The following is a 288,358-nucleotide window of genomic DNA, read 5'->3' on the forward strand; positions in this document are numbered from 1 at the left end:
TGCCCAGAAAATGTCTCCTTCCCATCACAGTTCCCATCCCTCAAATTCCAGACCATGTTTCATTTCTTCCCTGATTTGCATCCTTCTCACTCCTAGTAACCCAACATCCCCTACCCAGATCAAGTCCCTGTTAGTTTTCCTCTTCCTAGAATCTCAGAATAGTTTAAAATTCAGCATTTAGGTACATGTGTACTATTTGTTATTTCATACATACTATTCATATTATTCATATCCCTCAAATTTATCTATAAATTCCTAAAAATCAAAACACCATGTCTTAAACTTTTTCTCTTCCAAAACATACAACACAGGATGGCTTTTGGCCTGGAATGTGTAGAAGGGGGATCCCAAGCATCTCTCAAGCCTATTAGCACTATATAGAGAGTTGGTGGTAAAGAATGCATCTATTGATCGATTTGTTATAAGTACATTTTAAATTATTACATTTTTAATGTTTACTTATTTTGAGAGAGTGCATGTGTAAGTGGGGGAGGGGCAGAGAGAGAGAGAAAATCCTCAACAGGCCCTACACTCAGCACAGAGCCTGATATGGGGCTCGATCCCATGAAATGTGAGATCATGACATGAGTGGAAATCAAGAGTCAGATGCTTAACCCACTGAGCCACCCAGGCACCCCTTAAATTATTATGTTTTAGGGGCACCTGGGTGGCTCAGTCGGCTGAGCGTCCTACTTCGGCTCAGGTCATGATCTCGCAGTCTGTGAGTTTGAGCCCCGCGTCGGGCTCTGTGCTGACAGCTCGGAGCCTGGAGCCTGCTTCGGATTCTGTGTCTCCCTCTCTCTCTGCCCCTCCTGTGCTCATGCTTTGTCTCTGTCTCTGTCAAAAGTAAATAAACATTAAAAAAAATTATTATGTTTTAAGTGATGAAAAGAAATGACAACAATGGTGTGGAGAGAGGGGACACAGTACTTTGGACACGGACATGGCAAAAATACAGAAGCCCAAAGTAGCAATATTGGGGGCTTAATAATTTTTGAAAGTATTTGCAAGTATATAATGCGCTATATTATCTGTTTAGAAACATTTAGTGATTGGTATAAATCACCTCCACAAGCCATTTATAAGCCTGCAAGCCAATGGTACGTGGTTTGTCTGGCCATGAGATGAAACGTTGGATATTAGTCCTCACCAGAAGGACTAGCATCTCCTGAACACAGCCCAGCCAGAGCTTGTCACACAGTTATTGTCTAATAAGTACTTAGTGAATTAATCAACTAATGAATTTCTAAATATTTAAACTAGGAGCATTGATACTGAATTGGTGCTAGCTATTTAGGCTTAATTTTATTTATTTTTTGTTTTATTTATTTATTTTTTAATGTTCATTTTATTTTTGAGACAGAGAGACAGAGCAAGAGTGGGGGAGGGGCAGAGAGAGCAAACAAACAAACAAAGTTTCCGTTAGAAGAAATAGTAACTCATTATCATTTAACACTGGACGACAACTTGAGCCTATGGTACTGTTACTCCAGAATGGACATGTCAATCCATAAGCCTGGGAGGCAGAACCAAAATTAAGAGATGTGTTCAAGGACAGAACGTTAAAAATGTAAGTGATATGAGCCAAGTGGTACGAGTAAAGGTAATAGCAGCTGATAAAGATAAGCTTGCAGTATATAATTGCTCCTCCAGCTACCACCATCATCAATATCATTACCACGTGGTTATCAACCATAGTGTCTATCTAAGTGGTGGACAACTGACCACTGACAGAAAACCAAGGCACTGGGAAGGTTGGGGGTCCAATTCTTCAAGTACAAACCAGGAAATCCCTTCACCAGGACTCATGGTACCAAGGACAGAGCAAGAGCCACAGCAAGATAGAGTTACTGACCCAGGGGTCCTCAATGCCCAGCACGAGGGTCCCTCCTGTAACACATGGCATGATTAATTCTGTGGGAAGAAGGGAATGCAGACATGGGGTTGGAGGTTAAATAGGCTCAGTGGCCAAAAGTTTTAGAACTGTGAAGAATGGCAAGTTGGGCAGGCCATTGCAATAAACAAAGTTATATGGCTGAGTTTAACATTTTTAAATTATAAACCTCTTGATTCAGAATGTATAGTCTATAAATTCCATGAGGGCAGATACCACATCCATTTTGTTCACTGTGCATCCCACGCCCAGAACAATGCTAGGTACAGAGAAGACATTAAATAAATATTTGTTAAAGGAATAAATAACCAACTGTTAATAATCACTGATTAATTCAACTCTAGTTTTCTTTGTACTCATATTGCATTGGGTATCAAAAAGCTTTAAGTTTAGTATATGGTGACTGGTTACACACACCGTATAGTTGTTTTTCTGAAGCCAATGCTAACATTTCAAGTAGATCCAATTTCCGATCATCCTATAGATGTACGTTCCTGGCATCTTTTCCTCTTAGAAGAGAAAAAAAAATTGTTTTGGTTTTTTTTTGCCTATTCTTTTGGCTTCTTTTTATTCTCATTTTTACAATAAAAAAATCTAATCTACTCTACATAAAGCAGTCAGTACAAATCTACCAAAAGAGCAAATCTAACCTCACCATTTTCCTGTTTAAACCCTTCTGTAAAAGGTTACCATTGGCATTTGAATGCATCCCATATGCAGAAACCAGAAACCCCCACCTCCCACCCCGGAAATGGAGAATGAGTGCCCAGCCTTACCTACCACTCTTGGTTCCTCTTACCATTGTGTTCTTTCTTTCCTCTGACCTTTGAACATATTCTGTCTAGACAACATTTCCTCTTTCTTTTCCATCTACCAAACTCCTATATGCTCTTCAATCTCAGATGAAGGGAAGGCCTTTCTAGACTCTCCCCTACACTAGGTTATGTCTCTATCTTAGTCTGTTTTCACTGTTATAACAAAAATACCATAGACTGGGTGGCTTGTGAACAACAGAAGTTTATTTCATACAGTTCTGGAGGTTGAAAGTCCCAAGATCGAGGAGCTGGCAGATTTGGAGTCTGGTGAGAGCCCACTCCCTGGTTTACAGACACCTCTTCTCACATGGCAGAAGGGCCTAGGGAGCTCCCTGGGGCCTCTTTTATAAGGGCACTAATTTCATTCACAAGGACTCTGCCCTCCCGACCAAACAAACCACCTCACAAACACTCCATCTCCAAATATCATCACACTGGGGTTTAGATTCCAATATATGAATTTTAGAAGACACAAAAATTCAGTCTATAGCAGCTTCCTTGATATTTCTACTCATGGTCAGGTATGGTGGGGATAATGATCTATAAAATACATCACACTTGATTATTCTTGTTTAATTCTCTGTTTCCCCCACCGACTTGGTACTGTAGGTGCCATAAGAGGAAGGCCTCTATCTGCCTTCTTCATAGATGACTCCCCTGTGCCTAATAGAATCGGGCAACTTGTATAAAATAAACTCCTGAATAAATGAATGATTGATGTGTGACATCACTGGGGCTGCATTCTCCCAACCTCTATTCTGCCTACTTTTTCCCCAGCCCTCTGTATTTTGAAGCCAAATATTTTGTAAAGGTCAATTTGTATCAAGTTAATAATCTTCCCTGTAACCATCTAACCGGACACTCTAGTGCTTATTATTATATTTAAAGCTTTTTATGGTCTTTATCTTTTAAACTAATTTTAATATTAGAAGAACATTTCAAAACAGAAATATGTGGTCACTTCTAACAACTAGAAACATATGCTTTAAAAATAAATGTATACTCAAAATTCAGGAAGAAAAAAAATAACACAATTTGGTAGATTATTAGATTACTAGACTCCATCTGTTTAAATAATGCTTGTGGATAATATTTGGTCTATCTACTTATTTATTACTTTCCAATTCTGACTTTTGTGATTAATGATGTGATCTTAATGAACACTTAAAAATAATAAATGAAAGTATTTAATAATCTATTTTTGTTATTACATTATAATCATAAGAGAAAATCAGGCTAATTAAGAGTATTCTAGGATGTTAACATAATTTTATTTTTCTTTCAACTTTAATGATAACTAAGGTCTGAATTATTCAAAGATGTATTATCTCATAATAATATGCACAGATCTCATTCATGCTTGCATTATTCAATCTGCCTGAATTAATTTGTCACTTTTAATAATATGCTCAATATTTCAGCATCTTCAATTATTTCCACCTAGTAGTCTTTTGCCCTGTAAGTTGTTAAATCAATAGTGTCTTGCAGCAAAAGATTATACTAAACACATTTTGAATGAATTTTAAGAAAAACTGGGAAAGCACTTAAAAATATGAGATAGACTTAGTATAAAACGAAAATTCCAGAAAAAATGAAAAATAGACATTATTTCTCCTAAATTGACACATAGTTCTTATGTGTACATATGTGAAAAAGAGTTATCAGTATGGAAACCAATTACATGATGCTAAATCACATTTTAAAATATAATTTTATCTGACATGGCTATTTCTCTTAAAATTTTGTTAAAAAGCTATCATAGGGGCGCCTGGGTGGCGCAGTCGGTTAAGCGTCCGACTTCAGCCAGGTCACGATCTCGCGGTCCGTGAGTTTGAGCCCCGCCTCGGGCTCTGGGCTGATGGCTCAGAGCCTGGAGCCTGTTTCTGATTCTGTGTCTCCCTCTCTCTCTGCCCCTCCCCCGTTCATGCTCTGTCTCTCTCTGTCCCAAAAAAAATAAATAAACGTTAAAAAAAAAAAAAAAATTAAAAAAAAAAAAAGCTATCATAAAAAATTTCTGAAGTACATTATGAAGTATTTGAAAAAGCAATAAAAAATAACTCTGTCTGCACCCTGTATTTTGATGAAAAGTAGATTATCCTAAATATAATTGTCATCTGGGAATAGATACATTATCATTTTCTTCCTATGACTCACTTCTGCGTCATATGTGGCCTGAGTTCTTTTATTTTCTTTTTTCAACTGAGATGGCACTCATGGCCCCAGGAGTGGAAAGCAAAGAAACCAATAGTCTTTATTAAAGGTCAGTCTTAGTCATAGGCAAAGGAGATGGACATCCGTGGGGTATGATTTCAGAGGCATCAAGCAAGGTTCCTGTTCCTAAAATATCTTCTCATCAATTCCAAAAATGTATTCCACAAGATCTATTATTTCAGTTAGGGTTAAGACCAAATGTATGAGTTCTCCAAAGACAAGACACTTTGACTTAAATTGATGTTTACTGTCAAAGTGAACCCTTCTGGATAGATGTAGATAGTTTGTATTAGGAAAGGCAGAGAAGAGAGGGAGCAGGATATAAAGATTGTGGGTACCCGACATGGATAGAGCTGGTCGGAGGGTATCACACCTAACAGTACTGTCTGGGAATCAGACACACCTGGGTTTAAGTGACCTAGCCTCTGTGAGTCCCAAGAAAAACATTTTTAAAATGAGAGTCAAGGGGCACCTGGGTGGCTATTTGGTTGAGCGTCCAACTTCGGCTCAGGTCATGATCTCCCAGTTTGTGAGTTCAGCTCCACATCAGGCTTGCTGCTGTCAGCCTGACAGCACAGAGCCAACTTCCCATCTTCTGTCCCCCTCTTTCTGCCCCTCCCCTGCCTGTGCTTTCCCAAAAATAAATAAATATTTTTTTAAAAAATGAGTGTCAAAAAAGTACCAGTTTTTGAGGGGCTTTTGGAGGGGAAAAGGGGGTAAAATGGTTCAAATGAGTCTATACCATGTAAAATGCTTAGTTTACTGCCTAACATACAGAAGGCACTCAGTTATGTCAGTTGCCATAATTATTCTCATTTCTTAAAGTAAAATAGAAAAATTCTCATGGCAGATACATCAGGTATAAATGGCTATATACCTAGAAGAATCATGAAGGAAGGTTAATCAGACTCGAGAGCATTAAAGATTGCATCCTGTAAGAAACTCTGGTTCTATGATGATTGTTCAACTAGCTCTTCACCTGCTGATACCTCTGTTCACATATCTACTCCACATCTATTCTGTGGAGAAAGCGACTTTTTATGTAACCTGCAGAAAGTTTTATTCTTACAGCAATTCAATTCAATGAAAGTTATGTTTGACACCAGGTATAGATTATCAGGCAGAATATGCTAGATCCCAATAAGTAGTGCTTTCATTGATAAGTCCATAGGAATAAAGCTTTTAATTAAATAAATCATACCTTAGGCTAGGATTGGGGAAATAAATCCTGAGATAACATATGTAAAGAGAACACTGAAAGACAGAAAAAATAATTCACTCTTAGAGACTCCAGTACACGTATAACTAATGTGACAGAAGCCCTCTCAGAGAGCCATAGGAAGGGAACTATACCATGAGGTAAACTGTGATACATAATGCCAATTAGTTCAGGAAATAGGCTGCATGAAATATAGGAAAATATCCAAACAATAAGAATTAGACCATTAGGTATTTTCCATGTCCATGGAAAAAGCACCCAACTTCCCAACAGTGTAAAAGCATGAATCATGCCCTCACAGCTTAATACCAAACTTAAAATAATCACAAGCACCACCACACCCCCTCTTTTTTTAACCAAGTTCTATGCCCAGTGTGGGGCTTGAACTCACAACCTTGAGATCAAGAATCACATGCTTTACCAACTGAGCAAGCAGGTGCCCCCACAAGCACTCTTTTAATAATAATTTGGTTTCTCTAGAAGGTTTTCCTACCTTGGAGGAATGTAATAACTAAGGAAAAAAGTATTTAATTCAGTTAACAGTTTATTTTTTAAGTGAAGTGAAAATATTCACACCCAACTCACCTCAAGGAAACACATTATAAATGAAAAGAAAACAAACCACAATTTGTCTTTAGTTGAGTCTTGATTCCCCAAACCTAGACATCTATGAAGTTAACTAGACTACAAGGAAAGTACATGATTGCTACATCAGGAAACCTACATACTTAAAACCAAAATAGAGAAGACTGATACATCTCCCACTCCCTTCTCCAGCCCAAATTCCAAACCCAAGTCTTGAAATTACCACTTTCCTACAGTAAATAAACAGGAGGAAAAGAATACGAGAAAGTAATTGCTGAGAAATAATTGTAGTCTATATAGAATCTTTTGGTTAATTCTAAGGTAAATAAGATTGTGGTGTTCACATGATAATCAATTTTTTTTTGTTCCATTCCTCTCAGGTACAATTTAATTGAATCAGATGGTACAGTGGGTTATGGTAACATCTGAGGATTATGGTAATATCTGAGATAATGTTTTCATTGTTTTTTTCTTCTTGGATATCAGGCTCCCCAGGCAGGCATTTCACACTGTTTTCATTGTCCTTAGACCTTCTTGAGTTGCTACAAGGTTGGCTCCCTCTACCTTGCGCCCTCCTGTACTTAACTCTAATAAAGAGAGACAGACACCTTTAAGGACAACATCATGGGGACTTACTTAGAGGAGGAGTCTTTCTACAGAATCGTCATTAGAACTGTGTATTTTAACTATATTGGAACATATATTAGAACTAATATTAGTAATATATATGTATATATGCACAAGGATTTCATACTTATTGGTAGGATTTTCCACCTTCTCTTGAGGTGACATATATTTTTAAAACTATTCTACAAGCCTTATTTATACATCTAGAGACGCTCAACTATTGAAGTTTTCTTTTTTACCCCAAGTAATATAGCAAACAAAGAACTGGTCCATTTGTGAGGATTAAAAATAGGCACTTTTAAATAAATCTCAATATCTCGATTCTATCCCTGCACATACAGAATTTTCCAGTGTTTGTATATAACTAAATAACGAAATAATGCAACTTTAATATTTAGGTGCAAACACATTTTATCCTTTGAGATTTTAAAAGGTCTTCAAGCCATCATGAGTACCTGGACATTCATGATTTGATTCTAGTATTATTTACTGGTTCCAGAAGAGGTTACTGAGAGGTTGAAAAACTGACTAGAGATTTTGGCAAACTTAAAGAGATAGGGTCAGTAGTTGGTGCTCAAGTTCTGCGAAAGAAGCTTGGGACTTGTAGAGTCAGGGGACCTATATCCTATGTGTAAAGATAAACCAGAAATAGACTGGAATTAAGAAAAATTAACACTCAGCTTCTAATCCCATCAGTCACTAGGTGATAAAAATAAAAACAATCGGCAATAAAAGGAGACTCACAAGAAACATTGATGAGTTATAAAATTGGATTACATATTAGTCCTCAAAGCAAATCTCAAAAAAATCAGTCTCATCTCACATATGTACCTTTTCACTATATTTTCTATTGTAAAATAAAGTTAAACATGAGCAAAAAGTTAGACTCAAAATTCTATTCATTTAGAAATGTTAATGTATTTATTTGTAAATAATTTGTGGGTCTAAAAATAAGTAGTAATGGGAATAATAAAACATTTAGAATGAAACAAGAGTGACAATAATATATATGAAAACTTTTGGCCTATAGCTGATGTGATAGTGAGAAGAAAATACATTGCCCTCATTGCATATGTTAAAAAAAAAAAGCAAAAAAACAAGATTGAAATTTATTTATTCATTTAACTCAAGAATATAGAACCAGAATAGTGGCAGAGATGCAAAGACATATAAGAATGGAAATTGTAAGGACAGGAGCAGAAATTAAGATAGAAATAAAAGGAAAAGCTCCCAAAGTTAAAAGCTGATTATTTGCAAAGGGTGATTAAGTGATTAAAAATTTGTTTTCAACAGGATTCTTAAAGACAAAAGGGAGTTCTCAAATAAATTACGTCAGGACTGGAAAAGAAAAAGAACTGTAGATAAAGCTTAAAAAAATTAAAAGAGCACATCATGACTCCCTTTATGACAATGAATTTTATTTTAAAGTTTATTTTTTTATTCTGAGAGAGAGAGAATGCAAGCAGGGCAGGGACAGAGAGAGAGCAAGAGAGAATCTCAAGCAGGCTCCACATTCTCAGCATAGAACCTGACGCAAGGCTCGAACTCACGAATTGTGAGATCATGACCTGAGCCGAAATCAAGAGTCAGACACTTAACCTACTGAGCCACCCAGGCACCCCATATGACAATGGATTTTAAAACAAATAAAATACATACTATAAAATTGGTTCAAAACAATAAACTTAGAACAAATAAATATCTAAGTCCTACTGAAACCAAATCTGAGCTCAAATATCTATCCAGCAGGACTTTGATGGCAGATAATGGCACATTAGTAATTTAGATATTCTTGCCCACTGAAAACAAGTAAAAAAAGGTGCAGAAGATATTTTTGTAACCAGTTTAAAGAAATAAGACAGAATTGTCCCATTAGACTTCAGTTACAACAAGTAAATTCAAAGGCAAAATTACTAAGGATTTCAAGGGGTTGAGAACAGAGCATTAAGACATTCTAGATCTCCTGAGTGCTGAGCCCTACATGAATGCACAGATCAACAACACCCATGAACCATGTAGCCACAACTACAGAGTCCCTCTCAAGGCAATCAGTAAATTGAAACCTCCTTGAGGATGAGATCACTTTTTTTCGAAGATTTTTGTTCCTTGGGAGAATATAGCACATAATCTGATTTGCTTTTTGTAAATTTCACTTTTTACACTTGGTGGAAATTTGATGCAAGTGGTAACAGAGAGTCTAGTTAAGAAGCTCTCTTTAAAAAAATTTTTTTTAAATGTTTATTTATTTTTGAGAGAGAGGGAGAGAGAGAGAGAGAGAGACAGAGTGAGAGAGGCGGAGAGGCAGAGAGAGAGGGAGACACAGAATCTGAAACAGGCTCCAGGCTCTGAGCTGTCAGCACAGAGCCACATGTGAGGCTCAAACCCACAATCCGTGAAACCATGACCTGAGCCGAAGTTGGACGCTTAACCTACTGAGCCACGCTGGCGCCCCAAGAAGTTCTTAAAATGGTCTTACCGTTAGTGAAAATGTTCATTCTGCTCTGCTATTGATTTGAATATCATGAAAAATTTGTTACTAGAAATCACTTAAAAATGCTTTGCTTACCAATCCTGAGAGATCAAATTCCCACGGAATATTTTTCACTGACAAAAATAACATGTAAGTGTGCCTTTTCTTGTGTTTGGTGTTCCCTTTTCTTACAGATATTGAATAATAAGATGAGCTCCTTGAATATGAATTCCATGCTTCACTGAAACCATTTTCAACTAAAATAAAACAGGAATATATTAAACATATGTATAACAGAAATATTGCTTCCTAAATATTTTCCATGGCTATTGAGGAAATGCTCCAATTTGACTACATTTCCAAATGGCTTCAATAAGCACCAAACACTGCCAAAGATCCCTTTTAGTTTCTACAGACCCGGCATCTATAATAGTATACACGAGGGAGAGAGGAAGAGCAAATGGGCACAGCTGTCTTCATAAACAAGCACAAAACTATTTTCTGCAGAATAAAGCCCCCGCTTTATGGAAGTAAATATAAAATAGAAGGTCAAAGCCAGTATTTTTCAGGTGAACACATTGCAGCAGCTGCTGCTCTGTGTCCTTCCCTTTTCTTTTAGTAGAAGCGAAAGAGTCCTCAAGCAAACAATGAGCTAACCAATGCTGGTGTTTTATTCAATTAGATTTTGAAGGACAGAACGCTAGAGATATAAAATCTATGCTTCTGTGCAAATTCATAGAGACTTAAAGGGAAAGAAATGCTATCATTTGGGTTTTGAACTCGAGGTAATTTCAGAGATATCTAATCAAAGCATTCTATATAACAAACGAGTTCATTTCACATCACAGAGGAGCTAGTGACTTATGGAAGGATAGTGATCAAGTTCATTTTTTAAAAAAGAAAGTGCTCAATTTTGCAGATGAAAAATATATGTATGGATAATTTAATGAAAGAAGTTATTAATCATGCTTTATTACTATTACTATTCCTAGTTCATTAACAATTTTTAACAGTACTGGACTATACAGATGGTTAAATACTAAACAGGAAAAAAAATCTACCAAAATATTTCAGAGCTGTTACTGTGTTACAACTTTTTAAAGTATTTATAAAGACAAATATCTATTTTTACTATGACAAATTATTGTGCCTACAAACTTATGAAAAGATTTAAGATGATACTACAAACTTTCTAAAAACTGTCCACATTTAGTGGTGCTACATATAAAATATACTGTGTATATTAAATACCACTAAAGTGATATTTATAGATGTATACATGTATAATATATATAATATGTGCATTTGTGTATTATATAGCATACTAGGCAGAGATGTTTTTATAATATATTTACATATAGCTGAAATCTATATATAATCACTGCAGATTTCTTTGCCTTTTCAGAAAGGCAGAAAAGTTGTATAACCTAACATGAGATATCTGTTACAAAGAATGACAGTTCCATGAATTTAAGCTTGGCTATCCATCTCTACCTTGGATTTAAGAACACATTTTGATGATTCATACGTAGAGTGTAAGCATAATATGGATGATAACGTGACTTCAGGCTATAGAAGCCCATAAATAAAAGGAAATGAAAACTTTCATAGAAGTAATCCACATAAGAAATCATTTAGTAAAATTGCAGAAACTTACCCTAAATTTGTATGATGGGTACAATTCCCATAAAAGGAAAAATAAATGTTTGTAGTTTCCATTTTTTAACACATTTACACAGAGTTCTCCCTCCTCGCCTCAAAAAATATTTTGAAGTTTTATAGTGCCTGGCATAAGTTTTCTTCCAGTTCCTTGCATTTTGAAACATACTCAATAAGATGTGATTAATTAATTAGTTAATGGGAATCAATCATTTGTTTTCCACAATTAATCATATTGGCTAGAGCAACACTTCTCAAAACTTAATGTGTATATAAATCACCTGGGAATCTAATTAAAATATTGATTCTGATTCAGTAGGTCTGAACAAAGACTCTACATTTCTCTTTTTTTTTTTTTTCAAATCACAAGATAACTTTTAATAGCGCTAAAGATAGGAACTGTAAGGAGACAAGGAGAAACATAAAGGCTTACATAAAATCTAATATAGGACTAGGGATAGCTGAAATATATTCTTCTAAACACTTCAGGAAAATAAGACTTATTCCTATCTCTACAATATTCTTGTTTCACTTCCCCACCCTTCCATTTTTTAGTTTAGGTACTTCCCGACTTACAGAGGACTATGTTATAGGAGTTTCTGAGCTGGCTATTCAAAACCTTGGAATATACTTTCCAAGAGACAAAGCATCTAAATGGCACTCATGTTCCATGGCTAACCATAAACACTTGTGTGGTTTGTTTTTTAAGTGCGGCTTAAAAATAGGGCTTCATGTGCCAGCTTGAGGTCTGAGTTCTGGAGTCCATTCAATGTAGAATGAAAATGTTGAAGGACAAAGGAAATCACTTCCCATATTTCTTAATGTCAAGCTTGTCCTTGACAGACATCTCAAGAAGGAAGTGTTTGTTTGCCTTTCTGATAGGCAAAGCAAGGTTCTGCCTCTCCTTTCCCTGGGACTCAGTTTGGTGGGGTTAGTGAAGGATGTGGCTCAGACATTCACAGGCACATATAAAGACTCTACATTTCTACAAGTTTCTGGGTGCTGCTGGCCAGCAGACCACACGTGGTATACCAAGGGACTAGAATACTGAGTCATAGTTATTTGTTTCTGTTCCCTCCCACACACAGGCACTCGACAAACACAAAGTGAGCATGAACTGTGAACCAGCCACTGTGCCCTCCAAAAGGTAAATTTAAGTATAAATTCAGCATTTACAAATTTCTTGCAGCATTATTTATGATAGACAAGGCACGGAAGCAACCAAAGTGTTTATCAATGAGTATATTTCTTCATAAAGAAATATAAAGAATATATATAAAAAATAAAGAAATTATAGGTACAATGAAATGTATGTATAAAATGCAATATTATTCAGCCATGAAAGGAAGGAAATCTTCCCATTAGCCTCAACATGGATTAAACCTGAGGGCATTATGTTATGTGAAATAAGCCAGGGGGAGAAAGATACATATTATATAATCTCACTTCTATGTGGAATCTTAAAAAACAACAACAACAACAAAACCAAAAAAACCCAAAACAAAACAAAGAAAAAACACACAAAAACCAAAACCAAAACCAGAAACAAGCTTTAGATACAGAGAAGAGATTGGTGGTTGCCAGAGGTAGACAGGAAGGGTGTGGAAAAAATGGGTGAAGGGGATTAAAAGGCACAAATTTCTTGGGGCACCTAGATGGCTCAGTCAGTTGAGCATCCGACTTCAGCTCAGGTCAGATCTCACAGTTTGGGGGTTCGAGCCCTGACAGCTCAGAGCCTGGAGCCTGATTTGGATTCTGTGTCTCCCTCTCTCTCTGCCCCTCCTCTGCTCATGTTCTCTCTCTCTCTCAAAAAAGAAATAAACATTAAAAAAATTTTTTTAAATGCCCAAACCTCCAGTTATAAAATAAATAAGTCATGGGGATGTACATGGTGACATGATGTACATGTGCATGGTGACCATAATTAATAATACTGTATTGTATATTTAAAAGTTGTTAAGAGGGTAAATCTTAAAAGTTCTCCTCACAAGAAAAAAAAACTGCAACTGTGGTGATGGAAGTTAACTAGACCTACTGTGGGTGATCACTGTGCAATATATACAGACATCGAATCATGTTGTACACATGAAACTAATATAATGACATGTCAATTATATCTCAATAAAAGAAATAACGATTTTTATAGTAAAATTTAAGTGTAATCAGGCTTTTGAAGTTCTTTTTCCTTTGTATTTTGTTTATTCTATGTCAGTTATGGAAAATAGGTTGAAAATGCCTTAGGGAAAACATGAGTTAGGAATATTTGCTAGACGTGCTTGGGAATAAGTAATGGTCGGTAAGTTGACTTTTTGCTAAGCACCATTTAAATTCTGGAGGAAACAATCCTCATAAAGTGTTACTAAAAGGAATGTCTTCCATTTTCCCTGCTAAAACGGTATAAAAGCACAGCCTGGCAGTTCGGTTATGATATTCCACCAAAGTTCATTTTCCTCAAGACTTGAATCCTCTCATCTTTTCTTAAAGAAAACCCCATGGAAAGAGGATAGGCTTTGGATAGAATTGGGGTTTATATACATATCCCACTTACTTGTGTGATGGTAGAGGATGTACATCAACTCCTGAGGCTGGTTTCTTACCTATGATCATGGGGTAACAAAAATATCTTGCACTCATTTAAAACCTATGTATCGAACACCTCCAATGTGCAGGCACTGTTGTAGCCCTGGGAGCGGATCACTGAACAAATGGACATAGACTTCTCCTTCATTTGTCTGTTGGGTGGAAATAATGCATATAAGTAGCGTCTGGCACACACGACCTGACACTCTAAAATGGGAATAGTTAGCTTTATTTAGTTACTGTCTAGAGCTCTCTAGGAGCTCTAGATCAGGAGAGCTTCCATTTGCATACATTTTCCTAACATCTGTCACTTCCATAACACTTAACCAAAGCCAGGCAGGGTGCTGAGTGCTTTATGCAGGTGTCTATACTCACGTAATCCTCACCACAAGCCTGTGAGGCAGGCTGCTCTCACTTGACAAGGATGAGAACCCTGACGTTCAGAGAGGAAATGAAGGCATTTCCCAGGCCCCAGAGCTGGTAAGTAGCAGGACTGGGATCTGAACTCAGAGAGTTTGGTTGCAGAGACCCTACTCTTCACCACAATGCCTTAGAGTAATGAAATTAGAGCCATTTAAAACTAATTCAAAAGTTTCACTTCATGCATTAAACACGCCTATGTCTGGCTGTGTATTAGATAGGTTTATTATGCCCTCTGGCGGAAGACCAAAGAAAGGAAAGAAAAGGAGCATTAAGTGCTGCAGGAGGAGAAAGTAGCAAGTTTACTGACATTCTTGGCTCTTGAAAAGTTTACAGGCTTATGAAAATGGCAAGAAAACCTTCTAGGAACAAGACAAGAATGCTGAGTAAGACTCGGAGTAGTGAACACGATGCAGATCCCTCCCATCCTGGCTACACACAAATAAGTCTCCAGAGTGACAAGTGTCCAAAAAAATTGGGAGATAAAATTTCAAGAGATAAACAGCAGAATTATCAATTTTACTAGAAATAATTTCAGTTAAAAAAAGTATTTGTAGACAGGTCAAAAAACATGAACCTGAGGCTATTGCACACTATCTTGTCAGGAATGAATTGTTAATGGGAAATGTGGCATTTCCTTTACTGGACCACTAGAATTTTCAGTATTTGTGAATTCCTGGGTCATGGTCTCCTCAGGTGCCTCAAGGCTGCCTTTGCATCCCATACCCTTCATTCCCCAAGCAAATGCAGGTGCAGAATACATGTTATTTCTTTGCTTATCAGACTATACACTCAAGTAGTCAAAGCCAATAGGCCTTAAACGTAAGCTGACTGGTGCAAATTGCCAACCACATGGCATTTTATATGCAGTCAGAGATGTTGACACCTTTGCTGTGCTCAGGCAGCAGAAGAGGGTGGGGAGTGTCGCCCTCTTATTCTCTCTTCCTTCAGTCCCAGCAGCGATAAGCACCTTGTTGCTGGAGGCCAGGAGATGCTCAGAAAGACTCTTAATTCCTGGTATTCTCTGGAGTGGTGAGAAACCACCGCCCTCAACCATGCTCTCTGCTCCTTACAGTTTCTCTCAGGAAGAAGGTGATGGTATTAAATGAGTAATTGTGCGTCCACATTCTGAGAATCTGGGACTTTGCGTGGATATTAATTTATCTAGAGAGAGAGAATATGATCTAATATGCTCTAAGACTAAAAAACTGATCCTTTAGTAGGCTGACCCACTGTTACCGTTATCTACCCTTTTTATTTTCCTATGATCCATTTACCTCTCACTTAGAGAGCTTTTAACTCCTCCTCTGGGAAGAAAAAAAAATCGTTCTTAAATATCCCGAAGTATTTTTACTCAAAATTAAAAAAAAAAAAAGTTTACTTAAAAAAATAATAACTTAGTACTATTCCTTAAAAAAAATGTGTCGTGAACTTAGGACAACAAAGCACGTGCTTCTTTGAGTTGTCAGAATCTCTAATATCACTTCGTACTCTCCTCTTCTGCCGCCCTATTCTGACGTCTTTAAAAAACAGCTTCTAGAGCACCTGGGTGGCTCAGTCAGTTGAGCCAACATCTGACTTTGGCTCAGCTCAGGTCAGGATCTCACGGTTCTGGAGTTTCAGTCCCTCTTCGGGTGAGCATGACTCCTGTTTCACGTGAGCTTGAGCCCCACATCCGGTGAACAGGAGCCCGGCTTGAGCCCCGCTCTCTCTCTCTCTCTCTCTCTCTCTCTCTCTCTCTCTCTGTCTCTGTCTCTGTCTCTGTCTCTCTCTGCCACTGGCTCAACTTGGGCCCTCTACCTCCCTCTCAAAAACAAAACAAAGAAAAAAAACAAAAACAAAATAACAGCTTCCACCGGATTTTTCTCAGCTCTATCACTTTTTCCTATTGTGTGAAGAAAACGGGGGATAAGGGTGACTTTATAGTAAAGGGACTTCTAAGGCTGTCCCACATTCCCGCTTGGAATCCATACAGTGATTTGTTATTGTACCTCTCCTACAGAGCTTACCTCTGCTCCTGAAACCACATAAGCCCCGTGACCAGTTCTTTTCTGAATTCATCACAGGGCATGGCAAATATTTTCACCTTTTCACCTTTGGAAAAAGAAAAGGGGAGAAGGGGAGGAACAAGAAAAAAAGGTAATTCTTATTATCATCCAAGATTTTTTCAGTATTTCCTTTGTTCTGATGCTTTTGTTAGAAGTAATTTTCCTTCCATTCTCTTGCTATATTTTGCTTACTTTGTATTTTTTTGTCTCAACTATAGTTAATTTAGTATTTCTTTTTCTTCTTACCCCTTTGACTTTCTCAACTGGACTTTGTGTTGGAGTCACAGAACATGAATTATTTGAGTGATTATTTTCTTAATTTCTACAAGGAAGATTCATACATAACTGGTGCCATTCTAAATGCCTAGGAGGAATGTTAATTTATTATATACAATAGATGCCTTAGGTTATTAAAACTCAATTCTCCCCTGGAACCCTAGTTGAGAAAGACTGAATTTGACCTCACCCAGCATACTGCCTTGCACATAGAAGGTACTCAATAAATGTTTTTTAATAAACAAGTAAATGAATAACTGTAAACTTCTGTGAGCTTTGAAGTCATATGAAATTTTATTCAATCCATGCTTTAACAAAATTATTTTCTACCAATAAGGTGACTTTGTCTGCTTATCTACTGAAGACAAAAGAAACCTAAATTCTCAAGAGTAAAAACTATAGGTGATGGAAAATTTAACATGAGATTATTCTCACCTTATCAAAATTATAGAATGATTTAGGAAGGACCTTCTTTATTTAGACTATCATAAACATCCAGTATTAATATTTTGGCCCAAATAAAAAAAACTACATTTGGCCCAAATTACAACTACATTTATTTATTATGTACCAGATATTGTATTAGAACTTTACCTACATTCTCTAATGTAATCATTATGTTAACAATATCAGGTAAGCATTATTACCTCTCTATAAATATGAAAACTAAAGCTCATAGATGTTAAAAACTTGCCCAATGTTAAAAGTAAGTGGAGAGTCAGGATTCTAAACCAAAAATGTCTGTTATTGTGCTTTCCACATTTTGGGACACAGCTATCCCATGGGTGCTTTGGACAAATAAAAGTTCAGGTTTATCTACTATATGACAATGTGGCCTCCTCTGCTTATAGGTGGAGCTTTCTTCTGCATATTGGCAGCATAGAAAGAACTATAGTAACAAAATACAGTGGGTGTTCAGCCATCAGCACTTACAAGAAAGGGGATGGTTCCTTCCTTTCCACTTTTACCTGAATGACAGTAACTTCTTTTCACTGTCTATTCTATAATCCTTTTGAAATCCAATGACAAGGTACAGCTGGACTCTTGTGCTCTTTTTTTCATTCTCATCTGTGTCCAATATGTAAAGGGATTTGGGGCCAAAAAATAAACCCCAATAACCAAAACAAAAAAGGCATTAGCAGAATAGTGTTTTACATACCTCAGAGGATAGGTCCTGTCAAAGTTCAGGGAGAAAGGAAAAGCTTTGTCCTGAGGAAAGTGAGCAGGGACGCTTCTGAAAAGGGTCACCGCAGGTGCTACTGTTGATGTGGAGGCAAAGTACAAGTTCCACAGCATTCCCTTGACTAAGTCAGCCTGAATCCATCCAGTGGTTCCTGCAATTCATCCATTCCACAAATATGAATTTAGCGTTTTCTGGGTGATGGGAATACAAAGATCTGACCTGTGTTGGCACCTGACAGGTAACCAGGTACTTGGGAGTAAGGATGGGGACAGAGGTTGAGATGAGGAGCAACTTACCACAAACCCATGAGTGGAAGGCATTCTAAAAAAAATGATCCATGTCGATTTAGACCTCTAGTCTTTCTTTTTCTAGTAAATGCCCTCTCATCTCCATATCTAGAACTTAACTTACTAGAATGTATGGTGGATCTGGGTATTAGGGTACTATACCGTGACCTGTTTAGGTCATGGGCCAGAAAAGACTCCTCTGATACTTATTTGTTATGTGATCTTAGAGCAACACTGTTCAATAGAAATGTATTGAGAGCCACATATGTCATTTAAAATGTTCTAGATGCCACACTAAACATTTCTTTTCACAGAATTTTATTTAACCCAGTGTGTCCAATATATCATTATTTCAGTAAGTAGTCAAAGTAAAAATTATTAAGGAGATTTTGCTTTTCCTCATACCAAGTCGTCAATATCTGGTGAATATTCTACATTTACAGTAAATCTCAATTTGGATTTGGATGGGCCACATTTCAGTGTTCAATAGCCACACATTGCTACTGCACTGAACAGTACTGATCTAGGCTTTCGATATCAATAATGGATAAAGATGCTGAAGATAAGCAAGACCTGTTCTTACGACTCGAGACCAAAAAGTAAAGAGTTTATATCTACCTATCCTTGCTTAACACTATGTTGTGGACTTTATTTTTTAATTTGACAATACAAATTGCATAGAAGGACAGTCATATTATTTCATGCATTTTTATATTAAACTTCACGTGAATGAACAAACTCAAAAGTGTGGTGTTGAAAGAGCACCATCTTGTGGCGGTGTGTTGTTTACGTTGTTGAAACAATCTGGGGAAAAGGGAACAGTACCAAACAATCTGGGTAAGATTATGAGTTTCAGAAACTACTCGGTGATAGTCAAGGAACTATCATTATTTCCTCTCGTATGCAGTCCTTTTGGCAGGTCCTCAAGATGTGTGAACTGGGCATAACAGACTTCCCAGTCAGAGGACTTAGAAGTGCTAAACGCTGGGTGCCACATCAGTGCAACATGAACCTTGGCTAAAGGCAAGCTAGGATTCAGTGCTGATGTGCTATATATATCACAATATCACAATGTGTATATCACAATATATCACAATGTGTATATATATATATATCACAATAACCATGAAAATACTACATATTAAAGTGTGTTCATTCTCCCTTTTGTAGCAGACTTACAATAGTCCATTTTTGTGATCATACCAGTCCCAAACCTATTTTGGCCTGAGAGCATGGCTTCCTTCCTTAGGGAATATTCTATACAGCTGCAAGGTGGCCTATCATCCTATGTTTGAACCAGTATTGATTTTAGACCACGTAATTACATGTCTAAAAAAGGGTGTGAGAAAAGACTTTTTTTCATCTTTCTCTTGCCCAGTGCTCCTAAAAGGGTTTGCCCACTCCCTATAGTTATCTATGACTACATAACAAATAATCCCCAATTTTACAGGCATAAAACAACAAACATTTCTTACCCCACAGTTTGGGGGTGAGTCAAGAACTTGGGAGAAGTTTAGTACATGATTCAAGTTGCACTCAGCATGTTGGCAGGGACTAAAGTTGTCTGAAGGCTTGATTGGAACCGGAGGACTTGCTTTCAAGAAGACTCAACCTTAACAATTGGCAGGAAGCCTCAGTTCTTCACTTGGGACTTTCCAAAGACCTAAGTGTCTCAGAGTGTGGGCCTTTATGGAAGCTGCTCGCACTTGACCTTCCCCTAGTGAGTGACCTGAGAGAGAGAGAGAGAGAGAGAGAGAGAGGTAAAAAAATCACAATGTCTTTTATAACCTAGTCTCAGAAGTGACATGCCATCTCTTCTGCTGTTTTCTATTAGTCACAGTGACAAAACCTGATCCAGGACAGTAAAGCAAAGGTGCAAATATCAAGAAGCTGGAATCACTGGGGAACATTTTAGGGCTGACTAAAACAGTCCCATCCATTTTACATGAAAATTAACACTTAGTCCTCTCCACAAACTCTCAAAAATCTATTATGGCTTCAGCTGAAAATCCAGAATTTTATTACCTAACTCTGGTCTTGGTGTAGATGAGGCCCCTTAGGCATATTCCTGAAATACAGTATAGTTTTTCTTTTTCAATCTAAGCATCTGTGAACTAAAGGGATAACTTATCTGTCTCCTAAACCCCCAGTACAGAATGGTGACACAGGGAGAGGAATGTCTTCAGTTCATGAAGAAGTCAAAGAGGTCCATTTTTGTTATTTCTATTTAACACTGCACTGGAGATTCTAGCCACGGCAATTAGACAAGAAAAATGAATAGAAATCACCCAGACTATAGAAAAAAAAGAATTAGATCCTTCATCTATTGCTGGTGGGAATTTACAATCATGTAGCCAGCTGTTACGAAAAATAGTTTGGCAGTTCTTTAAAAAAATTAGACACAGGGGGTACCTGAGTGGCTCAGTCGGTTTAGGTGCCTGACTCTTGATTCCAGCTCACATCAAGATCTCACAGTTTCTGAGATGGAGCCCCCACATTGGGTTCCACACTGACAGCATGGAACCCACTTGGGATGCTCACTCTCCCCCTCTCTCTCTGCTTCTCCCCTAATTGTGCTGTTTCTCAAAAATAAATAAATAAACTTAAAAAAAAGTCTTAAAAAATTAGATACAGAGTTACCATGTGATTCAGCAATTCCAACCCTAAGTAAACCCAAGGTAATCAAAAACATATGTTCAGATAAAAACTTATATATAAATGTTCATAGAAGCACTATTCATAATAGCCAAAAAGTGAAAACAACCCAAATGTCTATCAATTGGTGAATGGATAAACAAAATGTGGTATATCCTTATAGTGGAATATTAAACAAAATATAATTATAGCTAATTAAGTAACAAGTTGGGTTAAAATAAAATCATAAACATACTCAACCCAAAAGAAAGCAGAAAAATATAAACAAAGAACAGATGAGAAAAATAGAAAACAAATATCAAACTGGTAAAATCTAACCATATCATAATCACATTAAATGAAAATGGTCTAATTATTCCAATTAAAAGGCAGAGATTATTGATTTCTTAAAAAACTAATACTTGATTATATGATGCCCAGAAGAAACATACTTCAAATACAAAGACAAAAATAAGTTAAAGTAAATGGATAGAAAAGATATACTAGACCAACATTAGTTAAAACAAAAACAGCAACAAAAATCTGGAGTGCCTATTTAATACTAGACAATGTAGACTCCACAGTAAAGATATTACCAAGGATTTAAAAAGTCATTTTAAAATGAAAAGGGGAGTATACATTTTTTCTTATTTATTTATTTATTTACTTACTTACTTACTTATTTTTGAGAGAGAGAGTGCATAAGCAGGGGAGGGGCAGAGAGAGAGAGAGAGAGGGAAGCACAGAATCTGAGGCAGGCTCCAGGCTCTGAGTTAGCACAGAGCCTGACGTGGGGCTCAAACCCGTGAACCAGGAGATCATGACCTGAGCCGAAGTCGAATGCTCAACCGACTGAGCCACACAGGTGCCCCAGGGAATATTTTTTAAATTTAATTTATAGATATATATTTTTAATTTAATATATACTTATATTTTCAATATATTCCCAGGTGCCCCAGGGAATATATTTTTTTATGTTTATTTATTTTGAGAGAGAGAAAGAGAGAGTGAATGCTAGCAGGGGAGGGTCAGAGACAGAGGGAGACAATTCCAAGCAATCTCTGTACTATCAGTGCAGAGCCTGGAATGGGGCTTGAACCCATAAGCCTTGAGATCATGACCTGAGCTGAAATCAGGTGCCTTAACCTTAATCAACTGAGCCACTCAGGTGCTCCAGCAAAGGGAGTATTTTACCAAGAAGGCATACCAATTCTAAGTGTCTATGTAGCTAAGCAGAAAGCTGCAAAATACATAACGAAAAAAAAAAGATAGATTTGCAAAAAGAAATAGACAAATCCACAATTACAATTGGAGATTTCAATACCCATCTCTCAATAATAGTACAAGTAAATAGAAATCAGAAAGGATATATAAAATAGAAAAACACTGATTGACATTTATAAGACATTACACCAGAGGCGCTTGGGTAGCTCTTGGTTTTGGCTCAGGTCATGATCTCATGGTTTGTGGGTGCAAGCCCTGTGTCAGGCTCCCTGCTGACAGTGCAGAGCCCGCTTGGGATCCTCAATCTCTGCTCCAGAGCCTACTTAGGATCCTCTCTCTCTGCTCCTCCCCTGCTCATGTGCGCACATGCTCTCTCTCAAAATAAATACACTTAAAAAAGAAATTAAGGCATTATACCAAAGAACAGCAAATTTTATCATCTTTTCAAATAGACATGAAACATTTACCTAGACAGAGCATATTCTAGGCCATGTTTGCCAATAAATTAAGGATTCAAGTCAAATAAAGTAACTTTGACCACAATGAAATCAGAAATCAATAAAAGAAAGATATCTAGAAAATTCTAAAATATTAAGTAAACAGCATACTTTTAAATAACCTGTGGATCAAAAAAATAAATAAAAAAGAAAATTATAATGCATTTATAAATGAACAAAAATAACATGTCCAAATTTGTGATATGTTGCTCAAACAAAACTTAGAGGGAAATTCATAGCACTAAACACCTGTATAAGAAAAGATCGTATCAATGGCCTTAGCTGCCATCTTAAGAATCTAGCAAATTAAGAGTAAATTAATTACTACTTACAGAACAAAGTAAACAAAAACAAATGAACAAGAAACAATGATATGGAAAGGAGAGAGAGACATCTATGAAATAAAAAACTGATTATCTGAGGGGCACTTGTGTGGCTCAGTCAGGTAAGCATCTGACTTTGGCTTAGTCATGATCTCACAATTCGTGAGTGAGAGCCCTGCTTCAAGTGAGTTCGAGTCCCACTTCAGGTGAGCTAGAGCCCTGCCTCAGGCTCCACACACTCTATCTCTGTACCTCATGGTATTCCCTCTCTCTCTCTGCCCCTCACTCACTCCTGTTCTCTTTTTTTCTCAAAATAAATTAAAAAAAAATTTTTTTAAACCTGATTATTTGAAAAGATCAATCTAAGTGATAAACCTCTCATTAAACTGATGAGTAAAAGGAATAAGACACAACCAATATCAGCAATGAAAGAAATGGACATCACTACATATTTTACAAATAGTAAAGGATAATACGGTAATATTGTGACCAATTTATTCCAATAAATTCAGTAAATTAGATTAATAGGAAAATTCCTTGAAAGACATAAATTTCTAAAGATCATCCAGGAAGAAATGGATAAACTGAATAGTCCTATATCTACTGAAAAAATTATATTTTAAACACCTTCCCATAAAAAAAACAAAAAACACCTACAGACTCAGATTGCTTCCTTGGAGAATTCTAGCAAACAGTAAAAGAAGAAATAGCATGAAATTTACACAAACATCCAGAAAATTGAAAAGCAGAGAATATATCCCAAAGACATTGTAAGGAAACTACAGCTCAACATCCCTCATGAATATAATGCAAAAAGTATTAATATGTAGCAAACTGATTCCAACAATATCTAAAAAGGATAACACATCATGAACAAGTGAAGTTAATTGCAGGAATGCATGGTTGCTTTAACAATTGAAAATCAATCAGTAAAATTCATGTTAAGAAACTCAAAAAGAATAACGATATGAGCATATCAATAGGTGGAGGAAAAACATTTGGCAAAATCCAACATCCAATCTTCCTAAAAACTTTCAACAAATTAGGAATAGAAAGGAACTTCTTCAACTTACTAAGGAAGATCTATAAAAACCCTACAACTAACATCAGTCTGAATGAATGCTTTTCCCCTAACATCTGGAACAAGGTTAAGGATGTCTCCTTTTTTATTTCTATTGAATATTTTACTGGAGGTTTTAGCCAATATAATATAATATGGCAAGAAAAAGAAATAAAAAACCTATAGATTATAATGGAAGTCTATAGTACAGACTATATTCAGAAGCCAAAATCATCTACATTGCAAATCTAATGGACTCTCAGTTATAACTGAGTTTATCAAGGTTGTAGGCTACAAAATCAACCAACTGCATCTCAATATATTAACAATGAACAACTGAAAACTGAAATTAAAAATACCACTTACAGGGCTCCTGGGTGGCTCAGTCGGTTAAGTGTCTGATTTTTTATTTTGGCTCAGGTCATGATCTCAGTTCATGAAGACTGAGACCTGCTGTCAGTACAGAGCCTGCTTGGGATTCTCTCTCCTGCTCCTCCCCTGCTCTCTCTCAAAATAAGTAAATAAACTTTAAAAAACAAATACTCATAATAGTATTAAAATATAAAATACTCAGGAATAAATATGACACAAGATGTGAAAGACATATATAATTAAAAGATAAAACACTGCTAAGAGAGGTTTTTAAAGATACAAATAGTACTATGTTCAAGGGCTGAAAAACTCAATGTTAAGATGTCAATTCTCTCCTTATCTAACCCAATAGAATAATATTCATTACAATCCCAGTAAAAATTCCATTAGGTATTTTTGTAGAAACTGGCAAGCTAATTATAAAATATATGTAGGAATGCAAAGGACCCTAGAATAGACAACTTAAAAATTAATTTTTTTTGAAAAAGAAAAAAAATGTCACTACCTGATTTCAAACTTATTTTAAAGCTAGTTATCAAGGCAGTGTGGATTGGAACTCAAAAGACAAAGCTCAGTTAAACAGAAGAGAGTCCTGAAATAGTTCATATTTATGTAAAATGGATTGTTACCAAGATGTAAGGCATTTCAGTAGAGAAAGGATAGTCTTGTCAACAAATGGATACTTACTTTGGTCCATACCTCTTAATACCATATTCAAAATTTAACTTCAAGTGGATCATAGACCTAAATGTGAAATTAAAAACTATAAACTTTTAGAAGAAAGTATAGGAGATCTGTATGCTCTTAGGTTAGGCAGGTTTTAGATATAACACTGAAAATATGATCCATAAAAGACAAATAATTGGTAACTTGGACTTCATCAAAATAAAAACTCTAAGACACAGCTAAGAAAATGAAAGATAAGCTATACCCTGATATAGCACTCCTATCCAGAATATATACCCTCAAATACCAATATTAAAACAAACTCAAGTCATTTGTTTACCAAAGAAAATTTATGGTTAGCAAATAACATGAAAAGATGTTAAACATAGTTATGAGGGAAATGTAAATTAAAACCATGATATACTACTACACCTGTATTACAATGGCTGAATGGCTAAAGCTACAAAGACTGATTATACCAAGTATTACTGAGAACATGAAGTAAATGGAACTCCCATACACTGCTGGTGAAGGTAAAATGCTATAGCTACTTTGGAAAGCATTCTGATATTTTCTTAAAAAGTTGAACATACACTTACTTATATAATCCAAGCATTTCACTATTTAATAAAAGCATACTACCTATCTTACAAAGACTTGTATACGGTTTACAAGATCTTTAATGTTTATTTTTGAGAGAGACAGAGAGTATGAGCAGGGGAGGGGCAGAGAGAGGGAGACACAGAAACCAAAGCAGGCTCCAGGCTCTGGGCTGTTGTCACACAGCCCGACGCGGGGCTGGAATTCATGAACTGTGAGATCATGACCTGAGCAGAAGTCGGATGCTTAACCGACTGAGCCACCCAGGGGCCCCAAGATCTTCATTTCTAATAGCAAAAAAACAAGGGGGTGGGGGGTGGTTGGAAGCTAATGTCCATTAAAAGGTGAATATATGAACAACCTGGTGTATCCAACAGGATACTGCTTAGTAAGAAAAATGAATTAACTACTGGTACACACGAAATGGATGAATCTCTAATGTCTGGTGAAATTAGAGTACACACTTTGACTCCATTTATAAAATGCTAGGAAAGGCAAACTAATCAACATTGACAGATCGGTGATTACCTGGGGACTGACAGGAGGGATTACAAATGTGCAGAAAGAGGGGGTGCCTAGTGGCTCAGTTGGTTAAGCATCTGACCTCAGCTCAGGTCATGATCTCAGGGCTCATTTCCGACGAGATCGGGCACGTTCAGGATGGTATGACCGTAGACTCTCAGGGTTCATTTTGACCCTTGCCTTGGGCTCTGTGCTGACAGATCAGAGCCTAGAGCCTGCTTCAGATTCTGTCTCCTGTCTCTGCCCCTCCCCTGCTTGTGCTCTTAAAACATGAACATTAAAAAAAAATGGGCAGAAATTTGGTTATACTTACATTAATTGTGGTGATGGCTTCATGTGTGTATAGACATATGTCAAATATATGTATATACACACACACACACATTTATATACATATCGAAATGTCAAATTATACTTTCAATGTTGTCTATTGTCAATTTTCCTCAATAAAGCTGCTTAAGTCACTGCTAATTTCATTGGAGGCTTTATTTTATTAGAGAAGACACACCCATAAACCCATTTAAGATAAATCCTCTACCTTAGGCTTCTGCAGAGATGGAACGCAAAGGCCTTGAGGGTCTTTGAAGCTCTATTGAGAATCTGAGGCCCACCCTTAAATCTTTAGGACTTTTTGTCTGAGTTCAAACTCCTAGATTTCATCATATCCATAACTGAAACCAAAATATATTCAACTTTAGAATTAAGGAATAAAAAAATATGTATCTTTATCCTGGGCTCTTATTAGAACAAGTGTTCTGAATGCAGTCAAAGATAACATTTTTACTTTACAATGCAGTCTCCTATAGCTTCCTAATTTAGCTGTTTCTAAGATTAAAATGTTTATCAAAATAAAAGGTTCACATTATTTATTAAGCTTATAACAATTTTATTCATAACAGGTACAAAATTTACATTTAGATGTATATGTATACAAGAGATCTTTATTTTTTTACTTTGACATAAAAAATACAGAAATATTTACATTATGTACAAAAATATTAAAACATACAGACTTCACAAATAGGAAAAAGCAAGATTTCACAAAAGGTACTTTTTTGGGAAATGTACACACTGAAAAAGAGGTTAAAGAAAGATGACAAAACACTTAAATTAACAGACTCCAGAAGTTACTGCAATAGGAATTAATTTGGTAGGGCAAATAAAATGTCTCAAATGCTAATAGATGGTAAACAAGATATCTATTTAAGATTATCTAGGTAAAATTACATGGTCTTCCTTTACCATAAAATTGAATCAATTTTATTTTATCCCTGAATTACAAACATCAGATAGCCACTTTTCCTTTTTTCTAAAAATATTTAAATTTTCTGATTTATACTGATAATTTTAAACTTTTTCAAATTAAATTGTAAAATATTTTAAGTTGTATATTGTCTTTACTCAAGGGGAGAAAATCCCACGTACTACATTGATTTCAACACAAAATTGGAAATTACAATACATTTTACTTTTCTTAAATTAAAACCTAACATTTTCTAACTAACCTTCATAATCAGGTACAACTGATTGTTAACAAGAGATCACAATCGTCGTAAATTCTTCTTGCTTGTTTTGGTACCGGGCAGAGGACCTGTTTTATAATTGGCTTTTAGGGGTTTGCCATTTGAACATTCGTTGGTGGTATGATAGTTACACAGACACCTTGTACAATAATCAAACCCACAGCCTTCTCGTTTGCAGATTGCCCGTTGTAAATAGCAATCATATTTCGCAGGTGAATTACAGCGAATACAGGCTTTGAGGCTTTCATTCTCTTTCAAAGTTTTGGCAACCTAGAAAGAAGAAAATCCATAAACAAATTTTAGTTAAGAATTGAATGTAATTTAGTTGGTAAAAACAAGAAGGGCATTTCTGAGGCTTCCCCAAAACATGAATAAAGGACCAATGTCACACATAAGTCAATTCCTGCCTTTAAGGAGCTCACTGTTCAATGAGTGAGATAATATCACTTGTCAACTGGTCCAGTGGCTATTTCCTAATCCTACCTTTAAACATGTTCTTTTATTTCATGAATGCTACTTACATGTCAATGCCTGACTTAAATGTCACCTTTACTGTGAAGTCTTTCTAGTGTTACTAGGAGGTGGTTGCTCTTTCACTTCTAGCTTTTTTAAGGCACCTATCACGTTATATGGCATTTATTTTTATGTAGCCATTTTCCATTCTAGATTACAAGGCTATGAAGGGTACCATGTTTTCTTATCCATGGATTACCTGATAGCAGATGCTCAATAACTGCTGTTTGAATCGTTACAGGTTGTATTAGTCATTATGTAACGAACACTTAGAAAATAAAACTTAACTATAATTTATACTTATTGACCAGCATGAAGGCAGTCAACATTTCAAAGATGCACTTAGGTGACGTTATGTTTTTTTAAATTAAGCTTGCCAAATTTTCCATGTGTTCAGTAGAACTTACAATACACATTACCCAATGATTTGAAGGTACAATAGGAGGGCTTCAATTTCTGAAAGCTGGCCTTTTCCAGTTTAGTTCTGGTCCGTAGATATAAAAGGTAGCAATTGCAAAACGTAGTATTGAACAAGTTTGGTAAGAAATTTAAAAATCAAGGTTTCCTTAGCATTTCCAAGTTAGATCTCAACATCACTGAGTGGTCATAAACAATGTCAAATGGTAGCTATTATTTTTTGCATAGAAAGACATCTCTGTGTACTTTCCTAACTTGATTACTTGAGTTATAAATTGTTTCAGTTTCTAACATTTTTGAGACCAGAATGAAGGGGGACAGAAGATAACATCTCCATTAATAATTCCCTAGTAGTTCTACTTATGCTATAATTAAATTTAAAGTTCTCCATTTCTTACTCTAAATCCTTTTAACAATAAAGGCCCCGTAAGTTTCTAGTTTATTGACAAACAAAAAATTACCTCAGAGAATTCATTGTGTCGACTGTAAGTAGAACCTTTCTGATCACCTGGATGGGATAACTTGGTTTGAGCATCTTTTTTGGGGTGAGCCTGGGCTGCTGATTTTTGAACAGAAGCTAAAGCGGTTCTGAACATAACATATTCTCTGGTTGAAGCATGTGGTGAAAACTTAATGTTCTTTTCCTAATTAAAAAAAATATTTTAACAGGACTTAAAAATATCCTCCTATATTCTTAACAATCAGGCATTTTTATTGTTTGTACACGTAAAAAAAGGGCAAATGAGAATGTAAAAGATTTATCCCTATACCCAATTTACCTGCATATGCTTAAATATAGCCACATACAACTATTCACACAGATAATACTGACAGAAACTGCAAACCAGAAATTGTAAGAAAGCACTAAATACTTAGAGTCTATATAGCATTTAATACATGATGTATTTAATTTTTTTTAATGTTTATTTTTGAGCGAGAGAGCATGCGAGCTAGTGAGCAGGGGAGGGGAAGAGAGAAGGGGAGATACAGAATCTGGAGCAGGCTCTAGGCTCTGAGTTGTCAGCACACAGCCTGATGACTTGGGGCTGGAACTCATGAACCGCGAGATCATGGCCTGAGCCAAGGTCAGACACTTGAACGACTGCGCCACCCAGGTACCCCAGATACATGATTTATAAAGTACTGATGCCAAAACAAAAAGTCATTGCTTTTATCTTATCATCAATAAATGACAATAGTCATGTTTAAGTATCACTTCAATGTCATGCATGGATTCAAAACAACCTTTTAGATTAGAAAACTTCTCATTAATACTAACCTTATCAATAAAGAAACTGAACTTGGAGAATTTAAGCAATACTTGTCTAAAGTTATACAGCTAGTAAGTAGCAGCACCAAAATTTAGACCCAAGTCTGCCAACTGCTAGGCCTGAAATTTCAATCATGTACAGATATTCTCAGAAACATCTTGAAATTTACCAAGTATTTTGGAAGGCAGATAAATTCTCTTCTGCATTAAGAATGTTTAATATGTTGATAACTGAAAAAATACAAATGGCAATGAAAATTAGCTATATGGTCAACTCTCATTAGAGAACTGACCAATTTTCCCTTTTGTACTTTTGGACATTCCATTTCTAGAAAGAATCCAAGAAATAATGGCTTACGTGGAATTCCTTTCCCCTTGTCTTTGAATTTTGCTTAATGAGTTCTAGTGAAAAGCTGAAATGCCTTGTGAATGTAAAGGATTTCCAGATTACCTGTTATCTGTCCTATTTCCCCCATTTGTAAAGGTAAAGAGCACGAGCTTTTATATTTTAATGTAATGTTCTAAGATATTTTTAAAATGAAAACATCAACTGCAAAGACTTACATTAACTCTCTCTATGGCTTTATTGTACAACTGCAATGCTCTCTTATCATCATCTAGGATCTTCTTCCAAGTTGTGCTCACTTTAGACACACTGGAAAAGTAAAAGGTTATAAAGGAAACAAGGCATCACAAAGAGGTAAGAGGAATGAACATACTACAGAAATACTAACAGTGCAAAAAAGAAATTTCTATTAGCAGTGCTTCTCAAACTTGGTTATACATTAGAATTGCCTACAGCACTTAAGATTTAAGGATGTCCCATGCCTAGGCATTTGGGTTTAACTGGCTTAAAATGGGGGCCAGAGTCCTGTTTTTAAAAGCTCCCTATCAAGTCATTCTAAGTACATCTGGGCTTAAGAACCATTGCAATCATTCCTTGAGACTTCATTTTTTCACAATATCTGCAAACATCAAATAAGTAGCCCCTAGTATATATATGACACTATGTTAGCTATTCGATATCAATAAAAGTTGTAGACAATTTCAAAGTATTCTAGGACATACTGCTATTAGTAGACATCAATTTCAAAAATCCATTTTTGTTAACAAAGAAGCTGTGATGCCAATTATCCCTCAAGAAGGTAGCCAACTATAAAAATTAATACTTCTATTTTGCTTTAGCTATTTTTCATAAAGACCAGTGATAAGTACCTCTAACAACTTTTCCAAAAATGCCAAAAACACACCTGTTTGAGTGGGATCTAATCCAATAGTCTATATTATAATTATCTTAATTCTGTCACCTCATCCTAACTCATATTTGGTAGAATGAGGAAGAAAGGGAAATACGAGGTTTCTAAGGAAACAGTCACAATCAGATGTGGGTTTCCCTATTTTTATCACTGTCAAACCTAGGGGAGCCCTACATTAAAAATGGCCTAAAAACATCAGGAAATATTTCATACTTTCAAGTGTGACAGAACTCATAAAGCCTACTGGACCTATACACCAGAACTAGGCTGTTGTTTTATAGTTAAGTAGGTATGATGTAGCTTAAGTATTAGTAATTTTCAGAAACAAAAATCCCAATTTAACAAAAATAGCTTGCTAATAGTATAAATATGAAATTTGAAATAACTGGATTAAATGCTTACTTTAAAAATCTTCTTTCATCTTAGTGGCATACAAGTGGTCAAATACCAGCTATCAGGCAGTCATTACCTTAAACAACGTAAAAGACTTCCCTCTGTCTTTGTATGAGCTGGTAGTGCTGAGCCATCTTAACAAAAATGTTCAGTGGATTATACTAACACTCAAAGCAACCATACTTACTTGATTAAGTCCATATCATTGAGCTGTGTTAAAATGTTTGCTAGGAGATGTCTGAGTCCCCTTCGAAAGAGTTCACTGAGAATATCTACATATTCTAGGCCCATTTTCCTTCCAATTATATTCTGCAGTCCAAAATTTCCACTGAATATAAATTCTTTCAGTTTCTCCCGATCTATTTTAGGATTTCGTTTGGCATTCTTTTTTAACGTTGAACAAACCATTTTGGCAAAGTGAAGAGCCGGCAGCAAGTTTTTGCTGGGAAATTGCTCTGGGCTTTGCATCTGAAGCAGGCAGGACTGTGGACTGTCACTGAAATTTTCCAAGGGAAGGCTGTTCTCTTCATGTTCATTGAAGCCACTTTGCTGGGAAAATGAAGTATAGCCACTGTCTTCATAAGGTCCACTGGTCTCTAGTTCTTCGATCTCATTTGAACTATCAAGGATTTGTTGCACATGCTGATTTTCCTTGTTATGAAAGAGCTTGTTTTCGTTTTCAGATTCAAGTTCTACAATCCTGGGGCTCACGATTGGTGACCCAATATCTGATAACCTCACATAGTCTTTAATGCAATCTTTATAAGAACCTTCCAAATATACAGGAGTACAGGAACCTTGTCTTCCACTATCATCAGGCTTCACTAACTTAAGTCCAGAATGAATATGGTTATAGCTAAAATCACATTTCATTTTGACAGAAAGAGTGGAACTTTCTTCTTTACAACCTATAAGAAACAAAACAAAGCACTTACTAAATGACAAAAATTTCATACATTTCTACTTCTTATATTGGGATATACAGAGGTTTAATTACTTTGCATTCTCTCAGCACTATATACCTGTGAAAGAATCCAAGTTTAATTACTGAGATGTGACAATGAATACTACTTAAATCTTTTAGTAAGTACATGTATTTTATTCTTAAAAGGGTACCTCGGAAGACTGCTAAAAGCAGTATAATTGTACAATTGTATAATTGTAATATTTGGCTTTTCGAGTCTGTTATCTGAGTAAAAAATACTGGAAAAGGGGACTATTTAATAGGTATCTGTGCTTATGGAACAAATAAGGAAATGTGATGCATCGAGTGGGGTCTGAAGTCAAAGAAATCCTTATAGTAATCACAAACACTTCTACAATCCCTGAACTTGAAATGGCATTAAAATCAGCTCTGACTTAAGCATAACCCAAACCAATGACAGTAAATATGTTTAAGACCAATGGAGAGGGGAAGTGTGTAAGAATCAAAATAACTTTATATAAGAGTGAAACACTAGCAATTATTATAAGCCTTACAATAATTACTCAAGAAAGAACTAAAGTCAATAAATTTAAATACCCTTAAGTTAAAATCTCCTTGAAGTCCCAGAGCTCTCATCTCTTAAGTTTTATTTGGATCAGTGGTAAGGGTGACAGTCTGATATATTTAAGATGTTTGTCTGCCCTACTGGATAGTGAACTCACGCACAGGGACATCTCCCTTTATCTTGCCTAGTATGTGCTAGAGACTGCAATCTTCAATTATTGAATGAAGATTTCTCATAACTAATTAACCAAAGAGTCAGAAGAATTAATAGTTCAGCTACCAATCAGAAGATCTGGTAAGTAAGAGTGACACTATAATTGGTGTAAGACAAGATATAAGAATGTGAGGGTGGTAGGGAACCAGGTGTGCATTACTGTTCAGCTGTCTTAAATAACTGGAGAAGATAATGTGCTTGTTATTTATAAGTAGCATAAGAGGGAAAAACAACAAATTATGATACTATTAACAGACTATGCAATTAGTTCAACTAATTGTTCAACTAAGAAATCAGCTAAGCTACAAATGAACAGGCAGCACTTAATATCTTTACATCAGCATTTCTCAATCTCTGCATTACTAACATTTTGGATTGGATAGTTCTGTTGTTGGGGGCTGCCCTCTACATTTTAGGATGTTTAGCAGGCTTTACCCATTTGATGTCATTAGCAGCCTCTACTCCCTGTGGCACAATAAAAAATGTCTCCAATCACCAGTTGCTGACAAATATTGGGTGGGGAGAGGCAGTGGTGTCAAAATGTCTGATTTCTCAGTTGAGAACTACTGCTTTAAAGGATAGCTAGGATTCTGTCAGGCAGTAGAGGCTGGAGAAAGCATTCACTGAAGGTAACCTGAACAAAAGCACAATTCTGGGAAGGAATACAGTAGATTGATTCAGGAACATTACTTAACATTATTGAAGGCTGAGTATATGAATAGTATTATGCTTCAAATGTATTCTACACCTACTATTACCCCTGCAAACCAATCATAGGTAGGTAACAATCTATCTTTTAAGTGTATGTACCAGTCAGATTGTTTAGTCTGTACTAAGTATTGGTAATCTGTCCATGTTAAATTTTACAGTTTTTATTTAGAGCAAAACCTTTAAGTACTAAAAGAACACCTGTAGGGAGGTAGTCTCTTGAAATTCCCAATGTTTAACACAGTGAAGGACACACAGTATATACTTCAGAACACCACTAAAACTTGGACTTGCCCTAAAAACTCATTTCAAACTAAGTTCAAGTATACAAAAAGCAAATAAGAACAAACAACATTTGCTAACACCAACATTAATCATAATGCTAGAATAAATTATTGAGGGGTTCTCTTTCACCTGGAAGATTAAAATATTCCAAGACAGACTTTTAATTTTTGCCTCAAGAATGAAGTATGATTTACATATGACCACATTTTATCTGAGGGCAAAGACACCTACAAAGACAAACCTTTTATTTTGTTTAGCTGCCTAAAAGGAAGAGGCATGAAAAACGTACTTCAGAAACTCTTAATTCTTTTCAAAAGCATTCTTCCTCTGTTCATTTTAGTTAGCACAGTTGTTATTGAACTATCCCATAGAACCCTTCATTCAACACCACTGTTTGAACATGAAGTTCTTTAAAATTTAGAGCTAATGATGATTCACTCATCTTCTAATTGTTTTAAATTTTTTTTTAAGTTTATTTACTTGAGAGAGAAGAGAGAATCCCAAGCAGGCTGCAAGCTATCAGCGCAAAGCCCGATGTGGGGCTACATGGGGCTAAAACACACAAACTGTGAGATCATGACCTAAGCCAAAACAAAGAGCCAGATGCTCAAGCGACTGAGCCACCCAGGCACTCCAATTGTTTTTAAATGCTTATTTACTTTTGAGAGAGCCCAAGTGGGGGAAGGGAAGAGAGAGACAGAATCCAAAGCAGGCTCTGCGCTGTCAGCCCAAAGCTGGACATGGGACTTGAACTCAGGAACCATGAGATCATGATCTAAGCCAAAGTCTCAGGCTCAACTGACTGAGCCACCCAGGTACCAAGCATCTTATAGTTGTTTAGAAGTTTACAATTCCAATTTGTTTTCAAACATTCGATCCTCACAACCTTCTGATGTAGGGTGAAGAGGTTATTATCTTAGTTTTACAAATAAGGACAACTGAAGCTCAGCTAAGTAGCTTGCCCATAATTTCACAGGTAGTTAAGAGAGACAGATTACCATTCCTGACTATAAATTTAGTGTCCATTCCATTACCTTATCCTGGAAAGTGAGATAAAAGTGTGTGTGTATATAAATAAAGTATACATATACGCTCATAGTCTTTGGGTTATAATCCAATACTACATTAGGTTATTGCTCAAATTGTTTCAGCTTTCACCACTGTGTAAGTTCATACCCACTTCAAATACTTCCATTATTTTGTTTTTGGAGCATTTCTTACTTTCTGGCACAAGATGCTCCAGGCTCATCTTCTATTTTCCCTGTTCCAGCCATAGAATCACTTGTTTCTCCACGGAACTCTAGTTCCTTTTATTGGTTCCAAAATCTGGATGCTGGTTGTAGGTTTAGTTTTAAAATGTGAAATTATATAATATACTGTAAGGTTGGGAGAGTAGAATGGCCTGTACAATTTTAGGGCAGACCGGATCTTATTCATTGTGTAATAAAGAGCACTGAGGGGTTCTGAGTTCAGATATCTGGTTTACATTGTCAAAAGACTTGCAGCTGTAGAGAATGGACTGTAGGAAGGTACAAGCGGAAAGAGGAAAGCTAGTTAGAAGTGTAGATCACAGGAGTCCAGGCAGTTTGGGTAACTGATACTGGGATGACTGCAGTGGAAATGAAGATAATTGGGTGGATGTGAGATGTATTTAGGAGAATACAGTCAACAGAAATTGTGGATGCTTTGGATGTGAATGAAGGAAAGTGGAGTAAAAAAGTACCCTGGGGTTTAAGTCTTGAGCATCTCAGCTATAAAGTATCATTTGCTGAATTGGTGAAAAGGGAGGCAGTTAACTTCTAAAGCCTCTGTATTCTCATCTATAAAATGGGGTTAAGAATGTAAAACTGGACTACATGTATGGCAGAGTCCCATCACATATGGTATTCTTATCACATTTTTAAGCCAAATCCCTTTGTAATCCTTTTATTGAAAATCATGAATGTTTTAAAAATAGCAAAATACGTTCCACACTATGTATTACAGATTACATACTTTTCCTAGGAATCAGATCCATCTTCAAGTAAAAATACCTCCTCAGCCTTGACTAGATTTGTGACATTTCATTTTTTTCTAAAATGGAGGTACTAATATCTGCCTCATGTCGTTGAAGACTCGATATACTGCATTTTTTAAACATCATTTACTCACTCACTGTCCAATCGTGCAAAGGTGGTATTGTAGTTAACTGCACAAAGTTTGACCTTCCGTTTTAACTTTCTAAAGCAGAAGTGAAACTCCATACGAAAATACCATAAATAGGCTGCAATGCTTAAAAAGTTTTACAACTATCCCAACGTTAAATGATTAAGTTCTACAATCCCAATACCTAGAAAATAATCACACGTGCGCGATGTTAAGCTTGGCTATTCCTTAAGAATCTGAGACCCCCAAGGCTTGCAGCCACAAACGGGGAATCAGCCGTAATCTCTAAAAGAAAATTTTAGGAAAGCCTGCCTTCAAAAATACTTGGCTGCGTTAAATTTTTAATCTCATTTTCTCAAATCTGTAAACAGGAGATCAAACTCTTGGAGACGGCAAATATTCTGAGGAGCCAAGTGATAATACCAGGCAAACTGGAAGTAACAAAAAAACACTTCTTAAAGCCATCAAGCTTCAGAAGTTCACAGGGAAACGGAGGAGGGAGGATCTTCTAGAAATAGACCTAACCCTGTTAAAAGCCAGGTATTATTTTTTCTTCCAGTCTTCTAAGTTCCTTTTCTAATGAAAGCGGCATCTTGCAGGGATTGCCCAATCTCACAAAGTCGAACCAATTAAAAAAAAAAAATTGGGGGTAATTTCTGAGGCAAAAATAAATGCCTTTGGATCTCTTTTCAGATAGCCACAAAGAGGGTAAAAATAACCGTTCGAGGGCCTTCCACTCTATCCGAATTTTGGAATCAAGGGCTGTCCAGGGCTTCAGGAGCGCAGGAAAAAAAAGAAAAAATAACCAATTCTTCATTTCTCAGGTAATCAGGTACCGGAGGGCAAATTCACGGTTTTGCAGTAAAAAGTGCTTCCCGCCCGGACCCCAGCCAGGCCTGGGGAACGGGTTACCGGGCAGAGGGGAAAACCGAGACAAAAAGAAAAAGGTTTTGTTCGGACGTCCCGGTACAGCCCGGCCCGGCGAGGGGGTCCCTCCATTTGGCGGGAGCGGGCAGGGGGGAAGCCCAGGCGAAGCCTTGGGGGGTCGGGGAGGTGGCCCCTCAGGGCGCGGGCCGTGCGGAGGCGGGAGATAAGCCAGCAGGATCTCCCGCGCCCGCCAGCAAGGGTGAGGCGGCGAAAATCCGGGGCACTGGACTGCGGCCCCGAGGCTGCGGGCTGAATACGGAAAAGGGGCGCAGGAAGTGGGGCTGAGGCGCCCGGCCAGACCCCGGGGGCCGCCGGCTCGCGAGCCCTGTCAGAGCCCCCGGGCCCCGGGGTGGGGGAGGGGAGGGGCATTTGGCGCCTCTTCAAGCCGGGTGGGGACGAGGATAGGTAGATCCTGCAAGAGGAGAAAGGCGCCCTCAAAGGCCGAGACCTTCACCTCCCTGGGCGCTGGCGTCCAGGAAGGCGGGACCCGGGCCCGCCACCCGCCTCGGCACATCTGGCCTCCCCTCCCCGAGCCCCAGGCTTCTTTCCACGGGGCTGCAGGAACCGCCGAGGCCGCCCGCCCCGGCCCGGCCCGGCGTGAGGCGCACGCTCGGACTCGGGAGGGTGTCGGGTTCGGAAGCAGCCGCCCCCTAACCCCGCATACCCTTCCTGGAAGGCGGGCTCCCGCACCCTCTCCTCACACTCACTGTCTGAGGGCCGAGGGCGCCCGGCGGCTGTCAGGTCGCTGTAGCTGCAGCGGCAGGAGCTGGAGGGGGGCCGTGGAGAGCAGCGGCAGGGGCGCTGGCTCATGCCAGTGGAAGTCGGGGGCCTGCCTCAGGTAAGGGAACAGCTGCCGCAGGAGAGGACCAGGCCGTCCGCTTCACAGAGCTGTATCTCCTAAAAGGCGCCAGCTGGTACTTTTAAAATCTTTGAATTTGGTGCCCAAATCCGTACGGCCCAATGGGGTGCGTTGCTCGCACGCGCGCTCCAATAGGAAGGCGGTGGGAGGGGGCGCCCTCACCCACGCCCAATTAGAGGCGGCAGAGGCGGGGCCGAGCTCCGAGGCCCAACCTTCCTCCTTCCAGCCGGCTCCGCGCGTCCGGAAAGATGCTCCCGCAGGGGACGGGCTTGGGGGCGGGGCCTCTGAGCGCTGGGAGGCCCCGGCCCGGCCGCACGTGGAGGTAGCCTACCACGCATGCGTGCACCCGCCACGCTTCCTTCCGCCTTGCGAGCGGGTCTTCTCCGAGTCCTAATTTCATCTTGAAGGCAGCTCCGGCTTCTGTCCGAAGATTTCCCATGGTTATATAGCGTGGCCGACTTTCTTCGAGCAGCACACAAGTGGGTGTTTGGTGAGCGGCGACTCCGGTCGTCCGGGAATCCAGACTTTCCGGAAGACAAGCCCTGCCCCCAGCTCTCCGTAGCCGCTTAGCCCGCCTCTCTAGGATTTAGGCGCGCTCCTCTGTCCCTCTCACTTTCGCCCCTCCCTCTGCCCTCAGCGTTTGCGCAGGCGCCTTTGGCGGGCGGTAGCTGCAGAGTTGGCGGGTTGGCGCCTGCGCGATTCTCTCAGGCGCAGGGGCGGGCCGCGGTGGCGCGCGCACCGTGGGTCTCGCACCTGCCCTGGCTGAAGACCTGGGGCTGCGTGTCCTCGTGGCCTTGCTGCGGTGGGACAGTCGCTTCTTTCTTGTAAGCGTCTTTATTTGTCTTTTCAACCAGAGTTCTCCAGCCACCGCTACTTTGTACGGACGTTAAGTTTATTAGACTTGTATCTACGCTTTCCTGGGTTTTTGTTTATTTACCTCAGGGGCCAAGCGCGAGAGACAGCAGTCCTGCTCCAAAAATAAATGTTTATAAAACGTCTTGCCGTGAGAGCTTCAGTCCCCACACTCTAGGGCTGGAAGCCTCGGGCCAAGGGAATGATTTTCTAGTGATGTCAGGAATGGGTCGAAGTATTTATTAAGCTTTCGTTGACAACTGGCACCACAGTATTAGCCCTGCTGAACTTTTCAGCCCGAGTGTGCATTTAACTGGTGACAGTGCGTGCCTTGCCGTCAGCCTTTTGGCCACAGCGCGGTGAAGCTACAGGGTGTAAGCTCCAAAAAGTCCAATTCCTTGTCTTCTGGTTCTTCTGGGTTCTCCCTCTTGCTTTTCTGCAGCTTTAGAGAGAGTTAATACTCGATTTACGGTAATCGCTCAGTTATATCGGTGGCAAGCCCTAGTGAGGCAGGGCGGGGACTGGGGTGAATTTTGCACATGCTGGTTGGATCCCGTCGTTATGCATAATTATGATAGTTCGTCATGGTGTTTTACATTACTTTTCATCTTTAAGAATGTTGCTCTAAATTCATATTTTTCTGGGTTACTGGCATTTGGGCATCCTCTTAAATTTTGCATCTGAGTGATGTGTCCCACTCGCCTGCCTTAGCCCCGTCTTGGAGCTAGGTCCTGGAGATACATGGTTGGAAAAACAAAAGCCCTGATTTTCAAAGAGTTTTCATGCTAATGGGAAAGAAACAGTTAACAATTGTAGTTCAGGAAAGAGCAATATAAAACTAGATTATGGGGCAGGGAGTGGGCAGTAGGGGCATAGATTAATGACTCTGGGTGGTTAGGAGGGTTTGGGAGGCTTTGGACCAAGATCTGTTGGGTAGGCACTGCAAAGATCGGCTTAATAAGCAGAGGGTAGAGATGGAAAGTGCGTGGCTTGTTCCAAGGAGATAAGGATGTCTAGAGCACATTTAGCAAGTGCTAGAGGAGATTAGGTCAGAGAGGTGGCAGCCAGATCCTGTAGGATTTTGTAGGTTTACATGTGGACTTTAGAGTTTCTTCCGATTGTAGTGGTAGTTGTTGGAGGGATTTCAGCAGGGGAGTGAGTTATTTGTTGAATGGATGTTAAAACTATAGTAGCTTTTTGTCTTCTAGGCATTTTGTAAATGTTAGTCTTTAATTCTCACAATAACCTTGGCACTATTTAATTTTTCGGAAGTGGAAGTTAATTCTCAGAGAACTACACAGCTCATAAGCAAAAATTCCAATCCTGTTCTTTTTCTGTCTTCTTTCAATGTTTATTTTTCAGAAGGCACAAGTGGAGCAGGGGTAGAGAGAAGGGGATAGAGAATCAGAAGTGGACTCTTGGCTGACAACAGCTAGCCCGATGAGTTTGAACTCATGAACCGTGAGGTCATGACCTGAGCCGAATTCAGACCCTCAACCAGCTGAACCACTGAGGTGCCTCTGCAATCCTGTTCTGCTGGATAAGTCCATGTACTTCACTCCTTTGCTGGGTAGGCCTGATTTTATAGTACATTTTCACATTACTTCCCCATTTGACCTTTGAGATCTTTACTCCTCTTTTATTTTCAGATGTGGACAAATGTATGAAATTTGAGGGGAGAAAGGGTTTTTATTAAACTAATTGAGCACCTGTACTATATTGGACCTTAACTACTGTTTAAAAGGTATTCTCCAGCAGTTACTGATCTTTTCAGGAAGAGGCTAAGATCTGTTATTAGGAAAATTAAAATTACTGTAGCAATAAAAAGCAATATACATAGCTAAGCATATTTTATTGTGTACTGGAATAGTTTATCACATTCTTTCTCAGCCTATTATTTAATGTTGATTTTAACTATTAGACTACTACTGAAATATTGATTATTTTGAAATATTTTTAACTGACAAATAATTTGTTCAGTAGGTTCATGAGCATCTGTTAATTTCATTTTTAGTGAGAAACTTAGGAAGGGCCATTTTGAATTTTACTAGATATCAACAGATGTATGTACCTCTTTCTTCCTGCACTTCAATTTCAGAATTATTGAGGTTTTAGGTACAAAATGAAGCATAGAGAGAGTTGCCCTCTTTCAGCAAATTTTTTTTTTTTTTTAAGTTTATTTGAGAGAGAGCATGTGCATGCACATGGGGGAGGGACAGAGAGAGGGAGAGAGAGAGAGAGAGAGACACAATATGAATCCCAAGCAGGCTCCACACTGTCAGCACAGAGCCCAGTGTGGGGCTTGAACTCAAGAACCATTAGATCATGACCTGAGCTGAAGCTTAACCAACTGAGCCACTGAGGTGCCCCTCAGCAAATTCTTATTTGCAGACCTACAACATGCAAGATATTATGGAGTATCTGGAAATAATTGGGACATGGTACCTGCCCTTGTTCTTATTATCTGGGCCTGCCACCTAATAGACATAACAGATGCTCAGTAAATGATTAAAAGCATCATGAGCATGGAGGGAAGGAGATAAGGTGTATAAGATATAGCTATAATGCAACACTGGATAAGTCAGAGACATCTGGTTACACTGAGAATTTTTAGAGGACAGAGAATTTACTTTTATATACTAGGATAAGGGAATAATCTGTTAGACAGTTTTCTCAACCTCAGCGCTGTTTACTTTTTGGCCCAGGTACTTATTTCTTGGGGGCTGTCCTGTGCACTGTAGCATCTTTAGCCTCCAAATATTGCCAAATGTCTGCTATGGGCAAGCTTTCCTCTAGATGAAAACCACTGCTGCTGGGGATGTCTTTTGAAGGACTGGGGAGGAGGGTGGCCTGGCATAAAGAACATGATGGGGGAAAAATTAAATGCAAGTGCAGTTATCAGAAAAAATGAATTTGATGTGACCTAATGGGGGTAGTGAGTAAAACAGGCCAATATGAAATAACGCTGGATGTGGATATGGATGTATTGTATGCACACTTAAGACATGGAGTTTTATTTGGAAGGCAGTAGGAACTTACTAAGTTCCTGCTTAATAAGCAGAAGCAGTGCATTTGAGCCAAAGAGTGACAAAATCAGAGCCTTGTTTTTTAGGAAGATGAATCTGGCTGTTGTGTTACCTGAACTAGAGAGCAGCTTAGGATGGAGGGAGAAGTCAGGGGACCATAAAAGTAGTCCAGGAGAAAAGTAATTGTGGGCAAGAGCAGTGGTAATAAAATCTGTGAGGATTAGAGTGTTGAGGAGAGTAGGATTTAGCAATGAAGTGTATGTGAGGAAGAGGAATCAAAGATGACTACATTTTAAATTTGAGAGAGAGGGAGAATGGTAGTGCCATTAAAAAAAACAGAAATGGGTTATGGAGGAATATGACGTTGAATTTTAAACCTAGTGATTGGTTATGCATCTTCAAAATTGCTATTACAGCTGAGTAAGTTTTGATTAACTGCTGTTCTAGGCCATTCTGAAATTGTTTTTTTCTGAATAACACATCAGATTTCTGGACAGATATTTTCGCTATAACTGCCTTTTACACACCTGTTTCGTGCCTGTTGTAGCATAATGTTTGGTCCTGAGGAGACAAGAATGGAGAAAACATATTTTTGTCCATTCATGAGACAATGTGAGAGGTCTAGCGACACATGCTTATTCTAGTCCCTGACCCACTCTTTCCCATTTCCTTATTAAACACAGTCCTGAGACTGGTGTTACCTTGCCATAAATGTTGTCATCCTGGTATGGTAAAGTACTGTGGAATTGCCAATGAAGGGCAGTTAATTCTGCCTAGAGGCTAAGGTGCCCTTTAGGTTGGACTTCGAAATCTTTCTGCTGAGGTAAGCCAAGAGTCTGTTCCAGGTGGAGAGCACAGCACATGCAAAGGGAGTGGGAGCAACAAAATGCATGGTTTATAGGGAAGATAGCTGTATAGATGCATTGTTTATACGAACAGCTACAGATTTGGAAGCCCTTAAATATTAGACTTAGGGTTCCAGTTGGCCTCATGCCACGACTGTTGCTCTACCCTGATCCTTCCCTGGGTTCCAAAAATTACATTTGTTATTCTGGTAGTAGCTATATTAGTGAGTGAAGTGGAAGCCAGTGTCCATTCATACCAGAATTTGTCAATTAATCTGCATGTGTTTATAATACACCTACTGATGCATGTGTTAAGCTTAACATTGTTAGAATTACCTAGGTATTATGATTTCTTCTCTAACCAACCAACCGTGATGTTCTAATGGACAGGAAGTTTAAAACTTGATCAAAAGTTCTTTTCCACCTTCATTAATACAGCTATCAGACCTTTTCCCATGGGGCAGGGAGTGAGGAAGTGGAGTGGGTTGGGGGGGGTGCGGATAACTAACCTTTAAAAGCTTCTGTTGTTTACAGAATGAAATTCAATAGTCAAGACTCTTCACAATCTCAGTCCAACTTTTCTAATTATCGGCTATTAGAAGAGGTAAAGAGAAATTAAGTAATAATATGTTGTAATATTCAGTTAACATAAATATATCCCTTTCATTCAAAAAGGAAACCCGAAAGACCTAAAAGACACAAACTGGGAAACACATCTTACATGGACCTTATGCAGGATTGCCTATGGTCTAATTAACAAGTCTTGGTGTATTCTTGAGTTGCATAGGTCATGGAAAGCTATTTTCATCAAATGTGCTTGTGAAGGTAGAGTGTCCTTCATGAACAGAATGTTACAAGGGAAATTCAAATTCTCTGATGTATTTGATAACCTTTGGCCAGTTTTAAAATTAATACCTGTCTTTACTGAGTTTTCTCAGTAAATAGTAAACCTGCTATTTCTTAAAGAATAAGGTGAAACAAATTACTCTGAAGGTTAGTACAAGCTAGGGCTCTAGAGGAAATTTGGCTAATACAGGTTGACTTAAGAAAGAGGAAACACATTACCTCACAATGATATACTTTTAAATTTGTGTAGAACATATGCTTATAAGAATTTAGATTACTGTAGGTTCAACAAATAGAGAAAAGCATGCAGTTTGGGAATTAATGGAATGTCTTCTAATTATTTAACCCTTTCATCATATAACCTTAATAATTAAGTCATTTTATTTCTCTGGAAATTCTACTTTGTTGTAACTACTATAAAACTAACATTATCTACTAGATAGAGGTATTCTCATAATTGTAGTCCTTAGTTAATTTCATGTTTTCAAAAACTAGAATCAGCATTTGCAGCCTTTCTCTCTTTATGGGTAACTGACCTTTCCTGTAGTTCTTTCCCCTCCCCTACTCTCCCTTCCACTCCTTGTAGTTAAACACATTGAATTTACTACTCTTCCTTGCAGTAAGCAGCACATACACCATGGAAGAACCATGGGGATGTCTCCTGTTTTTTGGGTTTTTTTTAATGTTTATTTTTCAGGGAGAGAGTGAGCATGTGCACACAAGAGAGAGGGAGGGAGACAAAGAATCTGAAGCAGGCTCCAGGCTCCACACTGTCAGCACAGAGCCCGACACACAGAGCTTGAACCCACGAACTGTGGGATCATGACCTGAGCTGAAGTCAGATGCTTAACCTACTGAGTCACTCAGGCACCCCTCCTGTTTGTTTGTTTCTTTTTTTTAACATTTATTTATATTTGAGACAGAGAAAGAGCATGAGCTGGGGAGGGGTAGAGAGAGGGGGAGATACAGAATCTGAACTGTCAGCACAGAGCTCAATGTGGGGCTTGAACCTACGAACTGTGAGATAATGACCTGAGCCGAAGTGAGACGCTTAACCGACCGAGCCACCCAGGCACCCCTCGTATTTCTTTATCAAGCACAGTAAGCACTTTTTAATCTCTGTTGCCCTCAACATCAAGAGGTCTTTCACAGCTGTGTAGCCTCAAGCAGACATTCCCAGGCTTTCTTCCCTTTTAGACCCCAATTCTCTGGAGTCTGTCTTCTCAGAAAAGAGCTGATCATAACCAGGACTCCTATGGAAAATAAGAGCCACTAAACTTCTTTTAAATCTTATGATGAAAAAATACTGATAAAGAACCTACTGATTTAGGGACACCTGGGTGGCTCAGTCGGTTGAGCATTGGACTGTTTGGCTCACATCATGATCTCCTGGTTCTTGAGATCGAGCCTCAAGAGTCAGGCTGACAGCATGGAGCCTGCTTGGGATTCTCTCTCTCCTTCTTTCTCTGCCCCTCCCCTGCTTGCACATGTGCTCACTCACAGTAAATAAACTTTAATTATAAGAAAAAAATATTATACTGATTTAGCTTTAAGCTCACTTTCAACAATAAATTCTTCTCCTTTCACAAGGGTGAAGTCATTTTTCTCATCTGTGCATGTGTTTTAGAGATTCAAATACATCTCAGCACATCAGAGCATTCAAACTTGGCTTATTTGGTATATATTTTAATGACAAAAATGCTAAATCAGAGGAAAGGGAGAGAGTATGCAAAACTAGCTGAGTGTTAAGCTCCAACTTCCAGTTTGTAGGAAATACTGTGACTTGAGGAATTAAATGACACTGTAGTAGCCTGATCTTCTCAAATGCAAATTCATTGCAATGTCATGGAAAAAAGAGGGGGCAGCAGTTGGCAGGGCTATTCTGAACTTACACAATGTAACCAGCAGATTCCATGTGGGATCCTTAGTTGGATCCTGGTCTGAAGAAGCCAGTTAAGGCATTTGGGGAGAATTGGGAGGATGTGAATTGGGTATTTGAAGATTTTAGGGAACTACTGAGAATTTTGTTACATGTGATAATAAATGATTAAGTAGAATATATTATAGAATACATATTAATAATAGAATATAATATCCTTATTTTTAACAATGCAAGTGGAAATATTTAACAATGTAACAATACTTGTAACTTCTAACACCAAGAATACATGAAAACGTATCACTTATTGAAACTAGGTAATGCATATGGGTATTTAGGTCAGTTACCAAATTGTTGCCTCTCAGCAACAAATTTACCCTTCATCACCCCACTTCCGAATACTGCAGCTGGACCTGTTTGGTACCAAGTTTTGTCAGTAGGGGGTGGTGGGACAGGCTTCTCTCGTTTCTCATCTAGGGCACAGCTGCCGGGGGGGGGGGGGGGGGGGGGGGGGGGGCGGGGGGGGTGCTCTTGGCCCGTGTGTCAACAGGGTGCCAGGATACTTAGTCCACATTACCCTGGGTTTCTGTAAGGTGTTTTTACATGAAATTAACATTTAAATCAATGAACTTTGAGCAAAGCAGAATGTCCTCCATAAGGTGGATGGCTTCATCCAATCAGTTGAAGGCCTGAAAAGAAAAAAAAGACTGGCCTCCCTTGGGCAAGAGAGACTTCTCCAGCAGACTGCTTTTGGACTGGAACACAGCATCAGTTCCTGTGGCTGTCTCCAGCCTGCTAGGTCACATTGCAGGTTTTGGACTTGCCACCTGCCGTAATCACATGAGCCAGTTCCTCCTAATAAATCTCCCACATCCTACTGGTTCGGTTTCTCTGGAGAACCCTGACTAATGCAGACACAAACTGGTACTTAACCGTCCAACAAGTTTCTCTGACACCTTGGTGGGAGACTGCTTGTTTATCATTCCAGAGGGTTTGAGGTCCTGTTTGCAAGGCCTGATCCACCACCACCTGCAGACCAGCTCTGGCTCAGGGCAGCCCAGGGAACCTTTCTGTCATCAAGTAGGCCAAAGCCATGCTCTCTCCAGTAGTCCTGACTCTACCCTGGGGGAAGGGAAGCTCCTTTGAAGGGTGTTCTTTCCTTGGGGACTCTCTCTCATTCACAGTGCATGAGTTCTCGCTTATCCCCTTATAGCTTATCCTATTACCAGTTAAAAATTCTTTGTACCCAAATTATCCCTGTTCAAATTAATGGTCTGGTTTCTGTCTCTTGACTGGACTTTGACTAATACAATATTTATTGTATTTCTTTTATGTTTCATCATTTGCTAAACATTTTACAGTAAAGAAAACAAAATACTGTTTTTGCTTTGTTTGTATACTTCACATAAGAGTCCAAAATATATAAGCAGAGTCATGATTGTATTGTACATTTTTTTACTAATATATTGAGAGATTTATATAAATTATGTCTTTAAAATACACACATTACTTCCAAATGTATTAACTCATGTTTTTTAAGAGAATACTAGTATTTACACACAATGTAATCTGCTGTGGTAGAATATTTATAAGCTATAAGTCTTTAATAATAAATTAATTTATGTTTTGGAAATAATTTCTACTAAAGATTCATAATCAGCATAGTCCTTCAATGACCGTACAAGTTCATCCAGTAGATATTCCCCTTGCATGAAAGTTTCAAGATCATGAAGTGACTTATTTATTCTGTGATCTGTGACCCGGTTCTGTGGAAAATTATATGTTCTTATTTTCTCTGACCTTCCTTTGGTTCCAACCTATACAGATATATATGAAGACATAAGATACAGTTAGATTCAAAGCAACTAAACCTACAAATTTAAGTTACCTGGAGATTAAGCTCTTTGTTTATAATCTGAAACACAATATAAGAACCAAGTTTCAAACATTTTGAATCCTCAAATAACATGGGACGTAATAGAAAAAGAAGAGTACTGGCTTTATTTTTTTTTTTTTTTAATTTTTTTTTCAACGTTTTTATTTATTTTTGGGACAGAGAGAGACAGAGCATGAACGGGGGAGGGGCAGAGAGAGAGGGAGACACAGAATCGGAAACAGGCTCCAGGCTCTGAGCCATCAGCCCAGAGCCTGACGCGGGACTCGAACTCACGGACCGCGAGATGGTGACCTGGCTGAAGTCGGACGCTTAACCGACTGCGCCACCCAGGCGCCCCGAGTACTGGCTTTAAAGTGAGACAGATTTATAGCATTTGATCTTCTCTCTGCCATTTCAATGCTCTACAACTTCAGACATTTATTTAAACTTTAAACTTTAGTTTCCCCATCCATAAAATACAAATAATACCTACAACACAGTGATGACATAAACATACAGCCTAGCACAGAGTTAGCATTCAAATGGTAGCCATATATATCTGTGAATTAATCTGGTCATTTTCAATGAGGACAGTGATGAATTCCCAGAAAAAGGAATTAATAAAGGGCAAGGTGGTTGTAAAATTAAATGCCAAACAGGAAGAAAATAAATTCAGTTTGCTTTCCAACTCCCATAATTTTCAAAGGATTCAAAATGGGGATTCCATATATCCTCTTTTAGTAACTTTGGTTAAAAATCTGAGAAAAACAGGGGCGCCTGGGTAGGTGGCTCAGTCATTTAAGTGTCTGACTTCGGCTCAGGTCATGATCTTGCAGTTCGTGAGTTCGAGTCCCAGGTCACGCTCTGTGCTGACAGCTCAGGGCCTAGAGCCTGCTTCAGATTCTGTGTTTTCCTCTCTCTTCGCCCCTCCCCCACTCTCATTCTGTCTCTCTCAAAAATAAATAATAAAACATTAAAAAAAAAATCTGAGGAAACAAAGCCCTTGAATATAGAAACGAGGGCAGAGGTTTAAGATTATTATGAAACACCTATAACCCTCTGTTGAGCTACTTGAATTCTTTCCTTATTTTAACAAATACACTGAAATAATTTCAGCATATATAAAAACTGGGTTATCTTATTTTTATATTTTTATCCTTCAGAGCATTTTTAAAATTATTTTAGAGAGGGAGAGCACATGAGAGTGTGCAAGCGGGGAAGGGGCAAGAGGCAGAGGGAGAGAGAATCCGAAGCAGGCTCCAAGCTCAGTGCAGAGCTCGACACAGGGCTCAATCCCAAAACCCTGGGTTCATGACCTGAGCCTAAATCAAGAGACGCTCAATAGACTGAGCCACCTAGGCACCCCCTTCAGAGCATGTTTTAAATTAAGTTTTACCTGAATCTTTCTAGCACTGTATCTTTTATTTGTTTCTTCTTCTAGATGCATGCTGTACAGTTTTGCACGTAGCTTTTTCATAGCCATCTCTCTATTTTTCAGTTGAGATCTCTCTTGTTGGCATTCAGAAACAACACCTGAATAGTGTCATGAGAATTGAACAGTTTTAATAGGAAAATCTTCTTCATTTATTATCAAGAAATACTTTTTCCTTCTTTTTCTTCTTCCTTTATGAGGAAAAAAAACAACTCTAATAAAGGAAGACTATAAACTAAACAAATAACTTTTACAGAGTTCTCAGAAAACTAAAAATTGAAGCTTGAGCTATAGTGCAAATACATTCATATTGAAGGCACACATACTAAACAAAAATCATTACTCATTTAATAAGGATTGTTTTTCCATACCGTTAACTAGCAACCATCTATTTTTTTAAGTAGCTATTTGTCATCACCAAAACAAAAAAAAGTTAGTCCTAATAGAGATAGGCACAATTAATATTTTTGTGAGGAGTTTCATCTAGTTTTCCTATTCCTGTTTATATAGTATATATTATATAAGACATCATCTTAAAGTTTAACTTGAGGCCTTCCTCAAATTTTAAAAAGGAAAAACCTACCAATCACTCCTGTTCAACACTACTGATCCATGGGAATTCTGCCTATTTGAGATCAGTCACAGTGTATTCTTTCTAGGTATCTGAAGTTTGCTATCCATCTGCTCTTTATCACATGTAAATCATTGCAGTAATAATTGTAAATCACATTTAGTTCCACTTAAGAGTATATTGAAGACTTAAGAAATATTTAGACATAGTTCCCCTGTGTATCTCCAGTAGAACTGCTGGAGGTTTGTGGATGGACTTCATGGAGCAGCAGCCTTGGAAGTTATGGGCAGAACTCTGCATGTGAGCATGTTTCTGAGAAAGCAAGTCCAAGCTTTCATTTTCGCAAGGAAGTCCATGTCCTCCTCTCTTCAAAGAAAGCTAGGAACTAGTGATTTTGAGCATTTTCTGATAAAGAAGAACCCATGATAGTGACTTCATTCTGAGGATTTTTTTTTTTTATTTAAATTTAAAAAATTTTAAATAGGCTCCACACCCAATATGGGGCTTGAACACATGACCCTGCTATCAAGAGTCGCATGCTCTACAGATGGAGCCAGCCAAGCACCCTGGATTTTCTTTTAATAGTGACATTTACCAAGTATGAAGTTGAGGAAGCTACCTGCAAGACTGTCCACACCTTTTCCTCATCGTCACCTGTACGGAAATTCTCTGGGCTTAGGTCCCTCCGTCTTCCTGGCTTTTGCAATTATCCTGCAGAGTTTCATCTAAGGATTCTAATCTAAATAAAGTATTTAATAATAATCTTGAGTAGTATATATTCTGGTAACTGAGGATCTATTACAATGGAAAATCAGTCAAGTTAATCAGAATTTGTTTTCTTTCTTCAAAGTTTTATGTTGAAGAAATAAGGACATACCTGTTGGAAGATGAACTATCCGGACAGCACTGTCCGTGGTATTTACATGCTGTCCTCCAGCTCCACTGGCTCGTTTAGTATCAATTCTCAAATCTTTGGGATTAATTACCAGATTGATCTATACATAAGAGGCAAAGTTGGGATTTAAAAATATCACATGTATGTGAACTGTTCAAGGGCAAGAACTATCCACTTATGTGTATAATTACATGTCATAGAATTATAAGATTGAGAAGTTTTAATTTTAAGGATAGAAAAGTTGGAAGGATACCATTTTTTAAAACATCTCTTTTTTGGAAAAGTAGATCAAAATATAATACAAAACAAAAACAAACTCTCCCTAATCCTCAAAAACTGGACTTCTCTGTTAATTACCCTCTTCCTTAATACATGAACAGAAGAACTTAGCTAATACTAGAAATGTGAATATAGGAATTAAAGTGAGCTTTTGTGGGTTATTTCTGAGTTAAAAAAGACTTTAACACAGGAAAAAAAAAACCACTGCTAGCTTAAGAATTATGGGAAGGCTTATTTTGTTTAATTTTAAATAAAGGGGGACTTAGGACAGGCAGATGGAAACAGCAAAAGGCAAAAAAGCCAAGTCATACATAGCTGGGATCTGACATCAGCATAATGCTCTGTCCTGGAAGTTGCCATTAGAAGCACCAGATTTTAAAAAGCTCTATTTCATGAACTACTACGGACCATTCTGCAACAGGTCCGCACCCTGACAACAGGACTCCTACCATTCACAGGCCCTCTGTGTCTCCCTATGTGCTCCTTGTATGGTTGCTAGAAGCATTAAATATGGACTTCAGTCCATCTTTTCCTGAACTACTTCTGTCTTCAAAATACTTAAACCAAAGCAACTAATATCAGGCTCTTCCTTAACTGTTCTGTGCCTCATCTAGGCTTCATGTATAAATTAGATTAAAGAAAGGAACTTAAAGAGTCAACTAGCACCTTCCTCCAAGTTAAAAGAAACCTCAATTAAACTTTCTTCTCCTCAAATCATTCATACTTCATCCTGAAAAACAAGTCACATATTTCCTATCACTTTCAGCAAAAGGGATGTAATTTATTTATTTTCAAATACCATATAGACTGAGAATTTGCTTGTGAGAATAAAGTATACTCATTATGAGCAATGTTACTCATAGCAATATTAAAGTAACAATATACTTCCATCTTTTTGAAGTTTATTTATTTTGAGAGAGAGCAGGGAGGAGGGGCAGAGAAAAAGGGGAGAGAATCCTGAGCAGCTCTGTGCTGTTAGTGCAGAGCCCGACACTGGGCTCAAACCCATGAACCATGAGATCATGAGCTGAGCTGAAATCCAGAGCTGGATGCTTAATGCTTGACCGACTGAGCCACCGAGGCGCCCAATGTATTTGCATTTTAATGCAACTGGGTTATGAAGTAGCAGTTCTGTTAACCCTTGTTAAAATAGAATTCTTCTATTTACACTCTGGGAAAGTCAGACAAAACAAAAATCATTATGAAGGGTAATCAGTATTAAATCCTATTTAAAGTAGGGTAATACTGTTTCTCCTACTGAGATTGTCTTAAAATAACTAAACTTAGTGGCGGACAAAAATTAATAAATAGTGCAACATTAGATCATTTATATATCTTTAACTGTTACTATCGTAAGATATTTTTTTGGACTGAGATAAGAGATTATTAAACCCTCAAAATACATGATAAAGGCCAAAGATGAGCAAAGGAGTTATTCAGTTCAGTGAAGTGAGTTGTTACTCTGGGGGCAAGGCACTGTGCTGAGCGCAGGATTCCAAGGAGAGGAGACTGATGCCTTACCTCGGTCGGTTGGGGTAAGATTGCCACAGTCATGGTGCTGGTATGGATGCGACCTTGCTTCTCTGTTTTTGGCACTCTTTGTACTCTATGTACACCACCTTCAAATTTCAGATGCTTATAGGCCTCTACACCCCCAATGCTGGCAGATGCATGTCTAAGGCCACCTTGAAAATATTGAGTGAACAATTATTATTGCCATTTATAAACAACTGATCATCACTTCCACCATCTTGAAATATACTTAAAAGAGCTACAAACCAATATAAGCATACAGAATATAAAAGCATTGAAATACTTTAGCAAGTCTAGATATCCAGTGTTTTAACACTTAATACCTTTATTGCTAATAATCACTAAACATAAAGTATTTATGGTATTAATGAATTGATTCAATAACGTGTAAAAGAGCACTTTTAAAAGATCATTAATCATTCAGTGGTGAGTAGTGAATGACTAGTATTTTATAGGGCCACTCAAAACAGGTATATTTACATTCAAAATTATTAAGTGAATGGTAAACATAAAATCAGGTAAGCTTCCTTAACCAATAAATTCTAAAGCTTAGTTATGGTCTCTCCAAACATCATCATATGACACATGTAGATAGATTAAATCTGTTCTTTCCCCCAAATGAATTAAACAGTGTACTTACCTATTTCACTTGGAAAATATTCCAGGGTTTCAAAATGCCATCTTTTAAATGCAGCATATTGCTGATACATATCGAACATCTCTGATGTAAACAACATTGCCTCCTGACCCCCAACTCCTGCAGTTACCTCCAGGATCAAATCATTTTTATCTGTTTCTTCTGAGGGAACCAAAAGTAAGATAATCTGTAAATACAAAAATATCACCCCTCCTATAATTAGGAATTATTTAAAACTTAAAAAAAAAAAAAACAACACTAAATGATTAGATGCAGGATTTAAAAAAATTTTTTTTAATGTTTATTTTTGAGAGAGAGAGAGCATGAGCAGGGGAGGGGCAGACAGAGAGGGAGACGCAGAATCCAAAGCAGGCTCCAGGCTCTGAGCTTTCAGCAGAGCCCGACGCAGGGCTCGAACTCCCGAACCGTGAAGTCATGACCTGAGCCAAAGTCAGATGCTCAACCGACTGAGGCACCCAGGCGCCCCAAGATGCAACAGGATTTAAATAGTGAATTACTTAAAGTTTCTCTAAACAAATATTGCTGATTACTCTTCAACCATCTTGCCAATTAGAACCATATAGTAATGCATAACTTCTAAAAAATATAATGTTACAACTATATTATAAGTGCTATAAGGTCCAGATAAAACTTATGGGTCTAATTTGTTTATTTTTGGTGTTTATGTAAAACTTTATGTCAGTTCTGTTTGGTTAATAATTCAGAGCTTGTTGTAAGTAGAACACTATACTGTGTGCAGGATGCAAAAGAAGATCCTAACTCTTATTGTTTTGAAATCTATAGCCTAGTATGGCAGAAAAGAAAAAAAAAAAAGACTAAAATTGTATGTTTCTATTTTTTTAAGTTTCTTTAATTTGGAAGAGAAATTTGTAATTTTGGAACTGAAAAGGCCCTTAGAGATGATGTGTGATCTGGTCCTTTTGCATGTAAAGGAAAATGAGGCTGTAGAGACTAAATGACTTGCAAAAGAAAAAGGTTAGCTTCTGGCAGAGCAGGCAGAAGAACTCAAATCAAGGTGCCTAGATCAGTCCTCCTTCCCTGACAATATACCTTTCACACTTCAGTATGTACTAATTAAGAGGACGCAGAATAAAAGCTTCTTTCGTTAGGTGAGTTAAATAAGAAAAGCTACCAGCATTTACTGGTCTCTTAGTATGTGACAAGCACTCTGTTAAGCACTTTATATACTTTAATTCTGAAATCAGGCTTGGGAAGATAGTATCTTGCTCTAGTTAAGATGTAAAAACTAAGTTTAAGCTTAATTTAGTTGAATAATCTCATTGCCAAGAACATACAACTAGAAAGTGGAAGAACTAGAATTTGAACCCAGATCTGCCTGAATTGTGAAGTATCATACTTTATGTTGGTTGGGAGCTATAGTTGTTACTACTTTTCCATCTCTCTAGCCTATGCCAGTACATCATGGTCATTCAAATCTTGAGTAACTAGTTGAATTTATGTGTTTGTTAACTACTAGTCAATGAACAGAAACCTTTAATACATATGTCCTTGTATTTCACAAAAATATTAGAAAATGGGAAGAAGGCAAATTATATGAGACTTCACTTCATGGTGGAACTTTCCCTCTGGAATGGGTGGTAAGGACATTAACTTTTGACTAGAGAAGAAATGTAATCTTTAAATGAAGCACCCCCTTTTCCTGGGCTCCTTCCTCACCATAGCATATTCTTTTACTTACATCCTCAGAGATAACTACTATAAATCTTTAAGCTCTGCTTTACAGAATCTGCATAAAAGACTAGGTCTAATTTAAAATAATGATTACATTGGGGCGCCTGGGTGGCTCAGTTGGTTAAGCGTCCGACTTTGCTCAGGTCATGATCTCACTGTTCCCCAGTTTGAGACGGGCTCTGTGCTGACAGCTCGGAGCCTGGAGCCTGCTTCAGATTCTGTGTCTCCCTCTCTCTCTGCCCCTCACCTGCTCACACTCTGTCTCTCAAAATAAATAAACATTAAAATAATGATTACTCTTCATCTAATGCCTATATATTCTCCCATATGTAAAACCAAAGCAGTATAATTCAGTTCTAAAAGCTGAGGGTCGATCCTAGGTCTGGCACTTTCATAGCGCCAAAGATAGGAACAATATTTCTGCTGCCAAGGAGCTCACAATCTACCACCGCTCTGTAACTGTTTCTACTCACCATCTACCCCTCACCTCTTTTAAAAAACCAAAAGAGGGGAAGTAGAATACTGATATTTATCCCACTGCTTTTTGGAAAACTCGTATCAATATGGCAGTCACCTTTCTTTCCATAGCTGTCCGATCCTTTTATTATGATAAAAATTGCACCACCCGGAGTATACTTTTTCCTGCTTTAGAAAAGTTTATAATTCTGAGTACTAACAAGCTAGTTACTTCTTGAGTTGTTTTTATCAACTTACAATAAAATTCATTAGAAGTAATAGCACAAAATCTTTATTCTTTGCAGATACCATACCTGATGCTTCAGCTGAGTTATTTGTTTTTGGCATAAAGTTATTTCATTCTCTGCAAGTTTCCTTAAGTCTTCATTTTCATCTATGGAAATAAGGCAGTAGGTTAAGTTTTTCTTAATTAAGGAATTAAACAGAATTCAAGGTCTTCATTTTATTATTGTAGCCAAAGGGAAAAATATCTTTCTTGTCCTTTTCATAACTGCCATTAATTAAAAGTAGCACTGTATGCATTAGTTTTCATTAGCATGTACCTTAAAAGAAAAAACAACAAACTTTTTTGCTGATGACAGAAGCATCAGAATCTACAGATGGGGCGCCTGGGTGGCTCAGTCGGTTAAGCATCCGACTTCGGCTCAGGTCATGATCTTGCGGTCCGTGAGTTCAAGCCCCGCATCAGGCTCTGTGCTGACAGCTCAGAGCCTGGAGCCTGTTTCAAATTCTGTGTCTCCCTCTCTCTCTGACCCTCCCCTGTTCATGCTCTAACGTTAAATAAACGTTAAAAAAAAAAAAAAAAGAATCTACAGAAAAATATAAAGAACCTATTGAACTATCCTATAATTCTACCCCCATGAAATATTCATGTTAACAAATATGGTTTTAGTTTTCCAACTTAGACTACACAACAACAAATTCACTGAGCTGTCAGACCAGAAGGGGAATTAAAGTTTCCATCAGTTAAACCAAACTGAATTAAAAAATAGAGGAGTGCCTGGGTGGCTCAGTCACTTAAGCATCCGACTTTGGCTCAGGTCATGAGCTCATGGTTCATGAGTTTGAGCCCCATGTCGGGCTCTGTGCTGACAGCTCAGAGCCTGGATGGAGCCTGCTTTGGATTCTGTGTCTCCTTCTCTCTCTTCCCTTCCCCTGCTCATGCTCTATCTCTCTCTTGAAAATAAACATTAAAAAATTGTATAAAAAAATAGAAATTTATTATCTCTTTACCTAATATTTCATTAATATAAAATATCCACCAAACATTTAGATCTTCCCTAATGTTTACAGAAGGTTTATATGAAGTACTCCCCCACCCAACTTGCTTTTACTTTCTTATAGTGTCTGAGTTTTCATTTTTACCTTACAAAATATATTTTCTCATTTCTCTATCCTATGGACAATATGCAACCTATAGAAAGGAGAGAAGGGAAATTTCTTTAGTTATTACAAATAGCTTTCTTTGTTGAAAGATCAGGCTCTTCCAAAGTATCAGTTTGGAGGAAGTGGAGATAATAATATGTAAGACCTGCCCTCAAGGCAGGATTTTAGATAATTTTAGTTTCTTTATATTTTTCTAGGGGAGAAAACTCACACAGAATTACAATCTAAAACACTTTGTGATTAAGTATTAAAATGGTAGCACACTAAAGGACTGTTTTTGCATTTACTTTTGGGATGGGCAGAAAAAGGAAAGAAGCATTAACTCAAGGAGAGAAAATGGCAACAGTAATAATGAGATAAGCAAGTATTCGGAGTGTTGGTGGAAAGGCAGGAAATTATTTGGGCAGGAATTCTGCACAGAAAAATGTGGTGGAATGGCAAATGTGTTGAATTAGACAAAGGAAAAATGAATTCTAGTCCTAGTTCAACTGCTAGGATTCTCTCAGGGCAACATGTCCAACTTCTCTGAATCTCTGTTATCTCAGCAACAGTGAAGGAGCTAGGCTGGATGACCTCTAAGGTGACTTTCAGTTCTGCATCTTCTGTAAGGCTAAGGGGATTAGAAATAAGGTCTTGAAGTAATTTAATTTTAATACTACATTTTATTTAACCCAGTATGTGTAAAACATTATCATTTCAACATGTACCTTAAAATATCAAAAATTATTTTTTATATTAGGTGTTTGAAATCTGTTATCCTTAACAGCATATCTCAATTCACACTAGCTACATTACTGGTGCTTAGTAGCCTTGTGTGGCCACTGGCTACTATTACCAGACAGCATAGCTCTGGAGGGTTTAGACTGGGGTTATTCGTAGGCAGTGGAAATATACTAGTTCTTTCTGATTCACTGTTATTAATCTACATGTTCACTCGGCACCTATCACATGCCTGCCTTCTCCTCTGTCTACCAATATGTTTATGTTTTCCCTGCTGTAAAGGTTCTTGTTCTCTTCAAACCTTCAAGTGAACGCTTGTCACCCCCCCCCCCCCCCCCCCGCTTTTCCGTCCCAAACTCCTGGAGATTCAATGCCAGGTTTACGATTTCTCGTGTTAATTCTCATTTAGTTCTCTAGTTGTCACATTGGATTTCATAATCATATTAATAACATCTTGTTTTTTCGGGGCGCCTGGGTGGCGCAGTCGGTTAAGCGTCCGACTTCAGCCAGGTCACGATCTCACGGTCCGTGAGTTCGAGCCCCGCGTCGGGCTCTGGGCTGATGGCTCAGAGCCTGGAGCCTGTTTCCGATTCTGTGTCTCCCTCTCTCTCTGCCCTTCCCCCGTTCATGCTCTGTCTCTCTCTGTCCCAAAAAATAAATAAACATTGAAAAAAAAAAAAATTTAAAAAATAACATCTTGTTTTTAAGTTTTATTTATTTATTTTGAGAGAGACAAAGACAGCATGAGTTGGGGAGGGGGAGAGAGAGAGAGAAACACAGAATCCGAAGCAGGTTCCAGGCTGTCAGTACAGAGCCTGATGCAGGGCTTGAACTCACAAACCATGAGATCATGACTTGAGCCCAAACCAAGAGTCGGACACTTAACTGACTGAGCCACCCAGGTGCCCCGACATCGTTTTTATTAAAATCACCCATGATAAAATTGCCAAACATAAAAGCTTATTTCAGTGTGAGCTGAAAAGGTGAGCCCTTTCTAAGTCCAGTATCAACAATCCCTTGACATTTTAATTGGTGTTTACAGCTTCATTTATCTTGTTCAGGGTCCCAAAGCTCTGCCTTTTCTTTCTCGATCTTTTATAGCTTTGTCCTGCCTGCTCCTCCAATACTGTGTATTTCTACCTTTGTTAGTGTCTTGTTTCTTTCTCAACCACTTCTTCCTGAGTATTCTCATCTGCTTCTAAGCTTTACTTTGTCAAATATATGCTGAGTTCTCATACGATTATTCAGGCTCAGTTTTTCTCCTCTGCCAGTAGTGTTTTCTCTAGACCATTATCTTTATCTGAATTTCTTCATCTGAATGTCCTTACAGGTACTCCTGGCTTAATATGGCTGCCTGTTTGGCACAAAACATCTTTTTTTCCTAAAATTTATCCAACTTTTATATTTTCATCTTAGTTAACAGTACCATTCATGTTCTGAACCCAGAAGCCTAAGACTTTTCTTAGAATTCTCTCCTTCACTCTTCTCAGGACGTAAGCCACCAAATCCTGACTATTGTTAGAATGTCTTGTGAGTGTGGCCCATGCCTATCACCACCTCTTTCTTGCACGGTTTCAACTACCTTCTCACTGGCCTTTCAGCCACCAGGGTCCCTGGAGAATACTCCAGTTCATTCTCAAACACTGACACCAACATTAATCTTTCAAAAGATGTCATTTCTCGCAGTGCCTGGGTGGCTCTGTCGGTTTAGCATCCCACTTCAGCTTAGGTCATGATCTTATAGTTCGTGAGTTCGAGCCCTACATGGGGCTCTGTGCTGAAAGCTTGGAGCCTGCTCAGATCCTGTGTCCCCCTTTCTCTCTGCCCCTCCCAACTCGTGCTGTCTCTCTCTCTCAAAAATGATTAAAAAAAAAAGTCACTTCTCTGCTTAAAAACGTGCTAACTTCTCACAGTCTGTAGGAACAAATCCAGTTTCTTTGTCATGCAGCGTTCTGAACCGTGTTTCTGGTTTCAAGTTTCTGTGACATTATCAACTCCCATACCTACTCTATGCTCCTGCTACATCATGTCTTCCAATTTGGTACTTTCTTCTTCTTGCTGGCCACCTCTGCCTTCAATCCCCTTCTCGTACTGTTTGGCAACCTCCTGCATTCTCTTTGAAATCCACTTAAGTGCCTTCTTTTGCTTTTTATAACTGCTCTTTATTGCAGAAATTAAAACGAGCACTTGTTCACATATATTTTTACTTCTTCCCTAGACTGCAAGCTCCTAAAAACTAGTTCTGTATTTTCTGGGTAATTAGTAGTGTCTGACATAAAGTAAGAATTCAGGAGTTGCTAAATGATATTTTCTATCATTAAGCTGAGTTGTGTTCTGCCAGTAACAATTTTCTAACATTCTGTTTACTTCTTTACAGCTAGGTTTTTAAAATATTTAACCCGTATATCCATTTGGTTTTTAAGCTTGGCTTAAGCTATGAAATCAATTTTATTTTTCTTGCAAAGTATTTTTCCTAGTATGGTTAAGTAATCCTTTTTTTAACCCCACTCTGGGAAGCCACATTTTCTCTTAAATCACCTGATTTAGACTCTCCTTAAGTCTCAACTAGACTTCAGTCTTCTGTTTTCCAAGCATCTGCAATCCCGTTCCAGGCTGACTTCCAGATTACCAGACAGAAAGCTTTCTAAGCAAGTAAGCCATTTCTGGCATTCACTCCCCAATCTAAAAGCTTCAGCTGGCTCCCTTCTGCCAACAGGATAAAAATCAACCTTTTTAGGTTAGTATTTCATACCTTTACAAAATGTTTCAACCTGCCACTCCCCATAACTTCTCTTCTTTCTTGGTTAACAAAGAGTACCGGGATTAAAAACATGAGATCTGGAGTCAGTCCAATCCAAACTCCATTCCTTAAAAGCTGTTTAGCCTGAGCAGTTATTTTACCTCCATGCCTCATGTTCCTCTTATGTCACATGAGGCTAACAGTACCTACTTCACAGTTTGATATGTGAACTGGGTGATTTAATACATAAAAATAGTTAAGCAAAGCCTGAAGTACGGTAAAATAATAAAGGTTAAACCATTATTAATATCCTCTAAGGGTGGAACTTTATCACTGCACAAGACCTTCCCAACAAGTTCTCCTTGCTTTCCCTAGGTGTTTATTCAGTTATCTGTTCTCACTTTTCAGCTGTAGTATTAATTTTCTCTCCTTGAATACATCTTCTCTAGAGTCAAGCTAGCCAAAGTGTGGTTCATGGGGGGGCTTGCAGAAATGCAGAAACTTAGGACCCATCCAGATTCGAATGCACACTAATCACTTGGGAAACTTGTTAAAAACGCATATTTCTAGGTCTCAGATTCTGAGTCCAAAGTCTAGTTTTAGCATGCACCTCTCTTGACACTATCCCAGTTGGTCCCTTTGAGAAACCCTGCTGTCAAGCACGTAACAGGGATGGTCCCTTATTTGTCCCTGGTAAGCTAAAGATCTTGGGCCGGTAGACAATCGATAAATTTAAATTTTGTAAAAGGGGGCGGAGCATCCTGTCCAGGGAGCACAGGGGCTCAAAAGGGAGAGGATGGAGTCTGAGCGCACACAGTGATGCCTTGACCTCCGACCCAAGCCAAAAAGGGCTGCAACGGAGCAAAGAACTTCTAACTTGGGGAGCTATGGACACCTGACCAGCGGCTTAGTTGACGAGGCAAACTAAGAGTCAAGAGAAGGCTTTGAATCCCGTTCCCCTAGGCCCGGCCCTCACCGTGTAGCAAATGCTCGGTCTCCTGCAGCTCCTGCTCCTTCTCGCTCAGCAGTTTGGCCACCGCCAGCAGCTCAGACCCCCCGAACTGCAACTGGGCTTCACACCTTGTCCGGCGCTCCAGGAAGGTCCGCAAAGGTCCGCCGGGGGCGAACAGCTCCTCCAGCGGCAGGCTGCCGCACTTTAGGTGCCGACGGGCTGGGCTAATAGCCCGGAGCGCCCGAAGACACCGGGCAGCACTAAACAGAAACCGAGACCGCATAGCCAAGTTGCAATCACCGAGGCGGACTAGAACCGGAAGTTTCGGATAGCGAATCTCGCGACACTGCGCGGAGTTTGGAAACCCGGCGAGAACTGATCGTACCTACCCCAGCGCACGCGCCAGTTTTAAAGGGCCTCCCGAAAGCCTGGGTGGGAACTTCCAGGCAAGCGTTTAAATGTCGCCACGCGCGCGCCGGCCGGAAGGGGGCAGAGCGGGGTGCGATGGGAGTGAGTCTGGGAGACCCCTCCAAGAAGCGCGGTCGGAAATGTCTCGGATGTACCAGGGCGTTGTGTTGGACAGGAAGGGGGATGTTGCAGGTTGCCACCCGGTTTTCTGACGTCGAAGATTTATTTTCCAAGCACTGAAATGAGGATTTCGAGTACCGCAGCGGAGGGCAGTGTAGTCCGCTACCGGGGCTGAGAACACAGGCCTTTCGTCTCCAAGAGTGAATTGTAGGATGGGCATCGGTGTGTGTGTGTGTGCTTACTCCTCTTCCTTCGTTTCTGCTTAAGTTTCTCTTTCCGGCGGTGGGTAAAGGCTCGTATTAATGAGGACAGGACTAATGTACTCAAAGGCAACCTGTGAAAGTGATTTCTCAAAATCTGCTTTCCTGTCCTCTATCTGCCATGTAACTTGCTTTCAAACAACTTCCTTCCTCACCCGAGTCTCCTGCCAGTCCGGTCTCACTCCTAGTTATCGCTAGCTACTTTTAAAAGAGATTGAGCGATTCTATGTTCCTATAAACCACAGCGCAGCAAAGCCTTAATAGTCCCACCTTCGGTAGCCCAGCCTCCATCTCCCTCTCTCCAAAAACCTTAAGATAGCGGATTGGTGCCAGGGATACTGAGGTTTATTGGCGTAATGCTCTGCATTTCTCTAAAGATCTTTCTACAACCCACCAGTGGGATGGATATGAGGGAATAAGTATAATCAAGACAGTCCTAGGGATACAAGGGCTGACTCACTGGGAACTCCCACTAACTGGCTTGCTCAGGGTCTACTGTGTTCCCTGTTGAGAGAGCTGAAATACTGAAAATTGCAATTGATTTATAAAAAAAAAAAAAAAGGTAAATACAGGAGCCCTTGACAAGTTTAAGTCATTCTTAAGTCGTCTACTCAACACTACTGAGATGAAGTATAAAATTTTTGTAGAATGCGTTTGCATTGCCTGTATTCATTCCGGAGCTCCACATACAAATATAAAGTGAAATGGAGGGATGAGATGTCTCTCCAAATAATACAGACCAGAAATAGGTTTTGCTACTTAAAAACTCCAACTAATCATCTCAGTTATTCGTTTCACTTGGTGTATTCAAGCCACATTACTTTATAGAAGTGTTCTTTAAGATAGTGGGTTGAAACCCATTTTATTTTAATTCTGATCCGAGTATAGAACAGGACCGATGAGGTCATTTTTTAATCTTTATTAGAAATAATTATTTCCCAAATCTAAACTCAACTTTGAATTTAAAAAAAAAAAAACACAAATGGTGGAAGCCATTTGAACTCAATGTGATAAATCTCTCAGCTGAATTCTCGAAACAAGTCATTTCAAGAATATACTTTATTATTTATAAAAGGTGAAAAAAATGTAATAAGCAATAACCTTATGGAACACTGTAAAGAATCCAGCCCGAAATTATATTCCCTCATAAGCATAAGCAATTTAGGTAATATAAATAAGTGTACCTTTTACTCCTATAGTGTTACACCAATGAGGAAACAGTAACTTGTCTAAGGATACATTGGTGAATTCTTTATTAATTCAAAACATTTTTAAAAAGTGTGATGCATGTGTATTTTACAATAATATCCATAGGTTTCCACAATAATCAAATGAAAACAGCTGTAGTTTGATTTACTTAGAAAACTCAAAAAGAAAAGGTTGAAACTTTTGAATTTTCTTACATTATTGTCATGCTCAAATTCTATTATTACATGTTGAAGATTCTAGCATTTTCAGGAAGTCTATTATTTGTACATAGGTAAAATGATAAAATAAATTCAAAGACGGGGGGAATAAAAACCCAAAACAACTTAAATTGGAGGAAAATAATCTGGATTATCTATTCAATTTATAAGTACCTACAATTATTCTGACATTGCAAAATAACCAAGTATGGTGTCTCAAGCTGCATTCATGCATTCAAAACTTCTTCATGGTCCACTAATATTAGTGAAGTACAAAATGTGGATATAAATTATTAAGTACAATGAACATGGTAGTAAACAATTGCACACATTCGATATGATAAATTTTACAGAACCAAGCACACTGAAATTTTTTTTTATATTTAGCAAACATCCTAAAACCATATACAAGAAACTGTATGACAAATCGGTTAAAGCAAAGGGGAAAAAATCAAGTCTTTTACAATGTTTCAATAATCAGTGTTCATTATTCAACTGAGGGCAATATAGAAAAACACTCAGCAAAATGATTATTAATTTAAATTACCTCTTCTGAAGATTAAACTAAAATCTTTACTACCCAAAGATGTAGAGGATAAGGTGAAGGTAGTTCAAGGGAAAAAAAAATCACTTTCACCTCCATTAAGTGAATGTTCAAGCTAACAGTTTCAGAGTTTCATTTTTCCATTTCACTTTCCAGTTTATTATAATTTCTTCATAGTATTTAATGGAACCTAATAGCAGTGCTGAAAAATCTGCTCAGAATTTTTTTTAAGCTCAGCGTTAACGTCCAGTGAAATTACCTCTAACATAACTTATTAAATAATGTATTGCTCTGTGGCAGTGAAATCTAACAAACACTACCTCAACTGAATGATCAAGGTCAATATGAACAGTGATGAGTCTTGATGATAGTAATATGGCATTTTACTTCTGTGGTCTTGCAAAAACTGGTAACACCTGTCTAATCATGGGAAAAACATCAACAAATTCCAGTTAAGGGACATTTTACAAAGTACTAGACCAGTACTCTTCACTAATGTCAAGGTCAACAACAAAAAATGTTTGAGCTTAGGGGCGCCTGGGTGGCGCAGTCGGTTAAGCGTCCGACTTCAGCCAGGTCACGATCTCGCGGTCCGGGAGTTCGAGCCCCGCGTCAGGCTCTGGGCTGATGGCTCAGAGCCTGGAGCCTGTTTCCGATTCTGTGTCTCCCTCTCTCTCTGCCCCTCCCCCGTTCATGCTCTGTCTCTCTCTGTCCCAAAAATAAATAAACGTTGAAAAAAAAAATTAAAAAAAAAATGTTTGAGCTTAGAGGAATTTAAGGAGACATGATAAGTAAATGGGTATATTGAATGAGATCTTGGAACAGAAAGAAGATATTAGGTAAAAGCTAAGGAAATCTGAATAAGCGTGACTTAATGCATCAATATTTCATGAGGTGTGACAAATGTCTCAATAGATGTGCAGTATATAGAACTTCTCTGTGCTATCTTTGCAACTTTTCAGTGACTCTAAAACTATTCTAAAATAAAAGGTTTAATGAAAAATTTTATGAACACACAACCATTTTTTTAATTTTCATATTTTCATGGTAAAATTAGTTACAAAATCATACTAGAATGCTTTCTATTCCAGTGACAGTATCCATGTTTTCTAATGGCCCATCTCTCATAACTTAGTTTTTAGCTTTACTTCCACATATTTATTTGGCGAATTATTTGATGTTTATATTCTTCCTGTCCTTGGGAATACTGTTTTTTCCCTTTGGAAATAAAATTTTCAAATGATTTATCTTATTTAAGCATTTATTTTAAGCATACAATTTATACACATACACACATCTATATACATATATCTGTGTATGTGTATCATTGAAAGAAACCTACTTCTTGATTGTAGATTCAGTGTGATGTTCATGAACTGAAAACTGAGCGTGAATCATACTATTGAACAAAGCAGGAACAAATTCATATAATCTTCCATCTTAAAATCAGCTTGGTTGCAGTTTTTTCTTTCTTTGTGATTTTTTTTTTTTTAATGTCTACTTATTTTTGAGAGAGAGAGATAGTGCGAGCAAGGGAGGGGCAGAGAGAGGAGACACAGAATCTGAAGCAGGCTCCAGGCTCTGAGCTGTCAGCACACAGCCCGAAGCGGGGCTTAAATTCATGAACCACAAGATCATGACTTGAGCCAAAGTCGGACGCTTAACTGACTGAGCCACCCAGGTGCCCAGGTTGGTTTTTTGTGGTTTTTTTTGGATGAATAATTAAATCAGATTTTAAAGTACGGTTTCAAAAGAATATGGGAAAAGTGCATTATAGTGGCATCTAATTCATAACATTCATGAAGTAGGAATAATTATTGAGCTGGAGAACACTGATAAAATAATAATGTTATATGTAACACTTCATTCTTTCCATGTTTACATTATTTAATTCTCATGCCTACCCTGTAAATAAAGTATTCTGTTTCTCATTTGAAGATGAGGGAACAGGCTCAGAGAGGTTCAATAGAATATTTGCCCAAAGTCATATGACACAGACATGTCACTTAAAATCAAATTTAAAATTAAAGTCTGGCATTTGGGAACAAAAAGATCAATCTGTGCACAATCGTGTGTTGCAAGGATACTATTAAGAATGTTACAGGGAGATGAGAAGTCAAGTTTTTGGTTATCAGTTTTATTGATAAATATTTGCAGTTGTAGCAAGTGAGGAATAACTAAAATTTCTACAGATTAAATACTGTTTTTTCAGAAGAATAAGCATTTTATATTGGTCAGAAATTTAAAAAGAATTGAAAAGAGCATGCAAATATAAATGCTTAATATTATTTTGAAAATTACGGTCATAAGCTGTCAGTATAAATACACAGACAAGAAAATATCTTTACTACCTTTCAAAATAATTTGCCAATGTATCCAGTGCAAAGTTTTTAAAATTAATGTTTGATAGGGTTCTATATAGGCATTTTAAGATCTAAGAAACTGTAGGTGGCTTTTGAAAGAGTTCTTATTTTCCTATTTCTGATTGTATTTAAAATTTATTTCTTGTATATTTATTCCTCAAAGCATCTGATATGTTGTATTTTTTGCAAATATAATTTGTCACAGTTATGATATGACATTTTTTCAATATGTTAAAAGTGTATAGAAACAAATGGGTAAGTTCAAAATTAAGAATTGGGTTTTATTTTAAATCAGCTTAATGGGGTGAAAATGTATTTTTGCCCCTAATATATAAATATTATTTACCTATTTCTATAGTCCTTTTGCAAAACTGAACTATCAGGTGAATATATGATATACATTTCATTCTGTAAGTAAGAACCTAGGCAGCATTAAAGGATACTAATAAACACCCATGCACCATGACCAAATATCAGAACTGGTCATCCTATGTACATATTTTAAGATTAAAAAAAAAAAAAAGAAGACCATATTATGGTCTTGATTTTTGCGCTCCATAACATTGATATCAAAATTGTGTTTTGCTATTGTTCATATGCCAGCGCACCCATTGTGCTTAGAGCTGCCCTCTAACTCTGTCGGGGCATCTTTATTACCTTTGGGTAACATAATAACAATTATCCAGAGTAAAGAAGAAGCATCATCTGGCCATTATTAGTGTGATCTATGTTACAAGATCCATCTCTGAAGAAGTCTGGCTCTCCAATTTAGTTACATGTATTTATATATGATCTATATCCTCTACTTTTCTTTCCATTATAGACACATCTGAATTTAGACACTATAGAAAGAGCATTAAGCTCTTTCTGTGTGCATTAGCAGATTTTAACAGTATACAAAGATGTCCTGACGATCTGAAACACAAAGTGTACTTTCTAAAGTGCTAATTTTTCCCCTGGGAGGAATATATTCACTAGGAAAAATCAAATTCTACCATAACAAATATTGTGCTCTTGGAATGGTAGCATAGACACCAGTTGGGGGATTTTTGTTTATTATAGCTCTGTATTTAAAACAGAAGGAGTTATACCATATTTTAAAAATTGGTAGAGTTGCAAATATACATACTCTTAGATAGAAACTTTGAACGATTTGAAATTAAATGAGAAACCCTCCCCCCTCCATAGGAATTTAGCGCAGAAATGCTCACATAACATGGTTACCAATATCCAATGTGTAAATCTCGTCTAGAATCATTCTCAATGCAACTTCCTAATCAGGTTTCAAAAGGATACACTAACTTCAAAGTCTGTATTCTACAAATGCCCAGGTTAGAGATTAGGACTCTTTAGAAGGGTCCTTATCTTTTACATTTGGTAAAATATTAAAGGTATTGTCAAACAGACAATTCATCTAATAGTCCAAAGTATCTTATAAAGATAACTTATGACTAGCAGGTCACCATCATATATAGTAACAACAAGAATATAAAGTCTACATTTAAAAAGATTGACGCATGCTGTGTATCATAGTATATTACATATTTTCTAGTCATGTGCACCAATTTATTGTGCCTCAAACATAGCAACAAGTATGATATTACAACATATATGTGTATACATCATAGAAGCATAATAAACTCAATTCTAATCAAGAAAAAATTAAATAATTTAGGAACAATAGAGCTTCACAATAGAAGTGATGATTCTTTTAGGTTTTTCTTCACTCTTTTGGAAAAAATAGGACTTTTTGTAAACATCTTCATAGCTATCTTTCTTTAACATATTACTGAAAACTATTCAAATAGTAAATATCTACTGACATTGATAAAGTATGTCTTAACACACTAACACTTTCAGACAAAAACAGGCATTTGTTAAAAGAAATGATTATTATAAATATTTCCTATCTTGTATTTTAACTACATTTTCATAAATAATGTATTTAAAAGTGCTGAATATGATAGGATAGTCAGCAACGCCAGTGTAAACAGAACATTTTGTTTTCTACTCTGCAAACTTTTTTTTTAATCCCATTTTGTCAAACACTGCAACAGTTAAAATATTTGCATAGGGAATAGATAATAGCCCTTTTAACCATATCTCCTGAATTCTATATAAATTAGAAAATCAAATTCACTTAAAAAAACAATTCTTGAAATGTTTTAAGTTTATGGAAAAAGAAACTTACGATGCCAGCTTTTCAAGTAAAATAAAATTTAAAAAGAAAACCCCAAACTTGTTTATTTTAAAAATGTTTAATAAATTAAAAAATGAGAGGTAGTTAAAAAATGGCAAAGAAAACCTATAATTTTAATATCATCCTTAATATAAGGCCCAGTATTCTCAGTGGATATAAATATTTTTAAAACTTTCATGTTAGGTTACTCAATATTATATTTATTAAGTTTAAGATTAAAAAAATAGCCTCCAGGGGATATTAATATTCAAATGTAACACCTTGATATAAATATGACACTGACTTTTTGTGTGTGTGCATGATAGGATACTGTTTTCTTGAATGTCAAAAGTATATGCCAATGTCAGGCAAGTATTTTGTCTTAAAGATTTAGTGGTACTTATAAAAAATAATATGGCAGCTAGAAGATTTGAGCACTGTCCTGCCTTTCAATTATGGATGAGTATTAATAGTTTGGTTTTAACATTTTTAAAATAAGTCATTCTGAAGATACTATGAAAACAGTTAAGGTCTGAAGTAGAGAATTATCTTCTGCGTAACCCTTACAAAACTTTTCTCAGTTAAAAACTTAGCTTTTCATTAGACTTTGCTTTCAAGGAAAATATGCCACAGGACAGATGCTACTCATCAAAATATTTTATGATGCTACATGTAGGCATTCCTTTATTAAATTTTTTTTTATATTCCAAAACTAAGTTATTGAGCTTAGTATTTTTTTTTCTTGCTGAAGTACATACTTTACACAACCATTTTAGAACTGGAGAGCCAGTCTTTAATAAATTAATTACAGTATTGGACATCTGATATATACATAGATTAATTGTGTTCTATTACAATTAAAAACAAGTATCACTCTGATTTGTCATTGAGATAGAATATCTTCAAATTGTTTTGTGCTTTTTTCTCTTTTCTTCTTATTATTTGTTGTTTGTTGGGTTTTTTTAAATTTTGTTTTGTTTTGTTTTGTTTTTTTACATAGCAAACTATTCTGTAAAGAAAATGCCACAGTTTTGGCAGTGAACAACCAGAGGAATCCCCCATCAGGATTTCCCAACAAACATAGATAAATAGCTCTTTTTCCAAGTACAGAAATATCGGCTTCAAAATGAGTGTACTGAACACAGTATAGAGCATGTTTAATACCATTGTTACAACTAAAAAATTGGCTTTTTCTGTCTTAGATTATATTTAAAAATGCAAACCACAGCCAATTTTTTGGCAATTATTTCTATAAGACCATATTGCACAAAAGTCCTTAAACACGGATATAAGTTATGCCATTGGATTAAATATTACAACAGCTACGTGGCAAATGAAGCAGCTCTACTTTGTACATGCAGCCTCGGGGGATACACTAGGAGACTGTTCACAGGACTACAAATACAGTTTGCTTGCAAGTAGAATGAGTGTTGAAGAAAACAAACAATTTGGCAATTCATTGTCTTATGTGGTATTTTCTCCAAACTTAACCATGGATAACCTTGATAAAAATGGAGACAAAGACCATATGGTTGTATTTTCACAGTAGCCTGAGGAATGCTAAACTGTAGTTCTCCAGGAACTCAGCTTCTGGTGTTAGTGAACTACTTTTATTTCCCATCCCAGCCCTCCAAAATGATTTTTTTTTTTTTTTAATGAAAATTAAGATTCAGAAGTAGAACTGGCAGTACTTTCAACAAATGACTTATAAATTTGAGAGTTCAAAAACCTTGGAAAAGAATCTCTGTGCATTAAGGTATATATCTGAAGTTGGGCATCTTCATACATGTGAGGATTAGGATCCAACAGATTTCTATTGATCACCTCTCTAACTCGAGAATCGAGACTGACCTAAAAAGAAATAAGAGCAGATACATTAAATAAAATTTTTTTTCAAAAGATCTCAATTAAGTAAATACAGGTGTGTGACATTTCAGAGAAACTTCAAAGAGTTAAATCTAACTACCTAAAATCTTGAGGTTGCCTTCTCAAAGGCTACATCGCCTCGCATACTTTTCTTCAAAAGTTGAACTAAAACAAACAAACAAAAAACAACTTGTCTTTAAACCAGAAATTTAGTTCACAGATATCTTGGCTTACTTGGATTTATCTTTTCTATGCATTTCACTCGGGGTTTTTTTGACCATTTCTATTCATTGTTGAGGCCCTGGAGAATTCCCTAGCCAGAACAAGGATTTATCTCCTACTATGTGACTGCCGGGGGTAACTCTCTTGATGGGACAAGGTAAAAATCTGGCAGAGAGTAGTTCTCTGGCAAATATTAGCATGTATATCGAGTGCTGATTCCTGATCGTATTACATCCCAACAAGTCCTACTGTGGAAAAGTAAGAAACCCGGAATGTGGAAGGCTGTAGTGGAGCAAAACTACACCAAGTATTCTTCATGTCTTAGTGTACCTGGCAAGGCACAGGGAACTATATAGTCCTTATGTAGAAATACATCTGAAGATCTCTTTACTAAAGATTAAGTAGAACAATTGCTTGAAATAGAGTCTTTAAAAGGAGAAATACAAGTAGGAATTCGGAATACCCATACAAGTAATCAGTACAGCATTGTTTTTGAAGTGTAAATAAATTAAATTCTGCAAATGATAGTTGTTGTGGTTGTTGTTATTTTTCCTCACTATATGCTGATCCTGTCTGTTGAAGCTGGTAGGATGTGCTGGAAAGGGAACTGAGGACAAATAAATGGCAATAAGGGCATGTTTGGGGAATAGAAGTAAACTCTGCTCTGAAATGACATTAGCAAAATCTGAGAGGCAAACCATCACAGACTTGTCCTGATTGGTTTCCTCAGTCCTCATAGTTGTACACGGACTAGAACACTGTGATCCATATTACTTGTCTCGTGACAAGTCTACACAAACCTTTTATAATGATATTTAAATGTTTTGTCCCAAGCATTTTGCAAAAGACTTTTTGGTCAGGCTTCTTTTCCCACCCACTCTTGGGATTAAGCCTGCGGTCTGAGATAGTCCTGGTGACTGAAGTAACTTATATTTCCATCTGGTGTCCTCAGATTCTTGAGCTCTATGGCCCATGTGAAATTGGGTTGATTGATACACCCCAAAAATGGTTGCTATGGGAGGATTTGTCAGGAAATGGTGATCCGGTATAATTTCGGTGGCATTACAGAAAAAAATTAGACATCTCTTGGCTGAACTATATTTATTGTCTTAAAGGAATTCTTAAAAAAAAATGTTCTGGAAATGGATCATTTAGGTTTTATTCTCTGTGTTATTGCCTTCTAAGGTTATCATCAAGTACAGAGTAATAAAAAATAGATTTTTTTTCTAAGCTTTTGTTTAAAAATATTGTTGGTCTTTCTACTCAATAGTAATATGTTGACACTATTTAAACTGATCTTATACTGAAAAGTGGTGTTATGGTAAGGTGAAATCTTAACCAAATACACTCAACTGGTTTTGTAAATGTTTTTGCTCTTCCTTTCAAACTTAAGAACTTTTTGTTTCAATGGAGAGGGAAATATTAGTGATAAAGAAGATTTATTTCTTAAATAACAGCATAATTAAATATAGTTTGATTGCAGCTGGAAACATTAATCTTAAGACAGAGAAATAAAATACCTTGAATTATTAAAGGTCTTAAGTTTTCGTTGCATAGTTTTATTTTTTTGCAAACTGAAAACAGTAGTGAAAGATCATAGAGAAAGTAGTACCATACATTCAACATTTAGTAATCGGTAACAAAAACTCATTTGCTATTTCTATTTAAAAAATAAAATATTTACCTTGATATGTGCTTGTTTGGAAAGGTTGTCAGTCAAAAGAGGTGTAGAGAGGTCAAATAACAAGGATAAACCCCACAGGTATAACAATCTATAGTTTCATCTGGTGGCATCTTTGTGCTTCAGATTGTGGAACATCTATAATACAAGTTAGTGGAGGTGGATCCCAGCATGGGCCCGAGCCATAGTCACCCTAGGATTCAGGCACAACTGGATGGCTCGTGATCCCATCTACTCTGGGGTCCAAAGTCTAAGGGATTGAGGAGTTTCCTGTAAAGAACTCAACCTAAGGGAAGAGAAAGTTGAGTAGCACAAGACGAGAGCTACCCGAAGGCAATGGGAAGCCTTTTGTTACTCAGTCCTCACAGACTCACGTGTAGGTAGGGGAAGGAAGGGTGCAGTGCAGCAGTAATGGAGTTAAAAAGAACTACTCCTGTGGCTGGGGCACAAGACGGCGCCTATGGACTTGGCGACATTCAACCAGCAGTTTTAGCTGAAACACTGGCAGTGTTGAGAGGTGGCAACTGCAGTTACAGAGGTTAGGTAACTTGATGATAGGCCTGGGGGAACTTGGAGGCATTCGCTCGCACTGGGAGCAGGAGACAGGAAGAGGAAAAGCAAGTGGCTGGCAAACAGAAAAATGTCTGCTGGCAACTCCACAAATCAGTTGGGAGGAAAATGCCATGAGAGCTACAGGTTCAACAAGAGTGTGGAGGTAAAGCGGAGAGAGTTAAGACAGAAATCTTGCTACTGTGGTCTGGGAAAACCTGGACCCAACTCAGTGATATATATATACCTGCTTAATCTTGCCAGATTTCCTACCCAGTGGAGGAGAGCATCGAGGCAGGTGAATATTGCCAGAAGATTGCATACTAACTTTTGACCCTGCCTTTCCATTCCAGACATCAAGATGCAATGGAAATTTTGACTCTGTGGAAGTTTTGGGCAGAATCATACTGAAAATGGTGAATTTTCACTGAAGTCTTTTTCCCTTGCAGAGAGCCCGCTTATTTCAATCAGGTTAATTCCTTGAACAGTTTTTTGGATATCATGATTAAGTTTTTTCCTCCATTTTTTGCCCCCATTTTATTTTTAATTTTACCAAAGCTGCTTTATTTAGGATACTTTTCTAAGTAAAATTCTGATTTTTTTCTTTTTACCTTATAAATTCCTATTAAATTTTACCAGTGATAGCTTCTGCTACTGGAAATGTTCTTTTTAATTTTAACTAAATTTGGTTTTCTCATATCAAATTTTATAAAGAATATCTGTTTTCCCATCAGTTTTAATAAATTAATACCATGTGTACTTTTAGTCATATTATTTTGTGTTGACTGTTTCTACTGAAAATGGTTATAAGTTGCAAATAAGACTACTGGAATTTTGTTCTTGGAACAAAGATCATTGGTAGGATACAGTGTAAAAACCATATTCCTGGTAGGGCCCAAATGATAGGGAAGTTATCTTGCTTTTCTGGGGGAAAATTCAGGCATATGGTAATGGTTACTGTTTCTCATTCTGTCTCAAATTCTCTAGCTGGTTTATAGAAATCTACAGTAGTGTCATGAAGAAAATACTAAGCAATGGTACTACTAGTCAGCATATTACAGTTCAAAGGGCAACACCTTTGGGATCAGAAGACCTTTGGGATCAGATAGATATAGTTCTGATGCCCTACAACAGTTGTTCCTCTCTTTGAGAGTCCATTTCTTTTGCTGTAAGATGGCGCCCTCTGTCCTAGGGGCTAAAGGATTCTTGTGAGACTCATTCAATTATGTATGTGAGACCATTTTGTCAATAACAAAATGTAAGCCCAATGTAAAGTGGTATTAGTAATAATAATGATGGACCATATCATGACACTTTTTTGATCAGTGTCTTCAGACTTTGTATCAACTTGAATTTTACCTACTCAGAGTGACCTTACCTTACAACCCCTATTCTAAACTATACTATTGACCTCCACACCCATCATAATGTTTATTACAGTTTTTAGTTACTTGCTTTTGACATGATTTGTCTGTCTTCCTAAAATGTAAGCTCCATAAATAGGACAGGCCAATGTTTTCCTCATTCACTAACATATTCCCAACATCTAGCCCAGTACCTGGCTCATAGGGAAAAGTTAAATATGTTCTGAATGATAATATTCATGCCCAAAGAAATGAATCTAGGAAAATACAAAATGAGTCCTGTTTAGAAAAACTAATTCACTGAAGTTCTAAATTCACATAATTTTGCTTGAAGAGGCATATACCTGCACACAGAGAAGCCACATATCTATCACATGTGCATCATTTTTAGATAATTTAGGAATTTAAATAGGTTTACTGCTTTTTTTCTCTCAGAGAGCAACTGGAAATTCAGGATGAAATCAGAAGCAGCAAATAACCCCTACCACTAGTCAGATGCCCGTGGGAGAGAGCCAGAAAGTCAGAGATTTAGCCAGTTTCTGAACTTTTTCTATGCTATTTTTCTACAAAATGAGGAAGATGAGGTCAGAGAGCACTGAAGTGAGTTGCTTAGTGTCACAAGGATGGTAAGTAGTAGCAGACCTGGATTACGGCCTAGGTTAAGGATAATGCCATCACTAAAGAGATTTGTAAAAAACTGATGGCACATAGTTTTCTTCAATTCAGATGTCTTACATGTGTTGATGATTTATAGTTATGTATTCACTCAATAGCTCAATGCTGTTTATGGTAGGTAATAGCTTTCAAATAGACTTTTAAAAAAAGATTTTATTTTTTGCGTAACCTCTACACCCAATATGGGGCTCAAACTCATAACCTCGAGATCAAGAGTTGCAGGTGTATCTACCAACTGAGCAAGCCAGGCACCCCAAATAGACTTTTTATTAAAGTTGTTTATTTTGCTGGGTTTGTCTTTTTGATGTTTAATAAATATAAGCTGCTATAAGTATCTGCAATCTGCAGCAAGGTTAATATTAAATTATTCCTTACTGCTCCCATTTATTTTTTCTTTGAGAACATCACATTAAAAATTTACTGTTGAAAAATGCTATTTACTCATTTTTTTAAATTTAAAATTTAGCCCTTTCCCCTCTTGAGATGTATGCTATACCAAGAAATGGGAGTTAAATTGTCTCCTGATTGCAAACATCTACTTAAAACATAATGCTCAAATCATTAAAATGCATAAAAATGTAATTTTTATTAAAATAAAAAATGTAATTTCAAGCACACTGGCTTAAGAAAAAAAATATATATATATATCCCCCCCACCGAAGAATGTAGATTTCTCTACATTTAACAAAGAGGAGCATGATAACTCAATCAAATTAAGGTTAAATGAGAGTCTAGTGAAGAAAAATGAGTTTCTAGTTAAGAATCGAATCCTAACAATTTTTAGTTATTTAGTCATTATTTTATAAATGATTCAAATATTCATGTTATTTAAGAATATTTTGAGGGGCGCTTGGGTGTAGCTCAGTTGGTTAAGCATCCTATTCAATTTCTGCTCAGGACATGATCTCGCGTGCCGTTCGTGAGATCGAGCCCGGCATTGAGCTCTGCGCTGATAGCATGGAGCCTGCTTGGGATTCTGTCTCCTCTGCTCCCTTCCCCCCTCACATATGATGTCTCTCTCGCTCTCAAAATAAATAAAAAACATAGTTTGAATAAGTACAAACAGTTACAGAATTCCAGAGGTGGAACAGCCTGGTTATCTAGCCCCCAAATGGGAAATAGATCCCAACTCCCAATTGGTCAGTTATGGCTGCTTTGAATATTGTGTTGAGGGGATTCTCAGGTTGAATCTGGCTTTAACAGTAAGAACCAGGATCGATTAGCCGTGTCATTTGGTGGAGAGAATGAAGTAGTGGTGTAAGAGCTTCCCAGCTGTCATTCTGGATTTGGTTTACTATTCTCTGTGTCCCTTTTTATCTTTATTTTTGTAAACAAATCAACTGATTAATGAATCATTGAAGTGAACTAATTTATCCCAGGCCGCACAATTAGGATGAAGCAGAGTCAGAACCAGAATCCCACGCACTTGAATGAGGAGTTCAGTGTCCTTACTGCTATATAGTCAGGGCTCCCTTGATGTGGCATGTGTTCTCTCCAGGGTTGGAAAACAAAACTCAAAGGGTGATAGCTCAGTATCATCAGTTATTAATGTATTGTGGCTGATTAGAGATTGAGAAGTTTTTGCACAGAAAGGTCAGTGAGACATAATAGTTTAGAAATGGCTCTGCAGTAGCTAGAAAGTGCACGTCATGCTCTAAGTGTATCAGTGACTCAGGTCATGGTTCAAGAATAAATATATCTATACCTTGGCTTGAAATATAACCTTTAAACAATTATCTTTTATAACTGCAAATACCTACTTTTGGTTTGTTTTTGCTGCTAAACAATGATCAAGTGTAATTATTATGTCGAGAGAAGAACAGTCTGTTGGCTAAACGAGGTACTGAACACTCTCCAATAATTTAGATCCTGTGTCAAGAGTCATTTAGAAGTCAACACATAAGTACCAAAATGATAAAAATTTGAATTTCGCTTCTGCCTTTCTGTGTAGTGTTTAGGGGATATTCAAGAGTGGGTAATGGCCCAAATATAGATAGACAAAGGAGAAAAAAATACATGGCTGTTATACTAAATATTAGTCCATGTAATTTAGGAAAATTATCTTGATCAGGAAATAATATTTTAATGACTTTCGTGAAACTCATCTTTAAAATGAAGATATTAGGGTAAAACAAAATTCCATTATTTTTGAAAAAAGAATGAAAACTGAATAGTTTATATGTGAGTAATCAACAACTAAGATAGCTTTAAACTATAGCCCAAAGAAGAATTAATTTTGTGAAAATTGTGTATTTTACAAAACTCCATTAATCAGTGACATCTGAAAATCAGGACTGTGAAGACAATGGGCAAGTGTTTCCTATAAAAATTAAAAGCTAGCCAATAGAGACTGTAAAGGAATTACATGTACTTAATAACTGAGAATATTTTTTTCTACCAACATTATTTTAAATTTTTTTTTTTCAACGCTTATTTATTTTTGGGACAGAGAGAGACAGAGCATGAACGGGCGAGGGGCAGAGAGAGAGGGAGACACAGAATCGGAAACAGGCTCCAGGCTCTGAGCCATCAGCCCAGAGCCCAACGCGGGGCTCGAACTCACGGACCGTGAGATCGTGACCTGGTTGAAGTCGGACGCTTAACCGACTGCGCCACCCAGGCGCCCCCTACCAACATTATTTTAAAATAGAACACCATCGGGGGCGCCTGGGTGGGTGGCTCAGTCGGTTGAGCGTCTGACTTCGGCTCAGGTCATGATCTCACGGCTTGTGAGTTCGAGCCCCATGTCGGGTTCTGTGCTGACAGCTCGGAGCCTGGAGCCTGCTTTGGATTCTGTGTCTCCCTCTCTCTCTGCCCCTCCCCTGCTCGTGCTCTGTCTCTCTCTCTCTCAAAAATGAATAAATATTCAAAAAAATTTTAAACAAAAAATAGAACACCATCATAAATAGTGCAAAGAATGAACCAGATAATCAAGACATTTAGCATTTTCAGATGATACATATTATATATTTTGGGGAAAGAAATGGGCTAGATAATCTTCCCAAACACTAATTACAGGCAAGAGAAGCACATTTTCAGGCACAATTGGATCCTTTGATATATCTGCCATGTAATGCAATATTAAAATAAAAATGAGAATGAAATTAATATGCTAATAAAATCCACATAGAACTGGTTAGATGCTGAGGTTCTAGATAGACCAGAAACCTGAAGAATGTACTTCTGGGATATAGAAGTATAATGGTGTTAGAACCACAATGTGGCATCAGTAATAAATGTATTGAGGCTACAGAAAAAATTCTCGCCACCTTGTTTCTCTGAATACTTTTTCTATGTTGATGCAGGAAATAAAGAAAAAAAGTAGGAAAATCTTTGTGTATCCAATTCCAGGTTCCTCATTTTGTAGAGACAATACTATTGGAGTAGTCTGGAATACCAACGGCAATTATAACCTAACTAACAAATTTTTAAAAACTGACTTAGGTATATACCTCATTAGAAGTGAAATGGTTTATATAGCACTCCAAACATAGAGATTATAAAGTAGACACTGATTCATTTTATAGATTTCAAGGTGAGGAGTGGAAGGCAGGTGGGGGCCACATCCCAGGTTGGGTGAGGCATCGATAAGCACAATTTCTAGGGGACTCTATAAATGTCTGTGTGCACAGGAGAGGAGTGTGGAGCAGAAGGTACCCGGTCAGGATGTTTAAATGCACAGAGACAGAAAAGACAGAAGGTGGTGTGGAGAAAAGAAGGCCTTCTGGGAACCTCTCAATTCAAATGCGTACCTCGGAAGTCTGTCACCCCATACTCCTGAGGCCTGGCTACACTACTAACCCGTCCCTCATCAATCCCTCCCTGCTTTAAACTCTGGAAGCTGGAACATTTCTCAGGAGCAAATTGATTTTTTACAGAGTTAACGGAAAAGTGTTCATTTGGTTGCCTGAAATGTCCCCTCTATTAGGTACATTTTGGCAATGGCAAAACTAGGATAACTAGAATAAGTAAAAGAATTGCTATTACCATCTCTCCCCAAAGAATATTAAAGGGTCAAGGCCCATTCTTCAATTCTGCAACAATTCTATCATAAACATCAACAAACATGGCAGCTTTTGTTTTGTTTTGTTTTTACAGCTCCTATTACAGAAGTCTTCAAACTAGTATGCGTGTGGAAAGCTTGTTAAAAGTCCAGATTCCTGGGCTCTATATCCAAAAATTCAGATTCAGTGGTCCTGGGTAGGCCTCGAGTATTTGCTTTTCAAACAAATGCTCCAGGTGATTCTCATACAGGAGATCTGGGGACCACACTTTGAGAAAGACTTCCCCACAGTAAACTCTTCTTTTCCACTTTAGCATAAGTCACTGTATAAAGCAAATTGTGTCTAACAGGCTTCCTAATGTTAGTTCTGAAAAGCAAGTAGCCTACCACACGATTCAGCCAGAGATAAATGATCAAAGCATAGAGGGGAAACCTAGTCTTCAAACCTATTCAGGTAGATTCTCAGAGTGGAATCTAAATTATGTGTCCAGGGAAGCCTTGGAGCCTGTCCACACCCCATGCATCACCCAACTTGGACAGAGGTCCCCTCGGGTTCATCCTTGGTTTTAGGAAGCCCACATCAATTATTTTCCGGATGTTTACCTCTTTTGGTGATAGTATAGAAATGTAATCTTCATATATCATTCTGGCCTTTTCTTCAATTACTTTTTTGTTCTGCTCTTTCTTTAAGTCTTCACACGCAAGCCAGAAAAGTAGGTTCTCTTCGCTGTATTCTGTTCGGAGAAACTCTCTGAAAAGGTTTCTTCCTGCTGGGGCCTTCATCATCTTGTCAAAATTTTGAGACCAGGACAACACTTCATCTGAAGTGGGGTTTTGGCTGCAAAGACAGAATTGGGCCATTACCAAAGGCAGCTTTGACCGAAGAATGCTTAGCCTAGGAAGATAGAAATTACTATTCACTTGCTGCCATCTAGTGCTCATTTCCCATCAGTTCGGCCTGGTCTGGGAATCACCCGCCAGGACTAGGCTAGTTATTTCTGGGTATTAAGAAAAATTCATTTAGGCACAAGTGTGTGTTAGGGAGCTAAGCATTCAAATAGCAAGGGGCAACACACACTATGCACATTATCATCATAAATTCCTAAGGAAGCCTGGAAATGTTCAAATCTTAATGCATTACAAATTGATAAAGACAGCCTATGTGTTACTTTGAAGGGCAAGTTGAACTTTTTGTTTGCATCTGATACAGATTTTAATTTTAAAAAGCCATAAGGCATAGTTTCTCTTTTCCTTTCTGGTAGCTACTTTTTCATTTGTCACTAAATCTAAAGTAAGAATGTATCGTGTGCACTAGTCACACATTTTCCTAAGCTTTAATAGTTACTCTATGAAATGTTATGAATGAATTATTACCATGAATGGAGTTATTAGAGTTAAAAAGGACAGGGCCTTTATAATGACACTGAGGGCTTTCTAGATATTTATATTCAAGTTTTCAGTGGCCGTGTTCATTCAGAAACCACCATTTATCACTCCTTTGGTATACATCAAAGAAATGGAAAGAAGCAGCTTGGGAGATTCTTATGGTTAACTTGATCCTGATCTTGCTTTCTTATCCATTGGTTTATTTAAGAATTTTCTAACCTCATAAAGTTAGAAATAGAACTACCCTAAGATCCAGCAATTGCACTACTAGGTATTTACCCAAAGAATACAAAAATACTAATTCAAAGGGATACATGCACCCTGATATTTATAGCAGGATTATCTACAATGGCCAAGTTATGGAAACAACCCAACTGTCCATCGCCTGAAGAATGGGTAAGGAAGATATGATATATATATATATATATATATATATATATATATATAATGGAATATGACTCAGCCATAAAAAGGATGAAATCTTGCCATTCTGCAATGACATGGACAGAGCTAGAGAGTATTATGCTAAGTGAAATAAGTCAGAGAAATATAAAAACGATATAATTCAACTCATAATATGGAATTTAAGAAACAAAACAAATGAGAAAGGGGGGGGGGAAGAGACAGGCAAACTAAGACACAGACTCTTAACTATGGAGAATGAATTGATGGTTACCAGAAGGAAGGTGGGTGGTGGGGGGATGGTTTAAGTAGGTGGTGGGATTAAGGAATGCACTAATCATGATGGGTATTATATTGTATACCTGAAACTAATATTACACTATATGTTAACCAACTGGAATTTAAATAAAAACTTTAAGAAAAAAAAGAAAAAAAAAAAGAATTCTCCAACCTGAAATAATTTGGTCAGAGAAGTACCTGTATTTTCTTTTTTCTTATTTTTTTCTGATCAAGTATTTTAAGTAGATTTGCTACTATTCCAAAATGTCTGAACTTCCTCTTTTATTTAAAAGAAATTTAAAGGTGGGGGCGCGCCTGGGTGGCTCAGTTGGTTGGGCATCCGACTTCGACTCAGGCCATGATCTCACAGTTCCTGGGTTTGAGCCCCGCGTCAGGCTCTGTGCTGACAGCTCAGAGCCTGGAGTCTGCTTTGGATTCTGTGTCTCCTTCTCTCTCTCTCTGACCCTCCTCCACTCATGCTCTGTGTCTCTCTCTCTCTCTCTCAAGAATAAATAAACATTAAAAAAAATTTTTTTTTAATTTAAAGGTGTTAAAATTACCATGGAGCATCAACATTAAAATTTTCTAAGAAGAAAAAGAAAGCACCTATAATTATATGACTAATCTGCTTAGATTTTAATTTTATTCTGTAGATACTGCAATGAGAAGTTGATTCTCATTTTGGAGAAAATACTTGGTTAGAGTCTGTTCTGATGGAAATGGGACCAGGGACTAACTGGGTGCCCTTTCTGACCAACTTAGGTAGTTACATATGTTTTTGTGTCTGTTTTAGACTTTCCCCTGATAGAGAGAAAAACTTAGAAAAAATATTCATAGAAAAGGCAGGTAAAGAATTAGGGCCAACGGGGGCTATTGCACATTAATAATCATTACTTTTTGAAAGAGAAAGATAAACTGAGGCAGTGTGTTCACTGATAGCTTAACACTGATAATAGAAAAACCTGATTAAAAGCAATTACCATCACAAAATAAGATCTCCCAGGCTGAGATGGTGTGCATTCCACAAAACCATCTGGAGGAGTACCAGGACTCAAGAGCTCACACCTCAGCACTGAGTAGATGTGAACAGTGTACCAAAACAAGACACAATTACCAGGTGAACCCCACTCACCTTTCCTCTAGGACCTGGATGCTCTCCATTTTGGTGGTATGTGTGGGTCTTCCTGCATTTTCTCCTCTTTCTTCATTCCTAACAGTGAGGCTGCAAGGTAGTATAACACTTTAGTGTGTCTAGGGAAAACCAGTTAGTTAAAGAAAAGAAAAAAAAATTCCAGGAAAGGATTTTGCAGAAGAATTTTATCTTCAACAATGTGAGAATATATAAAGCACAAGAAGAGTGATACCATTTTGAAATGATGGGTGAGCCTATGTTGACGAAAGGAATCAAAATGATTTAATAAAATTTATTAATGATTTAATAAATTTATAATAATTTATAAATAAATTTTATAATAAATTTATAAATGATTTAATAAAATAATGAAGTAAATAATAATCTCAAAAATGGATTCTGTTCTACATTCTGACTTCATCCTTACATAATTTGAATTACTTAACATCTCTAAGGTACTCACGTGATTATATGCTTTAATATTCGATAGATATCATGATGTTACTCTTTGGAGTAACATCATTTTGACTTTTGCTTGGTTCTATTCCTAGTTTGTTTTCCATTTATTTTCCCCCACTGATAGCTAAAAATATAAAATGTTTCAGATTCTAAAACAAAATTTGCTAAAATCACATTGTCATTTTCTGCACCCCGGGTTTTCTGTCCCTGACACTGTCAATCCTCCATCCACTCAAGTTTGAACCACTGGGTTTGTATTTGACTTTGTCTTTGCCCTTTCCTCCCATTTAGTCAATCTTCAATGTCTTGGGAGGGACAGGGCAGTCACTCTGAGGGTTTGGGTCAGAGAGCACTGGGCCTCTGGGTCTCTGGGATGTCAATTTGAAAATATTGCAGGATTGCAGGAGCTAGGATAATCCCATGGGCTTTAGTAACCCAGAACAAGAGGATTCAGATAAACTGCAGCTAAGCAGCACTATAGGGTAGAACACTCAAGGTTCTCGGTGTAGACCAGACATAACAAGGGAGGTTATGGGTGATACTAAGAGGCAGGATGGTTGGGATGACTCAGTGTCCTCGGAAAGTCAACCCACTGAATTAAACTGATCCCTCTGTCTGAAACCCAGGAAGCCTCATGGGAGCCCGTCAGAGAGTAAAAGTTCAGACAACAGGTCTTTCATTTGTTCATACATTTATTCCACGAGGAGTAATGGGAACTATTATTTCCTAGTGCCTGTTATGTGCCAGGCACTGTCTTTGTCTCTTTGGTTTTATCGTCCCCATTTTGTAGATGAGCAAAGTGAGCCACAGAACTGTCTCCTAGGTTGGCTCAACGTCGGACACTAAATATGTTGTATGGTTGGAATTTGAACCCAATTCCCACACACCTCTGTAATCCTTATTGAGTACCTATTAAAAACCATGCTCGGGATGCCTGCGTGGCTCAGTCGGTTAAGCGTTGGACTCTGACTCAGGTCATGATTAAGCATCCGACTTTGGCTCAGGTCATGGTCTCGCGGTTTGTGAGTTCAAGCCCCACATGGGGCTCTAAGCTGACAGCTCAGAGCCTGGAGCCTGCTTCAGATTCTGTGTCTCCCTCTCTCTCTGCCCCTCCCCCACTTGTGCTCGCTCTCGCTCTCTCTCAAAAATAAACATTTAAAAATTTTTTTAAAAAACATGCTTTCTGATAGGCACTGAGGCAATATACTACTTGTGTGAATGCAGAAAAGGGACACTAAATATGGTTGTGGTGGAAATAAGGAGGTTCGTGGGAGAAGGATTACAACAAACCGTTAGTCTTAATCTGGAAAGTCTGGTAACAGAAGTGGAGACATTGTCTCATTAATTCATTCATTCTGACGGGGCAAGGGTAAGGAAAGAGAGAATGTTGCAAAGGGCAGAATCTATGGCAGAGGGGCCAATGTGGAACTGAAAGAGACTAGATGGGAAGGGGAAAGCGGACTACCTGGAGAAAAGAGAATGCAGTGGGAACTTCTGGGGAGCAGAAACTAGAGCTGATTGTTACTTAAACACACAGCAAACTGACTAGTGCTCCGCAGGGAGAAAGCGGTTCCAGGGTGAGAACCCTCAAAGCCTTCAGTGTGGAGCAGCCATGGGGAAAACAGTGAGTTGGGAATCAGAGAGAGCGGCACAGTCATTTAGGTCTCTGCCTGTGGGATCTGTGAATGTGTCTGCAGCTTGAGGTAGCCTAGAACCCTCAGCCCTCCATGTAGCAACATGTGTAGGTCAGGGATGCATTTGAGAGGAGATCCATTAGCTTCTCAAAGCATCTTTGAGGAGGAGTGCTTCTCTGGAATTTGACATATTTCTAGTAATTATGGGAAATTGGGTGGGAGGAGGTAGGAATACACTTGACAATATCCTGTGAAATTTCCTGGGAGAAATTCATGATGCCAAATATATAAAATATACAAGATTTTTGTAAATTCTAAAAAGACCATACTTAAATAGATTAATACTCATTCTGCCAAGCTTTACTGAGCTTATATGTGTATGCGTACACACACCATAAACAGACCAGAAAATGAGCATGCTTTCACTGATTCAATAATAACCCACCTGAGAATGTATTTCTGTTACATTTCCACAGTGTCCCACAGAGTGTGCCACACAAATGCAGCTATACTTTACACAACATCTCAGGGGAAAAAAAAAATGTTCTCCATGGTCTCTTTGCTGTAAGAGTAACAAATCTGGAATCTGCATGCATGACTCACAAGTTTCTGAACATGAATTCTGGCTCTTCTATCTGTTTCTGTGATATTTACAAACATCCCAAATGCCACCATATTAGAGTGATCATCCTGAAATATTGGGTTGTTTACATTTTTCATTTCTGCAGATGGTAAAATATGGACACACATTTGTACTAAAACTGCTTATAACAGATATTCAATAAGTGCTTAACTGTTCACCGTTTGCTCTGTTTCTTGATCTGATATTGGATACAACACTGCCCTGGAGAAAGAAACTGACATTTAGCAATTGTCAAGTGTCCTTTTAATTGACTTTGCTTTACAACCATTCTTAAAAAGTTGGCTTCAGGGGCGCCTGGGTGGCGCAGTCGGTTAAGCGTCCGACTTCAGCCAGGTCACGATCTCGCGGTCCGTGGGTTCGAGCCCCGCGTCAGGCTCTGGGCTGACAGCTCAGAGCCTGGAGCCTGTTTCCGATTCTGTGTCTTCCTCTCTCTCTGCCCCTCCCCCGTTCATGCTCTGTCTCTCTCTGTCCCAAAAATAAATAAACATTGAAAAAAAAAAAATTAAAAAAAAAAAAAGTTGGCTTCAAAGTCCCAATTATCAAGAACCACTGATAATGCCACTTTATGATGAAGAGAAATGGATAAAATGATAAAGGAGCAGGTACTAGACTGTTTACCATCTATGCCTTAGGAATGACTAATGTCTGTCCTGACTTATTTGATCTTGCTCTAAGTAGCATAGTAGAGGGTTTTTTTTTAAGGTGATAAAGGACAGGAAATATTTGCTCTACATCAACATATATACATAGTACATGTGCTTGAGAAAAGCTCTAAAAGTAAATCAAGCTTAACAGTTGTGAGGGGTCATGTGGAGACATGTTTTTTTCACTTTGACAATGTTTGTAACACTCTTAACTAACATTTCAGCTTTTTAAACAACTAAAGCCATAAAGATAACAGAATGCATGTACAATGCTCACCGGGGGGGTCTTGGTCAAAGTTGAAATATTTTATAGAAGATAGTGCCAGTAATCTAGGCTAAGTATACTAAAATTAGCATTGAATTAAAAAAAAATTTTTAATGTTTATTTTTGAGAGAGACAGAGTGCAAGCAGAGGAGGGGAAGAGAGAGAGGGAGACACAGAATCCAAAGCAGGCTCCAGGCTCTGAGCTCTCCGCACAGGGACCGATGCAGGGCTGGAACTCATGATCCACAAGATCATGATCTGAGCGGAAGTCGGACACTTAACTGACTGAGCCACCCAGACACCCCACTAAAATAAGCATTTAAAATCCCATTAGAAATTTTCTAGAATGGTCATTTTTGAGAAGCGAGAAATACATGTGGTATATTTCAGAAAATAAGGATGTATACCTTCTTTGTGTGTGGGGTTTTTGTTTACAGGGGAGTTGGGCTAGTGGGGTGCAGAAAACATTACCAGCTGCCCATTATAGAGCCTACCTACTGATTCATCATCATGGATATGTGCAGGGCCTATTTTGGAAGACAGTCTACTTTTGTAAGAAAAACAATTGGTTCTTAGGGAGAGCCCTTGAAATGACTGCAAATAAGATGAAAACTTTGCAGTAGCCATGGTAACTCTAGGATAGAGGCTGATCACAAAACCACATATATTTACACAAAAACTCAACTGAGAAATCAATTTGATGCTTGAATTTAATTCACTATGACATCAAGGCTCAAGAAAGATCCAGTGTAATTGGTAACTGCAGATACTACTCAATATTTTAATATTCTTACATTAAATCCATTTTTCTTTTTTATTTAACAGCTTCTGCCTCACATTTGCCAGTGCAAAATGGAACCAATATCCTTTGGACTCTGAAAAAGAATTGGTAGGTTATTCTTTAAATGCTTCATTTTTTTTTTCTCTCTCCATAAAAATACCATGGTAAAATAATAGTACAGCTCTATTTGGGAATCAACAACAATTTATAAATATGTATGAGACAGCTGGTCCATGCAATGTTGCCTGGGTTGGAAATTCAAGATGAATAAGACAGAGTCTCTGAAACTGAAAGGTTCTGACAGGTAAATAAGCATCACACAGCGCTGCAGTGAGAGCTAAAATAGTGGTATGCATCCACCGGTCCTTAGGTAGTTACAGTATCTGCACACTCCTGCAGGGGAGAATGGAGAGAGGCTTTGCAGAGGAGGTAATGATTAGACTGAGCTGACCAAAGAGCAGGTGTTTCAGAGGGAGACCTGGGCAAAGGGAATTAATTCCAAGCAGAGGGGGACTGTCACACCTGCGAGGCTGAGAGCTGTAAAAAGTCATGATATGGATGAAGGGCCCAAATGGGCAGATTAGATGTTTCAGGGTGGGAGTGATAAATCAGAACAGGCAGTGAGGTGTGCTTATGGAATGGGGCAAGAAGGCAATGACGTGCTCTCTGAATGTAGACTATACCTCCTTTACAATGATTTTGGTTTTCCATGCTTTATTTTCCTTCACTCGTAATGGGGATAGGGTTAAGAGCCACTATACAAGGTTGTAGAGCAAAGACTAAAAACTTGAGACAAAAAGGCAAATTATCACACGTGCTTAATTATTAAATGGAAGGGCAAATTAGCTGCATATTAAAATGACAAACCCTGGGGCGCCTGGGTGGCTCAGTCGGTTGAGCGTCTGACTTCGGCTCAGGTCACGATCTCACGGTCCGTGAGTTCGAGCCCCGCATCAGACTCTGTGCCGACAGCTCAGAGCCTGGAGCCTGCTTCAGATTCTGTGTCTCCCTCTCTCTCTGGCCCTCCCCCCATTCATGCTCTGTCTCTCTCTGTCTCAAAAATAAATAAATGTTAAAAATAAATAAATAAATAAAATGACAAACCCAAGTTTACCAAAGAGCTTTTAATTTCAACTTGAGGAAATAAAGCCTTATACTTTGCCATTATTGTAAAACACTTCCTCATACATGACCTGACTACTTCTTCCTCACAATAGTCCTGTAAGGTAAGCAGGGGATTTGTTATTAATCATTCCCATCTTATTTAAGAGCAAACAGTCCCCAGGGTTGATTTACACCATTCCCACGAGTAAGCCACATCAGGGCTGGCGTTGAACTCATGTCTTTTGACTTCTGGTCTCAGGTTCATCTTCACTATTCAATGCCACTTCTCTTTATATAAAAGAATTAATTGTGGTATTTTTGCCTTTTTAGTTATTTACAAAGACTGTTTGCTCTTACGTGTTTGGAAAAGGTAAAACTCTTATCACAAACCAGTTGACTGAGTTCACACGCCTCCTCCATAAGCACCGTCCACCACTATCGGGCTGTCGGGGTTATTGCCCAGAGGGCTAAATATATGGTAGATACTGGCAGGAAGCAACTTCTCAATTCCCTGGAATTTGAGATTACCAGGAAGGAGTTGTTACAGAGCATTTTCACAGCAAAGCCTCCACGAGGAGAATCTCCATGAGGAGATTCCACTCATGACCGCGAACTAGGTTTGCTATTGCAAAGAGCCCCCTGGGGGTACACCTTGCTCACATCGGCAGAGAAACTTTGAGAAGGGAGTGCAGAGAGGAGAAGAGCAGTGATGCGTTGCTTAGAAAAGACAAGACACGGAAGAAAAAAAGGCCCCAGAAGGTGGGGAAAGCAACCATATGCCATGCATAATTTCTCACATAGAAAAATCCAGTTAGAGTCAAACCCTTGACTTCAACCTTATCACTTTTATGTATACATTTTGATAAAACAAGTTGGTTTTTTGAATGGGTATGTGGGGATGGCAATGGTGGTTAAAAATTTGTGTCTGGAAATGTTATACAACAGTTGTCTAAAGAAACACCATTGCCTCTATAAATATCTCCCCTGCTTCTTATAATCATGTCTATAAATCCTATGACACATGAGAAATATAATCATGTGTAATAAAACAAGTATTTTATTTGGCTTAAGTTTTTCTTTCACAAACTTAAACCTCTCAAAGGTAAAATAATCAGCTGTTAAAAATCTGTCCACTAGATGGCTGTGTTGCCTTTATAAATGTAATTTTTAATCAAATCTGAATAAAAGAAAATGAAAAAAGTTTCTGGGAGTAATTACCCCTTATTTGGGGAAAAAAAAGGAGTTGATGGAGTTTTGATAATTATGTATTTCTAAGGAATTGGAGAAGAGTCATTCAAGTTTTCTGGGAGTGAAATAATCAAACTTGAAGGGGATAAATTTAATCTCGGGAGGTGTGCATAATGGCACCACGTTTTCTCTTTTGGCATTTAGAAAACGTTCTGGATATTCCCCAGCCTTAAGTCATTTGACTTAGGAACACTTTAGTCTTAAAAAAAAAAAAAAAAAAAAAGGCAGGCATAATCCTATTAACATTATAGATATCCATCCCAATAAATTGTTTGAAACTCTAATGTCTCTTGCTGCAGTAATATGGAACTGAGGTCATACATTCTTGGAACAAATTAATGTGACAAGGTTTCTAACTAGCAACAGGCAGGAAATTTCTTTCTTTCTTTTTTTTTTTTTTTTAATTTAATATTCTTTAAAGGAGCCATTGTGAGAGAAGACTCTCCGAACTATTTTATTTCAAGTTTGGGTTATGTGTAAACAATCATTTCTTCTTTTGATGCATGGAAACTGAAGAGAAATCTCTTTATCTACTCATCCCCTCTCTCTTTGCTACCAATTTCTCACTATACATGCTTCTGTTTGAAAAATGGGTTTGAAAGATCCCCTTTTTCCTTTGGTATTAAATTTTTTATTTCAAACTCCAAGCCAATTATTTTTAGGTTCATTGACACATCAGTTTGATTTAGAAGGCCAACTGCTGACAAGCTATTACATAGTTAAAATCTGGATCTATTACATAAAGTTTATGTTTAGCTTAAATAACCAAAGTTTCTTATTTGGTATAAACAGGTCTCTCCCCCTTCCCCCCCACCTTAAAATTAAGAGAAGTACAGGACTGGGGCACCTGGGTAGCTCAGTAGGTTAAGCATCCAACTCTTGGTTTTGGCTCAGGTTGTGATCTCGCAGTTCATGATCAAGCCCCACATCAGGCTCTGTACTGGCAGCATGGACCCTGCTTGGAATTTTCTGTTTTCCTCTCTCTGTCCCTCCCCCACTCACACGGTCTCTGTCTCTCTTAAAATAAATAAATAAACTTCAAAAAAAAGGCACTTTCCTTTATAAAAAAATGAGAAGTACAGCACTGAATATTTAGATGTTCTTTATATAATATCTCTTCCATTTCAGTTCTCACGTTGATTGAAATCCTATTTTAAGCTCTTCCTTCCACCCACTGTAATTTTTCCTGTAAGCCATAATTAAGTTAGTTGATGCTTCTGTGGGGAAGCAAATAGTCTTGGGTGTGAAAAGGCCAAATGGACCCCTATTTAGTTAGTAGACACTGTTATTAAAATGGCACGCAGTCATCTAAGTCCTTGAAAGCATCAGTTGAGTTGGAGCTCAAGCTTCTGGTTTCAGTTAACTTGTGTGCCTGTCATCCAAAGAAGAGTGAAAGAGTTAGAACTCTAGTAGTTGCTACTCAGAAAGACATCTGATGGCTGAGAGGGTCACTTACAATCCTCCATTCATCCCTCCCTTGGTATGTTCTAGTTACTGTGTGCATGAATATGTATGGGATGAGGTGGGAAGCATGCTTGAGAACAATTATGACTGAAGGCAATAATCCTGATCTGTGGGGAAATTTAGCTCCAGAATAGAATATCCCACTGTCTGGGAATCCTATGGCTGTGTAGTGCATGCTCCAGGAATGCTGAGTTGTACCTGTGCTGGTGAATGTGAGTGACATTTGGGGAAAAAGGACCAGGGATACAGAATGCAGGAACAGGCTCTCTTATATTTGCTGACAGTATGTGAATAGAAGTCGCAAGGCATACAGCGTTCAAATCCTACAAAGTCTGTTAATTTCCTTTCAGCCTGAGACTTGCAAGGGGGACAGAAGTAAAACATATCAATGAAGGATTATTCAGGAGGCCCCTAGAACGTACCGAAACCTAAACTCACTGATTTATGTGTGTTATTCATTACATCTTACAGATGAAGAAACTGAGGCTCAGACAAGTCACTTGCCAAAGGTTTCACAGTTGTATGTCATGGAACCAGGACCCATCTCGGTCTAATTCCAGCATTGCTCGTTTCTTCCCTACCCCATGTGGTCCCTTGTTAGTAGGCTTTATATGAGGAAGACACGTTAGAATTTGTATGTAATCTTTAAATATGGCAAGACGACATCTGTTTAGAAAAAAACACATGGAATTATCTTTCCACTCTTACAGAATTAGTCGATTAAAATAGCCCTGTACTTTTAAATAATCTATGTTGCTTTATAGAAAAAGTAGCAATGGCAGAAATTTGCTTTCTAGTTAGGAATCCATGCTTCCAGGCATGAAGTGAACATTGATAGTGTACTGACATCTGATACAGAGATATGGATTTCATAGCATTGGAACTTATAATATTTATATAACCCAATTAAGCAGACTATGATACAATAAATTTCATATTCACAAGAAGTGGATTTTATTGTTGTATCTGACAAGGAACAAGTAATTCCTGAATGACATCCTAAAATAGCAGGCATATTTTAATAGGTCTACCATGCCCACACCATGAAAAAGTGAACCAGATCTACAAGAAATAATAAAGGGTTTTAATGAGAGGAACAAAAATAAAGAGTGAATACTTGTTTCAATCAGATGTAACAGCTACCGCATTTTGTGGATAGGGTAGGGGTAGCAAACTTGTAACTGTGTGTTTTGTATTATTGCTCTGGGGAGGCTGGAGGAGAAGTTCTTTAAAAAAATTTTTTTTAACGTTTATTTATTATTATTGAGAGACACAGAGCGTGAGCAGGGGAGGGGTAGAGAGAGGGAGAGAACAGAATCTGAAATAGGCTCCAGGCTCTGAGCTGTCAGCACAGAGCCCGAGGCGGGGCTCGAACTCACAGACCGTGAGATCATGACCTGAGCCAAAGTCAGACGCCCAACCGACTGAGCCACTCAGGCGCCCCTGGAGGGGAAGTTCTTAAATATTGTCCAGAGAGTTAATAAATTTTGTCTGGATTTGAAAGTGCTGAATTCCCTAATGTTTTAGAAACTGAATAATTGTGCTTTGAGTCAAGAAGGGAATCCCAGCTTCCTTCAAATTGAACCTTCACCTTGAAAGATGAGGGTGCCTCCGGGCCTTTGAAGAGGAGTGTACTCCTTTTCTCCGTCTGCAGCTCTTCTCTCTAAATCCTTCTTCCTCGTGCACCTTCAAGAGAAGCAGGATCCTCACAGAGCTCACGGACCCACTCCCAGCTGGCCAGGTGACAAGATACTCCACGATTCTTATCCCACTGGACCTCCCCAGTGTGCTGTGCATCAGCAACATCGGTCAGTGTCTTGTCTGTGCGACTCGTCTCATGGCTTCTGTGCCAGCTTAGGGCTGTGTGTTTTGTGACACCCTCAGACAGTCTCTTCTCTGCGCTCTGTGCATGCAGAGTGCCACTGCTTTCTCTTTCAGTGTTGGAACTCCCCGAGGTGTTCCTCCTTAGCTCACAGCTTCATTCCACAGCCAACTCCTGGGGTGCCTTACACAGAGCTGGGCTCGCTCATCACATGCCCTGCCCTGACCACCCTCCTATTCTTGTGTCCTCTCATCTGATGGGGCCCCCATCAATCCAGCCCCTGGAGCAAGTGGAGTTATCTGTCCCTCCTGTTTCTCATCTATTGCAAATTCTTTTTTTTTTTTTTTATGTTTATTTATTTTTGAGAGAGAGCATGAGCAGCGGAAAGGCAGAGAGAGAGAGGGAGACACAGAATCTGAAGCAGGCTCCAGGCTCTGAGCTGTCAGCACAGAGCTCAACACGGGCCTCGAACTTGTGAATCTTGAGATCATAACCTAGGCTGTAGCTGGACACTTAACGGACTGAGTCAACCAGGTGCCCCTCGTCTAGTGTAAATTCTTGGCAGTACATCCAGTGTCTCTTGAATTGGTAAGCTCTCCAGTCCTTTTACATTATTATTATTATTATTATTATTATCATTATTATTATTTCTGAGAGAGACAGAGAGTGCACATGCAAGTGGGGAAGGGGTAGAGGGGAGAGAGAGAATCCCAAGCAGGCTCCACATTCAACAGGGAGCCTGATGTGGGACTCCATGTCACGACCCTGAAATCATGACCTGAGCTGAAATCAAGAATCGGAGGCTGTAAGAGAAAAAGAGAGATGGTGATTCTCTTGAATACAGAGAACAAACTGAGGTTGGCTCCAAGGGTGTCGGGTGGGGGGAAGGGCTAAACTGGTGATGGACATTAAGGAGGGCACTTGTTGGGATGAGCACGGGGCTTATATATAAGGGATGAATCACTAAATTCCACCCCTGAAATCATTATTACACTATATGTTAACTAACTTGGATTTAAATAAAATTAAAAAACAAAAAAGAGTCTGAGGCTTAACCAACAGACCCACCCAGGTGTCCCTTTTTAAAATCATCTCTTTATTTTGGGCTCCCAACATCTCTCACTGAGGCTATTACAAAATCTCCTAATATTCTCCTTGGTTTTTTTGTCTTGTTCTTCCATATATTTCCACTGCCTCCGGAAGGGTATACTTAACACGTGCAATAGACTGCGTCTCCTCCTTACTTAATAAACTTCAATCACGTCTTATATCCAAAAAAGTATCAAGTCCTAACTCCTTAATATGACACTAAAGGCATTTTATTGCTTGTCACTGCCTTTCGCTTCAGCCTTCTGTTTTGTCCTCTTCACTTTAGACCCTAGGAATACTAGAGTATTTGTGCTCTGTTCCAGAACCCTTACCCCTCTCTACGACCAATTACTACTAGTATGCTACCACTATTACTCCTAACACACACATGCACGTGTGCAAGAGAGAATGAAGGAAAATGGTGCGTAAGAAGAAACGTGATAGAAATCTAATAAGCATTACCTGCCCCACGATTACACAAAGGCCTGAGAGATTATGCCTATAGTTTTTAAAAATAATTTTTGTGATACATTTTCATAAGTCCAAATTCAATCCTGCATTTCACATCCTAGTATTAATTAAACACCTACTATGTGTCAAATAACATGCTACAAGCCAATTTATTTTTGGCTGTTTTCAAGTATGAAACAGTATATGTTTACAAAAATGTTCAGTGCCAACTGACTAATGTGAGCTTTTATGAATTCAACTATATACATCCACATAATAAATTTTAAAGTTATTAACCTAAAACAACAACAACAACAACAACAAAACACATGTTAAACAGGAGAATCACTAGTAGGAAAACCAGCAGAATGAGCTGGGGAGTCTACCTGGCCCTCCGTGTGTTCAGCTTTGTTCAGGGCGGTGGGAGGCATGGCCATAGGTATTAACAGCACTGACCCAATGCCAAGGTCATCCCAGAAGTCTGCCACATCCTGGCCCATCCAGACCCAGATGGCTCTCACCACATCACCACATACAGTGAGTCAGCTGAGATTCAAGAGATTCTCCCCGAGTCTGAACCTAAAACGACTTGAAGTCAACTGGGGTATCTGGGCCAGCATACCCCACTCATGTCCTTGCAGGGCCCTGTCCCAGAACGCACTCCCAACCTCTGTACCTAGAGTATCTTTTCTCCTGTCAGCCCCTGGGTTTCTTCACCAGAGTGAGGCTTCTCTCTCTCTCATTCTGAGGATACTTGTTTTCTTTGGAACTTCCTTTCCATGTCCCACACACTCTCCTGTGTTCTTCTGTAGCCCATTTCCCACAGGGCAAGACGGGGTGTAGGGGGGTGCTGGCATTCCTCTTCTGCATTCTCTGAGGTTTATGCCACCTGACTTTCCCCTTCCTCACCTGTCTGTATCCTCTTAAAAGCTCTGTGATTCCTTACCAGGCTCCTCACACCATAGACTCTCCTTCTTACTTACCCACCCCTTCAGGGAAATCATGCCACAGGTGTCCTCACAGGTGTCCCCAGCACTCAGGAGGACACTTCCTTCGTTCCTCACTGAATCGGCTATCCTTTTAAGCTGGCTCTTGCCTCCTTCTGACTTAATTTAACCTCCTTTCTCCAGCCCTTTTCTGGCTCATTCTTTCTATTCTTCTAAATGAGACTGGGCATAACATTTTCATCTATTATTTTGTCTTATACACATCCATCTTTCCACTGATGATCTAAACACTGCTACGTGATACTCAAAAAATATGCCTTTATAGTAAACACAGAGTCAAAAAGAGTACCAATGGTATGCCTTCAATGGAAAAGGATCGAGGTATTCTAATGCTGACGGTTTTCCAATACGCAGCCTTCTGGTCATATGTCACACAGACCTGGCGGAGGCAGTTTGAATACCAAGCTTTCTAGAGGGTGACCTTCCAGGTTCAACTGCTTCTTGAGAATTTATTCTCTGTTGATGAAGAGGCAGGGAGAATGTGGCGAAAGCTAAAGAAGTACAACTGTACGGGGCAATAATAGGCATTCGATAAATTGTAAATGAGAGAATTCACAAATGTGTGACATATAGATGGTCCATGGTCCTAATGTCCACTTTTTGGGTTTTTTGTGGCTATGGCCTGGGAAACCTGGGTTCATTTTAGTAGATGTCTTTTGATGGTGCAAGTTTAAGGTTTATGTAAGTCTAGAAACTGTTGAGGAAATTCACTACGCCATGGGGAGATGGAGTTTCAAAACTGTAGAAGTGTTTGTAAGCGATACTTTGGGGACTGGTTACAAGTACTTTGGAAATCCTAGGCACATAACTCAAGCTCCCACGTACCATGAATCAGGTCTGCGAGGGTGACAGGTAAAAGTGTTTATTCACTGGTGCCTCAGATGAAATGATTCACCTCACATGTGTTAGCAGATTTATTTCCAGGGGGTGGTTTCTTTACCATGGAGCAGACATGGATTTTGTTTTTCCTTTTGAAAAATAACCTCTGGCTTTTAAAGCATGCACCGTAGTATTTTCATTGGCAGAGAGCTAACGTGTGACAGCATCAGGGTATAAAACAGGACATTATTTTTGGACCGTTCTGAATTACAGAGACTGTGGTACTAGCTAAAAATGGAGGGAGGGGCAACTGAAAACATGTTTATGAAGTGCTTAACATTTGCTTAGATGTAGCCCATGGTCTGGGAACTCTGGGAAATCATGTGTCCAAAAGGAAGATGATTTTAGCTTTCACAGGGCTCGCTAATTTCAGTCTGAGGGACAGTTTCTCCTGAGAAGAATGAAGAGTATCTGATGCAGTGGCCCAAATCTTGTAGGCAATACATAGTAGCGCATGAGATTGTGAATTTGATTTTGACAGTAGTGCATGAGATTCTGAATTCGACTTGGAAACTAAAAAGCTTTGGAAATGGTTCATATCAAACCTGGAAATGAAAAGTTTGGAAGTGTCACCTTCAAGTGGACGAAACAACAGACTGGATGTTAAATGACTTGAATTTTAGCCTTTCGTTAACTAATGAGCTTTGTGAGAGTAGGCAAGCCTTCAGTTTCCTTAGGTGGAACCTTAGAGACAGCATTTTCCAGACAGTTTTTTTTTTTTTTTTTTTTAACAGCCGTTTTTTTCTTTCAAACAAAAGCTTATACCTAAGTCTAATACGTAAAAGAGCTAAAGACAGAACCATCCCCTTGGAAACTGCCAAGAGGGGAGCCCAGGGCTGTGGCCAGAAATACTGTGGCCGCCAACTCCCCTGGAGCTATCCCCTTACTTCTACCAAACAGCCTGAGAAGTCATTAGGAAACTTTGGAGAGATAAGAGCTGAAGTCTCTTGAGTTCTGATTTTTTATGATTGAACATGGAAATCTGTCCCGCTTGATAGGACACCACCAGGAGCAACAAGGAATTAAAACAGGGATGGATTCACACCTAAAGACTTCTTTGCGGGGCACCTGGGTGGCTCAGTCGGTTAAGTGTCTGACTTCAGCTCAGGTCATGATCTTGCGGTCCGTGAGTTCGAGCCCCGCATTGGGCTCTGTGCTGACAGCTCAGACCCTGGAGCCTGCCTCGGATTCTGTGTCTCCCTCTCTCTCTATCTCTCCCCCACTCACACACTCTGTTTCTCTCTGTCTCTCAAAAATGAATAAATGTTAAAAAAAAAATTAAAGACTTCTTTGGAAAAAACAGTCGAGGTTATTTTACCATAACCTCTGATGTTAGGAGAGGGTTTGTGGGACAATTTGGACATTAGCTTTAAGCTCAAAATACATTTTGAAAGCTCTACCTTTCCATCTCCTTCTTGAGGCACCTTGCTTTCGTGAGCCCACAGCAGGTTGTACTTTGCAATGCACCTTCACAGGTGTTGTCTCCAGTGCACATGTGTGTGAAAGCCCTCACTGCCCCCTACTGTCCTGGAGACAGCAGTTCTGTGGGGGAGGAGCCCATATCTTTCAACGGTTTCTTTCCCATCAAGAAAAGGGAAGAGAGTAAACGACCTCTGTCTGAATCTTGATATAAATTAAGTTTTCACAGTGGTAGCCTTGAACCTTTAGACAGGAAGTCTTGACAAAACTCTCTCTCCTCCTGGTCAGGAACAACTTAGTCCCATGCATGGAAAGACTTGCAAATTTATATGCTGTTCATTTTATGGCCAAGACTAGACGTCCATGATTCTTTATGTAACACAGCTTACATGCTCTAAACCACATGCCCTTGTTTTCTCCTCTTGCAACGTAAGGCCGTGGGGAGAGAAGGGAAACAGACTGATTTGGGGACAGAAGTGGTTTCTTAAAAGCGACAGAGAACAGATCAGCTTAACAAGTCATTATGAATTAAGTCCCAACTTTTTAGGTTTTGGAAGGAAACTGGAAATATTCATCAATGTTGTACTTGATCTCTGTATCATCCCCCAACATAAAGCACAGTGGTAATTTTATTAAGACAGGAATAAGTTTAAAAATGGGAGAGGAGCTGACACTGATATATGAAAGAGAAATACAAATTTGAGGGAAATACTGTGTTGCTTAAAAAACTCATAATATGTAAGGCTAGGGTGAGGTATTTGTATTTATTACTAGATGCAGAAATTTATTTTCCTAGCATTCTATTTCCTTAAAAGGAGGTAAAACCAGCTACATGACAACTGCTCCTATTTACAAATGACAGTTCCTTCATATTTTGATTTCTAACTTTATTTTGGTCCCTAAATTAACATTTTTTAGTGTTTCTTTCTGTTCTGCTCCTCTGACCTAGCCTGGAAATTTTGAAGAACATTTCTTTCTTTTGTTTTCCACTCTAAGAAGGCTTTAACATTTTCTTTCCTTAAATTCAAAATATAAAAATAATGATATTTTTTAAATGCACATATTAAGGAAATTCTCATTTGCAATGAGATAACATTGTCACAATTAAAACTCATAATTCAAAGCAATTTAACTTTCATTTTTTTCAAGTTGTTTATGTTAGAAATTACCTATCATTTATCACATGTGGAAGACTTATAAATTTGTAGACTGTGTGTTTTATGGCTTAGACTGAGGCATCCGCGACTTATTACTCACAAACACAATTCTTGACAATTACACATTAGTCCAGAACTCATAGAGCCTCACAGAGCGCTCATCCAATGCGCCAAGTGCATGACTTGAAATACACATCACCTTAGAGGTGTGGAGAGTTAAGGCAGCTTCCAAAAGCTGTTTTGTTCTCCATCCATAGTCTGTGGTCTGTGACAATTTGATGTTCATAAGCTCATATTGAATGTTTTGTTATTCAATGTGCCCTTTAAGAATGAAGAAAAGCAAGTCTCACTAAATATATGTAAGCCAGATAAAAGCAAATATAACCAAATATGTTTGACAGCAAACAAATATAGCACAACAAAACTTCAGTACTCTTATCTGTTTTGGTGTTTTAATCCTGAAACAATTCAGAAATAAGTTTTATCAGGCAAATAAAATCATATATGATTTCTAGAACACAGCATAGTATAAATAAGAAATATAAGTATAATCGTCAACACTACGTAACAATGTATTTGTGATGTCTTATGCAGAATCTACAATAAAATTCCTTTCCTTTTCCAAGATTATTTTTTATATTATATCCATAAGCTGATCTTTTAAAGACATGTATACATTATTTCAAATATTAGTCTTCCAATATGAAGTGTGCTATAACCCAGCAAGCTAATTCTTAAGCACATACTTATGTGTTAGGCACTGTTCTTGGCTTGTATGTGTTTTATTTCATTCAATGTTTACAACAACCTTATGAAGTAGGGATTCTTATTACTGTAATTTGATGTATGAAGAATTTAGGACATTAATAATGTAACTTGTTGAAGGTCAACACATAGTGATGATGAGGATAAGATTTGAACCCAGGCAGTCTGACTTCTGAAACACCATATTAAATCACTACCCTTTACTTCATGGATTCAGGCCAGAGCTAGATGATCTCTTTAGGAGTAATAAAGGGAAAAAAAATATTTTTTAGGAGTAATAAAGGAAAAAAATATATACAATTTTATTGAAATAGCTCCCTCCTCTAGAACTCTATTTCCTCCATCTGAAATATGAAATAGTTAAGGCTTAAAAATGAAAGGGAAGGAGTCAGATAGGACTTTCCCTAACAAAGAATCATCATCTGCGAAGCAATTTTGATATTTATAAAAACTACTTTAAAACCTTCCAAATTACTGAAATGTCTGATGGTTTTCTGGAAATGAAGTTTAGTAGAGGGGACAGAGCTTTCTCAACACCATGGCTACCAGTGAAGTTTAATACATTTCATCTTCTATTTTGGCCATAATGACTGAATATTATGCCACCATATCATAACAATAACCTCAATGGATGTCAGGAAACTGTAGTAATCATACACAAGAAGATGGTACAAGCATTTGGGCATTTCTTCAGAGTTTTGAAATAAGCAGGGAGATCCAGAAGATCCACTCATAAATTGGATCTTAAGGGACCCCAAAATTTACAGTTCTATGGAAAGTTCCATTAAGTCTAGCATCCCCTGGGGAGTCTCATGTGCTTAAATCTTAGGACTCTGGGTCTTGCTGAGTTTCTTGTTTGAAGGCACTCTGAGAATTTGGAACTGGAGCAGGTGTTTTGAGATGTCTGAATCATGGAAATTTAGCACTAGACAGGACTCTGGGAATCAGTTTGGCTAACTCTCCATCATTTTGCCAATGAAGAAGCCAAAAAGCAGAAATGAAACATTTGTATGAGGTCACAGAACCTGTCAGTGATAAAATCACAAAGGAAAGCAGGTTCTCTGGCTTTTAGTTGACTGACTTAGACTTCATACTCTGTCCTGTATCAGGAGTCTGTAGTTGCGAGTGCCACACTGACTCATGGTTTTGTGGCTCTGTGAATGAATGATCAACACTCTGTGACATACCATATAACTAAAGCACAACATCGAATATGATGTACCAGTACTGCTAGATACTGTCTTAACAGTCTCGCACCTTCTGGAACACTGGAGAACATTCTTTACGGTTAAACAAATACATACCCATAATCTTATTTTTACCCACATCTTTAAGAAGCATGGATGGAAAAAAACAGGATATAAAGTAAGTTTTCATTCTTTACCTTACTATCAACTTAAGTGCAGGTTCTGGGGAAATATTCTATTTCCAGTGATGGTCTCCAGTAATCCCTACTTGTAAAGGAGGAAAAGGAGACAGACTGAGAAGTTTCTATGACACCAAGAATGAACATGTGTATCCATTCCAGTTAGGACCCAGCTCAGGGGAGTGTCATACAGAGAAAGCCACATACCAGGAGCAGCTGCAGCAACAGCACCAGCAAAAGCAACATGTGTTGTTGGGCCTCTGGTTTCCAGGCGCTTGGGACACAGCAGGTGTTCCTTCATTTTGTGACTGCTGTCTTTTTCGCATTTCAGCTGCTTCAGTACCCAACTGGCTGAAAGAAGAGAGAAGACATTAAGGTATGAAATACGTAAGAGAAAGAGAAGTTGCCTATGCTGAAGGGAACATAATTTAATTAGGGGGAGCAGATAAATTAAGGAAAGATAAAAACAGGGCGTCTGGGTGGCTCAGTTGATTAAGCATCTGACTCTTGGTTTCGGCTCAGGTCACATCTCATGGTTTGTGAGTTCAAGCCCCGCATCAGGCTTTGCGCTGGAGCCTGGCATGGAGACAGCTTGAGATTCTCTCTCTCCCTCTCTGTCTCTGCCCGTCCCCTGCTCGTGCTTGCTCTCTCTCTCTCTCTCTCAAAATAAATGAATAAACTCAAAAAAAAAAAAAGAAAAGGTAAAAATGAATAAGCTTTAGCAGTCAAAAATTCCCAAGAAAACATTTTTAAGAGAATATCTTAAACACTTTTTGGGACAAACTTCTACCCACTGTTGTCTGCTACACAAAATTATTGTCACAATGTTGCCACATAATCAAAATCAACTGGTAAGGTAAATATGATAAAGTTTGAAAATTTAACTTCTTTTTTTACTAAAGAATGATTTCATCTGCTTCCCTTTCTGAACACCTTTAAATGATTGTGGCAGGTGTACATAACTTGTTTCTCCACTGATGTTTACAGTAAGGTTAACTGAGCTTTCCAAATCAGGTTGTGGGGTTTCTAACTATCTAACATTGTGAGGAAGATCAAGTTTGTTTTTGGTCTTCTCTCAGCTTCTTCTAAAACACTGAATCTGGGGGCAGGCGCCTGGGTGGCTCAGTTGGTCAGGCAGTTAAGCATCCGACTTCAGCTCAGGTCATGATCTCACAGTCAGTGAGTTGGAGCCCTGCATCGGGCTCTCTGCTGTCAATACAGAGCCTGCTTTAGATGCTCTGTCTTCCTCTCTCTCTGACCCTCCCGTGCTTGCGCTCTCTCAAAATAAATAAACTTAAAAAAAAAACAAAAAAAACAGAACACTGCATCTCCTTTCCTTTTTGATACATCTGACTCACCCTGTGGGGGCCTAATCTTGATAATATTGGCAAAGTGCCTTTTTCTCTGTTAGGAGTCCATGTTGCAAAGGCAACACCACCCTTTCCTCCACCACCTAGATTTGTGTTCAGTCAGTAGAGAACTGTGGAAAGATGAAAAGTCCTCAAATCCAGGGAAATTACTTTGGTGGAATGTATATATCATGTCAAATGAGAAAAACATCAGGATACAGGATGCACACTACCTGTGACCTTACAGAGCAGGCCAAATTGCTTGTCACCTATTAATAAGACCAATCCTGACCTAGCACTTTGTTGAGTATAAAAAAATAAAAAAAATAAAGCTTTGTTTTAGTAGAATAATATCAAATATAGCATGAACTCATAGAAAAAGAAAAGATGCATGATGTTATTCATAATATGCAGTGTATGTAAATCATATACATACAATGTCATGTGTGACTGACAGCAATACTTATTAAAACCATAATGTACTTTATTTTGGCATTGTGAGCTTATGCATTCAAAATTATGTTTTCATGCATTGATTTTTTTTAAATTGGAGAATAAAATACATATTAAAAATGTTTTTCTATGTTCATGTAAGGGGTGGAGCTAAAAAATTTTCATGGGTCAATGCTTATGTATTCTTATAGCATTTCCAGTTAAACGGTTAACAGGTATATAATCTACTTCGGTCAGAAGAGAACAAAGTCAGAGGGAAGGAATGAAATATAAGAAGCAATTAAGTACTGAAATTGATAAACTCTGATGTTGAACTTATTGACTATCTCAAGTAAAAAAAACCCCATGTTTCTCTGTTTAGAATAGTCAAGAACTAAATTTAAGACTATATAAACTAGGGAAATGGAAGGGTTGCTCTTCCCTCCACTAACACTGTTTTTATATGTGTAATAATGTCCCCAAATTGTTCAATCTAAGAGTCCTTTTATAATACTCTCTGGGCCTATCAGCACCTGTGACACAGCGACGACTCCATCCTCTTTGGAATGCTTTCTTCTCTTGCCTTCTTGGGTACCACACTCACCTGTTGGCTTTCTTTTTTTTTCTTTTTTTCTTTTTAATTTTTTTTTAACGTTTACTTATTATTGAGAGACAGAGACACAGAGTGTAAGCAGGGGAGGGGCAGAAAGAGGGGGAGACACAGAATCTGAAATAGGCTCCAGGCTCTGAGCCGTCAGCACAGAGCCCAACGCGGGGCTCGAACTCACAAACTGTGAGATCATGACCTGAGCCGAAGTTGGTCACCCAACCAACTGAGCGCCCCTCACCTGTTTGCTTTCTATCTTACTAGTCACTTCTCAGTCTATTTTGTTATTTCCTTTTCATCTCCCTCACCTCCAAATTTTGGTTGGCCACAGTATTCGGTCCCTAGAACTCTTCTCTGTCATTTTTTGGGATGAACTTTTACAGGATCTACCTGTTTCCAGTTCAGAATTCTCAAATTTACAAGTCCAGTAAAGATGACTTTCCTGAATTCAGGACTCATATATCCAACTACCTACCTGATGTCTCCACTTGGTTTTCTCAGCTTGCCATCTCAGTCACAACATGTTCCAATCTGACGCCTTCCTCCCCCACCAACCTGTTCCTCCCACAATTCTCCCACTTTCAGTAAATGAAAAGATTTATCTTTCTAATTATTCAGACCAAGAGTGGGGGGGAACTTGTGGAATCATCCTGGACTCCTCTCTTTCATTCAGACCCCCACATCAGCAGATCAGCAAATGTAAGCCCTCTTCACTGTTCCCTTCCACCCGCCCCTCTTCTGTTTTTACTACTCCTCATCTTTTCTCTTCCTATTCCAATCCATTCTAGTCTCAACACAGCAGCCAAAGTGAGTCTTTTAAAACGTAAGTAGATGATTTCAGCAAGGGTTCTTCCACCTGAATCCACTCTAAATCTTTCAGTGCTTCCCATTTTACTCAGAGTAAAAGCCAGCATTTTTGCAATCTGGTCCTTCATCACTTCTCTGAGTGAATGTCCTTTTCTCTCCTCCTCACTCACTCTGTTTAACCACAATGGCCTCCTTGCTGCCCCTCAACCATGCCTGGTACAATCCTGTGTCAGGGCGTTTGCATTGGCTCTTCTGCACTCAGTGCTTAACTTCATCCTTACTCATACATTACGTTTTCAGGGGAACTTTCCTTGCTCTTTATTTAAAATTACACCTCCCTTACTCCACCCCCAGCATGACCTATCCACCCTTGTTTGTCTAACTAACTAGAAAATAACTTCCAGAAAGGTAGAGATTTTTGTCTGTTTTGTTCGTTGTTGTAACAATGCCTGGCACACAGTAGATAACAGAGAAATGTTTGTTGAGTGGTGAATTTTACAAGCAATTTCATTAGTGACAAGAAAAAGACAACAACTCTATCACATCCAACACTGAAAATTATTCACTTCCTAGCCAATGCAATACAATAAGAAAAAGCAAATAAGGATTGGAAAGGAAACCACAAGTATTAATATTTACAAGTGACATGGTTGTCTACAAAGAAATTCCAAGAGATTCAACAAAGTTATTAGAGATAGTTCAAGAAGAATACCAGGTTAAGCTTCAAAAATCAATATACTTCGATTACACCACCAATAACTAAATATAATATATCAAAGAAAGAAAGGCAACCTGCAAATGAGTTAAAAAATGAAAAAGCAACTGGTAGTATTTTTAACAAAAGTTGTGCAAGAACTTTATGAAAATATTATAAAGCCTTATCAAAAAACATAAAATAAACCTGGATACAGAGATAGGTTATTTTCTCAAGCAGGAAAATGGAATATCTTCAAAATGTTAATTGTCCCAAATTATTCTATAAATTCAATGAATGTAATACAAATTCTAATTTAATCATTCATAGAACTCAACATAGGGACTCTGAAATTTATGTGGAAGAATAAAGAGCTGAAAACGACCAAGCTATTTCTGAAAACAAGAACAAGTGGGGGTATCATATTAGTAATATAAATCAATAATAATTATGACAATATGTCATTAGCATGGGAATACATAAGTAGACCAGGAGAATGGAATGTGTACACAGCTGAGACACAGACTCAGGCATATTTGCAATCGTGGCTTCCATGATTAAAGGATGCTTCCATCACCATTCAGCAAAAAATTCAGTATGTGGTGTTGATACACTTAGATTTACATATGAAAAACAATTACATTTCTAAGCTAGAGCACACACACACAAATAAACTTCAGATGAATAGGTGTCACACACAAAGATAAAACTATGACAAGAAAATATCAAAAATAGCTTTTATAGTTTTCAGGCCAGAAAAGGATTTCTTAGAAGACCAAGCAAAAAGGAAAACATTATTTTTGATATAGTCTAATTTATCAAAAACCTTTGAAGAAATAAGGATAACATAAGTAGAGTTAAAAATGAGAACCAGACTAGAGGATACAAAGGATTACTGTCTGTAATATGTAAGTAACATGTCACAATTGAAAAATACTAATAACCTAAGAGAAAAATGGGCAAAGGAGATGTGCCGGCAGTTTACAGAAGAGGAAAATATAAAGATCCTGAATTAGATTAACAAATGCTCAAAAGCAGTAATCAGAGAAATTCGAATAAAATTTCAATGATTCCCTAATCAATTTTCCCACAGTTAAAAAGTCACAGGGCACCAATTTTGAGAGAAGATGTGGTAAACAGACGCTCTCATACAATCATGTTGAAGAATAATATCGGCTACAGAGCTAACAAATTCTAGTCTCACGTGAATACACTGGAGAAACTTTCACACACACATATGAAGGCATTAATTACAGTATTTTTGGTACCTTAAATGGGAAACATTCATTTTCATCTTTTCAGGAGTGAATAAAAATGGCAATCTCCTTATATGATGATCTGTAAAACCACACTTAAAATGAACAACTTAGATCTATATGATTCAACAGGGAGATCGTAAAATAACACTGAATGGAAAAAATAGCTGCAAAATATTAACATATTATTATTATGTATTATTATTAATATAACTATTATTGACACAATAGTAACATATTATTAGCATATTTATTAATATTAACATAATTTCCATAAGTATAGAAAGCAATACCTTTTATTTTTTTCTGGGTAACATATATAGTAAAGTAATAAAAGTATGAACTAGATCCATGACTTTGCATGGGAATGTGATTGGAAAAGAAGAGGTTTTTAATTTTATCTGATTATTTATTTTACAAAGATGTGAAGCAATAACAAAATAATAATATTTGTCTAACTGGAGTATTGTGCAAAAGAGTATTTATTTTATTATCTCTTGCACTTATCTATACTTAACTGTTTTCTTCAGAAACACCCCCCACACATACACACATAAACACAATACATCTTTATACCAGAGGTCCTTACCTACATCTTATCCCAAATTTACATTTAATTTAATTTAATTCTTAATTTTCTCACTGTTAAACATTTAATTTTGGAAAATTCATAGAGAAATGCCATGTTGGGTGCAATGTTGTGGTTTAAAACCACTGAAAAGAGGTTCAAATATTATGTTAGATTTGCACAGCCTTTCACTGTCTTCTAAGTCCTTTGGTTCATTAGGAAAAAAAAATCACAGGTGAATGCCTTCTTTGTGCTTTTCTGAGGTAATTGTGTGTGTTGTGTCATAAACATTTTCCTTCCGGCAAAAATAAATTTCCTACTCACTGATTTCTCTTGTGTAAGCACCCCTACTATTTGGAGCAGGTGGCTTCTATTTTTTCTGACCGGTCTGTATGTGTCCCTGAATACCAGCAGTTCGGTATTTATATTCAGTATTATATCAACTGTGTTCAGAGTCTGAACTTCTCCTGGGCTGCCTGGCATACAGCTATATATAAGAAAAACAGTCTGTTGTCATATTTTGCTACATAGCTGCATTGTTCAAAGAATTACACCACAGAGAAGGGGAAGAAAAACGATCTAGAGACCTACTTAGTGACAGGGCTCTCTCTGGGTGAACAGGCAAATAGTGACCACTCACGTCCTGGAACCCTCTCATCTACTTCCTGTGGGCCCTTCTAAACTGCGGTGCTTAAGAGAATTCCCTGGGGTTTATCTGTACATACAGAAGGGATAATCTGCATAACTGTTACATTTTTCTTTTCTAGAGTTCACTGATTCTAGTTTTTGGGTTTTTTTTTTAATGCTTATATATTTTTGAGAGACAGAGCATGAGCATGAGCAGGGGAGGGGCAGAGAGAGAGGCAGACACAGCATCTGAACCAGTCTCCAGGCTCTGAGCTGTCAGCACAGAGCCCAGACGTGGGGCTTGAACTCAGGAATGGCGAGATCATGACCTGAGCCGAAGTCAGAGGCTGAGCCACCCAGGCCCCCCGGCTGATTCTAGTTTTAAGCAAAACAAATTTTCTTAATAGCATTAAGGAAAAAAGGGAAGAAAAAGTTTTGGACAGGGAGCATAACCAAGGATGAAAACTCTCAAATACTTTTGAATATCTGGAGGCCATTTTTTTTTTTCCTCCACTCGACCTCCCAGGGACTGTCAAGAAACCATTTAATTTCACAGGGTAGAGGAGAATGAGGTGGGGGAAATTGGTTTCTCCTTTGCAGGGAAGCACATACCTGTGCTTGAAATTGGGACTTGAGACTGAGCTGTGAGGCCCTGGAGGGCTGGGAGCATGTACAGTGGCAGCCCAGACTGCTCCTCTCACAGTGGCCACCTCGGAAAACACTTCATTTAGTTCTTAGAGGTTCTGGGAAAGCTGTTATGAATAAAGATTAACTTTGAACATCACGCTCATGCTCCCTCAAAGCTTAGGCAAATTTGCTAGCAAGGAAAACCCATAAATCTGAGGTAGTGATGAAGGAAGGCTTTTTGAAGTTGTTGTTGGGCATTACTTGTATCTTCTAAAAACAAGGAAGAGGGGCGCCCAGGTGGTTCAGTTAGTTAAATGTCCGACTTCGGCTCAGGTCAAGATCTCTCAGTTCAAGGGTTTGAGACCCGTGTCAGGCTCTGTGCCAACAGCTCAGAGGCTGCTTTAGATTCTGTGTCTCCCTCTCTCTCTGCCACTCCCCTGCTCAAGCTCTGTCTCTCTCTCTCTCGAAAATAAATACACATTAAAAAATTTTATAAAACAATAACAAAATAAATAAAAAATAAATAAAAACAAGGAGGAAATTCTGATCTCATTTCCTCCTGATCACAGTTCTACTTCATGTTGCTTTTTCCCTTTTCCAGGATCACATGCAGTGATCAAAACCATTTTTACAAAACCAAGTAAAACTCAATGAGTGGACTACATCTGACTATAAAAGCTTCTGCACAGCAATAGAAATAATCACCAAAATGAAAAGGCAACCTACAAAATGGGAGAAAATATTTGCAAACCATGTATCTGATAAGGAGTTAATTTCCAAAATATATAAAGATCTCATATAACTGAATAACAAAAAATAACAACCCAATAAAAAAATGGGCAGAAGAACTGAATAGGCATTTTTCCTAAGAAGAGATTCATTTGAATGCCAGCAGGTACATGAAAAGATACTCAACATCACTAATTATCAGGGAAATGTAATCTTAACCACAATGAGGTATCACCTCACAACTGTTAGACTGTCTATTAACAAAAGGACAAGAAAATAACAACTATTGTTGAGGATGTGGAGAAAAGGGAACACTCATGTACTGTAGGTGGGAACGTAACTGGTTTAGCCACTATAGAAAACAGTGTGGAGGTTCCTCAAGAAATTAAAAATAGAATTACCATATGATCCAGCAATCTCCCTTCTGAGTATATGTCCAAAGCAAATAAAAAAAGGATATAGGAAAGATATATGAACTCCCATGGTCACTGTAGTTGCATTATTCACACTAGCCAAGATATGGAAACAATCTATGTGTCAACAAATGAATGGATAAAGGAGCTGTGGTTTATATATAAAATGGAATGTTATTCAGCCATGAGAAAGAAGGAAATCCTGCCATTTGCAACAGCATGGATGGACCTCAAGGGCAACATAAGTGAGACAAGGCAGACAGAGAAAGACAAATATTGTATTCTATCACTTATATGTGGAATCTAAAAAGCTGAACTTGTAGAAACACCGTAGAGTGGTGGTTCAGGGGCTGAGGCTGGAGGGACAGGGGAGATGCTAGTCAAAGATAAAACCTGCAGTTAGAAGATGAATAAAATCTGGAGGCTACCGTGTTGTGCTAACAGTTAACAACACTGTATTATATACTTTAAAGTAGCTAAGACACTAGACCTTAAATATTCTCACCATATAAAAGAAATGATAATTATGTGACATGATGGAGGTGATAGCTAATGCCATGGTGCTAATCATAGTACAGTATGTAAATATATCAAACCAACACTTGTACACTTTAAAATTACACAATGTATATACACCAATTATAGCTCAATGGAAAAAAAAATCTTTACAATTTGAGCAATGAACAAAATAAAACAAGATGGAATTTAAAAGGTAAATATAAGGATACGAACTTGGATATAGAAAAACTTCGTAAGACTAGGAGGGAAGAAACATGGCTTAAAAGGAGCTTATGAAAAATTCCAGGTGATTTCAACTGGACAATAAATTCGGTATTAATCAACAGTACTATGTAAACAAAATAGTTAATGAAAACTTAGAATGTATTAACAGAAACATGCTTTCTAAAACAAGCTGGTGACAGGTCTTCTCTGGGCTGGTTAAATGGTTATGTTTAATTCTGATCAACACAAGTTAAGAAAGAAATTGAAATATGCTCAGAAGACTAGAAAGAGGACAGAAATAAAAACCCTCATAAATGTCTCAAAGAATACTACTTTTAGAGCAAAGGTGTTTGCTCTAATGAAGAAAAGACCATCAGAATCACACTTTTCGAATATCCGAAGTGACGTCATGTGGGAAAGAATATAGATCTGCTTTGTAAGATCCCAAATGTTAGAAGATGGACTGACGAATACGAGCAATTAAGAGACTCTTGCTTCCATATATGGAAAGTCTGTCTGATGGTCAGATGAGACCTTCATTTACTTGTGAGGTTAGTATCAAGCCAAGTATTCTTCAGCATTCAAATGGAGGCTGGAGAACCCTTTGAAAGAGGTTGCTTTACAGAGGCTTCAATTTTACCTGGATGGTTAGACAGAAGATATCTTAATTATGAGATTATTGTTCCTGAAATGGGCTGCCCATGCTAACTACTCTCTTCAAAATACATTTGGGAAAGAGGGGAGCCCTTGTTGTTATCAATTTCTACACTCTTATAGATCCTACTGTCCGTGAGCATTGATTAATATTATATTATATTAATATTATTCTTCATCTTTTTAATTTATATATTGTTTCCCTTTAGAATTGTAAAACTCTTAAGAGGAAAGAGAAAAAAAAATATCTCATGTATATTGGTCTCCCGGGAATCTAGCGGTAATTTCTATCCATAGTACATGCAAAATATTGCATATTTTGATGGTGAATATGGGAGACTCCTCAGATTAAAAAAATATTTTTCCCAAAGCAGAGATTTCACATTTTTACATACAATTCGTATAGCTCTAAGACATACTGTCATGCTTGAACAGTGCTCTTTATCCTTTCACATAGTATCCCTTCGGGATCGACAATAATAGAATAGTATATCATTATTACTGTAGAGGTCAAACAGATTGACTATGTAAAATAACTTGGAACAAATTTTTATACATATAGCCAGCACTCAATAAGTGACAGATACTCTCAAGATAATACTGGAGAGGGCTGTTCCAGTGTTGCCAGAGAGCTGGTGTGGTATGATGTTTTCAGGCTACAGATGTTGACGATTTCCATCACTATCTTCTTGCTGAGAGATCATTTCTTACAGGGTGGGTGGTAAAGTTTTTGTATCCATTGGGTAGAATCTTCCTATCTCAGGGATCTGCATAAAGGCTTACTCAGTGAAGAAAGAAGACGAATAGTCTAGTTTTCCATTTCACCATTAACACTGTAATTTTTATCACATGTAAATGAACGGAGTCTCAAGTGACTCAGAGTCCCCACAATCAACTCCTTATCCAACAATCAAACTTCATTATAATTGCAGCCATCTTCTCATGTTTAGTGAAAGCATTCAGATTTGCCATATAGTTGTTGATTCAGTGTTTAGCCCCAAAAAGGTATTTGCTAAATAAGCCAAAGTTATGAGGCCTTCTTTAGCACTGGGGTGGACAAGGAAGCAATTCAACATGGACAGACATTTATTCCTGGTTGTGATGTATTTTCCCCATGAAGGAAAACAACTCACTCTTCAATTTAAAATTTCTGATAACCACTCTGCTTCAGCTAAGCCTACATTTATTTGTGTAATGGAGCAAGCTTTCAAAGTCATTTCTCGTCTCATGACATGTTTATCTAAAAGGAGTTGCATCCAAACTAGTTTTTGCCTTTTGGGGGGGGGGGAGGGAGGCTATTTTTTAGCATGCTGTTTTCAAAAACACCGTTTTTATGATTACATTAAAACTACGAAGAACTCAAGAAATAATGTCTGTGCACTCAGAATGAATAATGCTAAGAATGTGATTCTGGTGCATACTTGGAATGGTTAGGTCTGAGTCCATCAGTGAATATGTCCATGTGTTTCTTTTCCTAGGTGATATATAAAGCTTGCTAAAATGTCACTATGTTGAGGCTGCAGTTCTCTCTTCACGTTGGTAATATTTGCATGCATATTTATAAGTATATAAATATGTAAGACTAAAATATAATTACTGCTGTGTCTTCCTCTACCTTTAAAGTATAGAAGCAGATCAGAGTCAGGGCCTCTTTTTGCTCTGGCTCATGTGCACCCACTGGACGCATGTGAAAGCATTATTTAACAGGGCTGTTTGATAAGGGCACCGTGGACAGTTTGCTGCTAGTTTCTGTCCTCAGAGCATTCTGCCGTTTTATTCCACAGAACATCACAATTTCTCTTATGATTCTGCTCTTCTACCAACTTTCCACTTTTCAGTTCTCACGTTAAGAGTTAAAACTCAGGGGGCTCCTGGGTGGCTCAGTTGGTTAAGCATACGACTTCAGCTCAGGTCACGGTTTCGCGGTCCGCGAGTTCGAGCCCCACGTCGGGCTCCGTGCTGACAGCTCGGAGCCTGTAGCCTGCTTCGGATTCTGTGTCTCCCTTGCTCTCTGCCCCTCTCCACTCACACTCTGTCTCTCTCTTTCTCTCAAAAATAAATAAACATTAAAAAAAATTTAAAAGAGTTAAAACTCAGGCCTTTGCCATTCACAGTGTGGTGCATGGACCAGCAGAACCACATCCCCTGGGAGGTCTTTAGAAATGAGGATCTCAGGCTCCACCTCAGACTCACTGGATCTGATTTTGCATTTTAACAAGATTCCTTGGTTATCTGCATAACTAGCAAAGTCTGAGAAACACTGGCTCAGGCCACACTAAGTTGTGAACGTGGGGCATTGTGACTGGCATGTAAAGGAGCTATGTCCACGAGTCAGAAAGACGTGGTACGTTCTAGTTAACTACCAAGTGGGAGGAAAGAATCACAAAGAGCTTGCTGAAGTTCTACCCCTTTGGTGCTCACCTCGCTTATGCCCTCTGCCTTCTACCTCCTTGGGGCAGAAATAAGCACTCCCCTCTCAGTGCTGACACAGTACTGTGAACCTACCCCTCTGACTTGTAATTTGTGCCCAAGTCTGGTACATTACTGGACTCTGACACCCTCAAGAGTCTCATTCCCTTCAGGTGTCACTAGCCCCTCGCAGAGGAGCTTCCTAAACTTGGCCGTCTTTGCCCGACCAGCCTACGGGAAAGTACCTAGTGTAGCTCAGATTTCATACTGTTTTATAGTTTTGCCTTTTGTGAGTTTTTCCTACGGGAGTATGAGCTCTTTGAGGGCAGAGGCCGGGCCATTCATCTTAGTAATTTCGAAATACACGAAACAGTAATTATGTGTCTCAATTAAGCTCCCACCAAGAACTGAAATTTTGTGAGCGGGAGAAAGTTATTCCAACCACAGAGAACCATCTCTTTCTTTTGGTCAGAGGAGAAAAGTTAATGTAAGGAGGAGAAATGTCTCATAAAGTTTATCCCCTTTTTTTTCCTTCTTAAAATGTTGGTGTCTACTAATGTTTGTGTGTTATGGAATCTAATATAAGCCAGTATTTAACTTTACACACAAATTTAAAAATTAATTATTTCAATGTTAACATCATCAGAATGATATGTGGTGAAAAGCACCATGTCTTCCAGGAACTGCATCACATATGAATAAGCTTGAGAACCAGGGAGCTCAGTCAGCGTGTGTCAAGTAAGGGACACAAGACAAGGAGAAGGTGTCCTTCTAGCATAGGTGAGCAGACAGGTTCCCCAACAGAAACCAGATTTGCTCTGTTAAGGTGAAGAGGAAGGTCATTCAATTACCTGGCAATATCAGAAAGCTAAAATACCAATACAGTAAAGTAGAGCCTTAAAAAAAACTCCACTCTTTACCTGACGTATTCAGGCTTGGCTTTAGTTTAGAACAACAGCATCAGCTTAGGGTGAATGTTTTAGAAATGGAACTAAATCTTTGCCCTAAACACCACATGGTGACAAGGAGAATCCTTCGCATGGTTCTATTACTTTCATCGTGCCATTCTAGAAAATTCCACCGATTAATATGGAATCATCATGTGTTGACTTAGGGAAGTAAAGACAGCACTTTAATGTATGTGACATATTCATTTTGAGAATCACTGAACTGCTTTCCAGAGAGCAGATATACTTATTATTTCAATTCAGATAAAAAAGCAAGTTAACATAAGAAAAAAAAAAGACAAACTGTAAATAGGGAAAAAAGGTCAGTAGAGAAAACAAAACCACAACATTTGAAAAAGGGTATGCCAGAGACCGTTTCTCCTAACTGTAATTATTCAAATGATTATTTGAGATAGTTCCACAAACAGGGATAATTGCTATGGAAATTCAATACAGATCAATGTCTATATAAACACATTAAATGGGAACAAAGGGATTAATATTATGTGCCAGCATCTCCAGAAGACAGCTACAACGCAAAATATACCCCATCCACATTTGTGTTTAATGTAATATCCCTATAGGCTACTCAAATCTTTTTTCTACAACCAAGCCAGTGTAGGTTGCCTCTGATTCTCTCTTGCATTTCCCAATACTTTCTATATTGTATAACAGCTTAACTCTGCCACCTCCTCAGATATATTCAGAATATGAGGTAATATCCTATCCATTCTTTCCAAAGTTACATTCGGTATATTGTCTCACACTAATAGACATCTAAACAAAGAACATTTAAAGACACAATATAGGGGCACCCGAGTGGCTCAGCTGGTTAAGCATCGACTCCTGGTTTCCACTCAGGTCATGATCTCATGGTTCATGAGTTTGAGTCTCACCTTGAGTTGCCGCTGACATTATAGAGCCTACATGGGATTCTCTCTCTCTCTCTCTCTCTCTCTCTCTCTCTGCCTCTCCCCGACTCATGCTCTCTCTCAAAATAAATAAATAAAACTTAAAAAAAAAAAAAGACACAATCTAGTAACCAGGAAATGTTCAAAAGCCCGTGTGTTTTCTACTCTGCCTTTAATGTAACCATTTTCAGCAAACTGGTCCCATTATAAAGTTCATACCACCTCAATCTTCTTGTTTTGTTTTTTTATAAAGTCTTTTTAACATTTATTTATTCTTGAGAGGGACAGAGAGTCAGAGCGTGAGCATAATCCGAAGCAGGTTCCAGGCTCTGAGAACCTGTCAGCACAGGGAGAGAGAGCACAGGGAGAGCTGTCAGCACAGAGCCCGATGTGGGGCTCGAACTCGGGAACGGTGAGATCATGACCTGAGCCGAAGTCAGACACTCGACCAACTGAGCCACGCAGGTGCCCTGGTTTTGTTTTTTTAACAAATACACCAAACTCCAGGAAGTACACGAGTGATGGAATCAATTCAGTCAGCACCGTTCACTCACACAGCAGAACATTCTTACTCATTCCAGGAAGAGTGAGTAGCAGCTACTAGAAAAGCTAAGCATGGTGAAGGAATACATACTCTTCTGAAGCCCTTGACACAGCTCCTTCCAATCTCCCACTAAGTACCCCCTGAAATATAGAAAAGAGATAAGAACGAAAGTGATTGGTTTTACTTTTAGGGGGACAGGAGAGGTGGGGAAGCATAATTATTCTCCATCCTCATATATTCACAGAAGAGCACTGGTAATGAAAGGAACTCCATTCATTTGGTTTTAGCTAAGAATAACTCGGGGGAGAAGCAGATGTTAGCAGTAATATCCAGAACATAATCAAGTAAAATGGCCATGGTAGATATCTACTTCCATGTTTTAGGGTTGTTGTGCAGGTATTAAATGAGAACTCTCTCTGTACAAAGAAATATATGCATGTACCTATATATGGTACTGTGTGTGCATACTTATACATGTATGCATATATATGTTTACACACAGGTATGTATATATCACGTGTATGGCATACATGTGGTTTATATGGTTTGTGTGCGTATGTAGCATGGAGAGAGAGAGAAACGAACCACAATCTTTGGCACCTAATAAGTACTCAATTATCATTAGCTGTTCTCACTGTCATCATAATTTCTACTTCATGTCTGATCCTTTCCCATGCCACTAATCCTCTGGATTAGAAGAGTGACTCACACTATTGGTAGCGAAGGACTAGGGTACCGTTGTTTTATTTTTTGGTTTGTAACGTTCCAATCAGCCATGGAGCAGTACTTTGGTCAAATACAATAAAAATAAATAATAAGATGGAGAAAAGATGCAATACAAAACACCAATTAGTTTTTACTATTAGATTTAATAGACATAAAAATCACTCTGTCAAATTTGCTGTAAACATTTGTAAAAGCTTACTCTCGATTTCATTATTTAGCTTGTTATGGACCGATAAGAAAGGTTTTCACACACAATCACACATCGAGTAGCAATGTTCGAACACTTAACTGTCTGTACCCGATGTCAGAATTAGCATTGTCAGGGAGTATATACTCTACGGCAGTAGCTGAAAATTCAGATTACTGCTCTCTTACTGTATGAGCAAGTTACCTAACTGTTTTGAGCTCTAGGTCACACAACTATGAAATCAATAACATTACCTAATAATTTACCAAAAGGTGTGAGATTAAATGAAAAGATCTTTGTAATAAGCAAAGTGCTGGGCACACGGTGAGCATTCAATTTACAGTACTTGAACTGATTTGTATGCTTTTGTATCCTTTCTATACGAATGTTTTGAAGATAAGGGAACTGCCAAATTATTATATGTATCTTCAGCATCTAAGGCAGTGCTCGACTGTCACTAGCTGCTCAGGTAATACTGATGATAATGATTCGTCGTGTAGGAACAGAAAATATTAGTATACTTAGGAGTGTGAAAAGTAGAAGCAATTCACATACTGTTGGGAAAAAAATGCTCCTACACTGCTCTATTCCATACAATTCATAAGGCATTAAAATACTAAAAAAACAAAACAAAACAAAACACACATTTCAGGTCTCAGCAAAAGTCAGCCTCATGAAACAGGGCTTCTGACATTGTGTTACTGACTTAGGGAGAAATGGATCATATAATTAGATAGAAGTGGGATGAGACAATTTTTTTTTTTTTAATTTGCTAGACGACTATTTTTTTGAGAGGAGTTTTAGGTTTACAACAGAACTGAGAGGGAGGTACAGAGACTTCCCAAATACCACCACTCCCAATACACATGCACATCTTTCCCACCATCATCATCCACCAGAATGATGAACTTACACTGACGACACATCATGGTTACTCAAAGTCCACTGTTTACCTTCAGGGTTTACTCTCTGTGTTGCACATTCTATGGATTTGGACAAATGTGTAATGACATATATCCATCATTGTAATATCGTAAGAGAATTTTCATTACCCTAAAAATCCTCTGTGCTTTGCCTATTCATCTCTCCCCTCACCCCCCGCCTCTGGCAACCTCTACTCTTCTTATTGTCTCCATAGTTTTGCCTCTTGCAGTACGTTTTATAGTGCAAATCATATAGTGTGTAGCCTTTTCAGATCATTATTTTTGAGCTTTTACGTACATTCTCATGCAACCCTCACAATAAACCTATGATGTAGATACTGCCATTTTATATATAGGGAAACTGAAACCAGAAAGATTAGCCCCTGGTATCCACCTAATACTCAGTAAAGGTCTAAACTTAAGACTGCCTATCTCCAGAGTCTTTCCTTCTTTCTCTGTTAATAATTCCTGGCAATGTGCTCTAGCACAGACTTCTAGGGCAAAGCTCTGATAGGACCCAAGAAGTGATCATAACCTGCAGTAGTAGCCCTCATGCCAATCTCTCTGCCAGGCTATGGCATGGGCATATCCCAGATGTTCCAGAAAGGCTGGATAGCTCAGTCCATCCATGATGCATGATTTTGTCAATCTCTTGTCATCATCTCGACTTCTGTTTTTTCCCCATTAACTTGAAATAATCAGTTTTATTCAGTGAGAAAGCCTATAAAAGCCAGCATTTATTTTAAATATCAGTTGGGAATACTGTTCATTATATAAATACATTTATAATACTTGGTTTCCATTTCATGTGAGCTGTGAAATATTTGATTCAAAATTTAAAATATAAAGATTATTGGGGCACCTGGGTGGCTCAGTCGATTAAGCAACCAACTCTTGATTTCAGCTCTGGTCATGATCTTACGGTTTGTGAGATCGAGCCCCTCGTTGGGCTCAGTGCTGACAGCATGGAGCCTGCTTGGGTCTCTTTCTCTCTCTCTTTCTCTCTCTCTGCCTCTCCCCTACTTGCACACATATTCTCTCTCTCTCTCTCTCTCTCTCTCTTTCAAATAAATAAACATTTAACATATATAAAATTGTGATTTGCAACTGAAGGTTTACAAATCCAGAAAAATCAATGAACATGCATACATTACATTCCTATTATGTACAGCTCCTGTTATGTATCAGTCTAAAGATAAGTGTCTTGTTTTTCATCTTAATGGCCCATCAGTTTTCATTATATTGGTTTGCAGTAAAAGTTTGTAGGTTGGTTTGCAATAAAAGGGCATCCCCTTCACTGCAAATACATCGCCCAAGGGGCTTCTAAAATACTTCACTAAAATGTTACTAGAATTACCATAAGTAAAGGTATCGCTAGTCTCCTATGCAACCATCTCCTTCTCCTCCAGACCTCTTTTCCAGTTCCTCCTCAAGCCCTGCCCAGAAAAGGCAGTGACGTGCTTTTTATCCAAACAGGCTCACTCCCCTTAAGAAAGTCTTATTAGCATCTGCTACTTTTCCAGACTTAGCTTGAGGTGCCCCAGGCATGTCTGTGACAGTTTGAGGATATTCCATAAAATTTTCAAAGAGGCTTTAGAAGTCAGGGTCCCGGGAGGTAACTGATGGCACAGTTAGGTTTAAAGAGTGTTTCACAATGGGCTGTTTAAAAAGGGTGTGGGGGAAAGTGGGGAAGCCCCAAGGCATGAGGCAGCACCCTCAGGAACAGGTGATAGGTGTAGGTATTACAGGTGATGCTACCTCTCCTAGTCATGCAGGGACAAGGAGAGAAAATGGTCATCAGGATGTAGGGACACAGGGGGTTATGTGGGGAGAGGTCTTCTGAGCAAAGCTGTGATCTGAGGCAGACCCAGAGAGGCAGGCAGCTCAGGTAACTGTGCAGGAAGCAAATATCCCAATCACCCCCTCTGCCCTCCTGCCATGCTCCATGTTGGCCAAACTCATCAATGTAGGCCAAACAGATCAGTCTCTTGGGACAAAGAGGCTAAAGAAGAGAGGAGAATATTCTAGAGGGACAAATGGTGGTCATCCTGCATCGAGGGCTGTTCTCTTGCTCCGTGTTCATGTGTGTTCTGTGTACTCACTGATTGACGACAACAGGTACTGAAAGGCGTTCCGTTCAATGACCCTTACTGAACATTGCTAAGGACGACATTCAGACCTAAAGTAAGACAGAGATGAAACTCAGACCCACCTCAAGAGGTGAGTCAGAATTGAGATATATTAAAATATAGCTTAAAAGATTATTCAGATGAGTGTTTCTTGTCACTCCTGAAATATAAACAGAAGGACTTTTTTTTTCAACATTTAAAAGAATTCTTAAGGAGGAAATGAATGTTATTATCCTTAAGAAAAGAGCTGTCCCGGGGCGCCTGGGTGGCGCAGTCGGTTGGGCGTCCGACTTCAGCCAGGTCACGATCTCGCGGTCCGTGAGTTCGAGCCCCGCGTCGGGCTCTGGGCTGATGGCTCAGAGCCTGGAGCCTGTTTCCGATTCTGTGTCTCCCTCTCTCTCTGCCCCTCCCCCGTTCATGCTCTGTCTCTCTCTGTCCCAAAAATAAATAAACGTTGAAAAGAAAAAAATTAAAAAAAAAAAAAAAAAAGAAAATAGCTGTCCCTGTTTGTGATGCAAATTTACACAATCTCTTCCATTTCCCAAGCGATCATGTTTTCTGGGGCTTGTTGGATAATAACTAACTTTTGGCGGTTCATTCACACACAAGTCAGCACAACCAGAAGTCAGCAGTGTTCCGCTGGTCTCAAGTCAGTGTTTCTGAGTTTTAACAGGCAGACAAAATTGATTCCACATGAGCATTTCTCCTGGTAACCCATCCCCTTCATTGCGTTTGGCTCTACACCCCTTGTTTTAACTGTTCACATAAAATAGGTTATTCAGAACACTATTCATTTTCAACAGCTTCCTCATTACAGAAGTCCCTGTCAAAGCAGAATGGATTACAGAAATATTTGGAACTCTCCAGTTACCATTTTGAAATGACTGTAGAGTAGAATGGAACAAAAAAAAATGTTTCCTTGGTTCTGTAATTGGCAGGAAAAAGGCTGCCTTCCCAGTCTAGGTGTATAGATGTTACAAACAGGATACAATTTATTAGAAATTCCTCCTTAGCCTTAGTTAATTGGATGTTGTCAGCAATTTATAGTCTTATCACTAATTGGGTTGGTGATACTTTAAAAAGGATTTTTGTATATACAGCAATCCATGGCTGGTATCAAAGATAGATTGTTTACTAGTTGATTGATTGTTTGCCTTTCATAAGGAAACCTCAGTTTGGGAAAAGAACTAAAATCCATTCTTTGAGCTTTCCTTTTGAAGTACAGTTAAGAGAGAAGAAGCCTGGCGAGGTAGGGGCCATCATCTGATCCCACATTAGTGGGAAACCACGTCCTGTCCTGACCTGGGTGCTGAACAGAATAGAGAGCAAAACTGGGCTGATGATTTCAACAACATGAACTTACAAAATGATGAATAAGTAACAATATAAATAAATGAGTTCATACATTTTATTCTGTGCTGTATTTAAATTTTTTTTTTTAATGTTTATTTTTGAGAGAGAAAGAGCACAAGCAGGGGAGGGGCAGAGAGAGAGGGAGACACAGAATCTGAAGCAGGCTCCAGGCTCTGGGCTGTCAGCACAGAGCCCGACGCGGGGCTCGAACTCACAAACTGTGAGATCATGACCTGAGCCGAAAGTCAGCCTCTTAACTGACTCAGCCACTCAGGCACCCCTGTGCTGTATTAAAAATTATTTACGTAGTTCCAAAAAAACAAAAAAATTATTTACACAGTTCAAAAAAAAATCCAAAAGTTATTTACATAGTTCAAATTAGGTAACCTAGCTTTAAATAAACTGAAAATAATTTGACTCCTTATTTTGCAAATTCCATTCTTCTTTTATGAACCTATTCAATATTGATACTATTTACAGAGGAGAAGAATGGAAATTTAGTACAGAATAAACATGAAAAGGTAGTGTTATAAGAAATGAATAGTTATTTAGAAAGGGATAATATTCCTCGAATCTTCCAATTATACATCAGAATATACTCTAAACACATTCCAGACATAGAAGCAAATGTTGAAAATATACAAGTATTACAGGACAATGTGGGTGGATTTCTTTATCACCTGGGAGAAGGGTAAATCTTGCCAGCCACGATCAACTTTTAGAAAAAAATAAATGACTTTGCATGGCGAGAAACAGAACAAAACAAAAATAACAATCATAATCAATAAGCATAAGCAGAGTCAATAGACAAATGTTTAGACAAATGTTTAAGCAAATGCTAAACTTTAGAGGGTTAATTTCCACAGGAAGGTACAACTGTACCAAGAGGACATGTAAGGTACAAATACTGAGTTGTGAGGATGATCAGAGTATTCAGTCTGGGCAAGGCTACAGTTTGCTGATCTAAAGAGCTCTTTTAAACAGAAGAAAAAACCAAAAACCTAATAAAAAATGGACAAAAAATGTATACAGATTCACTAAAAGGAAACACATAATTGCACTTTAAGAAGACGTTTAAGGGGCGCCTGGGTGGCGCAGTCGGTTAAGCGTCCGACTTCAGCCAGGTCATGATCTCGCGGTCCGTGAGTTCGAGCCCCGCGTCGGGCTCTGGGCTGATGGCTCAGAGCCTGGAGCCTGTTTCCGATTCTGTGTCTCCCTCTCTCTCTGCCCCTCCCCCGTTCATGCTCTATCTCTCTCTGTCCCAAAAATAAATAAACGTTGAAAAAAAAAATTTAAAAAAAGAAGACGTTTAACCTTATGCATAAATAAGTCCAAATTACATTACATTGATATACCATCATTCAAGTATCAGATTTATGAATCAAAAGCTTGACAACATATCCTGTCAGAAAAGCTGTGGAGAAAGAGCTACTTTCCATATACTACTGGAAGGGAAACAAAATTGTTCAACCATGATGCAGGGGAATTTGGCAATATCTAATAGAAGTATATAGGTATTTTGGGATCTAGCCAATCTCACTTCCAAGTATCTACCATGAAGATTCAGCTCTGCAAATATGCAATGGTATGTGCACATGGTTATACAGTAACACATAATTTATAGTAAGAAAAAATTGGGCATGACCCAAACATCCATGAATGTGGGGGATGGTTAACTGAAGTAATTCAAGCCAAGGAAGAAAGAGAAGACAAATAGCCAATATGAAGAATGAAAAAAAGGGGTACCCTGACAGGTCCTATAGACATTAAAAGAATAAGGGAATGTTAGCAACAACTTTATGCCAATGATGGACAGCTCAGGTCAAATGGACTAATTCCTCAAAAGAACAAGAAACAGGAAATCTAAATGTTCCCATAATTATGAAAGCATGGAATTCATAACTTTATTTTTTACTTTTTTTTTTTTAAAGATTCTTTATTTATTTTGAGAGAGAGAGGGAGGGAGGGAGGGAGGAGGGAGGGGCAGAGAGAAGGAAAGAGAGAATCCCAAGCAGGCTCCAAGCTGTCAGCACAGAGCCTGGTGCGGCTTGATTTCACCAACCCTGGGAACATGACCTGAGCCAAAATCAAGAGTAGGACACCTAACTGACTGAGCTACCTAAGTGCCCCTGAATTTATAACTTTAAAACTGCTCCCAAATAAGGCCCAAATAGCAGCTTAATCCACTCACATATTTAAAAAAGAAATTTTGTTTTCTTCTCTTAATGGTAGTTGGACTTTGTTCTGGCAGGCCACTGAGCCACCTGCAGACTGGCATGATCCGTTTAAGGCCCTTTTTCAAGCTTTGCTAGTGTGGGTCTAGAGTAGCCATCACTCCAAATGCGGTCCAGCTCTCCTACTAGGGCCTGACCCCACCAGGATCCCCACTAGATGCACCAGGTGATTACCATGGACTATCCATCTACTCTGGCTAGTTGGAGCTTGAACGGTTCCTGCCTAACTATGAGCCCTGGGAACTGTTTCACATACTGCTCTTGCCTTCTTCTTTGCTTGACTTTGTGGAATTTTACATTATGCATTCATGGCCTAGCATCTAGCAAAAATTCAAGTAGATCCTGTGCAGATTTCCGCAGCTCTTTATCTGAAAACTTACCTCCTCTCTAGACTCTCCCCCACAAATTCCGTCTCCATCTCCTCCAAGATAAGGACTGTATCTCTAATTAAATGTTTATCTGAATTCTGGTGGTGAGGAAATATCTTGTCTCATTTATAGTGAGTATCTCATGAAACTAAGAAAGCTAGTTTTCTTCATCAGTTTTTAGAGCATAGATTAAAAAGTAGTCATTATAGCTTTCATTACAGATTTTTACAAAATTTATCTTTTAGGAAAATACTGAAACACATTAAGGCCTAGGTCATAGATTTATGGAAGACAAACATTTTCTAGTTTATTTTAAATTGTTAACTAATGGATCATTTCCTACAAGCAAGCTTGCAGAAGAAAAAGCTGGCAGAGTGGTGAGTCTGTTTTTATGGAAATAAGATCATTAGTACTAATCTTTGATGGACATGATTCATTAATTCTTGGACAATACTGATCGGGGAGCAGAGAAGGGGAAACAAACAAGAAACAGAACCAGTAAATATTACTCTAGGGCTAGATCTTGGAATTGAAATGTAAGAACTGCTACAACATAAATTGAATTTAAGCCCAAAGGGCTGCATTTCAACAAAAACCTAAAGACTTCTAAGCTAACACTGTAAGATCCTAAGTTATAATTGCTTGAATTTGTTAATGCTACAAACTATAAAATGGCACGCTTTTCTTTTTTTTAAATTTTTTCAAACTTATTTTTAAATGTTTATTTATTTTTGAGACAGAGAGAGAGCTTGAGTGGGGAAGGGCAGAGAGACAGGGAGACACAGAATCCAAAGCAGGCTCCAGGCTCTGAGCTGTCAGCACAGAGCCTGACGTGGGGCTCGAACACATCAACTGTGAGATCATGACCTGAGCCAAAGTCGGACGCTTAACCGAATGAGCCATCCAGGCGCCCCTGGCATGCTTTTCTTGAGGAGACAATGTTAGCTTTCCCATAACTAAAAACTAGAAGATAGCTTTCCAGATTAAGGGGTTACTTTTAAAGACACACACACATGCAAATATTGAAAATATCATTGTAAACCTCATTATCATGAAATAGGAATGTTGATAATATTGATGTATGACATTCAGGTATGATATATGATCTTAGGTTGTGGGAATGTAGTGATGAATAACTCATTGGAATTTAGATGAATGACAGATTTATTTACGTATAAGAGGGGAAAGAGGGCCACATTGCAGAGAGTAAGTTTTCTGCATGTCAGGTGGGAGAAGCGTTTGGCTATTCATGGAGGGGAGCAGCAGAGGTTCTGTCATCCAGCCCAGAGTCTTATCAAGGCTGACCAGAAGCAGCAATGATATTTTCTCTCCAGCTGCCCCAGGTGAGCCTTGCTCCTCGACATTTAGCCACCGAGCCTGTCTCACGGGCACTCTTAGAGTTCTGTGAGCTATGTAAGACCCCTTAGCCAATTTGTTTTGTTTTATTGTAGAGTGGATTCTGTATCTGATTGACACAGAAATCAAGAAAATTTACTGGATTTAAATACATGGGGGTCAAGGACCATCAGAAGATGGTCATATATATAGTCTAAGACATCAGACTGATCGGAAGGGGTGAGGTACAAAGGAGAGACAAGAAGGCCAACTAGCTCCAACAACTCTTTCAAAAGTTTGGTTGTGAAAGGGAGAGGAATGGTAAAGAAGTCCTGGAAAAGGGTGTAGAGTCAAGGGAGGAAACTTTCATTTTTAAAGACAGAAGTGATTTAAGGTTCCTGAGAAGACTGGAAGGTAATACAAAGGACAGGTGGAGAATGCTTTAGCTAGAAGCCATGCCGCTTTTAATGTAATAGAAGGTTACGTAGGTACTGTCCAATGAACAGCTTCTTTGACTCTAGACTGGCTGGAAGTATGCAAATATTTGCACTGGAAGAGCCTTGCCTGGTGTAGGAAGAAGGAACTGAGAAATGCCATAGGATGGATATCCCAAATGGTGGAAACAGAGCAGTTACATTCATTAAGGAATATAGAAAAAGACCCAAAATTGGAGGTGTACTCTGTTGAACTGAATACATTTGTATGCTATTTCTTCACTTCTGTTTGTGAAGGATATAACCATGTTATCAAAATTTAGGTAACAGAGAAAGAAATACCTAGGCTTCAGAGTTTCCCAATGCTTTAATTTTTTTTTAAATTTTTTTTTTCAACGTTTTTAATTTTATTTTTGGGACAGAGAGAGACAGAGCATGAACGGGGGAGGGGCAGAGAGAGAGGGAGACACAGAATCGGAAACAGGCTCCAGGCTCCGAGCCATCAGCCCAGAGCCTGACACGGGGCTCGAACTCACGGACCGCGAGATCGTGACCTGGCTGAAGTCGGACGCTTAACCGACTGCGCCACCCAGGCGCCCCTTAATTTTTTTTTAAATAATGCTCATCCTTTTTTGTGTATGTTTTTACATAGTTGAAATACAGTATATATGCAAATACTATAGGGCGGACTGTTTCACTTTTCATAATCATGTTATCTTACACAGCATTCACAGACACCATTTTAATAGTATAATTTTTAATTGCCATTATTTACCTAGCCTTTTCTCTATACTCAAACTCAATCACTGCATAAATTTGAATTACATCTCTGACAAGGAGCTCAGGGATTATCGGTGCCACATCCTTCACAAAGAGGGCAAAACCCAGAGGCAAAACAGCTAAGTGAATCCCATCAGAATCACATAGTAGATGAGCAGCAGAGTCCAGACCACGCACCTAGGCCATGACACGGGCAGCAGGCTAGCAGAACTGACTGGAACTACTACTCTAGCTGACTGCTTCTCAAAATTCTAGTCTCAAATGTTTATTACCGGTCCACACTGAGACAAGGTTTTGCAAAAGAATAAGGAAAACAGTGCGCTGATTTATATTCTCTGACTGATCAGTAGTTTCAGCTCACCTATTGGCATCAGTCCACAGGTTATGCTTTGAGTAGTACCGCTCTAACTGAAAGAAAAAAAAAATCACTCACAAAATGTCTGGTTCTCTCTCTACCTATCAATGGCATTAGTATATTTACTATGTCATTAGTATGTTGGATTTTCATAGCCATATTTACTTCACTACTCTTACATTTCCTTCTCTAACAAAATCACATAAGTGCCCAGGAGATCGACCTTCTGAAAAAAGGCACTCATACTGAATCTGCAAGCATGAGAATTATATGCTTACTGTGCAGGTTTACATGACTTTATTTAGAGGGATTCACACATGAAAATGGAGAGTAAAGGAGGTGGGCTGTCCTTTTCATCTGGTCAATTTTATTGTTTGATAATCCGGTAGAGCTCTTGGGATCCATGTTCTCCTGCATTGGTCTAAGAGATTCAACCCCTGAAGGATAATTATATGCCTGCTAACTCACAGCCTTTAGTTGTTCCTGACCACTACACGGAAATAATTGTTTCAAGAATTCTTTGATGGATTTAATCACTAAATGCACCATGGCAATAGGATCGTGCTACTCCCCACCCCCACTTCCAAAAAGGAGGAAATGACTATGTATATATAATATGACAGCACGATGTCATGATTCATCATATTCAGTATGGACTGATTTTCAGAACAAATGACAAATTTGTACATAGTGCTTTAAAAAATACACTATAATTTACAAGCTATCTGAAAGTTAATCCTAAGTATGAGAAAAATGGCCACTGAATCAACAGGGTAAAACAGAACACTAGCGGTCACTGATTTTATTTCTCACTTTGCAAAAATCAGCCTGCACATCAATTATGCTGAAATTATGAATCCTGTTTTGAAGGAGCTCTAGAAGAAGCGGCGATGCCACATTCACTGTGATGGATACCATATTTCTAGCTGCCCTGAAGGAGGGTGAACTCCTAGAATGCCCCTTCCAGAATAATTTAGAATGCTTCAGCATTCTTATTACCACAGTTAATGCCTGCAGGCAATATGCTAAACACACTAAATACGTGAAATCATTTCATTGGGAGGCAGGCACTATTTATTATTTAGGTGGTAGGTAGGTTTCTAGAAGAAGAAAAGTCTACCAGTGTTGAAGTGACTACATCTTAAAAAACTAATTTGGAAAGTGCACCCAAAATATTTTTAGTCAGTACCTGAAGTAATAAAGAAGTAACTCAGAACTCTGAGAGTAAAATCAACAAGAGTTCAAACATAAAGGTGCTCATCATTTGCAAGAATGACCCCCCAGTTTTTTTTTTTTTTATAAATACAGAGATAAAGTGGTTTGGGAGACTTAATACAAATGCAACTGTGTTTTAAAAGACTGAAATCTAAGCTGCTGAATTGTACTCCGTGTGGAAAACTGGGATAACAGAAGAGGGATGATCTTTTCACACCACAGAAGCAGGTTTGAAAGGCAAACCCGGCTCAGCTCAAGTCCATGTATCACTTGACAGACGGACTCAGTGTCACCGTTTGTACCACAGTGGAAACACCGATCAACATACAGCGTGTGGATATAGTTACTCATTTTATCTTTTGCTCCGATTGAGTGTTCACCAAGCAACCCTCTCATTCTGACTTAGTTTTTGCTAGCTACTATTTCTTAACATGAATTAATAAACTGGCAATGTGATTTATACATTTTGCGTCTTGTGTTCTGGTAGTAAAAGTGAATTCATTAGATTACCTTTGGGTATTGAATTAAGTGATTTTCTTCCATGCTTAAAAACGTTTTATGTGTGTGTGTCTGTTACAAAAATTGAAGATGTTTACTGTAGAAAATTTAGGAAACACAGATATTCACAGTAACGAAAAATATTCCATAACCTAGAAACAACTCTTAACTATTTTTGTGTGTGTCCACACATACGCGTATCCGCTAGTCTTTCATAATGTAAACATTCACACATGCTACTCAGCAGCAAACACATGCTGCCTTTCAAAGAAAAGGAAAGATGACCCAGATGCGGAGCTGAGAGGCACGGGGAATTAGTCCTAGCCCTTGAGACTTAAGCAAAAACTACCAACATTTTCCCAGCTTCCAATATTTTCCAGAATTTCTGTGTAGCAGTGACTTTTTGAGTTTCCCATTCCCCACCACCTTTTGAGGAGAGATGTCTACAGTGGTTCTCCTTTGCCTGTCCCACCACTGGATGTTGGATGTACGGGAGATAGGTAACCTGTCTCTTCAGCTTACAGATGGAGTACTCCGTGAGCTCTAATTAAGGAACTATGCCTAAGCAGCACCACACCTGGATCTGGTTTAGAGGAGATTCTGAGCTTTGAGCCTATGATGTGAGGGGAGGACACTTTTGAGAATCCTAAGATGGCCCCCAATGAGCCCTGCCTCCCTATAGTCACACAAACGTGCAATTCTCTCTTCTGGAATATGGGTTGGACTCACTGACTCACCGTTAAGGAAGAGAATAAGGCAACAGTGATGAGGTGTCACTTCTGAGATTAGGTTATGAAAAGACTGTGGCTTGTCTTGGCCCTCTCTCTCATCCCTCACTCTACCATTTGTGGCACACCCATGTGGTAAGGAACTGATGTGTCCAGCCAACAGCCAGAAAAGACTAGAAGGCTTCTGCCAACACAGACATGACTGACTTTGGAAGTAGATTTTTCCCAAGCTGAGCCTTGAGATGACTGAAGCCCCAGGTGGCCCCCTCTTTGCAGCCTTGTGAGAGCATTTACGCCAGAAACATTCAGATAAACTGTGCCCAGATTCCTGACCTCCAGAAACTATGAGATAATACGTGCTGGTTGCACTCCTTACTAAGTTTTGGGGAGAGAAGTTTTACGTAACAATAAATAACTAGTACAGATGCCTAGTACAATATAAAACTAAATTCATGCTTTATTGTTTTCAGTAAACATTTCATATGTATTAAACCTGACCTATCATTCTTATTAGTTTATAAGTAAAGGTATTTTTTATTTCCAATGTCTAATTGTTTCCTTTTCATCCATTTATTTTTATTTTATGAATATTTCATGTCGTATATGAACTCCTGAGGACATCATTATTTTTATTTTAAAGTTTTTACTTTGTTTTGTCAGTTGTTAGGCCTTCAATTTTGGCATTATTGAATTTCTTTCATGATATCTGTCTTTCTTGGTCTTCCTTGGCTGTCTACTCATCTTGGTAGGTGAGACTCCCATCTGCTTGCCCATCTGCAGGTGCGTCTGCTGACTGTGGGGTGCAGAGGGTGCCATGCTGGGGTAAGGTGCCTGCAGGTAGCTTCTCTTTGGAGTATGTGGCTTACCCATTTATATTTCAGATTATAAGCCATCTGGGATAGTACCATGTCTTTGTAAGCCATATTTGATACTTTAGCCTGGGGTAAAAACTGCAGCTGCCCACAGATTACTGTGAGGGGAAAAAGAACGAGGAATAATTCAACCGTTCCACACATGGTTCCCACTGCTCATCCAGTGATTTCCCAGAAACATGTACTACCTTATGTATTTTGACTATGTATTTACAGAATCTCTAGAACTACTTCCACCTATAAGAGAGTTTTCTTTAATTTTTTTTTTAATGTGTATTGATTTTTGAGGGAGAGAAAGAGACAGGGCATGAGCCAGGGAGGGGCAGAGAGAGACACACACACACAGAATCCAAAGCAGGCTCCAGGCTCTGAGCCGTCAGCACAGAGCCCGACGCGGGGCTCGCACCCACGAGCCATGAGATCAGGACCTGAACCGAAGTCGGACGCTTCACAGACTGAACCACCCAGGCGCCCCTAGAAAGAGTTTTCTCAAACATTTTTTGGATTGTGATTTCCTCTTGTCTTGTTTCCTTCAGGAATGCCTCAAAATCAGAGATCTGGCCAATTGTCTCCTTTTTTTCCCCCTCCCTCATTATTGTTAAGGATGTATCATAAAACACATATTTATATATTTAAATATGCATACATCTATTTCTTTCTTAAGGGATCTGGGTAGGCAGAAATAGATTTATGTGCTCATCTTGCCAACTGAATCCAATTAGTAAAAACATTTATATTCTCGAAATTAGAATTCTAAATAAGGTTTCATCTAGAAACAGAAAGTCCATTTTTAATAAAACTGGAAATAATGGGTCTAAACTAACTATAATGTTGTGATTAAGTGGTTGAAAGGAACAGTTTGGAAATGGTCCAGCCATTTGGTGAATGTTGATTCTGCCATCAACACATTAAAGAGGTATGGTACCTTTGTGTAAAAAAGTGATATTAAGAAAATCTGGGTAGATGCATACAAAAAGGTGTGATTTTGAAACTGATACAGATGATTACACCATCTTTTTTTCAAGGCAATTACCCACATTAATGATCTGTTTAAACTTTGTTTTTCTTTTGCTGTCCATTCTACAGTCTGCTAAAGAAAAAAGTCTCAGTATTTTATATATATATGTATAATTTTATATATGTATAATTATATATATATAATGTATATGTATATGTATATGTATATATGTATGTATGTATATATGTATATATGTATATATGTATATATGTATATATAATTCAAGCATTCATTTTATAATTTTTATATCATTCTGGTTAATATATCTAGGCTGAGTCTATTAAATGTGTGATGAAACCCTTTTTTCAGGTAAAAGATAAAGTGTTAATAAATCTTTTCCAGATATCAATATATAGTCCACACAATCTTTTTTTTTTTAATGTTTATTTTGAGAGTCAGAGAGAGAGGAAGGGAGGGAGGGAGGGGGGCAGAAAGAGTGTGCATGAGGGGCAGAGAGAGAGAGAGAGGAGACAGAGAATCCCAAGGAGACTCTGCACTATCAGCACAGAGCCCAATGCAGGGCTTGATCTCACAAACCTCAAGATGATGGCCTGAGCCGAAATCAAGAGTCCGATGCCTTATTAGGCACCCAGGTTGCCTCCATAGAATCTTTAATAGAAGATTGTCTTGGCAGGTACAATCCTACCACTGACCTACTTTTCTTTAAGAATGGAAAAGTATATGAAGCTTTCAGAATAATCATGTTATTTCTAGTTTAAATTTTCCTTTTCACAAATATTATTTGTTCTATAGTGCAAGAGAAATCAATTTAGGTAAAAGAAAAATTATTATCAATTTATAAAAAGGGAAAAACCGGGATGCTGAAAACTTCATTATTAAGGGTATTTACAATAGACAGAGGTAAAAATAAACATTTCACCCCCAAGTTGCTATTGCCTACAGTAACACCATTTAACAAGTAATACAATAATAAATACAAGATTTAGGCAAGGATAAAAGAATTTATGAAGATTAAATAATGTAAACATTTTTAAAATATTTTAAAGATACTTCAGTATTTATAATTACCTAATTCTATAGATCAGAAAGATATAAGGAAAAAGGAGCTTGGTTTAGAAACAGCATGAAAATAATCTAATTAGTTATTCACATGTTGAGGCTGCCTAGTAATACAACTGTCTAAAAGCACAACTGATTGTAAATGTCTCCTACTGGTGTATTGAGATACTGAATTTACCTCTTCAACATGAAAAATGTGGCTATTCTGGAGAACTGTCTCATATAACTTTGTCAAGTGTAAACCCTTGAATATTTTACAGGAAATATATTAATGGTTGTTGAGCTAATGTTTCCATAGGTATGTATTCTGCAAAGATACAACACTTAAAATCCATAATTTAAGTATAACGTTTGTAGTACAAACATTTGAGTCCAAAATACTGTTTCCACTGAATAATATTCTGTAAATTTGGGGAAATTAAAAACCTGAATCACTTTTCAATAGGTATTTGGCAAAACACATATTTAGATCAAACCATGAGCTTCTTACATGAAAAACAGTACATGAGGGAAATTGATGGAAATATAATGTCCAGATTCAGCTGGGAATATCATGAGACCGATATTTGCCACTCCGTGAAAATCTTAATTTAAACATTTTTCAAAAGATTACTGAATTTACCTTTTTGTACTCTTTTCTTTCAAAAAATGTAGACATACTTCATCTTTTAACCCATCTATATAAGCTCTATGTTAGAATTTTACAAGGTTTATGACTGTCCACTTTGGAGAAGTCTTCTCTGCCTGAAGAAAGTGCTGTTTTGTTGATATACCTAAATACTGAGGTGCAATTTTAACCTCATAATGTTCATGGCAAGCAGTTGAAGACGTAGGTAGCATTTCTTTAGGACAGCCAAAATGTTCTTGAGGTTTGGTTTTTGACGCTAAAGCTTTTATCAGTATCTGTTTTATTAAGATCTCTCTAGGAAACCAGAATATTTTGGTATCTGTATTCTAAAAATTAATATCCATTAATTTGGTTCTGTTTTGTCATACAGCGTTTCTTGTCTTCACCCACCTCCAACTCTCCATCTTTAGTTGCTCTGCCTTTGGAATAAAGAATGTACAATTATACATGGCTTGGAGCAGAATGGACTTGGGAATCACAAAATTAAAGTGACACAGTCTGCTTAAAAAAAAAAAATACCCCTAAGCTACAAAGTCAAGTGGGACTTGGAAATGCTAGAGGTCAGAACATTGCTCACAAATTATCCCAGTACAATTTAGCTTATGAATGTTTTGGAATTATACAAACAGCATTTGATGACTCATAGAACTTGTACCTTAACTGTGTTTTGCTGTTGTGCACTCCTTTTAGTCCAAGTACCCCCTGAGGAACTAAGTGTTGCAGAAGCAGTTATAGTTTCAATTTCCTTCTATGATTTGCTTTCATTTGAAAAGCAGTAAAAGGGGGGACATGGACTGACTAATTCCTGACATTATCAGGGCTTCAAAATACTAAATTTTCATTCTCCTATGAAGATGTTACTCAGGAAATGTTGTCATCAGCAGCAGTTAATTAGTCCCACAACCAGGTACTGTGTACTTGAAACTTTTTTTTTTTTTAATTTAAAAAAATTGCACATGTGGTGTCTTGATTCCAGATTTTATTTTATTTTATTTTGAATTTAACATTTACTTATTTATAAGAGACAGAGACAGAGTGTGACCGGGGTAGGAAGAGAGAGGGAGACACAGAATCCGAAGCAGGCTCTAGGCTCTGAGCTGTCAGCACAGAGACTGATGTGGGTCATGAACTCACAAACTGTGAGATCATGACCTGAGCCAAAGCTGGACGCTTAACTGACTGAGCTACCCAGGCGCCTCTTGATTCCAGATTTTAGCCTGGTGTTGTTCAACACGGGTATTTTTAATGGTACATTCATGCTGTCTACAGGCAGATGAACTGCATTTTGGATCACAGGGTAATTCGACCTGATTCTTTCTGTGCCTCTGAAACTCCCTGTTTTCCAGGGATCTCTTTTCACTGGTACCTAATACTGTGATCATTTCTGTAAGTCAGTGAAGCACTTGTGACTTTAGTATTGGTTTGGTTCATCTTTCTTTTTTCCACAAGGAGAAAGCTCACTTTATCTTCCACAAACCCCTTAACTACCAGCAAGGGACCTAACTCTTGATTAATCATGACCATTCCTTGCCTCCTTCAACGATGAGGAGTAAACAAGGGGACAGGTGATGGGGATACTGCAACACATCTGGGTAAGATAATTAAATGATAGGATAAATGCTACATATTCTTTAGAGTCCACAGAGATAGGGAGAACAGAGAGAGGCCCAAAAGTGCACCTACTCGGGATGCCTGGGTGGCTCAGTTGGTTGAGCATCCGACTGTGGCTCAGGTCATGATCTCACGGTTTGTGACTTTGAGCCCTGCTTCGGGCTCTGTGTCGGCAGCTCAGAGCCTGGAGCCTGCTTCAGATATCTGTGTCTCCCTCTCTCTATGCCTTCCCCTGCTCTGTCTCTCTGTCTCTCTCAAAAACAAATAAACATTAAAAGGGCACCTACTCAACACAATCTTGTTCTAATAGATAAGAGGATAAATATACAACATGTTTCCATTTAGCTTTCTGGAGACAAACTCAAAGTGTTCTAGCAAAAAGATCAGTAGTACTCTTGGGGCACCTGGGTGGCTCAATTGGTTAAGAGTCCAACTCTTGATTTCAGCTCAGTTTATGTTCTCACAATCTGTGAGTTCGATCCCTCCAATGGACTCTGTGCTGACAGCAGGGAACCTGCTTCAGATTCTCTCTCTCTCTCTCTCTCTCTCTCTCTCTCTCTCTCTCTCTCACACACACACACACACACACACACACAATAAATAAATAAACTTACAAAAAATATTGGTCAGTATCAATATTAAAAACAATAAAATACAGAAAATTCAGAGCACTGAACAATTTTAGGAAGTTTGGTTCTGTATCATGAGGAAATAGATGAGCTTCAACTTAATAATTTTAATTCTCAGGTTGGTTTTGTTATTCTTGTAGTTTTTTGAGATGTTTTCAATATATCGATAAACTGAAAACTGCACAAGCAAACAAATGGGAGAAGGACAAAAGTCTCAAAATAATTTTCCACCCCCTTTTCTTTTCCCCTCCTCATCCATCCCCAGGCATATATTTTCAGTGGAGAAGTTTTATACCTTCTTCCAAATGGAATATCCTGTTTTGCTATCAGTTTAATCTCCATAAAACATTTATGAATTAGAATGTTCAATTTAAAAAAAATAATCTTTTTTTATAATTACCATATTCAAAAGGTAATTTTTATAGTTACTACATTCATGTATAATCTTGTAGCTAACATAATCTTCATAAACTAAATAAGATAAACACTTATATCCAAAAAACAATTTTAATAATAATGCAAAACCTCAGATGCATCCGTTAAGAGTTTAATATTTGTTAGGTCTGGTTTGTGAAAATTTCTGAGTCATTATATTTTTCTAGAATATGCCTATCATTTTTATTCATCATGGATATGCTATTTTTTTGTGTGTATGGATTTCTACATTCATATTAATATGTCTGTCATGGAGTGTGAAAATAATTATTTTTGATTACACTATGATCGAAGATCTAAGTTGAAAGCTGGATCAATTACTCAATAAATACATTGAGTTAATGATGCCAGTACTGAAATTAGAGCACCATGCTCTTGAATTGTTTTTGATGGAGTTCTGACAAAATTTTGGTAAAATTTCATTGAACTCTTATTTCATTCACATTAACATTGTTTTCCAGGATAAAAAGACTTTGAGGTGACTGTCATAACTTTTTTTTTCTAAAACTTTATTGTGATAAAATATACAAACATAAAAATTTACCATTCTAAGCCTTTTTTTCTTAAATGTTTCTTTTTGAGAGAGGGTGAGTAGCGGTAGGGCAGAGAGAGGGAAACAGAGAATCCCAAGCAGGCTTTGTGTTGTCAGCGCAGCAGAGCCCAAAGTGGGGTTTGAACTCACAAACTGTGAAATCAAGACCTGAGCTGAAATCAAAGGCTGGTTGCTTGGGGCGCCTGGGTGGCTGAGTTAAGCGCCCAACTCTTGGTTGTGGCTCAGTCTGTGCAATCACAGTTCATGAGTTTGAGCCCTGCATTGGGCTCCACACTGATAGTATGGAGCCTGCTTGGGATTCTCTCTCTCCCTCTTTCTCTGCCCCTCCCCACTCACTCTCTCTCGAAATCAATACACAAACTTAAAATAGTTGGATGCTTAACCGACTGAGCTACCCAGGCAACCCTAAACCATTTTTCCAAGTGTAGAGTTCAGTGGTATGAAATACATGCAGGATGTGCTGCCCTCACCACCATCCATCTCTAGAACTATTTTCACCTCGTAAACCTGCAACTCTATGCCCATTAAATAACAACGCCCGATTCTACCTTTCCTCCCAGGCCCTGACAACCACCATCCCACTGTCGGCCTCTCTGATCCTGGCTACTAGTAAACCTCATATATATATTTGTTTTTAGGGAAAATTAAAATAATTTGGGGAAGGGGCGCCTGGGTGGCTCAGTAGGTTAAGCGTCTGACTTCAGCTCAGGTCATGATCTTGCAGTTTGTGAGTTCGAGCCCCATGCTGGGCTCTGTGCTGACAGCTCAGGGCCTGGAGCCTGCTTCTGATTCTGTGTCTCCTTCTCTCTCTGCCCCTCCCCTGCTCACACTCTGTCAAAAATGAATAAACATTAAAAAAATTAAAAAGATAATTTGGGGAAAATACAAATTTAAGTGCCATTTTCTAAGGGTACATAAACAATATTTTCAAAATTCAGCTTTGTCCAATCACTGGCAAATCAAAGATTCTGAGTAGCAGAGAGAGAAAATCATTATGTTTCATAATGAAATATACTTTGATATTAAAGAGAGTCTGTTAAAAGTAATTTAAGGGCGTACATCTTGGCCACCATGTGACAGATACAAAAAAAAAAAAAAAAAAGCAGCAGCAAAGGGAATACAAGAATAAAACAGGAGAAACATTTCTGAAGGGGTCATGTTCTGTTCACAATTTTAAATATTTCTACTTTGTGTTTTGGTAGAATGCTGCAATTTAATAAATTATTTTGAAATTGAATGCCAGATGTATTTACTCTAGGAAAATCTATCCATTTAATCATTGAATTTGAGGTACAGCAGGGTTTTGAATTATATATGCTATTCTATAGAGACACAGAATTCTATTTCTAAAAGTACTTCACAAATAATTCTCAAATAAATATTTCAAGAGGAAGGCATGTACCAGAATGCCATTTCTCCAAGTTTTGGCAGATTATGAAAAAATGATCTAATTCTATATTATTCATATTGGCTGAATCATAAAAGGGATGCATAACTCTCCATATGGGAAGGCACTTGATTACTTACAGCCTATAAGAAATAGTTGTAGCTTGGTTCGCAAATAATTACAAATAATACTTAGGTGCCACACTGTTTTCAGCTCTGAAAATGTGAATGTATCAGTTTCAGTTCTCTACAACACAGAGTCTGTCTTATAACATAGTCATCCAACTAACACTTGATAAGCATCTTCCATGTCCTGGATAAGTCTAAGAAATGTAAAGGAAAAATAAGACAGTCTTCAGGGAGGTAACATGCTATGGGAAGAAGGATGGGAATAGATCCTTCATAATGTTACAATATAAGGACTTTGATGGGGGAATGAACAAAGCGTTCCTGGAATCCAGAAGACAGGGTTGGAGTGGCTCCCAAAGTTGTGACATTTCTGTTGTCTGTTAAGAATGGGGAAGAAGTCTGACAGGTAAGGGAGGCATCATAAGCGAAGGCATAGGGTAGGAAAGGCCATTAAGTGTTGGGGAAAGGGGATTCAATGAGGCTGAAGACAGGCTCTGAGTCTTACTTGCTGTGTAATGTAGAAATATTACTTAGCCTCTCTGGACAGTTTCCTCATCTGAAAAAAAAGAAAAATAAGGAATGATAATACGACTTCCCTCACTTCCTTATTGTGAGGATCTGTGATGCATGTAAAAGGCCTGGCAGTGTGTTTGCTCCACTCTGAAATGCTCAGTAAGCAAGAGCTGCTGCAAAACAGAGATCCTGGGTGCCAAGCTGGGATACTGCCTATCACAGTAAGGCAGCCGTTTAATCTCACTGAGTTTGCTCTCCCTTTTCCCTAATAGGAGGAGGATCAAACTAGACAGTGATCTCAAGTCTCTTTCAGCTTACAGATTATATTATAGCTATATGGCCACTGCCACATAAATAATAGTTCATATTCACCTCTAAAATGTAGGGTATTTTTTCTCCATAAGGAAAATGTCCCATTAAAAAACTTGAGCTGTCAAATTTGATGAACAAAGGGGTCACAGAACTGGCCTTCATGTCATCAGGTTGAATGCCTCATTTAAAACTGAAAATATCAGCGTGCCTGGGTGGCTCGGTCAGTTAAGCATCTGACATTGGTTTCAGCTCAGGTCATGATCCCAGGGTTGTGGGATCGAGCCCTGTTTGGCGTGGAGCCTACTTGGGATTCTCTTTCTCCCTCTGTACCTCTCCTTTGCTCATGCTCCCTCAATCTCAATCTCAATCTCTCTCTCAAAATAAAAATAAAATTAAAAATAAACTGATAATCTCTGATTTTCATGTTTATTTCAGATAAATTAACTCTTCTTGAAGGTTTTCAGAAAGATGGTAGAAAGCATATAAAAAACATGGCCAAAGGTAGAGACTGCCCCTTCTTCAATGTTTATTTCTGAGGGACAGAGAGAGACAGAGCGTGAATGGGGGAGGGGCAGAGAGAGAGGGAGACACAGAATCTGAAGCGGGCTCCAGGCTCTGAGCCTGATGCAGGGCTCGAAGTCTGGAATGGAGACATCATGATCTAGGCCAAAGTCGGACACTTAACTGACTGCCACCCAGGTGCCCCCAAGAGACTGCCCCTTCTTTATAAAAGGACCTCTTCCTCTAAAAATAACATTGGTGATAGTGGAACCACCTAGAACCTATTTGTTTTATAGATGTTTTAACTCAGTGTCTTGTTAGATTGTAACTTAAGAATGAGGGGCGCCTGGGTGGCACAGTCGGTTAAGCGTCCGACTTCAGCCAGGTCACGATCTCGCGGTCCATGAGTTCGAGCCCCGCATCAGGCTCTGGGCTGATGGCTCAGAGCCTGGAGCCTGTTTCCGATTCTGTGTCCCCCTCTCTCTCTGCTCCTCCCCCGTTCATGCTCTGTCTCTCTCTGTCCCAAAAATAAATAAACGTTGAAAAAAAAATTAAAAAAAAAAAAAAAAGAATGAAATGTAATAGCTTAAGCACTTTGACTTATTTGTTCCTTGACAAATAATGGAAAAAGCAGTGAACTAGTCAGCTGTTATTTGTGGCTCTTGATAAAATATGTAGTGCGACTGCATGAGAAAATGGGCAAATATTTCTTAAGAATAAAAGGAAAAAGGACCTGCGGGTTTAAACATTCATTACACACATTTATTCTTTAATCCAACAAATGTTTATTGAACAACTATTATGCCTAGAAGGGTGTAGACAATAGCAATCTGGAAATCTTTTAAAAAGTTTTCACATCCAGGAATAAGAGGACATCAAGGGGATGAGGGACAGTTAATGGAGTTTAGGTCCCTGAGTGGCCAAAGGATTGCTGAAGTCTGGGAATAATGGCTTAAGTATTAATATATATACTAGAGATTATTGCTAGATGTTTTAATTTACCCTAGTTTATTCTTTAGAATTCTGTCAGGTAAATATCCTCTCACAGTACAAGTAAAAACCCAAGTTTTCAATAATTTAAGCAATTGCTTATACTCTAAGCATTGGAATTAAGATTTGAACCTAATCTGATAGACTTCAAAGTTCACAATCATTCTACTACTCCATATTCTATTGGTGACCACATTATATGCTATTGATTCAAAGCTACGACAGATACCTTTTCTGTTTAAAGGAGAATTCCTTCATAAAATGAAAATGGAGGCTGGTAGGATTGACCTTGGCAGTTAACAGTATATGCTACCCTGGGTGACTATGTTAGGTGGTTATGCAGTGGTACCTACCACCAAGATATCAGATTCATTGCCTGGCATTCCTTCAGATGTAGCGACCTGTCTCTGTACTTCAAAGGCATTGTTGCTCCTTCACAGCCTTCTATTAAGGAAAGTGATAAGCCTTTATCACTCACTCTATCCATAAGTCCAAACAGCAGACACCAGGTGATGTTGTGACAGTCAGATGGGACCCCAGTAGGAAGGACAGGACAAGCAGCCTGCCTTTGTCCTTTGTCTTTGGTTTTCTCTAGGGGTAAAACTGGCAAAACTCATACATCTTTCAAGTTAAGTAAAATCATGGATAGAACGTGTATATGTACACAAACATATGGGAACATACAGAAAGACTAGTTCTAGAGTCCTTATATTCCCAGAAATGTGATTTGGACTAGAAAGGAATAGAATAATTCTCTGTCCTAGAACTTCTTTTTGATATAAATCTTTAGTCTTTGTAAAGAAAAAAAAATGTTTCTAAGTTTCCATACTGAAGCCATAGCCATATCACTCTGTAACCTATTTTCAGTTTTATTTTGGATTGAAGCATACCTAAATGGAAGCTAACATTCTCATTTTTTAATGTGCAGATCAAAGGGAAAAAAGAATCAAAGAATTAGTTGGCATAGGCTCATGAGTTCGAAGAATTTCTTACATGCCAATCTGGTTAATCAATTCTTCAGAGAAGGAAAAAATGAGGTTAGCTGAATGACACAGGCCTTACATACAACCCAATGAACTGAATCACATGTACCTTAGTCTAAGAAACGCAGACACAGAATGTAATAGACGTATACTGGAGTCAGACTTTGTCCAGAACCCACCAAGCAGATAATGAAAACTGGTAGGAGAGACTAATATCTGAATTTTCTTAAAATTATCCAGGGATAGTTCACTGGCTTTTGTCAGCCCACCTCATTGTGGCTGCAACATAGACAATGGCATAGGCAGGGGTGGTTACTGAGAGTTCCTCCAGGCCCCCTGTGCATATGGAGAAATCTTATCTGAGGGCTGGCCTATGTGGATGGATCCAGAAATGTTTCTTTTTCTCAATTTTACTTTCTTTCAAATGCTAATGAGGGCTAAGCCTCAAACATTTTGGTGCCTTCCTCAAAGAAAGCAAAAGCACAATGCAAACGTTAGGCATTCTATTTTCATTGTGCACGTGTCTTGCTTTATGCATTCTATCTTAAAATATTTATTTTTGGCCACTGCCCTGACACTCAGTGGCTGGCCCTTGGTAGAATCTCAGCCACAATTGCTGAATGAATAAAACGAACTGTGCCATGAGCTTCCTCACTGCAAGTCATTGTGGAAGCGTATGCCCATCTTGGAATTGTTACAGTCCGGAGAACCAGGGGCGTGGTTAGCGTGTGTAGAGTTTCTTGCAGTACATGCACGTAGGACTCGGCAGTTATTCTCTTCCAGTGCTGTAAACTGAAAGCCAGGGCATTACAACAAACCACAAAACAGACAGGAGGCTATGCCATCTGAGGAATGACCTACTGTCAGTCAGAACACTGCGTTAGTAGTCTCATGTTAACAGGAGAATGTGTTAGGAGTAATGGGCTGAAATATGGCAGTGCTTTACGACAGCATCTTTACTGGCTATAACTTTTTTTATTCCCTTTGGGTTTACATTTTATTTAAAACAGGTCATAAAATATTACCACTCGTTGAAGGAGGGCCTGACAGGACAGTCCACGCCTTCCTGAAGAAGGCAGGGGGAAGAAGGCTGCTTCAGCTGTTGGCATATGCCATAGCCCACTGGCTCCTACAGGCCAGCAGCACCACACGTCCTGTCCTCTCAAGTGCTGCTACTACCCTCTTCTCCTAGCAACCGTATTATGTTAAAGTACGGTTGCTGAGGTTGCCAGGATATTCTTCTATTCTTGTTCTCCATGACCAAACCAAAGGGAGGACAACGCGTAAACCAAACTAACGGTGAAGATACGGGTGAGAGGGGCCCGGAAAAACAAACATAAAATGATAAATATGCAGTTTATTTTCTTTTGGGTAAAATCAGAAAAAAAAAAAATAACAGATTTTAAAGACAACCTGCAAAATAATGGCCACCAAACATTTTAAGACAAAATTCACTGCTTTATCATTATTCACTGAAAGCCACTTCTTCCCAGTAAGGGAAGAGAGACAAATATTTTAAAATTGTCAGAGTGACCTAAACTATTCTGAACTATAATTACCATCCTGTTTAACATATAAGAGTTTTCAAGTAGATGCCACATTTCACTGAACCTAAGACATCACTGATTATAAAATGCATACTGGGTTCTGAAAATGTTAAAATACGAAAAACAAAAAGCCCACCAGTATATAGAACTGTTGAAACATTGTATATTACTTCATTTGGTATTTCAATCAATTCTGAGATAAAATATCCTCCTTATTCACAGAAAAGGAAGTAAAGTTTCTTGGAATCATAGCTAATAAGCGGTAGAGACAGACGTCAAATCTACATCTGTTTGACTATTCATTATGCCGGGTTGCCTCTTAAGTTCCTTGCATAGATAATAAATAAAAATAACAACATGCTTATGGAACTTCATAGCTGTTGAAGTGTTTGTCATACTTCTGGTAATTCACTAGGTGTCATTAGCCCTGTTTTACAAATGAGAAAAACCAGACCCAGAAAGATGGAATGACTCACTCAAGGTCACATAATTAGTAAGTGGCAGAGCCAGGCGTGAAACCTAAGATAAATGCCTCTTAACCCAGAACGTGTTTGACTAAGATCAGACATTAACCAACTACTGGACCTGAAATTAGTTCATGGACATAAAGATTATTCAAAGAGAAATGTACAAGAAGAGCTGTCACACATGTTAGATGGATGCATTGATTTATTCAACAAATATTTATTGAATGGCTACTTTGAGCTAGGCTCTGTTTTAGTACCGGGAATACCGAAATGAATAAAAGGCATAAAAATCACATAAGACTTCTAAGTGCTATTGAGAAAAACAAGGTGGAGGGTAACAAGGGAGGGGGAGCCTGCAATTTTAAATAGTGGTCAAGGAAGGTGTCCTTGAAAAGGTGACATCTGACAAGGATAAGGGAGATAAAGAAGTGAGCCATATGGATATCTGTGGGAAGATGATTCCAGGCAGGAGGAACAAAGGGCTTGAGTTAAGAGTGTTCTGAAGAGGCTGTATGGCTGGGGCATAGTAGCAAGAGGGGAGTGTAGGTGATGAGTTCAGAGGGGTATGAGGGGCAGAAGGTGGAGAGGGGACCGTGGACACATCACATAGGTCCTGCAGGGCATTTTAGGGACTTGGGATTTTACTCAGAGCAAAATGATAACCTGAGTCAGAGTAGCCTCACGGAATCTGGAGTCTGGTCAATTTCAATGACTCTGTCTGAGGCATCCCAAGTATGTCCTGGGTTACCTGGCAAACAGAGGTCACTCTGGCTCCATCTTATATTATAGAGCATTGCCTATCCTACAGAGTGTTGACAGATAAGATTTCAGCTTTATGGATAGCTAATAAATAGATATTTATTAGAGACCTATTATCTGTGCCGGGCATTTAAAGAAAAGCTCTCCTCACCTCCTCCTTTCTAACCCCGACAAAAAATTAGTCCCCACTTTCAGTAAGCTTAGCGCTACTCTGTGAGATGATTCAAGTCTATACCAAGTGTTCACTTATGGAGGAGCAAGCATGGAATTATGCCAGGGATAGCCAGAGACAGTTTTACTGAAAGCAGTGTGTAAGGTGAGGTTTTCTAAATAAAGGCAGGTAAAACATTTTGTACAGAGGTAACAGCCTGAACAAAAACAAGGAGGCTTATAATAGCATGGCTTATTTTTTAAGGATTCATTCATTCATTCATCCATCCACCTATTCATTCATCCAGTGTGACTGGGGAATAAGGTACCTGAGAACTAACAGCAATTGGGGAAAGACAGGCCAGAAGGAATCATGGAGAGGGCCATGCGTAGTATTTGGATTTTATCCGTAGGTGATGGGGAGACATGGCATGCTTTCTGCATGTGAAGTAGCAACGGAAGGCCTATGTTGGTCATCCTGGCACCATTGTGCATGACCGTGGAATGATATGAGAATGCAGACAGGAGGCTACTGCAATAGTCCAGGCAAGATGGTGATGGTGAATGGGGAGAATAGAAATAGAGAAATGGGACACAGGTAGGAAGCCCTCGAGGTAAATTAAGCCTAGCTTGAGGCCAGATTAGTCATGAGCAGGGTGTAAGAGGGGGTTCAAGGTCAACTCCTGCTGTACCAGCATGAATGACTGTGTAGATGCCACACTCTGATAAGAATATGGGAAGGAGGGGTGCTTGGTGGCTCTGTCAGTTAAGCATCTGACTCTTGATTTTGGCTTAGGTCATGATCTCACGGTCATAAGATAGAGCCCTGCATCGGGTCCTGCACTGGGCATGGAGCCTGCTTAAGATTCTCTCTCTCCCTCTCCCTCTGCCCCTCCCACACCTGCTTGCACGCTCTCTCTCAAAAAAAAAAAAAGAAAAAAAAAAAAAGAATATGGGAAGGAAAAAGGTTTGTTCATGGAGAAGATAAGAATACAAGTGTCACTGTTACGATGCAGGCAGTTTCAGTGGAGAGACAAGTCACCACGAGGTGGCCAGACAAGGATTCATGAAGGTCTCAGGACTTTAGCTTAGACCTTAACAGATGGTCAGGATTTAGTAAAGTGGAGGGAAACATGTACAGACCTTAAAAGATGGTCAGAGTTTAGTAAAATGGAGGGAAACACGGACAGCATTCCAGACAGAAAAAAGTCAGAGCAAAGGCACAGAAGTGGCAACATAGGCCTTTTTCTGCAGGTTAAGTATACTGGTCTTTGCGAGTAGAAGAATGGTAAGAGAAAGGGAGGAAAAGGTGGGTCTTCAAATGATGTGGAGTCTGCATCCGAAATTCTCCTTTCAGGGGAGACAATTTACTATTGTGGGAGACATCGGGTCCACAGTGGATGAGCAATCCTAGATGATTAACAGTAGCCACCAGAAACACCGTGATGATACCGATGGCGATCCTACATGAACGTGACAATTCTTTGTCGTGCTAGGATTCATGAGCTCACTGAGCCCCTATGTAGCTCTAGTTAGAACTTGGCTCTCCTGAATCCCATCTAAAGATTAAATGGACATTGTAGCAATTTATGGTTTGGAGTCACGGGTGCCATGTTTTCCTCCTAACACCTGATATTATAATTATATTTGAAGTGTCAATAGCAAGTTTAACACTTTATTTAAATTGATTTCATTTCACCATGAAGCCTTTAATTGTTCTTTGAAGTGAAACTAAATAAACTCTATAATGAATTTTTCGTCCTATTTGCATAAGCCAAATTACAAGTACAAAATAAGCTTCCTAAAGTCTATATTTTCTATCATCAGGCACTAGGATAATCAAATTTTCATCCCATCCAGACAACACATAACTTTAAAAAAATATTTTTAAAGTCTCAGCTGTAAAAATATCACTTGCTTTGTTTAGCCTTAAATTATCACAAGTGGAATATTCATAATGTCTCCACAAGTCCATCACTGAAATACAAATAAAATAGCAATCAGAGCATTAGCTACACTTATTCTTCCAGGAACACATTCAGACTTCTTTCCTTCGCTTCCCCCTGACAACAATCAAATCCCTAACAGCTCTTGATAATTCATCATTTCTTGCTTCAGTGCCATCCTTGAAAACAAAGCCATCCTGTGATTCTGTATATGTCATTATGAACTGAGACAAATCACAGGCACTCATTGCTCCAGACCATTTCTTCTAGGAAATACTGCTTCTCCTATAACATAACTGGAAACTTTGAGTACCTGTCAGTCATAGGATAACACCTATCCAGAGGGGAAAAAAAAAAAAAAAAAGGACCACATCCTTCCTTAAAATTTTAAGCTGCCTCCGCCTTTTCTCTTTTACAGCTTTATTCATTTTCATTCATTTCACTCCCATCCTGGCTCTACACATTATACAGCTTCCATACATAATTTTTCCAAGAGCTTGACACAATAAAACTGCATTCCTATCTTATTGCCTAAATATGATTTCAGGAACGTATTCCTTTTGGCTTTCCACCTCTGTTAAATGTGATCTGAATTTTCTGACGTACCTCAGAATTCTTCTACTTCAGTTAATTAAGCTCTAAAGTCTCTGAAATGTACCTCAGAGCATAGAACATTGGGAAGCAACTTTGGCAGACAAATGCAAGGACCAGCTAAGGGATGAAGACAAAACTGGCAGCTCATTCCTGGGAAAATCCTGGAGGGAAGTCAGATTGATAGTCTAAGAAAAATGAGCTCACTTCTCCCCCTTGTGCCAGAACTTTGGATGCTATCAGTTCTATCATATACTACCTTGGATGAGAGAAGCCAAGAGAACGCGATCTCCTTCCTCTGACCTCTCGTTCCAGTATTTTCTGACCTGCGATGATGACATTTGTAGTGGTACAATATACTGGTTTGAAATAAACTGATATCAAGTCATGTTAATTTTCAAAAGAATTAAGGTCTAGAAAATTCACATTATATTCCCATCTTTGGTACACCCCCATTTAGCCTCAAGCATTTGCACAGAATAGAGGAGTTAAGAACATATATGTAGAGAATATATACATATATAAGGAATATATACATGTAAAGAAAATACATATATATTTCTTGATAGCCCTGCTTTATGAAGGATCCCAAGTGCTTTACAAATGATTCCCTCTGAGTCTATTAAAAAAAAAAAATCAAAGATCAAACATATATGGCTCATGGAGGTAGGCAGTTTTTTGTATGCTTTGTTCTCTAACAAATCTGAATCTCCCAGAACAGTACCTGGAACATAGCATGTGCTCAGTAAGTATTTGTTAAGAGAAACTTTACTGGGTGGCGCCATGCACAAAATTTGTTTCTCAATCATTCATGATATATTTTTACTTACAACCTTTTCCCCAAATCACTTATTCTTCATTCTCAGATTATTCCTGTAAAAGCCAAAATGCAGGGGTGCCTGGGTGGCTCCATTGGTTGAGTATCTGGCTCTTGATCAGCTCAGGTGATGATCTCAGGGTCCTGAGACCAAGCCCTGTGTAAGATTCTCCCTCTCTCCCCTGCCCCTCCCCCATGCACTCACACACTCTCTCTCTTTAAAATTAAAACAAATTATGTAAAAAAAAATAAAAAGCCAAATGCAGTGCAGTGTTAAAAACAACAATATATTTCAGATTATGAATATAGCTGCTGCTTTGTAGTTTGAAAGGTTTGCAGTTAAACAATGATTTCTTCCTTTCATTTTTATTATCTGAGCTTCAATTTCCTGTTTATTCCCTACTTTTGAATGACAGTTCACTGTTCTGCCTTCAAATAAAAGAATGCACATATATGAAAACCCACCTTATTTCATTTTGCATTCAAAAGACTAGCTTTCCCAACGAGGTTTTGAGGTGATTATTTTTTTTAACACTAATTTCATTTTTTAAACTTGCATTCTTACTCAGTTGAAACTATGAGAATTTACTTTTGCTCATTACCCAAAGGCAATACTTACTAGACTGGACATCCCCATGTGGAATGATTTAACAAATAATAATTAGGAAAGTCTGTTTACTTGCTTGTTTTAACAACCAAACATTTCATTAATTGACTAAGTAATACACAATATTACGATTAAAACTCCTCATTCAGCATAGAAGGAAAACTAGATGGAGAATTTTTTATTCTAGGCTGCAAACATTTTTTTTTTTTTTTTTTTGTCATTTTGGATGCCTCCAGTAAAGCCATTAGAGAAAACCCAATTTGTAAGCGTTGTCCCACAACATCTTTCTTCTGGCTACGAGTTAAAATATTAGTGATGAGGAGACGGGAAAAAGAACCCATTAATTCTGTAGACTCAGGTGGTTTCAAGGTGACTTTTGAGCTTATGATGCTCCACGGTTCTAAAATCCCTTGCCTGCCCATAACCTTGGGGAAATTCCACTATACCTTCGAACTACTAACTTTACCTTGGATTCTGGAGGCAAAGCTCAAAATAGGGCTAAATAATCAAAATTTCTTCCAACTGCCATAGTTGATCTTGAATGAATAAATAATATTATATATTTGTTTTTATTTTGATATAGAAATATTTTAAATTTCTCAAGAATGAATGAAATTAGTGCTCCAGAAAAGTCTATGGCCTTTTCCCTCAAACTTCTCCATTGATGGGGCACCTGGGTGGCTCAGTCGGTTAAGCATCCGACTTCGGCTCAGGTCATGATCTTGCAGTCCGTGAGTTTGAGCCTCGCGTTGGGCTCTGTGCTGACAGCTCAGAGCCTGGAGCCTGTTTCAGATTCTGTGTCTCCCTCTCTTTCTGACCCTCCCCCATTCATGCTCTGTCTCTCTCTGTCTGAAAAATAAATAAATGTTTTAAAAAAAAAAAACTTCTCCATTGATAATTTTGCTTCTCACTGCCAACAAATGTAGTCCTCTCCATAGCCAAAATAAATGTTGGCTCAGCTTCCCACCTGAGGCTGCTCCCCTCCCCCACTTAGTCCTCTCCACAGTTCTCTCAACCAACTAGTTCTTACTGGAAGCATTCTCTGCTCCCCTCCTATGCTGTTTCCAGTCTCCCAAGACTTGCTTCCAATTTCCTCCCCAATACTAAGGGTCTTCTCTCACTGGGCACCTCTACTTTTCTATTTGTGTGTCAGTGACTTGATTTACGTTTTAGACAATTTTGATGCATTCTTTTCTGCCACACACACCATGCATTCCTTACACACGTGCACACACACACATTTAACACGATAGCTGTCAGGAGGGATCATGGAAGGAATTGTACCTAATAGCTAATTACTCTTTGAAAGACTCCTGCTACACTATTTATGCTAACATAGCATACGACACTTTTGGAAGACACTCTTCATAATGTAAATGGGTAACAGTAAATAATCTTATCCAAAGAGAGAGAAAAGGGAATTATCCACAACTCTGTGTTCTTCCCTCTTAGGCTCCACCTCTTAGAAACCTGATCAATGAATTTCCCCATCCACAAAACATTCATCCCTTCAACATGCTGAACACCTGTTCTGTTACTGGCATTGTTCAGGGTACTAGTTTAGATTCTGCCATATGGGACGAAGGAGACTGATAATTTATGAGAGCAGTAACATCAGGCAGAGTCCAGAAAAGGTCTCTTTGGAGAGGTGACCTGTGAACTGAATCCTAAATGATGGGAAGGATCAGGGGAGAGTTTTTCAGGCAGAGGGAATGGCAAATGCAAAGGACGTGAGGTTGTAAGACGCTTAGTGCCCTCTTTGCCCTCACGTCCCCGGAACTACTCTGCTTCCCCTCATCTAGGATGTCCTCCTCTCGAATGCTGTCCTAAATGCTGTTTTCAGACCCAGGAGTATTTAGATGCCCACCTAGTCTTTCACAGACATAATGCTATCTATGTGACCTTCAAGGGTTTAAAAGAGAAACAGCAATTCAAAGCAAGCCTGCATCATCTTTGAGCAGAAACACTGATGACCTCATAGTGAAGTGTGTCACTTTTCCTTATCTAAGAATATACTCTTCGTACAATATACTCTTCATTGTGGAATATATACCCTTCGTAGGATTTAATGCCAGGAAATAAAACTTCTTCCGAATAATGGTTTCCTTTCATTAAGCAATGAGTTATAGGTAACCTGTCCTTCAACCCTTTCGTTTTGGCTGCTGGAATCTCAGAGGTAAAACCTAGTGTCCCTGTTACAATAACAGCCCTGTCCGTGTTTTGTGGCATGTTCACCCCCTCCCCTATTTATTTCTCTTTGTGGCCTCTTATCTTTATTTTGTTTCATTTTCATTCCCCTTTGTGAAAGTGCTTTTATTTAAGCTGCCTCAGACCTTTTGGAAATAGATGATGTATAAGTTATTAATCACCAGTGCCTTCTGGACACTCACAAGCAACTTCCTCATTGCAAAATCTCACGTGTTGCCTTGGTCCTAGTCTTACCGTCTCTGCCACAAGACATAACCCAGTTGCTCGTCCCTTATGAACCTGTCTCCCTTTTCCAATCTCTTTTGGGAAGATTACTATAAATATGAAGAAAGTTGGTTAAAAGCAACTCTACTTCCTTGGTTTCCTGGCAGACTACAGTGTCTTCATTTTCCTTTTAACACATTTTTTTTTTATTCTGATCATCTTATGTATGAATGTGTTTGTGTGCATGTGTGCATGTGTATGTATGTTCATGTGTGTGTACATGTGTATGTGTGTGTACATGTGTGTGCACTTCAGTTTCCTCCTTTTCCCTCCTGCCCACTCAATGCAGATATACTTCAGGATTCTCTTCCAGGCTTTCACTCCTGTCTACACTTTTTTTCTTGGCAATCACCTACCACTGCTGCTTCTAAGTAAAAGATTTTCAAATTGTACTTCTAGCCTCAGCCTCTCTCCTGAGTTCACATTCCAAACTCCCTGGAACCACTTGAACATCGGAGTCAGAATGAGGCCCTGTAGTTCTTTTACCCTCCCAACCCTTAAATCTCCTCCATAACATCTAGGCCAAGGGCGCCACCTTTGGCAAGATTTGCCATCTTTGCAAATGCTTCCACCAAGCATTTGATGGCAACCTTATCGCCTTTCAAAGCAGCCCATCTAACTAAGCCGGTTTTGACCATTAAAAAGTTGTTTCCAAGGGACGCCTGAGTGGCTTGGTCAGTTGAGCGTCCGACTCTTGGTTTCAGCTCAGGTCATGATCTGACAGTTCCTGAGTTCAAGCCCTGCTCTGGGCTCCACACTGACAGTGCAGAGCCTGCTTGGATTCTCTCTCCCTCTCTCTCTGCCCCTCTCCTGCTCTCTCTCTGTCTCTCTCAAAATAAATAAACATAAAAAATTTTTTTTATTGTTTCCAGTAGGGTGGAAAAATCTATTTCTATGACATGTGCCTGCTGGTTCTAATACTATTCTTTATTTTAAATTTACTCATTTTGAGGGAGAGAGAGAGAGAGTATGCACAAGTGGGGGAGGAACAGAAAGAGACAGGGAGAGAGCAAATCCCAAGCAGGCTCTGCACTGAGAGCCCAATGAGAGGCTCAAACTCATGAACTGTGAGATCATGACCTGAGCTGAAACCAAGAGTCAGAAGCTCAGCAGACCGAGCCATCCAGGTGCACCTCTGATGCCATTCTTAAGTGTAACATTAAGAGCTAAGATGGACTGAATACCAAACATGTGCCAGGGCCACTGCACATATTATCTCTTTACAACTCTGCCATGTGGCTTTATTATTCACATTATATCACTGGGGCAATTTTTAATTAATCTAATTATTCACATGAGTCTCCTCCAAATGGTGACATACACACATTCTCTAGGGGAGCTACTCTGTTTCAGGTTCAGAAAGTAAAAGTGCCTCCAATCACTTTCTTTAAGTTTATTCATTTATTTTGAGGGAGGGAGAGGGAGAGGGAGGGAGGGAAGGAGGGAGAGAGAGAGAGAGAGAGAGAGAGAGAGAGAGAGAAGAGAGAGAATTCCAAGCAGGCTCCACAATGCAGAGCCCAACATAGGGCTTGAACTCATGAGCCATGAGGTTGTGGCCTGAGCCAAAGTTGGATGCTTAACTGACTAAGCCACCCAGGCTTTTTAAGTGTATTTATTTTTATAGACTTTTTAAGTGTATTTATTTATTATAAATAAATTATTTATTTATTTATTTTGAGAGAGAGAGAAAGAGAGAGAGAGGGAGAGAAAGAGAAAGAATGAGCAGGGAGGGGCAGAGAGAGAGAATCCCAAGCAACCTCCATACTCTGTGCTGAGCCCAATGTAGGGTTTGATCTCATGACCCTGAGATCAAGACCTGAGCTGAAACCAAGAGTCAGATGCTTAACCATAGCTACCCAGGTGCCCCTCCTCCAATCACTTCTCACATGAACAACGGATTTTGTTAATTTTACCATCTGTATTGCAAACCTTTAACTATGGTGTCCAGAGGAAAGAAATTCAAAATAACATTCCAGTTGTGGTTTGAATATGCAGAACAGAACTGTTACCAGCTTCATTCTAGATACTATGAGCCTGTGCTGACCTAGCCTAAGAGGAGACCTGCCTACAGAATCAACCAGGCTTTTAACCAACAGCCTACTCAACAGCTCCTAGAATTCTGATGGGTACAACAAACTATACCTTAATTGTACATGTACTACCCAGACACATAGGATCAAATCCTTCACGTTGGCCTTGAGATTCCTTTTACATCTTCTAAATGTCATTGGTGACCAAGTCGTGAAGGCTTGGAGTTGAACATGTTCTCACAATGTCATCTTCCTACTGCCTCAGGCTGGGCCTTTCTCTGTTTCCCAGTCTAGGTTCAGCCTTTTTCACCTGGATAGCTGCTTCCCTCCAGCTCCCCGCTGTGTAAACCTGATGAAGACAGCTCTTACCCTGCACTCCTCCCCACACTGATGTCAATGCCCACCAGTGTCTGTCTCCTTTCTGGCCTTATCATCCTATGATTTCCTGCATGTACTATATACTTCTGGGAAACTGTGCCACAAAGTATTTTTCAAGTTCTGCACCTTTATTTACATTGTCTTTGAGCCTGGAAGGCCTTTGTTTGCTTGTTAGAATTCTATCTTTCAGTAACTTGAGAAAATGTCACAACCTCTATGAAACTTGTGCCAGATCCTGGGTCTGTCCATCAAAAGTTAGTCTAAAGTTCCTGAGTTCTCATGCACTTTGTGTCTCTACTAGAATAGAAGAGGAATAGCAATATGCATACATATTTCTTTTTTCAACTGCTCTTTAAGCTCCTTACATCTTAGCTATGGCTTATTTCATTTTACTATTCCCAGATACAGAATAGGGCTCTAATTTAGTTGCAGTAATTACAAATGAGGAGGCAGGAAACAACAACAACAAAAACTGAAACTAATGACTAGCTGAACCTGAAGAAAACTTGGCAATTTAATGCAAACACTTGGAAAATCAGACCCACACCCGTCATATTTACAGATGCCCCAAAAGAGCAGTCTCCATTATTCCCGCCTGCCTCTGATTACATTTTTCAAATTGTGGGCTCTACCCTCAAGCACAAGAACTCTTTCCTCTTCCCTGAGATTTAACCAGGCTAGAATTCCCAGGGCTGGTGGTCAGAGGCCAGCACACTAAGTGTCAAAGTTGATTTTGTTTGTAACCAGCAGCATCACTGATCACCTTTGGTGATCCTACTAAACCATAAAAAAATCTACATTCCCTTAAAAATAATTGCAATGATAATGAGCAGAGAATCTTCTCCAAGCACACTTGCCACTCCCTTCAAAATCTTAATAAATACTTTGGTCATGAAGTCATTGCATTGCCCTACTGCTCAATAAAACAAAGCTGAACATGTGTATTTATTCATTGCTGGTATTTTCAATCAAAATGCAAAGGTCTCTTTATATCATAAAAATAAAACTGATTTTATATAAGATGGACTTAGGAGTAGTTATATTTAAAAAGAAAAATCTGGAGTTTTTTTTTTTTATAAATGTGAGTGAATTTTGGTATTACCTAGAAGAATTTTTTTTTTAATTTTTTTTTAATGTTTATTTATTTTTGAGACAGAGAGAGACAGAGCATGAATGGGGGAGGGGCAGAGAGAGAGAGGGAGACACAGAATCGGAAGCAGGCTCCAGGCTCTGAGCCATCAGCCCAGAGCCTGACGCGGGGCTCGAACTCACGAACCGTGAGATCGTGACCTAAGCCGAAGTCGGACGCTCAACCGACTGAGCCACCCAGGCGCCCCAACCTAGAAGAATTTTTAACTATTCAACATAACCTCTTATCAGGTCAAGAAAAGTGCTTCACATTTTTTCCTTCCTGGAATTAACATTTATTTAATGAAATTCTACATCATAAAACACCACTTGCATTACTCAGATGTTCAGTCAATGAAATTACTGAATTAATGAAAAAAAATTACCTTCTTAAGATCAGGTCACATGAATTCACAAAATTGGAAGTGGTTATATAATATAGCGGAATTACATAATAATGTATTGAATGGCATTATACTTTAAGATATAATGAGTTTTTAGCTAATAGTCTTGTTTGTTGAGCCCAGTCTTCCTTTTACCTGACTTTCCTTCTTATCTCATTGGTTCTTCCCTTGGTATTCTACAGTGTGCATATTTTCTTCCTAAATGCCTGGCTATGATTACAAAGGCATCAGGTCCATTGTTTTCTCATATCAACCCACAGACAAAAAGAGGAAACACACACATACAGTCAGACACTGACACAGAAAGTTACCTCTTCAAAATATTAAACTGTGAAGACAATACCAGTGTGTAAGGATTCTCTACCTCTTGGTTATTGGCATTAAAAAATGATATATAAGTATACCTTCAACTAAATCCAGCATTTATACAACTATAGTTGGGTCATTAGGCATTGGATTTACTAAAGATAATTTAGTCTAAAATATTTCTTCAACAGCAAAAACTCAGATTACTGGACATGAGCAGTTTAAAACATGGGCTCTAGTGGCTTGAATCAAAATTGCCAATATTATTTACTCATAAACTAACAGAGATATGAAAATCAGGCCAGTTTATTCCTGACTACCAGGAGAGAATAAAACAGCAGGGTGGCTTTGTTTTATTTTATTTTCCTGACAGATTTAATATTTGAGTGCTTGCTAGGTCTTAAGTTTCAGGCAAAAATTATGTAACTATCCTAAAATTATATAAAATAACGTACACACCTATTTTCTATAAAATGTTAGGTGTACAAAAAGAATTGCTACTCCTTTCTCTTCAATTTATCTATTTAGAAATACTACTTATATTACCAATCATACCAATTATAATAAAAAGAGAGAAAAAGGGAAGTCAAACGTCACGTTTCACCCACACAGTAGGTAGGGAAAAAATAATACTGCAATTCACACTGGACTATCTAATATTCTAATTTACATCAGAGTATTTAATACTCCAATTCAAAATATAGCATTTAGTTGGGGATAAATTTGTGAGTTATATAGGTCACTGTATTGCTTTATACCATGTCTCTGTCTTAACACCCTCATAAAGAGCACTGGATTTTCCTTTGCTTTTAGGTAAGTCTTGATCATCTAAACTCATAGGGCACAGGAAAATTGTGTATGGTATGGTAGTGCTGAGTAGAAATAAATTGAGAGAGAAATAAGTTCAAATCTCAAATTATCACATATAGTTACTTATTAGCAGCCCAGATGAAGGTTTAGTGACAAGCAAGTTAAATTCAGTGGCTAAAATGAGGGTTTAGCTTACTTTCAAGTTAATTCATCATAATGTTAATGTCTTTCACTACTGTGCACAGGCAAGTTAACTGTCTTTTCATCTTTTTCTAGGGAGGATTTGAAGTCTCTACCCCGATCTTATAAATGATATCAAATCTTCCTAGATCAGGATACATCTAGTTGCTAGATGAAGAGATTACCCTAATAATTTCAGTAAGTAGGTGTTGAAGATGGTTTTCTTTCTCCAAAATCAAATGTAACTTTTTATTTTAATCTGAAAAGAGTGTTCTGGATTTCATTTCAATTAACTATGTTATAAAAATATTATCAAAGAAGGAATGTCAATAGTATGAGGAGAAATTTTATGATATTTTTATTGCACAGGAAATATGGATCTGTGGTATCACTCTCTCTGGTTCCCTTTTCTCACCCCTCCCCCAACACTTTAATATACCTTAATTTATATTTTGATGATCATCCAGGGTAATTTTTAAGTGAGGAGGGGAAAAGGCACAGTATAGATGTGTATAGACATTTTTTTATGTTAATGAGGGAGAAATGGGAGTTGGGGTGGATTCACAAAGAGTATTAAGCTTCCAGTCTTTTGTTGTTTGGATTGTGGAGGTGGTGGTTACATCATCCACCAGCCAGAACCACTTCCTGCTTTCCCTTCCCCTTATCTGAGTCTCTGCTTTCATTAGGGGTAGAGAAATCTTCACTTTGAGGTCAATTAGCCTAAAACTGCTAAATCCTAAGGAGATCCTTACTCATTACTTCCACCTTGTATTTAGTTGTGCCTTGTAAACACAATGGTCAGTGCTCACTAGATAGAAGCAAAACAGTAAGCTGAAGAATTTTATATATAAAGTCCTTATAGAAAGGGGCCACGTTTAATTAATTTCTGCATCCAAAAATCTTATCACAGAGTGTGGCATGTAGTAGGTACTCAGCAGTGTTTATGAATGAATATGGATGTTCATTTAACCGGTTGGTTAAACAAGCTGGTCAGGAAAGGATAACACAGCAAACACATAGAATAACTTCAAGATTAATAAGGACCCCAGTAGTTAAGACAAATACTGGCAAGAAATTAAAATCCCTTCAAGTACTCATCATCTACATGATGCTTCTTGGATTAGTTTAAATTATCTAACTCTAGTACAATGTCTAACACTTGCATAGTCATTGCCAACATTGGAAACGTTTTTACAGACATTATTTCACTTAATACTTTCACATTTTTGAGGTATATACTATCAGGTCTTCAATTTTATAGATGATGATACCAAGGCTCAACAAGGTTAAGGCTAAATCTCTGGTTATTTGAATCCCAAATCCGGGCTCATTCCAAAAAGAATTACCTTCTCTGCTTTAAACAAGTCTCTTTCTTTCAAGGGCAAGTTTCCACATGCTTTTTTACATCTTCTAAATTAAATCACACAGATTACCACTTTTCAGATAGCAGACTTTCAAATATTTGTTGATTTTCACTAACTGAAGCCTGAAAAAGTGGAAGACATGAGAGAAATGGGGTGGAGACATGGGTTGGTTTTCCTAGAACCAAAACTGACTCCTAAAATCTCCAGATCAGATAGCCTTCCATAATTTACCAAAACCAAGCCCCAGCCTCTCAGAGACTAGAAACAGAGACAGTGTTGTCAACTTTGACAGAAGGGTTTTCACTGGATTTAACTCACGATACCATTTGGAAGACCTGAGAAAATTGAAGAAATGAAATAAACACTTACCTGCTCATTTCATTTATGTCATAATTTCCCCTGGGTGGTGTCTGTTTTATTGTAATGTCATGGCTCTTGAATTCTAACCTTTGTATTTCAATAGACAATCAGCGGTACTATGAAAAGCCTGTGACCTAATACAAGGAAGTAAATATTTGCTTTGTGAACTACATTCATTGTCTGTAATAAAATTATATTTATTGACACAGATATTTTTAAAAAAATCTCAAACACAAAGTTTAAGAAATTCAGAGAGATTTTAGATGTTTATTACTCATGCTAGAATTTCAAGTATGAAACATTTATATAATTTCATGAAAAAACTTGCACATCTAGTAAAGAGTAGAGCAAGAATTCAAATCTAGTTTTATTTGAAACAAGATTTCCTGTTCTACCACAACTTACTGCTTTTCCTATTGGGGCCTCCCATTCTATAAATTCCAAGTTTGTTGAATCTTTTTTACTGAGGTTTTACTATATTTGATGAAGGGGCACCGGCAGTAACATAAAAGTTTACCCTTTTCAGGTAGTTTCATATCTAAGGGACTTCACAGATTTTTCAAGCTAACTACTCAGGTTTTTGAAACCAAATTTGTCAAAAGTCTTAGGATTTAAAAAGTCAAAACCAGGAGCTCAGTAGAGCACTGAATCTTGTGAAACACTATATAGAACTCATTAAGAGACTAGATTCTCACCTTTTAAATATTTAAATTTTACCTCCAGCTGAAAATTTGAGATAAGATTCCAATCTGATATGGTCGTATAATTCAACTTAATTGATTTCATTTTGATGAGAAACTTCAATTAATGCCCTGTATGACCTCCAGCTACGCTTATATTTCCCTTTAATTTCCTTTATCTCGGGAAAACTCAAAAGTTCTACAGCATTGGCAACTGACAAAAACAATCCATGAAAATCCAGGAACTTATCATGTAGTAAGGTGTGTGTACGTGTATGTGTGTGTGTGTGTGTGTGTGTGTGTGTGTGTGTGCGCGTGCGTGCGTGCATAGCGCCCAAGCAGAAAAACAGCAGATCCTAACTATTAAGTGATTCTGGGCTTCTGAAAGGGACTGTACACTTTGGAAAGCCCAGGTTCAGTGGCAGGTGACCGTACATTATGGACACCACAGCAGCCCGAATCCTGTGGCTGATCCATCTCCAGATTTTGGTGATGTCTCCTCCACTCAAGCTGAGTTGGAGTCTGGTTCAGCCTCAACCATCTCAGCAGCCTTTGCCAAATGTCCTCTGGGTTACTAAGCACTTCCTTTTTTTGTGTGTTTCTGCCACATTTAAAAATTAACATTAGCACTCAAATGAATAACAAAAATGTACCAGAATACCAAGAGAAAAAACGGGCAAAAGACTTGAACAAGCTATCCTTAAAGACCAAAAGAAAAAAATAATTTATTTTTGACATGTTAAAAAACTTATTAGCATTATTAGTAACAAAAGAAATAAAAGTTTGAAAAATATTTTCATTTATCAAGTTAGCAAAGATTTTTCAAAAGACGATAGTATGTTGGTAATAGTATGTTGTTGCTCTAAGCATCAAGCCTAGACAAAAAAAAAAAAAAATGCTACACAGATATACAGACAAAATCCAGGCATAAGGATGTACTTCAGTTACAACAATAAAATATGGGAAATAACATAAAAATCTAAAAGTAAAACAATGACTAAATAAATTAAAACATCCATAAGTTGAATTATTATTTTTTTTTTATTTTTTTTTTCAACGTTTATTTATTTTTGGGACAGAGAGAGACAAAGCATGAACAGGGGAGGGGCAGAGAGAGGGAGACATAGAATCGGAAACAGGCTCCAGGCTCTGAGCCATCAGCCCAGAGCCTGACGCGGGGCTCGAACTCACGGACCGCGAGATCGTGACCTGGCTGAAGCCGGACGCTTAACCGACTGCGCCACCCAGGCGCCCCACATAAGTTGAATTATTTTGCAGTCACTAAATTGTATTAAAAATACCAGTGTTTTTTTTTTTAATACCATTTTTAATTTCCTGGGAAACACCAAAGTAATATTATTTTTTTTTAAAGTAAGTATGAAGTTCTACAATGTGATTCTACTTCTTTAAAAAATAGTACACATTATGCCTAGTGGTAAACTACTGCGTATTTTCAACAGCAATTCTTTATGCATTGGGATAATTATAAGTTCTTACTACATGCCAGGCATATGTTTAGCACCTTATATACAATGCAATAAATTTATGCTTGCAAAAATTTTAGGAGATGGGTTTTATCCCTGTTGTATATCTGAGGAAACCGAGACCCCGATCAGGTAAGCAACTTTACCACAATGACAAAGCTCTTCCGTGGAGAAACCAGAACATAAACTAAGGTCAGCTTGACCCAAAGTTCCTGCTCACCACGTCCATGTCTCTGCCCACAGGTAATTTTAATTTTCTGTTTCATATATTTTTATGTGTTCTAGGGGATCTAAAATAAGCATATAATGCCTTTATAATCTGAAAATAAATCCATAGTTTAACTGCTGTATTAAAAAGATGCAGATTCACAAATGACAATTCTAAAAATTGCTTCCTCCCAAGATGTGGGACCATGAACAGGATCTTTAGGAACTCAAACTAATGGGGGTAATGAGCATGAGCACTCCTTTTAATAAGTGTAATCCCAAAGACTTTTGTGAGCCATCTCAATTCTGCAAAATTTATTCATTTAAGAAATACTTGCTTAACACCTACCTTTTGCCAGGTATTGTGCTAGATGTTGGCACAACAGTAGGAGGACCAGTCTGAAGGACTTTCTTTGGATATTGGGAAAGTCTTTGGGGGATAAGTAGAGATGGGAAGAGATAGAGAAGGTGGCAAGACTGTCAATTTAACACTGGAAGTCCTGGCTACATACATCTAAGGTTTGTTTGTTTTTTTAATCTTTCCCTAAAAACATATAGGATTCCTGAGGATCCAGGACACCCCCATAAATGTCATAAAATGTGAAGGCTCTACAATGCATTCATACTTTTACTCTAATTATACTAGTCAGATAAGCTAAAATGTTTTATATATATACATATATAGTTTTTAATGTTTATTTATTTTTGAAAAAGAGAGAGAAAGAGTGCGAGTGGGGGAGGGGCAGACACACACACACACACACACACACACACACACACACACACACACAGAATCCGAAGCAGGCTCCAGGCTCCAAGCTGTCAGCACAGAGCCCAACGCGGGGCTCGAACTCACAAACCTCGAGATCGTGACCTGAGCCGAAGTCGGACGCTCAACCGACTGAGCCACCCAGGCGCCCCTGAACTAAAATGTTTTTAATATCACATAGCACTGTTCTCATCCACAGGCTATACACTCGTCCTCACATTTGCCCTTCTGGGTGGTACAGTATTTTCATTGTTAAGGAAGCAGAGTTGGACCATCAGAAGGATTCTTAGCAGAAATGCAGTTGGATGGATTTCCATCCTCTTGGCTCCATACTTCTTTGTCCATGTCCACCTTCCATTTTTCAGGAAAAGCGAATGTCTTTCAGCAAATGGACTTCTAATGTGAAGGCCACTGTCTCTACAGTTGTAGATTAACAGGCCAATGTTTTCTGACTTTTTAATTTATGAGTCAATCAGAATTTTTACCGATATAGACTTAGGTTATTTACTTTTATGTGGCTGTTATAATAAGATCAAATGAGTAAGAATACATATATTATAATTAAATACATATATCTCCTTGTCTACAAAGTCCCAAGCCCTAGTGGTAGGAAATGTTAAGGAATGTCATTAAGCAAAAGTATAGGAAGTCCATAGGAATGACAATAATTTAGATTTTCAACACTGAGTTCAAATAAATTTAGACCCTATACGAAGATCCCTAAAAGCAAAGAGATACCTATTTGCGAAGGAAAACCTGGGATGCCTTAGAATTGAACACAGACAGCAAATTAAATCTCCTTGTTAATTCTCTTCCATGGGGATTAAACACCAAGGAATCATTGAGAAACCAGAGTAAAAAAGGTCTAAGTTGGTACAATACATTCCTTATGTTGTTTGTATATTAGGTGGTTTTCTTAATCTTTCAGGCTACAAATTTAGGAGGAAGGATAAGGGTCCATAGTTCTGAGATCAGCTGTCACTGCCATGGAGATTCATCCTGTTTAATACATGATACCATCCAATCTTTTCATAATAATAAACACTTGTTTTATCATCTCCACAAATCGTAAACTACCCTTCCATGGTTTCTCTAACTACAGTTTTTCAAGATTACAAAAATACTGAGTAAATCTACTCTCCAGTGAGTGTACTAATTACTGTTTTAGTTCATGCTAACAGAAGAAATGGCTTAATAACAGTAACTTAACTGAAGGAGGTCGAACTGCTCATTCATTTAAACTGAGTACAAATCATCTTTGTGTTAGATATCAGTGCTACAATGTATATTTCATGGATACCTGCTATTATTACTTACAGACTTTAGCAACACAATTTAAAGTGTTTCAGTTTCCAAAATTATTTAATACCCATAATGCGACCAGGAGGAAAACATTATTTTCCACTACAACAGTAAAAACTGTTTCTCTTTTCTCCAATTAAATGATTTCGGAAGGATGCATTACCCGGAAAACCGGTATGTATGAACGCCGGAAATGCAGATGATATCTAGTCTCAGAAATGTTTATTCTTAACGGGAACTAAACTATTAGATTTCTCTCTATTATTTATGATAGGCTTCCCATGATGGAAATAATCTCCCTGTAAAATAATCCAAAAGGAAATTGGAAACAACAACAACAACAACAACAACTATGGGAAGGTTGCAAAGTTCCCTAGACAAACCTTTCCAGAGACTCTTTTAGAAGGAGGCATTTTTCGAAGGGTCAGGGAGGTTTAGGAAAACTCTGCCAAGGAGCCAGGGTCAGTCTCCCCGGAGCGACTAAGATTGTCCCAGGTGAGCAGCGTCCGGGACTCCGGATGGAGGCAGAGGACGCAGGGCGGGTCCCCGCACAGCGGGCATCTTTTCGGCCAGGCGACCCCCGCTCAGTCTCCAGGACCCCAGCGACTCCCGAGGCTGGCGCGGGCAGCCCGGGACGCACTGCCAAGAGCCTCCCGCTCCCGGGGAGCATCCCCCCTTCCTCGGCTTCCGAGGCCAGCTCTGTCCCTCCGCCATCCTCCAGTCCTCCGACATTTTTCACGGAGACCCGGAGGCAGGGAGAAGAGGAAACGGCCGAGTGTCTGCATCCAGTCTCTGCCGCAGCACCAGAAGAGGAGAGGAGGACGGAGGCTGGCGAGAAGATAGCTATTAAACTGTGATTCCATCCCCCAAAAAAAGAATCACCATCACCCCCAGCAGGGGAGTCTCGGATACACCCACCCGGACACAGGCGAAGGGGTTGGTGGGCGTTCCTCCTCCTGGTCCCCTCGGTGCCTGTGAAATCTACCCTAAACCGTGCACACAAGAACTCCCTTTCCTACGACTAACGGGAGGGGAGGAACAAAAGAGACCCCCACGCCCTACACACACACACACACACACACACACACACACACACCACTCAGATATCTGACCGACGCTCAAGGTATGCATTTTTGCAATCCCTTAGGCTTACACCTTCCCCACCTGGTTAGTGCATTTACCCAAAGAAAGAAAGGAAAAAAAAAAAAAAAAAAAACCCACCCCGAGGTGATCGGTCGAACGGGCACTGTTAATTTCACATTCGGTTTTCTAACAAACGACCACAAAAATCCCGCAGGATCTCGCACCCCCGCGGGGTCTCTGCCGCCCCCGGCCCTCTCTGCCGGCTCCCCGAAGGCGCCCAGCCCTCCGCTGCGGACCCGACCGAGGCTTCCCCTGGCGGGCCGGACGCTCGCCCAGCCCCTCCGCAGCAGCTGGAGGGCGGCGAGCGGACCGCGCGGTGGCAGCAACGCGGGATTCAACTTCCCAAACCTGCGGCGCGGCCCCCGCTCCCTCCCGCGGCGCCGCGGCCGGCGCCGAGACCCCCGCGCCCGCAGCCACCCGCGCCGGGGCTCCGGCGGTTGCACTCGCCGCCCCCTCTTACCTTCACCTCCCCCAGCCACCACCTTTTAAAACATTCATCCCTCGGTGCAAAGCAGACATTTTGATGTCATTTACTTAGCACCGCTCGGTTTCAGAAGCAACATCTTACCCCGTCGCCTGGAGGTGTGGGCAGCGCACCGATGGGTCCGGGGGCGCAAGGCTGGGCTGCTCGGTCCTCTAGCGGAGCGGGTTTGCTGCCATCCGCCCAACTTCAGCACCCAGCGGGCGAGGAGAGAGGGAGAGAGGCGAGGATGGAGGGGAGAGGGGAAGGGGAGGAGGGAGGGTGGGCGGGGAGGGAGCGGGCGCCGCTCGGCAGCGCGCATGCGCCCCGCGGGCGGGCGCAGCCCCTCGCCCGGCTCGGCCCGAGGTGCCGCTTCTTCCCCCGGCGCGCGGCCGCGTGAGTCACGGCCCCGCCCCTCCCGGCGGCCCGGCCCCCGCGCGCTCGCCTCGGCGCCGCGCCCACGGTGCGGGGGTCTGCGCGGAGCTTCGCCGGAGCCTCGGGGACCTGGGAGCCTTCCTTGATTGGAGAGGCTCAGCCTCCTGGGCTCCCTCAACTTCACGTTCGCCCGCAGCCCGCGTTATTTTCTCGTGCGCCTTAGGAGACTGCTGGAAACCAGAAGCGTGTCTTTTAGGAGGGGGAAAAAGCGCTGCAACGGTGGGGTCCCAGGGGAAGCAGTCCCTGCGGGAGGGTTCAAGAAAGTGGGGGGTTAAGCAAGTTTTGCGCCCCAAAGGACTCGACTGTATGAAGAGTTCTTTGTTGACATCGGCACCCAGAAATCTGACACTTTTGCCTTTAAGAATAATTTCAGATCTGGTCTGGGGCATGTATTCCGTCTCGGGCGTCTGGACCACTGGAGCCAGAGTTTTGAGTGAGAGAAGGCGATGACAAGGCAAGAGTCGTGAATTACTAACAGAGGTGTTGATGCTAGGGGCTTGGAATATCCTTTGGGGACAGCTAGGTAGCTATCAGGTCTGATAATTGTTCCATTCGCTAGCGGAGCCCAGCTCGGTAGTGAAGAAGCTTTGGATGCTTAATGCATCATGAGCGCTAGATTGCATCTCTGATGATTAAATTGAAGTGTTTGTGAGGGTGAATTAGGGAAGCGGGTGTCTCTCTTGAGATGTGACATCTGTGGGAAGAGGAGTGAGTTCCTGGCTGGAATGATTAGGCTTTTTTCTTGTACCTACTTAAAACTGATTACTTGTAAATATATATGATTTCCCATTGCTTGTGTTCTCCTACATTCAAACAGTGTTAGCGTTATTTCAAGCTCCCATACTGAACACCCTCCTGGCCTCCTCCCGCCTCACCTCTACAGGAGTTAAATAGGTCTCAGGGTTTGCTCCCGGGCCTCCTTTCTCTAGCTACATCATAACTTTGAGTGTTAGTGCTCTTCAAAGTGTATTCCCTCCACTGGGGTTGGTCTGCAAACTGTTCCTTATTGGTCTGTAATGAGAGAGGAGTATAGAAATCGAGAGTTACATTTAGAAACTTTCACAATAATTTGACATTGCCTTGGCATCCAAGCATATTAGTCCGTTGTACCTTTGTGTCTGATTTTATCTGTAAAGTAATTCATGTTTGTTGGATTTTACAAAAGTATTGGTCCACGATGCAAAAGATAAATGCAAAGTTGTTTTCAAAACAAAAGTTGAAAAAAATAAAGTGTCATGGTTTGAGCAGCCCCAAATTCTATGTCCCTCCCAGATTTATATCTTCAGTCCTGATCTTGCGGAACTCTGTTATGTTCTTAACTACCTTTATGGCTCCATTTGAAGAATAATTATACTAGTTTATATTTATTGAACCATTACTGTGTGTTAAGTTCTGACCTAAATGTTTTACATACGCTTCTTATTTTCTCTACAAGGTAGATGCTATTATTATGTTTAACAGACATCTTAGAAGCAGAACTCCAGATATCGACCCCCTCCAAACCTGTACCTAATTGTTCTACCTAGTTACTCTTGTCAAAAAATTAGAAGTTATCTTTGTTTTGTCTCTTTTACCCCACATCTAATTAATTAGCAAGTCGCTTCGTCTCGACCTCCAACATATATCCCCAATTCATCCACATCGCTCCCTGCCCTTTGCTACAACCATGGTCCAAGCTTCTATCGTCTCTCACAGGAACTACCACAAAAGCCACCAATTAGTTCCTCCTCCACAACCCAAAACAACACATTCTCTGAACAACAGACGAGTGATCTTTTAAAAACATAATCCCATCATGCCATGCTTCTGCTTAAAACTCTCCAACGAGTTTTCATTGCACTTTAAATACAATCTCTAACCCTTACCACTGCCGAGAAGGCTTTATGTAATCTTGTCCCAGCCTAGTTCTCTCAGACCATGTTCCCATACACCACAGCTATGTGTGGCGTAGCCACATCAGCCTATTTCTTTTACTTTCTTGAATAAGTTTAGCTTATAGTACTTGCTGTTCTTTCTGCTGAAATCCTCTGCCCCCAAATCTTTAGAGTAGACTCCTTAATATCCTGCAGGTCTCTGTTTAGGTATCACCTACTCAGGATTTACCTAGCCACTCAATGTAATCTTCCCCAGAGTTCTTCTCTCTTGTATCTTCTTGCTTTATTTTCTTCCAAATACTTTTCGTTATCTGAGTCAGCTTGCATATGTTGACTTGTTTATTATCTCCTTCTCCCCCCTCTAGAATAATGTACCTCAAGAGGTTTGCCTGCACTTTTCACTCTTTTATCTCTAGTGCTCAGAACAAGATTTGGCACATTGTATATGTTCAGGATTTAGCGGATGAATTCATGATTGAATGAATAAATAACACGCTTAAAAAAAAGCATTCTTTATTTTTTTCTGATGCTTCTTTTTCTTGGATCCTCATTGCTGCGTATGAGAATCTGTTGTTTCCCCCAAGTGCACAGTCTACCTTGTTTCCTCTGCCCGCTCTATCAAAGATCACTCCTTGCAATGTCACACATGTAAACTAGATGCCAGAGGAGTGTTCTCAGAACCAACTTTATAACAAGCTCAACAACAACAACAAAAAGAGAGAGAGAGAGAGAGAGAGAGAGAGAGAGAGAGCGATCTTTTCCTTCCATGAACTTCTCTAAAATGTAATAATGGCTGTTTGGGAAATTTTTTGCACCTGTGACCAGCTGGCTATTCAGTCAGTAATTTACTTGCTGAAGTCAAATGTAACTTCTTGGTGACTTTCTTTCACAGTTGCAGTTTATTGTGCAATCCTTTACGCATTAGCCAGAATCTTCAATGACGGTGTTTTAGGAACTGGATGTGTTGCCTATGCTCTGAATGTTGAAGAGATGAGTGGAAGTGACCACAGGTTTAATGACCTTCACCTCACAGAGTTTCACCACTTGCAGTCTATGTGCATATCTGGGTCTTAGGAAATACCTGCAACACCAATGCATCAAATAATGACTAGGAGAATAATTCCATTCAATAAACTTTATTAATGTCTGCTATATGCCTGGTATTATGTCAAGTGTTTTTTTTGCAAAAAATGTAAATGTTATATAAAATTATTATATATGAGTCAGAAATGGATTGCAGTTTATTTTAGCCATGGGGATGCCTTCTCTTTGTGCAGAATTTCAGAACTCCTTGAGCTTATCATTATCAAGCAGCTGTGTGGTAACTATGAAAAGCACTTTTTGATCATGATCATTTCCATACCATTACGAATGCATTTTTCAAGTAGAATCTGGATACAGCAGCAGATTTTGGTATAATGACTTCATAGTAAGGGAGACAGGAGATTTGCAAGTAAGATATTTGCAGACAGAAGATATTGGAAAAGGACAGAGCATCAAAATGTTTATAGTACATTTATTCATATTTAGGGGTACTTGTCATCATTAGGAGAGCTGAAATATACCTCAGTGAGTTTGGTAACCTTAGAAGGTTATTTCAGTAAGAAATTATGTAGCATATTTACATTTTATTCTCTCTTTTCCAACATGATCATTTATTTAACATCAACTGTTCTACCTTTGAAAAGCAGATGGAAAAGGAAGAAATTTGCTTGGATCTAGGAAACACTGACTGCTCCATCTAGGCAAACTTCTCCAGAGTAGAGCTGGAAAGAGAGTTAAAATATGACTCCTTAAACACACTTTTGTCTTTTTGGTAAACAGAACTTACCATGTTTCTCCAATTGATTCTAATCAATCCTCAGAGACAGGTTCTTCTCAGGGAACTTATTTAGATGGAAGCAGTCTGATTCCCAAATATGTAAAATGAGATATAATTAACAGTTTTACATTTTATATGTACTTTTTTAAACATAAATCATGAGTTACTGAAATTTCTTTAATTGTTTAACTTATCAGAATTAAGCTTTAAAAGGCTCAATATTATTGTTAGAATGGCATTCGTGCATTTACACCTCAACATAATTGGATGGGTCTGTGGAAGCAGATATAAAGACCATTTTTTATTAGTTATGCTCAATTTTGTATATCATAAATTCACTCAAGATAGAGTCAAGTGTCAGTCACCCCAAGTACTTTACAAGTGCTCATTTGATGGGCCCTGCATGTTCAGATTGTTTGGTTCAACGGGTCACTCATATAATGTTGGACAATATCACTCTGCCTTACATGGAAAAATAACAAAATATTTATTTCACCTAGAGAGCACAATAATGGTCCATTATTACAGTCAGATTCTTTGTGGATGGAGAAAAAGTTCAGAATTTAGTGGTCTATGTTATATTATCTTGAGATCTTTGAGGGCTCCTAGGTGATGGTAGCTGGATTGTGGAACAGACTTTTGCTTTGTCAGACCTATCTCCAGGGTCTGACGGAAGTCAGGGGGAGAGAGACAGTGGTTTGATTTCACGGTAATTTCTCAGGTCTTTACTATGTTCTGGTTTATGGCAGAGCAAGTTCAGAGATGCAGAAAGTTAATGAAGATCTTTGTGTATATGAGTATTACGTATACAATCTAGAAGGGCCCAGGTGACTAATTTTTGAGTTCCATATTGCAACATACTTAAATTGCAAATCAGAAACCTGTACTCACATTGTCAAATTTTTGCTAAAGGCTCTATGGTTTCTTGATTTCCTGTGAACTAGTTTCACAGTATACACAAGTCTTTCACGGTGTCACCTTAAGTCTTCACATTTGAATTTAAGTAGAATTTACCTAATACTGTGCATGATTGCCCATTCAGTCTCATCCATCTATTAATTCATTCACCCACTCAAAGGGCTCTTAGGAAATGTCTGTCCTGGCATTGTGGGAAATAGAAATACAGTGGAAAATAATATTCCTCTCCTTGACATGAATTTATAATCCAAGTGAGATAGGCTTTTACATACATGAAGGAACCAGAAGAAATCAATGAGAACACTTGAGATAATGTGGTATTTTTATTTTATTTCTTTCCAGGAGGTAGGGCAGAGAATGATGAAAAAAGAAATTGCATGTTTTATAATCAGAACTCTCAACTGCACAGCATAGAAATTGCAGATGATCAAAGTGGCCCGTTGAAGTACACACTGAAAACTTTCTTTGTATTACATGGAACTAATTTTGAATGGCTTTGCAGATTTGAAATAGGAATTCAAGGAAGGAGGGATTTAAAATACAATATTCAAATAGGAAGTTACTTGTTAAACTTTAAGTTGACAGCCACTTAGAAAATACTAAGCACCTTCAATGTGCACGGCATTGTACAGGGCTCTGGGGAGATTGCAAAATGAGTCAGAACATAAGGAATAAAGTAGTGAGTAGTGCAGAGTCTAGAGAGATCATGCTCAGCTCAGTGGTTATAGCTGACTGTGGCTCTTTGGGTGATTGGCAAAGAATGAGAGCCATTTGTGTATCTACACTGAGATGTGTGGAAGGACATTTGGGTTGCAAATCAATATGGCATCATGATTGTGTGTTGTTTCAGAATAACAGGTTTATGTATGGGGAAACTTGATTAGTTTCGCTTACTTATATAAAGTTACTAAGTTTTAAATGTAGATCGAGGCTACATTGTGGTGTGTGGGGAGGGGGTAAGATGTTGGGTGTGGTAGACTGGTTTCATCTCCAAGTCTAGTCACTTGCTACTAATGTGTTGCACGGGATTCTGAGGCCAAATCTGAGATAAGCAAGAAAGATGATTGTAATTTTCAACACTGTCTGATATGCTGTTGGTACATTTATCTAGTATTTGAAACCTCTATCTAGTTAATAAGGAGTCAAATGATTTTGAAAAAGAGGAGTTGTATATAGTCAGGATAATAGTTCTTGAAGAACCCTCAAACTGTTATTTTTTTCTCCAAAATTGGTATTCAGAGAACAATGAATTCACTTGGTCAATAAACTGGGATAATGGAAATTGATCTGTAAATTTCTTCCTTGGGATTTGATAAATACACTGGCATACTGAAGGCTCTGTAAAGCTCCTGGATTACAAAAAGCTAAAATGGTGACTAAACACATGAGAAGATTCTCTTTCTTTTTCACAGCTCCCCCCACCCACACATGTTATTTACACACATACACACATACATGTGGTATCAGTCATCTCAACTTTATTGATTCTCTGATCTAAAATTTAAATAAAGTTAACTTTAGTTTTAGTTCTAGTTAGTCATAAAGTCTTAATCAGGACCTTTTCCACACATAAATGTACCTAACTTCTTTTATTTTTTTAATTCATTTGGCCAATATATACTGGGCATCTATTATGTGGCTATCTGGCAAGCTGTGTTCTAGGCACTGGAGATACAGCAAGAAACAAAATGAACAGAAATCCCTAGCCATTGGGGGCCTATAGTCTAGTGATGGAGACAAATATCAAAGTAAATAAGTAAAATATAGTAAATTAGGTCATTATAAGGGCTAGGGGGAAAAACTAAGTCAGGAAAAGGGGATAGTATGTGTGCTTGTGAGCTGGAAGGGGTTCTGAAATTATACATAGGGTAGGAAAGAAGGCCTCACTGAGAAGGTGAGTCAATCTGTGAAGGAAGCAAGAGGTTGAGTTCATGGCTATCTGGAGACAGAACATTCCAGCAGAGGAAAAGATAGTGCATGGGCAGGGCGCTCAGTGAGAGCATGTCATGGGAACAAATGGACATCAGTGAACGAATGGAGGGAGTTGTAAGAGATGACGTGAGAGAGAGGAGAGAAGGTACTCATGCATTGCCTTGCAGCTCAGGATGTTGGTGTGCACTCTGGGTGAATCAGAGAGCCATTGGAAGGTTTTGAACAGAGTGACATGGAAGACAAGCTCTAGTCTTTGAGAAGGTTATTTGCAATGATTATAAAGGACTGCTAAAGATCGCTAAGAAAAAGATGACAACCAAATAGGCCCATTTTGGCTACTCACCTGAGGATACACCAAGGAGGGGGGGGGGGCAGAACAGAAGCCAGGAGTGGGATTTGGAGGCCACTGCTCTTGGCCAGGAGGAAGGATGACCGGGGTGTGGAGCAGAGTCACAGCAGTGAGAGTATGAACGAGCAGGAAGATGCTTGATACGTCTTCAAAGTAGAGTTTACAGGATTTGCTGACTGTTTGGATGTGTGGTATAAAAGAATTTGAGAAATCAGGGATGTCTCCACTGGTTTTGGCCTGATCACAGAAACTTTCCTTTAATAATGATGTGCTTGACTTCCTGCTTCCAGAGCCCGCCTATCCCCACAGCTGAGACTAATAAATTACTATAAACAGACTTAACCAACAGTTTGGGCAGGGCCTCTTGGTCCAAAAAACAAGAGGGATTCCAGAAAGGGGCAGTGCAGAGAGATCGACCAGCCTCTTAACGCTGGTGCAGCTCTAACCTTGAATCCTGAACCTATGCTTCAGAACTCCTCCTTTTTTTAAATTCCCTTTGCCCCTGAATGCCTCCTTTTGTTGTCACTCTATTACTCAAGCGTGATGAGGTCCTGCTTCAGTGCTGCACTATCCGGTACCCACTTCCCAAATCTTTGATGCCCGCCACGTGCCCATTGGGTTTTCAGTCTCTTTCCTGTTGCTGAATCTATTGATGATAGAGATCTGCCCAGTGGCCAGGACATCTGCCCGTTGCCGTGGGTTGGACCTCTCTAATGCTAACAACTTGCCACCTTGGCCTGGCCCTTTTCTTGTTACCGGCTGTCATCAACCCCGAGAGCTCTGTGACCTTTCCTATGTGTTTGGTTCTTTCCAGCTCCTAAGATAATTCATTCATTTAAAGACTCGTTCATTCTTATCTGCATTAATGCATTCAAATGAACATTTACTGGGTGCTAATTTTGAGTCATCTATCTGAGACTGTAGATAAAAGGTGAATAATATGTAGACTCTATTCTCCATGTCCTAGAGAAGCTTCTAGAATCTGGGGAAGGACATGGGCTAATGAGGGACACAGACATGGAAACAATATTTACAGCGAGTTGTGATAATTGCTCTCAATCGCTAATCATCTTTTCAAAATGGAGACATTTTACGGCTAGACAAAAAGCATGGTGCAGTGTTTTTACAGACTGGAAGTGGAATTAATCTGATCGAGGCTGGAGTTTCTGTTCTCCCACTCACTGGCTGAGTGACATTGGCAAGTGAATTTACCTCTGATACTTCAGTTTCTTCGTCTTTGAAATGGGAATAACAACTAGATGTCTTATAGGGTTGTTGTGAGGGCTACATAAGATATTCATCTAAAGTGCTTTATCATTGCTGCTGACACATACCAAGGCGTAATGTTTTAGCACGTCTTCATTTTCTTCTCTTCCTCCTCCTTCCTCCCTGGCAGTCTAAGTGGGTGCAACAGGAACACAGGAGGAGAATCCTTGGCATGAGGGGGAAACTTTTCTGATCCCAGGGGCCCGGGTCAGAGTCCAGGGCTCTCAGAGCCCCTGCACGGATTTGAGTCATAACATCGTTTAATAATTGCCTAGGTATTGGATCATCGCCCCACATGAGAATTATCTCTTGTGGGCGGGGACTTTGCCTGCTCACCCTGAGCCCCAGCATCTTACACAGTGCTGTGTAGGAAGAAGTGCCCAATAAATATTAAAAAAAAAAAAAGAAGAAGAAGAAGAATGACAAGGCTTCCCAGTGGTGGTGCCTATTAAATTAAACTTGAAAGGAGGAATTCATCACATGAAGGAAGAATAAGACCGTTTCCAGTATTCAGGAAAGTGTGAGCAGTGTGCTGAGACGTAAGACCTTTAATGTATTCAGGAAGCCTCAGGTCTGTTGGCGTCATCTATCTGCCTGTCTACGCACCGCATGAGCTCTTGAATTCTGAAAGGTGGGCAGGAGCTAGATCAAAAAGGACTTTGTATGTATAATAACTCAAGAGTTCAGACCTTTCCCTGGGATGCAGAGCACAGAATGCTATGAGGTAGGGCACTCGAGGCTTTTCACGATCGGGTCCTTACCCCCCTTTTCAGACTTCTCTCCTTGACTAACAATTTACACTCCAGCAGCACCAAAATGTTTTGCACCCCACCCCTCTCCCACCCCTCCAACATCACATGCTTCTGTTTCTTACTTTCTTTGCTTATGCTGTGTCACCGTCTAGAATGTTCCCATCCCCTCTTGTTACCAAAGCCCTCACTGGCCCCCCGTCTCCTATTATTCATGCTGTGGCCCAAGAGTCACCAACTCCAGAAAGTCTTCTGGCTTGCAGGATGCTTCCCCAGTCATTAAAGTTCACATCCAATGAGTTCACATCCAATGGGTGTCAAGCACCCTGTTCCCTTTGTATCTATAATTTGATTTAATCCTTACAAGAACCCTATAAAATAGGTACTGTTATCCTTTTTTAAATTGAGCAAACAGATATACTTTCTTATTTTGGGTTTATTTTACATTTTGTAGATGAGCAAACTAAAGCTTAAATGATCCAGGGTTAAAGACTGGCTGAGATATGACACCTAATGTAAGGGCTACAATCCCCACTATCTTTGAGCTTGAACATTAATTACACTTCACTGCTTAGACAGGGTCCTATGACCCTTCCTTGTCTATGTAACTCTTTTTTTTCTTTTTTTAGCAGTATCAATCTGATAGAATATTAAATTACACAGTTTTCATGTTTCAGTTACAGTTTGAAATCTTTCTGTGTCAAATCTCTTTTTCCCATTCCTTGATGATATCTTGGGCAGATTCCATAATTATTTGGTCACATTCCATTATTAAACTCACTCCAGCCCAGTTTAAATTATTTATTTATTTATTTATTTATTTATTTATTTATTTATTTTTTCAAAATTCTTTTTCTTTCCATTGCAGGACAGGCTCTTGGCACAAGGGGCTTGGAATGAAGATTGGGCACACTCTGTTAACTCATTCCCACAACTCCTCTAGCCAGGCCCCGGCTCCACTGGGTCAGAGGGAGCCGGGGAGGAGAAATGTAGAGAAAAGGGCAAATCTCTTTTTATTTAACTGGTTTTGGCCACAGTTATTTCCTCATTGGCTGTTTGTGCTTTGGAAACAGACACTAAATGGACTGGCATTTTCATTTGTATGGCACCCATCCAGATGCTGGCTGTCGGTGAGCGCACGCACACATGGGTTCTTAGCATGGCTGTGCAGGGACTCCCACTGTATGGCCTCTTATACCTGAGATCCAACTACTGCCCCAGCACTGTGGTCACACTGGTTTCTGTCACTGGCGGTCTCACCACAGACGCTTGTTGCTAAAGTCTTCTCAATATGTGGGCAGCCCTTTTGGCTGGGACTCCAGCGAGTTGGCTCCAACACAGGTTAAATTTCATGATTTCTCACATAGTCATGGGAAAGTCACAGAACCTTGCTATCCCAGAGGGTAGAAAGTGCAGGGGACTATCCTGACACCCATATCTCTCTGCCCTGCCATCCATCCACCCACCCATCCATCCATCCATCCATCCATCCACCCATCCTTCCATCGACCCAGTCATGGCACTGATAAGTAAATCTACAACTCAAATGGATGCCTATTCAGGGTACTGAAGGAGATGCTCCTCTTATAGCAAGCATCCCTAGTCTATTGCTTTTGTCTTAAAAATATTTTATATATAAAATATTCATAATGAAGAGTGTACGTACAGTTTAATGAACACTAATAAAAAGTAACAACCAGGTATTTGTCATTTTGAGAATGAAAACATTTCCCAGTACCTAAGAAATCCCTGAGTATACTCCACTCTGGATTATGTGTGAATTTATTCTTATACATTAAAAAACAGAATTTTAGTGCATGCATATTGTATTCATTTTCCATTACTGACATAATAAATTACCACAATCTTGTGCCTTAAAACAATACAAATGAATTATTCTTACAGTTCTGTGGGTTTGAAGTCTGACGTGGGTGTCACTGAGCTATAAAATCAAGGTGATGACAGGGCTACATTCCTTTCTAGATGCTCTCAGGGAGAGCCCATTTCTTACATTTTCTAGTTTCCAGAGGCCACTCACACTCCTTGGCTCACGGTTTTCCATCTTTAAAGCTAGCAATGTTGCATTTATTTGACCCTTCTTTTTTATTTTTATTTTTAATGCTTATTTACTTACTTTGAGAGAGCAAGTGAGGGAGGGGCAGAGAGGGAGGGAAAGAGAGGATCCCTTGAACCCACTAACAGTGAGATCATGACCCGAGCTGAAATCAAGAGTTGGACGCTTAACTGACTGAGCTACCCAGCACTTCCCCCCACCCCCACACATCTCTGACCCTTCTTTTTTGGTCACACTTTGTCTTCTTCTAAGTGACTTTGTCAGTTTCCCTCTGGTCACAGCTGGAAGAGATTCTGCCTTTAAGGATCCATGTAATTAGATTGGACCCACCTGGATAGTCTTTCTATCCCAAGGTCCGTGATGACATCCTCAAAGTTTGTGTGTGTGTGTGTGTGTGTGTGTGTGTGTGTGTGTGTGTGTGTGTGTTCGTGTGTGTGCGTGCGCATGTGTGTGCTTGCCATGTAAGGTAACATATTCACAGGGTCTGAGGATTACAATGTGGACATCTTTGAAGGGAGCCTTATTCTACCTAACACATAGATGTATTGCTAAAAATATTTTCTATACCTTTGCTCGCTTTCACATTTTACATAAACAGAATTAAATAGTATGCATTCTTTTTGTGAACTGCTTTTTTTCACTTACTATTAGATTTTGGATTTATCCATATTGATGCATGAGCTGTATTTATTTTCATCACTACCATAGTATTCTATTGTATGAATATACTGTGCCGTGATATAATGAATAAATATACCATTTAGAGATCTTCTCACTATTTATAGACATTTTGGACATTGCAAGTTTTGGGCTATTAAGAACATTGCTGATATGAATATTCTTGTCAATGCTTCCTCTGATTTGTGTGAGCACATATTTCTTTAGGTTATATTTCAATGTGATATTGAAGGTATTTCATATATTTCATTCTCCACGTTTGCTCCTGAGAAGTCAGTTTTCAATCTAGTAATTATTTTTCTTTTATGTTACTTATCTTTTCTCTCTGAGTCCTTTTAAGCTGTTCTTCCTATCTTTGTTTTCCTGCAATTTCACTACAATACTGATTTGATACTGATTTCTTTTTATTTACATGCTTGGAATTTGTTGGATTAATGAAGCTGAGAAAGACTGAGAACAGTTATCTTAATTATTTCCTCAAAAAGTTAGGGAAAGAAAACCCAACAAGATAATCTGAAGACAAGCAGAGGAAGAAATTACTAAAGATGTAAGCAGAATGAATTTGAGAGAGAATAAATAAAATGGTAAAATAGAACAATTAAAAAGTTGATAAAAGAAACAAACCATCAGTAAAATTAATAAATATAAATAAAGTGCAAATGCTCAAAATAAGGAATAACAAGGAGGAGATATCCAACAAAACAGAGGGATTGTAAAGTCACAAAAGATTAACTTCTATTCTTTCTTTAAATTTTTCTCCCTTCATTTTTTCCCAAGTCTCCTGAAAACTCAATTTCATGTATGTAAAATTAGTGAACATTGTTTACATTTTCTTTTAGTTTCTTTGATTCTTTTATTTCCTCTATCATTATCCCGGATAATTTATGTCAGTCAATCTGTCTGTAAATTCATTATTTTTTCTGCAGTGTTTATTAGGCTATTAAGCCTATGTAATGTACTTTTGATTTCAAATAGTGTATGTTTCAGCTCCAGAATTTCCATTTGTATCTTTTTTCTTGTAGTTTCCACTTACTTGCTGAGATTTACCATATCTTTACCCGTTCTTTACCTTTTACTATAATTTATATGTATTAGTTTTTTCAAGGTCTCTGTCTGCTAGATACAGTATTTTGATATTGTGGGTTCTTTTTCCTCACTTCCTTGTAACTTTCATATTTAATTTCATATCAGAAGTATTTAAGATAATAGTGGAGATTAAGTTATACTTTTTTCTAATACTACTTTTTCCAGACAGTGAGAGCTCTTTCCTATATCTGGCAGATGAAGTGAGGGGATAGCCAACTTTGCTTTTTTTTTTTAATATTTTTAAAATCTTTTTAAAATTTTATTTTTATTAATTTACATCCAAATTAGTTAGCATATAGTGCAACAATGATTTCAGGAGTAGATTCCTTAATGCCCCTTACCCATTTAGCATTTGGCCCATCTGCCCTCCCACAACCCCTCCAGTAACCCTCTGTTTGTTCTCCCTATTTAAGAGTCTCTTATGTTCTGTCCCCCTCCCTGTTTTTATATTATTTTTGTTTCCCTTCCCTTATGTTCATCTGTTTTGTCTCTTAAAGTCCTCATATGAGTGAAGTCATATGATTTTTGTCTTTCTCTGACCTAATAATTTCACTTAGCATAATACCCTCCAGTTCCATCCATGTAGTTGCAAATGGCATGATTTCATTCTTTATGATTGCCGAGTAATACTCCATTGTGTGTGTGTGTGTGTATGTGTGTGCGTGTGTGTGTGTGTATGTATGTATATACCACCTTTTCTTTATCCATTCATCCATTGATGGACACTTGGGCTCTTTCCATACTTTGGCTATTGTTGATAGTGCTGCTATACATAAACATGGGGGTGCATATGTCCCTTCAAAACAGCACACCTGTATCCCTTGGATAAATGCCTAGTAGTGCAATAGCTGGGTCTAGGGTAGTTCTATTTTTAGTTTTTGAGGAACCTCCATACTGTTTTCCAGGGTGGCTGCACCAATTTGCATTCCTACCAACAATTCAAAAGACATCCTCTTTCTCTGCATCCTTGCCAACATCTGTTGCTGCCTGAGTTGTTAATGTTAGCCATTCTGACAGGAGTAAGGTGGTATCTCATTGTGGTTTTGATTTGTATTTTCCTGATGATGAGATGATGAGTGACATTGAGCATTTTTTCATATGTTGGTTGGCCATCTGGGTGTCTTCTTTGAAGAAGAGTCTATTCATGTCTTTTGCCCATTTCTTCGCTGGATTATTTGTTTTTTGGGTGTTGAGTTTGAGAAGTTCTTTATAGAATTTGGATGCCAACCCTTTATCTGATAGGTCGTTTGCAAATATCTTCTCCCATTCTGTCGGTTGCCTTTTAGCTTTGCTGATAGTTTCCTTTGCTGTGCAGAAGCCTTTTATTTTATTGAGGTCCCAGTAGTTCATTTTTGCTTTTGTTTCCCTTGCTTCCTGAGACATGTTGAGTAAGAAGTTGCTGCGGGCAAGATCAAAGAGGTTTTTGCCTGCTTTCTCCTCAAGGATTTTGATGGCTTCCTATCTTACATTGAAGTCTTTCACCCACTTTGATTTTATTTTTGTGTCTGGTGTAAGAAAGTGGTCCAGGTTCATTCTTCTGCATGTCGCTGTCGAGTTTGCCCAGCACCACTTGCTGAAGAGACTGTCTTTATTCCATTGGATATTGTTTCCTGCTTTGTCAAAGATTAGTTGGCCATATGTTTGTGGGTCCATTTCTGGGTTCTCTATTCTGTTCCATTGAACTGAGTGTCTGTTCTTGTGCCAGTATCATACCATCTTGATGATTACAGCTTTGTAGTATAGTTTGAAGTCTGGGATTGTGATGCCTCCTGTTTTGGTTTTCTTTCTCAAGATTGCTTTGGCTATACGGGGTCTTTTCTGGTTCCATACAAATTTTAAGATTGTTTGTGCTAGCTCTGTGAAGAATGCTGGTGTTACTTTGATAGGGATTGCATTGAATATGTAGATTGCTTTGGGTAGTATCGACATTTTAACAATATTTGTTAATCCTACCCAGGAGCATGGAATCTTTTTCCACTTTTTTGGGGTCTTCTTCAATTTCTTTCATAAGCTTTCTATAGTTTTCAGTGTATAGATTTTCCACCTCTTTGGTTAGATTTATTCCTAGGTATTTTATGGTTTTTTTGTGCCACTGTAAATGGGATCGATTCCTTGATTTCTCTTTCTTTCTGTTGCTTCATTGTTGGTGAATAGGAATGCAATTGATTTCTGTGCATTGATTTTATGTCCTGCAACTTTGCTGAATTCATGAATCAGTTCTAGCAGTTTTTTGGTGGGATCTTTTGGGTTTTCCATATAGAGTATCATATCATCTGCAAAGAGTGAAAGTTTGACCTCCTCCTGGCTGATTTGGATGCCTTTTATTTCTTTGTGCTGCCTGATTGCAGAGGCTAAGACTTCCAATAGTATGTTGAATAACAGTTGCGAGAGTAGACATCCCTGTCTTGTTCCTGACCTTAGGGGGAAAACTCTCTGTTTTTCCCCCATTGAGGATGATATTAGTGTTGGGTCATTCATGTATGGCTTTTATGATCTCAAGGTATGCTCCTTCTATCCCTACTTTCTTGAGGGTTTTTATCAAGAAAGGATGCTGTATTTTGTCAAATGCTTTCTCTGAATCTTTTGAGAGGATCATATAGTTCTTGTCCTTTCTTTTATTGATGTGATGAATCACGTTAATTGTTTTGGGGATATTGAACCAGCCCTGCATCCCAGGTATAAATCCCACTTGGTCGTGGTGAATAATTTTTTTTAATGTATTGTTGGAGCCGGTTGGCTAATATCTTGTTGAGGATTTTTGCATCCATGTTCATTGGGGAAATTTGTCTATAGTTCTCCTTTTTAGTGGGGTTTCTGTCTGGTTTTGGAATCAAGGTAATGCTGGCCTCATAGAAAGAGTTTAGAAGGTTTCCCTCCATTTCTATTATATGGAACAGCTTCAAGAGAATAGGTGTTAACTGTTACTTAAATGTTTGGTAGAATTCCCCTGGAAAGACATCTGGCCCTGGACTCTTGTCTTTTGGCAGATTTTTGATTACTAATTCGATTTCCTTACTGATTATGGGTCTATTCAAATTTTCTATTTCTTTCTGTTTCAGTTTTGGTAGTGTATATGTTTCTAGGAATTTGTCCATTTCTTCTAGATTGCCCATTTTGTTGGCATATAATTGCTCATAATATTCTCTTATTGTTTTTATATCTGTTGTGTTGGTTGTGATATCTCCTCTTTCACTCTTGATTTTATTTATTTGGGTCCTTACCTTTTTATTCTTGATCAAACTGGCTAGTGGTTTATCAATTTTATTAATTCTTTCAAAGAACCAACTTCTGGTTTCATTGATCTGTTCTACTGGGTTTTTTTTTTGGTTTCGATAGCATTAATTTCTGCTCTAATCTTTATTATTTCCTGTATTCTGCTGGTTTTGGGTTTTATTTGCTGTTCTTTTTCCAGCTTCGTAAGGCATAAGAGTAGATTGTGTATCTGAGATCTTTCTTCCTTCTTTAGGAAGGCCTGGATTGCTATATACTTCCCTCTTATGACCGCCTTTACTGCATTCCGGAGGTTTTGGGTTGTGGTGATATCATTTTCATTGGCTTCCATATACTTTTTTAATTTCCTCTTTAATTTCTTGGTTGGCCCATTCATTCTTTAGTAGGATGTTCTTTAGTTTCCACGTATTTGTTACCTTTCCAAATTTTTTCTTGTGGTTGATTTCGAGTTTCATAACATCGCGGTCTGAAAATATGCACGGTAGGATCTCGATCTTTTTGTACTTGCTGAGGCCTGATTTGTGTCCCAGTATGTGGTCTATTCTGGAGAACATTCCATGTGCACTGGGGAAGAATGTATATTCTGCTGCTTTAGGATGAAATGTTCTGAACGTATCTGTTAAGTCCATCTGGTTCAGTGTGTCATTCAAAGCCATTGTTTCCTTGTTGATTTTTTGATTAGATGATCTGTCCATTGTTGTGAGTGGGGTGTTGAAGTCTCCTACTATTATGGTATTACTATGGATGAGTTTCTTTTTGTTTGTGATTAATTGATTTATATATTTGGGTTCTCCCACATTTGGTACATAAATGTTTACAATTGTTAGGGCTTCTTGGTGGATAGACCCCTTGATATAATGCCCTTCTGCATCTCTTGATGCATCTCTTTATTCTTAAGTCTAGATGGTCTGATATAAGTATGACTACTCTGGCTATCTTTTGTTGACCATTAGCACGATAGATGGTTCTCTATCCCCTTGTTTTCAATCTGAAGGTGTCTTTATGTCTAAAGTGGGTCTCTTGTAAATACCACATAGATGGATCTTGTTTTCTTATCCATTCTGTTACCCTATGTCATTTGATTGGAGCATTGAGTCCATTGAGGTTTAGAGTGACTAATGAAAGATATGAATTTATTGCCTTTATCATGCTTGTAGAGTTGGAGTTTCTGGTGGTGTTCTCTGGTCCTCTCTAGTCTTTGTTGCTTTTGATATTTATTTATTTACTTACTTATTTTTTCATCTTTTCTCCCCCCAGAGAGTGTACCTTAAAATTTCTTGCAGGGCTGGTTTAGTGGTCACAAACTCCCTTAAGTTTTGTTTGTCTGGGAAACTTTTTATCTCTCCTTCTATTTTGAATGACAGTGTTGCTGGATAAAGAATTCTTGGCTGCATATTTTTCTGATTCTGCACAGTGAATATATCCTGGCACTCCTTTCTGGCCTGCCAAGTTTCTGTGGATAGGTCTGCTCCAAACCTGATCTGTCTTCTCTTGTAGGTTAGGGGCTTTTTTTCCCCTTGCTGCTTTCATGATTCTCTCCTTGCCTGAGTATTTTGTGAATTTGACTCTGATATACCTTGTTGGTATGGTCAGTTCTTGTTGAATCTAATGGGAGTCCTCTGTACTTCCTGGATTTTGATGTCTGTGTCTCCCGAGGTTAGGAAAGTTTTCCTCTATGATTTGCTCACATAATCCTTCTACCCATATTTCTCTCTCTTCCTCTTCTGGGACCCCTATGATTCTGATGTTGTTCCTTTTTAATGAGTCACTGATTTCTCTAATTCTTAAATCGTGCTCTTTTGCCTTAATCTCCCGCTTTTTTTCCATTTCATTATTCTCCATAAGTTTGTCCTCTGTATCACTGTTTCTCTGTTCTGCCTCATCCATCCTTGCTGCCATGGCCTCCATCCGTGATTGCAGCTCAGTTATAGCATTTTTTTATTTCACTCTGACTAGTTTTTACTTCTTTTATCTCTGCAGAAAGGGATTCTAGTCTGTTTTCGACTCTAGCTAGTATTTTATTATCGTGATTCTAAATTCTGGTTCAGACTACTTGCTTGTATCTGTGTTGGTTAAGTCCCTGACTGTCATTTCTCTGTGTCTTTCTTTTGGGGTGAATTCTTTTGTTTTGTCATTTTGAAGGGAGAAAATGAATTAATGAGGTAGAAAAATTAAAATTAAACAATTTAAAGTTAAAAAATATTAAAATTAAAAATTAAACACACACACACACACAAATGAATAAATGATGCTAGATCCTAGGTGCGTTTGGTCTGTGTTGAAAGTGGCTTGATAGACTGTAGAAAAAAGGGGGAAAAAAGGAAATCATTTGAAAATTTGAAAAAATGTATACACTGAAGTAGACTAAAATGAAATGATGGAAGTAAAATAGAGTTTGAAAAAATTTACACAAAAGTAAAAAATATAGTAGAAAAAATAAAGACAAATATTTTTAATAAAAATTAAAAATAAAAATGAATTTTTTCTATTTCTGTTTTCAAGAAAAAGAAATGAAAAAGAGAAAAAAAATAAGGAAAGAAAATGGAATAGATGGACTGGCTAACAGACTGAAATTACTAGTTTTTCTCTAGAAGTCAGACTATGAAGTGCTTAATAGTACCTAATTTAAGTAGGCAGTGAGAATTATGTTCTTGAAGAGCGAGGTTATTCCACTTGGGCGGGGCATAGTGTAACATTCCTGTTCTCCACTAGATGGCGCTTCTAGCCTACTGGGGTGGATTGTAGGTGTGTATGCGCATGTGTAGGAGCAGTGAAAATGGCATCACTCAGCTACCCAGTCTCTCGAATGGGAACTCTCTTCTCCCTGATCAGCAATTGCACACCCATCCTTCCTCTTGGGCTTCAGTCCACTCCCTGCTTCCACACTGTCCATGACCAAGCCCCAAGCAACACCACCCTCCTGAGTTTTGTCTCAGATGTGGCTGCCTTCCCTGGCCCCCCACTTCTAAGGGACTGCGGCTTTGACCCACTCTTCCCCTTTGTAGAGGGTCTCACTGAGCAATGGCTGGGTGCCAGCTGCACCCAGGAACACTTGCAGGAATGTGCTGCTGCTGATGCCCAGAGACAATGACCAGGTGCCAGTCTGCTCCAGAAAAAGTTTGTGAGACAGTGTAGAAGCACTGCTTCTGGAAATGTGGAAAATCACAACACATCTGGCACCAGCCTTCATTCCCAATGACCTTGTTCCGGCACGAGCAAATGTAGCCATTCTCTGGGGTCTGCTGGGCACAGGTGGCCTCAGAGCCTGTACCAAATGTCCTTCCAGCAGTGGAACCGCTTCTCCCTGTGTGGCGCGAGAACCTCCCAGACCCCACTCTGCTCCTGGGGATTTGCCCTTCCCACCAGAGTACCGCCAGGTATTGAGCTGCAGAGTTTCAGACTCTGTGCTTCCCCTCTTTACAGTCTTAATGGAATTTAAACCCTCTCCTTTCTCCTTTCTCCCTTTTTAGTTCGGTCCTTGTGGCTGTTTCCAATTTTCCACTTTCTATCTAGCTGATTTTGGGTGGGGTGCTTTTACCATATTCTCCCCCCACCTGTCTCCACATGCAAAAGCACCTCCCTGCCCTCTGCAGCTTCTCTCTCCCCATGTTCACCTCTCCATGCCATGTACCTGCTGAATTCTGTGGTTCAGGTTGTGCAGATTGTTGTGTTAATCCTCAGATCAGGTGTGCAGGATGGTTTAGTGTTGGTATGGTTGTATTTCATGTATGTGAGACACACAAAAAACTTCCATGTTGTTCCGCCATCTTGGCTCCTCCCAGGGATAGCTAACTTTAATAACATTGGAATTATCTCCTGTTAGCCCAATCCCTACCCTCCACCAAAGGCAAATCTCGCTGATTTTGTCCTAATTCAGAGTCATTTGGCCCACACTCTGGTGCTGCACTGCTCAAGTTTCCAGACTTTGTGAAAATGTCTAGAGTTGCATGTGTTCTTTCAGCATTTCAGGCCTAGCTTTCCCCCCTCCTTTGTCATCAGGAAGAATTGGCAGGTTAAGAAAATTATTAAGAAAAAATATAATTTAAAATCAATGAAATAAGCTTCTCCCTTAAAAAGCTAGAAAAAGAAGAGTAAAATAAACCAAAAGCAAGGAGAAAAGAAATAATAAAGTTTAAAGAGGAAATCTAGGAAAGAGAAAACAAATAAAGAATACCTACAAAGACAAGTATTTTGAATTCATCAAAAATATTGATAAACTTCTACTATCAAGTGTCAACAAGGAAAACTGAGAAGAAACACAGTAACAAAAATTAAGATAGAAAGCAGGGATAGCATTTCAGATCCTACAGAAATTAAAAGTATAATGAGAGAATAATATGAGTGATTTTTTTCCAATAAATTTGATAGCTTAGATAAAATAGACAAAATCATTGAAAGGCACAAAATATCTAATCATGCATAAGAAGAAATAGAAAATCTGAATCTTCCAATATTATATGAAGAAATTTAATTTGTAATTAAAACATTTCCCATAAGAAAATCTCTTTGCCCAGATGGCTCATTTGGAAATTTTATAAACATTAAAAAAAATTCCAAACTTGTATTAGTGCTATCAGAAAATAGAGGAAGACAGAGCACTTCCCACCTATTTTTATGAGGCTAGAATAATGCTGTTTTCCACACAAAAGAAAAATTATATTAAAAAGAATTGTATATCAATAGCACTCATTTAAACATAAATAAAATTCTTAAAAATGTAACTAATATATCTAACCCATGAACACATAAAAGGATTGCACACATTATAAATATTGGGTTTGGGGTGCCCGGGTGGCTCAGTCAAACATCTGACTTTGCTCAGGTCATGATCTCACAGTTTGCAAGTTCAAGCCCTGCGTCGGGCTCTGTGCTAACAGTTCAGAGCCTGGAGCCTGCTTCAGATTCTGTGTCTCCCTCTCTTTCTGCAACTCCCCTACTCACACTCACTCAAAAATAAATAAACACTAAAAAAAATTTTTTTTTGTAAATATATGTTGGGTTTATCTCAGGAATGCAAGTTTGGTTTAGCATCAGAAAAATAAATATAGGGAAGCCTGGGTGGCTCAGTCAGTTTAGCATCTGACTCTTGATTTTAGTTCAGGTCATGATCTCATGGTTCATGGGTTTGAGCCCCACATCAGGCTTGTGATGATGGCTCAGAGCCTGCTTGGGATTCTCTGTCTCCTGCCCTCCTTTCCCCTCCCCCATGTTCTCTCTCTCTCTCTCTCTCTCTCTCTGTCTCTCAAAAATAAATATTAAAAAAATAAAAATAAATATATTTCACCATATTATCAGAATAAAGAAGAATAAAACCAAATAATCAGCTAAAAGAGTTGGGAAAAAGTATTTGGCAAAATATAACACCTGTTCATGATAAAAACTTAGCAAACAAGAAAAATAAAGTACTTCCTCAACTTGGTAAAGAGAGTCTATGACAAACACTGTGAATATTATATGTAATGATGAAATATTAAATGCTTTCCCCTAAGACTAGGAATAAAGTGAGGAATTTCACTCCTACCAGTTCTAGTCATTATTACACTAGAGGTTCTACTTAGGGCAATAAATGATTTTAAAAAAAACTAAAGGCAGGAGGATTGGAAAGAAAAAACAATACTGTGTTTATTTGCTGATGACATGATTGTATAGGTGGTAAATCTAGAGGAAAAAAAAGTAAAAACCTACTAGAATTAATAAGCATGTTTAGCAAGGTGTGAGTATACAAAGTCACTTTTGGAAAAGTAACTGTATTGTGAGTGCAATTTTTATAAATTTCATATGGAAACACAGAGAACCTAGAATAGACAAACCAATCTTGAAAAACAAGAGTTAGAAGATTTATAATACCTGATTTAAAACTTTTTGTAAAGATATAATAATCAAGACAGTGTGCTATTTGCTTAAACATAGTCAACACTCAATGACACAGAACGAACAATCAAAAACAGATCCACATTTTTACAGTCAAACAATTTTCAACAGAATTGCCAATGCAATTCAGTAGGGGGGGAAGGGATATTTTTTAATATGTGGTGCCAAGTATTCATATTGAAAAAAAATAATATTTACCACCATATCACTCCATATTTTAAAAAATTACTTGAAATAGATTTAGAATTATACAATTGCTAGAATTTAATGAATTTATAAAACTTAATAATATTTTATATGAAAAAAGAAATTATAAATTGATGGACATCCTCAAAACTTTTTATCAAAAGTCATAGTTAAAAAAATGAAAATTCAAGCTACAGTTGGGAAGAAAATATTTAAATACATATATCTGGCACAGATTTATATCTAGAATCTATTAAAAACTCCTACAAATCTATAGTAAAAAGAACAACTCAATTAAAATGGGCAAATTAAGGGTGCCTGGGTGGCTCAGTCGGTTAAGCAGCCAACTTCGGTTCAGGTCATGATCTCGCAGTTTGTGAGTTCGAGCCCCGCGTCGGGCTCTGTGCTGACAGCTCAGAGCCTGGAGCCTGTTTCAGATTCTGTGTCTCCCTCTCTCTGACCCTCCCCCGTTCATGCTCTGTCTCTCTCTGTCTCAAAAATAAATAAGCGTTAAAAAAAATTTAAAATAAAAAAGGGCAAGTTATTTGAATAAAATCTTCACAAAGAAATATTATGTCAATAAGCAAATTAAAATGTCAATAGTCACCTGGAAAATGCAAATTGAAACCACAACGAGAGGGTTTACAATACAAACCACACTGTAAACCACCATGCAACCATTGCTAAGGTAAAATAGACAACTCTGAAATTATCTAATTTTGAAGAGGATTTTGACTAATAGGGACGCTCATACATTGTTTGTATGTAAAATGGTACAACAAGTTTGGAAAACTGACGGTTCTTCGTAAAGTTAAACAGACTTCTTCCCTATGACCCAACAATTCCATATTGGGTATTTACCCAGGGGAAATAAAAACGTGATCACAAGGAGTTTCATGAATGCCATAGCAGAATTATTCATAATGATCCCAACTGGAAAAAATATTTCCTCAATAGAAAAGTGGATAAATCGTATATTCATAGACTAGAACACTAATAAATTAAGTACAAAACACCAATACATACAACACCATACAATTCCAAAAGTATCATATCAAATGAAAGAAGCCAGACTCATGTGATTATATTTTTGTGAATTTCCAGAACAGTGGTTACCTCTGAAGCAAATTGGAAAATTTTGAAGATTGTGTTTTTTGAGTAGATACATATTAGTGTTATGCTCTTTTTTGAAATGTAGCTTTTCACATGATAAATTGGCCTTTATTTGACTCGTTTAATATATTTTTTTTTTACTTAATTCTACCTCAAGATATTATTCTTGGCATTATTTTGTATTGCTTTGCATATCTTTGTTTATTCTTCAATATTTAACTTTACCAAATCCCTCTGTTTCAGGTATGACAAAGAATTGGGTTTTGCTATATAAGCAATCTGAATTTTTTAGTAAGTGATTTAAGCGCATTTACATTTACGTACTGATATTTTGGTTTCAGTTTGCTATCTTGTCTATTTTCTGTATGGCTCAACATTTCAATTGAAAATTATTTCAGTTAAGTGTCCTTTTAAACCTTTTCTGTTGATAATTCTTTTGGTATTTAGGAAGTTTTGACTCTTCAATCTAGTAGTTTTATTTGCACTATTTTTTAAATTTCTTTTTAATGTTTATTTATTTTTGAGACAGAGACAGAGTGTGAGCATGGGGAGGGGCAGAGAGAGAGGGAGACACAAAATCCAAAGCAGCCTCCAGGCTCTGAGCTGTCAGCACAGAGCCCAATGAGGGGCTCGAACCCACAAACTGTGAGATCATGACCTGAGCCAAAGTCGGACGCTTGACCGACTGAGCCACCCAGGAGCCCCTTATTTACACTATTTTTTTTTATATTACTCTTAATCTTCTCTTCTTTTAGATACTATTTGTTAATTTTCTACCACAAATGAGACTAAAGTTACTCTCTCCCTTGCCCTTACCTTCTAAATTTGATCTCTAGCATTATTTTAGTGTTAATCTTTACTTCCTAAATTACTTAAGCTTCAACCACCTTATTTATTATTCTAAATATACTGTTGAGTCTTAGATATATTTCAAGTCTTCAATACACTTGAACCTTCTACTACTTCAGTTGTTAGCTTCAGGTAATATAATTAATTCATCTGTGGTAATCCACAGGCTTATTTCATTGTCCACTATTCCTAACTTGTAAGGTTGTGTTGATATTAATGTCTGAACATGTGAAAACTACTATTATTTTTCACCCTTTTCCCTGTCTTTCAACCTTAGTTCCACCAACTTAAATATTTGCCAAACTTTCTACAAACATTTTGTTTGAAGCTCATTCTTTGGTAGATTTGTCACAAAGCGATTAGGGAATGATACTCCTTGAGGTCTTCCATATTTTTAGTTGCTTGTCTGTGGCTTTTATGTTGAAGACAAGTTTGGCTGTCCATAAAATTCTTCTCACATTTTCTCTTCTTTAACATCTTTTAAAAAGTTGCTACATGCTTTTTCTAATGTAGATGTTGCTTTGAAGGATCCTCATACTAATTTGATAGTTGTTATAAATGATTTTGACTTCTTGTCTGTAAACTAAAGGGAATCCCCCCCATTATTAAAAAAAAATAGTAATTTTGGCTTAGAATATGGCCTAAGGCCGGGGGTCTGAGTGACTCAGTTAAGTGTCCAACTCTTGGTTTTGGGTCAGGTCATGATTTCATGGTTTGTGGGTTTGAGCCCCCACATCAGACTCCACTCCAATGTTGCGGAGTCTACCTGAGATCCTCTCTCTCCCTCTCTCTCTCTGCCCATCTCTCTGCTCTCTCTCTCTCTCTCTCTTTCTCTCTCTCTCAAAAATAAATAACCTTAAAAAAATAGAATATGGCCCAAGGCTGATCATTTCTGGTCAATTTTCCCAGATACACGTGTGATCTGCTCTTTACTATTCTATTTCAGAAATATTTTCCAATCATGTTTTTAAGTATTTTTCTTTTTCCATTACTTTGGTTTTCTTCTTTGAAGATTTCGAAGATATATGTGTGGTTTTCTCACTTTACATCTTCAATGTCTATCACATTTTCTTTATCAGTTTCCTATGGTAGCTATAACAATTTTTTAAAATATTTGTTACCACAAATTTTATGAATTAAAACTACACAAATTTATTGTCTTAGAGTACTGGAAGTCAGAGGTCAAGTTTGGTTGGTTTGTGTTCTATCCGGAAGCTATAAAAGAGAATCTATTTCCATGCCTTTTCCAGCCTCTGGAAGCTGTCTGGATTCTATGGCTCATGGTCCCGCATCCCTGTGACCTCTGTTTCTGTTGTCACACATCCTCTGACTCTGACTATTACCTCAGTCCTATAATTACCTTTGCGATTGTATTGTACCCATCTGAGTAATCCAGGATAATCTCCCCATTTCGACATCCTGAACTTAATCACACCTGCAGAATCCTTTTAGTAGGCAAGGCAATATTTTCACAGGTTTCTGGGATTAGGTTGGTAGGAGGCATTTTTCTGCCTCCTGCACACACATTTCTCAAGTCCTTTTTAAAAATAGTTGGGGCGCCTGGGTGGCGCAGTTGGTTAAGCGTCCGACTTCAGCCAGGTCACGATCTCGCGGTCCGTGAGTTCGAGCCCCGCATCAGGCTCTGGGCTGATGGCTCAGAGCCTGGAGCCTGTTTCCGATTCTGTGTCTCCCTCTTTCTCTGCCCCTCCCCCGTTCATGCTCTGTCTCTCTCTGTCCCAAAAATAAATAAAAACGTTGAAAAAAAAATAAAAAAAAAAAAAAATAGTTGACTTTATTTCTGTTTGATTTCCCCCTCGATTTTCTTCTTTCTTATTCCTATTTCCCTGTGTCTTTATAGTGTCTCTTTACTCCTGTGTTCTTCTTACTTAGTGTTCTTATATACTTTGTTTTCTTAATTCTTTACTGATATCTATTCTGAGCTTTTCTATTTCTCATTTGTGATGTTCTTATCAAGGCGTTAATTGTTGTCTACTATTGAAACATTACATTGCAGCCTTTATCTGCTGTGACCTCATTTTTCTAGTGAGATCTCATTGTTTATCTTAATTTGTTAAGGTCTCATTTATCTTTTGATTGTAATGATTTTGTACGATGTTAGAAAGAGTTTCTGTTCGTGTTATTCCCCATGTTTGAATGAGGAACAAAATAAGATGAGATTTCCTGGGATATTAGGAGAAGAGCCAGCCAGGGTGGCTTTCTCTGAATCACAGTCTAAGAATTTATTTCTGTTTTTACCAGCAAAGATTAAATATATACCCTCTCTGTTAGCCACTTGTTTGTTTCGCACAGCTATGTCTGGTTTAGAAAGATTTTGTGCTTCTTGTCCCTGAGGTCCATAGGCCTTGTTTTCCAAAATACTTCATTTTTCTTGGGTTTTCCTTTCTCTGAGTCCCTCAAAAATCCCTCCCTCCCACTGCCCACCTCTCTCTCTTTGATTCACATGATTCTTTCCTTGCTCAGTTTGGTTGTTTCCAGCAGAATGAGGCACTGTCTTTCTGGAGGAGGGAAGTATTTTCTGGATATTTGTGGAGTTTTATTGAATCCTCACATCCATTTTAGTTTTTTCCACCTGTGTGGCTTTGGCACTTACCTGCAACTCTGAGCCAGTGAGGACTTTTCTTCTCTCTCTTTTATTTTTTTCTATTTTTTTAATGTTTATTTAGTTTTTGAGAGAGAGAGATAGAGACAGAGCACAAGCAGGGGAGGGGCAGAGACAGAGAGGGAGACACAGAATCCAAAGCAGGCTCCAGGATCTAAGCTGTCAGCACAGAGCCCAAAGCAGGTCTTGAGCTGGAGAACAGTGAGATCATGACCTGAGCTGTAGTAGGACGCTTAAATGACTGAGCCACCCAGGCTCCCCGGGACTTTTCTTGATTTCACGTATTGTTCCCATCTTTCCCATCCCACATTTCCCCTCAGGATACATCCTTCCCTTTTGGGGAAGGTATGTATCTATGACTTTCAAGCTATTTAGTTGTCTTGAGCTTCTTGCTCCTTTTACACAGCTATCTTGTGCCTGTCCAGCCACCGCTGTGGGCTGGCTTGTTCCCAGCTTCTGTCCATTTTCTGGGTCTCTCATCCCCATTGTCTTTAGTTGTCTTTAGTTGGTGTTTCTATCCAGTTTTCTGGAGGTGTTTGGGAAGTTTAAAGCAGCTGCACGGCCGACACCATGTCACGGAAAATCCTGAGGAGCAGTTCCAAGAGAACCACTATAGTTACTGTGTTGCATAGAGTTACTAGACTCTCAGAGAATGATAAGGACGCAGGGAGAGTAATTTCTCGACCACTGCAGTAACCCACGTGATAGATGAAGATCACTTGGGTGGTGATTATCAAAGTTCAATTCTGGATGTTTTCTGAAGGCAGAGCCGTGAGATCCACTGATAGGCTGGATATTGGGTGTTAAAAAGAGGAGGTCGGATATTTTGAGGGATGTAGTTGTCATTGACTGGGATGGAGAAATCGTGGCTACAGCGGACTGAGTGTCATATTAGTCAGGTTAGGGCTAGTCTATGCTGCAGTAATAAGCCTTGAACTCTCCATTTCTTCCATAATGATTAACATGGTAACAAGCGGACTTCCTTCATCCTGTAGTCCTGCCATCAGGAGTATTTTACCTTCACTTCTGTCCGAGTTAGGGGGAAGAGAGGACCACACAGGGTGGTGACAGGTGCTGTTGCCTGCCCTTTTCTTTTCCTCGCTGCCTTTCCTTTTCTTCCACTGCTTCTTTTCCTCCTCCTTCTCCGTTTCATTTTCTTTTTGTTCCCTAGCATCGAAAGTGTCATCCATCACTTCTCTTCACATCGTATTTGCCAAAACTCAGTTACACGGACCCAACACAAATGCAGATGAGCTGCAAGATTCATTTGCTGCCCACGTGATTTTTCTTTCAGTGAATTCCTGTTTGAACACTTTACTGTGGGCTCACTGTTTTTTGTGTAGAAATTCTTTATACACTCTAGTAATTTTTTGTATGCTCTATATGTTTCAAATGTCTCCACAGTCCATTGCTTGCTTTTTAACCTTGTTTATAGTTACTTATGTCATATGAGATATATTAATTTTGTAGTGTATTTTTCTTTATGATTTGAGCTTTCTACATCCTGTTTAAGAAATTTCTTCTCGGGGGTACCTGGGTCGCTCAGTTGGTTGAGTGTCCAACTCTTGATTTGGGCTCAGGCCATGATCCCAGGTTTGTGGGACTGAGCCCTGGGTCAGGCTCTGTGCTGAGCATGGAGCCTGCTTAAGATTCTCTCTCTTTATCTCTGCCCCCTCCCCCACTCCCACTCTTCTCTCTTTCTCTCTAAAAAAAAAAAAAAAATCTTCTGGTCTTGATATCCTAAAGATATTCTCTTATATTTCTTTCAAAGAGTTTTTAAGTATTTACTTTGCTTTTTTTATACTTGCTTATTTAAATTCATTAGGTATCATATTATTTATTTTTCTACCTGACCTAATTTGTGATGCCACTTCTGTCATATATGAAGTTTCCCTTTATGTGCATATTTACTTCTTTGTTTGTCGGTTGGTTCTTATTGTTTCCAAAGCTATCTCCACTGATATACTTGTTTAGTTGCCATAGTTTCAAAATAACCCCCGATTCCTCATTTTTTTGTTTATCCTTTAATTTCTTGGTTATTTTCATATGTCGACTTTTAAATATGCATTCAAATGCAAATCAAATGCTTGTCAATTTTTAGCAAAAACCTTATTGGTACATTGACTTGAATTACACTGATTTACAGACACATTTGGAGAGACGTGAAATATATGCCATATTGGATCTTCTCTTTTGGGACATTTGTATATCTTTCTGTTTGTATTTTCTCCTCATAAGTGTTATTCATTATTAATTTGGTTATTCCTAGTCTACTTGTACATTTATTTCTACTGGAACTAGACTTTTTTATTTCATATTTTGTTTTTAGATTCCAATATTTATAGGACCATTATTTTAAATATATCTTTTTAATGTTTATTATTTTTGAGAGAGAGAGAGAGACAGAGTGCGAGACAAGGGAGAGGCGCAGAGAGAGGGAGACACAGAATCCAAAGCAGGCTCTAGTCTCTGAGCTGTCAGCACAGCCCCGATGCGGGGCTCGACCTCACAGACTGCAAGATCATGACCTGAGCCGAAGTCAGCAGCTTAACCGACTGAGACACCCAGGTGCCCCTACAGGACCATTATTTTATTGTGTATGTTGTGTATGCATGTATCTACTTGCTGAACTGTTAAAAATTTTAATATTTTATCCAAAGTATTTATTTTTTGGTAAAGAATATAATTTTTGCTAATAACTTCTTTATTAAGTTACTTTTTGTAAATAAACAACTTAGAAAAGTGCCTGATACAGTAAGGGCTTAATAAGTGTTAGATATATTGTAAGATTTTTTTGTTACTTTTTTTTTTTTTTTTTTTTTTTTGGTACACAAATGTATTATCTGCAAACAATGACACATTTTTCTGTTTTACTTCATATTTATATTTCATTTGTTTTTTCTTTTTATTGTGTTAGCTTGGAGCATCATAAGTGATAGTGGAAATGCACATATATTTCAATATGAGATGACTTTTGCTACCATGGCTGGAAAATTCTTTTATCTGGTTAAGGGAATCACCTTTTATTTCTTGTTGTTAAGAGCTTTGAAACAATCATGAATACAAGCTGATTTTTATAGAATGTTACTTTGCATCTATTGAAATAATGTTTCTCTTCCTTTGGTATGTTAATATACAACTTTCACTTCCAGACACTGTAGTGCAGGAAGGTACCCTCAAGCAGGGTGGAGCGGAGCTGGAATTCGTGTTGTGTGAGCCTGTGTAAGTTCTCTCCCTGGTTCACCCCTTTGGCTTTTCAACATTCACCTCTTCATCTTTTGATATTTAAAGTTCCACATAACCTCATAGTAACTTCAAAGTGCTGCTGTCTAACATAATGGATCCATTCCTGCACAAACAAAAACAACCTTCTCTCTGAAAGCAACAGCATAAAGTCTCATCAGTTTCTGCATTAACTTCTGATTTATGTTCATTCTTCTTTTAGTTCGTAACTCAGCAGCATCTTGATATCCTATAATCTCTGCACTAAGATATCATTACCCACACATCCTGTATAATATCACTGGTGAGAGTGGAGAGTGGAAAGAAAAAACAGAATCCGATACAAATACAAATATAATAGTACGATGGAAAAATGTGGGTGATCACTAGCCCTCGTTTATAAACCTGTTCACAAGGTCATATATGATATATAATAATTTCTTTCTTAACTGCTCATTTTACATGTCCTTTGCTTTTAACCAATACCTTCACTGGATGGTTTCTTTAGTTGACGGGTGACTTGAACTTTGTTCCTGGGAGATTGAACTCTTGATGATCCTGCTTGTACTAGGTTGCTGAATTATTTCTTTCTCTTGTTCAACCACGTGTGGGTGCAATAGGAGGGATCCAGCAGGATTCCCTAAGTAAAATGCATACTTCTCCTTGTCCCCAACCATACATCAGCACTCTGATCTCCCTCTGATAGTAAGAATCACACACCTGAGACAACACAACAATGAATATGTTGCTCGAAATTTTTCCCACCCGGAGGATGAGTTTTCATTCCCACTGTCCTTCAGGACCACCGTTAGTGGAAAACGTAGAGCCACAATAATCCAATTTTGTGTGACGTCAGGATATCGTGAGGAACCATCTGTAAACCAGGCTTAGGGTTTTTCCTTCTCAGTTTTCAAGTCAGAGGGAATTCTGAATGAGACCCAGGTGTTTGTGAGGCTAAGTGATGTGTAGCAGAACAGGCATCCTGGGATGTGAATCCCCCGCCATGTTACTAACTGTGTCCTTGGGACCTGTCTATGCCTGATAAAGTATAGACATCTTCCGCTTGGCATGTCTGTTGGGCATGACTTTCTTCAGCTGGTGGGTCAGATGTCACTCACTTGATGATGTTCTGCTCGGGTCTCTTGATTACTTGGTGTCCCATATTCATGTGGTCAGTCTCTATCAGAGCTTAGCAGCAAGCCCCAAACTGTTTCTCAAAAAGTGAACAGTTACTTGTTAGGAGGGGCATGGTTTTGCCCGTTGTGATTTTTACATTTAAGGCCTACGGTAAGATTGGTTCAGCAATCTGTTCAGTCACAGATAATCTGAGTACTGTCGGATCCATGATTGCCGTAGGTTAAAGATGGCTGTATATTTTTTACTACACTTCCTGAAAAGTGTTCTAATCCTTTACCCTTGAATCTGTAACTTGCTTGATCAATAACCTATGACGGAAGTGACACACAGCCTACTCTGAGCTTTGCCTCTTGGAGGCCTCACAGATTCTACTTGGAACCCTGAGCAGGCATACATGAAATTTGGCCACCCCAGATCTGCCATGCTGTGGGGGAAGCTCAGGCTACATAGAATGATTCTATAAAGAGGCCGCATGGAGAGATCACCTGGCGAGTCCTCAGATGTTCTAATCCCCCAGCCATTCCAGGCATGTCAGCTTAGGCCTGGACATTGAAGAAGAGAGATGCGTTATCTCTATGGAGTCCTGCTCAAATTTTACATGTGTGAGTTAAATAAACGATCGCTGTGATTGTACAAATTTGACTTGGGATGGTTGGTTATGCCATAATAGGTTAATGGACAATGACGCGTAAAGACCATTTAGAAGCCTGACCAGAAGCCTGACCCAGCTGAATCCAGTTCTAGGGTTTTCATCTGCACTGACCCCACTCCACATGGCCAGCTCTATGGGTTACTTGGCAAACGTAGCAGGGAAGGCCACCAAATTGCAGTGCCTGTTTCTTCCAAAGTCCAAAGAGGCCACCAACGGTTGGGACTCTCTTAGTGGTAGGAGATAAAAGATAAAAGCAGCATGTATTGCATTTTGGACCCAAAAGAAGTATTGTAAACATTGGACACCTAGAAACCTGTGGTGGCAGATCCCTAAATTTTCCTAGACTTTATCATGTATCCTCTGGCATGCGTATCTCTTTCTGAGCTATTGAGGGGGTATATGCTTCTTCCTCCCATCAGCTGATGTCATAACTAGAGAGGACCACGGTGATTTTCATCGCCATTATGTTGTTACTATTTAATGTTAATTCAGCCTTCACTAAGGACAGAGGTCTAGGACAATTCCCTTTTCTGAACTAAATCCAGAGGGAAGCCTGAGGCAGCACAGCTTTTAATTCAATTTATTTATTTATTTATTTTTAGCCTCTCCAGCTCAGCCTCCCGAACACACAGTCTCATTGTTTTTTTAAATTTAAAATTTTGGGGTGCCTGGGTGGCGCAGTCGGTTAAGCGTCCGACTTCAGCCAGGTCACGATCTCGCGGTCTGGGAGTTCGAGCCCCGCATCAGGCTCTGGGCTGATGGCTCAGAGCCTGGAGCCTGTTTCCGATTCTGTGTCTCCCTCTCTCTCTGCCCCTCCCCCGTTCATGCTCTGTCTCTCTCTGTCCCAAAAATAAAATAAACTTTGAAAAAAAAAATTTAAATTTAAAATTTTTTAGGTTTTTTTTCTTAATTTAATTCTAGGGTCGCCTGGGTGGCTCCGTTGGTTAAGTATACGACTTCGGCTCCAGTCATGATCTCACGGTTTGTGAGTTTGAGCCCCGCGTTGGGCTCTGTGCTCACAGCTCAGAGCCTGGAGCCTGCTTCGGATTCTGTGTCTCCCTCATTCTCTGCCTCTCCCCTACTCATGCTCTGTCTCCCTCTCCCACTCTCAAAAAAATAAACATGAAAATTTTTTAAAAATTTAATTCCAGTGTCTCTACCATACAGGGTTATATTAATTTCAGGTGTACACTATTAATTCCATTTTTAATGATTATCAGGCATTTGTTTAGTGTTCCCTGGGCCATTCTTCTCTGAGTTTTGAGGTCACTGACTCTGCTAGAGGATCAGATTAATAAGGTTTTGTTAAAACTGCAGACTTATTTTAACTGTGCGCTGAAGAATTAAGAGAGCCGTTTATGCTCAATGGAGATGCAAGAATCTGAAAAAAGTTATGTTGAGACACCGTGAAGAGCTGAGAAACCTGCCGCTGTGACTAAGCAACCATCTCAAGCGAGAATCACCACCAAGACCAACGTGAGATTTTTCTTTTGGGTCCCAGGAAGTCTGGATTCCTAGTGGAAGTATCACATTTCCTGTCCTGATGGGAAAGGAACGTTGACACATTTTTCATTTATATTTATATTTATTATTATTATTATTTTAGAGAGTCATTGCAAGAGCGGGGAAGGGGCAGAGAGAGAGATAATCTTTTTTTTTTTAATGTGTGTGTGAGAGAGAGAGAGAGAGAGAGAGAGAGAGAGGAGAGACAGGAGAGCATGCGCACAAGCGGGGGAGGGCAGAGAGAAGGAGACAGAGAATCCGAAGCAGGTTCCGAGCCATCACCGCAGAGCATGAGGGGCTGGACCCCCACCAACCCTGACCTGAGCAGAAGTCTGAGGCTTGACCAACTGAGCCACACAGCCGCCCCAAGAGAGTGAATCTTAAGCAGGTTCCATGCTCATTGTAGCCCAATGCAAGACTCCATCCTACACCCTGGGATCATGACCCGAGCCGAAATCAAGAGTTGGATGCTCAGCCGACTGAGCCACCCGGGAGCCGACTTTATTTATATTTTAAAGAGGGGGGAGGGGGTTCTTTCCAAGAAGCTGGAGAAGCTGGATGAAAACAAATCCTTGAATAGTAGGTCCAGGAGTATTTATATGAAATATCAAATAATAAAATTAAATAGGATACAGTAAAAGATATAGCTTAGCACATTCATTACCACTCATGTTGTATCTAAAAAACCCCAACAATACATTTAGGTACATTCCTGTTCAATATACCTATGCCCATTTATCAAGAGAAGATACAAGTATCTGTGTATGATGGATGCTTAGAAACAGCATTATTCTGACTTTCTTTATGGCCAGTGAGAACTCCAGGAGATGTCCTATGATTGATCAAAAAAAAAAAAAAAAAATCCAAGCACTCCTCTTTGCAGAGAATGGTTTAGACATTTAGCAGTCAGCCCACTCCTTATCACAGCCACTTGCTGTCAGATATGCTTTTGAAGGATGTGTGGTGTGTGTGTGTGTGTGTGTGTGTGTGTGTGTGCACGCATAACCACATATTCCTTACGATTTCTCCGATACCCACCGCACTTGGCTGAGGAGCAGAATCCCTTTATCACTTAAACGCTTTCTTCTTTGCAGCTAGCAGGCAGTAAATTATGAAGAGCTCTTGCTTGAGAGGTTCCTGCTTTTGCTCTGCAGGGCTTGTGGTCACACTTCACAGAAAGAATTGAGATGGAGCTTCCTGGCTGCGAACACCCTTTCCTGAGTGTCAGTTAGAGGTCAATTAGGTGTTACAGTTCTCCTGGGCACAGTTAGGTACATTCCACTCTGCTTCATGAGCTCAGACTTTAAAAGAACCCAAAGAGCTGGTTGTAGATTGTTTTGTCATTCCTTTTGGTGGAGGAGGTCCCTCAGATCCAGACGTGATTTAACCATTTCTTTTAGGCAAACATTACTCAAAGTTCATGTTTTTTGTGGTTGTTTATTTACATTGTTGTTAATAAGACCATACCTGTTATCCAGGGACTCAAAAGTTTGTGTAGCCTCAAGACATCTTTCTCCTCTTTTGTAGAAATAAGGCTGGTTGACACAAAATCACGATGCTTGCCCCTATTTTATTCTTTAGGTCACCTATTTATGCTTATTTTTTTTCTTTATGGTGAATGTGCTCTCAGTTACTTCCCCTTATTCCTTGAAGAATTGTTCGTCAAGGGCATTATTAAGATCCCCTGGACAAGGAATGCTTACAACCTACTGATAACTGATTATGTTTTAGACTATTCTGTTAGCAGTTAAGACTCCCTCGCCCCTTTTTTGAAGTTAGAGCTGTTCAAGAATCCCTCCCGCTGTTACTCCAGTGACTTGTGTGTGAGTGTGTTTTGGAAAATGAGATTTTTCTCTGTGTGTTTTGCAGGATTAGTATCAGTTTGATCCTCCAGAAGGAGACAGAAATGAAGCAGCCCACTCCTGTTTCCGTATCGCAGACATACATCCTTTTCACATCTTCAGCCTATTTCCATGCTTCTGAGTGGGAGACGTTTGTTGGTGAGCATGTCTGTGGGAAACAGATAAGAGAAAAAAACTTAAAGTGGCGATCCTTTGTCTAAGTGACGCTCATTTTAAGAAGAAAAAACAGAACAGCTTCCATTGCTCCTTATTTTAGACTGTTTCTTAAACTGAAGTATAGGTGACACCAAAAGTTATGCTAGTTACATAGTGATTTGACAACTCCATACATTAATTCTAGAATATTTAATAGAATGATATTGAAAGGAGAAATATTTGTGTAAGTCTTTGAACTATTGAATATAATTTAGTCATAGTGTATTTATACATGAGTTATTTTTCTCTCTATACTAGTATGAATTATTAAATTAGGAAATACCAAACTGATATATACTTTTATGAAGAATAAATTATGAAAATAAAAAATTCTTTGGAAGGAGTTTTACCTATTAGGAACAGGTAATCTGCATGTCAAACAATGTACAGAATTTAATACATTTAATGCTTTAAAACCACTGGATGTCTAACTTATGGCTTAATTACCAACTACTATACATATCATACTTTTAGAGCACTGCACTTATGTTTAAAGTATGATAATTAATTCTTGTCATGTCCAACAGCTCTTAAAAATTAAATGCCTATTTTTAACAATTTGACAATAAATTTCATATATAAATAAAAAAAAATTAAATGCCAAGTTTTACACTTTGAGAAGAATAAAATAATAATATGAAAACAGGCACGAGCTTGAACAAGGACTAAATATTAAGATAGACAAATGTTTTTATTTGTATCTTACAGAGTCATGTGGATCAGATGATATTCGTAAGGTATTTTAAAGCAGAGCTACATTTTTAATAAGCAGGCATGTACTTGATCAAGAAGGCAATACACAGAGAAAGTAATTTATATAATCTTTTAAAGAGTCTCTCATAGAACTAGAAGAGTGTTTTAGATTATTTAAATTAGATGAATAAGAAGTTTTTATTAAATTGCTTAGCAGGGGTACCCGGGTGGTTCGATCTGTTAAGCATCTGACTCTTGATCTCGGCTCAGGTTATGATTTCCGGTTCGTAAGATCAAGCCCCCAGTTGGGCTCTGCACTGACAGCATGGGGCCTGCTTGGGATTCTCTCCTTCCCTCTCTCCCTGCCATCCCCTGCTCTCTTTCGTTAAAAAAATAGAGCTTCGTAATATCTGGACATTGACTGTATTCTCTGCTGCTACCAGTTTGGTTTGGAATGCTCCATGAATATTTGCACCTAGAAAAATTAAAACAGGGCCCCCTGGGTGGCTCAGTCTGTTAAGCCTCTGAATCTTAATTTTGGCTTAGGTCATGATCTCATGGTATGTGAGTTTGAACCCTGAATGGAGTTACGTGTTGACGCCATGGGGCCTGCTTGGGATTCTCTGTCTCCCTCTCTCTCTGCCCCTCCCCTGCTTTCTTTCTATCTCTCTGTCTCTAAAAATAAGTAAATAAACATCAAGAAATATTAAAATCATACATTTTCATCAAAACATTGTTGAATTTAGCTCTAGAACGTATTACAAATGGAAAAAAATGCAAATAAATTTATTCTTTCCTATAAAGAAAATTTAAAAAATTGATCTAAGGATACAAAGTTTTAAAGATCACTTTAGAAAATAAAAGACCCGAAATGAGCATTTAGAAACAGAAATGCTAACACTTTTACTTAATGTGGCTTTTACAAATAAATCGGCATTAGTCATTAGGGAATTGTAGATCAAAATCATAATGAAACACTACACCAAATAGGATGAGTAAATAATAGTAAATAAATAGACTAACAAGCATTGATAAGTATATAAAGAAATTGGAACCCACATACATTGTTAATGGGAATAAAAAATGAGGCAGCCACTATGGAAACATTTGATGGTTCCCAAAAAGTTAAATATAGAATTATCAAATGACCCAGCAATTCCACTTGTGTGTATATACCCCAAAGATTTGAAAACAAGGGCTCAGAAACTCGTATGACAACATAATTTGCAGCATTATTCACAAAAGCCAGAAGGTGGAAACAGGCCAAGTGTCTCTTAATAGATGAATGGGTAAACAAAATTTTAGTACATACATAGGGTGGAATATTATCCAGTCATAAAAATGAATGAAATTTTGATACATTCTGCAACATGGGTGAATCTTGGAAACATTATACTAAGTGAAATAAACCAGACCCAAAATGACAAAATATTGTCTGATTCCATTTATATGAAATATCTAGATTGGGCAACTGCATAGAGACAGAAAGTAGATTAGAAGTTACTAGGGGTTGGAGGAGGAAAGCATAGGGATTATTGTTTAATGAGTACTATATGGAGTGACAGAAAAGTTCTGGGAACAGTAGATAGTGGTGATGGTTACACAACATTGTGAAAGTAATTAATGCCACTGAACTGTACGTTTAAAAATGGTTAGAATGGCGAATATTATGCTATATTTTACTACTATATATATGCATATATATATATATTCTACCTTTATGTTTACAATGTTTCTGTAAATGTTAATTTTTATTTACTATTTATTTATTTTTAATTTTCTTATGTTTATTTATTTTTGAGAGACAGACAGTGCGAGCCAGGGAGGGGCAGAGAGAGAGGGAGAAACAGAATCCGAAACAGGCTCCAGGCTCTGAGCTGTCCACACAGAACCTGACAGGAGGCTGGAACCCACAAACTGTGAGATCAATGCCTGAGCCAGTCATCAGTTGGACACCTAACCAACTGAACCACCTAGACACCTCACTGTAAATGTTAATTTTTTTGGGGCGCCTGGGTGGCACAGTCGGTTAAGCGTCCGACTTTAGCCAGGTCACGATCTCGCGGTCCGGGAGTTCGAGCCCCGCGTCAGGCTCTGGGCTGATGGCTCAGAGCCTGGAGCCTGTTTCCGATTCTGTGTCTCCCTCTCTCTCTGCCCCTCCCCCGTTCATGCTCTGTCTCTCTCTGTCCCAAAAATAAATAAACGTTGAAAAAAAATTTAAATGTTAATTTTTTTAACTTTATTTTTTATTTTTTAAAATTTACATCCAAATTAGTTAGTATATACTGAAGCAATGATTTCAGTCGATTCCTTAATGCCCCTTACCAATTTAGCCCATCCCCCCCACCCACAACTCCTCCAGCAACCCTGTTTGTTCTCCATATTTATGTCTCTTCTGTTTTGTCCCCCTCCCTGTTTTTATATTATTGTTGTTTCCCTTCCCTTATGTTCATCTGTTTTGTCTCTTAAAGTTCTCATATGAGTGAAGTCATATGATATTTGTCTTTCTCTGACTGACTAATTTCACTTAGCATAATACCCTCCGGTTCCATCCATGTAGTTGCAAATGGCAAGATTTCATTCTTTTTGATTGCCGAGTAATACTCCATTGTGTAATACTCCATTGTGTATGTTTGTATATATATATATATATATATATATATATATATATATATATATATTCCACATTTTCTTTATCCATTCATCCATTGATGGACACTTGGGCTCTTTCCATACTTTGGAAATTATTGATAGTGCTGCTATAAACATGGGGTGCATGTATCACTTCAAAACAGCACACCTGTATCCCTTGGATAAACACCTAGTAGTGCAATTGCTGGGTCATAGGGTAGTTCTATTTTTAGTTTTTGAGGAACCTCCATACTGTTTTCCAGGATGGCTGCACCAGTTTGCATTCCCACCAACAATGCAAAAGAGATCCTCTTTCTCTGCATCCTCACCAAGATCTGTTGTTGCCTGAATTGTTAACGTTAGCCATTCTGACAGGTGTGAGGTGGTATCTCATTGTGATTTTGATTTGTATTTTCCTGATGATGAGATTATGAGTGATGTGGAGCCTTTTTTCATGTGTCAGTTGGCCATCTGGATGTCTTCTTTGGAGAAGTGTCTTTTCATGTCTTTTGCCCATTTCTTCACTGGATTATTTGTTTTTTGGGTGTTGAGTTTGATAAGTTCTTTATAGATTTTGGATACTAACCCTTTATCTGATAGGTCATTTGCAAATATCTTCTCCCATTCTGTCGGTTGCCTTTTCACTTTGCTGATTGTTTCCTTCGCTGTGCAGAATACTTTTATTTTGATGAGGTCCCAATAGTTCATTTTTGCTTTTGTTTCCCTTGCCTCTGGAGACGTGCTGAGTAAGAAATTGCTGCGGGCAAGATCAAAGAGGTTTTTGCCTGCTTTCTCCTCGAGGATTTTGATGGCTTCCTATCTTACATTGAAGTCTTTCATCCATTTTGAGTTTCTTTTTGTGTCTGGTGTAAGAAAGTGGTCCAGGTTCATTCTTCTGCATGTCGTTGTCCAGTTTGCCCAGCACCACTTGCTGAAGAGACTGTCCTTATTCCATTGGATATTGTTTCCTGCTTTGTCAAAGATTAGTTGGCCATATGTTTGTGGGTCCATTTCTGGGTTCTCTATTCTGTTCCATTGATCTGAGTGTCTGTTCTTGTGCCAGTACCATACTGTCTTGATGGTTACAGCTTTGTAGTATAGTTTGAAGTCTGGGATTGTGATGCCTCCTGCTTTGGTTTTCTTTTTGAAGACTGCTTTGGTTATTTGGGGTCTTTTCTGGTTCCATACAAATTTTAGGATTGTTTGTGCTAGCTCTGTGAAGAATGCTGGTGTTACTTTGATAGGGATCGCGTTGTATATGTAGATTGCTTTGGGTAGTATTGACATTTTAACAATATTTGTTCTTCCTATCCAGGAGCATGGAATCATTTTTCCATTTTTTTGTGTGTGTCTTCTTCAATTTCTTTCATAAGCTTTCTATAGTTTTCAGTGTATAGATTTTCCACCTCTTTGGTTAGATTTATTCCTAGGTATTTTATGTTTTTTTTGTGCCACTGTAAATGGGATCGATTCCTTGATTTCTCTTTCTTTCTGTTGCTTCATTGTTGGTGTATAGGAACGCAACCAATTTCTGTGCACTGATTTTATATCCTGCAACTTTGCTGAATTCATGAATCAGTTCTAGCAGTTTTTTGGTGGAATCTTTTGGGTTTTCCATATAGAGTATCATGTCATCTGTGAAGAGTGAAAGTTTGACCTCCTCCTGGCTGATTTGGATGCCTTTTATTTCTTTGTGCTGTCTGATTGCAGAGGCTAAGACTTCCAGTACTCTGTTGAATAACAGTGACGAGAGTGAACATCCCTGTCTTGTTCCTGACCTTAGGGGGAAAGCTCTCAGTTTTTCCCCATTGAGGATATGATATTAGCATTGGGTCGCTTGTATATGGCTGTTATCATCTCGAGGTATGCTCCTTCTATCCTTATGTTCTTGAGGGTTTTTATCAAGAAAGGATGCTGTATTTTGTCAAATGCTTTCCTGCATCTATTGAGAGGATATTATGGTTCTTGTCCTTTTTTTTCTTGATGTGATGAATCACGTTAATTGTTTTCTGGATATTGAACCAGCCCTGCATCCCAGGTATAAATCCCACTTGGTCGTGGTGAATAATTTTTTTTAATGTATTGTTGGAGCTGGTTGGCTAATATCTTGTTGAGGATTTTTGCATCCATGTTCATTGGGGAAATTTGTCTATAGTTTCCTTTTTAGTGGGGTTTCTGTCTGGTTTTGGAATCAAGGTAATGCTGGCTTCATAGAAAGAGTTTGGAAGTTTTCCTTCCATTTCTATTTTTTGGAACAGCTTCAAGAGAATAAGTGATAACTCTTCCTTAAATGTTTGGTAGAATTCCCCTGGAAAGCCATCTGGCCCTGGACTCTTGTCTTTTGGCAGATTTTTGATTACTAATTCGATTTCCTTACAGGTTATGGGTCTGTTCAAATATTCTGTTTCTTCCTGTTTCAGTTTTGGTAGTGCGTATGTTTCTAGGAATTTGTCCGTTTCTTCCAGATAGCCCATTTTATTGGCATATAATTGCTCATAATATTCTCTTATTATTGTTTTCATTTCTGCTCTGTTGGTTGTGATATCTCCTCTTTCACTCTTGATTTTATTTATTTGGGTCCTTTCCTTTTTCTTTTTGATCAAACTGGCTAGTGATTTATCAATTTTGTTAATTCTTTCAAAGAACCAGCTTCTGGTTTCATTGATCTGTTCTACTGTTTTTTTTTTTTTGTTTGTTTGTTTGTTTGTTTGTTTCGATGGCATTAATTTCTGCTCTAATCTTTATTATTTCCTGTCTTCTGCTGGTTTTGGGTTTTATTTGCTGTTCTTTTTCCAGCTTCTTAAGGTGTAAGGTTAGGTTGTGTCTCTGAGATCTTTCTTCCTTCTTTAGGAAGGCCTGGATTGCTATATACCTTCTTCTTATGACTGCCTTTACTGTGTCCCAGAGGTTTTGGGTTGTGGTGCCATCATTCTCATTGACTTCCATATACTTTTTAATTTCTTCTTTAACTGCTTGGTTAGCCCATTCATTCTCTTTTTTTTAAAAAAAATTTTTTTTAACATTTATTTATTTTTGAGACAGAGAGAGACAGAGCATGAATGGGGGAGGGTCAGAGAGAGGGAGACACAGAATCCAAAACAGGCTCCAGGCTTGAGCTGTCAGCACAGAGCCCGACGCGGGGCTCGAACTCACGGACTGCGAGATCATGACCTGAGCCGAAGTCAGCCGCTTAACCGACTGAGCCACCCAGGCACCCCAGCCCATTTATTCTTTAGTAGGATGTTCTTCAGTCTACAAGTATTTGTTACCTTTCCAAATTTTTTCTTGTGGTTGATTTCGAGTTTCATAGCATTGTGTTTTGAAAATATGCATGGTATGATCTCGATCTTTTTGTACTTACTTTAGGGCTGATTTGTGTCCCAGCCCTAGAATATGGTCTATTCTGGAGAACACTCCCTGTGCACTGAAGAAGAATGTATATTCTGCTGCTTTAGGTTGAAATGTTCTGAATATATCTGTTAAGTCCATGTGGTCCAATGTGTCATTCAAAGCCATTGTTTCCCTATTGATTTTTTGATTAGATGATCTGTCCATTGTTGTGAGTGGGGTGTTGAAGTCTCCTACTATTATGGTATTACTATGGATGAATTTCTTTATGTTTGTGATTAATTGATTTATATATTTGGGTTCTCCCACATTTGGCACATAAATGTTTACAATTGTTAGGTCTTCTTGGTGGATAGAGCCCTTGATTATGATATAATGCCCTTCTGCATTTCTTGATACAGTCTTTATTTTAAAGTCTAGATTGTCTGATAGAAGTATGGCTACTCCAGCTTTCTTTAGTTGACCATTAGCATGATGGATGGTTCTCTATCCCCTTATTTTCAATCTGAAGGTGTCTTTAGGTCTAAAGTGGGTCTCTTGTAAACAGCATATAGATGGGTCTTGTTTTCTTATCCATTCTGTTACCCTATGTCATTTGATTGGAGCATTGAGCCCATTGAGGTTTAGAGTGAGTACTGAAAGATTTGAATTCATTGCCTGTAGAGTTGGAGTTTCTGGTGGTGTTCTCTGGTCCTTTCTAATTTTTTTGTTGCTTTTGGTATTTATATATATATATATATATATATATATATATATATATATATATATTTTTTTTTTTTTTTTTTTCATCTTTTGTCCCCTCAGAGAGTCCCCCTTAATATTTCTTGCAGGGCTGGTTTAGTGGTCTCAAACTCCTTTAATTTTTGTCTGTCTGGGAAACTTTTTATCTCCTCTTCTATTTTGAATGACAGCCTTGCTGGATAAAGAATTCTTGGCTGCATATTTTTCTGATTCAGCACACTGAATATATCCTGCCACTCCTTTCTGGCCTGCCAGGTTTCTGTGGATAGGTCTGCTGCAAACCTGATCTGTCTTCCCTTGTAAGTTAGGGCCTTTTTTTTCCCTTGCTGTTTTCATGATTCTCTCCTTGCCTGAGTATTTTGTGAATTTGACTATGATATGCCTTGTTGGTATGGTCAGTTTTTGTTGAATCTAATGGGGGTCCTCTATGCTTCCTGGATTTTGATGTCTGTGTCTTTACCTAGGTTAGGAAAATTTTCCGCTATGATTTGCTCACATAACCCTTCTACCCCTATTTCCCTCTCTTCCTCCTCTGGGACCCCTATGATTCTGATGTTGTTCCTTTTTAATGAGTCACTAATTTATCTAATTCTTAAATTGTGCTCTTTTGCCTTAACCTCCCTTTTTTTTCTGCTTCATTGTTCTCTATAAGTTTGTCCTCTATATCACTGATTCTCTGTTCTGCCTCACCCATTCTTGCTGTCACTGCATCCATCCGTGATTGCAGCTCAGTTATAGCATTTTTAATTTCATTCTATTTTTTACTTCTTTTATCTCTGCAGAAAGGGATTCTAATCTATTTTCGACTCCAGCCAGTATTCTTATTATCATGATTCTAAATTCTGGTTCAGACATCTTGCTTGTGTCTGTGTTGGTTAAATCCCTGGCTGTCGTTTCTTCATGCTCTTTTTTTTGGGGGTGAATTCCTTTGTTTTGTCATTTTGAAGGGAGAAAAGGAATTAATGTGGTAGAAAAACTGAAATTAAAAAAATTAAAATTAAAAAATATTTAAAAATTAAAAACACACCCACACAAAAATCGAATAGATGATGCTAGATCCTAGGTGTGTTTTGGTCTGGGTGTAGACAGTGGTTTGACAGATTAGAGAAACAAACAAAACAAAAGGTGGGGGGGAAAAAAAAAGGAAATCGTGTGACAATTTGAAAAAATGAATATGCTAAAGTAGACTAAAATACACAAAAGTAGAGAATATAGTAGAAAAAATTATAGAAAAATATTTTAAATAAAAACTAAAAAGAAATATGAATTTTTTCATTTTCTGTATTTAAGAAAAAAGAAAAAAATGAAAAAGAGGAAACAGATAAAAAAAGAAAAAAGGAAAAGACAAAAAAAAAGAAATCGTTTGAAAATTTGAAAAAGTGAATACACTGTAGTAGACTGAAACAAAATGATGGGAGTAAGATAGAATTTTGAAAAATTTACATAAAGCAAAAAATATAGTAATAAAAATTGAATAAAAATATTTTTAAAAGAAATTGAAAGTAAAAATGAAGTTTTTCTCTTTCTGGATTCAAGAAAAAGAAATGAAAAAGAGAAAAAAGAAAAAGAATAAAAGGAAATTGTTTGAAAATTTGAAAAGGTGAGTACACTGAATTAGACTAAAATAAAATGATGGAAGTAAAGTAGAATTTGCAAACATTTACACAAAAGTAAAAAATACAGTAATAAAAATTAAAGACAGATATTTTAAATAAAAATTGAAAATACAAATGAGTGTTTTCTCTTCCTGTATTCAAGAAAAAGAAAAGAATTGTAAAAGGGAGAAAGAGAGAAAAAAAAATTGAATAGATGAACCTGCCAGCAGTTTGAAGTAGGACTGAAATTGCTTTGTTTTCCCCTAAAGGTCAGTCCCTGTAGCTCTTTATAGTCCATAGATTAAGCCGTCAGTGAGGTTTGTGTTCTTGAAGAGCGAAGTTGGCCCGGTTGGGCAGGGCTCGGTGTCACAACTCCGCTGTCCCCTAGATGGCGCTGCTAGCCTACTGGGGCGGATTGTTGCGGTGCTCGTGGGAGCGCTTGCGCAGGCGCGGCTGCGGTGAAAAATGGCACCACCCAGCCACCCAGTCTGTTCGCCCAGATCAGCAGTGGCGCACCGTTCCTCCGTCTTCAGCTCTCGTCCACTCCCCGCTTTTCTGCTCCCTGTGATCAGGCCCCAGGCAATACCTCTCTCCCGAGTTTTGTCTCAGATGCAGCTGTTTTCCCAGGCCCCTCACTCCCAAAGGACTGCGGCTTTGACCGGCTCCGCCCCTCTGCAGGAGCGTCTCGCTGAGCAATGGCCAAATGCCGACTGCACCCAGGAAGGCCCGCTAGATCCTGCTGTTGCCGGTGCCCTGAGACTGCAGCCAGTGCCAGCCCACCGCCACCCCCCCCCCCCGCCCCAAAATCATGCGACAGTGTAGCTTCAGCGTTTCAGGGACCATGGAAAATTGCAACACACCTCTGACACCAGGCTTCACCCTCAACAACCTTGCCCCAGCACCAGCGAATGTGGCTGCCTTCTGAGGTCTGCTGGGACCAGGTGGCTTCAACAGTCTCTACCAAATGTCCTTCCAGCAATGGAACCGCTTTTTCCCGTGTGGCCGGAGAATCTCCCGGAACCCACTCTGTTCCTGGGGATTCGCCCTTCCCACCAGAGCACTGCCAGGTATGGAACTGTGGAGTTGCAGCCTTTGCGCTCCCCTTGTTTACAGTCTTAATGGAATTTAAACCCTCTCCTTTCTCCTTTCTCCATTTTTAGTTTAGTCCCTGTGGCTATTTCCAATTTTCCACTTTCTCTCCAGCTGCTTTGGGGAGGAGTGCTTTTCCCGTATTCTTCCCACCCCCCATCCCCCCCGACTACCCCCCCCCCCCCCCCGCCAGTCTCTGTCCTCTCTCCGCCTGCAAAAGCAGCTCCCTGCATGCCACTGGCTTCTCTCTCCCCAAGTTCACCTCTGAGCGCCGCGTACCTGCTGAATTCTGTGGTTCAGGTTGTGCAGATTGTTGTGTTACTCCTCCAATCAGTTTTCTAGGTGTGTAGGATGGTTTAGTGTTGGTCTGGCTGTATTTCATGGACGCGAGACACACAAAAAACTTCCATGCTGTTCCACCATCTTGGCTCTCCTCCTATTACTATTATTATTAATCTGTCGATGTGCTTACCATCGACAAGTGGCTTAAACAGAGCCACTTTCTTTCCTGCTTCTAACGTATTATACTGAAGAGTTATGTAGAAATGCAGGTTATTATAAATCCACAACTAGTATCAACTCTGCTAAACTTATCCTCATTTCTATCTTCTACTTATTGGACAATCAATGTAAATAGAGCAGGACAAGAGGAAGGTCTTAAATTTTAGGAGGATTTCATGTTATAACCCTGAAGACTTGATTTTAATAAAAATCATTTGCTTTGTACATACTTGTATGCTTTCCAGAGAAGAGACTCAAATAAGGCTACTAAAATGTATACATGTCTTTTTGTAACACGAAGATTTCTGAAATGATTCACTTGGTTTTCGACATCTGTTGTCACTTTTTAAAAATGTTTATCTATTTTGAGAGAGAGAGAGAGAGAAATAGAGCATTAGTGGGTGAGGGGCAGAGAGAGAAAGACTGAGAGAGAGAATCCCAAGCAGGCTCCACACAGTCAGCACAGAGCCTGGCATGGGGCTCAATCCTGCAAACTGTGAGATCATGACCTGAGCTAAGATTAAGAATCGGATGCTAACCTGAGCCACCCAGGTGCCGCATCTGTTGTCATTTTTAGCTTTCTCCTTCCAGAGTAGGTCTCTTCTACTAACTGTGAGATCTGTAGAGACATTGAAGGCTGCTAAGATTTCCCCGGTGTACTTTTTAGAAAAGAGGCAGTCTCTTTTGGTTATCACAAAAATATGTGGCCTAACTTTGCCTAATACAGTTGGTCCTTGAACAACATGGGTTTGAACTTAGCAGGTTCACCTTATGTGAAGCACCACTTAGCACCGCTTATGTGTGGAGTTTTTCAATAAATACAGCACTGGAAATGTATTTCTCTTCCTTATGACTTTCTTAATAACATTTTCTTTTCTATAGCTTACTTTATTGTAAGAATACAGTATACAATATATATCACATCCACAATATGTGTTAATCAACGGTTTATATTATCGACAAAGCTTTCTGTCAACAGTAGGCTATTAGGTGGTTAAGTTCAAAAGTTATACACAGATTTTTGAGTATGTATTGCAGGGGTTGGCCCCCCTAACTCCCACATCATTCAAGGGTCAGAATCCTATTACAATATGGCACTGACTGTGTTCTCTGTTCTTAAGCCTCAGTTCCCCCAAAAGGGATCGGTTACTTCACTTTCTGTTCTTTTGCACGGCACCCTAAGGAAATAGGGTTGGTCTCTGTTCTCAAGTAGTATTTTATTTATAAAATTTGTATTCGTGATTTATGTAGATAGTATTATAATTTTTGGATTATTTAAAAATTAATCCATGGTCTCTTGGCTTCACTGGTTAGAACCCTTTTTTAAAAAAAATGTTTTATTTATTTTTGCGAGAGAGAGCATGAGCAGGGGAGGGGCAGAGAGAGAGGGATACAGAGGATCTGAAGCGGCTCTGTGCTGACAGCAGTGAGCCTCATGCAGGGCTTGAACTCATGAACCGTGAGATCATGACCTGAGCTGAAGTCGATGCTCAACCAACTGAGCCACCCAGCTGCCTTGAATAGGTTGCTTTTAACAGGAAACCATGCAACCTAATGAGAAGAAAGCTTTGTATGCCCATACTCTCTCTAAGTGTGCAGCAGAGTTGAAAAATATTTTTTGCTTCCTGTCTTGTGGAATGAAGCAGAAAAGAAAAAAAAAACCTGTATGGCCCAGAATAGATTGGGAATATCAGTAAAATGACCCCAGTGACTGGTAATACAAAATTGTCTTTTAAGACTGCTGGTGACTTAGTGTCCCTGCTGAGTGGCTGGAGAGTCTTTAGTGACTAGGGCTGAAAAATATTGATGGCTTCGATCATTTTGTGGAGAAAATCTGTACATATTTATAGGAGATGGCTTAGAAATTATAGTGACCTGATACATTGTTGATTTTTATGAATATTATACATTAATATAAATATCTTGTGCTGTATGTTTGTTTTGCTGGTATGCACTTGTTGAAAATAAAGCACTTAGTCACAGAAACATCCGGGCAAGAGCATGGATGACTGAGGACAAACTCATCACCATTGTTGAAATTTAAAGAGCATGGCTTCCTGATAATGAGTCATGAACATCGTATTCTTACACAAAGCGCAGAGGTCTCAACCACTTCTCTACCCTCTCGCCCATCCACTGAGTCTCAGCCCTCCCCATATTATCTGGATTAATTTACAGACTTCACTTGTAAAGAAAAAAGAAGGCCATTTATCTTTTTTTTTTTTTTTTTGCTTGCAGTAATGTTTAACAACTTTATGCATTGTATATACTTTTTACACAGAATACACTATTCATTTTACAGATGAAACGGTAAATTCATGAAATAAGAAAATCATGAGTAATAACATGGAATAGTCATTTTGGATTATTGCTCCCCCCAGAAATTCAAGAAAAAAACTGAGAAGGATCAGGCGTTTTCATTTAAGCTAAATCCTAATTATTAAGCTTGTTCATCTCAACAAAAATAAATGAAAAGCTGTTGCTACCATTTCTAAGCCACAGTTTTCATATTGATGATTAATATTTAAAATAAGATTACATGAATTCTTTTTGGATTAAATAAAATAAGAGATTGTATAAATATGTCTTTTAGAAACTCTTGCCTTAAATATGTTTTTAATTATATGGTACCTCTGGGTTTACAGTGTTCAGGCCACATGTTTAAATCAAAGAGTTTCTAGTAAAGGATTACAGCACTTATATTCCAAAGAGTGCTGGGTTTTTCTTTTCTTTTCTTTTTAAGGTTGTCACTATTTGGCCCAGTCTGAACCTTTGATGCACATATAAGGTTTCATTTCCACTTTAATGTTTTAGTTTATGATCTGTTTTGTAGATTGAGGATGGCATTCTGAGGTTGAAAATGGTGACTTTTTTTCTAGAAAGAAAAAATTCTCCAGCCTGGAGCAGCACTTGGAAATTATTTAATCACTCTGAGGATAACCTTAAAAACATCAGGTTATTTTTCAAATGGTATTCCCAGAAGTAAGCAGCCCATTTCCCATTAAGAATAACCATTGTAGGATTGACATTGCTTCAGTATCAGAAACACAAAGTCCTATTGAGCCGTGGCTACTGAGCCCGTTCCCATTAACCAATGATTTTGGAGAAATCTAAGTAGTTTTCCATGTGTTGTCTGGTGCTGGGAAGGTTGTCTGCTGTGTGTCTATAAAATTCGACTGTGTCCAGATTGAAATATTAAGTGTGTTAAGCCAATTTAACCTTGTCTCTGAATTCTAGCAAAATAGTGTACTGTTAAGGCCTTAAAAATATAAGAAAAATAGAAATAAAAATGTAAGGAAAGTTGGACCTTTGACAAGCCTACTATTAAAAGTATAAGAAATTAGTTTGGTCTGAATTTTGAAAATTATAATATATTAAAAAATTAAACATGAAAGAAATTGCAGGTGAATTTTGCACATGGTCATACTTTATTGGCAAATAAAAATTTTATGCATATATAATTATTACAGTAATTCCCTAGCATGTACTGGGGACTGATTATATACTCTCTGCTGTAGTGCTTTCCTTTGCTAGTATAATTTCCCTTTCATTTAGTACTGGGAGATAGATCCTGCCAGTGGGTCTGCATATTTTTATCTTCTGTTCTCTACTTTTTGTTCCCCAGTGGATGAATGCAAGTGTTTCCTGGTTCTAACCTAAGGATGCTTGGGAAGTAGCATCTCCGTGACCTGGGACACATGGATCATAGGCTTACACCCTGAGATCTTGTTTGCATTTTGGGTTTCAGTGTCCACTTTTCAAATTATTATGGCTTTTGACCAACTGATCCAACTGATGATGACCCCTGGCATATTAAAAACATCAATCCAGATTAACTAAGGAAAAAGCCACCGTTGAACTTCAGGATTTGAAATGTAATAGCTATTATTTTTGTGACAATATAAAGAAATTCTATAATCCATTAATTCATCAAACATTGACTTATTTTATACTATGGTGTCCAACACTGTGTTACACAGTGGACATACAGAAACAAGCATTAACAAACATGGTCTCTGCCATCACAGAGCATAATGTTGCAGGGTGGGGAGAATGAAGAGGACAGAAAGAGACATAATTCAAACAACCACACATCCTAATAAAAAAATGCACCTCTGACAAATATCAGATGGAGTTATCCACAGTACCATGAGAATTTTAATCATGGGATGTGACCTAGTTAGCAGGGACAAGGAAGGATGCATTGGGAAATGATGTTTGAACTCAGGTCTATAGGGAGATTATGCATTACCTGGGCAAAACGTGGGACAAATTCAAAGAGATGAACATGTACAAAGGTCCTGTGGCATGAAGTAGCATGGCAAGTAGGAGGAATTAAAAGAAGGCTGGAGTAAATAGCTACAGAAGGGAGTCTGGAACAACTCGATGATGGGATTTTAGGTGGGATCCAAATACGGCAAGTCTTCCCAGCTCAAGATAAAACATTTTGTCTTGGTCTTAAAAATAATAGCTATTACAATGGAAAGGTTTTAGTTAGATAAGGGAGTGTGGCATGGTTAGATATACTTTTTTTTACAAGATCACATTTGAGAGAGACCAAAGTGGATGCAGTAGACCTGTCCGCGATTTAGTATATTAGTCTAGTTGAAAAATGGTGGTAGTTTTTACATCTAGTTAATGAAAGGTCTATGCTTCATTAAGCACAGATATGAACTATAGCAGTTTTGTTTTCTCCTCTTACGCTCTTCAAATATACCCCATCAGATCTTGTTTTTCCACCCTTTAGTGACATCTGAACAGACCCATATCTGCTGGACCCTTTCAGTCACTTGTTCTAGTTCACACTGGGTCCATTTAAAACTTCCCTCTCACATCGCTCTTTCAGACTCTTCCTCCTTCCTCTCAGATTGGTCCAGGCTTTGACCTGAAGAAACTTCAGTAATGACGGGGTGTGGCCTGTGCTTCCATGCCTTCTCTCCTTTCTGTGATCCCCTCTTCCTTTGGTATATTGAGATCTGGAGAGGAGATAGAGAGAAAAGGGATCAAATACCTTTCCTTTTATTTGGTGACCTTGCCCTTCTCTCTTGACCATCGTTATTTGGTGAATTTCAGCAGGCTGAAGACATTCCTTTTGTGGCAGACTTCTAACTGCCACTGTCATTGGTGGATGTGGCTTTTTTACATGGCCTTTGAAGGGTCTCTTCATGCCCAGTTGCTTCTTTACCCTTACCCCACCTCCCACGTCCCACTCCTTCCTTCTTGCCGCTGACTTGTCCTTGCCCTGCTTCCAGTATCCCTGCATCAGGTGCTGGCTGGATGACTCACCCAAGTAACTTCCATGGTGTATGCTGGACCCATGGGACACTTACTCATCCTTACTCAAACACATGCAGGAATTCAAAACAAATGTGGCCGCATCTCTGAAGTGACATCTCTTTCCCGTTTTTTGTTTTTTTTTTTCCCACTCAAATAGTCACAAGCAACAGATAAACAAGTCTATCAGAAAAAAACGAAGCCAATGAGAAGCCATTCTCCAGTCTCTTCACCTGACTTTCTGGGGATAATGATGGTGCCGTGGTAGAGGGCATGATCTATGGTTCCCCAAACTACAGAACTCTCCTCTAATTGTAATTTCTACTATTCTCCTGACCCCTCTTCCTTCATGGCTAACTATATGCTTTTATAGACTGGAGGGATACAGTAGGATCTGGGCTGGAGGCTCCAGGAGTTTTTAATGCTTCTTAACAAGTCCTGAGGAGGTATCTGGACACTCCATGTTTCTGGTGCCTTTAGAATGTAAGGTAGGCTTCACTTTATATTGCTCACTTAGTTCCTGCTTTGACCTACTGCAAGGAGAAATATCATACTTGGAATGCTCTATGGCTTGGACTGTAGTGGTAGTTAAGGGGGTGGAGATGATGTGCTAGTCCAGAAATATGCAGGATAAAATACACAGGACTTGGTGATAGATTGGACATTCAGGGTGAAGGAGAAGGAGGGGAAAACGGTGACTCACATTTCTATTTTGTACTGCTCGGTGCATGGTGGTGAGAGAAAAAACATGTGAAAAGGACCAAGGCTCCTCTTAAGCCCACCTTGTCCCATGGGAGGGGGAAGCAAGATGATAAAATCATGTGTGTTCAGCTTGAGAAGATATCAAATGGACAGGGCCAGAGTTCAGAGATGTCTGGGCTGGACACATACCTGTGAGTCCCCTTTTATGAATGATAATGGAAGCCATGAGTGTGGATGGAATTTTCAGAGAGAATTTATGGTGAGGAAAGTACAGTTCACATATATGCACATGTATGTATACTCATACCCACATATGCAGAGGAGGCATGTGAACATAAACATCTGGAGAAACACACAGAAATTAGATGATTTTTAGTGAAGTTTGTAAATTGCTGTCATATGTCAGAGTGACATCTGCTATCATTCTCTACCTGTCTCTAACAAATGTGATATGGTTTGTCCTATAAACCCAAGCAACCTGGCGATGAGCCTGTGGTGCCTATAGAACCAAAGGCACATTGCTTCATTTGACAACAAGCAATTTCAACTTGATTACTTGCTTTTAAATTCAATGTTCACAGTAGAAAGTCAGTGGGGAGGAGAACCGTTGGCCTTATAAAATAAGGCTGGATCATAAATCTAGCTTTCTAGGATGCCACGCTGCAGATGGTGGGAGAAGGCATTCACACCCTCCTCAGCCCAGGGCTCTGGTAGGAGCAGAACTTTGTCTGACTCGGGTGTGAATGGGAATATTAGGACCCAGCGGTCCCTCCAGGAGGGTGAAGTCCCATGGCAGAGAAGGTGGGAGGGGGAGGGGGAGGCAGAAGCTGTGGCTGCAGCAGGTGAGGTGTTGAACAAGACTGGGGACCCTGATGGTGAACTTGGGGCAGAAGAATCAGGGATTTTGGTAGAGGTAGTCCAGAATGGGGAATGTTCTGACAACAGAATTTTGGCTGTTGCAACCATACCTTTCTCTCTTAAATTAATTATTATTATTTTTTAAAAATCAGGGTTGAATCCCTGAAAGCACCTATTAAAGGTATAAGAAAAGGTGTCATGGTGAATGTTAATGACAGCAACGCACGCAATCAATACTGTTTCATTCACATCTTCTCATACCAAGTGCAAGTTTCCCTCTTGGCACTTAACGGGTGGAGGATGAACTTCCCACACAGATGTCTCGCAGATGGCTGACTCACAGTCCACTGACTCTGGACAACCTCTGTTGAGGAGCCACACCTGTGATCTATCAGGAGGCCTGCACTTGCTCATGTGCTAAAATGTCAATCCAAATGGCTCCAAGCACAGCCAAGTACAGAAACTGTATCTCGAAAGCCTGGACTGTCCAGAGGGTGTTTCTTGCTGCATTATTAATAATCCTCTTACTTTGGTAAAGAAGCATCTTACTTTAATTTAATCAGTATTGTGCTCAGGTCATCTGAGGCTCTAATAAAGCAGTGTGTTTTGCTTTAGGAACACACTTGCATTTTCATTTGCATGTTTAAGTGATTGTAGGACTCCTCAGACATGGCTGACTCCCTATTAGACATCTATCCTCTCTCTCCCTTAGTGTTAAGAAAGCACTCAAGATTAGAAAATACTTACCAGTGGTTTTCAGTTTTTCATGAAGAGAAGCTTCTGGAAGAGGTCAGTTAAGTGTTTTGCCCAAAATATCCAAACTAATGGCACAGATACATTTTTGAAGCCATCAGGCTTGCTTCTGTCTTTGTGATATTTTACATTGTTAGGAAATGATTTTATTTTGGCACGCTCTAGTCTCTTTAAGAGCAGTGTATCCTCTTATAACGTATGGCTTAATTCTCCTGGCCTCTCTTTTATTCAGTCATGAGAACACTCTGCCATTATAAAGGGCCCTTAAATGTCCATAAGGGAGATGTGGGCAGGAATGTGCCTGAGTCTCAGTGGGGTTAGATTCTCAGGTGTGACAGTTTTCTAGGGGGATTTGGTTCCCCAGGTGACAAAGAAAGACACGAATTGTCAACAGTCCTCCATTACTGCCCTTGCCATTCAGACTGTGTAACGTAGGATTGAAATGAAGTTCTGGCTCTCTACCTTCAACGTTGCTTTGGGTCACAAAACATTAAAAATCCTTCCAGAGAGTACATTTTCCCATTTCACACAAAATAAGTGGGGACAAATTATTTTTGTTTCCAAGTGGTTAAGAATGAGCTTCTAAGTAGAAAGCACTGCCAAGACATTTTTCTCTCATTCATTCCACCCTCCCCCCAAATAATAGTGATAACAATAATTGTAATAGTTACCACTTAGTGACCACTTAGTATATGCCAGGCTCAGTGCTAGATCCTTGACGTGCATTATCTCTGCTCTTTACAACGGCCTTGGAAAACAGGTATTATTATTTATTGCTGTTGTTACCATTATTTTATTTCACAGAAGAGGGATTTGAGACTCAAGGGGATTGGGTGATTTTTCTAAAAAGTTGCACAGTGGTTGTATGTAGAACTAGGATTCAAAGCCAATCCCACATAGAATGTAACACACACCTTTTATATATGGAAAGATGGCACACCCTAGTACGGTGTTTCTTAAACAAATCTGTTCAGAAATGAAGAGATGAGATGATGAGGGCTGGATGGTTTTTTGTTAAAAGAAAAAAGGAAACAGAATAATCAATCCTACCCTAAGATGACTGTCATACATCTATTGGGTGTCCATGGAAATAAGCTGTGTTTAAGATAGTTTTGGTGGAGAAATGATGTTTTGTTTTGTTTTTGTTTTTTTAATTTTTTTTTTCAATGTTTATTTATTTTTGGGACAGAGAGAGACAGAGCATGAACAGGGGAGGGGCAGAGAGAGAGGGAGACACAGAATCGGAAACAGGCTCCAGGCTCTGAGCCATCAGCCCAGAGCCTGACGTGGGGCTCGAACTCACGGACCGCGAGATCGTGACCTGGCTGAAGTCGGACGCTTAACCGACTGCGCCACCCAGGCGCCCCAGGTGGAGAAATGATGTTTAAGGAAGGGGTGATCATAGAAAAAAATAAGTACACCTGTATCCCATGGATGGTTGTGTACTTATTTTTTTCTATGATCACCCTTCCTTAAACATCGCTTCATTTCTCCACCAAAACTATCAGTTTATCCCATAGAAACCTAGGCATATGCTCATTCACAGTTGCCTGTTGTATGCTCACATCAATAATATATTATTGAGTTGATCTTACGGGATCAACTTGCTTGCTCAATTCTTGTAGAGTCAACAAATATTTACTGAGCATCTACTACGGGCAGGTATTGCTGTAAGTTCTGGGACACAGCAACTAACGAAAGAGACAAAAATTACTGCTCTTGTGGGATCTGTATTGCAGCGGTCATAAATGGATAACAAACACATTAATAAATTTTTTTTCAACATTTATTTATTTATTTTTGGGACAGAGAGAGACAGAGCATGAACGGGGGAGGGGCAGAGAGAGAGGGAGACACAGAATCGGAAACAGGCTCCAGGCTCGGAGCCATCAGCCCAGAGCCTGACGCGGGGCTCGAACTCCTGGACCGCGAGATCGTGACCTGGCTGAAGTCGGACGCTTAACCAACTGCGCCACCCAGGCGCCCCGACAAACACATTGATAAATAAGACATATGGTGTTTCAGGTGGTAGTAAGTATGAAGAAGAGAAATAAGTAAGGAGTGTTCTTGTGGAAGGTGCAATTTTAAATATGCTGTTTATAGAAGCTCTCCCTGGGAAGGTGACCTTTGAGCAAAGATGTGAGGGAAGAATAAGCCATGTAGTGTTACCACACTCCCTCCTTCTCTATTGGTGATATTAATGTAAAAGGACATTATCTATCAGGAAAAGTGACAATAGTTAGTTCCTGGGATATAGGGTGACATAGATATGAAATGAACAATGAACCACTTAGGAAGGAAGAAAAGCATCAGCATTTGGTGCTGAATATTAAGGTTGGTGCTATGGGTATAGGAAGCCATGAACAAGACCGTAGCCCTACTTTTTCTTACAGGGCGGCCACTAAGAAAATCGACCGGTATGCTATGCAAAGAGTGTCATGATGGGGGTGACTCCCCAGGTAGTCAGAGCAGTGGCATCTTGCTGAAAGGGGATTGCTGACTAGGTAAAGGGATGGGGGGAAAAGAGGGAAGGGCATTTTAGGTTGTGTGAATATCACACACAAAGACCAGAGGTGAAGAAAGTAAGGTACATTTGGAGGAATAGAAATACATCAGCATGTGTGGGACTCAGAGGTAAGGAGAAGAGAGAGGACTACTTTATGTAAATCAGCATTTGCCACGCTGCATTCTATGAAATACTGTGCCCCTTTCACACGTGTAAAGATGTTTCACGGGAGGCAGAGGTAAACACTTGACCACAAAGATCAACGCCCCAGTGGGTCAGCAGGAACTAAGCAATGTCCCCACTCTTTTTTTTTTTAATGCTTTTAGTAGTTTAGGCCTATTACTACTTGCACAAATTTGAAAGTGTGCAAATGAGGTACGTGGAAGATTTACGTTTGGTTAGGAATCTTTCAATGATTTTTTAAAAAGGGAAATATCCTATTAAAACATAATCTCAAATATTAATTATGAATCCCAAGAACATTCTCTATGGCAGACAGGCAGTGCTCATCAGTCATACTGATATGCTGTGAATGCATTATTCGTGTCCTGAGATACCCACTTCTGTTCTCAAGAGAGGCCAGGTGGGATATAGGGACTCTCCAGCTGCAAACTTCCAGGCTGTGGTGCACACACACTATTGTGCTGTGCAAATACTATCATTTTCTCTGAATGTCACAACATGAAATGGATGGGAAGCACTAGGCTGAGGTGCTCGTCTTGGCTTTATTGTCAGTGTTTTTTCTCATTATCTCTGAAATTTTGATCTTCAGATACCAATGTGTCTTCTACTCAAGAGAGACTATACTCACTCCATCTAGAGAGCCAGTCCCTGCTTCTAACACATATGTATTTTAGCAAGCCATTATAAAAAATTTCATTATTAGTGATAGCTGTTTCATGAAGACTTAAGAGGAATTATTGCACAATCACACAATTAGATAATTATCACATAATTATTGAACCTACATTATGTTTCAGGCTCCTGATGATCTATGGGGTTGGCATATTAATCACTACAGAGGACACACAAATTGGTGTGAAGAGAAAGTTTAAATTCTATAATTATCACTCACCAGCTGTGTGATCTTGGCAAGTTACTTAACATCCCTGTGCCTCAGTTTCCTAATCTATGAAATAGGGGATAATTATCATATGTACCTTCTTAGCTGGTTGGCAAAAATAAACAACCTTTTTAGTTAATTGATAAAATAAGAACAACCCCATGTGTTTGTTGCAAGGATTAAATGTGTTATTGCCTGTGGGGTTCAGAATAGTACCGGTCATAAAATAAATGCTATAAAAATATTAGCTATTATTTTTATTTTCAGGGATTCCCAAGGTAGGTGGAGAGGTGAAGTTGATCAGATATTTCTGCTTGGGGAGGAACTCAGTGATGCAGGGGATTTGTCTGAAATGATTCCCTGCTTCTGAAATGTTTATGGCACAGTTTCCAGTGATGTCTTGAGTAGAATGTTCCTGTTCATTATTTCACCTTCCCTAATGGTTGATCATTTTAGGAGCCTATAAAATGGGCTAGTTACTCTTTGGGCTTTGAGCAATCCAATAACGTTCGAATACATTCTTTTTCTGTGTAAGTTAGTCTGAGTTTGTCTTTGTTTGTAAACCAAAACTCTGACTAGCATATCCCCATTTGGATGTTTAGGAAAAAGGTTCAGAAGGATTATGGGTCTTGCTTATGTTCTTGAAGCTAGTGAACAGTAGAGAAGACATTCAGCATAGAACATCCTTGCTCTATGGCTTTGTTAAGTCTTCTATCAAATGATCAATAAATTCGTTTAATAAATGTTTTGGTATTTGAAAGGAAAGTTTAAATTTTTTTTTTAGAACAACATAGGCAATTGCCAGTTGAATCCTGAAATATTTAATGGCATGGGTAAATGCTCATTGGTAAATGCTCTGCCTAATATTATGATCTTGATGTTTGTCATTGTTCATCTGGAATGCCCACTGTTGTGCGAAGCTCGATGTGAAACAAATTAATTTTGAACTACACTATAATGTGTACAATTAGGGTTAAGTGGTGAAGTGTAAATGATGGCACTTTACAGTATTGATTTAGTTAAGTGATAAAAATAAGCTATGATTTAAATATTTAACAGTAAGTTCTAGAGAAAATTATTATAGAATATAGCATAAATAGAGGCAAACTATTGAAATACCCTTCAGAGAATGATGAATGCTATGAATTTAATGGCCCAGGTTCCTGACCATGTGATATTTCTTTAATCTGAACCACCAAAGTTATTGTGTCGATTCACTAACTTCAGCGAGTGACATTAGAATTTCTCCAGGCTTGTATGGTATCTTGTAGAAGTGATTTGGTCTATAGGCTTGGATGATGATGGTGGGGTTATCAAAGCAGTTTAGGGTCCAAAATGCCAAACCAAACCATAAATTCAGGGAGTAAGTAGGAATTACAATTGAATCATTAAGCCAGAGATGCTAGCCACAGTTGAGTGTAAAGTCAGGAATGAAGGAGCCACAGTCTTGTGTCAAGAAGAAATGAGAACTGGGGAGATCAAAGGCAGGACGACGGGGGGAGAGTAGTGGATAAGACAACAGTAGAGGCAGGGAGCTGTGTATCTGGGCCTTCTCCATGCTTGGATGCCAAAGATGGCGATTCTCTGCTTTGGGACACACATTAACTACTTTGGGACAATCCCTGTGAGATTCTGACAAGGAGTTTCTGGGTAGACATATCCAGCCCTTTCTGTGTGTGTAAAGACTACTTAGCCAATCTGATGACATCTGCACTAGTTGAGAAACTAATTCAATAAGTTATGGGACATGACCTCTAAACCCTGGATGTGAGAGAAAATAATTCTTTTTTGCACTAATCTCCAGCTTTGATTTTTAAAATTAATTTACGTACCCAGATAAAAAATGGAAGGGAACAGAAAGGCTTATCATGGAAAACATTAGTCCCCTGTACACTGTCCATGTGCCCAGTTTCATTTGCCAGAAGAAGTGAATCGAAATGGTTTCGGTATTTATTTATTCTGTGATTACTTATATTACTTTATTTATTGATACATCTACTCACGTAGATTTAAAAGAATAGGATTTAATTGACACTGTACTCTCTTTTCCTATCCTTTTGTCATAATTTTTGATGCTGTTCTTCTGTTAGTTACCTTTATGTCTTTAAGGGATATGTTCTTTCTTACTCCTTCCAATGTGAGCACTTTCTCTTAATGGCCTCTGTCACCTTGAAAGATGCTGCTGCTGACACCTCTACTCATGCCTTTGTCCCTACTTCTCACCCCTCGCACCTTGTGTCTGTTCCTCCTTTTCTTTTACATTCTTAACATTATAATGTGTATATTGTGTCCTGCAACTGCAAGAAAGATTGCATACGTGTACATAGGTTGATTCAAAAAAGTTTAAAATCTACCAGTGAGTCTGTTCTGTTCATTTCTTTGGAGGTTTTCTTTAATCTGCTGTTTTTCTACACATGTCTGGTGATCTTCAGTTGTTTGTTCATGTTTATGAATTGACGATTGAAGAAAACTAGTCTATGCTTCTCTCTTGTGTGTGTAAGGCATTTTCCCACTAGGTCTTTTCACTGAGTAGGATGTATTACTCTGAGCTTTCTGTTTGGAAAGGGCTTACCAACTGCGCTTATCAACTTGAGGATGAGAAAGACAGAGGCTAGTTTTTATTTTTTATTTATTTATTTATTTATTTATTTATTTATTTATTTATTTAAAAAAAATTTTTTTTTCCCAACGTTTATTTATTTTTGGGACAGAGAGAGACAGAGCATGATCGGGGTAGGGGCAGAGAGAGGGAGACACAGAATCAGAAACCGGCTCCAGGCTCTGAGCTGTCAGCACAGAGCCCGACGTGGGGCTCGAACTCACGGACCGCGAGATCGTGACCTGGTTGAAGTCGGACGCTTAACCGACTGCGCCACCCAGGCGCCCCCAGAGGCTAGTTTTTAAATTAAGGTCCCCAACATACAGAACGGGGAAGGCTTTCTTCTGGAGTTCCAAAGCCACCCCGTCAGCACTCCATTTCCACAGTAGTTTGGTCAATTTATTTAAAGTTCTCCGATGTTTGCCAGCTTCCTGGGAGTAGAGAATGAAGGACATTTGAGGCTTAAAACATTTCTTTTTTATAGAAACAGAAAGTAGAAAAGTGGTTGCTGAGGAAGGTGGCACAGGAAATAGGAAGAGGCTGGTAAAAGGTACAAAGTTCTGGTTACAAATCAGTAAGGTCTGAGGATCAAGTGTAACATAGTGACCATAGTTGATAAGATTGTGTTGTATAATTAAAATTGCTAAGACAGTAGAACTTAAATGTTCTCACCCAAACAAACAAACAAACAAAACCCCAGTAAAAATGTGAAGTGATCGTTGTGTTAACTCCATGGAAGAATCCTTTTACAATGTATATGCGTATCAGATCATCACATTGAACGCTTTAAATATCTTACACTTTTTGTCAATTATATGTCAATTAAACCAAAAAAGAAATACATCAGTTCTGAAGATATTTCCATGCCCTACTCCTTTCTCTATCTTGCCCTGGCCAATCTTGAGTCTGGAAGCTCTCCGAAGCCTGGCTTGAAAGATAAATCCCCCGCATATTTTGCACTGCTGGTTTTAATGTGTCAACAGGCTTCCATTCTGTTTCTGTTGTTTGGAAATTTGTTAAAAATCTCTTATCTTTGGATGGACCATTTTCTCAGATGTAATGGTTTTATTTATGTATCATCGTTTCATTGGGGATATTGGGAAGGGCGGAGATGAACACCGGATTAGGTCTGTATTCTTGAATCAGAAAACCGACAGTGACTTTTTGGCACCTCTTTGGTAAGATCTCACAAACTCTCCTCAAATTAAAAAGAAAAGAAGTGAGGTTGCTATATTTATAGTGCTTTGAAATATGCATGAAGCTACTTACATTTTTAATATTCTTCATCAAGGACATAGAACAAGATCCTAGCCTGATGTAATTAAGGCATCCGTTTTCTCTGACACGTGAATCCCTGCAAGTTTCTGGAAGATCAGAGTAAGAGGGACATTTAGATCCTACAGTAAAGTCTGATATTTCCCATGGGCAAATCCAAGGTTGTTTTTGTTTGCTCGATAGTTTCTGTCTGTGCAGTGGTGGCGGTGGGGGGAGAGAATAATTGAGAAAACCTAAAAAAAATTCAAAACATCAAAGTCAGCCTCGAAGAAAATATCTCGCTGGAAATCTTGAAAATGCAGCTTCTCCTGCTTCTCTGCTGCCTGATTTTGAGAGGAGGACAAGTCTCTGAGAGTGGTCATGTGACCATGAGTTGCGAATGGAGCCCAGGCTACCACCTCAGTTTACATGGTGAGGAAGAGGGAGCAGGGCTTCAGCAACAAAAGGTTTAAAATGAGTGTGAACGCAAAGATTTCTAAAAAATACAAATTAGGGATGGACTCATAGGTGCGAAACAAAATATGGAGGTTCAGGATTATAGTCATTATTGAATAAACCAAGTGCAGATTTCATGTTTCTAAATAATGTGGAGATGTGGGTCAAAAACTGAAAATTATTCCTTGAGAGTTGATTTGTTAATTTACTTATTTAATCCATTTATTAATTCCACGATTCCATTATTAAATAATTAAATAATTATTAAGTTAATAATCATTAAATTATTAAATAATTCTACTATTTATTGGGTAACTATAAAGCTGCTTACACTGAGAATTCGGGGGATCTAATGGGGGAAAATTCAGATTTAGGTTTTGTTCATAGAGACATTACCATCTAAGTAGATCCTGACAACTAAAAAGGCAATAGTTTTTCCCAAAATTTAGTTAGAGCCAAAGCAAATCAAGGTAAGTCAGCAGAGTTTTGCCATGACTAGTGTTTCCATCCAGGCCAATTAAAGTTAAGTAATTTATGAGATTTTAAAAACACAAATATTGGCATTCCTGAAATAAATACATTAGAATATGGTAAGTCTAAACCATCAATTAGAAATTAGCTCAGTAATATACCATTCTCAGCAAGATTCAGGTATAAATAACGTTGGTTCTCTAAATTTTGCAACGAGAAACTACCATTAATTTTTGAAGGCTTAGTGGTACCAAGGAGTTTGATGGGATACATAAACTTCTTTTCATTTCCAGCTGAGAAAATAGAAATGTGGCCATTGTTCCAGAATCAATGTGTGGTCAGATTCCAGAATCAACGTGTGGATTTTGGTCAACACTTGCAGGCCCCTTTTCCCTTCTGATCGTTACCTGAATGTCTGCTTGTAATTATGGGATTTGATAAGGCAAGTGGAAGAGCTAGTGTAGAACCTAAAAATACTCTCTACCTTTAGAAATCAACCTGAGAACAAAATTTGATGAAAAGGAGTGGACTGAGCACAAGTGTAACAAGTTAAAGCTACATCAAAGGGATAGAAAGAAATCACCTGGTAATAAAAATGTTACTTCGATTGAAACTGGGCAAAAAGCCATAGGTACTGGACGGAGACTCTTAAACATACTGAATTGTTTCTGGACCAAACTTTCATATATCTAGGGTAAAAAGTGAATTTTTTTTTCTAGTAAATTATGAGGCTACCTCAAAATGGGTCTCCTGCTAAGCTCCAGCGTTGAGCCATTGTTTATGAAGTTTCTTTCTTTCTGATTAAAGAATAGATATAGCTACATGTGTTCATGTAAAATGGATCGATCAAATGTTATCCATGTACAAGAATTTCTCAACAGAAATTCTGAAAAAAAGTTGCAGGTTTGTTCCTTCACACAATTTTCTTTGATTACAAAAAAGTCATTTAACAGATTTCACTGAAATGCTTATTAAAACAATTAAGCATTCTTAGGATGTAACAGTATCTATACTTAATACACTGAAACTAATAACCTATTGTGTTATATCTCAGGCTATTGCGTTCATTGCTTTGTCAACATTGAGGATTGATTAAGATCTGTTTCCTTATTATACCGGAGAATGCTGATACAGGAAATAGGATTGTTTTGTCAGAACTGATATGTAATGGGGAGGTACAGTAAAATTTTATCAAATGAAGTTACCAAACATTGGGATATATTGAGAAAACTAGTTTGTGACTTGGTATTATTCCTATAGATAGTAATGGTTTGTGTGTAAGTAGCAGACAATTTATACAAGTCAGGAAATTTTTGTAAAATTTTTTTTTAGTGTTTATTTTTGAGAGAGAGAGAGACAGAGTGGAAGTAGGGGAGGGACGGAGAGAGAAGGAGACAGAATCCGAAGCAGGCTCCAGGTTCTGAGCCTTCAGCAAAGAGTCTGATATGGGACCTTAACCCATGAACCACGAGATCATGACCTGAGCCTGATTCGGACGCTCAACTGACCGAGCCACCCAGGAGCCCCAATTCAGGAAATTTTTGTATGGTGCTACAAGTTCACAAGCATGTATATTAGAGATAAAACGATGAAACTCCAGTAAGCCAGAGCTGAGCGCAGATTCAGATCGTTGGAGTCTTAGAGATATGAGCACCCACAGGACAGGAAAACTTTCTCCTGGGGAGGCTGAATTCCAGATAGCCTGACACTTTATCACAGGAGAACCATGATAACCCTGAATCCATAGCCACATAGTATATTGAAAGCTCCAAAGAACAGGGAGCAAGGAGATTCAGTGGAGGGAAGGGCTAGATAAAAATTAGCTTTACTTACAGATATGTCTGCATTCTGCAGCCCAAGCGATAACACCTAAGGAAATAGAGAAAATAAAATTCTGGTGTGAGAATTAAAGGGAACAGAGTGAAACATTGCTTCTGCAGAGTTTCCAAAAAAAAAAAAAAAAAAAAAAAAAAATCATCCTTGGTAACAGATGGATGCCAGGGCCAGTTAACAACAACAGCCACGACAATAGATAACATTTTTTGAGTGCTTACTCTTTGAGGATACTCTATTAAATAGTCTGCATGCATTAGCTATTTCTGTCCTCACAAATTCTTTCAGATATGTGCTGTTATTTGATACATTTTACAGATGAGAAAACTGTAGGTAAGACAAGCCAAGTGCACCAGGAAGTAGACTGAGTACTCAGACTCAGGCTACTTGGCTCCAAATCTCATGTCCTTGACCTCTGAGTAACAGTGCCTCGTATCTGAGAAGTCTGAGCAGTATTAAGGGAGCTACAGCAGAATCACACCTTGGGGAATTTGTCTGGCAGAGTGGGGAGCTTTCTGGGGAAAGCCAGTAAACCAGCAAATGTTCATTAAGAACAGGAATTTATGGGGAGAGTGTAGCTTGATCCTCTTGTAGATACTTATTACTCTGCCTTCTCCTGGGCGTCAGTTAGGGCAGAAGGACACTTCTGTGGGGACAGCTGGGTGGCTCAGTCAGTTAAGCATCTGGCTCTTGGTTTTGCCTCAGGTCATGAACTCACGGTTCATGAGTTTGAGCCCTGCATCAGGCTCCGCACTGAGAGTGTGGAGCTTACTTGGGATTCTTTCTCCTCTTCTCTCTCTCTGCCCCTCCCCTGCTCAGTCTCTAAACAAGCAAACAAACAAACAAACTTAAAATAACTTAAAAAAAAAAAGGACACTTCTGATGAGTAAAGAAAGTGGTACCATTATAAATACCAGATCCATTACTTATTGCCCTAGGACCCTGATAATCAATTGGTGTAGCCAGAACCCTGGTTTACTTGTCACTCTTCAGTATACACAATATGCTACTATATCAAATCTTTTTTTTTTTTTCAATTTTATAAGTATGCCAAAAACAAGACAGGGAGGTTGTGTTGAGTATAGTTGTAATTGTTTGAAGATATTCAGCTTACTAAAGAATTTAATAAATTTTTATTCAGTGCTTATTGTGTTCAGACACTGATCTAAGTGCTTGAGGGAGATGAGAAACAAAAAGACATATATTCCTACATATTTGGAACCTGTCTTCTGATAGGTACAGGCAATAAATAACGTGTAATAAATTCATAAATCATACAGGCTATTAGTAGGTGCTGTGAAAAGAATCAGAGTAAGGATGAGGGTAGGATTGGAAAGTGCATTTTAAGTAGCTTGGTCAGGCTAGAACTCATAGAAAAATGATGTTATTTGACCAATAATTTGAAGGAGGGGAGTAAGTTAGCCATGGAGGTGTCTGGGGGAAGAGGACTTCTTCAGTGGGAATATCCAATGCAAAGTCTCAGGTGTTCTATGTGTTTTATATTTGTTCTTCATATGTGCCATGTAAGCTTGAGGGCTGAAGGGGTCCTGAGTGTCTGTGGATGTTTTTTTTTTTTTTTTCCGATTGCTTATATTTCCCAGTGAAACAAGAAACAGAGTCATCAATTGAAAGCGAGAACATGAAAAAGGACAAGGAGGCTTGACGAACAATGGGAGTGGGTAGAATAGTCATGTTGGTGTGAGAAAGTAAAAGGAGGGATTGGTTTGGTAGAGCTTCCATAAAAAAGTGTCACAGACTCGGGGTTTAAAAAACACACACGTATTGTCTCACAGCTCTGGGGTCTAGAAGTCTGAGATCTAAGTGTTGATAGGGTTGGTTTCTTCTGAGGTCTCTCTGCTTGACTTGGAGATGCCTGTTTTCTCCCTGGTCTTTCCTCTATACCATCTGTATCCAAATTTCCTCTTTTATTTCATTTTATTTTTGAAAGAGAGGGAGAGAGGGAGAGAGAAAGAGAGGAGACAGAGAGAGCACACAAGTGGGGGAGGGGCAGAGAGAAAGAGAGAGAGAGACAGAGAGACAGAAAGAGACAGAATCTAAAGCAGGCTCCAGGCTATGAGCAGTCAGCAGAGCCTGACATGGGACTCGAACTCATGAACTGTGAGATCATGATCTGAGCCAGGATCGAGAGTCGGATGCTTAGCCAAATGAGCCACCCAGGTGCCCCCAAATTTCATCTTTTTATGTTGACTCCAGAAATATTACATTAGGGCCACTCTTAATGACTCCATTTTAACTTAGTCACCCCTGTAAAGACCCCATTTCCAAATATTCTGGATACTTGGGGTTAGGACATCAACATACACATTTTGGGGGGACACAATTCCACCCAGAGAAATGGACTAGAGAAATATGGTATGATATGCTGCCAGAAGAGTCAGGGGTTAAGAGTTTGAGGATTTATATATATTTTTTTTTAATTTTTTTTTTCAATGTTTATTTATTTTTGGGACAGAGAGAGACAGAGCATGAACGGGGGAGGGGCAGAGAGAGAGGGAGACACAGAATCGGAAACAGGCTCCAGGCTCTGAGCCATCAGCCCAGAGCCTGATGCGGGGCTCGAACTCACGGACCGCGAGATCGTGACCTGGTTGAAGTCGGAGGCTTAACCGACTGCGCCACCCAGGCGCCCCTGAGGATTTATATTTAAGCTTTAAATGACCTCTACTTTGCAGTTCCCAATATAGCATCTCTCAGTTTCTTACCACTATCTGAGAAGACACAGACAAATATGAAAACTGAAACAATGTGAAAAACTAACCTAACAATCAAGAAGACCAAGAGGAGAAAAGAAGACACAAAAGGCACCCTGGAGGACCCCTAGCAACAATGGGTTTTGGATGTGGACTTTTTCAACTCAGAGAAACCAGACTTGGGGGGAAGAAAGGAATCAATCCCAGTGAAGCAAAATTGCACCAGAATAATTACCACTGGAGAGTGGATATGGGATTCTGCACAGTAATCTGCTCTCTAGATATAAATGCAATCAAGTAATTGGACCATCATCCATGCACCACTGGGAGCATCGTGGACAAATCACAAAAAAGGGTCTGCTGGACGACATCCATCTCTATATGTTCTGCCTCATTCAAGTAGGAGAAGAGGAATGGGGTCATGGGGACAAACAGTGCAGGACAAGGAAAAGGAGCATCATCATGAAAACGTGGAGAAGATAAATCTGGAAGTTATTAAGTCATTGAAAAGAAAACCTCACAGAGAATGAAAAAAAAATCTCATTAAAAATCAAGAAGACATCATTCCAACGAAATAGGATCAGAAAGTCCTAAAGAGAGACTAGGCAGTCGTTACATAAGATATGATTAAAGAGACATTTGAGACAAAGAAGGATGGCGAGATGGTTCAAAGTAAAATAGTTGATTAATAATTCACCCTGAATTGAGCAAGGGTCAGAGCTGAAAGGGTAGGGAACAGGATTAGGGATCTGAGGAGAAAATTCAGAGGTTCTTTGAGAATGCAAGGATAAATGATAAAAAGATGGAAACGAAAGAACGAATCTCATTGCTGAATACAAGATACCAAAAATTAATAGGAGACAATAATCAAAACCCAAATCAATTAAAACTACCTTGCGTGTGCAGATTGGAAGACACCACATTTCAGGCACTGAGAATATATTATATCTTAACATATCCTGGGTCCGCCAAAAGGAAACAACAACAAAATAAAATGGACAACTCCCTCCAGTACCACAAGTCTTTTGTAAACAGCCACTCGGGAAAAAGGACATCATCTACCAAAATATCTAACACAACACAAAGCACCAAAGATATTCAACATATTTTGCATGATGTTAATTTGGTGTGATTCTTGTATGATCAGCCAATTTGTCTTTGGTTTGTAAAGGGAGATAAAAAGATATTGAAATACAGAAATGATTCTTTAAAAATGACCCCGCTAGGGGGCGCCTGGGTGGCGCAGTCGGTTAAGCGTCCGACTTCAGCCAGGTCACGATCTCGCAGGCTGTGAGTTCGAGCCCCGCGTCAGGGTCTGGGCTGATGGCTCAGAGCCTGGAGCCTGTTTCTGATTCTGTGTCTCCCTCTCTCTCTGCCCCTCCCCTGTTCATGCTCTGTCTCTCTCTGTCCCAAAAATAAATAAACGTTGAAAAAAAAAATTAAAAATAAATAAATAAATAAAAATGACCCCGCTATAATATTCTTGAGAAAAAAAGAATCCCTCAGTAGCACACCAGTTGACAGACATGAGATAAAGTCATAAGCTGAATGACAGGTCGAGGAGATAAAAAAGACTAAAAGTAAGTAAATTGTAATATTAGGTGGAATGAGGAAGAATATGGAAGCAGAATAATGTAAAAATATTTTCTATTCAAAAATAAAAACAAAGGCATTTAAAATATGTCATATTAAAGATCACATAACAATTGCTGTATAATATCTCAGATATATTGAAAAAGACCAGTATATTAAATGAGAAAACTTGAAAACTTAAAAGGTTGGCACTAGTAAATGGAATATATGTCTCCTAACATACTTCAGATTATGTAAGTAAAATACAAGTTTTTAAAAAGTCCATAGTTAAGAAAGCAAAGGAAACAGCAAGAACATAATATAATAGAAACCAGACCAAACCTTGCAGCTCTAATTGAGATGAGAAAAAAGATTTGTATATGCTGTTTGAGACAAATCAGCCTTTACAAGCAGCATCATTAAATGACATTGCTCTAGATATTTTGTGGCAATTAAACTTTTTTTTGTAATGTTTATTTATTTTTGAGAGAGAGAGAGAGAGAGAGAGAAAGGGGCAGAGAGAGAGAGAGGAGGGAGACATGGACTCCTAAGCAGGCTCCAGGCTCTGAGCTGTTAGGACAGAGCCCAATGCAAGTCTCAAAGTCACAATCAGTGACATCATGACCTGAGCTGAAATCGTACGCTTAACAGACTGAGCCACCCAGGCACCCCTTGTGGCAATTTTTGAAGTAACAAAGATCACGAAAAAAAATCTGAAAACCATATAAAACTGAGAAGGGAAGTTTTAATTTAAAAATGGAGCTCCTGGGGGCACCTGGGTGGCTCAGTTGGGTAAGTGTCTGACTTCAACTCAGGTCATGATCTCATGATTTGTGAGTTCGAGCCCCGCAACAAGCTCCGTGTTGACAGCTTACTCAGAGCCTGGAGCCTGGAGCCTGCTCAGGATTCAGTCTCCCTTTCTCTCTGCCCCTCCCCTGCTCACACTCTGTCTCTGTCTCTCTCAAAAATAAATAAACATTAAAAAAAAAAAGTTTAAAAATGGAACTCCTGGGTGAGGTAAGACAAAAATCAAGTTTATTAAAAACATGCCATATAAAAACATATAAAAGCAGTTCAAATAAAAAAACAGGCAGTTTTACTAGGGAAATGGAGGAGTTATAATATTGGAATCATATATGTAGAATTCCAGGTAAAAAGCATTAAATGGCTGGAAAGCATTAGATGGGACAAGGAAAAGTTAAAGACTTTAACATAAAAATAAAAGTGTAAAGTACTAAAATAAAATTTTAGACAATTATGTAATGGGGGCAACGCCTCTCTAGGCCTGTGGCAAAGACAAAAACCTTAAAGGAAAAACTAGATTGATCATTAAGGCTCAGAATTTCAACCCTCTACATGTCTGAAGAGATAGACAAATAAATCAACAATACAATTAAAAGGTGACAGCCAGGGGCACCTGGCTGGCTCAGTCGTTTGAGCATCAGACTTTGGCTCAGGCCATGATCTCACGTCTGCGAGTTCGAGCCCTGCATCAGGCTCTGTGCTGATAGTTCAGAGCCTGGAGCCTGCTTCAGATTCTGCGTCTCCCTCTCTCTCCATCCCTTTCCAGCTCGCGCTGTGTCTCTCTCAAAAATAAAATAAAAACATTAAAAAAAATTAAAAAAAAAAAGGTAACAGCCAATCTCGGGAAATATTCGCAATGTTAATGACAGACAAATGATGGAAGCATCTTAAACTCTTAAAAATATTAAACTCTTACAATAATAAATTATTTTAAATTAATTTAAATTAATAAAAATATTAAACTCTTAAAAGTAATAAAAATAATTGTACAACTCAAGGGAAAAATCCATAAAATGAGGCAAAGAATAAGAGAAATAGAAGCAGCACATAAATATGAGAAAGTTTAACCCAATTAGAGATCAAAGAAATGCAAAGTAAAATAACCATGGATTTTCACCTACTAAATTGACAAGTAGTCTTTTTTTTTTCCATTTTGTTTTAAAAATAATAATGACATCTTTAAGTTTGCTGGTAATTGAAAATTCTCATACTTTGTTGACTGGCATATAAATTAGCAATCTTTCTGGCATCTAAATTAGCCATCTTTCTTGAAGGCAATGTGTTAACTTGTATCAAAAGCCTTAAAATATTCATTTCCTTTGATTCAATAATTTCACTCCTGAGAATTTATTCTAGGGGAAAAAGTATTCACAAAACAATGTGTTATGAGGGTTTGGCACAGATGTACTTTTATGCTCTAAAATTATTTTTTCCTGTCGTATTTTACTAAAGACAAATCTTAGAGTGGAATATTTTGCAGACATTAAAGTTAACATTTATGAAATACATCTAATGACAGAAAATTCCCATGTTACAATATTAAATAGCAGGTTAATAAAGTTTCTTTACTCAAATTCTATTTTTTAAAAGTATATTTATGAAAATAAAAGAACAAAAGGAAAAAATAGCAATAGTATTTTGGGATGGTAGACTTATCAGTGATTTTCAGTTTACTGTTTTATATATTTTCAAAATTAACTATAGTAATACGTTAATTGTGTAATAAAATATGATATAAAATATGCACTGTTGGAAGAAAAGTAATTTGGGAATTTTTCCCCTTTAGCTTGAATCATGTGAATATTTTTCTACTTCAAAATTTTATTTCTGATTCCCCAGAGGAATTATGTATCCTTCTTTTGTGACATCCATAAAATAAATACATTAAAATTTTTGTAAACATGTTTTTTTAATCTCTTGCACTATAAGCCCTTCAGTTATAGGTATCCTATTTTATTAACATTAAAAACATAAAATGCCTAGCTAGTAAGGTATTTTTAACATATTGATAATACTTATTGAATATCTATTGAATGGATTTACTCTAGTTTGATTATAGAGATGGAAACTTACAGAAAGAGTAGGAAGTGGTTTACAAAATTATCCAATAATAAAAAACACTTTGAATGTGTATGTTTTAATTTCGTATCTTTTTAACTTGACAACTTGAATATTCATGTGTTTAAGAAATTTGCTCTGATCTTGTTAATCTTCTTTTATGTTTCATAGCCACTGATATATTTCTTAATAGCCAATAGGAAAGCTTTTATAAACACATTTTAAATAAATACAAGATTTAGAATACATTTATAACACTTAACAAATACTGCGGGCACATATTTCAAATCCCAGCATGCTTGGGTTGAGGACTGTTCTGACAGAATCTGTAATGAATGAATTTCCGCAAATTAAAGTGTCTACAGTCAGTACATCTTACTAGTTTTCATATATATTGCATTCCTCCTTTCCATAAAGAAATTATCTTCTCCCTTTGAAATTCTAAGAGCGGGGACATAATAGGATAGTGTGTATTATAGAAACTGGTTGAGTAACACTGTGGTATCCTTGAGACATAGGGACACATATGGCAGGTATGCCTAGGGCAGTGTATTATAGACATGAACTAGATTAAAACCGCCTGAAGGGGCTTTGTAGTTATAATTAGTGAATCCTCTACATGAAGAGTCTTTTATTTATTATTTTACTACGGTCAATCAAGTGATTTTTTAAAAAGCTTTTTTGGTACTGTGTTGTGGTACATGTAGATTTAAAATCGAACTGAGGACAGCAGATCCTTAAATACAGAGAGCAAACTGATGGTTGCCAGAGGGGAGGGGGGTAGGGGATGGGCAAAAGAGGTGAAGGAAAGTGGGAGGCGTAGGCCTCCAGTTATGAAAGGAACAAGTCATGGGGATGAAAGATACAACATGGCGAATATAGCCGGCGGTATTGTAATAGAGGCCTATGGTGACAGATGGTAGCTACAGCTGCAGTGAGCATAGCATAACACATAGACTTGTCGAATGAGTCTGTTGTACATCGGAAACTAATGTAACATTCTGTGTCAACTATACTTCGATTAGAAAAAAAAGGAAAAAAATCTAATTGAGCGGAATAAATAAATAAAAAGTGTTGAAAATAACTGAATGCACGATGACCATATGGTTCATGTCCAGTTGCCTGGAGTAATTATTAGTAGCCTTTCTTCCAGTTCTCTAGTGTTGAAGATAGTTTTTATCATTGCCCTCCCTACAAGGCACTTTGAAAATGTCAAATGAGTGATAAATATGTGGAAAAACCTGAAGGACTTAAAACCCCTGAGTTTTCCCCTGTGGTCTTCACATGCACTTGTCCTTGGCACTGTTCCACCCACTCTTGCGAATGACATAGTCCCAAACTATCCCTCTTCATTCTTTAGATAAAATCCAGGCTGTCCAAACAATGGCTGCTAATCAATGTGAAAAATCCCTCTCTTCCCATTTCCGGAACTAGCTGAACTTTGACAAACCTCTTTCCTCCTGCTAAAGCCTCATAAGACATGCCACCCCTTTCCCCAATTTAGAATTTCCTTAACTCCTTCAGAGCCTACTACTCATGCTAGGCATTTTCAAATAGTCTCATCCAGATAGTGCTCTGGTTGATTTTCTTCCTCAAGTAAGAAATAAACTCTTGGAATTTAGAGGTAAGGTAGGAGAGAGTATTTCTACCTCTTCTGGTCAATGGAGACTAATGGAGTGGGGAAATATTTGAACTGAGCTTAAATGAGTGAATTGTTTACAGATTGAGGAATAAATTTTACATACTTACATACTTATCAGATATCAGTTTTCACCTAGGTGTTTCTATATGTAGCAAGGCTAAAAAATATTGTAAGACAAAATTGGAAGCTGGATAACTCCTTGTGAGGGTAAAGATATGAGTAAGTGTCCAATTACAGTGTAAATAAAGCCAGCAAGTGTGGAAAGTCTCATTCTAGAAAGGACTTTAGTTTGCCCCAAAGCTTTTTTGAGTATGAGGATAGATTTCTAAAGCCTACATTCATTCTAATCCATGTAGTCACAAAATTTTACTTCAGAAAGAATCTTTAAGCTAAAAATAATTTTCTTTGTATAACAACAGAACCAGAAATTTCAAAGAAATATTTCAAAAACCCTTTGACTTATTATAATGTTGCAAGGACATTATCACAAACAACAAATAGAAATATTCTCCTAAGGTGTAGATACAAAAATAATATAATAATCAAAGTATTTATGTTGAACTCTAAACTGCTCTTAGATTGCTTTTAGCAATCAGGTTGAGTACATGTTCATCACTGCAAATTTATTTGACTCACAAATGCATCCTTCTGCTCTCTTCAGTATGTGTTTTAGTGCTCGGATTCTTTTCAGATATGAAAGACGTAAAGTGATATCTATTTCTCTGTCTTTCAAGTCTGGGATTTGAGTGCAGTTACAGAGCATTGAGTCTGCCTGGTCTAAGCTTTGGGTGATATCTGAGATAAAAGACACCAAAATCTCATTATTGACCAGTGGTGTGCTGGCAGTGTTTAACAACCAGCTCTTTTGGAAAAAAAGAAAAAAAGTGTGTGGGGGGGAGGGTAGGAATTGATTTGTAGTGTTTGCAAATTTCCATGTTATAAATACTACCACCATGGACATTTCATGTGACCGATGTGGAGCTACTGAAAGCAGCATGTTTAGTAGCACACCATTTATAGTATTCTCATTATATAGTCATAACAGATGTGAACAACCTCCAGAGCATGGATAAAAACTAATGATGAAGTGGTGAATTTTAGATATTTATTTTTCCTTTATTTTACTTATGTATTTATTTATTTTTGAAATGTTTATTTATTTTTTTAAATGTTTATTTATTCGAGACAGAGAGAGAGAACGTAAGTAGGGGAGGAGCAAAGAAAGAGGGAGAGAGAGAATCCCAAGCAGAGAGAGAGGGAGAGAGAGAATCTTCACTGACAGTGCAGAGCCCGACATGGGGCTTGATCTCACCAACTGTGAGATCATAACCTGAGCTGAGATCAAGAGTTGGATGCTTAACTGGCTGAGCCACCCAGGAGCCCAAAGTATAATTTTTTAAAATTATTTATTTATTTTGAGAGAGAGAGCAATAGAGAGAGAGAGAGAGAGAGAGAGAGGCAGAGAGAGGGGAGAGAGAGAATCCCAAGCAGGCTCCACGGTATCTGTGCTGAGCCCCATGCAGAGCCTGATCTCACAACCGTGAGATCATGACCTGAGCTGAAATCAAGAGTCCCAGGCATAACCAACGGAGCCACCCAGGGGCACCTAGAATAGTTTATTTAATTGAAAATCTCCATAATTTAACAATGGTTATGTTAGTAACTGGCTTGCAAAATTCCTCAGAATGTAACAATGGGCTCCCATGAGCTGGTGAGAGCAGGCTCCAGCACAGCATTTTTTTGTGTGTATTTATTTCTTTGTTTTAAAAATATGGTCCCATGGATTGGCATTCTATCCACATCACCTTGGGACTTGTTAGAAATGAAGTCTCCGGTCCCATCCCAGGCCTACCAACTCAAATTATTTATTTTAACAAGATCATTGGGTAAATTGTACTCAAGTTAAAGATTGGGAAGGTGTGGCTGGGTGGCTTGGTCAGTTAAGCATCTGACTCTTAATTTCGGCTCAGGTCATGATCTCACAGTTTGTGAGATCGAGCCCCAGCTCAAGCCCCATGTCAGGCTCTGCCAGTGTGGAGCCTGCTTGGGATTCTGTCTCTCCCTCTTTCTCCACCTCTCCTCTGCTCACGTCCTCTCTCTCTCAAAATAAATAAATAAACATTTAAAAAAAAGTTTGGGAAATACTAGAAATTCTACTCTAACTCCGGGCCAGCCTCAGGGTTGGGAAAGCGATTAACAGATGAGTATATTGCTGGCACAATGTTTAAAGTTAGGGAGAGTACCACGTGACTGGAAAACTCAATTTGATTTTGATAAATCTTGAAAGCTAAGGAGAAAGTGGAATTGGGATAAAGATGAAAATAGTGGTGTGTGTGTATATATATATACATACATACATACATATACATATACATACATATGTATACATACATATAAAATAATTCACATAACTTTAGATACACAATTAAAAAGATACATACTCAATGATTATAGGCATAGGAAATACCTAATAATGTGTCATGCATTTATGGTTTTTCTTTTTCCACAATGGAGAAATTGAATTTTAAGTTGGGCAACAACAATAAAATTATTCTTCTTACAAATAGTTATTCTCCTCTATTCGCACTTAGCAAACAGGTCTGCACTTTGAAAATAGAAACACTTGAAATGATAGAAGTGCACAAAGATGGTCCAAAGGTACTACCGAGGTAGCATTCTAGAATTGAGGTAAAGTTGGAATCCTGAATTTTGCAGAGAATTTTGGAGAAGCTAGCTCTAATAGTTTCAATAATCAGATGGATAAAATGACCATTAGGTAGAGACCAGTCAGCCTCTTTCCCAACGCCCGGTGCTTGTTCAGTGGCTCCAGAACAGAGTAACCATGATGGTAAGGATTGAGGCTTTTTATGAACTCTGCACCTTGGGCTACCCTCCTCCCCCTTATCATAAGATGATCTGCTGCTGCTTGTTGCTTAGTACCCCACCTCCCAACAACAGACAACAACTCTGTTTCCAGTGTGGCACTAATGCTTGGAGGGACCAGCCAGAGGCAATGGCGGCTGATTGGTTACATCAAACTATTTCCATCACAGGGTGAGGCAAAGAGTCACTTTCACTGAATAAGACGTTTTCTCGATATGAATTTGTCTTCCCTGCCTGTGATGCTACTGCTGGCACTATGATCTGTAGACTCACAAAATGCTTTCTCTATAGTTCTGCTATCACAGCATTGCTTCTGATCAAAGAGCTCGTTTTGTAGCAAAGGGTGAAGTGAAGTAGTTGGCTCACACAGAAGGAATTAACTGGTCTGATGACACACCCCCCTTACCTAGAAGTGGCTGGTCTATTTCAAAAATGGAAAGGCTAATTGAGGTGTTAGTTACAGTATTACTTAGAAGAACACACCTAAAAAAAAAGAAACTTCTATTTTACAGGAGACAGTGTGTAGTTTCAATGGGAGAACATCATGTCATGTTTTCTCCCACAGTCAGAACACATGGGTCTCAGAATCAAGACATATGGCTCAGTCCATTAAGCCTCTGACTCTTGGTTTCTGCTAAGGTCATGATCTCACAGCTCGTAAGAGTGAGCCCCGCTTTGGGATCTGTACTGACCGCACAGAGCCTGCTTGGATTTTCTTTCTCCTTCTCTCTCTCTACTCTCCCCTGTTCATGCGCGTGCCTGCACACACATGCCCTCTCTCTCTCTCAAAATAAATACAGTTAAAAAACATAGTGGAATAGCTGTATAACATATATTACATTGACCAGTACATGAATATACAGATTACATTGAACAATATATGAATTACATATTATCTGAGTCTGTTCAGGCTAAGGTAAAAATACTATAGACTGGGTGGCTTCAACAACAAATATTTACTTCCTGCAGTTTGAGAAGCTGGAAAGTCCAAGATCAAGGTACTGGCAGATGTGGTATCTTCCTGGTTCATAAATGGCCAACTTCTTCTGTCCTCACATAGTGGAAAGGGCAAGAGAGCTCTCTGGGATCTTTCTTACGTAAAATCACTAATCCCATTCATGAGAGCTCTATTGTCATGACTTAATTATCTCCCAAAGACTCCACATTTTAATAGTATCACACTGGGGATTAGGTTTTAACATATGAATAAGGGGGACACACATGAATATAGCATATATATTGAATATATATAATCTTATATATTTTAATATTTATGTTCCTGACACTTTTATATATTTTATGAATATATAGCAAAGTTCCACCAGATGACACAATAATGGTTCAACTGAATTGGAAGGTGAGATTGCCATCATCATAGGCTCCTCAGCTCAGTGAAACAACAGGCAAAATATGGAGGGTGGGTCCTCTAATGTCCAAAGTTATTAATTTCAATTATCAAGGGGAAAGAAAATCTATTTATTACTATAGAGTAGAGGCAAAGAGGATGATATCTAGAAATCAAGGAATTTTCTGGGGTTCTTTTTTTTTTAGATTTTTACAAAATGTTTTATTTATATTTGAGAGACAGAGTGTGAGCGGGGGGAGGGGCAGAGAGGGACAGGGAGACACAGAATCCAAAGCAGGCTCCAGGTTCTGAGGTGTCAGTACAGAGCCCGACGCGGGGCTTGAACTCATGAAGTGCAAGATCATGGCCCGAGTGAGCCAAAGTCAGACGCTTAACTGCCACAGACAAAACAAGAAAGGCTGGCTGAGGCTCAAATCCTTTAAATGAACTTTGTGGTTACTCCTCTGGGTGAGGAACCTAGAACAGCTTAGGACTGACTAAGGGCAAAATAAAGATGGACTGGGTAATGACATGAGGACCTCATGGCTATCAACTACGGCTGTAGGGCCATACAGAAGGAAAGACTGCCTACCCTTTTTATGTTCTGAGAGGATGACAAGCCCTTCCACCGAGGAATAGATTCTGCCTGTATGTCACCTACATGGCCTGTGCAGAACAGATGCAAGGTTTCCAGGACACGGACACAGACAAGTTGCCCTACAGAATTGGGGCTCAAGAAACTTGTGCAAACATGTTGATATCTGGCTACTGCTATTGCTACAGTAGTAAGCTTTTCTTCTTTGGAAAAAAAAAAAGAGAGACTGTAGTAGCATTGCATATTTTCTCCTTGCTTGTTATGTGTATCTATTTATACATAGTGCCTATTTTTTGTCTGTCTCCTTCTTCACGGTGTTGTAAAGAATTTTCTTGGAAGTGAACTTTACAATGTAGTCTTTAGGTAATAGAATATTTAATGTAACTGTAACTAAATTTGTAGAATGATGAGAATAGCCAACGATGAGACTGGGTATACTTCCATTTTGGGGAGACAGTGAAAGCTTCCTTACTAGTATGAAAGAAATTTCCATCTTGTTAGGTAGAAAGGAAGTGTGTTATTGTATGGAGGCTCAAAGTTGGGTTGAACTATGTGTATGATTACTGAATGGCCAAAGGGGTGGACTGTGCCAGCTATTAATTTATTGCTTCTCAGCTCCCAACACACCCTTGTTTGCCCTGCTTTGTGATGATGGAATTAGGCTCTGCAAGTTATATGTACCCTTTGTCAGCTGGCTTGATATTAGGTTCCCCTGAAAAGACACTGGACAGACACTGTCGGACTGAAGAATAGGAAGAGACTTGCTGCCTCTGTGTTCCACTTTCCACAGGGCACTGAGAAGACTGGTGTGAGGTGGGCACAGAAATGTGTTCCACAGCTGAATGCCCTTTGCCTCTGACTGAGGGCACCTCTCAGCAAGCTTGTTTATGACCATGGACTGCTTGTACAGTCCAGTGGTGGCATCCTCCAGCAAGCTTCTTGGTCACCACAATGAGAAGATATTCTGGTGGTTTCCCTGTTTCACAATGAGTGACCTCATCGCAGTGGCAGGTGGCATGCAGCAACTACACCATCCACTCCCCCAGCTCTGAATCTCAGCCCTGCAGCCCCCTCAAGTCCCTGAGTTCTTCCCTCATTGCCTTCTCCTGCAACCATCCCGTAGATGCTATCCTTGTATGCCTTAGTAGCCACATTTTAACTAGTTAGAAAATCTGCTTCCCCAATTCAAATTTGAATGAGTCTTTGGTCTTCTAACTTGTGTCCTGGCTGATGCATATAACTTCATTACTTTTTAAAAAAATGTTTCTTTGTATAAGAACTTCACACAATAGTTTATATCATTTATTATTTATTAAGTTAAAGTTTAGGACTAAATGAAGCTCTCTTGCTACTCTCTGGGCTTACACAATTTCAACTAATCCTTTTGGAAAGTTGAAGAACTACAGTGTATATTGTTACACACATCTATTTGTGGCACTATTTATTATCATTACTGTTTTACACTTTTTCCTATGGTACCCATATTCTAGGGTTGCCGTAACAGTTTACACCCAGGTGACTTAAAACAGCATTGGGGCGCCTGGGTGGCTCAGTTGGTTAAGCGTGTGATGTCGGCTCAGGTCATAATCTCACGGCTCATGGGTTTGAGCCCTGCATCAGGCTTTGTACTGATGGCTCAGAGCCTGGAGCCTGCTTCGGATTCTGTGTCTCCCTCTCTCTCTGCCCCTCCCCTGCTCGTGCTCAGTCTCTCTCTCTCAAAAATAAATAAGCAAATTAAAAACAATTTAAAAAATTACCCCCAAAACAGGAGTTTATGCTCTCATAGTTCTAGAGGCTAAAAGTCTGAAATTGAGGTGTTGGCAGGTCCATGCTCTCTGACAAATTTGCAGTGGAGTCTTCCTTGCTTCCTCCTGGCTTCTGGTGGTTTGTCAGAAATCATTGGTGTTCCTTGACTTGTGATAGTATTACTCTTATCTCTGCCTTCCTCATCACATGATGTGTCTCTGTTCACGGGGCCATCTTCTTATAAGGATGCCAGTCACATCAGGTTAGGGGCCCACCCTACTCCAATATGCCTTCATTGAATCAGTTACATCTACAAGAACTCTATTTACAAATAAGGTCACATTCAGAGGATTAGTGGGTTAGAACTTTAACTGTTTTTTGAGGCGGGTTGGGGGAGAACTCAGTTCAACTCCTAACACATCCATATCCTGAAATATTAGCCATTAAATTTTTTGACATTTTATGTTCCTGATATACTACCAAATAAGAAACTAGGTTAAAAAATGTGCATAATGTCATTTTTCTAAAAGAAAATAAATATACATATTTTTATAAAGAGAAATATCTATCAGGATATGCCTCAGAATGATCATAGTAGTTATCTCTGGGTGGAAGAAGAGTAAGATTTTTAAAAATTTGCCTATCTAAAAAAATTGCCTATCTGTATTTTCTAATTTTTCTAAGGCAAGTTTGGAATAGTTCTGTGACAGAATATTTTTACTTAAAATAATTAAAACCATTGTAATAAACAATGCATTTGTAGAAAAGCCTGTTTTCTAGCTTTTAGAAACATTTTGCATTTTTTTAATCCAATGTTTCAGGCAATGTACCGGTAACTATAGGTAGTTGTTGAATGGGAAAAGAGATATTGGCTTGGTTGTAGATATGTGTATTCAGTTCAGTCTGTGAGATAAGTTACTGGGCTGTGGGGATGAACAATAGTCCAGATTCTTGGTGGGAGTGGGGGTCAGGGTGGAATTGCTGATATGTTTTCTTGTGCCACATGACTCAACTGTATAAATATGATTATGGCAAAATTGCTATTGTATGTGCCGAAATGATTCTTCAGGGTGACTGAATTAGACCTGCATAATTAGACATGAAGAGGTAGCTGAAATCCAAATCCTCGTGATTTTCAACCATAAAAAGTTTATGAATTTGTGTCTCTTTATTGCAACATTTCAAGAAAAAAATTATTATCAATGAAGTTGTTCCAAAGTGTTATAAGAGTCAAGGTCAATGAAGATAATTACTTTTCAATTTCTGGATTCTATATTTACATGCCTTCTGATTTGCATAGATCACTGGATTTCCGTAAACCTGATAAATCAGGTTTATCTATACTACGACACCATACTTGACTAAATCCTCATTGGGAAAGAATTTCTGTCCTTCTAAATGATTCCCTCTGAATAAGGGAAGGGTTGGAGAAGAGTTGTTTGACTATGAAGTAGGAGATAATACTATGACTCTAAGTATGAAATTCAATGTGAATGAGCTTAATCCCGATAGCTGGAGTATCTGGCAAGAGTTCGCTAAGATTTAACATAAGTAGTTTTCAGGCATTAAGCAAAGGACTCTTAGGTGGACTCTTCAACATTTCACCATAAGGAGTTTGGTTATGGAGTTTAGCTAAAAAAGACTGAGACAAATTGGACAAGTAAAAATTTGGATCACATCTCCATATGATGATTAGTTTGGCAGAATCCAGAATCCATAAAGCTTCTTGATGCTCTAGGGAAACATCAGGGGCTGTTGTTTAATTGCTTTTGATATTCTTTCATAAAGATTGGACCTTAATATTGTTGGAGGGTATCATCAAAAGGATGTGACCACTGGTTGACCTGTGAGCTGGACCCAGATAATTGGAGGTTCTTCACTCCCTCCCCTGTCCTTGGAATATACATTCTGCCCACGACATTAGAATTCATTTCAAGAATGCAGCCTTGAGAAAGTAATGTGTTGTTGGGACCATCCGGACTGTGTATGTGACTGAACCCTGGTAAAGCATCTATATAAAATTTAAGATTCTAAGATTTTAAGTAGATTTAAGATCTACTCATGTTGCAGCTAACCAAAACAAGCCTCATAATGTAAGTTCTCTTGGCTTCTTAAAACTTCCATCTACTGATCTGGAGTTATCTGCCTCTTTGTCTCTTTTTGCCCTCAATGTATGGGGGCCAGTTTTGAATTTCACCCAAGGAACTCCTGAGGCTGCTGTCTGACAAATATGTCCGAAAATAAAGTAGTAAATTAAAGTTGGCACATTTGGATGATATCTATTCAGTTCATTTCTTTCTGGGGACTTACCTCTTTCACCCATCCACAAAGTCAAAAGTTTATCGCTTAGAAGACCGGTAAGACGATGTATCAGTCTACTCCCTTATCCATGATAGACTAAACTATTTGAATACCTGGTCAAGTTGGACAGAGTCTATTTAGCAGAAATCTGGATTGCTCAATAAGAGATTCTAGTCTTTGCTAGTCTCTACAAAGTTCTGAAGTCATTTCAGGTATCAGAAACAAATAATGAGGAAATGTTTTCTTCCACATAACAGTAGTTAGGGACCAAAATTCCAGGCAGTCAATTCAAACAGAATCGAGTCACCTTTTTAAATAAGATTTTATTTTTAAGTAATCTTTACACCCAACATGGGGCTGGAACTCACAACCCGAGATCAAGAGTCGCACACTCTACTGACTGAGCCAGTCGGACACCCCAAAACGAATTCACTTTGAAATGGATTTCTTCAGGTAATTAAGTATACAGACTGTTACTAGGGACTTTTGCATATTTTCCTAGCACCTTTTATATAAGATATGGTAAGCTCAACCTTAGATTAAATACTCATTGTATTATTTATGCACAGACATTAAATATTTCAAGGCAAATATTCTCATCTGTAGCCACCGATTTTTCTTTCTTTGCTGGAATGAGAAGGATGGATAGAAAATGCCCTATATTTGCACTTTTATCATTCAAGGACTCCCTGCATCTTGTGCGTTTAAGCTTCAGTCAAGTGGAATTGTCATCTCCTCTCTTTACCGGGGTTGATCCAGCCTCCAGGGCAGGCCACAGAGTAGCTGCTGTCCTCTGTGCCCACCACCCACATGAGGTATGCTACCGAGACCTTCTGCAGTGCACCATCTCAGAACTGAATTACTTTTGCTGATGTTTCCCAACCTTCGTTAAGCAAATGAGCCCTGAATGCTGTTCTGTGCCAGATACTGTCCGTGAAACTGAGACTGTGGTAGAGGCAAGACAGACACTGTGCTGCCCTCATTGAACTCACAGCTCAGAGGATAGAAACATTAACTGAATATTTAAATCAGTTTTTTTAAACCCATTCAGTAAATATTCACTGAATATTTACTATGTATCCATTACTGTTTAGGCGCCAGTGATAAACCAGTGAAAGAAAAAACGGTAATATCCCTGTCTCAAGATTGATTTCTAGTTGATATAAAATTACAAAAACAGACACATACTAGGAGAAAAATTGTCGAGTCCAATGACCACATGTATCAGGGAAATGTTAGCTAGGCTAGCAGTTCAAGATCTGCCATGTCATGGCTAGGCGGGGCCATGAAAGATAAAGAGTAAACCAAGAAAACAGCATGAGCAGAAGAAAACATTTCAGGTAAAGAAAACACACTTTAAGAACCTGGGCTAATTACCATATAATTGTGGGAAAAAGCCCTGAAATATGAAAATTCAAAAGTAATTAAAAGTCCTAGCAATTAATTCTAAGTCCCTGACCAATTAAAATTAATTAAATGACCATGAAGCTAATTTCTCTTGGGGCTTTTTCCAACATTCAATTTATGCTAAAAAACAATTACTGTATTCAAAACTGAGTATTCATTAGGGAATTCTGATCAAGGATAAGAAAGTGAACAAGTGTATATTAAGGATAAACTCAGTGCTAACAAATTCTATATATGCAGTCATAATTATACAATACTTTTAAGTAAAAATATAATTTAGTATTTTTACATTTTAATTTTGAATACAAAAGAAAGGGAAATTTTTCATTATTAGTAGGTGTGCAGAGCTAAAAAAGAATTTTATTATTTTTTTCTAATGCAACTGAAATATATGTTCATGTGTAAAGTTTGAAAAGTGGACAAAATTATAAAAAAATAAAGGGAAATTAGCAATTATCCCACATCCAAAGTTTATATCAATTTATGTTATGGTTGATTTAAATTTTCAAATTAAAAATCACATATTTTTACATATAACTATGCTAAATTTGTATTGCTCAGACATAAATTAAGCCAATAGACTACATAGTTCTGAAGTTATTGTATTTAGGATATTTATAATGTACTATTTATATATTTTACATAAGAAAATAGCAGCATTGTTAGGTTTCTAAAATTGTTTCTATCATCATTGGGCTTAAACAATGATTGAATTTTAGAAAGTCAGAAGATTTTATATCCTAAGAAATTATATTTTAAACCTATAATTTTATTTTGTTGAAAACGTATACATTCATATGAATTTTCATGGTGTAAATGCTTATGAAATAAAATAAATTTTCTAGTATTCTGATTATTCTTGAGGATAATGTAAAACATAATGTTAGCCTAATATAAAATATGCATAATGCATTACAGCAGATAGGGGGCTTAATAGAATTAGCTAAGTAATAAGAACATTAATAATCATTGATTAAAAAACATGTTTGATGATCTTCTCAGTGTTTATTATAGTCTAGTTTTAAATTTTCTTTTCTCTTAAGTTTATTTATTTATTTGGAGAGATAGAGAGAGAGTTTGGGAGGGCAGCCAGAGAGGGGAGAGAGAGAGAATCCCAAGCAGGTTCCATGCTGTCAGTGCAGAGCCCAATGTGGGGCCTGATCCCACAACTATGAGATCATGACCTGAGCCAAAATCAAGAATCGGATGCCCAGCCAACTGAACCATCCAGGCACCCTTAAAATTTTCTATATTAGTTTCACCATAGTGGTTTGTTTTCCTCTAAATACATTTGTTCATCTTTTTCCCTAAAAATACGTAATGGCCTAGGAGATAAAAAATAATATGTAAAATAGAGATACAATAATCTATTAGGTGGCAACTAAAATATTCCATAAAGAGGACATTGCAGAGCATCATTTACTAAGTTATAATCATCTGTAATGTACTAACAACTCTACCAGTGGATTTGTGCCTTGAGTCTGACCAATTACAGTGCCCAACTTCCTTTTCTACGGTGATTGTATAGGTGATTGGTGTATCCTTCAAACAAGACCAATAACTGTTACTACATGTATATATATGAAATTAGGCTCATTTTTTTCTTTATGGTTGTAAGATCAAAGTCTAGAGCCTCTGTTGGTCGTATATTCTAGTATGTGAATTAAATGTGCCTAAAAGTAATCACAAGAGAAAGTAGACCTGAGGAGTGAAGAAAGGCATAGAGTCTTACAGACAACATTTGAGCACCTGAAGCCAGCAGAGTGTGAAACCAATATGTAACCCTAAACTTGTCAGTTCTCCAAGCCAACACTGCTTTTTGTCTGTATATTTTTAATCTAGTTTAGATTTGGCTTCTGATAATTAAAAGAACGCTGAAAAAAATTGGTAGGTGAGATCCTTTAAATTTTAATTTAATTTAATTTAATTTAATTTAATTTAATTTAATTTAATTTAATTTAATTTAATTTTAGAGAGAGAAACAGAGAACATGAAGCAGGGTCCATACTCAGCATGGAGCCTGGTGGGGGCCTGGATCCCATGACTCTGGAATCATGACCTGAGCAGAAATCAAGAATCAGATACTCACCTGACTGAGCTACCCAAGTGTCCCAGATCCTCCAAATTGTAAAGAAATAGATCATTTTTATACTATTTAAACACTTAAGAGGAAATAGAAATCTTCCCAGTTCGATTGAATACCAAAAGTTCTACAGTTTTCCCCAAATATAAACCATATTACAGATGAGTCCCACTTATGAATATAGGCAAAAGTATTAAATGTTAGTAAATCAAACACTTCTAATAGATTTTTTCAGTAATTTCATACTTCAAAGCTTATTAACATAGTTCATCATACTCATATCTAAGGGGAAAGTTTTCAATCATCTTGATAAACTAAGCTATGTCAAATACAACTGCATTCTGAATGAGCAAAAAACTTTATTAAATAGACTGAGAAAATCTCCACATTATAAGAAATAGGTATCTTGAATTAATGGATACTCTTATATTTAGTGTATGATATCTAGAAGCTGCTTACATTCAATTTTGGAACAAGAGATGTTTTTACAAATTATAGCACATTGAATTAGACAAGGAAACAAAACCAGAATAGAAAAGATGAGAATAAGTATGGTTAGTTTCAGAGAACATAGTAACATAGATGGAAAGTACAAAATAACCAAACCAAAAAAATATTGGTTGATTGGAAAAGGGATATATATAAAAGAAAATACAATTGACCCTTGGACAACATGGGGGTTGGGGACTGAACCCTTATGCCCCGGCACAGTCAAAAATCCATGTAAAACTTTCAAGTTCCCCAAACTAATAGGCTACTGTTGACAGAAGCCTTATTGATAAACAGTTCAAAAACACCTATTTTGTATGCTACATGTCTCATATGCCATGATCTTATAATAAAGTAAGCTAGAGAAAATGCTATTAAGAAAAATCATAAGGCAGAGAAAATACCGTACTGTATTTATTGAAAACAATCTGCATATAAGTGAACCCACACAGTTCAAACCCATGCTGTTCAAAGGCCAACTGTAGACAACATTAAACGGTAAAAATGTGGAATGAAGAAAGAGATGGTGTTCACAATACAATCTATTTTATATATTTCTTAGAAATAAAAGTTTTAAGAAGTTTGTACTAGGTTGAAATTTGTCTACTCTTGGGGTGCCTGGGTGGCTCAGTCGGTTAAGCATCCGACTTCAGCTCAGGTCATGATCTTACAGTTCGTGGGTTCGAGCCCCACATCGGGCTCTGTTCTGACAGCTCGGAGCCTGGAGCCTGTTTCACATTCTGTGTCTCCCTCCCTCTCTCTGCTCCTCCCCTGTTCATGCTCTGTCTCTGTCTCAAAAATAAAAAAAAAACAGTAAAAAAAAAATTAAAAGAAATTTGTCTACTCTTTATTAAACTGCTTATAGCGCTTTCATCACTGAATACAGATTGTGGTAGACAGATTTCAAGAATGGCTCCTATCAATGGCTTCGCCGTATCGATATTGTATTTTGCACCATAATTTAGTAGTCCCCTGTGTACCTGATTCTTGGCTCAGCCATATGTCTCATTTCAGCCAATAAGAAGTTGGCCAATGTGATACACTAGCACAGACTCAGGAGGCTCTTACATGAGGACTTGCCCTCTTGAATCACTACTCTTTCTCTGTTGCTTCTCTGTGATTGCTATGAACACATCCATCGGCCAGCATGAATGATGTGAGACACATATGCATGTGAGCGACAACTGGAAGAGCACAATTGTCCCAACAAAGGCCACACCAAACCATTCTAGAGCCACCTGACCCCAAATATGTGAGAGTGTCCAGCTACAATCCCAGTCTTCTACCACTTAGAAGCTAACTATGGCAGCATGACTGAGCTCGGCCACAACCAGAAAGCAATGTATCTGACCTGAAGACTTGTAAGGAATAGTCGTTTCTTAGTGTTATAGGTTACTGAGTTTGGGGTATTTACTCATACAACAAGGGCTATTTTAAACATGGATTAATATATTAGAAAAGACACAACTTTAGGTCTTCGTGGTGGGGGGGGGGAGATTGATTATTTACTGTGTGATAACAGATTGATGATGCAAATAAAGAGGCAATCCAATCAATCAAATTAGAAGCACATCTCCTGTTAGAAACTATATTAAATTTGAGATGAAGTGAATATGTTGGAACTTCAGAGAACATTCTTTGTAAGTGAAACCTTACAGTGGGATAGTGAGTAAAAGTAAATTATACAGTAGTATAATGAGAAAGATTATGTTTGACTAAGTAATGAAATGAAAAATCTTTTACTGTATAAAATTCTCCTTGGAAAAAACTTATCTTTGCTTGGAGGGTGCTCTGAAGCCCTTTCTCTGTTGAGCCTGCACAGTGAGACCAGCTAATAGGCTCCTGAGGGTGGAAGAAGCCTGGAAGACTGTACAACAAATGTTAATGGATTATTTTTGGATGATGGGATTAAGAGTGTTTTTCTTCACATCTCTCTCTATTTCTAAACTGTTTTATAAGGAGCATGTTTTGCTTTTTACTACATCCTCCTGTTTTGAATATATACCACTTTCAGTGTTGTTCAGTTCTAAATATTTTGTGCTGTATATTGTTATTTTCTCTTTAACCCACACATTCTTTTTTTTTCTTTCCTTTCCTTTCCTTTCCTTTCCTTTCCTTTCCTTTCCTTTCCTTTCCTTTCCTTTCCTTTCCTTTCCTTTTCTTTTCTTTTTTAGTTTGGGATGTTTTTGGAGGAGGAAGTGGCTTATTGTTAACTTCTAATTTTCTTTGGATGGGTCAGAGAACAATCTATATGATAATAATTATTGGGTCTTGCTGAGACATTATTAGCAACCTTGCATGTCAATGAGTTGAAGTACTTTTTTGGCGGGGTTATGGCATAGGAGGCTCTCTACCTATTGGGTTAATAGATACCAATTATTAGTTATTAATAGTGTTGCTCAAATCTTTGTTACTCTCACCACTTTTGTCTGATTGTTCTATCAGTTTCTGAGAGCGGTGTGCCAATACCTCTGATAACAGCTGTGGAGTTGTTAAACTCTCATTCTCATTGAGATTATATCCATTTTAGCCATATTTTTAGGTACATATGTATGGATGGTTGTTATACAGTCGACTTTCAACTATGCAACACTTTATTCCTCTTTAGTTAACTCTTGAATACCTACTTTCTCATTCACAGATGATAGTTTACTGAGAAATTAGAGACAATCAGAAGAGAGTTTCCACATTCTTTCTCCATCATATATGCCAAACAACCTGCTATGGTACCCACCTTCCCTCTTGTCCCAGTGAATGATAACTCATCTTTCTTTCTTTTTTTTAATAATTTTTTTTAACGTTTATTTATTTTTGAGAGACATAGAGAGACAGAGCACAAGCAGGGGAGGGTCAGAGAGAGGGAGACACAGAATCTGAAGCAGGCTCCAGGCTCCGAACTGTCAGCACAGAGCCCAACACGGGGCTTGAACTCACAAATCACGAGATCATGACCTGAGCTGGAGTTGCACGCTCAACCGACTGAGCCACCCAGGCACCCCAATAACTCATCTTTCTAAAAGCTGATAGTCATCACATTAAAGAACACAGATTTGTCCACACAAATGTCTCTTTCCTTCATCATTAACTTCTTCCTGTATACTGAGTCATTCCCATAAATCTGATATGCTCCTTCTAAATTAAAAAAGCCTTCTTGGGGCACCTGGGTGGTTCAGTTGGTTGAGCATCTGACTTCAGCTTATGTCATGATCTTGTGGTTTGTGAGTTAGAGCCTGGCATCGGGCTATGTGCTGACAGCTCAGAGGCTGGAGCCTGCTTTGGATTCTGTGTCTCCCTCTCTCTCTGCCACTCCCCCCGTTTGTGCTCTGTGTCTCTCTCTTTCAAAAATAAATAAACATTAAAAAAATTAAAAATAAATAAATAAATAATTAAAAACCCTTCTTAATCTTAGACTCCCTTAATTAAACATTGTATTTTACCTGTTACCTTTCACAGCAAAATGCCATGAAAATATATCACTTCTCAGTCTCAAAGCTTGCACTGGGATCTAAGACTGCTCAAATCATAAAGTGGCTGCCAAAGGAGGAGGCCTGAAATGAACACAGATACCAACCAGCAATGCCCAACACACTCATCAATATCCCTTTAGTCCTGTCTTAACAACCTTGATAGGAATTCTATCCAGTCTCAGGAAATCCAGGAGTCCTTAAATGCTACTGAGTAGGTAATTCTCCTCTTCTCCAGGGCTCACTACTCCACTTAAGAGGATTTCATATCCATAGTTTGACCTCCAAAAAGGAGTGGGTGCTTAAAGATTCTCCCCTTTCTAAACTTAAAAACAAATTAAAAGAAGGGGTGTCTGGGTGGCACAGTTAAGCATCTGACTCTTGATTTCAGATCAGGTCATGATCTCACAGTTTGTGAGTTTAAGCCCTGATGGTGTGGAGCCTGCTTGGGATTCTGTCTCTCCTTCCCTCTGGCCCTACCCTGCTTGTGTCCTCTCTCTCTCTCTCTCTCTCTCCCAAAATAAGTAAATAAACTTAAAAAAAAAAAGAGATTCTCCCTTTTTTACCTGTTTCTCAGTTAAAAACTAAATTCCAGCCTAAAAGTCACATGGCTGTGGATGGGGCAGAGGTGAGGTCCATAGAAACTGAGATAATGTTCAAAATACTCCAAGTTCTGTTTTCTTCATAACCACCACTATCTTGTTATTTCTAAGTGAATTATCTTCTTTGAAATGAAATCAGTATGGTAGGCTCCCACTTTTGTTACCATTTTGGGCTAGATATAATAGGGTCTTCCTGTGCTTAGCCTTTTTACTGATTCATAGGACTGGGGTAGCTTGAGTTCTGATCTCCTGGAAAGGGGGAAAGGTGTAAACCCATGGGTGGTTCCTCTCTTACTGATATCTGTTTACTTTCAGTTATTCAGTGGCTATGTTTCTTCCTGAAATACAGAAAGGCAGCACACTTTGTTAACACAAGAATTCATTTTCTTTCAAAGACTGCCGAATCCATATTCTTTCTGTTAATATATATTTCCTGCAAAGATGACAAAGCTCACCTTACTCTGTAAATACACATTTTTCTTTTCCTGTCTTGATTTTCATTAAAAAGGCTTATTACCTTGATCAATGAAGACATCACTACAACAAAGGCAAGTTTCCTTCTGGAACATACATTTCTTTCCTAATAAAGGAGTGGTATATGCATATGTGGGGCTGGGGGCAGGGTGGAAGAAGAGAGGTGGGGAATTTTCAGCTTATTTTGTCCTAACAGTAGGTACAGGTCTGTCAATTCCTGAAACATTCAAGCTGCGTTCAAAGTCTCATCAAAATTGTTCGTCATCTTTCCCATTTCAAAGACCGTGGTCATTGCTGGCTTTCTCTGTTCTCACTGATGGCAAAGAAATAGAAGGACCATCAATCCGATGGGCTTTTCGGGGTTCACTGGGCTCTCCTAGGGATCTTGGTGAGGTGTCATGACGGAACATAACTTTAGGAGTCGTGCATAACTGCGTTAAAAATTTGATTTCTCCACTGCCTGTCTGTATGATCCAAGTAAAAGATTTCATGTCTATCTCTGTTTGTAAATCTGGTAGACTGTGGGAGAATTACAGCTTATAGGGTTTTTGTAAGGGATTACATGAATAGCAGATATATGGTAGCTAACACGTGCTCATCACATAATAATTACTACATAAACATTATTTCACTTTTCTCCTGTGTACATCCAGAGGCAAGTCCTGTAGGGACTCCTACCGGATTATGGTAAGACCATAGAGAAGACTTAAAGAGTCTCCTGGCTCTTCTTTTTTTATTACACCCTTTGCTTTTCATGTTTCCTCTCACAAGTGATCCAGTCAAGGGATGTCTGGGAGAAGCCAGACTTTTGCACTGTACACGGAAAGTCAACAACTTTATTCTAGTCCTCAAGCTAGCAGGCTAGGAAATACATGTGATACCCCAGCCAGCACTAGGACATCTCTTTAAGACACTCCCTTGAGTAGAACAATCTTCAAGACTGCACTAAGGAAGGAAGCTCTGTTTTGCATTGTTCTCAAGGGGACTCTGTGGTGGCATAATTTACAGAATGTTCTGTATCCAAATTGGCACAGAATACATTTCCGGGAAATTCAAATTTTCTTTTCATTCTTTTACGGCAGGCTAATTTATCTCAACTCTCATAGGCTTAGTAAACACTTGACAACTCACAAGCCTAGAGAGACACCTGCGTGTTGTCCTTGCGTATCATCACTCGGCATCTGAGAGAGCCTCTCTGCGCAGCTGAGAGCTCTGTCCTAGCCAACCCGGCACCAGGGCAGCACAGCCCTGTCCCCTACCAAGTGTAGGACTGGAGCTGTCATTCTTATTTCCTTGCCCTAGACAGGATTGCTTATCTGCAAACCAGAAATGAAGGGTAAAGTGTCTTCACTCCATCTTAGACAAAAAATTCCTTCTTTCTCAATATTCTTCCATTCCTGCTTTGGAAGTAGTTACTTGCTCCAGTAGTTATCCTAGAGGGAATATCGTAATGATATTGTTGGGACCATCACTGCCTTTTAGAGATGTGTGGGATGATTTCTAGCTTTAAGAATTAGCAGTCTTCCTTTCTGACAATATCTGTAGGTAGTAATCAAAAAGAGATTCTGATTCGTTACGGTATGTTCATGTTCTTATCTTGGGTCTCCCAGCACATGATGAAATATATATTTTATGCCTGTTTGAAAAATAAGGGTGTTTTTATGTTTTAATTTTCCTTGGTGTATTACTTTCCTGTGAATGTTATAACAAATTCCCATGGATTTGGTGCTTAGAACAATAGAAATGTATCCTTTCATGGTTTTGGAAGCCAGAAGTATGAGAGCAAGGCATCAGTTGGGCTGTACTTCCTTCAGAGGTTCCAGGGGAGGATGATTCTTGTCTCTTCCAGCTCTGGTGGGTTCTGGCATTCCTTAGCTGTGGCTGTGTCACTGTGATCTCGGTTTCCATCTTCACGTGGCCGTGTGTGTGTGTGTGTGTGTGTGTGTGTGTGTGTGTGTGAGAGAGAGAGAGAGAGAGAGAGAGAGAGATCTTCCTATGCCTCTCTTTTATAAAGATACATGTGATGGTATTTAGGGCTCACTTGGGTAACCCATGATAGCTTCCCCATCTCAACACCCTCAACTTAATCACATCTGTGAGGCCCACTTTTCCAGAAATGGTGCCACCATTTACAGGTTCCAGAGAGTAGGACCTGATGTCTTTGGGGCTGCTGTTCTGCCCACTGCCCATCGTAAGTAGCGATGTGAAGTAACAGTAAATACAACACTCAAGATTTTAAAGACAGTGTATGAAAAAAAAAAAGAGAGAGTAAATAAATTAAATATGTTCCATGGTAAACAGCAAAAATGTGCATGAGGCCACAAGAAAAATAGGTTTGTGAATGAGGTTGTGATAATGGCAAGGGAGGCAGAGAGAGGAGATAGAAGCAAACAGATTGGCTTCTGAAAGCATTCGAATCATTCCCATTGCTAAGGAAACCACTTCACAAATTCCTGCCTCTATCTCAGCTCTGAACAGCTGCTTTACTTATCATTTGGCTTCCCTGAAGGACTTTAATTGCTAGGTGAAGAAAAGCCAAAGTACCAAAGTCGGAGTGGAAAGAAAAATTAACGGTGATGTAAAATAACATAAAAACAAATTATTTAGGATGATGAGTGAAGGTGCTTTTAAAAAGGAGGCTATTGCCTGTCTGTCTCTCTCAAGGTACCCTAACGATGGTAGCAAAGATGTTTTAAAGCGACTGCTTAAAATGGGTGCTTAGTTTTCTATGCATGAAGAAGAATCTATTAGGCAACTCAGCCAGAAATGTCAAATGGACATTCTGTTTCTCAACCTTCTTTTCCTTCTGTTACATCTTTCACTAAAGGAAGTAAAAATGAATGTGTTGCTAAGCACTCTCAAGTGCCAGTCTGAATGGAAGGAAATCATCAAAGTGTGCCTGTAGCTAGACGTTCACTAGTTCTGTAGGAATGTGCTTTCACCTTGAGCTTCACACGTAGAGGTCTATCAAAAGAACCTTTTCTGCCCCTCTACCTTCTCGTTTTCCTTTCCTACAGCCTCTAACCCTGCTAGCGTCTCTTTTCCATCTTCTCTTTTCTGCCAAAACATCAATTTTGGTCCTTTTAAAATAGTTTTTACAAAGTATGGAATAGTTATAGAAAGTAATGATTACAAGCTATTTAAAGCTTTCCTTTTGTGCATATATAATATTAGACAAAAAGAGCTACAATTGCTCTTTTATTGAGTGGAAACTCAAGATTCTCTGGAGGAAACAACCGCACAATTCTTTCAGCAATAACCTTAAAATGTGTCTAACTCAGCACCATCCAGTATAACTTTCTGCAGTGATGAGACATTTATTCGCTTACGGTACTGTTTAATATGATAGCTACTAGCTATTGGTTGCTATTAAGTGTTACAATGAGGCCGGTGTGACTAAGGAACTGAATTTTAAATTTTATTTAATTTTAACTAACTTAGGAGTGCCTGGGTGGCTCAGTCAGTTAAGTGTCTGACTTCGGCTCAGGTCATGATCTCACGGTTCGTGAGTTCGAGCCCCGTGTTGGGCTCTGTGCAGACAGCTCAGAGCCTGGAGCCTGCTTCGGATTCTGTGTCTCCCTCTTCTCTCTGCTCCTTCCCTGCTCATGCTCTGTCTCTCTTTCTCAAAAATAAATAAGAAAACATTAAAAAAATTATGGATGGACCACATTGGTATTATTTTGTTCATTCTTCTTCCACAGTATTTCTAGTAATGTTGCCAGTTTTTACCCATTGAAGGTAAGGTAGGCAAAAGTAGCTTTTTGTATTTAAAGCGCGCGCGCGCGCACACACACACACACACACACACACACACCCCAAGCCTGAAAAAGACTCAAAATGCATTTGGAAGGGGATGGAGGAGAGTGCAGTGCATGTAGCCTGACTTTTAGAGTTACTTACGTAACAGGTAAATGGTAGGAAAGTAGTTTCAACAGTATAATAGAAATGATGTTACCATTTATTTAAATCAATACCTGCCTACTTCTATACGACTAAAACAACTAAAATGCCCTGATGATTAAACTTTGCTTTTCAGTTTCTGAAGTTTCCCCTTAACTCTGTTCCCTGCATAAAGCCCCCGGAAAAGGAGAGATACAGGCTAAGCACACAGTCTGAGTCATGCTCTTGAGTCCAGTGTAGGATACTACTAAGGTTCTAGAACACTTGAGAAATCACCTGCTCTAGAAAAACATGGCTCTACCCCATCATTTCAAGAGCTTCTGTAATCTTACTCTCCTTGCAAAACCTGCCTGGATCTATTGGAAATCCACACAATGAGTATGTCCACTCTACCTGTCCCCTGGTCCTCAGCTCCTAGTCCCTCTCTGGATCTGATTGGGACTTGTTCCCCTTCAGGTTGCTAAAACTGTCTAATGTGAGTATGTTGTTGTTTTTCTGGGATTATGTTCTTATCCTGTTGTTCTTTTCAAATGGAGCAGGAGGGTCTATGATAGATTATAAATGTCTAAAGGGGAGGGGTTTTGCCTGCCTGACCAGTTAAATTCATTGTCAACTTGGCATCATAAAAATTTTACACCCAAAACACCTCACTTGTTCCTGTTGCTGTTGCATAGGAGAGTGGAGCTCTGAGCTACGGCAGAAGGAGCATTTCTTCTTTTAAAATTGACATCCGTTAAATTATCATGTCCAACGTTACTTGGAGAGGTTTACATATTTTGCAGATTCAGAGTGAGGAAAATAAAGGAAGGGATCTGGTGTTTAGTAACGAATACAGCTGCTTCTGCAAACATGCTGAGTATGGAAAAGGGTAGCGCTCTGCAGGGAGAGGCGAGCGTCAAAGACCCTGTGGCTCCTGCCACGATTCCCTTGGAGGTTATCTTCCTGATAAGCAATCCAAAAATCAAATATTCCCAATCGCAATTTATTGGTCTACTGTTTATTCCTCTCTGGTTCATTTTCACTGTATATTATAACCGACACCATATGTTGTTTATTTTAAATTGTGAATATGAGGGGTGAAAAATAAAAACAGAAATAAAGCGTTTTTAAATGAACTGGTACCCACTTTTTTTTCTGTTTAGTAAATAACCCGAGGTTTCCATCCTGCATCCTCTGTGTTGGAATCATCCGCTGTTTCCCCTCAACAATCCTGCGATTTGGAGGGGGCTTTCCTCAGATACCCGGGTAACTGAGTTTTGGAAATTAGCTGTTGGCTCCCACTTTAGGATCAATAAAAGAAGTGAAAATGAACGTTAACTTCTACTCCATTTAAGACTTCTGAGAGTAATTTATAAAATAGTCTTTTCCTTAAGAAATACCATGAGACTACCAAATAATTTTGTGAAAGACCTAAAGAGGCTGTTGTATTATTTTTTGATCTGTTTTGTCCAGAGAATGAAGGGTAATTGACATTTTGACATTTTAAAAAGTTTACTTATTTATTCTGACAGAGAGAATGTGAGTGGGGAAGGGGCAGAAAGAGAGAGAGAGGCAGAGAGACAGAAAGGGAGAGAGAGAGAATTCCAAGCAGACTTTGCACTGTTAGCACAGAGCCCAATGTGGGGCTTAAACTCACGAATTGTGAGATCATGAACTGAGCTGAAATCAAGAAATGGACACTTAACTAATTGAGCCACCCAGGTTCCCCAAGGGTAAATGACCTTTAAAACTCAGCGTTTGTGTGAGGAAAAGAAAAACAATGATAATAACCTGCGTTTTATTTTAAAAGTAAAGAACTCTAGGAACCAAGTGGATTAACATAAATCTTATAGTAATGTTGATTGCCAACTATTACTGTAGAGAAAAGCCACAAAATCCAATTAAATCCCTCTTTCAGTTTTCCATTACTACATATATATGTATACATATGTACACAAAGACACACATGTATAATATGTATTATATTATATATGGTTATTGGGGCACCTGGGTGGCTCAATCGGTCAAGCATCCGACTTTGGCTCAGGTCATGATCTCACAGTTCATGAGTTCGAGCCCCATGTCGGGCTCTGTGCTGACGGCTCAGAGCCTGGAGCCTGCTTCGGATTCTGTGTCTCCCTCTCTCTCTGACCCTCCCCTGCTCGTGCTCTGTCTCTCTCTCTCAAAACTAAATAAATAAATTTTAAAAAATAAATAAATTAATTAAAAAATTTTTAAGTCTTGTATTATTGTTATATTTATTTATATAATACATAATATAAATATAGATATTATACTATATATATTATACATATAATACCATATAATACAAATTAGTTTGCTAGGACTGCCATCAAAAAGTACCACAGACTTGGTGACTCAAACAACAGAAATTGATGTTCTCAAAGGTCTGGAGGTTGGCAGTCTGAGATCAAAGCGTCAGCAGGATTGGTCTCTTGAGACCTTCTTCCTGGGCTTACAGACGGCTGTCTCCTCCCTGGTTCTTCATGTGGCCTTCCCTCTTGTCCCAACCTCTTCTTATGGGGACCTCAGTCATAAGTGGCTCAAACTAATGAACTCATTTTAACTTAATTATCTCTTTAAAGAAACTATCTCCAGATGTAGTCGTGTTTTGAGGTACGGGGAGTTAAGACTCCGGGCACATGAATTTGGAGAGGGACAAAAACTTAGCTTATGATGTATATTTCCTTAAAATTTCCTTAGCTTGAATTTTTTTTTTTACTTCTTTAGGAGTTTACTTACATTTTTATAATGGCCAAGATAAATAAATGGAACAAAAAATTAAAATGTCTTGTTTCTTTCTATTGTAGTCAATCATCACTCATTACCAGCTGTCACTGTTACCAGTTGCTTATTTTCCCAGAGAGGTAGTCTATATATTTATATGTATATATGTATATGTATGCATGTGTGTGTGTATATATGTATGCGTGTATGCATGTATGTATATGTGTATGTGTATATGCATGTATATATGCATATGTGTACGTATATGCGTATATGTGTGTATGTTTGTATATGTGTGTATGTGTGTATGTATATATGTATGTGTGTATGCATGTGTGTATGTGTGTACGTGTATATGTGTGTATATGTATATATGCATGTGTGTATGTATATGTATATACGTATGTTTATGTGTATTTGTGTGTTTATATATGCATGCATGTATGTATATATGTATGTATGTATATGTATGTAATTAAATGAAAACAAGTAGAATGCAGGGTAGTGTGCATGGTATGTTTCCATTGTATTTGAAAAATGTAATATACACACATATATATGAATATATATATATACATAAAATAATTTGCCATGGTTTTATCACTTAAAAATATTTACATATTTGATATATTTGGAATTCATTTCCAGGTTGGGATCTCATTGTCCCACCTTGTACTGTGTTTTGAGTAACCTGTCTTTCCTCCATCATTTGGGATCTTATCTGTACCATTTACTAAATTCTCAAGCTGATTTTGTTCTTCTTATTATGTTTGTCTTCTGCCCATTTGCTGAGAAAGGATTGTCCCTGATTGTCCCTGGTAGCTTTCTCCACATTCTCTGACACTCTAGCTAGGACACATGGCTTCCCTTCCTCCTAGGGAAGAGGGTCCCTCAAGGTCTTCAGGTGCTTCCAGTACTAAGGCACAGCTCTCTGGGCGGGTGGTCTCTAATTAACCCTATAACAACAGGGAGCAGCAGGGTGGCTCTGTCCCACTCCTGGGATATGTTTCCATGAGAAAATGTACCTGTGCCCAGTCCATGAGGTAGGGAGAGATTGTGAACCTGTGCCTTCTTCCTGTGGGTTCCCCTTCACACTTGATGACGACCACAGCCATCACGCAGCCCTTCTCCTGACCCCCTTGTAGACAGACCTGAGGATTTTGTTATTGTAGCTATGCAATATGCTTTAATATGTGCTATACTTGGTCTTGCCTTATTATTCTTTTCTCAGATTTTCCTTTCTAGTTTTGCTTATTTTCTTCTACAAATCCAAGAACATGTCTCAAGTTGCAAGCATGGTGTTATTTTTGAATTTGTTTTTGCTTTATAGACTACTTTAGATGTTTATTATCTCTGGAGATGGGGCAGCTTAAGGACTTGGGGCTGACTCCTAGTAGGAGAAAAATAAAAATGAGAGGCTGTGGCTGGAGCTGCCCTGCTCGCTAGTGAGGTGAAGAGCCTATATTCAGAGCCCTGTGCACTTCTGTACAGAACAGCACAAAGATATGGGTGTCTGGGGATCAGGTGTGGACCTGTGAAGGGATCATAGCATGGACTCATCCTACAAGGGATCTCAGTGTTGCTTACAGGGGGAGTATGGCCATAAGAGGGGCTGGTCGCCAGACCCCAAATCCCAAGGTAGTGGTCTTCAGTTGCCAGACAGAAATGAGGCACTGCCCTCAGTGAGGTAAAGTGTCTGCAGTGGAGGTTTTCTGTTTTCTCACTTCAAGTCCATTTTCATGTCCTTAACTTCAGATCTTATGTGCTTTACGCTTGCATTGGAGCAAAATAGTACCACCTTACAGTGTTTGTGGACTTGAATTTCAGGATTGGTGCCCTGTCAAGTCACTCTTACGTGGGATATTCTTGCAAGTTCATAGAAACTCCTCTGATGGGAGCATTTGTCTGGTGTTCTGTATTTCCAGACAAGAGGCAGACACCACGCTTTACCATTTTTCAAGGGGATGCTGAGATACCAATAGGAGGATAAGGAAAATGGGCAAGTATGGTCATAATCTAAGCGTTAGTAGCCTTTATGTTGGAAACTTCCAAACACTGATAATTGTGGTCTTCAACTCTTTATCTTTTAAAACTTGACGGTTTGATTTATTGATTAGTAAGAACTATATTAAAGTATAGTGGATTATGTTGGGCTTGTTGAGTTAGCATTGCATTTTGCAATGCAAAAGATATGGAAGATACACAAAGTATAAAGAGACTGCTTATTATAGAAAAATTATTTTTGCAAAAGACCAGTAAAGCTGATGATTGCAATGTTTTAAAAATTATCCTGGAGATGGAAACAACAATTAACATTTCAAAATCTTTCTATAACAGTAGAAAACACTGACACCAAAACTAAATAGAAGGGAAACATGAAATAAAACTATGTCCAGTTTAACTAAAAATCTTAATGAAAAAAACCCCTAAATATTTGCAAAATATGCATCAACATATTGGAAGTGTATTAAAACATGAATACATCTGTGATAGAACTGACAAGACAGTGAAACATCTAGAAATCTATCAGTAAATTTCATGTTACTATGTCAAAATAAAACCAGAGATATAGGAGTTAAAATTTACCAAAATGGGAAGAAATACTTCTTAGCATGATTATTCATACTTTTTAAAAATTGTATTTCTATCTATCACCTAAATTTGTATTTGTTTTGTAGTTTGCTGAATGGACTAAACAAAAAATGTTTTTAACTGCCAGGTGCTTTGAAGTTTACAAAAGAGGACTGATTATAGATCAAAAATAATTTCAAAATTTGGAAAATATTTTGAACTAAATGAAACCAAAAATATTATGTATCAAAGCATATTGATGCAGCTAAAGCGGTGCTTATAGGGTACTTATAGTCTTAACTATTTATTTTAGGAAAAGCCTTCTTAAGGACAGACATGCAAAAGAAATAATGATGATAAAGTTATAACTGAGAATCAAAAAAGACAAAAGAATACTTCAGAGAAAAGTTTTCCATAAGCTTTTGGCAACATTGATCTCAATACCAAGAGCGAAGTCAGAAATAATTATTGTTGGGGCACCTGGGTGGCTCAGTGAGTTAAGCATCTGACTCTTGATTTTGGCTCAGGTCATGATCTCATGATTTTGTGAGTTCAAGACCCACATTGGGTTCTGCACTGACAGCACAGAGCCTGCTATGGATTCTCTCTCCCTCTCTCTCTGCCCTGCTCCTGCTCACAGTCTCTCTCTCTCTCTCAAAAACAAAATAAATAAACATTAAAAAACGAAATAATCATTGTTTTTTTTAAAGGAGTGATTAAAAAAGGTCATAGTTTATTTTATTTATTGATTTCTATTTTTTTAATGTTTATTTCCTTTTGAGAGACAGACAGAACATGAGAGGGGGAGGGGCAGAGAGAGAGGGAGACACAGAATCTGAAGCAGGCTCCAGGCTCTGAGCTGTCAGCACAGAGCCCGATGAGCAGCTTGAACTCACGAACCCTCAAGATCATGACCTGAGCCGAAGTTGGATGCTCAACCCACTGAGCCACCCAGGCACCCCAAAAAGGTCATAGTTTAGAAGTGGTGCATACTGAAAGGATAATATAGAATGTCATAATAGCATTACTGGCTGAAATTTGAAAACTTAGAATAAGTAAATTTCTACCAAAGCTGAATCAGGAGGAAATAGAAAGCTGAATTATCATATATCATTACAGAAATGAAATTATTAATTAAAATCTTCACATTCACACACATGGGCACAAACAAGGCAAAGACGATACATGGCAAAGACAGTTTGACACATAAATTATTCCAAAATTTGAAGGAATAGATACTTGCAATATTAAAACACTGCAATTATAAGAAAAGTGACGTGGTATTGTTAGTTTTAAGTCAGGCATGGTGGGTGTGTTTACACTACAGAAGCAGGCAAATGTTATAAGTCAGGGCTTCGAAGTCAGTTGGTTACTAATTATTTACCAAACATCCCACTAGGTGGACTCTTCTTACTATGTATTTTATTATAATCAAAACAATATGATATTCACATGCAAATTAACAAGTAGATCAATAACATAGTGTATAGAGACCAGTGGTGAATATAAATATATGTGAGAAATTACAGGTTTAAATACAAATATATATGAGAAATTAAAATGTGACAAAGTTGGTATTGTAATTCAGTTGCAAAAAAAGGGCTTATGATGTTAACGTAATGTCCTTTCTCTGGGGAAATCAGAGATAGACTCTAATACCACATACTAAAATAAATCTGACTTGGAAGTTTGCATTTACAAAATAAAGTGATAAAAATGTCAGAAGAAAAATTTTAGGAGTACTTGTCTATGATTTGGTTGGATGAGAAAAAGAATTCAAGAAGAAAAGATCTGACCCCCAATTTTTGAGTTTATATGGCAAAAGTCAGCTAAGCAAAGTTAAGAAAAAAGGATAACTTAGAAAAAAACATTTGTAACACAAAGGCTTGTTATCCTTAGCATAAACACCTCCCGGAAATGTATAAATAAAAGACAAAACCAATCCTATAGTAAAAAGCGAATAGATTACGTAAATAGGCAAGTAACAAAAGAAAAAAAATACAAATATCTGGTGAGGTCATGAAAATGTACATAATTCAAATGCAGTTCACAGAAATACAATTAACGTAACTTGTAAATACCATTTTCAAACTTTCAACCGAAACTGAAGGGACTTAGAAGGTCAAGGTTAGTGGGATGTGAGGGAATTAGTTTCTGCAAATATTATAGGAGGTAAATATCTTCAGCTTATTTTCAAAAGTAATTTGAAAATAGTTACTAAAAGTGAATATACACAAGCCTTTTTATGGGTCTCTTGTGTTTCTGTACTTTTTGAAAGCAGGGGCACTGATGCCCTTTGTTCCAAACTGTGTTTTTTCCCATTAGTGTTATGGAGAAATGATTGACATACATCACTGTATAAGTTTAAGGCATAGAGCACATTGACTTACATATATTGTGAAATGATTACTGCAGTAGGTTCAGAAAACACCCATTTTCTCATACATGAGAAGAAAAGAAAGAATAAAAGGGAAAATTTTTTCTCCTTGTGATACAAACTGTTAGGATTTACCATCTTAACAACTTTCCTGTATATCCTACAGCAGTGTTAGCTGTAGTCATCATGTAGTACCTTACATCCCCAGTACTTATGTTTCTTATAACTGGAAGTTTGTACCTTTTGATCACCTTCCTCCGATCCCCCCCTGCCCACAACCCTGCCTCTGGTAACATGTCTGATCTTTTTTTCTATGATTTTTTTCTTTTCTTTTCATTCTTCTTCTTTTTAAATTTAGACTCCACATATAAAGTGAGATCATACAATATTTGTCTTTCTCTGACTTATTTCACTTAACATAATGCCTTCGAGGTCCATCCACGCTGTCACAAATGGCAAGAGTTCATTCCCTTTTTATGGCTGAACAACATTCTACAATATACATATACCACAAGATCTTTATCCATTTATCCACCAGTGGGCATTTAGGTTGCTCCCACGTCTTAGGCTATTGTAAATAATCTGCAGTGAACACAGGGGTGCAGATATATCTTCACATCAGTGTTTTTGTTTCCTTTGGATATATTCCCAGAAGCGGAATTTTTTTCATGGACCTGTGGGCCTTCTGTATATCTTCTTTGGAAAAATGTCTATTCAGACCCTTTGCCCATTTTTTAAATTGGGTTATTTGTATCTTTGCTCTTGAGTTAAAATAATTCCTTCATATATTTTGGATGTTAGCTCCTTGTCAGATCAATGGTTTGCAAATATTTTTTTTCCCATTCTGTAGGTTGTCTTTTCACCTTGTTGATGTTTTTTATAGCTTTTCACTTTGTTGATGTTTTGAAGCTTTTTAGTCTGACGTAGTCCCCCTTGCTTATTTTTAATTTTGGTGAGTGTCTGTGTGTGTGTGTGTGTGTGTGTGTGCTTTAAGTATCACATTCAACCTGTCTTTTCAAGGATGACATACATAGAAAAGAAGGCAGGGATGTATTGACTACCTGTTATGAGATTTGAGTTCCTTAAGATTAGATACATCGATTGTAACCTACCTCACTGTGGGTGCTTGACTCTCTTTCCATCACTCTATGGGAGTTGGAACTTGGGACACCGGTGTGCCTATAGGTTGTAAGGCTACTTATATTGCTACAAGTAATAAAGTGTCCTTTGTCTCTTCTCTTACCTACGAGTCTTATGTCCTTTGTCAGCAGTCATGAAAACGTGGCAGACTATTTTTGTTAAGTTGGAAGTAGGGTAAAAATCTCAGACTCTTCACAGTTCTTGACACCTCTGCAGCTTAGCAATCACATTTTTAAGAATCTATGCTATAAAAATAAAAGTAATAACATGTAATTACCGAAAAAAAAACTGGCAAAGGTTTGAAACAATCTAGATATTCAGCCGTATTGAGATTTATGCTCTAGTCATTCTATATGAAGCATTAAGAATGAAGTTGAATCTATATCTTTTGAAATGAAGAGAAATTTTCCTGCAGGAAAAAGCACATTGCAAAGCAATGAGTATGATCCCATTTTTCATAACTCAGAATGAAGTGAAACCTGTGTTTGAACATGGGAAGACGTAACCCTTTGTGATCCTTGCTGACAGAGGGGCCAGGACTTGAGGGGACTCTGAACTCATTCTTCTTTCATTTAGTTTTTAGAATCACCTTCCTTTTCTCCTCTGCACCCATTGAATAAAGACCAGAATTGCACACTAATGTCCCATGTTTTCATAGCTTATATTCTTCTGGGCTTGTAATACCATTTTTAAAGTCCTTAGGGGGCCCCTAGGTGGCTCAGTCAGTTAAGCATCTGACTCTTGATTTCTGCTCAGGTCATGATCTCACGGTTTTGTGGGTTCAACTCCTGCATTGGGCTCTGTGCCGACTGCGTGGAGCCTGCTACAGATTCTGTGTCTTCCTCTCTTTCTTTGCTTCTCCCCCGCTCACTCTCTATCTCTCTCAAAAGAAATAAACAAACATTAAAAAAAAATAAAGTCTTTAGGCAGAAACTACTAGTGTTTGTTTTATTTTTTTTACACCAATATTCTTTTCTACCTTCTTCTTTGCTGACATAATTCCAATAATGGAATAAAAATGTGCCAGAAAATAATGCATTCTTTTCTTTCTTCCTTTCTTTCTTTATATTATTTTTTTGCTTTTCCCTGCAGCTAGATGTAGCCTTTGAACTGAGGTAAATGAGAGCCAAGTAAAAGGGTGTGTCATAGGGCTAGCATTGCCACACTTTTTCGTCCCTCCCTCTGCTCTGCTGAACAACAAGAAGTCTGAGGTGACCATTCCTGAAGTTACTATGAAACAACCAGTTTTAGCCTAGCTTTAGATTTCCTGACATGAGAAAGAAATAAAATCAGATCTTATATAAGTCAATATTATATTCTCAAAAAAAATTTCTTTTTGCTTTGTGTATTCAAATCTCACCCCACTACAAAGCCCTGGCAGACAGCATGCAGTGGTTCTTCCGAAGCCAGAATATTGCTTGTTCCCTGGGTCATGGCGTTTACTTTTGAGGTTAGCATCTCTGTTGCAGTTGTGGTCCCTGTCACAACTTATTTTTCCTTGGGAAGACCCTAACAGAAACATCCACCCCCATGGCTTTGAATCCAGGAAGAATTATTTTTTTAGTGCAAAGCTTTATAAGCTATTATAGGATTGTGATTTTTCATCCCTCTGTTGTCTCAGTGATAGCATTTAACTTGGTGTCAAAGTCCTTCTTTTTATTATGCCAATTATTCCCCAAGAATGTTTTAATTTTCTGTAAAGTTGCAAGTAGCTTGTCTTAGGGTGTCCAGACTGGGTGGCCTTAGTCAAGGTCATGTCCCCGAGGTTGTATCGCATGGAGCCAGGCCAAACCTTTGTACCAGCCCCAGTAGGTCTGACATCTTGGTAAGAATTTGGTGTCCACTTAAGAGTCCAGTGCCTGGCCAGTATTCATGAGGAAGTTACAAAACATTTTTTCAATTTAGTCAACTGGCATAACATTATACAAGTCTGGTTTTCTGCCCAGAGCATCAAGTACCAATCCATGCATTCTCCCCAAATTGAAATTCCAATCCCAGTGTGGTCTCCCCGAGATCCCTTTTACTTTCTGGTGGTAGTCCAAAAACCACTGTTGTTCACGCTGGGTCCAGATTTTCCCTCTATTCCTTCCTATAGAATCTAAGGAGTCTTACTGAAAATGCACATGTGGCTCAGATCGAAGGTGATGATTTAAATCTGAAATCCAGCTGAGTAAAACATCTTGGCTTCAAAACTCCAATTTTACTCCCATTACCACCATCAAATATAACACTTGGAAACATTGACCTGGGTGACTCAACCCCGCTGCTGAAAAAAGAATGTCTTGGAAAGCAAGAGTAATTCCAAAATAATGCACAAAGGGAACACTCAGTCCCCAATAAAATCCCCTTTGTTTCTTTTCCCATATACCTCACTCATACCAAAGTTGCTTCTCTTCCCAGCATGCTCCAGTCCTCGATTTTTCTGCAACAATCACCTTTGGGCATGTCACAGTTTATTCAGACCCTCTTACCTTCCTCCAATTCTCTCTTACAAAAATCAACATATCTGGTCTGATAAGAAAGGCTCCTGCACACAACAGAGTGGGGAGAAAAGAGTCCCAGATGGAACAGGGCAGAATCCCATTTTGGGAGTAGGGAGAAAGAAGTCTGGGAACATTTACAGGTTCATAATTTTTATCTTTACACGGAACCAACTTGGTATTCATCTTTCTCACATTAGATCAAGAATGTATTTATTTCATCGATCTTGAACTCTGTGGATTTGAAGGTACTAGCAGTTTCCTTGATTAGCTAACCATCCATGACCACCATTTACCTAAACTGCAGAAACTATGCTTCTATATGCAGAGAAAAAGAAACCATTTCTTCCACAAAGAAGCTAGAGTCAAGGCTATGGACATACAGTTATAAATGTTTATTACCCACATTCTTTCTTTAAAACATGTTGGATGAATAGATTCTTAAGCCTCAGTTCCCACTGATACAATGTAGGTGTTGACAGGTATATGTTTTCTTACGTACGTTTTTGGAAAGAAAAATAACTAGACTATTTCTGACTTCAGGAATAAACCCCGATGATCATAATCAGACAATCAAACACTAGAAATCACCAGGTCCTGTCTCAGTTCTTCAGTTTCACACTCAATAAAAGATTGTAAAGTGCTAAAATTTTCATTAGAGTCAGCCATGTCAACCAGACCCCCAGTCAGAGGGCCCAGGAGAACTCTGCAAGAGACCAGATGCGTAGTGAAGGGAACCGTGGAGAATTCATAGAGCTTGATTCTATTTATTAATCAATGCTAGAAATGGACACTGAGTAGTTTTCCACTTGCTGAAAGATAAGTCAATCGACTGGATAAAGAGCAGCAGGAAAGCCAACCAAAGGGATGTGCTGGAGAGATGCTGTGAAATAAAAGGTAAAACTTATGGCAGGGAAAGGGCATTCTTTAGAAAAAAATTTAGTTGTACTATTTAGAAGTGCCATTCTTCCCCCATCAGCTAAATTCAGGAGAACATAAGCTACATGAAATAAGAAAAGGAGGGCCAGGGGCGCCTGGGTGGCGCAGTCGGTTAAGCGTCCGACTTCAGCCAGGTCACGATCTCGCGGTCCGTGAGTTCGAGCCCCGCGTCAGGCTCTGGGCTGATGGCTCAGAGCCTGGAGCCTGTTTCCGATTCTGTGTCTCCCTCTCTCTCTGCCCCTCCCCCGTTCATGCTCTGTCTCTCTCTGTCCCAAAAATAAATAAACGTTGAAAAAAAAATTTTAAAAAAAGAAAAGGAGGGCCAGATGATGAACTCATGGATGAAAAGGGGCTAAGAGGTGCATATGAATTTAAAAAGAGAAAAGGTGAGGTGAGCAAGTAGTTGTGTGCAAACAAATAAACTCAGAGTTTACATATGTACATTGTTATGGACTGAATTGTGTTCTCTCAAATTCTTATGCTGATGCCCTACCCCCAATGTGACTGCCATTTTGGAGAAAGCCCCTTAAGGAGGCACCTGAGGTTGAATGAGGTCATCATGGTGGGGCCCTGATCCCATAGGACTGGTGTCCCTATAATAAGAGGAGACACAAGGAGTGTATGTGCACAGAGGAAAGGCCACATGAGGATATAATGTGGAGGTAGCTGTCTGCAAGCCAGAAAGAAATTTTAAAAATATTTAAGGAGTACATATAAACTGTAAAGTTTACTGATAAAAAAAAGGCTCCTCATTAGCCAAAAGAGTTAATTACTCTTAATTACCAACATTTCATTTAGTATCATAATATTGTCCAATTGCAAGATTAAAGCAGGAATCCTTTAAACCCGTGGTTCCCAAACTTTGTGCCAAGGTGCCTTGGGGAACCACCATAAACTCACAGGGCACAGTGGGGTTATTTTACATTTTTAAATGAAACTGGGATACCAGACATCTTTCAAAGGCTGTTTAAATTACTTACTCTAGGTGGTTCCTAATTTCAGTTTTAGGTTGTACAACATTCCTTTTTATGGCATCATGTCTATGCGAAGCTGGATTTTTAGTGGGTGCCTTCATAAAAAGCACATACCATGGGAAAATCAATGTGGAACAAGAAATGAGGCTGGTGGTGTCCAATCTGGTTGGGAGGCTTGAGAAGATGTGTTGTAATCAACAGGCACACACATTCTTTTATTAATTAATTGTGGCTATTAAATCATTTAGGGATGGTTATCAAGTCATATTAAATTATTTAAGGGTCCCATGAACCAAGGAAGTTTGGGAGCCTCTAATCAAGCGGAAAGGCATTTGAGCAGGAAAGAAAGAAAAACACAAAATGGTTTATTATAAAAATAATACAAGTCGGCTGTCTCAGATTTCTTCCACGAAAGTAAACTCCAGATGGCTAAAGAAGTCTGTATTAACACGCAGCCAAATTAATCTCATTCATCTCCAAATATTTTGGTTCATTGTATGTATTTTCTTAGTTCTTGAGTGTCTGCTGTTATTATTTAGTTGAAAAGAATTACTAAAAGATATTAACAGAATATGTATTTAAACTAAATGGGAAATATATCAAAATTACTAAGAGGTAAGGAGATAATCAGATAAATGTACTGAAAAATATGAAAAGTACAGTTTTTTGTACATATGGTTTCAAATCTATTTGAAGGACAAACACATTATTTTTAAAAGTAGGTAAAAAAATTTTAAATGTTTCAAAAATAAAAAGCTATAATTATAAACCTACTTTTTCAGGTGATAGAAACTAATGTAAATAATACAAATATTTTATCTATTAAATGTCTATTAAAATATATTTTTCATGCTTTGTTGGGAGAGTACAATATGACACTGCTTCTGAGGTGTTTAACCAGTTTTCCAGTGTATGAAGACTTCCTGCGACATTTTATTTGCACTCTAACCTATTAAGGAAGTGAAGTTTTAGAACCTACATAAAAGCAATTTTCAGTGCCATTAATATGTAAATCATTATAAATTGAAATAAAACAAATCCAAATGAATGAGATTTCATCTGGTTTTTGAGATTCCAAAGCCAAGCAGGTAGCAGAACAATATATAAACACTTGACTTTCATTCTTTTAGTGTTGATTTTAGTAACAGAAATTTACGGAAAAAAGAATGAAATCTTGTCATTTATAATGACGTGGATGCGGCTGGAGAGTATTTTGCTAAGTGAAATTAGTCAGTCAGAGAAACACAAATGCCAGATGATTTCACTCATCTGTGGAATTTAAATTTAAGAATTTAAACAAAACTAATGAACATAGTGGGGGGGGGGAAAGGAGAGAAAACAAAGGAACAGATTCTTAACTATAGAGAACAAACTGATTACCAGAAGGGAGGTGGGCGAGGTGATGGGGATTAAGGTGGGCACTTCTTGTGATGAGCACTGGGTGATGTATGGAAATGTTAAATCACTAAATTCTATACCTAACTGCTTGAATAATGCCCAGTACATGGCAAGCACTCACTAAATATTAGATAACTTGAGTATTTTCTCAAGTCAAATAAAAAAAAAGAAATTTATGGAATAAAGATATTAACAGAAATGCAAGTAAAAATTAACATTCATCCTAGCTACTTTAAAGTGCTGGACTTTTCCAGCCATATTTATAACATATTTTAATGATTCTATGAATACCAAATTGTAACTAGTTAAGCATATACACTTGACTTTGATTCTTATCAAGCTCACTAATTTGTTTTCTTGAGATTTCTAGGTTATTATTCCGTATGTTTCACTCAGAATGTATCATGAACTAAAACAAGTTAATCTGGGCTGTACAAATTTGTTTTAAACTTAATAACACAAATGTCAAAAACTATCACAATGCAAAAAACTAGAAAAAATATTAAGATAATAATAATGTCTTCTTACTCATGTTATTTTTTGGAAGCAGGCACAAATGAAATCATTCTAGCGGGTATGAATGCTTTTATTCACGTTTGGAAATAATACAGTCTCGCTCATAGTAGAGGAATGTCAGCACCCCCTCAGAGCCTTTTCCTATCACCACTTAATTTATGAGCAATTTGGCTACTCTGATGGACAAATCAGGCTCCCAAACAAAAAAATCTTTAGAACCATGAGTAGCACGAGTACAGATTCAGGCAGATTTCCTTGACAGAGAAAGGTTTTGCGGAATAGATACATTCAAATGTCTTTCTAAAATATGATGGTTTAGTGAAGCTCGGTTTCATGACAAACGTCTTGCTAATGTTTGGGGATATTTTATGGACAAATAAAAACTATAGATTTATATGTATTTTGCTGCATCAATACGTGTACTATTGAATCAAGCCCGCGGTTTTACAGAGTGCTATAAATATATTTGCAGATATTTCTAAGGGACTTTATTTTATTTTTGAAGGCAAATGGTATAAATCTTGTATTATAAGAAAGGCATATATATATATGTGTGTGTGTGTATATATATATATATATATGTATATATATATATATTACAAAGAACTGTATACTGACTGAATATATTTAAAAGAAAATGAACAGATGCCTGGGTAGCTCAGTCAGTTGAGTGTCTGATTCTTGATTTTGGTTCTGGTCATGATGCCAGGGTCAGGGGATTGAGCCCCTGTGTCCGGCTCCACACTGCTTGCGATTCTCTATCTCCCTCTGCCCCTCTCCCCCTGCTTGTGCTCTCTTTCTTTCGGAAATAAAATTTTAAAATAAATAAATAAATAAATAATTTTAAAAACTGTATTTTGAACCTGTTCTGCCTGGTAGCTTTCAAATTAAGCTATTTTTTATGCATGATAAATTTTTCTTTAAATTTATTAAAATTTATTTCTGTACAGTAACATCTTAATAAAATGCTTAAGCAATGACCCCAGCATGGTCCCCAGGACTTTCATGCTTTGTCACCGAAATACTGTTCCTTCCTGTCAGAGTTGCTGACAGTTACAGGCTCAGCCACACACACAGGCTGGAAACAATTTACCCAGGAGCTCAATCCTTAGACTCAATCCTTAGTTGAGGTCTCTAGTCCTGATGATTACTTTCTTCATGATGAGTTTATTATCAATTTTGTTGGTTGCAACCTTCACACCAATTTTTGGCCAATTCACAACAAAAGAGAACACGATGGAAGGGAAGTGGCCAGAGGCTGGCCTGCCAGGCTGGGAGCAGGCAGAGAAGCAGTGAGCAAGCAGAACAGTCCACTGAGCAGAAACCATCTGTCTAGAGCACCATCAACATTGTTGATTTTGCTGCTATAATGAGGACCACAAACTATATTCCTTTGCCCTCAGGTCACTTACTCAAGGTTCAAAGTCCAGGAGGAAGCACCAATCTGATTAACTTACTCTACAAGCCAGAGTTTATTTGGACAGGAAGGAGGAGGGGGCCTCTGACAAACACGATCCATAAGGATGGGGAGGTAAACAGGTTGCCATGTGATAGGCCTTGATGCGGGGTAACCAAAAATGACAGTGCTGACTGGGGGCCATTGTGGTGCCTCAGTGGTCCTGCTCACGGATTGCACCATGTCCGTCCGTCGGAGGGTTTCCGATTGTACCGACCCTCAGGAAGGGGGACATGGATTCACTACTGCTTCCTTCAGGAGGCTTTTATGCAACTTATCCACCAGGAGGAGCGACCATTTGTAAGATGAAAAGTAGAAGTTTGCTGGTGACACATTTTTTTTTCAGTAGTTGGTATTAGTTCTACCAGAAAATAATGTACCCTATGTAAGTTAAGCTGGCTACTTTCCAATGGCAATTTCTCTCACAAACTATTTTGATCTTTCTTCTAACCAAAATCCAAATGAAATGTAATTTAAAACTAAGATATATAAAGATTTACTCATAAATTTTAAAAGCGTGTTTGGAAATAATTTTGTTTCTGAGTGGCTAACATGTAGACCAGTGCTTTTCAAACTTTAATGTACCCAAGAATTATTGAAGGAATTAGTTAAGATGTAGATTCTAGTGCAGTACATCTGGGTAATTCAATAGATGCTATTATTCCACGGACCTTAAGAAGCAAGGAGGTAGGGGGCACCTGGGTGGCTCAGTCGGTGAAGCGTCCAACTTCAGCTCAGGTCATGATCTCGCAGTTCATGAGTTTGAGCCCCACGTCGAGCTCTGTGCTGACAGTTCAGAGCCTGGAGCCTCCTTTGGATTCTGTGTCTCCCTCTCTCTCTGCCCCTCCCCTGCTCACACTCTGTCTCTCTTTCTCTCTTTCAAGAATAAATAAACATTAAAAATGAATAACAAAAAAAGCAATGATGTAGACAAAGTCAGAAAGATGACCAAATTCAAGGTGACTGAAAATAAGGTGGTAGAGATGAAGAGCCTTCTGAACCACTGTGAGAGCTCCTAACTCCATCTTGAAGACTCTAGCAATCTGACTACTGTGATCAGATTTTTATTTTAGAAAAATCAGTCTAGAAATTGTTTGGAGTATGAATGAGGTGGGGAGGGGGAGTTGGTGACTAATGTCACCCAGGATGAGTGAAAAAGAATTCGAAGTAAAACGTAATTCCAAAGAAGTAAAAAATGCAGTGTACACTCAGAAAATATAGTAAATATAATAAATCCTTTTTGAACACAAAGAAAGAGATGATTTTCATTAATATAAATTAGCTTCTGCTAACACAAATTCAAGGTTGAACTCCTATTTAGAGAGTATTTGCTTGAATGGCCTTGCATTAGCACTCATAGGATGTTCATAGGTGAGATTTTTGAATACATTGATAAGAAGAAAGGAAATGATGAAATAAATCAGGTAATGAAACAGATAACTTAGTCTTCATTACATGGGTAAGGGTAATGGGTAGAACACCATATAGCATGTGCATAAGTAGGAGTCCCTAGAAAATACTTCTACTTCAATAGAGACAACTTTAGAAATAACTTTGGATGCTTGTTTCTTCTTGGTGATGTGATTCTTCTCCTTGTGTACTTCCCACTATTTTTAGTCCTAATGAAAAATGTGTGATGTGTGATGTGTGTGTGTGTGTGTGTGTGTGTGAATGATCCTGGAGTAGAAAGAAATTATGATGGAAGGAAAGTTACATCATTCAGAAAGAGAATGTAGAAATCTTTCATTGGAAAATGGAAGGGTGGAGGGAAGCCATACAGCTGATATTAAGGCCCTGTACTTGAGTCACAATTGGGAATGTGGGGAGAGATCAGTACACTGTGTGCAATAGGGCAACTCCTGTAGCTGAAGAGTGGAGATAGTTTTTCAGACAAGAGGTCTTCCGTGCCCGTTCTTTATAAGCTCCCAGGTGGCCTAGGAGGGGTTGAGAAATTTTCAGTGGAGTAGGGACCTTGAATTTGGAACCTGTAGAGCTATTATAAGTGCTCTGTTTAGACAAGAACCAAACAGGTGATATGGCCAAAACCATGGTGGTCTGAGTCAGGAAGGGGCCACTAGACTCTGAGCTTACTGAAAGAGCACACCAGTAGATGTATTCATGAGTGGATGCCAGCAGGATGCCAATGACCAGGAATAAAAGGATATTGTGTTAACAGGGCAAGCAGGGACCCAGAGCACAGGACAACATCCTGCACACGGATCCAAGAGCCATGCTCCCTTCTGCCATGGTTAGGTACAAGCATTCCCATTTAATCAGATGCCATCTTGAAATGGGACCTAATTTAAGGCTTAATTACTTTAAGGAACTGGTTGCATCTTAAAGGTAGCTATGCTGTACATTATTTTAAATAAGAACTTGGTAGTTTCTTTGAGTTTTACTTCATGTGACATCTTAGGTTCCAATCCAAGAAGCTTTGCTTTATAACCTTTGAATTAAAAAGAAGTTCAATTTAAATTCCAGCTGCTCATCAGAGAAAGCTAAGAAGGGATCTTCCCTAGCATGATGGTGGCTATATTGTTATGATTATACCTACTTTACCTGGTAAAGACAAATTATACTTGTGAAATAAGATATAATGCTTAGAGATATAAAATTTTTCATGCTTCTCAAATTTGTGAATGACTGGATTCTAGGTAAAGCTGCCGCCTGTAATTATTTTCTTTCTGCAGCATGTTGGCTTGGATAATTTTTATATTATGAAGGGTCTTAAATGTTTTAAAGTATTTTTCAGGAGAAATTTGTTGCTTGTAACCTGTACCTTTCTCTTTGTGTAGGACTTTAATGTTTACATGGGTATGGATGGTCCTAATGATACATGAGAAGGGTGTATAAATGACTCTCTTTCGGGGGTTTTATAAGGCTACCTCTTAGCACACTGGAAAAACTCATTTGCTAAATGGACCCTCACTGTACTAGGAGATGTTTACTATCCTCTTTCATGTAAGTTCAGCTTGCTTAGTTCCAGGGTTAACCTGATTTTTGTCATCTCTCCTAATCTTTCTTGGCATAGCATAAAAATCTCCATTAGAATTCTGTGGAAGGACAAGTTAAACTACTTTCATGTTCTTTATATTTTAGTATTTTATGTTCAAAGCTGATCTTTTGAGATTCCTTTTTCTTTTCTCCGAAAATAGGAGTTACCCCACGGAAAAATAAACAATGAGTGAAGTAGTTCTGCCCCCTTTCAGGAAAACATGAATCATATTTTGTTGAAAAAAAAATCTGAAATGTAAAAAAAACACTCAGAGAAATTGGGGGTGTTCTCTAAATTTACTTAGCTAGTATAGTTGTAGATAGAGTATGCTATATACTGCCTTTGTTCAAAATCTCTTCCTGGAGAGAAACGGTGAGGACATCTACTATAAATTGAAGGATACAGAATTTAAAAGGCTATTGTCGAGATTTTGTTTTCTTTCAATAATTAATAAATATGCTTTTCCATTGAGGTGTCTTTGCCAATTACAATGGGAGGTTTCTTGCAGATGTGAAAGAGATCAGCCCATGCTGTACGTTACAAACACAGCGTAAATGATGGCAACTGCGCTTCTAGGCACCAACACCAGACGGCGCCAAAACACTGCAGTTCAGCTCTGCCTGCCAGAGAAGATGGTGTGGTGTTCACAGCCTGCCCTGAGCCTGTTGCTATCCTGAGGGATTGGCACGAAAGGGTACGTTATGATGACATTTGATTGTAGGTAACGTTGAAATACGGGGTACTTGCTGTTTTCTTTCTGTGCATGACAGAGGGCACTTCACAAGTGAGCTCAAGAATGTAGTTCATTACCTTTTGTCTCTGATTCTGGATGGCAAAAATTTGTTTTTCGGTGCCTGTGTTGGAAGGAAAGAAATAACTGGCCGTATCTGTTTAAATTAATCATTGGTCGTAAACATTAGGAAAGTGACAGGGAAGGAACGATCCTCAGGCAGTAGTAGCTTAGGGATCATTTAGGGAGGGCAGTGGGTGAGGACACTCATTTTTTAACTCCTCCCCCCCCAAATATAAGAACTATTTTTCTCATTTTTCTGATGTTATTTTTTCTCTTTCAAAGTGATAAAATGGTGAATTTTGGGGTTTGCCTATTAGGACAAATACAAAAGTTTTCAAAAAAAGCCCATACTCTTATTTCATGCTGCATCTTGAGTTACAAAAAGTGAGGGCTCATTTCTGTGCTATGGATGAAAAAGGTGTGATGGAAAGCAATCATGAAGTGAGTCATAACTCCATAATTGCTTTAAAAAATTTTTATAGATGTATTTATTAGTAAGACAACACTTAGCAGAGTATTTCTGTTTGAAATTATGCAAAAAGTTCTCTATATAGTCATGAGCAATACCAAAAAATTTTTTTTGCTTCTGACACTAAGTGAGGCACTGTCATTGAAGGTAAATCAAAAGAACTCAGTGTCGCCAATCACTGATGTTGATGGCCTATGCCCAGGCCCTGTAGAGCTGGGCTCTCTGTTCTCTGAGCTTATCTAGAATTCAGCAGTCACATGATTTTATGACAATGAAAATCATTTGATAACAGTACTGAAGAAGTCATCAGGGATATTGACTCATGTAACACTCTTAAGATGTGAACACCTAGAAGTAGATTTATTTCTTTTTCTAATTGTTTTTTAATTGTTTTTTTAATATTTGTTTTTGAGAGAGAGAGAGACAGAGCGAGAGCACAAGCAGGAGAGGGGCAGAGACAGCAAGAGGGAGACACAGAATCTGAAGCAGGCTCCACGCTCTGAGCTGTCAGTGCAGAGCCCGATGTGGGGCTCAAACCCACCAACTGTGAGATCATGACCTGAGCCAAAGTCGGTCACTTAACCGACTGAGTCACCCAGGTGACCCTGAATTTATTTCCTAATGACTGTATTGTATTGGACAATCTCAGAAAAAGTTTGTTAAAGGACAAAATGAATTATAAAACTTCATAAAATGTATTATATTTTCTGTTTATTAGATAAAATAAGAAATGTAAAAACAAATTTGTTACGTCAAGATTAATTCAATGTATTTAATCAAGTGTTTCTTTAAAAATTAAATAATTTAGAATCTCAAAACTATACACAACAGATGATATATTTTAGATCACCCTTGTAAAAGATTCTAATACCTATCACTTCCATATTTATTACATATGAATGTGTTCACATTTATCACTAATGATCTGAAAAAAATAACACTTAAATTTGGAGTCTTTCAGAATTCCAACAAATAATCATAGAAAAAAATTAAAACAACCTATTTAATTAAAAACAAGAAACATTGTTTTTCAGCAACACGTGCTTCTGCAAATTTCCTAGAGAAACTAATTGCTGACAGCACTGAAATTACTTTTGTTAAGATTAAAACAACACAATTGCTAATTGATAGTACAGGTATTCAAATTTATTTCTCAGTTCTTTTTTCTGAAAATGAAAACTTTGTATAACTACTTAACATTTTGCCAGTTTTCAGGACCCATGTTTTGCTATACCACTGATAAAGACAGAAGAACATTCTCAGTATTTTTTTTTTTTTATCTATTTTGGGCGGGGGGGGGATGCAATTTCTAATAACAATGCTTTGAAAAGACCGAGGTTTTCAAAATGGGCCCAAGTTCATCAACTTGTATTATTCTTGTAAAAACATATAGAAATGTGAAAGTAAATAACCAAATTAAATTTGCACAACTGCAATATTTTGAATTACTTATTCTCTTATATTGAATATTATTTTAATAATTTTATGTTTATATTTAGTAATTTTATATGTAGGTTTAAAGCTGTATTTAGTAGTTTTATATATAGATTTAAGAGCTTTATAAGTATATAAATTGTGGAAAATACATTTTGTTCTCATAAGCCAAGAAGAGAGAATTTCAGGGCCAATTATAAGAGTGCCAAAATAAGCATCCTTTATGTTTTATTTCTCCTTATTATTGTTCCATATAACATCTTCATGATTTAAAATATCCTGATATTTTATACCATTATCAGAACATTTATTATCACAGATCTATACATCCTTATCCTTACAGTGTGCTAGTATGACAAAGAAGACATTGACAAGTATCTGGGGTTGTTTCATTGTTGAAATCTCTAGAAGATAAGAGTTTTGAGAAAGTCACAATAGACGATAAAACTTGTGCATATGGTATTGTAAACAGGGAGATTGAAATGGTGACTTCTAAATGAAAGGCTAACACTATCTAAACAGAGGATTAAATATCTAATCTGTATTTTAAGACTCTTTTCTTAATTTAAATAAGTGATTTGAGAATAGCCTATGGACTATAAACATGGATGTTAACAGCAGAGGATTGTTGGGGAAAGATAAATAATTTAACACACAAGGAAAATTTGAAAAACAATCCGAGATTTGTGATGGAATTCTACAGGACTGGGCCTCCCACATGGGCTAGAATTGTCAGATCCATTTTTGCTAACTGTGCTAAGGAATCTGAAGCAAATACATGTGTTGATGAAAAGCTGGCAAAAAATAAAGCTAAATATATGACCACATCTCAAATAATCTCATTCCTTTTAACCCAAGGTTAGTTAACTAATGGTTGTGAAGACGCCCTTTGGTGAAAGCTTGACCACAAAATAAAAAATATTAGAAACCACAAGTAACAAACACAAATTGAAATACCCATAATTTTCAACACTACCAGTGTTTCACATTACTCTTTGTGTTTTTCACTTGTGACAAGCCACAAAACACAGCTACTAGAGCAGAGTCAGAACGAAGTTGACAGTTGATATAGAGCACTTATATTTTCAGTACTAGCTCCCTTAACCTGTTTCTGTGAAACTTTCATCAATGTCTGCTACAGCAATGGGGCCGTGAAAGGTACTCGATAAGGTCATCTCCAACCATTATGCTTCCTTTCTCATATTTCCACGAGTGACTTAAAAATCATTAAATCAATATATGTGTAAATAAAGTAACAGTTCCGATCTCCATAATTTACACAACAAATTCAGTAATATGCTGACATTAAATCACATTTTATAAATTTTACCCATCTACGCAAAAATGTCCTTTTACACAGCCCTTCATTAGTTTTCAGTAATTTGCAAACTTTAACACTTTGAAATTGAAATTCATTTACTTTAACGTGGCATCCCTTTCGTTGCCATGCAACACTTAGAACCATTAATTCTTCTGCGTTGGGTTAGTCGACAGTATGTTGATAATGAGCTTGGGGTTCTCATCTTATTATTAACAAAGAGAAAAGTAGTATCTGTCTTGGTATCTGAAGTAAGAAAAGTCAGAGTTAAAAAGCTAAGATTTATAATCTGTTATGCAATTTATTGCATAAGAAGAGAATTTTGAATTTTCCTGTTTGCCCTTGCGGCCTTACATTATAATCTCAATATACTCCTTTTTACACCAAGGTTGAGTCACACTGCTCCTCTTCATGAAACTTGCCTTCAAAAGACTTCCCACATCTCACTCAGTGAAGTAAAGAGTTCTCCTGGTCACCTACAAAACACACGGGATCTCTGAGCATTTGCTGGCATCTACGGCTTTTTCTTACTGACTCCACTGAGCTCACGCTGGTCGTGTTACCACATGCCCAAGTCCAGCAAACTCCTGCTTGAGTTCTTGTCCGAAAGCTCCCACTGCCTGAGACACTTTTCCTCAGACATCTATGCAGCTGTCTCCCTATGATCTTTAACTCTTTGCTCTGACTACTGTTTCTGAGTAAGGCCTTTTGTGACCATCCTATACATAACCCCAAGCCCCCTTCTGCCATCACCCTCATCTGCTTTATTTTTCTTTGTAGAACTTTTTGCCACCGGACTGAACACTCTGTTTTCTATGCTTGTTTTATTAATGATCTCTCCCACTAGAATGTAAGTTCCAGGGGCGCCTGGGTGGCGCAGTCGGTTAAACGTCCGACTTCAGCCAGGTCACGATCTCGCGGTCCGTGAGTTCGAGCCCCGCGTCAGGCTCTGGGCTGATGGCTCAGAGCCTGGAGCCTGTTTCCGATTCTGTGTCTCCCTCTCTCTCTGCCCCTCCCCCATTCATGCTCTGTCTCTCTCTGTCCCAAAAATAAATAAACGTTGAAAAAAAAATTTAGAATGTAAGTTCCATATATTTTTCCATATATTGTTTGAGGCTATCTCCCAGTACCTAGAATCATGCCAGGCACACAGAGGATATTGAAAACATATTTATTAAGGGTCAAAGCCTCCTACGTTATTCAAAATTGCTTTAGCTATTCTAGTTCCCTTGCTGTTCCATATAAATTTTAGAATTTTGTCAATATATACAAACAATTTTGCTGGGATTTTGACAGGAATTGTGTTAAACCAATTTGGAGAGAATTGACATCACTACTACGTTGAGTTTTCCAATCCATAACGATGGTGTGTATTTCCTTTTTAGTTCGACCTTTGGTTTCCTTCATTAGTATTGTGTAATTTTGAACAGGTAAATGTCAGGTAAATGTCTTGTTAGATTTACAACTAAACATTTAATTGTTTCAAACAATTGCAAATGGTATTGTATTTCTAATTTTGGTGTGTAATTGCTTATATAGAGAATTATAATAGATTCTTTTAAATGTTTATCTTGTATTCTGGGAATTGATTGAGCTCATTTAATTCCAGAGTTTTACTTAAAATTCTTCAGGAATTTCTGTGTAGACAATGATGTTATCTGCAAATAGGAACAGTTCTATTTTTTTTTTTCTTTCTGATTGCTTTGTCTTTGTTTCCTTTTCTTGCCTATTGCACTGACTAGAACATTCAGTACTAATCTCCAGAGTGAAGAATGCAGCCATTCCCCATTAAGTATAATGTTATCCGTAAGTTTCTTTGTTGATGTTCTTATTATTTTGAGAAAGTTTTCCTTCATTCCTATTTCTCTGCAAGTTTTTATCACAGATGAGTGTTGAATTTTGTCAAATGCTTTTTTTCTTTTTCTTTTTGGCATCGATTGATATGATCATGTGATTTTTTTTCTTTAGTTACTAATATAGTGGATTACGTTGCTTGATTTTCAAACACCGAATCATCATTACATTCATGGAATAAACTCTACATAGTCATTGCATGTTTTGTGTATTGATGAAACCTATTTGCTAATATTTTGTTGAAGATTTCTGTGTCTATATGCATGAGGGATATTGGCCTTCACTTTTATTCTCTTTTGGTACTTTTTTGGTCTCACTTTGGATCAGTGTAATAGCAGTTTCATAAAATGAATTAGGAAGTGTTCTCTCCTCTTCTATATTTTTGGAAGAGATTGTGTAGAATTGGTTTTAATTCCTTTTTGGTAAAATTATCCAGTAAAACCATCTGAGTCTGGAAATTTCTTTCTTGGAAAATTTTTAATTATGAAAATAACCTTCTTAATATTCTAAGGTTATGCAAATTATTATTTTTTATTTGACCTACTGTAATAGTATCTTTGAAGAATTTTGTCAAAGATGTGAAATTTGTGTGTCTAGTTTTCACAGCGTTTCATTCTCTTTTTTTTTAAGTTTATTTATTTTGAGAGAGAGAGAACAGGGGAGGGGCAGAGAGAGAGGGAGGGAGAGAGAGAGAATCTCACGCAGGCTCTATGCTGTCAGCTCAGAGCCCAATGTGGGGCTTGAACCCATGAACCGTGAGGTCATGACCTGAGCCAAAATCAAGAGTCAGACGCTTAACTGACTGAGCCACCCAGGTGCCCCCATTATTCTTTTTCTAATGGTTGCAGTCTATACTGATATTCCTTTTCACTCCAGATATTGAAGATCTGTATCTTCTCCCTTATTTTTCTGTGGTAGTCTTGTTAGAAGGTTGACAATTTTATTGATCTTCTCAAAGAAATTGTTATTTGTTACATTTATTTTCCTATTGATTTTTATTTTAATTTCATTCTTTTCTTACTTTTATTGTTTCCTTCCTTTTGCTTACTCTGAGTTTATTTTGCTCTTTTCTTCCTAGGATCTTGAGGTGGGAGCTTAGATTATTTCTTTGAGACATCTCTTCTTTTCAAATGTATGCATTTACTCCCAGCCTACTGTTAGCTGTGCCCTACAAATTTTATAAGTCACATTTTCATTCCATTCTGTTTAATGTACTTTTAAAATTTCCCTTGAGACCTTTTCTTTGACCCATGAATTATTTAGAAATGTATTGTTTAGGTTTCAAGTCTTGGTAGATTTTCCTATGATCTTTATGTTATTGATTTCTAGTTAGCGTCTGTTGTAGTCAAAGAAAATGCTCTGTACAATTTTAATTATTTTAAAATGTTGAAGTTTTTTTTTATGGCTTACAATATATAATCTGTAGAGATGTAGATCTAAAAGTAGATACATGTATACATGTGTGTTCCATTGGCACTTGAAAAAAGTGTATATTCTGTTATTGATGGGCAAAATATTCTATAATGTTCCTGAGATTCTGTTTATTGATGGTGGTTTCTATCTAATCTCTAGTATATTCTGTATGTTGCTCACTTTATAGCTAGTTGTGGAAGTCTATGACTATAATTGTGGATTTGTCTGTTTCTTCTTTAATTTTTTTTTAGTTTTTGCTTCACATATTTTGCACCTCTGTTGGTGCCTACATATATAAGATAGCTAAGTCTTGCTAGTGTATTGACCCTTTTTTCATTGTATAATGCCTCCTCTCTCCTTGGGAATTTTTTTTTTTGCTCTAAAGTCTACTTGATCTGATGTTCATTCAGCCATCTCAGATTAATGTTTGCATGATACATCCTTTTCCATTTTTTCACATTCAGCTTGCTTCTTGTTATATTTGAAGCAAGTTTCCTGTAGACAGCATATAGTTTGGTCTCATTTTTTTTATTTACTCTGCCAGTCTTTGTCTTTTAATTTGTGTGGTTAGACCATTTCTGTTTATTATAGTTATCAGTATGTTAAGACTTAAGTCTGCCATTCTACTTTTTGTTTTCTGTTCTCTGTTTCATTTTTATGCATTTCCCCCCTAATTTCCTAATGGTTACATGAACATTTTTTTAAGAAATCCATTTTGATTTATCTATAGTGCCTTAGATATCTTTAATACCTATTTGTCTAGCTTCTTAAGTGAATGTTCTAAGTTATATCAATATCTAAGTCTATATATCACAGTTTATAAGTGTTGTCACATTACTAGTTCAAATAACATAGAGTAAGCTTAACTTCCTTTATGTCACTTTATCATTTCCCCTTTATAATATATTTGTCTTCAATGTTTTCTCTACAAAACCATGACATGGTGTTATAATTTTTGCTTTCAAGGTCAAACATAATTTAGAAAACTCAAGAAGAGAAGAAATCTATTGCATTTACCCATATGTTTACACATCCTCGTCTTCCTGATGCTCCCAAGTTCCCTATTTTGTCATTTCCTTTTTGCTTAGATAATTTCCTTTAGCCATTCTTTTAGGCTAGGTTAATTGGTGACAAATTCTCTTCATTCTCTTCACCTGAGAGCGGCTTAATTTCCCTCTTCATTTCTGAAGGATATTTTCATTGCAAACAGGATTTCGAGTCGATAATTCTTTTCTTTCAGCACTTGAAAACTATTTGTCACCTTCTATTTCCCATGGTTTCTGATGAGAAACCACTGTCATTCTTTTTGTTTTTAAATGTTTATTTGTTTATTTTGAAAGAGAGAGAGAGAGATCGCATGTGTGCAAGCAAGCCAGGGACAAAGAGAGAGGGAGCGAGAGAATCTCAGGCAGGCTCTGCACTGTCAGCAGAGAGCCTGATGCAGGGCTTGGTCCCATGAACCATGAGACCATGACCTCAGCTGAAATCACAAGCTGGAAGCCCAGCCCTACTGGGCTACCCAGGTACTCCGAGAAACCACTGCCATTCTAATTGATTCTAATTGTTTTCCTTCCAAAGGCAGAGTGTCATTTTTCTCCAACTGCTTTCAACATTTTTAAAAATTACAATGTGTCTTAGCATAGATTTCTTTGGGTGTATCCTTTGGGTTTTGCTCCACTTCTTGAATCTGTAGGCTTATGTCTCTTGCCAAATCTGAGAAGGTTCGATCATAATTTCTTTGACTACTTTTTCAGAACTGATCTCTTTCTCCTTTCTCTGTGGAACTCCAATGATGTAGATGTTATGTCTTTTGTTATAGCCCCACATGTCCCTTGGACTCTGCTCATTGGTTTGAATCTAATCTTTCCCTATTTTTCAGGTTGTATAATTTCCGTTGTTTTAAAAACAGAAGTTGACTGTTTTCCCGTCACCTATGTTCTTAGTCTGGTTGATTCACTCTGTTATATTGGTTATTGTATTTTTAAGTTTTAAAATTATCATGTAATTCTTGTCAAAAATTCAGAAACAGTAAAAATGAAAGCCATATGAATAAAATAGTATTTAGTAAGAGTTTACTGTGCATATAAGGACAGTTCATGATCTGGGAGCTTTCAAATTCAAAACTGATATGAACCTTGGAGGCACAATGACACAGGATGACTTATGAAAAGAAAGTGACAAAGCTGTTTACAATGATTGGTTATTACAATAAGGGTTTCCCGACAGCAGAGAATTGGTTAAAAATGATTATCTTATACTATTTGTAGAAAGATGACCTAAATTTCTTTTATGATTATCGGAGGCATTTGCAAAAAATAACCTGGTAAGTTTTGCTTGTGTTAATGAAATAAGCTGGATTTCATTCTGCCTTTGTGGCTTAAATATCTTTATCTGTTTGGGGATTTTCAAACCTGCTCTTCATTTTATTTCTTTTTAACATTCTTCTTTATAGTTCTATTTCTTTGCTAAAATGTATTTATTTATTTGTTATTCATTTGTTTCAAGAGTTTTCGCAATTGCTTATCAAAAAATTTTTTTAACATTTATTCATTTTTGAGAGATAGAAAGAGACAGAGCATGAATGGGGAGGGGCAGAGAGAGAGGGAGACACAGAATCTGAAGGAGGCTCCAGGCTCTGAGCTGTCAGCACAGAGCCTGATGTGGGGCTCGAACTCACGGACCGCAGGATCATGACCTGAGCTGAAGGCAGACACTTAACCGACTGAGGCACCTGGGCTGCAATTGCTTATTGATGCATCTTTATCGTGGTGGCTTTGATGTCCTTGTAAGATAATTCTAACATCTCTGTCATCTCAATATTAATATTTACTGGTTGTCCTTTTCCGTTGTTTGAGATCTTTCTGGTTCTTGGTAGGATGGAGTTTTAAAATTGAAATCTGGACATGTTTGTATTATATTTTGAGACTGGATCTTTTTAAACTTGCATTTTAACTGTCTTTTTCTGACACTGCTTTGTCAGGAGATGGTTTGAGGTAGGAGTCCGAATTCTCTACCTGTATACTCCTTGTTACTGCTGGCCAGTGTGAGTGTTCCATCACGGGATCCCACTGGCACTGTGGTAAGGTAGCCCAGTCACCGCGGGCAGTGGTCATAGTTCTGACTCTCATCAGGCTTCCTCTGACAACACCCCAACTGGGAGGGGCCTCATCACCTAGGTAGGAGGCAGAAGTCCAAGCTTGCTACTTGCTTTGTAGTGATACTGTGAAGAGGGCCTCATAACCAGCCAGTGGGGTGGATGGTCCTGGCCCTCTGGTGGGCTCTTTGACTGACACAGCTCTGGCAGGAGTGTTGAGGTTTCCCCTTACAGGTTCATAAGGATGGAAGTCTAGGCCTCTTAGTGGGTCTTTGCTACCTGAGTTGGGGAGGCAAAGATGTTTCTGGGTCTCTTGGCTGAAGTAGAGTGGATTTGGTCTAGTTTTCTGTCTTTGTAGGCTCCATCAGCTCTGGATATTAAAAAAAAACCCACAGAACTCATAAGTATGTCATTTTTTGGGTCCTGAGATCTCTGGCCTGTTTTTTCTCCATCTTTCAGAAAGTGTTCTTGTTTTACATATAACATGCAGGGTTTTCAGTTGTACTTAACAGCAGGAATAGAAGAAAGTATGTTTGCTCTGCATTCCCAGAAGTTCAAGTCTGTCTCAAGCACACCTTTGTTTTTCTGTGTAACTGCTTTGTTAGGGGAAATTTGGGGTTCTACCTCTTTAACTAGCTGTTTCATTTTCCTGACAGATATTACTAATAGGTAAAATATTTATGGTACTTCCTTAAAACAACCAAACCAACAAAAACAATGCAAACTAATATTTCCTGAGATCACTCCTCTCTTTTCAGTTTTCTTTTTTTGTTTTTAAAGTTTATTTTGAGAGAGAAAGAGAGTGGGGGGGGGGGGAGAAAGGGTAGAGGATGGGCAGAGAGAGAGAGGGAGAGAGAGAATCCCAAGCAGGCTCTGTGCTGTCAGTACAGAGCCTGATGTGGGGATTGATCCCACAGACCATGAGATCATGACCTGAGCAGAAAGCAAGATTGGGTGTTTACTTAACTGACTAAGCCACCCAGGCACTCTCTCTTTTCGGTTGTCTTGAACATGTTATTTCTAAGTGCACAGCCCTTTTCAGACCCTGAAGTGTGTACCCAGGAAGAAGTTTGCCCATTTGTGTTAGTGACTACGATGTCCCTCAAATCACTGACTTTGCTACAACTATTTTATCCTAAATTCTCCAGTCAGGATATGGGTGATAGACTGTGGTTCCCAAGGTGGAGGGGGGGGGCGGCTATTTGCCCCCAGATGGGCATTTGGAAATTCCTGGAGAAATCTTTTGTTTTCACAACTGAGAGAGGGACATTCTACTAGCACCTAGTAGGTAGAGGCTGGAGATGCTTCTAGACATTCCAAAGTGCACAGGACACACCCCCTCCATAAAGTATTTTATAGTTCAAAATGTTAATAGTGATGAGGTCAAGAGACCCTGCTGTCACCTGCTCCCTCACTGGATCAACTAGTACCTATTTTTCAGCAAATAATAGCTGGGGGTCCACGTCTGAGAGAGCTACCCTGGGAGATAGAGTAGCTTTCAATTCAGAAGGGAGAATCAGTAGAAGCACTGGAGTTATGAGAACCAGCATTGAAAATATGATTGCATGAGAGGAAGCAAGAGCCTAATTATGGAGATTGCATGAAGAAATCACATGCACAACGGGTCAGGCTGCGTAACAAAGGGGATTCTCACATGCTGCCGGTGGGAATGCAAATTGGTACAAGCACTTTGGAAAATTGCCTGACAGTATCTAATAAAGTCAAGGATGCATGTATCTTAGAATTCAAGGCCTAAGAAGAAAGCTTAGGATCTCTTGCACATTGGTATCAGCAGACTCATGTATGATGCACACGGCAGCACTTTTTCATAAGGGTGAAAAACCAAGGACAACAAAATCTCCATCAATAATAGAATGTACACAAGTTTATGGTCTATTCATACATATGAATGTTGTAGAAAAATGAAAATAAATGAATTATAGCCACATGTATTGTCATTGAAAATTTCATAAGCCTCATAGTGAGGGAAAGAACGTTATGTATGGTATGATTCTATTTATAAGAAATCCAAAAGCTAAAATATATTGTATAGTAGTAAGCAAAGATTTGGTAAAATTGAAAAAAAAAAGGTGAAGAAATAATCGTTGTAATGTCAGGATAGTGGTTTCCTAAGAGACAGAGGAATACAGTAAAGAGGGAGATAGAGATAGTCTAGGGTACGTGCAATGTTTATTTTTTAATCTGTATGTTGTTTCCAAGACTATTCACTTTATTTTTATAATATATAAAATCACAAAATCTTACATATACATTTGGTACATTACATATGAAATGTATCCAACTATTTAAAGATGTTATATAAAGAATCAATGTAAAGAATATGTGATATTAAGGAATAGTTATTCGTCAGGCCATGTATTTTAAAAAAAAAGTACTGGGGCGCCTGGGTGGCTTAGTCGGTTGAGCGGCTGACTTCGGCTCAGGTCATGATCTCGCGGCCCGTGAGTTCGAGCCCCGCGTCGGGCTCTGTGCTGACAGCTCAGAGCCTGGAGCCTGTTTCGGATTCTGTGTCTCCCTCTCTCCGACCCTCCCCATTCATGCTCTGTCTCTTTCTGTCTCAAAGATGAATAAACGTTAAAAAAAAAATTTTTTTTAAATACAAAAAAAAGTATTAAGAAAAATAATTTCTCAACCTACATTAGTAGTGTCTAAGTCAAAAGGAAGCCTAATCAGTTGGATAAGAGATTACAAAAGAATCATACACATGTCATTTTATCTTGGGTAAAATAAACCTTGATCCTTCCCCCTCAACCACCTAACACAGTTGAACATCTAAATCTATTTGTTTTGAGTTATGTTTAAAAGTAGAATTCTAGGGCACCTGGGTGGCTCTGTTGGTTAAGCGCCCCACTTCGGCTCAGGTCATGGTCTTGTGGTCTGTGAGTTGTGCTGACAGCTCAGAGCCTGCAGCCTGCTTCAGATTCTGTGTCTCCCTCTCTCTCTTCCCCTCCCCC

At 38.4% G+C, this 288,358-nt stretch overlaps 3 protein-coding genes and 1 long non-coding RNA gene across 7 annotated transcripts; 1 reads left to right on the top strand and 3 right to left on the bottom strand.

The window, feature by feature from the left end:
* Positions 1–27,099: 27,099 nt before the first annotated feature.
* On the bottom strand, positions 27,100–38,582 carry FBXO5 (F-box protein 5). The gene is made up of 5 exons (XM_025925840.2): positions 38,020–38,582; positions 31,732–32,452; positions 30,460–30,550; positions 29,087–29,269; positions 27,100–27,965 (listed from the first exon to the last, which is right to left on the bottom strand). Exons 1-5 carry the CDS (start codon positions 38,120–38,122, stop codon positions 27,714–27,716), a joined length of 1,350 nt encoding a protein of 449 aa, XP_025781625.1. The 5' UTR covers positions 38,123–38,582; the 3' UTR covers positions 27,100–27,713.
* Positions 38,583–38,679: 97 nt separating this feature from the next.
* Positions 38,680–194,561, top strand: LOC112862376 (uncharacterized). The gene is made up of 8 exons (XR_003223796.2): positions 38,680–38,995; positions 40,386–40,593; positions 86,140–86,203; positions 100,197–100,241; positions 153,696–153,797; positions 157,568–157,730; positions 191,574–191,643; positions 194,354–194,561. It is a non-coding gene; the product is annotated as an uncharacterized LOC112862376 (long non-coding RNA).
* MTRF1L (mitochondrial translation release factor 1 like) lies at positions 46,995–61,158 on the bottom strand. 3 transcript variants are annotated; one of them, XM_025925668.2, is made up of 7 exons: positions 60,855–61,157; positions 55,326–55,405; positions 52,846–53,029; positions 52,194–52,357; positions 50,376–50,493; positions 48,892–49,028; positions 46,995–47,436 (listed from the first exon to the last, which is right to left on the bottom strand). In XM_025925668.2, exons 1-7 carry the CDS (start codon positions 61,111–61,113, stop codon positions 47,239–47,241), a joined length of 1,140 nt encoding a protein of 379 aa, XP_025781453.1. In that variant the 5' UTR covers positions 61,114–61,157; the 3' UTR covers positions 46,995–47,238. The 3 variants fall into 3 exon arrangements, 2 of the variants coding, with proteins under 2 accessions (XP_025781453.1, XP_086564297.1); XR_015251663.1 differs by lacking the exon at positions 46,995–47,436 and adding an exon at positions 50,118–50,237 and having other exon boundaries at positions 48,927–49,028; positions 60,855–61,158; XM_086708171.1 differs by lacking the exons at positions 46,995–47,436; positions 48,892–49,028 and adding an exon at positions 49,119–50,237 and having other exon boundaries at positions 60,855–61,158.
* On the bottom strand, positions 65,685–161,666 carry RGS17 (regulator of G protein signaling 17). 2 transcript variants are annotated; one of them, XM_025925670.2, is made up of 5 exons: positions 161,477–161,666; positions 100,073–100,212; positions 81,670–81,759; positions 79,074–79,308; positions 65,685–69,961 (listed from the first exon to the last, which is right to left on the bottom strand). In XM_025925670.2, the coding sequence occupies exons 2-5, from the start codon at positions 100,189–100,191 to the stop codon at positions 69,773–69,775; spliced, it is 633 nt and encodes a 210-aa protein (XP_025781455.1). In that variant the 5' UTR covers positions 100,192–100,212; positions 161,477–161,666; the 3' UTR covers positions 65,685–69,772. The 2 variants fall into 2 exon arrangements, with proteins under 2 accessions (XP_025781455.1, XP_025781454.1); XM_025925669.2 differs by having other exon boundaries at positions 100,073–100,216; positions 161,477–161,664.
* Positions 194,562–288,358: the final 93,797 nt, after the last annotated feature.

This window comes from Puma concolor, chromosome B2 (genome assembly GCF_028749965.1).
Source record: "Puma concolor isolate L17-30 chromosome B2, mPumCon1.1.hap2, whole genome shotgun sequence".
Lineage (NCBI taxonomy): Eukaryota > Metazoa > Chordata > Mammalia > Carnivora > Felidae > Puma > Puma concolor.

Excerpts from the sequence above, each read along its gene's own strand:
- FBXO5 (XM_025925840.2), bottom strand. The coding sequence starts at position 38,122 with ATGAGCCAGCGCCCCTGCCGCTGCTCTCCACGGCCCCCCTCCAGCTCC. Across the intron at positions 30,551-31,731 it reads AATGATATGGACTTAATCAA|TGTGTCTAAAGTGAGCACAA; the intron begins GTAAGTATGGTT and ends TTACTTTTCCAG. Across the intron at positions 27,966-29,086 it reads GACACAATGAATTCTCTGAG|GTTGCCAAAACTTTGAAAGA; the intron begins GTAATTTTTTGT and ends TCTTCTTTCTAG.
- MTRF1L (XM_025925668.2), bottom strand. The coding sequence starts at position 61,113 with ATGCGGTCTCGGTTTCTGTTTAGTGCTGCCCGGTGTCTTCGGGCGCTC. Across the intron at positions 52,358-52,845 it reads ATATTTTCCAAGTGAAATAG|GTGGCCTTAGACATGCATCT; the intron begins GTAAGTACACTG and ends AATATTTTCAAG. Across the intron at positions 50,494-52,193 it reads TCTTACCCCAACCGACCGAG|ATCAATCTGGTAATTAATCC; the intron begins GTAAGGCATCAG and ends TCTTATGTATAG.
- RGS17 (XM_025925670.2), bottom strand. The coding sequence starts at position 100,191 with ATGCGAAAAAGACAGCAGTCACAAAATGAAGGAACACCTGCTGTGTCC. Across the intron at positions 81,760-100,072 it reads TGTTGCTGCAGCTGCTCCTG|CCTCACTGTTAGGAATGAAG; the intron begins GTATGTGGCTTT and ends ACTACCTTGCAG. Across the intron at positions 79,309-81,669 it reads ATCCAGGTCCTAGAGGAAAG|CCAAAACCCCACTTCAGATG; the intron begins GTGAGTGGGGTT and ends CTGTCTTTGCAG.